The 288,358-nt window shown below is 39.1% G+C and overlaps 3 protein-coding genes and 3 long non-coding RNA genes across 16 annotated transcripts; 5 read left to right on the top strand and 1 right to left on the bottom strand.

Moving 5' to 3' along the window:
• The first annotated feature begins 11,359 nt into the window (after nt 1-11,359).
• On the top strand, nt 11,360-15,873 carry LOC117664410 (uncharacterized). The gene is made up of 2 exons (XR_004591039.3): nt 11,360-11,793; nt 14,146-15,873. It is a non-coding gene; the product is annotated as an uncharacterized LOC117664410 (long non-coding RNA).
• A 31,338-nt stretch (nt 15,874-47,211) lies between these two features.
• On the top strand, nt 47,212-247,021 carry SSBP3 (single stranded DNA binding protein 3). Of its 10 annotated transcripts, none has more exons than XM_034415140.3 (18): nt 47,212-47,709; nt 49,426-49,498; nt 49,744-49,805; nt 52,009-52,093; nt 201,403-201,492; nt 226,726-226,806; nt 227,578-227,637; nt 231,291-231,357; nt 231,473-231,549; nt 236,396-236,460; nt 236,604-236,652; nt 236,930-236,965; nt 238,752-238,806; nt 240,486-240,556; nt 241,246-241,324; nt 242,927-242,955; nt 243,334-243,435; nt 244,629-247,021. In XM_034415140.3, exons 1-18 carry the CDS (start codon nt 47,531-47,533, stop codon nt 244,656-244,658), a joined length of 1,290 nt encoding a protein of 429 aa, XP_034271031.2. In that variant the 5' UTR covers nt 47,212-47,530; the 3' UTR covers nt 244,659-247,021. The 10 variants fall into 10 exon arrangements, with proteins under 10 accessions (XP_034271031.2, XP_034271029.2, XP_087745869.1 ...); XM_034415138.3 differs by having other exon boundaries at nt 236,372-236,460; XM_034415141.3 differs by lacking the exon at nt 47,212-47,709 and adding an exon at nt 47,847-48,526.
• On the top strand, nt 133,970-139,559 carry LOC117664266 (uncharacterized). Its single transcript, XR_004590977.2, has 2 exons — nt 133,970-134,046; nt 139,414-139,559. It is a non-coding gene; the product is annotated as an uncharacterized LOC117664266 (long non-coding RNA).
• Nucleotides 193,783-195,775, top strand: LOC117664267 (uncharacterized). The gene is made up of 2 exons (XR_004590978.1): nt 193,783-193,865; nt 195,385-195,775. It is a non-coding gene; the product is annotated as an uncharacterized LOC117664267 (long non-coding RNA).
• Nucleotides 247,022-256,422: 9,401 nt separating the features above from the next.
• On the bottom strand, nt 256,423-263,485 carry MRPL37 (mitochondrial ribosomal protein L37). Its single transcript, XM_034415132.3, has 7 exons — nt 262,986-263,485; nt 261,375-261,558; nt 259,989-260,104; nt 259,215-259,400; nt 258,846-258,991; nt 257,789-257,992; nt 256,423-256,619 (listed from the first exon to the last, which is right to left on the bottom strand). Exons 1-7 carry the CDS (start codon nt 263,368-263,370, stop codon nt 256,542-256,544), a joined length of 1,299 nt encoding a protein of 432 aa, XP_034271023.1. The 5' UTR covers nt 263,371-263,485; the 3' UTR covers nt 256,423-256,541.
• A 116-nt stretch (nt 263,486-263,601) lies between these two features.
• CYB5RL (cytochrome b5 reductase like) lies at nt 263,602-281,792 on the top strand. Of its 2 annotated transcripts, XM_060689923.2 has the most exons (7): nt 263,602-264,101; nt 267,481-267,660; nt 269,685-269,833; nt 274,254-274,341; nt 277,079-277,183; nt 279,280-279,483; nt 280,793-281,792. In XM_060689923.2, the coding sequence occupies exons 2-7, from the start codon at nt 267,484-267,486 to the stop codon at nt 280,994-280,996; spliced, it is 927 nt and encodes a 308-aa protein (XP_060545906.1). In that variant the 5' UTR covers nt 263,602-264,101; nt 267,481-267,483; the 3' UTR covers nt 280,997-281,792. The 2 variants fall into 2 exon arrangements, with proteins under 2 accessions (XP_060545906.1, XP_034271028.1); XM_034415137.2 differs by lacking the exon at nt 263,602-264,101 and having other exon boundaries at nt 267,521-267,656.
• Nucleotides 281,793-288,358: the final 6,566 nt, after the last annotated feature.

Below are 288,358 nucleotides of genomic sequence, written 5' to 3'. Positions count from 1 at the left end.
CTGCTAAAAAAGGTGGCAGTTTGGAGATGAGGAATATATGCTCCGGAAGAGATCCCTTTTTTTGGACAAATAGAAGCTCTACATGTGAATGAATTCCAGGAACAATAAAGGCAATTAATCTAGCAAATTACCACTGGGTTTCCCTTGTTCAGGGCTGGGAAATTATGGCCCTTTTATGAACTGTGGACTTCAATTCCCAGAATTCCTGAGCCAGCATGCTGGCTCAGGAATTCTGGGAGTTGAAGTCCATAGGTCATAAAGGGGCCATAGTTGCCCAGCCCTGCCCTTGTTCCTAGTTGCTAAGAGATTTTTGGCTGTGCATCTTTAACACATATTCAAGTGCTAGAGTGATGTCAGCATTAACATTGTACAAATACACAAGTCACCTGGCTGTATTTCTCTTTGATGTCAAATATCAGCAGGACCATCCTTACCTTTAGGACAAATGAGGCAATAGCATCAATCAGCAGACCCTGGGAGTGATCGTTTCTTTGTTTTTTTGCAGAAGAATAAAATAGTCTGGGCCTCTTAAATTAGCTTAAGATTCAGTTGTAGTCAAGATTTTTTTTCCCACATTTCTTGGTATTGAAATAATATCCAACTGCCAACCCATCCAGAGTGGAAAATGGTAACATTTCCCTCTGGATAATGAGATGGGCAGTGTATAAGTTTAATTATTTTACATTATCATTTACATTATTTATATTTATATTAAATTAAATTTAAATAATCATTTAAAATACTGTTCTTCACTTAATAGAATAATATTCTATTATTCAATAGAATAACCTGAACCATCTCAGTAGCAAAATAAAGATGATTTTAAGTTATATAGTGACATTAGGAAATATCTTAGGAACAGCAAGGACCTAGGTTTTTGGATTTTATAGTCTAGCTACAGCCCTGTGACTTTTGTTTTGTTTTTTTATATACAGTATATATAATTTCACTGAGTTTTTGAAAAGTAGAAAAGACAGCAGTTGGAAAGAAGTTACTATTTTTAAAAATCTATATATGTAAAAAAAATATTACTAAAAAGAGCACAGAGAAGAGCAACAAAGACCATAAGTGGTCTGGAGGTTAAAATTGTATGATGAACAGCTAAGGGAACTAGGTATGTTTAGCCTAATGAATAGAAGATTCAGGGGAGGCATGATAGCAGTCTTCCAATAGTTGGGCTGTCACAGGGAAAAAAGGATTGATTTATTCTCCATAGTACTTGGAGGCAGGACAAGAAGCAAAGATGGAAGTTTGTCAGAGGAAATCCAACCTAGAAATGAGGCGGCCTCCTGTGGTTGTGACTGCTCCATTACTGGAGGTTTAAAAAACACCACCACCATTTGACTAGAATAGTATAAGCCTATAAGGACTCCTGCCTTGGATGGGGGTTGGACTAAAACGAGTCCACTACTGGGCCACGGAATGAAACCTGGCCACAACCTGCCAGGAAGGGGCCTTCACAAGTGAGCAAAGCCCCATTCACGCAGACGTGGGATCCAGGTAGTGCATGAAACTATGCCTCTCCCTCAGTTCATGAAAAAAACACACTCTCCATAGAACAGGTCCCTAACGCTCAAAAATTTGGTAACCCCTGGACTAGACGACCTCCAAGGTCTCTTCCAGCCTTTGAATCAGGGGTGAAATGCTCCCAGTTCAGACCGGATCGCCCGATCCGGTAGCGATGACAGCGGGTGGTTCGGAGAACCAGTAGCAAAAATCCCTGGGCTCCCCCCCATGCCCAGCTGAGCCGCGCGATCATCAGAGCCTTTTTTTTTTACTTTTAAAAGTATTTTTTCTACAACCTCTTCCGACAAAAAAATGCTTTTAAAAGTAAAAAAAAAAGCCTCTGATGATCACACGGCTCAGCTGGAATCATCAGAGGCTTTTCAAAGCATTTTTTTTCTGCAACCTCTTGGCATTTTAGAAAAAAATGCTTTGAAGAGTTAAAAAAAAAAAGTTGGCCACGCCCATCCAGTCACATTACCTTCCACCTCCAAGCCATGCCCACAGAACCGGTAGTAACAAATTTTACATTTCACCCCTGCTTAGGATCCTATTGAAAAAGACTAAATAATACAAGCTAGAAGGGGGGAAAATGTATAAGAACATACAAAAATAAAATTTATCTACTTTTTACAATACAAAAATAGTAATACAATAGTTAAACAAATCATTGCAACCTAATTTTAAGTAACCAATTAAACCTAGTTTATATATTTCCTATCTTGTCTCTAAAGCCTTGCTGGTTCTACTAACCAGTTATGATCCTGTTTAGATTTTCTCAGGGTCGCTCAGTGCACAAGTATTGTAGAATACTTGTGCTAATTTCACACAGTTGCTAATCTTTAATATGATCTGCTTAGCTTAGAGCGCAATATGAACCTAGCCTGGGTGCCACATATGTGATTGGCTATGCTGCAGTCAACAAATTGTGGTTTGTTCAATAAATCATGTCTAGTGCAATGGTTCAGTTCCAGTCTCTGAATTTAAACTGATCAAGGCTTAGTGGGTTACCCATTGAAGTTCTAACCTGCTTTTGGCTGATGACAAGATCCAACTCAAAACTTTTTGAACCTGTACATTGATTTAAACAGACTATCCTCTTGCATCTACCATGGGACTGAAGCCTCAGCCAGAGTCCTGAAATCACACAGGCGAGAAAGTAGTATACAGTTATGGGTCAGTAAGCTTCCCAAGGCTCTAATTTGTAAAGGTTGTTCGAGTTTGACATCATAATTCCAGTTCCTGCAGGCCCCTCACTGCTTCTCTCTTAAGCACATTTCCTGCTCTTCAAAGCATTTGTTTCTGCTGTGAAGTTTGCTTTAAGTGTGATAAGCACCAAACGGACAGCTCTGGGGCATGCCATCCTCTAACAAAAGAAAAAAGGAAGCAATGGTTCATGGGAAGCCATGTTCATATGTGGCAGGAAACAAAATCTCAACCTCTTTTGCTTCATACTTGCTCATTTGCACTGAAATCTAGAGTTTCACCTCTACAGAAGGATATTCTGTATTCTAAAACACCCAAATCAGAAAAACAATAACGGAAAATAAATACTTTTGGTCTGTTAGTTGCATAGGTCTGAGAAGTTTGAAATATTTGACCTTCATACTGAAGGCTGCTCCAAAGGACACTAAACACTGTATTTTCAGCAACTGAGAGGAAGTCCACACAGAATTTTTCCATTGTTTTTGACACTTTCTCTGTCTACCACGTCCCATCCTTGACACTTTCTCTGTCTACCACGTCCCAAACCTTCTGCTGTGTGTTCATTCCAATACAAAAGTAAAGTTGGCGAAATTACTATTTGAGTGTTTCTAATGCATTCCTCATTCTTCTCGCATAAACAAGGGATTTCTTTTCATGGCCCACAGACATAAGAGGTTTAGATACAACATTGGAATATAGTAATTTGTCAACTGGCTTTGTTTTAACCATGAGGCAAAATTGGGCAATATGATCCTGTGTGGTCTAGGCTTAAGTCAATGTTTAAAAATTGAACCTCAATGATTTGAATGCCTATAAAATTTAAGTCTTTGCCTCAAAGAAAAGGAAATAAGTCTGGAAATATTAATTGTTGTATATTGTGCACTGATGAATGTTACCTAGTTTGGGTAATGAAACATCTGGAAAAAAACAACCAAGCTCAGAGAGCACTAAGGACCCTTCATTTCAAGCCTGAGTTATAATTATTCTCCTTTATTGTTGTGTATTACCGTACTATTACTGAATTATTTTTTTATAAACTATTTTTCTATTTTCTTTTTGTTCTCTATTTTTTAATTATGTTTGGTTTTACTTTTTTTAATTAGCTTTATTTTGTTTCTTCCAAGCACATCATTTTGTCCTAATAGTTTAAAGTCTATATTTATATTACGAAGGATTATTAATGTTACTATTTATTTATTTATTTATTTATTTATTTATTTATTTATTTATTTATTAAATTTCTATACCGCCCTTCTCCAAAAAGGACTCAGGGCGGTGCACAGCCAAAGTAAAAACAGAGCATACAAAATTTAAAAACAATATTAAAATAATTAAATATTCTGGCCGTAAATTAAAACAACCCAATTTAAAATCAATTTAAAATTAAACTCACGCCAGCCCAGCTAGTTGAAATAAATAGGTTTTCAGGGCCTGACGAAAAATCCGGAGGTCTGTTATTGTATGTAACTCTGGGGGAAGGTTGTTCCAGAGGGTGGGCGCCGTCACAGAGAAGGCTCTCCCCCTGGGGGTCGTCAGCCGACATTGACGGCACCCTGAGGAGGCCCACTCTGTGCGAGCGTACTGGCCGGTGGGAGGCTATTGGTGGCAGAAGGCGGTCTCGTAAGTACCCCGGCCCTAAGCCATGGAGCGCTTAAATTACATTTAAAATTACATTTAAAAAATGTAGCAGAAAAAAATTCTCACTTTCATGGCCTTTGCCTCAAAAGAACAAAAAAAACATATTATTTTTTTATACCAAATAAGAGAAAATACTTGAAATGGGAATTGGGGCAGAGAAAATATTGACACCAATTATTCCTAAAATAGAGAATAATTAGCTCAAGCAAGTCTCCATATCAATATTTTTATGGCTTTGTTTTTAAAACATGTACAATATATTACAAGTTTAATGGGCTACCCATCCCCTAATATTTTGGGATGGATGCTATGCTTTTCATAAATTTTTCCAGCATTTAAAGCCCATAGAAAAAAAACTGAATAAGCAGCCTAACTAAGAGGAAGAGTATTAACTAAAAACAATTACAATAGATTACCTTAAATCTTATGCACCTATTTTGAAAAAAAAAATGCAGAACATTGTAACAGTGGAGATCAGTTATTAGCTTCTGAATTTCATTGGGGTGCCATTCTGGGAAACCTCAGGGCTACAAAAGTAGAGTTGGGAGCTACAATTCAAAGATGAAATTTCTTACAGAACCTTGAGAGCTGGTAAAAAAAAAAAAGTTACATCCCAGAATGAAATAGGCAAATTGTGAGAAAGGAAAAAGAAGAAAACCATAAGCAGCGGAAGGTACATCTAGTACTAGGGAAAATAAAACATTTTCAGATTAGTCATAGGTTAAGTGGAATATTAATAATATATTCATTTTGCGGGTATTAATTTTTTTAAAAAAAGCAGGGTTTTTTTTATAAATAGCCATATTTAGCAAGCATTTTGTCCCCTGAAACAGCTAATTGAGGACATACCAAAATATAATTCTAGTACAGCAAGTGCCGATATCAAAAGAGGGACACTTAGGTTAAGTCTTTACATTTTATTTCTAGGGAGATTCTCAGTCATCCAGGTCATGATTGTCCCAAAGGTGCTTTTTCAAGAAGCCGCCACATGACTTTCTGGTTTTTCTTTGAAGCTGAAGAAGCTTCTTGGATGAGAAGCGAAACGTCTTCAAAGAAAAACCAGAAAGTCCAGTTACCTTTTTACATTTTACATAGAAGGTTGGATAACATTTCAAATTGTTTCCAGTTACTTGCTTGATATTTGCGCCAGCTTCAAAACTAGAAGGAAAGTAACACTAAACATGGAAATAAAGCGATCATAACTCTTATCGCCTTGTTCAACCAGCCTTTGACTCAACAATAGTTTTTCAAAAGAGCAAATCTATCTTTCTATACATAAGGAAAAGAGCTTTCTGAACAAATGATGTTCAAGAAAGAGGAGTCTAACCCGGAAAAGACAAGCTAGGTACCAGAGTGGAACTGGAGTAAGAAAATGTCATGAGCAAGCAGAGACATAACTTTTGAAAGGCAAATTAAATTCAGCTCCCCACTGAGAGTCACAATTGTGTTGGTGTCCAGGAAATGAGAAGATAGAGATAACTTCTTAGACCAATAATTCAGGAGTATTTAATGAGCATAACAGACATAGAAAGATTATAGGTAGTCCTTGACTTACAACCATTCGTTTAGTGGCCTTTTGAAGTTACAACAGCACTGGAAAAAGTGACTTATGACTGTTTTTCACCTCACCACTGCAGTTTCCCATGGTCAGGTGATCAAAACTCGGACACTTGGCAACTGGCATGTATTTATGACGGTTGCAGTGTCCTGGGGTCATATGTTCAACTTTTGCGAACATCTGATGAACAAAGACAATGTGAAAGCTAGATTTATTTAACAGCCGTGTTACTACCTTAACAACGGCAGTGATTCACTTAACAGTGGCAAGAAAGGTCATAAAATGGGGCAAAACTCATTTAACAGCTGTCTTGTTTAGCAACACAAATTTTGGGCTCAACTGCGGTTGTAAATTGAGCACTACTTAAATGTTCAGCATAGAACAGGAAAAAAGAAAAAAAAAATGAGATCTTGACCAGAATTAATTAAATCAAATTAAGTAAAAATTGACTGAATAATAATACGGATAGTCCTTGACTTACAACAGTTCATTTAGTGACCATTCAAAGTTAACAACGGCATTGAAAAAAAGTCACATGCAATTTTTCACATTGCAGCCATCCCGGTGATTATGTGATCAAATTTCAGATACTTGGCAAGTGACTCATAATTATGACAGATGCAGAGTCTCGGGGTCATGTGATCACCTTTTGCGACCTTCTGACAAGCAAAGTCAAGGCGGAAGCCAGATTCACTTAACAACAGTGTCACTAACTTTATGTTCTGCCCCAGCTACGGATCCCAAAGAACACAGCACACACAAACTCTGAACAAAACTTAGTTTACTCAAATAACACAGTTTTAGCAAATGCCAGCTGTTAATAAGCGTTCTTAACAGCCTGCCAGAATTCCACAGATAAGATAGTCAGAGTCTTACTGGAGTTGGCAGAAAGCCCAGAAGCAAGGTTGCAGAGAAATCCCAACGTGATGATTAGCGAACTAAAGTTGTTTCCTGCAGCTTGTTACAAGCTGCATTCTTTCTTAAATAGGCTAAGGGCGCAGCCAATTAGCCCCAAGCCTTACTCTCAAGGAGCCCTCCTCCTGAAGAACCACTCCTGCCTTTTGGCAGCTCTGTGTGCCCGTGCATTGAGAAGAGGCTCCTCCTCTTCATCCTCTTCACTTAAAGGAGCCTCTGGAGGTTTTGAAGGCCCTGACTGAATCCCTGCCTCTGGCACCACATCTTCTTCAGCCTCCTCGCTGTCCACCTCAAGCGCCGGCTGCACAGGCTGCTTGCACCACACCAGCCTCCTCGTCGTCAGGATCAGCAATAATCCATGCAGGCCGCTGGTGGGCCACAACACTTTACAACTGCAGTAATTTACTTAACAACTGTGGCAAGCAAAGTCATAAAATGGGGCAAAATTCACTTACAAATGTCTCACTTGAAACATAAATTTTGGGTTCAATTGTGGTTGTAAGTCGAAGACTACCTGTGATGTCACATTGTAGAGACCAAATAGGAACTGCAGTACAGAATACATGTTCTGTGCAAGTCTTACAGGAAGTGACCTGATGGATGCCCATCCAAGTGGTCTTTCTTGGAGGTGGAAACATTTTAGAATTGAGCTGTTTTCCCCCCCTCCTTACTGGGATGCTTGTTTGACCAATGTACATCCCTGGCTTGCAGTCGATGTAGCAGCAATGTACATTAGCTGGCTTGCAGTCGATCGGCCTTTTCCCATATCTACAGTTCTCCAAAAGCATCTTATTTTAATTTAATCAGTAAAGGATTTATAGAAGGTATTACACTACGAACTGCCACTAGTAGTAGATGAGAGGCAGATAGTTTTAGGAGAGTCACTGGGAGGAGAGGGGTTTATGAGAGATTGGTAGGAACATTTTTGTACATTTGCTTTACAGCCTTACAGTTAAAGGCTGTGGTTTGTCTCCTGCTACAGAAAGCCAATAAACCATGATTATGAACATACTTCAGAAACATTACAGAAGCTGAGTACACACATCAGGCTACTTGTTTTGTCAAATAAGTCATTCTTGGGTGAATCCAGTGATACTAACTAAGCTCTAAATAATATCTATATTGAATAAATAAATAAAAATATAATCAAGGTTTGCAAGTCGCAATGGCTAAGTTTACAAATGCAAAATCCAAGCTTCCTCTTATCATTCCGGACTTTTAAGATAATGGGGTAGCAATAATTACATATTTTTCCTAGGCTACTAGAAGTAGGGGGCAGTCTTTATCACCCCAAGCCAGAAGTTCTTATGGCAATGAACATGGTTCTGCTTCTTGTAAGAAACTAGTGCCAGTCCCCTCAATCTTTACATACTAATTAAGCCCAAACAGGAAGAAGTGTGACTCCACTATTACATCTAAGCTTGCCTCTCAGGCTCAAAAAAATTATACTTCTGCTTCTCTTCCCATCAAGGGCTGATTTTATTTCAGTCTACAGACGACAGGTAGTCCTCGGCTTACGACCACAATCAAGCCCAAAATTTCTGTTATTAAGTGAGACATTTGTTACGTGATTTTTTTCCCACTTTTTATGACCTTTCTTGCCACAGTTGTTAAGTAAATCACCGCAGTTGTTAAGGTAGTGACACTGTTGTTAAGTGAATCTGGCTTCCCCCTTGACTTTGCTTGTCAGAAGGTCACAAAAGGTGACCACTTGGCCCCGGGACTCTGCATCCATCACGACTCAGTTGCCAAGTATCTGAAATTTGATCACATGACCATGGTGATGCTGCAATGGTTGTTAAGTGTGAAAAATGATCATAAGTGTCTTTTTTTCAGTGCCGTTGTATCTTTGAACGGTCACTAAATGAACTGTTATAAGTCAAGGACTTCTTGCATCCCACTCTCTTCCTATATTTGGCACATGGCACATTGCTTTCCCTCCTCTTCTTTCAGATTATGTCTGTTCTCTCTGGTACAGCCACAACTGTATATTTTGTCACAAGATTATACAGTTCTCTGACCTACTACTACTACTACTACTAGTATCAAAGCTTTCAAATCATACAAACTGAATCCAGACTTCCTAGACTACTACAAGTACTACTACTAGTAGTGATCATTGTAGTAGTTAGAAGCAACATCCAATCTACCAGGAAGAACTTCTTTCCCTGCCAAAAAGAAAATTATCAGATGGAGACACACAGAGTTTTACTGATATGATAATCACGAGACAGCTTAGTAACATGACTCACAAGGCCCCTGGACAAATTCCACCTGGAATTTTACTCCCTTCTCTCTACCTCTTTCCCACTATTATGGAGCAAAAAAAAAAAGGAAAATCAAAATGGCCAAAAATTAAGTCTTTCTGTACTTTCTAAAGAAAACCAAAATCTATATTGAAATCAAATTATAGATACAATCTGGAATTGTTAAATGTTGTTTTCATTTGCTGATATAGAATTTTTACCTTCCTGTCAAATACTAAAATGTATTAAAATACACACACACCCAGAGTTGAAGAAAACATGGACAGCAGCCATTTCCAGGCCAAGATTGTGATGACAACACAAACTGGAATTCCACAACACCGGGGAGGTAGAAATATATGAATGTGGCTGTACAATCATTGGATGGTTTCAACTGATATCTTGTTTTACAACTTACCCAAATGCTGGTTTTCAGAGTCTTTGCATCTTTTTTGCCCCAGAACCATCCATTCGATTTCTTATTCTCTGACATTTTGTCTCTTTTCTCTCAGTGATTATCTGCAGACAAAAAGATTGGGGAATTAGCACCATTTGGCCGTTTCCTTATTTAAGGCTCTGTTGTCCCAAGTGGTTCTTCTCTTATGGCCAACTGTTTCAGTATTATAAACACCACAATGCCTATCTGGCTAGTTATGTTACTCAGAATCAGGGAAAACATAATGCAGTTGCTAAGCAACATAAGCTTCAGCCCCTAACCTACTACAGAAGGCAGTAGTCCTAGGGCGAGTAAACAAAGCTGGAAGTTCTCTGCACCCCCCCTTTCCCTCCCCTGGAAAATGGTATACAGGTAGTCTTCTACTTACAACAGTTCATTTAGTAACTGTTTAGTGACCATTTTTCACACTTACGACCATGCCACCATCCCCATGGTCATGTGATCAAAATTCAGACGCTTGGCTACTGGTTCATATTTATGACAGTTGCAGTGTCTTGGAATCATGTGATCACCTTTTGTGACCAGCGAAGTCAGTGGGGAAGTCAGATTCACTTTACAACCATATTATTACCGTGTTTCCCCAAAAATAAGATTCTGTCTTATATTTTTTTTGAACCCTGAAATAAGCGCTTGGCCTTATTGCCCTGCGCTCAAAAGCCCGATTGGGTTTATTATCAGGGGATGTCTTCTTTTGGGGGAAATGGGGTAACTTAGCAACTGCAGTGATTCACTTAACAACTGTGGCAAGAAAAGACATAAAATAGGGCAACAGTCATTTAACATCTGTCTTGCTTAGTTACAGAAATTTGGAGTTCAGTTGTGGTCATAAGTCGAAGGCTATCTGTACCTGATTTTCTCCAAAAATCCTGTTTATGATCTAGGCAGCCTTATCTGTTGATAGGCATCAAAGCTTTCAAAGTTGTGTCCACCAACCATACAAACTAGATCCAGACTTCCTAGACTACCTTGCAGAAGATGTATCTGTCAAGGATTATACTTGTCAGATACATCAAGATACAATTTTGTAGATAGTATGATATATTCATAGTATCTACAAAATTCTAGTTATCTGGCAGTCTCTAAATAGCCCAGCCTTACCTGGATTAAGCGAAAGTTTGTTCATTTTCACTGCTCCCAAAACTATATTAGAATTTTATTATTGTTCTGGGGTTTGAAAGAGAGTTATATTGGACCTAGATGGTGAGGCTGAGAGAATGGTGGGTTAGCCCAGGATTTCCAAGGACATTCCCAACTTAAAGACAGGAAGACTTTAATTCAGGGACATCCCGGCTTACATTATATTAGCCAAAACATTGTTTTCCTGAATCACCTTTGAAAACCAGACAAAATTAGTTAGAAGAAAGGCATAAGGCCTATGCTGATGCAGAGAGCAGCATGATAGATTAAAAACACTCCTTTTCCAAAGTAGAGAATTCTTAACTCTAGTAAACTCCTGGGCTTTACTGCTCCCTACAAAGAATACAGCCATTTACCACTTTTTATTTGTTTAAATACCAGTGCATATGGAAATGCACTACCACAAGTTCAGCAGCAGATCACTGAAAGCAGTTGCCACAGCAGGTTTCTATAATCTCATTTATCCACATTGCTCATAACTGGGTTTACTGTGCCTGCCATTAAACTAGGTGTACACCGAAACAGTTCCAAGAACACATTCCACCAATTTGCCACAAGCAAAATGAAAACAAAGTAAGAAAAAGTGCTATTAACTACAAGGAACATATAATTAAGCACTGATCCAGAGACATCATGTGAGAACTTTTCTAAAGAATATAGGGTGGGAAGATAAAATCAAAAACAGCAGCAGCAGCAACTGTACTTGCCTAGGAATTCATCTTGAACATAGAGTATTGTTAGCTTAATGTTTTAAATGCGCTGTTTTGTTTAGCCAGTTATGAACCACTTCAAGGGTAGAAACATTTATGTATCGTATGCAAGGTGGCCCGTTTATATCTCCTTCATTACAGTGGATAATGCAGAGCATAAATGGTAGCATTAAAGTTGAGTGCTTTCTACAACAGTTTCATTGGAGTAACTAACATTCAAGGCTTGGAATGAAATTCAAACATTGTTTGCAGCAGTGGTGGGTTGCCTCCGGTTTGGACCGGTTTGCAAGAACCGGTTGTAAAATCGACGGGAGGCCCTGCCCACCATCCCGGATGTCGTCATCGGTGATCTGCGCATGCGCAGAAGCAAGGCGCACGAGCAAAGCAACGCATGCACAATCCTGTTGTGAACCAGTAGTAAAGGTAAGTAGAACCCACCCCTGGTTTGCAGGCTACGAAAGTGGGTGTTTAATTTAAAGAAACAGCAGAACACCAAAGAGTCCTGTATTCATCTTGCTACAAAATAGACAAATATTAACTAGTATTAACTAATATTAATTCCAAAGACCATTGATGGATCCTAAAAATCTCTGAAAATGGATTATTATAACTAAATGGGAGGAGATTGTAATGGCTTTTTTACATTCCACCGGTTGCCATGAAATTATCATATCGTCTTGGTCCCACAAATTTCTATCCTCCATACACCTCCACAGGTACAGTTTCCTTAAATATTATTACTGAATCATAAAATAATCTCATTTATAATTAAGAGCAATAGGCTAAAATCTCCAGGACGTTGGTCTAATCTCCTTCTTAGACTGAAGAGATGATTTTGTTGGACCAGGTCTGTGTAGGACTGTTGTACAGGGTGATATAGAAACATGAGCGCAAGAGAGACCATAGCTTTGTAGTGCAAACAGATATTTATCCAATGATATTTATTTGAATATCTTAGGCCCATGATGGCGAACCTATGGCACGTGTGCCACAGGTGGCACGCAGAGCCATATTGGTGGGCACATGAGTGTTGCTTTAGCTGAGCAAACGGGCCATTTCCAGCCTCCGGAGGGCCTCCAGGGGGTTGGATAAGGCTGTTTTTGCCCTCCCCAGGCTCCAAGAAAGCCTCTGGAGCCTGGGGAGGGCGAAAAACAGGCCTACCGGGTCCACCAGACCATTGCGTGCCAAAAGCGGGGGAAGCATGGGGGGTCATGCGCGCATGCGCGGGGGACAGGGTGCATTGGATTATGTGTGTGGGCACACACAGACGCAACCCCCTGTGCGACCCCTGCTTTTGGCACACAATGGCAAAAAGGTTAGCCATCACTGTCCTAGGCCTTTTGCTCCAGAATAGCAAACGATCACCTTTACCTGATCACTAGTAGTCAGAATGAGTTCCCTCTGGATTGATGGCATGACTTTCCTCAACTGAATTTATTTTGCTGTTACTGAATCTCATATTTCTTTTTTGCAATTTTTATCAAAGTTTTATTGTGAAAGTTTATCATATTCAATCTAAAAAAACCCCCATAACTATGCTCGGAGAGGGTACATTTCCTGCTTTCTCATCTGGCCCAGGCAAAGTTGAAATAGCTTCAGCAAATAAATAAAACAGCCTATATATTATCACTGTCTTATCTTCCTGAGCACTCCACATGTAAAGGTTCTCTAGTTCCTAAGAGGGACAACTTTATCCTATAAAGCCCCCAAACTTCACTAAACATTGTGACTTATGGCAGGAAACAACTTACCATACTTGCATTAAAATATAGTTAGTTTTTTAAAAAGCCAGGTTGTAGAAAAGTTGAGTGTGCAGTAAACCTTCATAGCATCTGGTTAAATAAGATATTTGCAAGATTAGAATTGAATTATTCAGAATAGAATTTTTTCTTTTGCCTTTGCCTGAGTTGAAATTCAGGATAGCCATGACCTGATCAATACCCCCAAAATATACAGATTAGGCAGTGGAAATGCACAAGCAAGTACATAGGCTAAAATTCCTGCTTCAGACCCCCTGTGAAATTCAGAAATGTTCCTTCTCAAGATGAGAATAGTGACTATCTGAAATTTGTAAGACACGAAAGAAGCATGAGCTCTTTATCCTGTGCACTTTAGATAAGCATCCAGGGCCGGATTTTCCTATAGGCTAACTAGGCTTCAGCCTAGGGCCTCAAGATCAAGAGGGGCCTACATTCAAATTGTTAGCAAAATTAAAATTACACTTTCACTATAGGTAAAAGGGCCTCATCAGTGGAATAGCCTAGGGCCTCTTTTCATCTAAATCCAGCCCTGTAAGCATCATTAGCATTATGAGTTATCAGACCATTGTTAGTTTTGATATCTTCACCACAAGTTTTGGCCTGACACAAAACAAGTTGGCCATAAAAGTCAGTAGCTCAGTTTCTATCAGGACTTAACTATTTGATGAGGCTCAACAGATTTCCAAGGAGGCTTTGGCCCAACTTAAAATGTTGGACTAAAATACACATCAGTGTCCTGTCACATGATCAAGAGCAATTTCAGAAGGGCTCTTTGAAATGCTTCAACATCTGCTATGAACTTCTGTGTTCTTAGTTTCCATATTTGGCAATTGGACAAATTTATTTTTGGCTTAGATACTATGTATCAAAAATGGCAGGGCAAATATTTTGATTAATCACAAATTCTTGCAACTCTTCCTACATACACAATAGCCCTGATCTTCCACATCTGGATTAGGAAGAAAGATATATTTTTAGCTTCAGCATCTTCTCAATTTCTCTGTTTTTTTTCCAGAAATGTGCCTCTATATAGCCTTGGATGGACTGGGAGCAAGGAAGGGAAAGCAAAAGAAGGAAAATGGAAGGAAGAAAAAGAGACTAAATGAGAGGTTGTAAGGATGTGTTAGCAAGCGAAGACAAAAACAATAGTATTATATGTTCAAGCAATATCTAGTGTCCTCCATAGCCAAAGAAAGTATTGAAATGTCCTTGAGTTCCCTAGTTGTATCTTCTGAATATCAACATGTCTTTATTCTAGAATTCTGTCTTGTCTCAAAGTACAATATACAGTGGGACCTTTTAGTGACAGCTAAAGTTAGCAAGGAGAGGTGATGAGCAGTCTAAGGCCGAACAATACAAGAAATATTATATTTGGCCATACCTAACCTTGATAAATACAAAGTTATGGAAGAAAAAATGTTTAGACATATACTGTATTTTTCGCTCCATTAGACACACTTCCCCCCCCCCAAAAAAGGTGAACGGTGCCGGTCCTTTGGTGAATAGCAGCCGGGACGCGAGGTCCTTTTACAGTGCTGAACCCCTCCTCTTTTGTTTTTGTCATTGCCCGCCTCTTCTGTCTCTTTTCTGCAGTGCAGGAGTCAATAGGTAGAGCTGGCACATGAAAGGACACCTATCTGTGGTCCTCTCAGGCTCTGCCTGATTTTGTTTCTTGTTTTCCTCTTCTAAACCTAGGTGCGTCTTAGGGTCAGGTACATCTTATGGAGTGAAAAATACAATATATATAGAGAGAAGCAAATTCTTTGCTGTTGTGCAAACTGATCTTCAGTACTAATGTTACTTGCATTTGGAGGAAAGGAGCTTCTCTACTCCGGGTCCTTGATTTCCCACAACACACCAAGTTCTGAGAGAAAGAATTATGGCAACAGCTGGGGGCAATCACTGACATTTCCTCCACGGCTGAGTTGAAGTGGTCTCCAACCACCCTTGAGTCAGCAGAAAACTATACCAGCGTGAAATTTGCTGCACCCACTGCTAATCTCTATCCTGTCTCTATTGCCTGGGGCTGGCAGAGGAGTTTATTTATTTATTCAATTTATACTCTACTTGATGGCAACCAGCAACATTTATAAGAGAAAAAAATACCTGAAAAGTTTAAGTCATACCTTACAATACTAAAATTAATGCCTGGGCTAGGAACTGGGAGACTGAGTTCTAGACTTCCCTTAGGAATGAAAGATAGGGTGACTTTGAACCAGTCGGTCTCTGTCAGCCCAACCCATTTCACATGATTGCTGATGTGGTGAAAATAGGACGCTGGAGCAGGATGTACATTGTCTTCAGTTGTATAAAGAGATGGGATACACAGGTAGTTCCTACATCCACAATTGAGTCCAAAATTTCTGTTGCTAAGTGAGAAATGTGTTAAGTGAGTTTTGCCCATTTTATGACATACCTTGCCACCTTTGTTAAGTGAATCATTGCAGTTGTTAAATGAGTAAGATGGTTGTTAAGTGAAGCTGACTTCCCCATTGACTTTGCTTGTCAGAAGGTTGCAAATGGGGATCACTGCAACCGTCATAAATGTGAGTCAGTTCTCAACCATCCAGATGTAAATCACATGACCATGGGGATGCTGCAACGGTCATAAGTGTGAAAAATGGTCATAAGTCACTTTTTTCAGTGTTATTGTAACTTCAGTCACTAAGCAAACTGTTGTAAGTCGAGGACTACCTGTAACTGTATTAACACCAAATACATCAAATATACATCAAATATATAGCTACTTATGGAACCATTATTTAACTAAGCTTCAAAATCTGTGGTTAAAATTCATACTGATGGATCTCACAATAACTTGCCATTCAGATCTCTAATAGTAGATAATTTGCAACTAAATGTGCCTGTAGACTTAATTCGGGGGGAAAATGCAATGTGGCTGTCCATCAGTGTCTGTCTGGCCATCAATGGCATGCAATACATACTGAGAAGTCAACATTTTATTTCACAGTTTTTAGGAACCAACTCACTTGCATTGCCTTCTAGTTTTAAAATAATAAGATTCCTTAAGAAAAACCCAAAACCATCAACATTTCTTTTCTCAGCTTCTCACTTTGCTAATGCTCAGTACTGATACAGCATTTAGGCTGTTCTTGTCAATATTATCTGATATTCTAACTTCTAAAGTTGTGTGGAAGTGATGCTTCCTTAAAGTCAAATGCAACTCCTAGTAATTTCATGACATGGCTATTACTTTTCTTGGCAAAAATGCACCAAATGCCCATTGCCATTTTCATGGTTATGTATTTTATCTTTCCAGTCTATTCTACAGTCATGATATTAACTAGCAGTCTTCCATCCTAGTGTTTACAAGATCTAATTATGGTTACGGTGGGGTTTTTTTTTTTTAAATCACAGAGTTGGCTAGGTTTTGCTACCTAACTGGGCAGAATCCTTCTAAAAAAGGGGGTGAGCAAAAATTCAGAATTTTGAGCAAGGAGTTCAGGAAGAGCTTTTCTCCTCTAAAAAAGAAACTAATCTGAATATTTTTTAAAAGGAATGACTATGTCAGAGACGTCTAAGGATAGAAAGAGTGTAGTTTGGCAGCATAATAGCCATGTCTTTGTAACAGTATTCCAAGAAAACTGGTTTTGATTTTACTTTTGGTTATTGCATAAGCTTTTGCATTGCGCTGCCATCACCCACAGAGTATATTTTTGCCCAATCTTTTAACCTCAAAAAGTGCAGTTAAGGAAGGCAGGGCTACGCAACTGCATGTATCTATTTCATCTGTGTAATGAGAAACATATTGAAGTGTGTAGACCAATAGAGAGCTTCTGACTGTAAGTTTCACAATCAGAGTAACGTTTCCATTACCTGAGATGGTGGTATTTTACAGGTTTGATTCTTAAGATATGTGGGGGGGAGTATATTTCTGAAGCAGTCCTCTTTTACCTCATCTATATAAGAAGAGCTAGTCTGGTGCAGTGTGGAGGTTCTCAACCTGTGGCCCACAGACCCGGAGTGGGCGTGATATTGTCGCAGGGGGTCCAGGAAGGCTTGAAGAAATATTACGATTTAAATCTTGAGTTAAGTCTTGGGGGTCCATGGCCATGATTTGTGCCCACAAAAGGAATTTAAAGGATGCCCGTGGTGAAGAAAAGGTTGAGAACCACTGTGTCAAGCTAAAAACCAGGAGACCGTGACTTCTAGTTCCACTTTAGGCACAAAGCAAGCTGGGTGACCTCAGGCCAGTTAATTTCACTCAGATTTAGGAAGGAGGCAGTGGCAAGCTACTTCTAAAAACCTTACCATGAAAACTGCAGAGACTTCTCTAAGCAATTCTTCGAAAATCAGACAAGATTGAATGGAAGAAAAAGAAATCATTTCCAGCAGAGAAGGGAAAGCAGCAAAGATTTTGCCGGTTCCACTAAACTATATACTAAGCTTTAAGTAGTTTCTTTACTTAAGAACAGTAGTTTAGAAAATGAAAAAACGAATAAAAGCTGCAAAAGTGCCTCTCAAAAGCTGCAAGTCACATGCCCAGAAAATAATCTGGAGTAAAACAATGGGTTAAATATCCAACTCTCATAATGCAATTTTTGCACCCTTAAATACATTTTATTATTGGCATTGCATTGTGCTCTGAAACCAGCTTGGAGAAGGAATCAGCTACTCATTTTGAAAGACCTTTCCCCATTCTCTTGGTGGGAGTCCACTTATTCAAACAGAACTGAGAGGAAGAGGGTCAGTAAGCAAACAGAATTGTCTTTTTTGTTACCGATTCTGTAACCTTTAGTTTTAATTACAAAGAGTTACGCAGAATTCTAGCAGGTAATTTTTTTCTAAAACAGCGCTTGATGGTTTGCTTGTCGACACAACAAGCAGGCACAACTAGCACAGTATAAAAACCAGTTAAAAAAAAAAAAACAAGTTGCAAGCTACCCTGTCTTGGTCACCGTGCAACAAGATATTTATTGGGGACTAGGAGGTTGTTGCTACCATAAGAAATTGCTAACACCCACACCATTTCTGAAGAAACAAATTCAATGTAAACCATATCTGGTCCCAATTACAGATAACAAACTTCGGAAGTCCTTTACACTATTGAGATTGAAGATCTTACCATTAAGCAGTTTTGCAGAATACATACCAGAAATTCACCTATGACAAAAGTCTTTATCCCTGCAAAGATGGGTGCGTTGAATCACGGAGTCATATTCTGCTGTACTATCACCCAGACACCTGCAAGTGAGTTACTATCACCTCTTCTTAGCTCATTTCCAGGTTGGATAGAAGGATTATATCCTCTTTTGGAAGATAAAGAGCCCGAGATAACTCTTCGAGATTGCAAAGGTTACATTTGTGGCCTGTAGAATTTGTGCATTGTTGACAACTAAGTAGGCAATGCGCGGCTACAGCATTCATATCATGCCTTTTATTATGCCACTTTGTACTTTGTATCACAAACGGTTTTTAAAAAGAACGTCTGAGTCATTGACCTGTAATAAAGTTTGAACTGACTTGAAAAAAAATCAACATTCTTATTATTCAATATAGAATATTTTAAAAATACTTGATTACAGATTTAGGTAGTCAGCCACCATATCCTTAGCAGTTAGATCTCTCTCTTCCCCCCTTCCTCTCTCTCCCAAAAATGGGGAAAAGGTAGTTACATTTTTCCATATTTGTCTGAATTTGAAACAAAAAGCTTTCTATATTACAGAATTTCTTAAAGACCGGCTTTTTCTGCAAAAAGAGGTTTGCTTGATGAGTTAATGTCTCCATAGAACTATTAATATACAGGAAATGGCAAAATTGGGAGAACCTTCTTAGTAATAGTTGCTCGAGTCAATTATGGAACTTTTCCATAAAAGAATGGATAGCTGTCCATTCTTAAGCTATTTGCTCTATCAGCTATATACTTACGAGTACCATTTTCTGATGTGTTGCTTTCTGGTGGCTTACCCATAAATACGGCTTAAGATTTGCTACAAGCAAACCTCAAGCAAACCTTTGAAAGTAGACATTGATCATTTCTACCTGCCTATCTTGTTACATCTTTTGGGGAAAAAAATATTCCTATGCCTATAGAGCAGGGTTCTCTAGACTTGGCAACTTAAAGACTTGTGGACTTCCCAGAATTCCTCAGCCAGTTTGGAGACTCCTGCTAGAGAGCAAGGATGGGAGACATTGGAATTCCACCCCTAGCAGTTCCAGCAAGAAAGGTAAAAGTAATGGATAGTAAGAGTTACGGTTCATCATCATTTAGAAGGCAAATTGTTCCCACTCCTACGAAAGAAGGTGCCAAAATTCTTCTACGTTTAAATGTGAAAAGCAAAATATCCAAACTACCCCCCCAAAAAAGAAATCCACTCCCCAAAGCTACTTTCTCTTGTAGAATCTAAGCTCAAGTTGCTCAAACCCTATAATTTTATCAGAAGAGGTAATTTCTTTTAAAGACACAGAAAAATAAAGTAAAAATGTAAGTATGCAGATGCATTTCTCCCTTATTTTCTTCTTCATCCTTCTTTCTTGGTATAGCGTTCTTAGAGATACAAAAGCTTGTACATTATTTTGTAAATCTTGTATTGGCCCACTTATCATAATGCCTCAATATGGATTTTGTTTAAACTAAGAGTGTGATTTCTTCATGCCAGATCAGCAAGTTCTTCAACAAGCAGAACAAGAAAATCAAGACGAAAGACAGGGAGATACAAGATTCTAATCCCCATTTTCAATGGCAAATTGTAACATACATTATTCTGGATGGTATGATCCACTTTAGGTATTGAACGTTGTAATAGGATAAAAAAATACAAAAGGTTCTTTCTCGCACAGGAAATAATAGTCATGATTATAAAATAGTAATATTTGAGAAATGATACTTATGATGGAAAAGGGGGGGGAATTGTATATAAGGAAGACAAAGGGCACAGAGGCAGGCAAAGATATTTTGGGTAAAGTTGCTTTAAATGAGGTAGTCTTCCTTCCCTGTCCGTAAGTACTCATTGGAGACTCTCAGTCATCCAGGTTATAGTTGTCTCAAAGGTGCTTTCTCAAAAGCACCTGTTTTTTCTTTGAGGAAGAAGACAACGTTTTGCTTCTCACCCAAGAAACTTTCTTGGTTCTGGCAGGATGGTGGGGGCTATGTCAGAACTAATCCCTCCATTGCCCCCACCATGCTGCCAGAACCCATGAAGTTTCTTGGATGAGAAGCAAAACTTCTTCATCTTCCTCAAGGAAAAAAAAAAAACAGTCCAGTTGCCTTTTGAAAAAACACAGTTGAGAATATTCATTGGAGTCTACATATTTGTTTTTCTAGATAGGGCAAATTATTAATCCACTTACGATTGTTAGGACCAACAAGTACAAGACTTCATGTTTTTCTGTTTTTTACTAAGAAACCATAATTAATCATCAGGTGAAGACTATGTCATCAATCAGTCGCATCAAGAGAGTTTTAATATAACATTGTTTTGAATATAAGGGTTTTTGGATAGTCATTCTTTCTCTACTAAAGCATGGGAAGACGGGAGGAATATCTTAAGAGAATAAAGTAAAATTTAATTTCTACATATACTTCATAAGCCTGTGTGATGCATTGGCTAAGGTATTGGGCTAAATCAGAAAATTCAGAATCTCACCTTCTCTCAGCCCTTAGATTCACTACTTTATGGGATTGCGATTGTGACAAAATCGCAAAATATACCACCTTAAACTCCTAAATGAAAGACAGGCTATAAATAAACAAGGATACCTATGTATGAATTAAAAAAGAAGAGTGTGTTTATTTGTGGATGCACACTAATGCTGGAAAGCAGTGCTCGCTTGAAAGATTGCATCAAAACACTTTCATTTCAATTAAAAACATTATTAAATTTCAAAATAATGTACAAAACTGGGATTCCTTCCTTACGGTATATGCCAAAGCATTTTCTAAATATAATCATACAGAAAAGTCAAGAAAGCTGATATGAGAGGAGCACTAGGGGACTTGAAGAAACAATTTGTTGACACTTACAAAATCACTAGTGTAAATGGAATACTGTATGAAGGAGACAAGGCTGACTGAATTCAATAATGTCTGAAGAACTGTACTTCTGATTATTAGTCATGCCATATAATTCCTTAAATATCTTAAAAGACAATGTACTTGAAAGACAAATGTGTAAGAAAACAAACTTGCATATTACTTTATCAAACACAGACATATCTCAGTTAAAAATAGACAAGCTAGAATCTTGGCATCCATTTTTTTTCTTTTTCTCCAGTGTTTCCTTCTCATTTTGATAGACTCTTAAAATCTAGACTGCTAAGCCTTCAAAGATATACACAGATGTTTAAATATATTCCTTAATGCAAGCCTTTCATTCCAACTGGATTACTTCCAGGAATATCTTTATCAACCCCTTTTTACCCCCACACCCCAAATCCTTTATAGCCAAGCTTCTAAATGCCCCAAAAACTGCTTCTCCTAGGTGTCAAATCTTTATGAACTGGCAAAAAGTTAAATATTTTAATGACATTATTCCATATAGAAAATGGCTACTCTAGACCTCCCATGGAAAGAAATGGCATTCATTTATAAAACATTGCTAAAAGACACTGTGGAATTCGTAAACCAAGGGGAGGCTATGCAAAGGTAGGGGTGGATAGACTTAATAATTATTTATATGTTGTTTAATCCATTAACCACAGCCAGTGGTGTAGGAAGCTGAACAACATTCCCACCACCATGTCTCTTTTTCAAACTCTGTAAGTAGCATGAAAAGATTTAATTTTGACCCACTTTCTTAAAATACTTCAGTACATGAATAAATATTACTTACATTACTTTTTGAAACACTGGCACAGAAAAGCTGGTAGCTTTAGTTTCTATAGCAATGTATCCACCATCTTAGTGACTAGAACATTGTTGAAATCTACAGTTAAGTTGGTAACAAGGTCATCTATAGATATCTTTAACCCCAGTTTCTTTAAGGAAATGAACAAAACAAATCCAGGAAACTAGCAGAGCCTTGTTCTCAATGCTTAGAAGTAAGCTCTTCTAGGTCTAATAAACTTTAGTAGATTCCCTGTAAACTACCGGTAATTGATAATTAAGATGGGAGAAATCTGTCTGCAATGATATCAAGGTGATTCACATTAAGGAGGGGATTGTTACCTCTCTTTTTTTAAAAACAACCTGATGCCTTTAATATCATCAAAGAAACAACCTTTCCCAAAACCCAGCATGTTATCTTCATCTCAGGAAAAGTAATAATACTTGGTCTGTTGACTTCTGCAGGTTGACATAGGCTTTAATGTAAAATAAGCTTAAATTTTCTTCTCCTTCAACTTCAAGTTGCTCTCATATTGTTCATTTTCATTTAGGTCAGAAGCATCCCTAGAGATGACTGCTATTGTGAAAGAGAAATGTGGACATGATAAGTGTTCTTTCCTTTGCAGCACTAGAATTCTCAGATATAAATGCTATTGCTAAAACTGGTCCTCAGTAAATAGGATATAGGATTGTGGAATAGTTTCTTTAAGGCCCAAGCCTTACAGGTGGACACACACCATTTTTTATTTTTATTAAGGAGTTGTTCTAAATTTGATGATTAAATACAGATTATTAATATTGTGTTTGTGGAGCTTTCCTGAATAAAAACATACTTTAATAGATTGGGCACAGGACAACCTCATGTAAAACTACAATAAAATGAATGCTATGTTTAGTCTTCCAGAACAACGAATTTCAGCAGGTGTAGCTTGTCCTGGAAGCTGTGGTTGCTACAAATTCCCCTTGCACACAAATCAAAACTGATAGAGGCTTGTCCTTTTTCACAAATGGATATATCATTCTGAACTGAACATTAGAAATGAGTATGTAAAGAACAGCAATTTGCATTTGGAATGGCTAAAATTTAATTTTCAGAAGTTTATACTGAAGTTCTACACCAAACACTTACTTAGTAGACTGAAATATTTCCATATAATATGAAAGAAAACCTTATGTCAAGCTCTGAGAGAACTTACATTTCTCTGAAGGCAGAACAGTCAATAGAAATAACCAATAAAAACAGCTGAGAACCCACAAAATGCAAAGCTGTTTTCTCCCATATTTCATCATTCCTATAAAGCTGAAGCAATGTTTTATCAGATTGGAAATTTCATCTATTATTTGGGAGAAAAAGCATCTTTGTTTTGGGTATTTTTCTTACTTGTTTTGTTTGGCACCTCCGCCTCTAACATCCCAGAGCTTCTGGCTATTGTTCCACAGCAATTGATTAAAAAGTCTGTCTGAAATCTTAAATCAAGCTTCTGTGGATATTAGGAAATTTCTGTCTATTTGGGGGGCGTGGGGGGGGGTTGATGTTCATTGTTGTTCAGAAGACAAGACTTCTGGCTCAAATGAACCATTGTTGATATGTCTTGTGGTCTTCACATATGCCTCAGATTCCTCTTGATCCTTAATAGAGGTTCCATGATTATCCAGTTGCTCCTTGATCATTGAGACATGGATTTAGACCTGTTGATCTGACTCATACCTACCCTCCAGTGTTCTGCCATACATCATAGGCCTTATATGCAAATTGAAAACTAGCAGGCCAAGTTTCTACTCCTTTGTAACACTGTGAAGAAACTTCTGCCATGCTTCATCCAGAATTGTGAATGAATTGCTTCCAAATGGTGAGAATTCCCACCTTGTTCTCTTTGCAGGATTCCCTTCTTTCCTCCAGCAGCAAAGACATCACCCTGACACCTTTCCATTCCATTTTTCCTGGCCATTCTGAGAGGAGATGTCTGCTGCAATATTGCAGAGCGACCAATGGCTCTTGTGTTGACAGAATAACGGAGTTGGAAGGGATCTGGGAGGTCTTCTAGTCCAATCTCCTGCTCTAGCAGGAAACCATATACCATTTCAGATAAATGGTTGCCTAATCTCTTCTCCTAATCTCTTCTCCAATGTTGGAGCACTCACAACTTTGGAGGCAAATCATTCCACTTCGGTGGTATTCACTTACCTTTACTACTGGTTCACAAATGTGAGCATGCACGTGTATGCACAGGGCCTTCCATGCATGTGCAGAGCATCAAAAACTTGCATGGGATGTGATGACATCCAGGTGGGTGGGTGGAGCCTTCCGCAGCCACCACTATCGGTTTGTCCGAACCGGATAGAATCGGCTGAATACCACCACTGATTCCACTGATTAATTGTTCTATTTTAATTGTTGACCCTTAGCTAACCCCCACCCCAGCAAAATACAAAAGGAGTATAGGAGATAAGATTAGAGATAAGACATTAGTTGGTTGCTATTTTGTTTCTGCCATCCCATTGGCTGAATTTTAAGAATTATCTGAGGAACTGTCTCACCTCAGTGGGATTGGCCCATTTCACCCAGGCCAGCAGAAGGGGCTTGCTGCAGATCCCGTCAGTCAAGGAATTCTGGTCCTGGAGAAGAACCTTTTCTGCTGTGGCTTCTGCCCTCTGGAACAGTGTGCCCCACAAGGTGAAATCCGCACTGATCCCTTTGGTCTTCTGAAGGACCCTGAAGCATGTCATACTAGAGATGGTTAACTGACTGTGCTAAGACCCCACCTCCTCCCCATGTGCATCTTGCTCAGTTCCTTGACATCTTTGTTAATTTTTAAATCAGTTTTAGTGTCAATATTTATTGTTTTAAAGTTTTATCTTGTTGCTTTTATTGGTTGTAAGCCTCCTAGAGTCAGCTCTAGGCAAGATGGGCAGAACAGGTAGTCCTCGACTTACAACAGTTCACTTAGAGTCTGTTCAAAGTTACAACCAGGGGTGAAATGCTCCCGGTTTGGACCGGATCACCTGATCCAGTAGCGATGGCAGCAGGTGGTTCGGAGAACCGGTAGCAAAAATCCCTGCCCCCCCCACCATGCCCAGCTGAGCCGCACAATCATCAGAGGCTTTTTTTTTTTACTTTTAAAAGCATTTTTTCTACAATCTCTTCTGACGAAAAAATGCTTTTAAAAGTAAAAAAAAAGCCTCTGATGATCGCGCGGCTCAGCTGGGATCATCAGAGGCTTTTCAAAGCATTTTTTTCTGCAACCTCTTGGCCGAAGAGGTGGTAAAAAAAATGCTTTGAAAAGTCTATCCCAGCTGAGTTGCCTGATCGGCAGAGGCTTTTCAAAGCATTAGAAAAAATGCTTTGAAAAGTTTTAAAAAAAAAAAAGTTGGCCATGCCCACCCACTCACATTACCCCCCACCACCACCAAGCCACGCCCACAGAACCGGTAGTAACAAATTTTACATTTCACCTCTGGTTACAATGGCACTGAAAAAAGTGACTTATGACTGTTCTCCAAACTTATGACCATTGCAGCATTCCCATGTTCACGTGATCAAAATTCAGATGCTTAGCAATTGATTCATATTTATGATGGTTGCAGTGCTTTGGGGTCATGTGAGCACCTTTTGCAACCTTCTGACACGCAAATTTTCAATGGGGAAACTAGATTCACTGAGCAACCGTGCTACTAACTTAACAACTGCAGCGATTCACTTAACAATTGTGGCAAGGAAGGTCGTAAAATGTGGCAAAACTCACTTAACAAATGTTTCACTTAGCAACAGAAATTTTAGACTCAATTATGGTAGTAAGTCAGGGACTACCTGTATATACATTTAATAAATACAATAATTAAATTCAAGCTGGTGACAGGATACATAGAAATGGGGACATATGCCCAATATTGCAATGGGACAACTCACCACAGCCAACTTGAAGCGGGGAAAACTCGCTACATCCAACTCATTGAAAGACAACTCATTGCAGGACAATTTAACAATTCTATTTAATTATTTAAAAGAAATAAAAATTATTTTAATTTTTGCCGTTCACATTTCATTCTGTCTCTCCTGTTGCATCCTTTCTTTAATGATTCTATTCCACCATTTCTTTGATATTAGTGTAACTCTTCTCCTGCAATGAGTTGTCCTGTGGTGAGTTGGCCGTGGCAGGTTGGTCATGGCAAGCTGGCTGCAGTGAATTGTCATAGACCCATATTGCAAAACTACTGAAGCTACGCTAGCAATAGTATGAGGGTATCCTCAGACCTGGCTCCGACATTGGTTTTTGTCTTGCATGTCATAGAAATTCAGCCATTATGGCATTTTCAATAAATGTGATAGGTGAACCTCATATTTTGTGACTGAATCATGATTAATTTGAATCAAATTGATGTGAATGGCTCCATACTAAATTAAATGGCTCCAACTCATAATTGATTATTAGCAATGAAGCCAATGGAACAGTTTTGAACCAGCCAGTGCATGCCAGCTTCCATTTGATTCATGTTGTCAGGAAGAGTGGGATATGAGTGCAGAATAAATACCCGATACCACTCCCAAAAGCTTGTATACAGCATTATCAATCAGACTGTCAGTTCAGTGATTATATCTGCTCCAAGAGAATGAAATTAGGGAACTGACCTTGGGACTTCAGTCCCTTGGACTTACTTTAATGCTTGCTGTCACATCATGCAAACCCTAAACCAGGCAAATCACATTATGGCTTAGCACAATGGATGGCCCAGCCACTGTTTCTCCTGCAGACTCTCAAATATTATGGGGAAAGCTGCTTAGCCTTGAAGTAACAATCATTCTACACATAAACCTATCATCTATGCTTTTGGTCACTCTGGCACATCATGGCTCCTGTCTCATTTCAGACCGTCATTATATAGTATGAAATAAGTTGGCATCCCTGAAGTCTTTTGTCTGCTGGGGACCAGAGTTAATATGTTGATCAGCTCTGATTGGTATTCCTATAAAGTAAGACAAATGTGGGAAAGTTAAAAGTTGGTGCCATGTCCAGAAACAATTACAACCCAGTTAATTAGAATTTGGATTGGGTAAGTAGAAATCCTGAGAACGAGTCAAAAGAAATTGGTCTGCAACCTTTAATAGAGATTTTGAGATAGCCTCTGGCTGACTTTCTTTATCCCATGTTGTGATCGTTGCAGCATCCCCGTGGTCACATGATGGGGGGTCATGTATCACGGGGATGCTGCAGTCATCATAACTGTGAAAAATGGGTTCAAAGTCACTTTGTAACTTTGAGCGGTCACTAAACAAATGGTTGTAAGTCGAGGACTTCTTGCATTGATCTGAAGTACACCTGGATAACACTTGGGCACTGAAAAACCAGATGGTCTCAGCTAATGACAACACCTCTGAGTAATTTAATTCAAGTGGTTACCTCCACCACCACCACCCCCCACTCAAGACTGCCATGTACACCCTCAACTTTCTTTCCTTTTCCTTTTTTAAATTCTGCATTTTCATTTTGTTCGACTTCTTTTTTAATGAAATTTAAAATCTAATCAGACAAAAAAGATATCCATGTGTTGGCATCTGGAAAGGGAATTCCTGTTCGCTGGCAATTGTACCTGGGCTCCTTTCTATCCAACCACTTGGATCGTACATGGGTCCTGTTCATTAGAAAAAAGCCAAGATACTGATAATTATATTTGTGAAAGCTTTTCCCTTGCCTCTCTCCACTCCCTAGGCATTCTGAGGTGGCTGTTGTAGTTTGAGCAATATTGACAGTGGGCAGGGGCCTCTGCGAATGGGGCAACAATGTCAAAATGATAGGCATGTCCAGGTAATCAAAACTCCTTCCCTTTTTAATGCGCACCCCATGCATCACATACAAATAAAAATGGCAGGGACTTTAGTCACTCAGTTGCACCCACCATTTTGATGTTATTGCTCTTGGCCATGGGGGTCCGTGAGAGAGGCAGATGGTAACTCATGTATGATATTATAATCCAAGGGTCTTCAAATTTGGCAACTTGAGACTTGTGGACTTCAACTCCCAGAATTCTGGGAGTTGAGATCCACAAGTCTGTAAAGTTGCCACATAGAGCACATTTTGCAAATACCATGACTTTTGTACGTGCATCAGACATCCTGACACAAGGATGTAATTATTATTAGTTCAATTTATATGCCGCCTTTCTCCGGAGACTCAGGGCGGCAAACAAATTGTCACATTTGTTTGGTTGTGCACCCTTTGTCATTCTGGCACATTGTCATTCAAGTTTGAAGAGTGCACTACCAGACTACTATGTTTCCCTAAAAATATGACCCTGTCTTATATTTTTTTTGAACCCTGAAATAAGTGCTTGGCCGTATTTTCAGGGAGGTCTTATTATTTTGGGGTGCATGGAGCAAGAAGGGGCTCCTCTTGCCATCTTACCTGATTTCCAGCTCTGTCTCCCTAACCCTAACCAGAGGAAATGGCAGGGACCGGCTGCACATGCATTTAAATTTTCGGGGAGGGCTTATTTTCGGTGGGGGCTTATTTTAGCGCATGCGCTTAAAAGCCCGATTGGTCTTATTATCAGGGAATGTCTTAATATTCGGGAAAACAGGGTATTTGTAAACTTATATTTCAAATACCTCATGGGGGGAAAATATTCCAGTTTGTTTAAAGATGGACAGTAATTCCATTGTCATCTCTCAGTTACTTTATTGGACCTTATTCCTCTGATCCAAAAGTAGCTACTTATGCTCTGTGGTTAGTCATGATACTGCCATATTATTGCTGTGAGAGCTGCATTGATTATAGGCATTTTTCCAAATGCAGTTGAAGATGTTGGTTCAGAGCCTGATATCTAAAAGGGCCCCTTTTCCAAATAGATTCTGCAAATGTCTTAAGCATTTAATGTTATGTTATGACTTTTAATAGTAAAGTATTAAATTATTTCGCGTATTCAAATTATCATGTAAATTCTAACTCAACCTAATTTGGAACTGTCTCCTTTAAAAAACGAAACAAAATCAAAACCCAGAGGCATTTTTTCTTACTCTACTTTGTTCTCCCCATAAATCTCTGATGTCTTTCCATATAATTTCTTATCATTTGGGTGTGATTACTTTGCTGTTTATCTTTGAAATACAGGTAATCCTCGTCTTACAACAGTTTGTTTAGAGACTGTTCAAAGTTACAATGTCACTGAAAAAATGACTTATGACCATTTTTCACACTTACGACCATTGCATCACCCCCACAGTCAGGTGGTCAAAATTCAGTCGCTTGGCAACTGACCTATATTTATGACAGTTGCAGTGTCTCGGGGTCAAGTGATCAACTTTTGTTTTCTTCTTACAAGCAAAGTCAGTGGGAAGCCAAGTTCACTTAACAACTGTGGCAAGAAAGGTCATAAAAGAGGACAAAATTCACTTAACATATGTTTTGCTCAGCAATAGAAATTTTGGGCTCAATTGTGGTCAGAACTCGAGGACTACCTGTATTGTTGTAAACTTTTATTTTAGATTTCTGGGAATTCTGTGAAACATAAAAAAAAAATAGTCATCTTCTCTTTTTTATGACTTCTAACCAATTTGCTAGAGGAATATTTGATGAAAAATTGCAAGTCTTTGGTAAAATTTCAGGTAATGTAATAAAACATTGCCTTTAAGAAAAGCAGAATTTATCCATTCTTAGTAAATGCAGATAATTTATTGGTGAGTTCTTTCTAACCTTGAAATGTAAGTAAATGCATTTTAACTAGGGATATGGATCATACTTATTCACTATAGGATCATGAGATTCTGGAACAGATTTTAATTTACTTAACCCTAAATACACAATATGAACCTGCTCATTTCTAACCTTGGACTTCCGTGGAGTTCAGTTTCTGATCTGTTGTTTGGACATCCAGAATGTTGAGAATCTATAGTGAATATATCTTTTTTTCTGTTTATGTAAAATAAAAGCTTTAGGAGGATTGAAGGGGGATCATGAAGCTTGGTGACTGACAAATCTGCCCTCAAATTAAAATAACTCTTGCAATCAGGCTGTCACAGTGCTTTGGTATGTACATGTGTGCAGAAATCACGAAGTTGTAAGACCGTAGCTTTATCGTTTATTATAATCCATTGCCATCCAAGTCTCTCCTCTGAAGCATTTGTCTAGCAGTGCTTTGTGAGACTGCCCTATTTCCATCAGCTGACTATTTGTATTACTGGTGTATTACTGGTGTATTACTATTTGTATTACTGATTTATTTTATGGAACTAACAAATGATTATGTTCCTCTTACTTGTGTTTCAAACCCTTTAAGTCAATTATACTGCAATCAGAAAAGGGCAAAAAATGTCTTAGGAAATCTGGTAAGGGATTCCTCGTATTGTACTGTAAGTTATTCAGACTGCAAATTTCATGATATTTCATGATCTTCTGAAAAGAAACAAAATTAAGAGAAGAGAGAAACAATCTACGCGCTGATTGGCTGCTGTGGGTATAAAGAGGGAGTTTCCCTCCCCCCCGTCTTTTTCTTCTGTGTGCTCTGTATGCTGTTTGATTTACCTCATGATGTCCCTAACTATCTTGTCTGCTGTAAATATTGATGTTAATATATATATTTATTTATATAAAACTACAAGTTCGTGTCAGCGTCCCTGACTTCATTTGGACACCTGTTGCACAATTCCTTGACATCCTCCCTGAACTCAAAGTAGCTTACCTATGACACACATGCTAGAGGTGGTATGCAGCGCCCTCTCTGATGGCACGGAACCGTCCCCCCAGTTCAGCTCCGCTGTGCATATATGCTGGTTTCAAATTTTTTTACTACCAGTTCTGTGGGAGTGGCTTGGTGGACGTGGCAGGGGAAGGTTACTGCAAAATCCCCATTTCCTCCTGATCAGCTGGGACTCAGGAGACAGAGAATAGATGGGGGCGGGGCCAGTCAGAATTTTTACTACCAGTTCTCCAAACTACTCAAAATTTCCGCTACTGGTTCTCCAGAACTGGTCAGAACCTGCTGAAACCCATTTCTGATGCACGCACACCTCCTGCCAGCCAGCTGGTCTTTGGGTCTCTGCCGCGCATGTGTGAGGGGCAGGGCACTTGCTGGGGGCCTGCGTGTGCATGCACAGGGGACTGGGTGCATACAGGGAGCGCACGCAAATGCACAGGGACAGGGTAAATGTAGCGGGCCATGCAAGCATGGGTGGGGAGGCTGGGCATATGTAGGAGGCTGCATGCACATTACATTTTGGGGGTCCAGGTGCACATGCACACATCCACGCACACGTGCGTGCGCTTTGGGCACTCAGGCTGGAAAAAGTTAGCCATCACTGATGTAGGCAATTGAAACCGTATCTTGTTTAATGTGTCTGTGAGATGCACATTAAAAAGGGATGCCATTTTGATGTCATGGATACTACTTCTCCCACCCATTGGATGCCCATGGTAGACTTGAACCTGGATCTTCCCAGTTGTTGACTGGTACCTTAATGAATTGTTCAAAAATACCTGAACTTATTTCTATGATAGCTAGCATGATGATCCATCTCTTCGTAATATTCTTACTATGCTACTGGGAAAAAAAGTTACACTGATGTGTATTTTCCCATACTAAATTGTGGAAGAAGGAAAGTTCTCTTCTTTTAAACTTTGTTTTTGATTCTAAGCACTGAAACCTCCAGAATGACCTGTACCAGCTCTCACCATTTTTTGAGCTCTTGATTTGGATCCCCAAATCAGATGACCTTTGCAAATATACAAGTTCAGCTTTAGGTTATAGTCCAAATACATTTTACATGGAAGAAACTTCCATTCATTGAGACTGATACTTATTCGGAATGAATATGTCTCAGCTGTAGAGGGATCAAAAAAATCAAGATAGCTCAGGCTATGTACACACACCACAGACGCACAAACCATGTGTAAAAATCAGCTCCTGGGGCAGATAGAGGTGGATCTTGGTATGAAACAACCAGGATCCTTATGTGCCAATTAAGTTGTTGATTGGCAGTTATTAAAATGTCAAACAGGGGTCTCTTCAAATAAAGAACATATCCTTTGATATACTTCTGTAGATTCTCAATACAGTGTCTTTAGATGAACTGGGATTACGAACCACTGAAATTCTCAGCCAGCAAGGCTAACAAAAGATTGCTGCAGATTTGCAGATAAGAATTATTGGGATAAGGAAGATGTAAACTGTGCTAGGTATGTTCTCAGAATATACCCTGTCAAGGGCCATGTGAGAAAATGGCACTTTCTTTGGACCAACATGTAATTAGAATGTCAGATGAAATAACTCCAACTGAGTCAGTCATTTGATGCAAACACCATAACCCATAAGGAGACACATTCAGGGTTTTGCCAAATAACTTAAAGCAACAGGAAAATGAAAACCTTGTGTAAATGTTGCTTTCTGTAAAATGTTTCAAAGTCATACTGGAAAGAGGGGAGTTGCAAAAACTTGTACCTCTATATTTTTATTACTGTACTGCCAGGATTTGCATGGATCACCTCAAAATCACTACAAGGACTCACTAAAGATGGGGTGATATTTGCGAGCATTGGAAGAAAGGAATTAGAGCATGGAAAATGTTAGTGTGGGGAGAAAGCATAGACTTTTCCTCCAAAACAAAACAGCAGATCAAATGAACAGAGACCGCATACCATTAATAGCTACAAAATATTTTTTTTTAAAGGATTCTGAACAGAGAGTTCTCTCTTTCCCCACAACATAGAAATCAACGGGGAAAGCAGCTTTATAAGGAAACAGCATGGAAGCACCATCATAGAAAAGAATGCAGCGTAGTAGACAGAGACTTCTCAGAAAAATCCATCCTTGACAATCAACATCAGACTATTGGCTCCAAAGAAAGAACACAACCAGGCACCCCATCCTTACAAAACGGGAAGAATCAAACAAAACTATTATATTGTAGAAATAAATCACCACAGAAGAAAATGATAAATGAAGTACCCCACAGAATTTTTCAGTTTAGTAGAAACCAAGAACTCACAATCAGGACAGAATAAGCATCAGAGATAACAACTTTTAAAATTGGGTTTATTTATTTTAGACACTTTTCTGGGTTCCAAACATACAGAGAATAATTTCTGAAAAGAACAACATTTTGTATGACAATATGTAAATGGAGAACAGACATTAAATGTTGGATTGTATCTGCAAGAGTCAATGTTCATAACCAGATAGGCAATTATATGAAGAAAGAGCCAGGATCAGATTGTTTATAAACTCAAAGGTACAAAATTGCCTCACAATCTCTTTACTAAAGGAAATATGCCCACCCCCAACATATATATATATATGTATAATGTTGCAGGTGTGGATTACTTTGTTAATGATGTAGTGCTCTAGATGATTTTTTAAAAATCTTTTTCCTTTTTTTTTTTACATATTTCTATTATATTACACTGTTGTCACAGTTTTTTATATAGATTTTTTTTGTTAGTTTCCTTGATAGCACTAGCACTGAGACTTGTATACCACATCACAGTGCTTTACAGCCCTCTCTAGCAGTTTACAGAGTCAGCATATTGCCCCCAACAATCTGGGTCCTCATTTTACCCACCAGGAAAGGATGCAAGGCTGAGTCAACCTTGAGCCTGTCAGGATTGAACTCCTGGCAATGACAAAGTTAGCCTGCAATACTGCATTGTAATCACTGTGCTGCCACTGACTCATCGCATCTCCATATTTCTTTATTTTGCTATCCATACTACCCTCTGTGCATTCTTTAGAAATACAATATCTGATTTCAGGTGTCAATGTTATTATCACCAACTTGATATTTTTAAAAGGCATAATACTACTTCAAACTTGCTGACTACATATACGCTACATAACATGCTACCTGTACAATAAATAGAATTTTAAAAGCCAATCTCCCCAATTATTTTTACTTGGCAATTCCATGTCTAGTATTTAGCAGTTGCACTTTCAAGACACTGTGTTTGCATTATATTCCAGTTGCATTTGCTTTCTTGAAATCATTTTGGCAAGATCTTATTCTCTCTCCTTTGTGCTGCAGGATTTTGGAAGCTGCACAGTGGGGAGACACTTTCTTATATATATTGTTTATTGGGAGAAGCACTTTACTGATGGTTGACCTATCCTTTGGTCTGGAGGTGTTTACACTCTCACCTTAATGTTATTCAAAACATCAAAGAACATACAGGACTTTCTATAAACTTTATTACTACCCTTGTGTTCCTACCCCACAAGTGTCAGAATTGAGGTGACTTCACTCCCAAGAGAACACTACTAAAACAAACAAAAGTCACTGGAAACCTACTTTTGAGAATTTTAAGGGTGCAAACTGAGTACAAATCTTTTTCTCTCTCAACCAAAAGCTCAGTTACAGATCCACCCCCCATTTCAATGACCAACATCTGTTCTCATGGAAACTGTAACCAAAAAGGCAATGGCTGTGATCAAGAGTTCTTGCTAGGTTCAATCTCTGCCGTTTCCATAGAAATGAATGACAGAATGGCAACGACAAGGAAAGGAGAAAGTACAATACAATGCAAGGTTTTACAAAGTTTGCCCTCTGGAGAACTGGATGAAAACCTAACGAGCTGAAAGCAGAAATGGGACCCTCAAGTGGCTTTTACAATACACCTGTGACTTTTAACCTGCTCCCAGCTTAATTTATTCCCTTATAAAAATGAAGGAACATCCCTGCCCAATATATGTATCATCCCTACCCTATTCTTGTTCAAATGATCCATAAAATATGACTTTTCCATCAGGCCATATTCCTATATGGCAAAGTTTCCCAACGTTGACAACTGGAGCATGTATACAATTCAACTCCAACTTCCAGCCATTGAGTCTTGTCAGAATTGCATTCAGAGTTCCAAGATTCTGTTACCAGAACTTTATAATAAAGTAATATCAGCATTCATAACTCTGCCATCCTGCTTTGAAGAACTGACATTGAAAATGACCACTGAGGAAGGAAGTGAACTACTGCAACACAATGCCCCACCTCCAAATCCCCCACATGGTCCAGAAGGATAGATGCCATGGTCAATAGTATCAATGCTGTTGAGAGATCAAGGAGCACAAGAATGGCTACACCATCCCCACCACCTTGGTTCTGGCAAAGGTTACTGATAAGCATGATTCTTGCTGTCCCTGTACTATACCCACAACTGAAAACTAACTATAATAGGTTCAAATAATTCATTTGTATGTAGCTACCATCCAATCATCTTCTCTACAACCTTCTCCACAAAAGGGAGATTGAATACTGGATGATAATTGTCTAGAATGGAGAAATCATGTGATGACTGCCTGTGGAGGGGGCATAGCACCATTTCTTTCAAGTCCAGAGGGACCATCTGTCTCCTTTAAAGAGTACAATACCACCATATGGACCTACTCCTTAGTCATCTCTTAAGCCACCTTAACAGGAAGGGTGAAGTTCAAACTGATGGCCAAGTTGACAGATTGAAGGACCTTGTCTCCTTCCTTGGGGCTCACAGAAATGAACTCAGTCCAGATAACTTCACAAGACTGTGCCTTGGACACCTCTGTGTCTTCTGAGAGTGACTCAAAATATTAATGATACCCTTGGGAGAATGTGTGGCCCCATCATTCCCCCAGCTCCCAAACCATTTAAAAAGTCTTGAATAAGTCTCCCGTGTCCGGGAGGATTTTTCATCAGGTTCGCCTGATCCGCCAGTTGCGTCCCTATCTAGATCGGGACTCCCTACACACAGTCACTCATGCCCTCGTTACTTCTCGTCTGGATTACTGCAACGCTCTCTACATGGGGCTCCCCTTGAGGTGCACTCGGAGGCTCCAACTGGCGCAGAGTGCGGCCGCGCGGGTGGTGATGGGAGCGACATGGAGTTCCCATGTGACACCTCTCCTGCGCGAGCTGCACTGGCTCCCGGTGGTCTTCCGAGTGCGCTTCAAGGTTCTGGTTATCACCTTCAAAGCACTCCATGGCTTAGGACCTGGTTATTTACGGGACCGCCTGCTACCACCAATAGCCTCCCACCGGCCAGTACGCTCCCATAGAGAGGGGCTCCTCCGGGTGCCGTCGGCCAAACAATGACAGCTGTCGGCCCCTAGGGGGAGAGCCTTCTCTGTGGGGGCACCTACGATTTGGAACGAGCTCCCCCCGGAGATACGTAGGATCCCGGATCTGCGCGCCTTCCGCCGCGCGCTTAAGACTTTTCTATTTTATCAAGCTGGCCTGGCCTAAATCTTCCCCCTTTTTAAATGTGGAAATTTTAAATTTTTTAAATTTTAAATTCGTCTTTTTATAGGGGTATGGGTAAGGCATTTTAAATTGGGGAGCCATTTTAGATTTAATTCTGTTTTAAACGTATTTTAATTGTTTATATTGTATGTTTTTAACTTTGGCTGTTCACCGCCCCGAGTCCTTCGGGAGAGGGGGCGGTGTAAAAATCTAATAAATAAATAAATAAATAAATAAATAAATAAATAAATAAATAAATATATGGACTTGTCCAGTTATATAATTTGAGCCTCTGGTTGTAATCTCTTAAGAAAGGGCTTTTATACATGTAACTTCCCTTCAAAACAGGTCATTCAGTCTGCTGTTTAGAGCTCACTGTCCTGGCCGCTCCTTTTCTTACCAAACCTTGGACTTTGCACCAAATTCTTTTCTTAACGGCACCAATCAGGGCTATTAGGAAGGAAATGCATTAACAAACATTTGGTCTATACTACTTGAAATGAGATGAGATTTTGTAGTTTCAATGAGTTAGTTAAAAAAATTTAGAGTTAGCATAGGATTCCATTTATCTAAAATTACACATAGGTACATGAAATATACATAATATCCAGAGAAGTAACTTCTACTCCAAGCTTTGCCAATACATGCTTGCTTTCTGCATTACAAAACTGAAAAATGTTTCTTAAAATAGTCTGAAATATTCTAATGCTGTTACCTCCCCAACCTACTGCCTTCAGGGGTTGCAAATTATCTCCCAAAATCCTCAGATAGGATTGCCAGAAGTTTATGAATTTTGGGTTGAAAACTCGATAGAGACATGGGCACCAGGTGAAAGGTCAACAGTGAACAAGTACTACACCATGTTCTGGTAGACAAGTTCTTTGCAAATGAATCTTGCTGAGGACCACTGTGTCCATTTTTTCTTTTGTACAAATGGTTTTCACCCTTCTGGTCGCAGAACTTGTGCTTTTCCAGCAGAGAGATGGAATCCTTGCAGTAAAAAATGTGATATGCTTCAGCATCTCTAAGTGATAAGCAGGTTTTTTTCTTTTCACTCCAGTTGCCATCTCTTTCATCTTTCTATTGATTCCATTTCTATTCTGATTCACCATTCCACTTGCTCTAGTCCCCCTTTTGTCAAAACTTGTCATCTAATTCTCCCATTGTTTCTTCTTCACTGAATCGTGGTGGCACAGTGGTTAGAATGCAGTATTACAAACTAATTCTGCTGATTGCTGACTGCCAACAATTTGGCAGCTCAAGTCTCAGCGGCTCAAGGTTGACCCAATCTTCCATCCTTCTGAGATCAGAAAAATTAGGACCCAGATTGTTGGAGACAATATGCTGATTCTTTAAACCACATACAGAAAACTGTAAAGCACTGTGAAGTGGTACATAAGTCTAAGTGCTATTGCTATTGCTATTCTCATCATCTTGGGATTCCAGCTCCATACTTTTGAGATCTTATTGGGCTTGGATTCCCAATAGAACTCAATAGGTCTATGGGTACCACTGGGGTGCTTGTGCTGGTTGCCCCAAAGAAGAGGGAGTCAACCTATTCTCCAAAGCACCTGAGGGCAGAACAAGAAGCAATGGATGGAAACTATCAAGGAGAGAAACAACCTAGAACTAAGAAGAAATTTCCTGACAGTGAGAACAATTAATCAGTGGAACGACTTGCCTCCGGAAGTTGTGAATGCTCCAACCCTGGAAGTTTTGAAGAAGATATTGGACAACCATTTGTATGAAATGGTATAGGGCTTCCTGCCTGAGCAGGGGGTTGGACTAGAAGATCTCCAAGGTCCCTTCCAAATCTGTTACTCTGTTATAATACAGAAACAGATGAACTCTTCTACTTTATTATAAGTCTACATTAACAGTCTTGCAAGCTTGATAGTAGCAATCTCCTGCTGTCTCTTATAGCTTGAGAAGTTAGGGAGGCTCCTCTCTGAGTGTCTTTCTCTGCCCAATATGCAGCCTCTCTTATCTGATCATTCTCTAGGCAGCATCTCTCTCCTCCCCCATCCCAAGGTCATTCCCACTTATCATTACAAAATGGGAGATTTCAGCCTCCCCTTACAGAAATCCTCCAGGTTAACCTACTTGGTAGCTCCTGTTGTCACTAACTGTGAGGGATACCTTTTTCTGGCACCCACCCATTTAATCCTGGTGTGTGTGAGAGGTAAGACCTGCCCACCCCATATCTTCAGTAGCTAAGAGAAGGGGGGAAAGGATGATGAAAATGAAATAAATTCTGTAGCACAACCTTTTGGGCTTTTACAGCTTTCATGTATGTGAATGAAAAAACCAGTAGGAGTTAAATTAATATCTCAAGGTATAATTAAAAGCAGGATTTACTTAGAAAACAAAATATCATAATATGAATATGAATATCCAGGAGCCTGGATAGCTCAACAGACTAAAAGCACTGTTATTAACATTCAGCTGTCTGCAATTATTGCAAGTTCGAATCTCCCCAGGCTCAAGGTTGACTCAGCCTTCCATCCTTTCTAAGGTAGGTAAATTGAGGACCCAGTTTGTGGGGGCAATAAGCTGACTTTGTATAAATATACAAAAGTATGAAGGCTATTGCTTAACGCATTGTAAGCCACCCTGAGTCTCCGGAGAAGGGCGGCATATAAATCAAATAAAAATAAAATAAAATAATTAATAATTCTTTTTAAATATTAAGTAGTCACACATAGAAACAGTCAATGGTGGGATAATTTTTTTTTTTTAAAAAAAGTGCTGCTAAAATCACACCAGCAACTTAAAGATATGTCTCATAAAAGGATATAAAAGAAAATATAAGCTTGGGGCAGAACACCAGGTGACGTGGGTCTGCCACTCCAAGATCCAAAGAGGCTTCACAGGTACAATAATATACAATGACTGAGCCTGCACAGAGACAGTAAACATCAAAGACAATAAAAGATCTTAACTAGCACATGGAAAATAAAGAATAACTTTAGCACAATGCTAACCAGGCATTTAACTCTGTCTATCCCACTAACAGTCCCTTCATCCTGAAGGTTGGATTACTGTTATTTTGATTCAGCTTTTGCTGGCCTTGCAATTTTGCCCCCTGAAAATTCCAAGCAGAATTGGAATGGCTTGGGGGCAGGGGATTTTAAAACCCAGACTTTCCAGCCTGTCATCCAGCAATTTTTGCTCTTTATTTTAAAAGGACAATATATTTTTCTCTCTAGCAGAAAGCAAAGGATTTGGATAAACTTCCAGTGTATATGTTCAGGTAAGATTTTTCCACCTCATGAAAAGCAACCGCTGTAACATAATGGGTAACTGAGAGAACAATTCTTGCGATTCTTCAAAATGTGGCTCCACGTATCACACTAAATTATATTGTGCCTTGTCTGATTTTGGCTCTAAAGCCAATCTGTGTACAGGTAGTACTCAACTTACACAGTTCATTTAGTGACCATTCAAAATTACAACAGCACTGAAAAAATTGACTTATGACCATTTTTCATACTTTTGACCATTGAAGCATCCCCGTGCTCACGTGATCAAAATTCAGAGGCTTGGCAACTGATTCATATTTGTGATGGTTGCAATATACTGGGATCATGTGATCACCTTTTGTGACCTTCTGATAATTGTTGGAAGAAATATCCTCCTGGGTTCAGCTCCAAGTGTGGAAAAAGACACTGGAAACATGGAGACTGCTTGGAAAGATGGTTTAATGATGGACAGGATCACATGGCTTGAGTTCCTGAACAGAAAAGGGGCTGAGATACAGCGAGTCCCCAGGTTTTATGCTTTCTCTGGCTTTGAACTTCCTGGGGCCCAGAAAGAGTATCCTGATTGGTTGTCAGACTCCCAGGGGGTGAGGGTCTTAGCTAGCCTTGCTGGCTGATGTAATCTTCCCAGGTGCCATGTGGTGAGTTTCTGTCCTAGATGGGTCCCATTGTGTTAGTTTCTGTTGCGACTGTGTTGCAGATTATGGCCCATTAACAAAGGTGTGTGTGGGGGAGGCAGGAAGCTGCTTTGTCTTTAAAACATGTTTCTCCATTTCTCATCCAGGGAAATATAATATTCTGCCTTTTTAATATTTTCTAAAATATTTCATTCTTCCAGGAAAGGGGTGGGTGCTAACTTCCTACATAAGCAAAGTCAATGGGAAAGCCAAATTCACTTAACAACCATGTTACTAATTTAACAACTGCAGCAATTTACTTAACAATTGTGGCAAGAAATGTCATAAAATGGGGCAAAACGTAACAACTTTCTTGCTTAGCAACAAAAATTTTGAGTAGTTAATCAAGGACTACCTGTAATTTGAAAAACGTGGCTGTGACTTGTGAAGCCAACCAAACATGGTTTATCCAATGGCTAAACAAACCAGGCTTTTGTACGTTGTGTTTAACCTTTAGCACTGATCCAAAGCTCAAAATCCAAAAAGATCTTGACAGACTTGGCCCTATCTAACAAAATGAAATTCAGCGTAGAAAAAAGTAAGATTTTATACTTTGGCAAGAACCAACTGCATATGTACAAAGCAGGCATAGGTTCTAAATTTTTTTACTACCAGTTCTGTGGGTGTGGCTTATTTTGTGGGTGTGGCTTGATGGTCATGTGACAATTCTTTAGGAATTAGCAGAGGTACTGGTCTACCAGGCTTTTAACTGCTTGCAGACCTGTACCGGTCTACTCATTTGTTTTTGGAGGCACTGGTCTACCCATTTATTTTTGCAGGCACCAGTCTACTCATTTGTTTTTGGAGGCACTGGTCTACCCATTTATTTTTGCAGGCACCAGTCTACTCATTTGTTTTTGAAGGCACTGGTTTACCCATTTATTTTTGCAGGCACCGGTCTACTCATTTATTTTTGCAGGCACTGGTCTACCCATTTATTTTTGCAGGCACTGGTCTACTGATTTGTTTTCTTTTAACACTGATCAGCTGTAGGGCGGCCCTTTGAAGCCCTGCGGCAAGCGCTTAAACAGTTTTTCCCCTCTAGCTGATCAGCTGGGACTCAGGAGACAGCAATAGATTGGGGGTGGGGCCAAATAAAAGGTAAGAATAATGCAAGAGGGGAGGGAGGTGGGGGGGCAGAACTGATTCGGTGATGTCATATCATCACCGCTACTGGCTCGGCCGAACCGGGCCGAACCGGGGGGAACCCACCACTGGTACAGAGTAGGTGAAACTTGGTTTAATGTTAGTAACTGTGAGAGGGATCTTGGAGTCCTAATGGACAATCACTTAAATAGGAGCCAATGGTGTGTGGCGGCAGTCAAAAAAGCAAATGCAATTCTAGGCTGCATTAATAGAGGGATAGAATCAAGATCAAATGAAGTTCTAGTACCACTTTACAAAGCCGTAGTAATTTCCACATTTGGAATATTGCATCTAGTTCTGGTCACAATATAAAAAAAGAGATTGAGATTCTGGAAAGAGTTCAAAGAAGTGCAACAAGAATGATTAGGGGACTGGAGGCTAAAACATATGAAGAATGGTTACAGGAATTGAGTATATCTAGTCTAACGAAAAGAAGGACTAGGGGAATAAGATAGCAGGGTTCCAATATTTGAGAGGCTCCTACAAAGACGAGGGGATCAAACTATTTTCCAAACCACCAAAAGGCAAGAAAAGAAACAATGGATGGAAACTAACCAAAGAGAAGCAACCTAGAACTAAAGAGAAAATTCCTAATGGTGAGAGCAATCAACCAATGGAATAGCTTGACTTAACAAATTGTGACTGCTCCATCATCAGGGACCAACTCTAATTGCTCATCTCTGTTTCTTGGCTGAGGGAGCCAGCATTATCCGAAGACATTTTCTATGATCATGTGGCCTGCATGGCTATACACTCACGAAATGCTGTTAACTTCTCACCGAAGTGGTACCTGTTAATCTACTTGCATTTGCATGCTTTCGAACTGCTAGGTAGGCAGGAGCCGGTTCTATACACACTTATTAAAATTTATTTTATTTATTTTTCATATTTAAAAATCCGACAAAATACCATGCTGTATTTAAGTAGTTGGCCATTTAGCAGGTAAAGCCTTGCATTGTTTTTCGGTGCAAACCAATTCCAAAAGTATTCCACTCAGTTTGGCAAGGATATCTCCACTGAAAGCCTAAATATGACAGGGGCCTGCATTTTAACCAATTTGCCCTTTCAGCTCCTCCTTCCAGGATATTAACGTATTTCCGTTCCTCTTCCCAAGGAATAAAAAGGAGGACTGAAATCTGGGCAAGACCTCCTGGAGTGGGTGGGACGCCAGATTCTCCTGTTTAATTCTCCTGTTGCGAGCACTGACTCTGGGAGCTTGTTCTACCTGTTCTGTTTTTCCAGCCCTTATGTTGGATGATGGAGGAGGAGTCTCTTTAGAGAGCTTTAAGGGGATTTTAAATGGAACTGGGCAGGGCAAGATCAGGTTTCAGATCTCCTTGAGAGCTGAAACCCATCCATCCTATTTAATAAGGAGAACTTGCAGAAAGCTGGACACAGGCCTGCCAATATCACAGTCCGAAAGATACATTCCTGCCTTTGGCCGGTCCACTTTCCATTTTGGGAAGCTATTTCTGTCAAAAGCAGAGGTTGGCTCTTTCCCAGCCGATCATGTGTATCCACTTGGTTCTCCTTGCAGTGAGCTCAGAAAGCTGAATTTGGCCCGTCCCTTTAATCCTCCTGATACAGGCTGATGTCACCAAGAAGGGCTTCTTTTTCTGGCTCTACTGCAGCACCGCACCACAAAGAAAAGAGTGCCGGGCCAAAAACCTGCCAGGAAAGCAGACAAAGTGGCAAAGAGATTTTGAAGTTGTCATTAATGCTGATTTGTCCTGATAAGACCTTTTCCTTTGTATTTCAACATGCACATTTCTAATGTGGGGACGTCATTCTCAGGAATCATAATTCAGAATAAAGCTGGACGGAGCCATCACCGATTGTTTATTGCTTGCTTGTATTTCAGAGACTCAGTTCCAGGATGGGTGGTGGGGGTAGGTGGGAGGAGTGGGCAATTTAGCACCAGAAAAGATACAAAGATTGCCCTAATTAGAGTTTTATTTTCTGATTATTTGGGACAAATCAAAAATCGCCTTCAGCTCCCTCTTTTCAGGGTAATGCTAAAAATACCATATTTGTTACACCCAACTGAACCCTGAGATACTGCTGCAAATGAAGACACAGACAGCAATCATTCAGTTGTTTTCTCTCTCCAATTTTATTAGATAAGTTTGTTTTAAGAAAGGCTAATTCTAAATGCCACTACTGCATTGCCTTGTTAACTATACTGTCAGCCTTGTGAGATAGTTTGAACAAGAAACAAACCCAGGAATGCTAGCTCTATTAGAATGTTACATTAGCAGAATCTTGCAAATCTGAAAAGACCTCTCTCCCCCTTTACCATTACAGTCCAAGAAACTAGGGAAGGTCCCTTCTGAGAAGGTTGCCATGTCCCCATACCTTCTATAACCCAGCTGCCTCTTATCTGACTGTTGCTTAGTCTGCAACATTTCCTCCTGTCTCTCAATGTCATTCCCACATACCATTATGTAACAGATAACAGAATAATAGAGTTGAAAGGGACCTTGGAGGTTTTCTTGTCCAACCCCCTGCTCAGGCAGGAAGTCCTATACCATTTCAGCCCAATGATTGTCCAATCTCTACTTTAAAAACTTCCAGCGTTGGAGCATTCACAACTTCTGGAAGCAAGTTGTCCCACTGATTAATTGTTCTCACTGTCAGGAAATTTCTCCTTAGTTCTAGGTTGCTTCTCTCCTTAGTTAGTTTCCACCCATTGTCCATTCTGGTGCTTTGGAGAATAAGTTGACTCCCTCTTCTTTTGTGGCAGCCCCTTAGATATTGGAACACTGCTATCATGTCACTCCTAGTCCTTCTTTTCATTAAATTAGATATACCCAATTCCTGGAACTTTTCTTCATATGTTTTAGCCTCCAGTCCCCTAATAATTTTTATTGTTGTTCTCTGCACTCTTTCTAGAGTCTCAACGTATTTTTTATATCATGGCAACCATATGTACACCGAGATTCCTTCTGCAAGTATAGCCTGCCAAAATTGTCCCCCCAGTAAAATTGCCCTCCCGGTAAAATTACCATATGCCAGAAGTGGGAAATCTATAAGCTGAACATAGCCACCTACTCAATTTTTACATACTCCTAGAATACCTTTAGATACTGGTCTCCCACTAAAGAAACACAAACTCCCCAAAGTGGTAAAACCCAATCCAGTGACCTCATCTGTTTTGTTCCTATGACTCTCAGAGGCCAGTTTTTTAAACTTTAAATTATGCCATTTATGTCAATCACTGTGACAGAAAGCACGCCTACCTTTGAAATTTTCAGGAGCATAATGTTTTTAAAAATGGGGGTATGAAAAGTACTGTAAACTCTTTCTTTCTTGCCAGATTAAGCCCCAATAAAACTGAAAGCAGAGAAATGTAAGACGTATTTCACCCAGTACATACATGGACTTCTCAAATATAATGAACACCAATTTGGTTGACCTTACAAACAGATTAGGCACATCCCTAAAAAAGGCAGCCAGCCAGGGCCACCAGTCTTCATGATTCTGCTATTGTCATAATTCATTGCTAGGAATTTGAGAGGGAGGAAGCCCCTGTTCTTCCCGTAGCAGAGAGGATCCAAACGGCCCTTCTGTCAACATAGGTTGGTCAGATTTTGGCCTCATCCCACAGGGCTTTTTTGGATGCTCTTTGAATACAGCCAGTTACATTGTACTGAGAGAGGGTATGAGATCATCTCTTTAGAAATGTACCTGTATAATAATAACTGTCCTCACATAACCATGTGTAGTGTTTATAGTTATTTATGGAGTTTTAAAGAGGCTAGTAATGAAAAACAATGTTTAAAAAAGCAACAGAATATGAATAATAGGATCAATTATCTTGATCATTTACCCTGCAGAGAATGACCTAAATTAATGATCTCCAAACTTGGCAACTTTAAGACTTGTGGACTTCAACTCCCAGAATTCCCCAGCCAGGGGAATTCCAGCCAGGGGAATTCTGGGAAGTGCAGAAATCTTAAAACAGCCAGGTTTGGAGATCCCTGGCCTAAATAAAAGGCCAAATGACATCGCTTCTGGACAAGATGCTATATTTTTTTTAAAGAAGATATGCCATGCCTTGTTTTCCCACTGACTTAACAGAGAACCATACGCCTAATGTGGTTTGTTTGGTACAATGTGTTATATGAAGACTATAAAACATGTTTTATTGTTTGGATTAACCCATAATGCATGTTAAGTAAGCCATCACTTGGCCAGTCCAGTAGCCACAACTGTTTGGTGTGTTGATTAGACCAAATTATCCTTTTGGGTTAGTATATAAGTAGGAGTTGTTACAACTGAAGTAATGGCAATATAAAGAATACTGGACAAGCAGCCAACCATTCCCTCCCCCTTTTACTATGACAAAGTAAACTATCTTGCGAAGTTTATCTTACAATAAACCGTGCTGCATTCTGGGTAGCACAAAGTTTTTTATGCTATGAAAAGTGCATCATTACTTCTTTTACCATTCAACTCTATAGATTTCAGAATATGACAACGCTCCTACTATATTTCAAACGGTTTTTCAAGGGGCAATTTTAACTGCTTTTTTTTTTTATGTGAACAGACCAATCCCAGTCACCCCACAACCTAGACACAATACACACTGAGCAAACAAACCTTAGTTTGCATCTGTGTTTTATCCAGCCATGTTGTACTAATTCAATAATGTAAACAGATCTATAGGTTAATCATAATTTTCCCTCTCGAAAGGAAAGTAAAGGGATTTGGCTTGAGCAATATGATGGCTACTCTTTCCGACTTTTAAAGTAACAACAGGCTAAACTAATTTAATTATTGTTGGCACACACCGTTTTTTTTTCTTAATGGCTGGAAACAATTTTAAAAGCTCTGAAAAGAATGCCTTTCCCCCTTCTATGTATTCCATGCCACCTACCGGGAAAAAAAAAATCTTATTTCAAACTTGCTACTTTTTTTACAAAGACTGACTGCAGCTTTTGGGCTTTCCTTTACGTTTCGCTAGAAGCCTCAGCAACCATGCATGGCATAGATTAAATCAAGGCGACTACAAAGCTTCGGGCTGTATCATTTTCTTGGGAGACTGATGGGGGGGGGGGCGACGAGAGGCTGGGAGAAAAGGGGCTTTACTCTAAAAAAAAATCCAACCCTAGATAAAACCTCCTTCTCTAGATACACTTACAGATCTCTGGAAGGATTTTTGATACATTTAGGAAATTCTTTTTTTAAAAAAAAAACACGCCTCTGTGAACAATATCGCTGAACTTTAATGGGCGTGTGTGTGCTTGTAGTTTATATTAACTCTGGGGCTGAGTTTTCCTTCTTCCACTGTTTTTTTCCCCAGGACACTGACCTAGCCTTTAATTGTTTGGTGATAGGCATGTAAGGGGGAGGGGCGTTACTTGTTTATTGGAACAGCACAGTTTAAAAAAAAAATCAACCTAGGCGAACAGTTTCTAGTCCCCCCTAAGGATGTATCCAAACAGGCAACCAATCAGCTCTTACACAGCTTTTTCAGCTTGTCTTTTTTAAAGGGACAGTAGCAAACGGGTTATATCACATTTAAAGAGAAAGATACCGACGGGGGAGAGGGGGCAGAGTGAGAGGCTAGAGAGAAAATTCTCCCAGTTCTTAAAAGGGTCTAACTTTAGGCTTCGGGGAGTGGGGAAAAAAATGAACCGCAAACAGGCGCCTATACTTCATAAAGAGGGAGGGGGAAACGGTGAGTTATTGTGACAAGGAGCCAAGGCGCCCTTCCTGGGTGCAGGCATAGCCCTTGGCACATTCATCTCGGAGGTTGTATGATTTATAAGTCGCATATTTAAAGACCTCCAAAATGTATTATTATTTGAAGAAATGCCAAGGATCCATCCTTTATCGATTTTTCCCCTCCCCGGCAAAAACAGTAAAGCAAGCAACACACACACACACACACAAATGGGAATTGATGGGGCCGATTCCGTTTGGAGGCATTTTGACTTAAATTTATGGTTAACGTGGTAACATTTTCGTTGAACGATTTCAGGAAGACGAGATTGCGCTCCTCCTACTCCGGTCGTAAGAAGCAAAAACAGCTTGGGAAGAGCAATCGAGCTGGGGTGGGGAGAAGAGAGAAATAAAACAGCACGTTCCCATTCATTTTTTTTTTATTATTATTATTTAGAATTAAGTCCCGTTGAGTTCCGCAGGATTCTCTTCCGGCCAGGCTGCAATAAAATAAATAAATGGCGATAGGGCTACCACGAGGCCCCTTTCCAAAACATTCAACGTTGTCTAGAAACATTTCGGCTGCACCTCCAAAGATACGTTTCCAGGGAGATGAACCCCACTGAACGGATCGGGATTTCCGAATAAGATATGTGGGGGGGGAGGGACGGGACTCGATGCGCCCACTGCCACTCTCCTGGAAGCGCTTGGTGGTTCCGCCGAGGAGCACCACCAGCGGTGGTGAAAAGAGGCTCGGGCATGGCAGCTTTGCCTGGGCCGCGCTGAGCACAACCATGTGGAAGGCAATGGGGGAGAGAAAGTGGAGAGCGGGAGGGCAGCCCGGGCGAAGGGGAAGGTGAGCGTCGAGAGGGCAGAGCTGCGGTTAGGGCAAATGCGAGCTGGGGCGAGTGGGGAGGCGGTGAGAGAAGCGTGCGATGGCCGGTGAGAACGGCATGCGGGTTGAGAAGGCGGATTGAGAGGCTGGAAGCGGACGGGGGAAAGGTGAATCGGGAGGGATGCAAAAAGAGAACAGGCTGGGATTAGGGGAGGGTACCTGGGCAGAGGAGAGAGCCGGGTAAGAAAGGCAGCGAGGTCCCAGCTCAGCCCCTAGGCAGGAGGAGGAGGAGGAGGAGCGGCGGCTGTGGCGAGGGCCCCCTCCCCGCCGGGAGGGTCCTTTAGGAAGCAGCCCAAGGATGCCTCGGTTTGCCTAGCGCCGGCTGGCAGCATCTCCCTTGGTGCCACCTTAAAAGTTTCTATTCGAGGGCGGAGCAGCCCTTCCCCCCGCAGACCGCCGATTGGCCGGGGAATGTATCCATTGTGGAACGTTGACGCCCGCCGCGTTCTATCCCTAGTGTAGCCACGTTCGGTTGAGCCGGGGGCAGCCGCGGTGGCGGCAGCGGTAGGAGCAGCTGGGAAAGGAGCAGGAGCCGAGGACAGGGGCAGGGCGATGGGGTCGCGGCCGGGGCTTTGACAGCTGCAACCAGGACGAGCGGTGCGGCCGCAGCGGAACCCGGGCCGGCTCCAGCCGAGGAAAGGCGCGAGGTTTGGGAGACGGGAAAGCATCGGAGCAATTCAGGCAGCGGCAGCTTTAGTTTCGCCTCTTTCTTACTGCGGACCATGTTCGCTAAAGGCAAAGGCTCGGCGGTGCCCTCGGATGGGCAGGCTCGGGAAAAGTAAGCGCCGAGGCAGCGGAGGGAACCTCGGGGAACTAGACTCGGCTTCTTCAGGCGGGCGTTCTTCTCGTTCCTTTATTGTCTTGTGGGGAGTTGGGGCATCTGGAAGGGAAGAGCATGGAGGATGAGATGAGATGGGGGGGGGAGGTGAAGAGTCTCCTCGGCGGGGGATCTACGCCTTTCGCGATTCAGGCAACGGGTCTCCAAGCAAAGGGCGGCGGGTGTAAAAAAAAAAAAAAACATGATGGAGGAAAGCATGCAAGCTCGCATCGTCCTTTTGTCTGGCGTGGCTGTCCGTCTGTTGCAAGTGGAAGGGTGAAAGGCTTTGTCCAGACAAGGCGCGTTTGGTTGCCTTTTTCCTCGGCCCGCCTGCGCTTTCTACCTTGCTTCTAGAGTTTCCAAGTTTGGCAAAAGCGGAGGATTTAGGCGCGGGGTGGGCAGCGGCGCCGGGGGGTGGGGGCGGCCCCCCGAGAAACTCCACTGGGATATAGAGCTCGCATCCCCACATTCTTCCAGGAGCCGGTGAAGAAAAAAAAAAGGCCGCCCTCCACTCCGCCACCGACTTGTAAACGGGGGTGCGGGACGCTGGATGCCGGGCTGCCTTTGGAGAGGATGCGCCCAGCGAAGTTGTGTTTTGTGCCCTGCAGTGAGCGGCTCTCAACTTCTCTTTGAGCGGGATGGGGCGCGCTAGAGGCAGGTCAGGAAGTGCTGCGCCTTCACTGCCGCGGCTGAAAGCGGGGTTCATTCCCTCTTAAGCAAAGGGGGCTCGGTGTGAAGGGGGGGGAATACCCTCTCATTCAGTCCCCTGGCTTATTTCCACCTCCTTCCCAGCGACTTTCCCTTCTCTCCTCCCCCCCCCCCGCTACTTTTTTTAAAAACAAATCCTGTCTTTTTTACAGGTTAGCTTTGTATGTCTATGAATACTTGCTGCACGTAGGAGCACAGAAATCCGCACAGACCTTTTTATCAGAGGTGAGTGACTTTGTTTACTTTTGACCCCTTTCCCTCCTCCCCCCCCCCAAGATAGCCTTTGTTTTCAGAAAGCAGGCACAGTGGCCTCCATTTTGAATTTTTTATCACCTTTTGCCATTTATTGCTAGTTAGCCTCAGAGGCTCTTTTAGAAAGGTGGGGTGGGAGCAGCCAGAGTGGAAGAAAATGGCATCTTTTTCTTCAGGTCTGTGACCCAAACCCTCTTTTTATCCTTGGCTGTTCATAGATCCGATGGGAAAAAAACATCACACTAGGAGAACCTCCTGGGTTTTTACATTCATGGTGGTGGTGAGTGTTGCTTCTTTTACTTCTGTGTTAAAAGTTCTTTATTTAACTAATTGGAAGTGTTGGGGAGGGAAGATTATCCCAAGCAAACGATTTGGTTTGAGTTTACATTTCTGTCTCTTAATCCAAACACATAACTCTGGTTGCAAGCTTATCTCTTCAGCCTAGGTAGAAGTTGCTTGAAAAAGTATTGAAGAGAATTTTGGGAACAAAATTGTAGGTTTTTTTGGAATTTCCTGTATCCTCCAAACTTGAAGTCATGTTGTACAAATACACACACACATGTATAAAAATAAATGAAGGTTTCTTATTGTCAAAAGGTTATTTAGTGGTGTTGTTTTAACAGGAACATATGTGGAATATTTATGGATATAAAATGCATTGTCCTTAGCTTTTCATTGGGGACTAGTATTTTGTAGATGATACCTTTTCAGAATGTTTAATTGGAAAAGGAAATCTGTGTTTAGGTTATCAGCTCCATTTTTTTAAAAGTTTGAGATGCGTTGCGATGTGCTAATTTTTCTTAAAACATGTTCCTAAATTATTCAGCAGTGACATTGCCCTTTGTGAGTATATATGTATGATAGAGAGTATAGTGGACAAGTTCAGCGTGACTAAAGCAGTTATGCAACTTGTAGCATGATGCTGAGTGATAGAAATATTTCTAACCTCCTGGTCTAGATCTTCTTTCTTGAATGTAAATCCTATTGATTCCAGGAAGAATTTCTTTCATCTATTGTAGTTAGCTATTAGATTAGTATAGTTATTCATCTGTATGTTAGTGCTGCTACCAGAATATATACTTTGTTATGTGGATGGCACCTGAAGTTTGCTTCTAAGAATGGTAAACATTTGAGGGGCACATGTTGCTTCCATAGTCCAATTTTCTGATGATGCTTTGAATGATGAAATGCATAGGTGTCATAGGGCCACATTAATTTCAATTCACAGACTATTTTTTTGCATACTTAACTGTAGTTATGGAATTTGTCCCGTTTTCTGAATTTGCATGATATATAAAGATAAAATGTGGCCTGCTGGAAAACAGGAATAGCAAAATTTCATGAGGTTCTCCTCCTTCTGGTGTGTAACTTAAACATTTTTTGGAGAAAGAGGCTAGGCTGTCAGTTGCCACATGTTGATGCTCTTGGGACTGTTTCCGAATTTGTTTCCTATTTGGCTTTCTTACAGAGCATTGTTTAAAGCACTCAACTATTGGGGATAGCTGAGTAGAAAATAGTCTTGGCACATGAAATCTTTCCTACATGAAGGACAATAACACTGGAGTACTCAGGACATTTTCTGATTTATTTGCTGGAAGGCCAAAGTTATGTATATAACCCACCTTTCTTTCAAGGACCTCCAGATGGCATACCTGGTTTTCCTTTCCTCCCTCTGCCCCTTTGATAAATTTGAGATAGGTTAGGCTGAGAAATAATAAGAATCCATGTGAGCTTAATGAATAACTGAGTATGTAAACCTGAGTTGTTTAGTGCTAGTTAATATTAGATTATGTTTTATATAGTGGATGCATTCTGAATTTTATTATGTGGGTGGGGGTCTTTATATTGGAAATGTTTACATGTGCCTGTTTCAAGACAGAAGAGGAATCAATGTTGTATTGAATGCATGGCCTTTAAAGTCAAATAGAAACAGCTGTAAGGGATTGCAGTCCAGTTTAGGAGACAGTTGCAAATGTGGAATGGGACATGTTTAGATTTAATAAAGTAATATGACAACTTGAATTGGTCCATACTTTATTTTCAGCAAGAGGGTGATTAAAAGCAACATTCAATAGATCCATATACAAACTTCTGCAATGAATTGACTGCAATGGGAAATACAGCAGTATGGTTTTTTAACTGACACAGGAAACCTAACTTTTTAATATTGGAGGAAGGGAGAAGGAAAGCTTACAAAAGGAACCATTGAAACAGAGTTGATAGGCTATTAAAGTGGGAATCTTCTTTACTGTACATTAAAAACTTGTGTATGTAAATAGGCATCTTGTGTCTCTGCTGTTGAAGGTAAAAGTCTCAAGTGGAACTAAAGTGCTATGTTCACTGCTCCTTGAGTAAAGATTGAACAAGATTGAGAAGTGCCATTGTTCCTGAACCACAGGCTCATTTGGATAAACCGCTATATGTCTAGGGATGTGTACTGTATAAGTATTAATAACTAGTTCTTTCTTTGTTTCTTTTTATAGTGTATTTTGGGACCTTTACTGTGCAGCTCCTGAAAGGCGAGATACTTGTGAACACTCAAGCGAAGCAAAAGCCTTTCATGATTACGTGAGTTTAAAAAAAAGTTATCCCTCGGTTAATAAACTTCGATCGCTGCAGTTGTTCCAAAGCAAATGCAACTAGATCCGGAGAGAAAAGGGTGTTACCTCTGCCATTCTGATGGAGTTTGAATATTGTTTTATAAAGTCCCAGTTATGTGAATCCAGTTCAGTGGCTTTTCTTGAAGACTTTTAAGGTGGAGCATATTGATCTGTTTACAGAGTCACGTGTCCTCCTAGGAGCACGGAGGATAAAGAGAGGGAAAGAGATGCTACTTATCATGAGGAACTCTTAAGGTGCAAACTTTTGACATAGAGGCCTGCATTTGAATGTGGTATGCTTCTTTCTTTGGAAAGATTTTTAAAAAAAACACTCTCCAAGGCCTGTGAGTATTTAAGAATTTATCAGGAGGCTGCTGTGCAGTGTAATCCTGTGCATTTTTTATCCATAAATGAATCCTATTGTGTTAAGTGGGGCCATCCCTCGCTATGGATGAATAGAATTGCAGCCTCAGAGAGAGCCAATAGCTTCTGTTCCAGATTGCAATATGAAGATTTTCCCCCCCTTTCCCTTAAGACTGCAATGCAGACTTCATTATTTCTTTAATTTTTAATAGGTTTGGGGATGACTACAAACTAGCTGCAAAAGGAAATTTTCAAGAGACATAGGTGGTGCATTCAGATGTTGACCTTAAGAGGCATACCTTGGTTTTCTCCTCAGTTGTCATCTGAAGCCATACATGGTTTCTTACCTAGAATTCAATAATTGGTATTTGTGAGTTGACTGGAGATCTGAAAAGTTAACTTGTCTAGAGCAACATGCTCTCATAGCTCAAGGAGGACAACACAGTATGATTATCCTGAGCCATGGGACATTCTTCCAAATGAACTGTCCCAGATGAACTTTTGACTTGTCATTTTATCTGATCTGTTGGTCTCTGGCTTACCTGTAATGGCAGAATATTATTTCCTATGAACATGTCCAAGTGGTTAAGGGCTAAGTTTCAAAGGGAAAGAAAAAGTTAAAAAAGATTCATCAGCATGTTTAATAAGTTGAATATAATCCTCAACTTACGGATACAATTGAGCTCAAAATTTATGTCGCAAAGTGAGAAGTTTGTTAAGCGAGTTTAGCCCCATTTTATGACTTTTCTTGCCACGTTTGTTGAGTGAATCACTGCAGTTGTTAAATTAGTAACACAGTTGTTAAGTGACTTTGCTTGTCAGAAGGTTGCAAAAGGGGATCACATGATGCCGGAATGACCCTGGGACACTGCAACCGTCATAAATATGAGTCAGTTACTAAGCATCCAAATGTAAATCACGTGACCATGGGGATGCTGAGATGGTCGTAAGTGTGAAAAATTGTCATAAGCCACTTTTTTCAGGGCTTTGAATGGTCACTAAGTGAACTGTTATAAGTCGACTATCTGTAATGCAGTTCAAGAAATTGAGAATTGTGGGAGGAATTGAGTTTGGCAACATAGTTGACAACAGTTTCATTTTAAAAGTGGAACATAGGTGGACTCACTAGTTTCAGACACTTTTGTGACTGAGTTATAAGTTAAGACTCCTGCAAAAACTGCTTTGTAATCTCTAGCAACATCCGTAGAATTTCCTTAATCCGATGGTTCTTTCTCCCTCTTACTCGCCAAGAAAGGGCATCTTGGAAAGAACTGCATAATTCGTAAACTTTCATGGCTGAAGTTGGAGAAACCTTGCAGATTATTCCAAGTAACTTGCAGCAACCCCAATGATCATAGATGCAATGAGTTTTGGTATGCTTTCAGAGTAGAAAAATACCCTTTGAGGGGGGGAAACTCAGTTCCATTCACTTTGGTAGGTTTAATTTAACCCTTCCTGATGCACCTACCTTGTGAATATTACATTATCTCTTAGAAAAATTATGGATCTTTAGCCTGGGATCTTATTTTCTCTTTTTCTTTCTGACAAAGTTCCTAGAGGGACTGTTGTATTCAACAGAGAATAGTCTTAGAAGTTATTTTTTGATGCAGAAACAGTAGCTTTCATTTAGAAGAAGTGTCGGCACTGCAATGACATGTACTAATTAACAGGAGGGTCCTATTTTAAAATAAATAGTGACACTCAACTTAGACCTCAGATAGAGTCTTTTGAAAAATGTGCTTCAGTTTGCAACCTATGTTTCTCCCCCACAGAGAGAAATTCCCTGAAAGCAATTTCCTGAGAAAGGAAGAAGAAAGTGATTAAAACTTGTATTTAGATACATTTATCTTGCTGTTTAGAGAAATACTGTCTCCTGTCAAAAGACAAGGCACAGGACCCAAAATGATTCATAAAAAAAGACAATACACGCTAAGGATGGGAAGTAGTGGGAAGAGGGAAATCAGTCTGAGAATACCAGAACAAATCCAGTGAATTTGTAAACCAATATATAATGTGTATCTAATTTTGACAAGCATGATAGTCTATTAGTGATATTCTTTTTTTTTTTGAACAGAAGATGCTAGTAGGTTTCTGATCAATAATAGAACACAAGAAAGTCCTTTCCTACAGTTCTGTAATTCTGGGGTGGGGGGGGAGATGCTGGAGCAGAGTGGCTATTGCTATAGTACCATGGTGGCAATTATGGCCCCTTTACAACCTGTGGACCTCAACGCCCAGAATTCTTGAGTCAGCATAGATGGCTCAGGAACTCTGGGAGTGAGTTGAAGTCCCAACCCCTTATCTACTTGAGACCTGATCTTATTGTCATGATTTTTCCTTACATGTTCAGCCTTGGAACAGTTGGCTCTGTTGCGTAAGTATCAGCAGTAGGAAGGAGACTTCAATCTGAACAGATCTTGGGCAATAATATTCTCTCCTAGAATAAATACAATCTTTGTGTGATAGGCAAAAAAGATTAGTGTTGCTTTTGGAATTAAACGAACTGGGACAAGCCACTTCTCTTCAGTTATGGCCATATCACTTTTATTTCCTAACTTTTGTTTATTATTATTATTCTTAATATGTTTGAAATATTTCTTCCTTTAGCTCTTTATACCACATATAGGGACTAGGACCTTAATAGTTTGGTTGCTGGTTTCAAGGTCATCTGCTGATTGTAATACTTTGGAGTTAAAAGCTATTCCATATGCAACATGACTTAATTTATATTAAAAAAAAAAAGCTGTTGGCTTCTTGGTTACTTAAAAAAAAACACAAGCCAGTACTGCCATAGGGGGGGTTCTTTATCATGACTCAAATGACCGCTCAAATTTATGCAAGCTTTTGCGTTTTCACAGCTCTTCAGCAGTCAAGATGTTACAAAACTTAGTGAATGGGGAAGAAGGATTTTCTTAATATAATATTTAATTGTGGTTGTGGTAGGAAACCCAATAGGAGACAAACTGAAGGGAGTCTTTCCTCCTCTTGCATTCTGTGGCTCCAGAATTCGGAGCTCATGGCCATGTTGGCTAGGAATTTGATGATTATTATCTCAGCATGCCTGGTGAATGTATTGTTGGGGAAGGCTGGCATAAGGTATATAGAGTTGTAGTGCTGGCATGCAAAATTCAGTAATGCTACATTAGCGGCAGCCTTATAATAGTGTCTGAGGATTTACTGTATTTAGAGAAATTAATCTTTTTTAGCTTGGTAATAATTCTAATAATAAGCCAGAGTGTATTAGATGATTCACATAAACTTCTTTAATACATGTTGCTTTAAGCTTACAGCAAATAGATACAATCCTCATTGAGGTTTTTAAAATTCTCTGTGTAATACAGTTTTGTAACACTTCTAAGTACTTTACCTTTGTAAGTTTATTATAAGACTTTGTTTCCTGTTCTCATCCTTTTGCTATACTATTTGTTTTTAAAAGTCCTCTTGGTCACAAAATAGATGATTAATATGTATTTTCATAACTGTCTTGGCTTTGGTTATTGACATTTCAAGCAGTAAATGATGTTTTTACCACTCTCTAGAATTAATACTTTCCAACAAGCAATATGTAGCATGCTTGCAATTATATACCAACAGGACTTTAGTGAAGTGTAAGTTTATCTGTGCTTGCACATTGATAAACACGCTTTCTCAAGTGAGGTGTAATACAGGAACATGTTAAGAACCTTGCCATATGGTTTATAGTTGCTGTGTCCACATAAAGGGCAAATAGGCCAATATATTTGAGGGAGTTTTGTTTTCATCTGCTGTAAATTACTGTCAGGATGGTTCTGCTTTTGCAGAAATAATATTCCTTTAGTTTTGGAGAGCACAAAGATAAAAAGGCAGTTTCTGGTGATGAGATTTGTAATTCCAGGCTATTCTTCTAGGGAAGGTGGATCAGGTTTCAACTGTGGATGGGTCTTGTCAATATCTGGCAAATCAGAATCTTGGATTATAGGTAATCCTCGATTTATGGCTACAATTGAACCCAACATTTCTGTCATTAAGTGAGTTTTGCCCCACTTTACAACTTTTCTTGTCACAGTTGTTTGTTAAGTGACAAGCACTGCGATTGCTAAGTTGGTGACATGATTGTTAAGTGAAACTGGCTTCCCCATTGGCTTTGCTTGTGAGAAGGTCACAAAAAGTGATCACATGACTTCCTGGGACACTGCAACTGTCATAAATATGAGTCAGTTGTGAAGGATCTGAAACTTGATCATGTGACCATGGAGATGCTGCAATGGTTGTACAGTAAGTATGAAAAACGATCATAAGTCACTCTTTGTAGCACCATTGTGCTACAAGAGCCTTGGTGGCGCAGCAGACTAAAGCACTGTTAAGTAACACCAGCTGCCTGCAATTACTGCAAGTTCAAATCTCACCAGGCTCAAGGTTGACTCAGCCTTCCATCCTTTCGAGGTAGGTAAAATGAGGACCCGGTTTGTGGGGACAATAAGATGACTTTGTATAAAATATAACACCGCTGGGGGGGGGAGGGGCGAAAGCCCTACTAAGCAGGTATATACAAAAGTATGAAGGCTATTGCTTAACGCATTGTAAGCTGCCCTGAGTCTCCGGAAAAGGGCGGCATATAAATCGAACCAATAAAATAAAAATAAATAATAAATTGTAACTTTGAATGGTCACTAAGTGAACTCTGTTGTAAGTTGAGGACTACCTGTATAAAGTAATTACTTATTGACCTGACATGCAGCTAGGATCTTTTTCTCCCCATATGCTCTTTACCCTTAACGCCATAAGGTAGTAGGTAGAATAAGTGCTGTGCATAGGCCTTGTGAATTATCAGTGAATGAAGGGAGATCCATTCAGGTTTCTAAATCATTTGAGAGAAGAGTTGATTGCATGATTTGGAATGGCAGAAGGTGGGAATTTGAAAGGATGTGTGATGTGAAAGATGGGTTAACAGCTGTTGCTGCTTATGTTCTAAAAAAAAAACACATTTTCACAGGTGGAAAGGTTTTGCTGTGCACGTGGATGTGGTCAAACTAAACAGCTATTATAGATTGTCAGAATGATGGACAAAAGCCACGAATGGTTAATTGCTATTCAGTTACTTTTGAACAGAGGCATGGTTCCCAGTGTAAAGATTTATCTTTCAGGTGTTTGCAGAGTTCTCTACTACACTAGAGACTATTTATCAAAAAAATCACCTGGCAGAAACAAAAAGAACGTGCTTAAAAGTGAGAGAAATCCTAACGCTTTCTGTGTGAAAGATAGAGACATTCTGAGCATATTGCAATGCATTGAAAATCTGGTCTCCCTTCTTTGCATGCTTCTTTCCCCATTGTTTATAGTTGAGGTGTGGTTACTTGAATGCTTAAGAAGCAAATCTCTCCAGATCAGTAGGCCTGGGGAATACATCCTTCAAAGAATGGGAAATCATGCTTCATTAGAGGCTTCTATAACAGGACTTGCATGCTGTGTCACTTCCATTTCATTTCCCAGTATAACTATATGATAATAGAAGCAGCAGGAGCAACAAGCAATTTCCCCAAAGAACATTTTTAATTTTTTTTTTTAAAAAAACCCTCCAACAATGAGCTTGAGGTTGGTTTTTGCATGCACGTGTCTTGTTCGTAAGAGTTCTCTCAGATCGTTGACCTGTACTGATTTAAGAATTTTTCTGATTGAGATGTAAGGAGCATTGGGAGAAAAAGCACTAGCTAAACCACATATCAAAGGAATGGGAAGTCACTCTGCTTTGGAGAAAACCCCCTTTTCACTCTTTCCTTGTAAACGGAAAGCAATATTTTTTTAAAAAAATTCTTTGCACTTCATTGAATCTGCTTGCTACATATACAGGCAGGAGAATCTGGGAACAGGTTTTCCTACAGGTAGAAATCTGGTTGTCACAAAGATAAATAGCAATAGCACTTAGCAATAGCACTTAGACTTATATACCGCTTCATAGTGCTTTTACGGCCCTCTCTAAGCGGTTTACAGAGTCAGCATATTGCCCCCAACAATCTGGGTCCTCATTTTACCCACCTCAGAAGGATGGAAGGCTGAGTCAACCTTGAGCTGGTGAGATTCGATCTGCTGAACTGCAGCTAGCAGTCAGCTGAAGTAGCCTGCAGTACTGCACTCTAACCACTACACCACCTCAGCTCTTTTTAAGTACGGTAGTGAAAAGAAATCCATGCCCACTTGTTCAGTTAGGATGCTTCCATCTTCTTGGAATCAGACACGGAAAAGTTCCTAATTGCAGAGTTAGTAACTGTACAAAAAGTACTCTTAATATGTTTTTTGTCTATGGAGATTCTCAGTCATCCAGGTTATGGTTGTCCCAAAGGTGCTTTTTCAAGAGGCAACTGGACTTTCTAGTTTTTCTTTGAAGACTTTTTATTTCTCGTCCAAGAAGCTTCTTCAGTTTCTTGGAAGAGAAGTGAAACGTCTTCAAAGAAAAACCAGAAAGTCCAGTTGCCTCTTGTAAAAACAACTTTGGGACAATATATATATATATATATGTTGGTTACTTCTGATGTTTAGAAAACACACATTATAAACTTTTTGCGTAAAACAGAAAAAGTTTTGATATATTTTTGATGATTGGGAAAAAAATAGATGGGGTGGGGGAAAGAAAGTTATGCTATAACCACAGAGTAAGAGGTAAATTTATATGTATACATATAACTGTTGTAAAGGAGTTATTTCTTTATATGCTTTCTTTTTCCCCCGCTGCACTTTTGGCTTTGGCTTTTTTCTCTTTCTTTTCCTTCTTTTAAATTATTAGTTTCTGTTAGTTTTTATCTTTCTTTATTAAAATCTTTATAATAAAGTTATATGAAAAAAACCCCACATTGGTTAGTTATTAAAATGTAAGGTAATTTGAAATTTGCAGTGATACACCCCTTTTTAATATTTAGGTCCATTTATCTCAGTATCTTACAGTAGCGCAGAGATGATGAGGAAAAAAACCCTCTATTGTTTTTAATGTGTTATTTCGGTGATCTGTGATTTGCAAAATTGTCAATGGATGATGGGTGGGTGAGTGAGATCCAAAATGTGCTTTCACATTTCACATGTGCTTTCACAAAATGTGATTCAGTATTTTTGTTTTCCAAAAGAAAATGCTGTGGTCTCTTGGGAGGTTTAAACCACTGTTGGCACAGTTGCCTTTACCTTGTTTCTGGGCAAAGCCCCTCCATGGGCACACTCGTATTACATTGTAGTAGCATTGCCAGACACTCCTGTTGCCGGTTTTATTGGGCATCTTCTGAGCTAGTGAGCTACAAAGGGATTGTACAGCATGACAGGGAATTTCAACCACCACGTTATCTTGGAATTGGCCGATTGATGATTGCAGTTCACCGTTTCAACACTCTGAAAGCCAATACAATTTGAGTTAGCTGTGATGACTGCCAGTTTAAATACCGCAGTGAATTTCTGTCAAATAGCTAATACACAGAATGGGGAATTGCAGAAAACTTGATCACTAGAACCAATTTAGTCGATTTTGGCCTCCAGCTACAGAAAATGAACTTAAATCTAGTTGACTGTCGCTACGTACTTTTTGTGGCATTATTCTGTCTGCACAGGCTCCTCAGAGTGGAACTTTTGAGAGACGGTACAAAAATTCATATCTGATATCAACAGATGATATTTTCACTGGATAGCAAGCAGAGGTTTCCAAAAGTAGCTGCCTTTTGAGCAGTATGTGTCTTGTTAAGATGCATGTTTTGAATTTCTAAAATCTTTATTTTTGATATTTATTTTTTTGAAAAATGAAAATCAGGGCCTTTTCGACAAAACTGTAGAATGTGTTAAAGCAGGAGCCTGTTTCAAAAATTGGGAGATTGTTGGAAATGGAATCTGCCTACTGGGCTCTGCAAAATAGCATTTAAAAGAAATTAGATATCACTGCCTTTTTAAAAATCCTTCCTCCCTATGTTTTATATCAGAAAAGTTAATTATAATATAAATAATTCCTTGTCTCGGTTATGCAAAAGCAGTAGGTGTGACATAAATATTTTTTTTCTACACGATTTAACTTTAATTGCCAGGAGAACGTGACAAGAATCACATTCTTCAGAATGGTTCTTCCCCCGTCATGACATGAAACACACATGCATTTCAGATTCTCATAGCTGTCATAACTGTGGAGATCGGTTTCAGTTGAAAATAGTACCATAGTCTGGCAATTAACAAGTGCTGTGTTAATTCCATTTACTAAGAGCAGATATCGGCAACTAGGTATGCACAAAGCCTCCCACACCAGGAACAATAGATTTTGAACTCCCCTATCAGCAGCAAGCATTGCTTTGCTTAAGCATGGATATGATTTTCCGTTCCCATCTCAGCACTGCCAAAGAGCTTGTACCTTTTTCAAGTCGGAATGATATACATGTTCATCTGCTTGAGTGAGGTGTTTGCTAGCTACTTTACCAATAAAGAAAACGGTACACGGGAAAAATGTGGAAAAGTATTTAAATGGATGCTCACTTTTAAACCTGGTACAGATGCTATGTGGGTGTAAAGGTATAAACTGAAATTTGGTTCTTATAAACAATTGCAAGGTTTGCAATTAAAATAGCCTTTCTGCTTGGAAAACATAATTTCTGCACTAAATGGTCATGCCGCTGTTGGATGTTATACCTTGTTTATGGCTTAATAAGAACCCTTGTGGGAATAAGTGTATCCTGTCCTGCAACCTTAAGATTTTTAAGGGGATAAACAATCCCTTCTACAACTGGATAATGTGTAGATTATCATTGTGCTTAAACTGGCCTTACTTAGCCTGAAATCAGAGGATCCTTTCTTTTCTCAACTTCTTGGCCTTCAAGGTACTGTGACTAATGAGATGATCATTCTTATGACTCCTTTATGATACACAAGACAGTTCATAGCAAGGTGTTTGGGGCTTCCCTTTACAGTTTCAAATTTCACTTTCTGATCTGGGTTTCTTCTTTCACTTAAATCTATGGAAGTTTAGAGAAAGGAGACTGCAACACTTTTTAAAACTTTTTGCAGTGTGCATTCCTAGTAGCATGTTTTTTCATTTAGACTAGAATTCAGTTTTGTTCGATATAATGAATTCCTTAGGACTCCCCTGAAGGTTAGCGGAGTGATTCTTGAAACATGTTACTAAGGAAACTTGACAATAAAATTTTGTGAACTGAATCTATGATCTTGGGGCCATGACTTTTAAAGCATCTTGTGTAATGCTTGCCTTAATGTCCTTGGCAGTTACTAGAGAATTGTTCCACCTGTCTTCTGAGCATTAACTCCCACATCCACAAATATTATCTGTGGAGAACAAGCTCCATGTTAAAAATAATAATAATAATCTGTAGGGTAATTCTCACACCCGCTTGACATGGCTGACAAATAAATGAAGAAATTACTACAAAGAAAATTTAGGAATGAGCATGAAATAAATAAGCAAGCGAATGGTGAACTGTTCTTTGTTATTCCTACTGAAAAACATCTGATTGAAATTAACATCATAGTTTAAAACAGTGAAAGACATATTTAAGAACTGTTGCTGATTTTAATTTTCTTTTGTTCTATATTTTAAAGCCACAATTGGGCATTTGTAGGGCAATAGATTTATGTGCCTCTGCATATTAGATGGTTGGTAGACAGACGAAACACATAAGTATACACACTGCCCTATCCCCATGGAATGTCCCTGACGCTCTATTTTAGGGTCCCAAACCCCCAGGCCACAGATCATAACTGGGCTGCACAAGTGGCAAATGAATGCACTTGCATACGCCTGCCGCTCACACAAATGGAGCTGCAAGCACACATATCCGCTGCTTGCACAGAACCATCGCACTGTCCCTCCCCCTGGCAGCGCCGCCACTGCTGGTCCGCAAAGCCAAAAAGGTTGGGGACCGCTGCTCTAGTTGGTAGAAATGCTGATGGTGGAAGAAATGGGGAAAATATCAAAAATAGCCACCCAACTAGATACATTTAAAGCACTTCTGTTTGAAGCATAAGAATGCAAATTCGTAAATACTAGGCCTATTCAGATGATATTTCCCATATTTTCCAGTTTGGACAATTCCACATTGACAATAAACCAGAATGCACTTACCCAAACTGCTTCTATTCACATCACCGCAGGAAGAAATGCAAAATTAAAGGCAAGTTTCTCCAGCGGAAGCAACACAATTTGTGAAGAGAATTAGTGCATTCTTATGCCTGTTTACTCAAAAGTAAGTCTCTTTTCCCAGAGCTTATTAGGGTTACAACCTTAGTTAATCAGTACTTGAAGAAAGATCAAGTTTGGGGCTTAATGTGCTAATATCATCCAAACAGGTAGTAAGCAGCTGAGTACACAATCAAAGTTAGTGGCTTTAATGACTTGATATACTTAACTCCCCAAATTAGTGATGGAGAAAGCCCCCCCCCCAAAAAAAAGTCCAGGGAAAGCTAAGAAGGAGTATATAAAGAGTAAGGATGTGAATCTGTGTTCGGAGAAGCCTTTGTTGCCTTTTGGATATAGTCGACCTTGAGTATTAACATATTTTAATATGTCTGTAAATTTTTATTCCTGTCAGAGCTCTTGTATCGAGTCATCTTATTTGTATTGTTTCATTTGGTATTGTATGAAGAGATAGTTCTTTATTCTTTATTTATTTATTTATTTTTCAAATTTATATGCTGCCCTTCTCCCATAGGACTCGGGGCGGCTCACAGAATAGAAACAACATAACAATAAAATAGTGCTAAAACAAGCCAATTTAAAATCCCCAGACAATTAAAACCTCGCGGCAGATCAGGGAATTTGCTGAAAAAGCCATATCTTCAGGTTGCTGCGGAAAGTGCGGAGGTCAGGGGCCATCCAGAGCCCGGTGGGTAACCCATTCCAGAGGGTCAGTGCGACCACAGAGAATGCCCTCATCCTGGGGGCCGCCAGCCGACATTGTCTGGCCGATGGCACCCGGAGGAGGGCAGTCCTATGTGAGCGCACTGGGCGGTGGGAGGCCGGTAGGAGGTGGTTTTGCAAGTACCCTGGGACCATGCCATGAAGGGCTTTATAGGTAAGTACCAGCATCTTGAAGCAGATCTGAAGGGCCACCGGCAGCCAGTACAGCTCGCGCAGGAGAGGTGTTAGTGCCTATTTACTGATATTGTAGTTATATTATTATTATTATTATTATTATTATTATTATTATTATTATTATTATTATATCGATGTCTATTCTTGGATATACTTTGAACTCTTTGGTAACAGTCCCTGGGAAGAGCAGCATATAAATAATTATGATCTTTTATTATTATTATTATATTAAATTTTCAAAATGGGTTTCATTATGTCAAGAGCAAGTGGACAGTAATGGATATTATTGGTGAAGGGTAAACACATGTGCAGGGGTTGAAAGTCGATAAAGCGTTCAGGGCAGAAGTATCTGGTATGACTAATGAAAACTATGAAATCAACAGCAATGCGGATGGTTGGATTGAATTACCATGCAAGCTTTGTTTAACTCTGGTGTTTCCAGTGTGTGTATGTTTTCCCTCTTCCGCTTTGTACAAATGTTGTGCATAGTGTGCTTTCAGTCATGGGCTGAGCTCTCACTGTTCTAAACAATAGTTTAATTCGATTTTGATATGTATGTTCCTAGCCATTGAAGTTTATCTAACGTTCTTCAGGTATTTTCCACTCACAGGGATGTGTAAAGGAGTAGAAAGTCACAAAGTAGAACTCTAATTAGAAAATAGAACTCTTAATCCCTATCTCGCCTAGTGTTTTAGTTGGGTGTCAGGCTGTTTCTGCAGGAAATAAATTTGAAAGCTAGTACGCCAGTGCAAGAGGAGGGCTGGTAGTTTAAAAAGGCAAAATGTGGAAGGGTCTGCTAAAAAGTTGCAGTAGGTTTAGGTCTTAAGAATCTTCTGTCACTCACAATAATAAATAGGGTAGCTCCTGAGTGTTTGGGGATTGAAATATTCACAGTTCCCATCAGTCAGTCGATTCTGAGATTCTAGTCCCAATTCCTTGGGAGAGTGCTTGGTTTTGGAAGATTGCTTCAGAGAGATTAAGAGATTTAGGGATGTGTTTAGCATTGGGTGTTGTATAGTTTCAGGTTACTGTACAAACTTTGGTATATATAGATCATTTGTTAATGTTTAATTTTATCAAGGAAAAGCAGTCTTACCTTTTCACAAGGAAGAGGATGCTGTAAGGTTAAATGTCTTTTAAGGTTTCCTCAACTTTTTTTTTTTTGTAAAAATAATGCAGAAGAGATATGCCGTAAGATTTGTAGTGTGCCTTGTTAAATATTTCTGGAACAATAATGCATGTGTGTGTGTGTGTGTGAATAGGAATATACTTCACAAGCCATGTTATTGGAGAAAGAAGCTATAGAATTTTCTTTTTTATGAAAGGGAGGAATCTTGTGATCCATTATTCCGGGATAGTGACTCAAATCCTGTCCTTAAAAAATGAACTTTGGTTGAATCACTTTTCATTCATATAATAATCCCTGGTTGATAAACCAGTGGCAGTGACTTTTACTTCGGAAGAATAAAAAATGCATTATTAAAACGCCCTCATTCATCTGTGTTCTTGGGATAAGATTGGGCTGCGTTAAAAGCTTTGATTGTCTCTTTGAAGCAGGTCCCTATTTGTCATCTAAATGAACTCATGTTCTTAAGGTAAGAGTTATTTGAACTGCATAGGAGCTGCAAGACTGGATAGCTGTTGGGAAACAGTTGCTCCTTTTTTTTTTAACTTGTTATTGACAAAACCCTCAAAGCAGTAAACCAAGAGGTCATGGCAAGGCTCTTTCGCTATAGTCTCTGTGATTGGGGAGCCTAAATATTTATCCTGGTCTGTCCCTAATGAAAACAAATTGTCAACAGTTGTTCAGTAACTGACTAAATTAAAATCTGTAATTAGTCAATTAGATTAAAGAGTTGGCACAACCTGATTGTATCATGCTGGTTAGGTTATTAAGAGAAAGGGTGTGATTTTTAATTACTGCATGCTAATTTTGACAGTTTCAAATGGAAACAGACGTTACCCCCCACTACCCCCACCTCACAACATGCGGTGTCGATTTGAAAAAAAAACAAAGCAAAATGTAGTTGGTTCCACAAAAGCTCCAAAGTTTTGTCTCTAAATCTAGGAACTGTTTGGGTTGGGTAGACCCCATAGGTTGTGGTCAGTGCCTGGGAGTTGAGTAGGGAGGGAAGTGTCAGGGAGAAGAGGCTTAGTTAAAGTCTGCTGAGTTAATTAATTAATTAAACTTTTGTTGACCATTTACTTTAAGGGCAATGGAAGATAAACCTCACTTGATTCTTTTTGTCTATTCTTTTCAAGGAAGGCAGGTGATAACTTTTTTTTTTTAATGCTGAAATGTACAATTTGATGAGTTAGCTGCTGGATGTACTTGTTTAGGGAGAGAGGAAATACTTGTGGGAAGCAAAGGTCTGGTTGCTAGAATACAGTACTGACTCAGAAGTTCATTTGTGCTTTTGATGCTCTTCGTATCGCTTGTTTATTAGAGGCAAATTGTATGGCTCTTCATCTCTTACTCGCCCTGTTTAAAAATGACTGGACAGCCTTAGCTAACGGATGTGGTGATGATGCTGGTGAAGTGAATCATCTCCCTTCCAGTCCTCCTCTACTCTCCCCTTTTATTCTACCACTTTCAATAAGGTTTGAAGAAAAGATGCATTTCAAAAAAAGTACAGTTCGGCTGACTTCAAAGCATTATGTTACATCAAGGCAGGTACACACCTTTGCACAACATGTGTAAATCTCTCCTCCTTCCAATGTTTTCCCCTCTCACAGACATATCCACACCATTTTGCTTCAGGGCAGTGGGTCCTGTTCCTTTGGCTGTGCTAGTGGTGGCCTCTTGAATGCATTTTGTCCTTCTGAGTTGACCTCAGCTCCACCCCTGCAAGAAGAAAAAGAAGTTTGTGAAGGGGTGTGTGTGCGTGGATGTGTGTGTCTGTAAGCTGCTGACAGATTTGTAGCTCTGAGTAAATACAAATCTTGTAAACCTTCCTTCATTTCCTTTCTGCCCGTCCTTTCAGAGGAACAAAGAAACTCAAAGCCATTCACACACAAAAGCCAGAGAAGTCTTTGCTCTGCTTCGTGTTCCTATCCCAATCATGCAGGAATGGGGAGAGAAGTAAGGAGGAATTGTTCTTTCCCTTTCGGAAAGCTGACAATGAAGCTTTTGCTTGAATTGGTGCATCGTGTGTGAATATGAGTATGACTTTCCTGTTCTGCTGATCATTTCCTTCCTCACTTCGGAAGCTTGGATTTTATCCTACTTTTTGGGCAGCTCATTTTCTGTGTCTCATTTCAATACAATCCTTTTGATTTTTCTGATGTACTCCATTTACTCGGTCTTTGAAACCTTGATCTCGAAGTGGGTGGCAGATGTGTTTGCTTATAATTCGGTAACAGCAACTTTAAAAAGACGGAGTAATGCAATTATTTGTTTAGAGCAAGAGTCCAGTGGAGATCACTGGCCTAAATTTGTGGCCTAGTGTTATAAGAGGTTTTAGAAGAAGGTAAGATAAGGCTGCTTTCTACTCAGACTTTTGGTGTCTGGGTTGGATATAATGATGCCATTTTCCTAGCCCACAGTGTGAAAATGATTAGATGTAGTTGTCTCATGAGATCTTTTTTGGCTTCCTAGTAGAGTTTATGAACCTGATATTCCCTGATGGTCATTGTCATTCTAGTATTCAACAGGGCCTTGCTTTACTTAGGGGGCCAAGATAAGATTAGCCAGATTCTACAGTTTTCAGGTAGGCAGAAAATATGCAAAACTTGGTTTTCCATTCCTGAATGCTTGCTAATAAAGAAAACACTAAATAAGGGAATGGTGCAACTGTGCAACTGAACAAAACTTTGCTTTAAAGATTTTAGAACCACTAAGTATCATTAGGAACACAAAAGGGTAAATCCTAGTACATTGTTAATGGATGAATCCAGCAACTGTGTCGTTTTGTACTTGAAGTCATTTTCTATCAGACAGAACCTTAGCATTTTGCAAAGTTAAATACAGACATTAAAAGTATCTTGAGGTAACTTACTGGACTTCTGTCTTAAAAGCTGCAGCAAGTACTTACTGTACTTATCTTCTTAGAGTGATATTGGTAAAAGAATGAAGGAGGACTAGTAGAATGCCAGTATGCGCTTTTGGCAATCCCCTCCCATCCTTGGTGTTCAAGATTTTAGCTGCCTAGACCAGTGTGGGATTGCGAAAGTAGCAGAATAAAATAACTGGAAGATGCCACATTGGCTATTGTTATTGTGGTGTAGCTGAAGATGAAGTAGTATATACGTGCTTTAATATTTCTGTATCAAACTGGATATGATAGTAATAACCACATTTGTTTATATAGGTTGTGAGAAAGAAAGAAAACGGCTAAAACAAATTGGGTGTAACTTTCTCAAATAAAGATGTTTCATGTCAAATAGTTTTGAGTCATGTTTGATTCTGGGTGACCTCATGGACATGCATATAGAGTTTTCCTTGGAAATGATATGTAAGTATTTTGCCACTGCCTTGGTTTCCAACGTGTCTTACAGTTCAGGGATTCTGTGGAAGTATCCCTCCATGCACTGGCCTGGTGTCAGTCTTTTGGTCTCATCCAAGATTAGCCAGGTAGGCTGGGGGTTTAGGAGATCTGAACTTGTTTACTTCCCTTGGCTTATTAAATTTATTTCCTCTCATTTTCCAACTCCCAGCCTTCTTTCCTATCCTTGATGCCATATCAAACACAACTATTCTATCATTTAGTTTGATCCTCTGAAGTCAGAGAGACCAATTGGGAGATTGCTTGGAAAAGTTGTTTTGGGGATTGTGTATTTTGTATCTTTTAAATAATTCTGATCTGTATATGAACATCTCTCTTTCAAATAGCTTTATTTTGAACATCCCACTGCTTTTTTCAATTCATAAAAATGACAAGAATGGAAAGGGACGTCTTCAGCCTATGCAAAATGTCGGCAGTAGGTGGATGATAGTCCTCAGGAGAATTGCAACTGGTTTTAAAGAGGGATTTTTTCCTCAGGGGGTATGCATGCCTTCTCTGTTCCACACTAAGGTGGGCTCCAACAGCTTTTCTATGTGGTCAAACCCCTAGGACCATGATGGCGAGCCTCTGATGGCATGTGAGCCATTGTCCCAGTTCAGCTCTGCTGCGCATGCATGCACGCCTTCCGCCAACCAGCTGATCTTTTTGTCTCTGCCGTGTGTGGGGGGGGGTGAGTGCAGGTGGCGGTGCTTGCTCAGGGGGGTGGGGTGCAGTAGGGCATGCATGCATGCGTGGGGGCCTGCCCGTGAATTGAATTTTGGGGGTTTGGGCACATGCGCCCACATTCGTACACCCGCGAGCGCGCTTTGGGCACTTGGTCCAGAAAAGGTTAGCCATCACTGCCCTAGGAAATCCTGCTTAAAGGAGGTAACAGTATAAGGTGAGTATAAGCCATTATGACTCTTTCAAAACATTTTTCGTCATCTGAAATGGCCATTGCCAAAAATGTAGCCATATGGATGAGTTCATTGGGCTTACTGGCAGACAGATAAATAGATATAGGACTGGGGCCTCTGATATGCATATTCTTTCCTACTGTCTGCTACAAGGAGCAGTGGCAACTTAGGACTTGCTTCAGACTTGACTACAGAAGTATAACGAAGACAGATAAGGGACATGTCACAGTCTTCTTGAATTTGTCAGAGGGTGCATATCTCAAAGAAACATGAAAAGTTGTCTTGCAAGGATCAAACGGTTGATCCATGTTGCTTGGTTGTGACTGTTCCTGATAGTAAATTAACCTGAGACATGGTTACAGAAGTTTTCCTTGAACTTTTCATCTGAAAGAAATTTGGATTAATCATGTGGTTCTCTACGTAAACCGGCATGCATTTACATAAAATATGTATGATTTGTTTTGGAAGAATTAGTATTATTTAGATGAAGATGTATGCATAAATATATCAGAATCAATGGATTGCTAGGCATATAAAAGATATTGGAGGCAGGCTTAATGTCAAAAATGGTATATGCCACGCATATTCTAAATTGATGCATTTTTGGAAATAAAGCTGTTTGATTTTTTTCATTCTTTTCTTTCTAAGAATGGCAACGTTTGCATCAAAATGTCCAAAAACATGACATAAGGGCAGTTGCAAAGCAGGTCAAGGGTGGATCAAAGGAACCTCCAAATCTTATTCAGATCCTGTTTCAAGAATAAACAAATTCCACTTAAGTTACTGTTTTCATCAGTTGCTATTGTTTGCATAAATTGAATTACCGGTAATCATCAAATAAGTGCATGGTTTTATTTGGAAAGGGTTAAGATTTCTGGGACAGTAGTCTCAGTAAAGGGGAGGAGCCGATAAGAGAGGTGTTTAGAAGTGAAGCAGAGACAGTAAAGAATAGAATAACAGAGTTGGAAGGGACTTTGGAGATCTTGTAGTCCAATCCCCTGCTTAGGCCGGATACCCTACACCACTTCAGACAAATGGTTATCCAGTCTTTTCTTTAAAACTTCCAGTGTTGGAGCATTTACAGCTTCTGGAGGCAAATCGTTCCACTGATTAATTGTTCTAACGTCAGGAAATTTCTCCTTAGTTCTAGGTTGCTTCTCTCCTTGATTAGTTTCCATCCATTGCTTCTTCTCCTGCCCTGCCCTCAGGTGCTTTGGAGAATAGCTTGACTCCCTCTTTGTGGCAGCCCCTGAGATATTGGAACACTGCTATCATGTCTCCCCTACTCCTTCTTTTCATCAAACTAGACATACCCAGTTCTAGGTAGGGAAAAATAAACAAAAGCTGAGCAGAGAAAAACCACGCAGTTACCCGAACAATCAGATTCTAAGGAAGACTTAGATGAATTTGTCTTTAAGAACAGCAACAGGCTTTTCATTCTTTTTTCCTTAACGTTCATTTTTCCCCATTCCCCTCTTAACTCCCCATGCAACTATACTTAAGGAAAGATAGCTCCCATTTTCCAAAAGCTGGGAATGGAGGATAGGGCATATTTCCACCGGCATAACAGGAAACATTTTTAAAGGTGAATTGTTGCACAACCTTCCATTGCTACCAGCATGCATAAACCCAGTGTGTGACTTGGAGATGAATCACAGCCAGGGCTCATGCGTCTGGCAACTTCTACCTCAAAAGAGGCTATGGCCTAGTTTATCCATGGCACTAAGCTATAGTTTATTGAATGGATTGGATTTGCACAACACACTAAGCCAAAATCAAACATCGCAGCAGAAGCCATTCTTTACTGCATGAGAACCAAGATATGTGTCTGCTGTTGTGTTTAATACAAAGGCTTTAATTCAGCTACCTACAAACATTACAGCCTGTCACTGGTGATGTTTGTAAATATTTGTACAAAAACATTTTAAAAATAATCATCTCTCCAATTAACCGAGAACACTGTCTTGATTGATCAAATGTGTTTAAATGTATTCTTAATCTAAGCAAATTAATTGGGTAAAAGGTGCAGTTGTGCCTGAGTAGTAATAACATGGAAAGCCAAAACATCCCTTTAAAAACAATGCTGCATTTCCCTGGAAATAAAAGACTAGTGATGGATCAGTGTCCTCTCTGCACAGCTTTGAGCCTGTCAGTTTTGTAGTTTCAGTCACATATGGAAGGGCAAAGGGAATGGGCTGCAGCATTTAGAAGCAAACTCATTACATTTGTTTTTAAGAGACAGATGGCAGGCCCAGTAGTTTTGCTGTTGCCATTTACAGCAAATGGCTCCCAGGTCTGCTCATGTAAACACACACACACACAGGCATGGTGCATGGGTTATCTTGTTGCATTTGTTGAATGTTTGAAAGGCAAGCCTGTTAAATCCTGAATTTAGTTTTTTTAAAGTGGCTTCATTCTCAGGGATTTGGAAGTCATCTCTTCTTCCCTCCCCTCTGAGTGTGCAGCTTCTGAGAAGATCTAGGTAAATTTGAAATCAACCACAGGCCTTTTCCATGAGTCAGCAAGTCCTTCCCAGCAGCTACGACTGAAGTGAGATTCAGATAACATCTGCCATGAAGGGCTGCAAAACCTGTTCCTCAGGTTCTGAGTAAACAGACAACAAACATGAATGTATGTTGCAATCAGCCACCAGTGTATTTCAGCGAGATGGACAGGCCTTTGGAGTTGGGTTGCAGCTCTGATCATGCCAGTAGCTAATCACAACAACCACAACACAACTGGAGACGATATTTTTGTCTTATAGATCAACTTGGCAGACTGTAAAGCTCCCAAAGGGGGGATGTGGAAGCAAGAGAAGAGGTTTCCTGTGCAACCCCCCTCCCCCTGTTTGTTTTCGACACACAAACAACAAATGGGCAGATTGGAAAGATGCTGTCTCTTTAAACTGAAGAGCTTGTTGGTTTATTGCTACAGTGGGGGAGGGAAATCCTTTATGGCTGATGACATGTTCCCTGGTTAAGCTCTTGAAGCAGCAGGATGGGAGGAGCAAGGAAGAGAAATAGCCACTGTCCTGATAACGCTGTGACGTTTTGCATTGAGAGCAAGCAAATGTTGGGAGCATTTGCAAGAACAATTTCTTTTTGTTGATTGGGGAAGGAAAATCAGCCCTGCAAAGATGATTTGCTTGCCTCTAGGTCTTTGAGTACTTGGGTAGGAAGGTGAAGAGCAGTTAGTCTTGGGGCATAGGACTCAAGGAGCACAGAAATGAGAGATGCCCCAGCTTTCTAACACTCCATTGTGTCATGCCCCATACCTTCCTGCCATTGAGATAGGTAATCCCTTTGGAGTGAAGTGGTGGGCCCAGGAATGAATGGGTCCAGCTTTGAGCTTCAGAAAATTGGGCCAGTTTGGTATACTACAGGCATCTCCAAACTTGGCAACTTTAAGATTTGTGGACTTCAACTCCCAGAATTCTCCAGAGCATGGCTGCTGCAGAATTCTGAAAGTTGAAGTCCACAAATCTTAAAGTTGCCGTGTTTGGAGATCCCTGGTATAGTAGTTAAAATATTGGACTAGGGCCAGGGACACTCAGGTTAATTTCATCTTTAATTATGGAAACTCATTGGGTAACTTAGAATCTGTTGTCTTTTCCCAGCCAACCCCATTTTAAAGGGTTGTTGTGTGGATACATGAAGGAAGATCCCCATGCTTGCTACTTTGGTCTCCTGAAGAAAAGATTGCAGAATCTAAATTTAACTAATAAATTTAGTTAACTAAATTTAACTAAAGTAGCGTTGCCTTGGGTCCTCATACTGCCCAGCAGAAAGTAAATAACAGTTGCTACCTTTTGACATGAAGTTGTAATGAAAACTAGGATGTTTTTCTTCGTGCTTGCAAACAACCCATACTTAGTATTCTTTTGCCAATGAATTCTGAGATCTGCTTCTTATCCAAATATGCATGAATAATCTGCCAGCACACAGGTTTGGGTTTGGCCATCTGTTTCTTGAAGTTTGTGAAGTGAATGCTGTGGAGTTGAGCAAAAGTTTTCATTTAGCCATTTTGTTAAGGTAGCTTCAGACTTGTGGCAGGATAAAAGTTCTGACTATTAAAAAGGGAAGCTTGGCAGAGGAAACATAAAGTGTGCATGTAAACTTTCAAGAGTCTGGCAAATGTGATGGAATTTCTTTAGTGAAGCCAAAACCATGCTGTCTTATTAGTGGTTTAGAACACGGTTTCTGATAAGGAGGTACCCCATTTGTTTGCAGTGCCGTACAAAGCTGATTGTGAATGACAGTGATATATAGGCATGATTTTTATTTTGACCTGGAGCGTCCCTCTTCAAATATTCAAGGTTTCAATTTGTTACAATGGTTAAAGTGAAACACACTCTCCTTCTTTCCTTCCAGCATTAGATCTGAGCTGCACATAACATTTCTACCAGCTGACCTGTATCCTTTGTATTGGTTACATCTTCTGAACATGACCTACCACTTACACTTCATGCTTTGTGGTTCAGATTTCTCCCAAGATATGTGCTAAGAATTACCCATTTGATTAAAAGTTTGTAAGGATCAAAAACTACAGAAGCTAAGCCTCTTGTCTATTGGGCTGCTGCTAATATTTTCATAATATCATAAGCAGTTGACAGTTTAAAATAAACAATATAAAAAAATAAACAAAGACAACAGTTGCTAGCCCATCAGTTGCCTTTCTTGGCAATCCTCAAATTTAATTGAAATTAATTGAGAAACAGAGGTATCTTAATTGTATGAAAATCTTGGATTCTCTGCAGTCTTGAATTGCATCATTCTAATAATGCATGGTGATAGCATTATTTTCTGGAAGATTGTCTACAGGAGGTAATCATGTTGAATGTTGAATGGCTGGGTCACCAGTTGCTTCTAATCTCAGTCACTTTGGAAGTAGAACTCAAGAATCACATATATGTTGATTGTTGTTAAATCTTCAAAAGAATCACCAGAATAATTTATACTGGAGTCTGTAACTATGTTGAATATGTGCAAAGTACCTTTCCCTCATCACCAGAGCCAGAATTCATGGAGCTGGGTTTTAAGAGAAGAATGTACAGGAAGAATTCCTAATAACCAATAATAGTTAAATCAAAGAGTTGAATTTTTGCTGTTTAAGAAATTAACACAATCAGTAACAGCGTCTGCATTCAGCCTCTTTGGACAGTTACTAGGCCTCTCTTCTCTTGTCATTGCCTGGTCCCCATATTTAATCCCACATTCACTACCCCCAATTTTATTCAGGAATCCAACCATCACAAAATAGTTAAGTGTACCTGCATTCTAATTTCCTAGAATGCCCTGATGGCCTGGGAATTATGGGAAGTTAAAATGGCAGCTATTAAGAGTTCCTTAGAGAAGAGTTTCTTAACCTTGGCAGCTTTTAAGATGCATGGGCTTCAATTCCAGTATGCTGGCCTGGGAATTCAATAGACTTCAATATGTGTGTGTTTCAACTCCAGCACATTGGCTGGGGAATTCTGGGAATTGAAGTCCACACATCTTTGGACACATTGCCAAAGTTGAGAGCACTGCCTTAGAGCATTAGTGATCACTGCCAAGAAATTCTGGCAAGGCCTCCACTGATAGAGCTGCTAACAGAAGAGGAAGCTATAGTCCGCCCACAGCCTCTTCATATTGCCAGCTAACCTTGTTATTCTTCGTAGGTATGAGAATTGTGAACCATGTGTCAGTCATTCTGTTGAGAGATGCATTTCTCCCTACACAAAAGTACAGGCAAGACCATAGTCAGAAGAACTCTATGTGGGATAAATTCAATACAGGAGTCCCAGTGTTGTCTTTTAATCTGGTACTTTATGATAAAGCCAGAGCAATAAGAAATAGACAAAAGTGCATATGTATTTGGATGCAGATTGAGATGTTTGTTTGGTTGCTTAATCTGAACCTAAGATGTTTGGTTGGGGGGCTTATTCTGTGTTGTAAGGCAGGGGTCCCCAACCCCCAGGTCGCAATCCACTAGTGAGCTGCAGCATGTTCAGAACCGGACCACGCAAGCAGTGGAGGAGTACATACGCACGTGTCTACCAGTCACACAGAACTATCCCCTTTCCCCCCTCTCCCCCAATGCTGGGCCACTAAATGTAAGGAATAGATAAATCCTATTTGAGAGAAAAAAAATATCCAATGAGTATGTCATGTACGTACTTCTGGAGGATTGTCTACAGGAGGTAATCAATGAGTCAGTGACTCCTGTGTGGTGCTGGTGTACTTATTCTTTTCCTTTCCTTAGATCTGAAGGAGCATGACAAAAAATAATATTTTATGGCTAGGCTTAAGCCTTTCACCTTCACAATGTAATTATGATTGTAGATCAGCTTATGTTTTGTTACTTGGTATGCAAAGAAGTTCGGTAACATTGTTAATTTGACCCAGGCAAATGCTATTTGCTGGGCAAAAATATAAATATAATGGTGGTTTGTAAAGCTGCAATAAATAAGTAGATTTAATTTGTTTAAATGTGGCACCACTAGACTTATTTCCTGATTTTGATGCATTCTAATGCTTGCAAGAATTACTTGGAAGATATTATAACCTTTCAGAAAATAATTTTGTGTGTGTGTGTGTATTATATATATATATATCTGTTCACCCAGGTATATGGTTGTCTTTTCCTGGTTTTTTTTACTGAACTTTTGTGTTAATTTTTACCATTATGGTTTTTAGGCATTGTTGGTTTAATTGTAACATTTCCAAATCTTGTAATTGCTCTAGAACAGTGTTTTTCAAACTTGGTAACTTTAAGATATGTGGACTTTAACTCCCAGAATTCTCTTGGACTGTGGTGTCTGGAACCTGCTGTTAGGAGAATTCTGGGAGTTGAAGTCCACATACCATGAATTGCCAAATTTGAACAATACTGCTCTAGGAGGAAGAATTATATATACCGGTATATTAAAAATGGTCTGCTCTTGGTTTGGCAGGTCAAAAGATATGCAGGGCCGGCTTAGATGGTATCTGGGATCTATTTTGGCAATACTTGAAAATTTCTGAATTTTGTAAAGTGATAGCCCACTGCAAGTGAAGCTTGTCTGTGGAGACAACACTCTTCTTAATACCAAGAGTTACATTACACATAAGAGGATTTCAACAGTAACTGTAAGCTCTCTGCATTGGGCACAAATATTGCTGTTGTCCATCCAATTATTTAGCTTTAAATCCTTTATAGTGGATTGCAATTCTACAAAGAGTAGGTCTTGTATTTTGTCTGATGCGTTCCAAAATTTCACAATTAAAAATTGTGTTCTATACTTGTTTGTCATGAGCTTATGTTGCTATAAAATGAGCTAAATCTTGCTTGCTATTTAGATTCCACAAAAATCTTTTAATGTCCAGATTTTGTTCCCATTTGAGAAAGAAAATGAAGGTTTGGGGGTGAGTCTTGATTTTTAGAATGGAGGGGGAGGAAAGTAACTGATGGGTTGAAGAAAAGTTTTGTTCTGTTCAGTTTTGTTCTGGACTTGGCTACTGCCTGTATTGTTCCTAATTCATGGAAACCGTCATGAGAAGACTGAAGGTTTGTAAAAGTTAATGTATTTCTGTTTTATCTTTAGAGGTTTCATCTCCTTTCTGGAGAGCAGCCCTAGCTGGTTATAGCACTGGTGATAGAAGTTCTAAGAGTACAAATTGAGGTTATTGACACTATAAGTCTTCGTGTGTTTTTATATCAGTAGATTTCCTTTTTGGCATATTGATGATTCAGTCCAGACACAGGTTACAGAACCTACATCTGTATACTGTTTGCTCAAAGGTGGAATGCCCCAATAGACTATGGGATTAGTCAAGCTGCTTAGCGTTTGCTTGAAGTAATAATACGGGGCTTCCATTTGCATGCTCAACTTTCAAATAGTTAATGTGATTTGAGGAAAAAATAATTTCTAAAATCTTAGTTTTGGGGCAGATTTTTTTTTTAAAAAAACCCATACTTTAATGATTTTTTGAAGGGTTTAGTTTTTAAACAATTAAGTTCAGTTACTTAAAACAATATAATTTTTGCTGCAATTGTATTTTAGGAGGTTAAATATGGATGCATTTGTGGGTTTTAAACATTGTGGTGTTTTATAGCGCCCCTTACTCATTTTAAAGAATGAATACTTAAATCTGAGTTTTCTCTTCTGCTTTCCTCAGCATTTGCTACAATAATACTCCCAATTGAATCCTGTGATTTGTGTACGGTATTGCTTATTAGGTGCTCAGAAACCAGGCCAGGGTCGCCAATTTACCAATAACATATATATATATATAAAACGCACATGCTTCTACATAGATGCACACGTGATGACATTTGGAAAGCAGGTTTGGATATGTTATGAACTTCATAGCTTGCAGAAATTCATGTGTTTTTGGATGTAGTCTCTGGGACTGAAGGAGATAATTAACAAGCTGGTTTGGCAACTCTCTTGCAGGTAATGTTGAAGTGGCTTGTGCAAAGGAAGGTGTGTACAGAAGCACTGTCAGTTGGAACACAATTTAACTTTTTTGTGTGTGTAATGGATTCTGAAATTCAGACCTGAACAGAAAACCTTTTCAGGGTGCATGACAAATGATGCCTTTTTAAATCCTAGTCCAGAAGAGCTCTGTGCAAGTGGCTGCCTCATCTTTCCATAGAAAGCACGATACACACACACACACACACACACACACACACAGAGAGAGAGAGAGAGAGAGAGAGAGAGAGATTCTGAACATGATTTGAGGGCATCCTTTTACCGTGTCAGAATGTAGAAAGTTGTAATTTTTTACCATGATTTATGGTAAAAGAACCTATGGATGCTGTGCTTTTAAAGAAAGCCTTGGTTTTAAAATGTATGAAGGGAGGGGAGGCGGTGGGCGAAGGGTGGAAGGGAAATGCTCCATAGGCAGGAAGAAAGTGGAATGGAGGGGAGGGGAGGGGGAAGGAGGAGGAGAAGGGAGGGAGGGACTGTTTGTGTTCCCTGAAGCTGAACAATAGGGAGGTAGCCTCCTCTTGGGGGGATCGACCTAGAGCAGATGCAGGGCAGCCAGGCTAGAATGTGGAAGGAGGTGGGGGGAGGGCCAATTTGCATAACTGATTGTTGCCCTGGGGATTAAGCAGGGGGGGAGGGAGGCAGTGGGAGTACAAAGAAAAATACAGACTGTAAAGGATATTTTTTTCCTCTCTCTCTCTCTCTCTCTCTCTCTCTCTCTCTCTCTCTCTCTCTCTCTCTCTCTCTCTCTGTGTGTGTGTGTGTGTGTGTGTCTTTTCCCTCCTCCCTCCCTCCCCCCCCCAACACACTCGGTCACTTCTCCTGCTGGGTGGTGGCTGCTGTGTGGCAGCTTAGGCCTTGCCCGCTTGCTGACGTGCATAAGCTGCCAGGCGCTTCTCCTTAGGGTTGCATTCTTACTTATTTCTGCCTCCCTGCCCTCCTCCTCCTCCTCCTCCTCCAAAAAGAAGCAGGAGGTGCCTAAGGGGGAGGCTGGGTCCGATTGCCACAGAATAGGCTTTACCAACCCCTGATGCCTGCTCTAAAGGCATGACTAGGCAGCCTGGAAAGTTAAGATAAAGTCCAAAAGCAGACTTCTGGCTGTGTCGCAGGCGAACTTTCTGTGCAAGCTGAAATGTTTGATCTTGTATGTTGAAAATGAGCTTGGCATCGTTGAGAAGCACCTTACTCTTTCTTGGCTGCTGTTCATCTATTATTTTTGTAAAATGGTTTGTGTTCATTTGACATAAAGATGCTTCTCATTTTGAAAGAGAGTTGACCTTCATGCCCAAGTGGCGTGCAATAGTGAGCAACCTCAGTTTGATCTGTTAAATGTTTGCGCGCACATCCTTCCATGGTAGGATAAACCAGATCCCTTTAAAACCTTAAATAAAGGCAAACTGTTAATGCCACACATTACAGCTGAACACTTGCTTAGTTTTCTTCACACTGTAATGTGTCGTTTCTGTATTTATTTTAAAGGATGCTTCTGAACTCTAGCTTAGTTGCACAGGAATTCAGGGGAAAATTGCAACCAACAGAACTTAGTACTGAGACTTTTCATCTTTTGGCCAATCAGGCATAGGTTTTAAAACCCATTTGTTTTCTAGCAATTGTTTAAAAATGCTAATTTGGTTTAGGGTTTATATACCTGGTATATTATATGCTTTTAGAAAAACTGGATCCTGTGCCCTGTGGATCCCACCACAATATATTTGAAATTTTTTTTTTAATCAGGCTGTATAAAAAATTGTACTGGCAATAATTTATGATGAGATACTATATTTGTCTCTTTTCTACTGCCTAACATTGCAGGTTTTCCTTCTGTAAACAGCTGTCACTAAACTAAATATGACTTGGGGAAGTGGCAGCAAAAGAAGGTGACAATATTTCTGTTTTTCAGATAGAGTAGCAGCAACTCTTGTCTTTGTTCTGACTCCAGTACCGTTGCTGTGTACGGTATTGTCTTCAGTTTGGCTCAGACTTGGTAGAACCCTCTTGATTTACTTGGAAATGCACAGATTCTCCAGTAGTTTCTACAGCTGTGGAGTTCATTCTTCTTTTACATAGAAATATATCTAGGTAAAATGACATTCCAGGATGATTCTGTGACATGCTGTTGTTTTGGGCCTGATTTAAGTGCTATGAAATATTGTGCCAGCCAATATTTTAGTAACTCACATGAAATCAAAGTTTGTTACAACATAAATGTTTTTGTGGACCTTGGGCTACATGCATAGCAGCCCTCATGTTTTTAAATCATTTGCATGTGGTTTTGCTAGTCCAAATTGTCTTATGACTTGTATAAGAAATATCTGTGAAACGTATTTTGTCATTTGAAATTTTTTTTGCAAATTAAAAAGTCAAATTACCACGATTTCTTGGTCTGTTCCTTAGCATCAACTATTGTTATAGATTCTGGGGTCTGTTGTTTTGAACAAGTTTTCATGCAAACCCAATATGCCTCTTGGTTGATCTATGGGATTCAAACATGGCTACCTCTGGATGGAACCTTTTTGCTGTTCTCAGGGCTTTATTCCCAGATGTAATACAGGGGTGGGTTCTAAATTTTTTTACTACCGGTTCTGTGGGCGTGGCTTATTTTGTGGGCGTGGCTTGGTGGGGTAATGTGACTGCGTGGGCATGACCAACTTTTTTTTTCTTTTAAAAGCATTTTTTTCTACAACCTTAAGAGGTTTAAAAGCCTCTGACAATCAGGCAACTCAGCTGGGATCGCCAGAGGCTTTTAAAGGCATTTTTTTTGCTACAACCTCTTCGGCGGAAGAGGTTGTAGAAAAAATGCTTTTAAAAGTAAAAAAAAAAAAAAAGCCTCTGATGAGGTGGGCGGGGTAAGTGAGCGGCGACCGGGCCGGGGACTGGTTCGGGGACGTGGCCAGCCAATGTTATTACCGGTTCTCCGAACTACTACAGATTTTTACTACCGGTTCTTGCGAACCGGGAGCAACCCACCACTGATGTAATATTAAGAGAAGAGGGAAGATAGAAAACTAGGATTTATTACATTTAGATACAGAATGCCTATAAGTACTTACACAAATAAGCAGCCCAAATCAGGTTATAGTGAAGTTAGAACATGGCATGAGAAAATGAATAATAACTTGCAACACTCACTGTAAGAGAGATTTTGTCAGCAATTTTAATATATAGTCCCCTCTGTAGTGGTGTGGCAGCTGAGGGATGTCTCATGATGCTCCCCAATGCAAAGTGCTGACATTGCTTTAAGAAACTTGTCCAACTTGTAATTCAAGAGTCATCAGGGCCTGAACTGCAGTAGTTCTCCTAGAGAATGAAAAGAAGAGAAAGGATGCTGATTCAGGGTGAGGGACATGGAGAAGGGAGCTGAATGGAGGACTTGAGGAACATTTAAAGCTGGCTCCTGCAGTACAGTTTGGGTCAGAGATATCCTGAACCTTGAAAAACTAAAAGACTACTATTCAAGGCCTCCTTAAAAAAAAACCTAACGACTACTATTCCAGGCCTCTTTCATGCAATTATGTATTTAAGGCTGTTTCATATTCTAGCCCGTGCATGCTCTTGAGTTTCCACCTGCCCCAGCCCTCCTCTAGGGTTTCTAGCAGGCGAAAATGTCTATGTGCAAGAGTGCAAGTCCTTGATTTTGAGGAAGATATTCCACTACTGTTCTTTTTATCGCTAAGATTGTAATTTAACACTAAGACAGTGCTGGGTAATACTCACTCAGACTTTTCCAGTTTTCACATTCCTGGGCTTGCACAATTCCTAACCACTATGGATATTAAACATGCTGACTACGAATCCTAGGAGTTGTAGTTCAAAACCTCTAGGTAGCAACAAGTTGTGGATGCCTTTTGTTAAATCTTAACATTTTCAATTGGGTTCGGCATAATTTTGTTATATAGGTGTATAGTTCGTTCACTACAGGCCAGGGGAAAAAAAACTCATAATCTGCTTTACAATAATCAACTCTTGCCAAACCTATCCTTATTTGTAATTACAGTAGTTACTGCAAAGTTGTACAAGAAGGACCTTACAATACCACCATTCCTGGGAATAATTCCAACTTTTCAATTTAGAGATCTAAAAACCTAACAATGGTTCAAGCTAGGTCTTCTGAAGACTCTAACCTTGGCTCAAAGTTGTTTTCTTCTGCCTTAGTTGATTATACTATATGTACAGAAGCTTACTTGCAGGACATGGCAAGCTGGTGATAGAAGTCTGTGACCTGTTGTTTAGTTAGAATAATTGACAGCCTTTTTGTAAAGATAGCTACCAACAACAAAGTGATACCCCTAACTGCTTCTACTATATTGATTTGCAGAAATTCTTAGGGTTTTTTTAAAAAGTAGCTTGTACTAGCCTGCTACAAAGTATGGTTATTGATAATCAGATTGAGATTTTAGCGGGAGTTACAATGCCAACTACAAATCTTCATTTGAATTGGCTTAAAGCTAATTATTACAGAATTGCTGAAATACATGATAGGTGTCAGAGCGAGTATGACCTTGCAGAATGATAAATGTTTTCAAGGAAACCTGGGAAGAATGGTGTGCAACAGAAAGAGTACAAATTCCTACTAGTAGATCTTTAGTGGCAGTGATGCACTCTAGGGCCAGTATATCCATGGTGTTTATTTTGCAATAATTTGAGAAATTATATGAAAGTTGCCATTTTACTACCAATGTATCCTTAATACTGAGATTATTGTACATAGAAAAATCTGATTTGATATACATGTATATATCAATCATGTTGATATAATGTTATGTTATACCATTTATGTAGGATATCAATCCAATAAATAAATAACTTTTCTCAAGCAGGGGCAATGTTTGCTCCTTGAGGGCTATAGGTGGAATGTGTTTGATGTGATAGTCATTAAGATGGACTAAACCTATCTTTCCTTCCTTCCTTCCTTCCTTCCTTCCTTCCTTCCTTCCTTCCTTCCTTTTCTTTTTGTCATAGGTATTTAAAATAAAGCTGAGACTTGTGATACATGTTCTTACATTATTTTGTTTATTTTTTCCTTATTCCAGAAAAGAATAAACACAAAAAACAAAACCTCAAATCCTCAAACTATAGAAAATGGCTGTTTTTCTACCAAATTTAAATGGCATAATTTTGGGGACTCTTGAAGATGTGACATTGTTGTAGTATGTCAATCATAGAATCATAGGGATGAAAGGGACCTTGGAGGTCTTCTAATCTAACCCCCTGCTCAAGGCAGGAGCCAGCACAGATCTTCCAAGCTTGGGAGGGGCAAGCAGTATACAGTATGTCCATGCCCAAATTAGGTGCTTACTCATTACAATAGAAACCAGTGACTTGCATTATTTTTTTGTGGTTGGAGAGGATCTGGTAATTGGTGACATGGTTGAAATTCAGCCTTGCCCATTCCCAGCTTGTTCTCCAGGCAGAATCTGGAACCTCAAAAGGTTTGTCCCTGATCTCTCTACCATTCCCTTTTGTGGACCCCTGCAGGTGTTATCACAATCTATAATTTTGTACATGTTACAACAATATGTGTTTAAGTTGCAGAGAGAAGAGCTAAATCAGAACTTCACAGGCAGGAGGGACCATTGAACTGATAGGTATTTATATATCCTGGGCTAGGGTTCTGTTCTTAAATAATTGACTTCTGTGATATCTCACCCCTATTTTTCTAATACTGTACTCTGGTATGAGAAAAACTTGATCCTTTCTATTGAAGAGACAAATACTTTTCAAGCATAAGAAGGAACGTCTTGGTTCTACTATTACTCTTTATATTATCACAGTGCATTTTAAGGATGCACTGCAATTCCCGAAAATGTCTATTATACTTCTTTTAGGAATAAAAGTAATTTGCTTACAACCCATGCTTCAATGTTTGGATAAAGTGGGATCAGGAATTGTGAGCCTGAGTTAATGCTATAAATCTGTAGAGAATCTGACCTAGTCAACTAGGTAATACTGCAGGGGTTAAAATTTGTCTTAACTGCAAAGATCCTTTTAGGAAATGGTGGGGAAAATGTTCAATAGGAAATAAGTTAACTTTTGCAGAGCTCAGTTATCATTGGTGCAATAATGGCACTTCTCAGAGGTTCGGTGTAGCTAAACAAGGTAGCAGTGCACATCTTTATTCATTCATCCAAGGTGTAATGGAGCGAAAATCTCAAGCTACTTTCACATGACTGAAAGGAGTCTGATAAGTAAATTTGCTATATTTGCTGATTACATGCCAGATTGGTGACTGTGTGATATATGTTTTAGTGACAGTATTTTGTCTGTCTGTCTTTCTTTCTTTCTTTCTTTCTTTCTTTCTTTCTTTCTTTCTTTCTTTCTTTCTTTCTTTCTTTCTCCAATTTATATACCCACCTCTCATAAACAATTGTACACATTTTCTACTTCTGTGATATAAGAAACAAGGAGTTTCTTTTCAGAAGGCTATTGGATTGTTTGTGTTCTAAATAATACTGTCTTGATAGTTTCTATTTTGCTTCCTCTTCCTTGTCCTCAGCTTCATGCTTTCCTCCCCTAAGTTAAACAAGAGATGCATTTGGCATTTATATTGGCAACCTAATATAAATCAAGCTATGAAGCTAAAATGAAGCTTTTATGTTCTTAGCACCCTAATCCATGGTTTGTGAAGCACAAGAAGCGTTTCATCCCAGACCCTCAACTGTGACTGTGTCACCATGAATTCAGAAAAGCTTTCTGTTTAAAAACACACAATAAAGCAGCCTTGAAATGGTCTTTGTTTTGATGGCTGTTTTCTTTCCACCTGATTCTAATGTTGATTTTCACAATTTAGGAAAGTTCAAGAATTTTGCTAGAAAAGGCAAGAAGAGTTTCTCCATGGGTCTGTCCCCCCCTTTTTTTTTCTGACAAGTTTTTCTTTTTATTACCCTAGGCAAGAAAGCACTTATTCCTAAATTCAGACAAAATGTGCCTTTTATCTATTGGGGTAATTTCTGCTCAAATATTGCTTTTGAAAAAAATATATGGAAGATATGTGTCACATCAGCATGATTCTGGTGAAACACATGAATTGCCATGGGCTTCCATTTTTATAAATTTAGGCATATAAGAATATCATATGCGAGATGAATGTTCTTGAATATTACAGCTGAAGAAAGAGTTGGCTACTGCAGGATTCATCGCACCATCCCCAATAGATAACTGTCCAGATTGTGTTGAAAATCCCCTAGAGAAAGGGAAGAAATCATTCCATGTGGTAACTTATTCCACTGATTGACAGCTCTTACTGTGAGAGGTTTTTCCTAATATTTAATCTATGGCTACATCCTCGAGGTTTCATCCCATTGTTGGAATGAATAAAGATGATGGACCAGCATGAAGAACTCAAGGTTCTCTAGTTTGATTCAATTCCTCACATGATTATGAATCTTACTAGATGATTTTTGGATTGGTCACTATGCCTAAGCCTACATCATACTACTATTATAAGGATGAAATTAGGGGAGAATCTTCTAGTATGACTCCATCAATTATCGGAGAAAAGACTATAATGAAGTAGTAGCTATAAATTCATGCTTGCTTTGTCAAATAATCTAATTTTGTTAAATGATCTGATTTTCTTGGAGGAAACAAATATATTTGTGCATTTCTTAGTACAGTGAAAATAGTTGATCTGCAGATTCTGTCAACCCAATTCAACAATGGTGATGGTTATTAAAGTTGAAGGGAATTGTTGTCTGGAAGAGTTTAAAGATTTCACTGGGGCAGACTAAATAAAGAGCATTCAGGCTAATGCTAAAATGGAATTTAGGACTCAAAATATTTTGTATAATCCCAGATATTGCAAAGAATACCGACCATTTTCATATTTGAAATGCTAAACGCCAACCACACAGAAACAGGTACACATATACTCAGTTTCAACTCATGATGGCTATTTTTTAAAAGATAAAAATGCTAAGATGACTGAAATTGTAGTAATGCAGTCCTATTTGGAGTTATTGCAAGGGCCTCAGATTCACGTTGCTTCAGAGTAAGGCCAATTAAGGACTTTCATGCATGCAGCAATCAAATGCACGGGGCTCTGCTCCAGATAAATATTTTATACATATGACTATATATACAGTACATATGCAAACATATCAGTCTATGGATGATTGCTTAATCTCTGAAATGAAGGGAAGGTAAATTGATTGTTTTATTTCCAGTCTCTCAAGTTTGTGGAGAAATCATGGAGCCAAGTATTTCCTTGTCTATATAAACAATATTGCCTAAGTTGCATTTTGATCCACTTTTTCAAAATAGTGCCCATAAGCATTGGATCTGTGGTTTCCTTTTGAAAGTGATCAGTCCATATGCTGATTTTTCATATTTCTGCTCCATTTTTCTTTGTAATCAAGACTGTCTTTCCTAGAGACCGTGTTATATGGTTTAGAGTAGATTTACTAAATGTAAGAATTCAGCCAAAGTAAATCGTTATAGTCTTTAGTGAAATGATTTGGGGAGTAGTTTTTTTTTAAAAAATTGTTTTAATTCTTCAAATGAACAATTCATCCTGGAATTTGGCAATTGTTTTACTAATTGTTTTACTAATATTTTTCTCATTTCTTTATCCATGGAAGTTTTTTTCCCCCAGAACATTTTAGGGCTCAAGTTTACATACTGCATTAGACAACTTCTTACTAGAGCTAACTAGTGTCATGGCATGTACCAACAACATGTCTGTTTTTACCTGCAAGCATCAATGAGTTTTTCAACATTATTTTCCAAGGCTCTGAACTTTCGATTGCTTCACTGTACTGCACAATGGATTCTCTGTCAATATGCCAGCTAATTAAGTTTAACTTTTAATGTTGCTTCATCTCGGCATTCTTTCTGTGCAGTCCATTTTTAGTATTTGTCTGTTTTTTAACATATAGCTTCGCGAAAGTAATGGATTCTCCATTTCTCCTTTTCAGATCTCATCCCTTTTCTTTTGGCAAATCAGCCCCTGACTTATTTTTGAAAGCCTTTTGGACCTAAGGGGAGATTGGTCAGAAGTAACGGGCACTTAAAAAAAAGTTAGGCATCGTTCAGGAAGATAGTATTTTGGCTTGCTGTGTGGGAAAAGGGTCAAGGTAAGGAAGGCACTTAGCATCGTCTGATGAAAATAACAAGCGATTGCTTCTCAATTTGCTGATTTTTCACCAAACGTGCCTTCTAGAAAATGATCAGGGAGGTGAAAACCATATTGCTTGGCTCTTCAGTACAAAAGTGCTCATTCATCATTCTTGCAAAGAATACACAATGTGATATAAACACAGTTTTAGGCTCCTTTTTTGGTGGAAGGGCATGGTGCTCTCATTAACCGTCTTGGAAACAGAAATATGTTATCCTACCTTCTGCTGTGTTTGGGAAACATATAGATTTTTAATTAACCTTGGCTGATAAACTTTTTATAATACTGCTTTAATCTTAATCATGAAGTGTGATGATTTCCAGGAACATGTTAAAAAGCTTTTTTAAAAAAGTAATTTACAGATTGATTTATCTGGATTATCAAGATTTGTTTGTAAAGCTGTCACTGTAACATTTTTTACTATTACCTCATGCTTAATAAATAAGTTAGAGCTATCACAAAAGGTGCTTTTGTCAAACAGCAACTGCACTTTCTTGATTTTTTTTCATGAAGATATTTCATTTGTCAGAACCTTCTTGGGTGAGAAGTGAAACATCTTCAAGAAAAAAATCAAGAAACTCCGATTTCCATTTGAAAAAAGCTCTTTTTGGGACAACCATGACCTGAATGACTGAGTACCTCCATAGAGTTCAAACAAGAGCTATTTGATTGTTGATTAAGGTACCAGACTAGAAACCAGGAGATAAGTTTGCTCTTGGCTTGTGGATAGGATCATGTAGTTGAGAAAAAGCTATTAAATCTGTAGATGAATCAAAAGTAGGTGGGATTTAGAGCTTTAGAAGACAAATGCAAAATTCAAAACAATTTTGAAACAAATGGTATAAGTAACATAACAATATTTAATAGTGAAAAGTTGTGAAAAGTTATGTGAAAAGTTATTTAAAAATAGAAGCCAAAAACACAAATACAGAATGAAGGTATCTGGCTTGACAAGAATGTTTCCGAGAACAGCTACTGCCATTGATCCCAAAACAAATATGAATTCACAATGTGACATGGCTGCTACAAAACAATTTAGCCAGTACTAGCACAAGGATAGTTTGCAATCCATAGAAAATAAGCATTCTTCTGTTTTCTGCTTTGGACAAATCATAACCTAGAATATAGTGTTCTAGCACTAGATCATATTCCTGTTAGGAACCCTAGATCCTTGAATTCATATCAGTATGTCTGATACAGCATACAACTCTATTTTCTTAGTATGTTATAATAATCATAATAAATAATACTCTTTCTCAAGTTCTGATTTATTCTTCTTCTTCTTGTACCTTTTAATTAGTCTTGACTGCTGACAACTACCTGGAGACATCCCTGCAGTTTTCCTGGCAACTTTTTTGAAAGTGGTTTGCCATTGCCTGCTTCCTAGGACTGATAGAGTGTGACTGGCCCCAAGTCACCTAGTAGGCTTTATGCTTAAAATAGGACTATAACTCACATTCTTTACCTCTATGTATCAAATTAATTGTCCTATCAAAATTAGCCTAGTAATCAGTTTATAGGATGTATTGTCAAATACTTTGCTGAAATTATGTTTCATGTCCGCAGTATTCCCCAAAATTACTCAAGTGGTGACTGATCAGAAGTTGAGATCAGGTTAATTTTAGCAGGACTAGAAAAGATAGGGACATACTTCTTCTTTTCCACCATGTCATTCATTCCCATTCTTCATTCCTTCTCAAAAAGAAAGCATTGAGGTTCAACTAGACTGCCAGAAATTTTCTTCAGTGCCTAGGATGCAATTCATCAAGTCCCAGAAACATCTCCCATTGCAGACAGATACCATTTTCCTTTTCACAGAAGACAATAAATAAAGGCTTCTGCATCCATAATGCTGGATCGTGGCTCTTGTCAAGTGTGCAAATATTTTAGAAAAATTGTAGAATTACAGAGTTGGAAAACCCTACCTCAGCCATCAAGTCCAATCCCCTGCTCAGTGGAGGAATTCAAATGTAAGCATCCATGACAAAGGTCTATTCAAGCTCTGCTTGAAAATATCCAGGGAAAGGATTCTATCACATCCTTAAATAAATGGTTCCGCTGACAAACTGCTCTTTTCCTAAGGCGGTTGAGGAAATCCTAACCATTTAAGTTTAGACCTTGTCATCTAAAACAAATTTCCACATAATTGTCACAGTGGGGTGATTTTTGAGCACTGATTTTTTTTCCCCAGCTTCTCGGTGCAAATCCCCTCTTCCTTGTGATTTTGTTGATTTTTTTTTTCATAGCCAAAGCCACATGCTTCTAAGCAGGTTCTTTGCATGCATCTGAAGTATTGTACTTCCACTTATTTTTCCAAGCAATGTTTTAATTTTAATCTCAAACTTCTTTTATGAAGCAAGGAATATGTTGGAACTACCACTTGCTACTGATAGTTGAAAAACCTAAAGACAAGATCTAATGATAAGCCACCCTGTTGAACTGTGATGCCTGTTCTCCCAAACCATTTCAGAAGTGAAAAGTAGCAACAAGGAAGTGTGGATGTATTTTTCCCCTTGGTGTTAACTGACGTCTGGCACTTGAATACAAAAAAGAAGAAGCTTAATACAATTTATCACTATTGGCCACCCTCTTATCCTCTGTCCTCAGCCAACATGCCTTCCTAAACATATAAAGTATACACCAAGTTCAAACAACAGGACATGCAGAAAATAATTCTCAGTTGCAGATGATTGCATTTTGAACATAGTTCTTTGAATGCTGAAGATGTGATATGCACATTGTAGTTATCAATTGATTTAAAAGTCAGATGAGCAACAATCATAATCGTTAATAGCATCACAGCTTTGTATAATATGTGTGAATTGTATATTTTGCCCCTATAGGAAGCACAGAGTATAAATAAAAAATAAACTCGGCAATGTGAGCCTTGTTTTTATATATTTTCAATATTAAAATATATATTATGATATGTGATATTGTCATGAAGTTAGTTTTTATTTATTGTATTTTTATTTAATATTATTGGGAGCTATCTAGAATTATCTTGTATAAGAAAGGCAGCTATATAAGTTAATACATACATAAATTTCTTGTCCCTAAATCTGGTGTTATTTTCTGTTGTCAAATGGATTGAGATTGAATGAGACATTTAAGGACCATCACATTATTAGTGGGATTTCTTGAGAGGTCGTGTTATTTCCTTCCTTCTGACAGATGTACACTACAAGTGTAGTGCTATCTGTGTGCTATCACTTATTCCTTTCTATTCTGGAGGTGACATGATGTGCATTATGCAGCAGAATCATAATAGTTAAGATTGACTTGGAATGTTAAACTTTCTGTCAACTTCAGTCCTGACTGAAACAGTGATGTGATATGCTGCATTATTTTGTTTTAAATGCAATCAAGGAACAGTCTTGTTCAAATATGAATTCTTCTTTTGCATCTTTTGATTTCAGACTAGTTGTCTACTGCATCCTGTAATTAAACTTTTTCTAAAAAACGACATCAAGTTAGAATGGGCAAATTACCACTATCAATGATGGACAAGAGCCTTGGTTTAGGTCTACTTTATCACATGTTTATTTCTTGCTGCTTTTATTTCATCCAGGACTAAACTAAACTTTCAGAACAAAGAAAGTGGTTTTGAAGTATAATGTTCATTAGTCCCAATGTTCTTTATTTGCTTAAGTTGCAAAAAACTATTAAATTAAAGATAGAATTAATTGTGTTTTGTGCTTTTATTTATTAATTTATTTAACAAATCTCTACCCTACCACAGTCAAATGACTCTCAACAGTTTATATAATGTATGCAAACACAAATTAAAACATCAATAGATTATAAAAATCAGTCAAACACCCATCAAAAGTAAGTAAAATAGAACAATTAAAAGGAGCAAATCAAGAATAAAAGAAAAGAACAAGATAGCATCAAATGTCAATTTAAGAAAAAAAAAATCCTCCAAAATAACTCAGTTTTTAACTTTTTCTTAAGAAACAGCAGTGAGAAAGCTAGTTTAATCTTAATTGGGGACTATTCCAAAGCAATGTCTCTGCCATCCAAAATCAACACGTAGCTTTAGAAAATTCCCCCCCGCCAATACTTTCTGGAAATTTGGTATTCAGATTTCTCTAGATTTTCTCTATATCTTCTAATAGGTCAGACCAACACTAGTTGGAGAAGACAGTCTATGGTGCTTTTACCCACAAGGTGAGGCTATTAATGCATAATGAAGTTTGTATATTCTAATGGTTATAACACATGAATCAAAATGTCTTGTCAATCTATATCATTTTTCGTTATTTCTAGTTGTGAATTTTGCCTGGTATAGATGTTTAATATTGGTGATATACATCTTTAATCCAATTCCAAAGCCTATTGGCAAGATTAAAACATCAAGCATTTCTATCTTCTAGGTACATTATTACAGATAGTCCTTGCTTAGTGATCAGCCCCATAACAGGGGTTATTTATAACCCATGCCAAAGTTATGACTGCCACACTCCGCAGTCAAATGATTGCATTTTGGACTCTTGACAACTAGTTCACGTTTACAACTGGTTGTATCATCCCACAATCATGTGTCCACAGTTTGCAATGGTTTTTTGGCATTTTCTGGCAAAAAAAAAATGCCCATTGGATATGCTGGATTTACTTAATGACCACATAATTTGCTTAATAACCATGTAATTCTCTTAAAGACCGCAGCAACTCGCTTAGGTTGTAAAATCTCTAGGTTGTAACGCTCTTTACATGGGGCTCCCCTTAAAGAGCACCCGGAGGCTCCAACTGGTCCAGAATGCGGCCGCGTGGGTAATTATGGGAGCAACTCGCCGCTCCCATGTAACACCGCTCTTGCGCGAGCTGCACTGGCTCCCAGTGGTCTTCCGAGTGTGATTCAAGGTGCTGGTTGCCACCTTTAAAGTGCTCCATGGCTTGGGACCCGGGTATCTACGAGACCGCCTTCTGCCACCGATAGCCTCCCATCGACCGGTACGCTCCCACAGAGAGGGGCTCCTCCGGCAATGTCGGCTGACGACCCCCAGGGGGAGAGCATTTTCTGTGGGGGCCCCTACCCTCTGGAATGAGCTGCCCCCGGAGATTCGTAGGGTTCCTGACCTGCGTACCTTTCATCGCGCCCTAAAAACATTATTATTCCAACAAGCAGGGCTGGCCTAAATAATAATAATATTTTACTATTTTAATGGGTTGTTTTATTAGAGTTTTCGGCAAATTTATTTAATTGTTTTAAATTGCTTTTAATTTTTATATTGTCACGGTTTAATTTCTGGCTGTACACCGCCCTAAGTCCTTCGGGAGAAGGGCGGTATAGAAATTTAATAAAATAAAATAAATAAATAAATAAAATTGAGTCAGGTCACATGAGGACCCGCTTAACAATCCGCGACAACTTACAAACAAAATTCTGAGTTCAGTTATAGTCATTAAGCAAGGATTACTTCCTTAATTCATAAATTACAGCTCCACACAGTAGTGAAAGATAAAACGAAGACTAAGATTGGGAGGGGGAGGGGACAGAGGAAAGAGATGTATTTTTTAAAAAACTATACATTTGTTCCAGCTTTATAATACATAACTCTTGCCTTTGGTGGTCAGGTTTTCTTATAAGCACATCAGTGTGTGTGTGGGATCAAATTTAAGTTGTTCTGTGATGTTCTCAGCCTTCCCCCCCCCCTTTAAAACAGATTTACACAGAACTTTTAATTTGCTTAACTAAGAAGCATTTATTTTAATAGGACTTTTATCAGAATTTTTAAATCTCTGCCACTCTATATTGTATAATTTCTAGGATCCTTTTTGAATTGTGTTGCTAAATTCTAATTTAGAGAAGAAAGCTGGTTTCTGCATTCTTTTTTTTTTTTTTTACTTACTGGTTTTTATCAGCTAGAAAGCCATAATGCTGTAGCTTAACAAATAATAATATGGTGTATGAGATGGTGTCATTTGCAAACGTTTTAAGCTTGCCTTTGAGGGGAAGTTGTCAACAATGAACTAATGGAACATGGTGAAAGTGATTAAAAAAAATCACTGCTTCAACATGCAGAGTAAATTCATTGTATCTTTAGACATTCAGTCCTTTTCATAAACCATTATAGTTTCATTTTGAATCTTGTGGGCCAACTGTAACCCTATATAATAACATTTATCCTGGAACTCAGCAGATAAAAAAAAATCACATTTCTGCTTCTGACATTGAACACTGGAACCTAATAAAGTCACTAGTTAACTGTCTCTTGAGTCTTCTCTGCTTACACCAATAGCATTCCTATTGTGCTTGTGTGGTGCTGTCACTTTGCTCCTTAAAGCAGAAATACATACTGTATACTTAAAATTCTGTGATATGCTAGTGCAAGTCCTGTAGGCAGGATCCTTTGTTACAAAGTTCTTGGAGTGCAACAAACGTGTAAAGAAATGTGGTTTTAAAATGTAAAAGGTCCTGATAGTGGTTTCCTTTTGGGGTGGGGGGGGGCGGGAAGTTCGGGTAGAAGAGTTTGCAAAAGTGGCAGCATTCCTAGAAGAAAAAAACCATAATTCAGTAGCTTTCTGACCTTTTTAATGCAGTAGAACCTTTTAATGAAAGCACAATATCATTGGCTCTTCTGCTAATTTGCTTTACTCATCTCTGATTCTTTGGTCGTATAGTTCACTTCTACTTGGAAGTATAAAAAGCTATTATTATGTCACTTCAGAAGAAAGTTTATTTTTAAAACGATTTTTTTATCCTACCTTTATTACTTTTGTAAGTAACTCGAGAAGGCAGACATATGTCATTCCTCCTCCAGTTTCCACTACAATAGCCTTTTGAGGCATGCTGGGCTGAGAGTGAGTAACTTGCCCAAAGTCACCCTGTCAGCTTTCATGTTTAAGACAGGATTGGAACTCACCATTTCTAGTTAATAAATGTTCTGACTTTGGAACGGACTGCTACATACTCATTTGTGCCAGGCCTCAGGCTAGAATAAACCTATATCAATGGTTCCAGAGCATGTTTGTTTCTACGTTTGCAAGGCCTTGGGATTTGGACAAGTGAGAGTGAAACAATAGACATGGGTGATAAACAGTACGTCCCATTGGCCCTGCGGGGGAAGATGCTTCAAAGGTGCCATGAAGTCAAACAGGCCGGCCATTTCGGGTTTCTCCAGATACTACATCACCTCGGATGAACACAGGTGTAGAAGTCTACGTGAAAAGCTGTCCCATCTGTGCGACCACTAGCTTCTACATTACTTCTGTTTGTGGTTAAGGAATGCAGTCTATAGTCCAATTATGAGTCCTTGCTTCAAGTTTTGTCTCAGCTCCAAAATTGAAATAGATTTGGACAAATAACCATTTGTTTTTCCATAAAGTAAGTATGGACTTTCAAGAACAAAGTACTTTAATAAAAATATTTAAACATGATATACTAGAATTTTCACGTATATAATAATCACCAACTATGGCACGATGGCTATCTCCATCTTGTATGTCGTGGAAAGACAGCTGTTAACTGTAATTTTCAAGAAAGAAATCTCTATTATCTATTTGTTGGGAGCATAGATGCATGTTTGTTGGGCATTGCATTAGCCTTATTTAATGTCTATTCAAACAATTTGATATACATAAATTGGTTTGAATATTTGGTTCGTCGATTTTTTAAAAATACAGGTAGTCCTCGAATTACAACCACAATTGTGTCCAAAATTTCTGTGGTTAAGTGAGATAGTTGTTAAGTGAATTCTGCCCCATTTCATGACCTTTCCTGCCACAGTTGTTAAATGAACCAGTGCAATTTTTAAGTTAGTAACAATTAACACAGTTAAGTGAATCTTGCTTGTCAGAAGGTCGCAATGGCAGTCCCATGATCAGGGACACTGCATCATCATAAATATGATCCAGTTACCAAGTATCCAAATTTTGATCACATGACCATGGGGATGCTGCAATGGTTGTAAGTGTGAAAAATGATCATGTCACTTTTTTCAGTGCTGTTTGTAACTTCGAACCATCACTAAATGAACTGTTGTAAGTTATGGACTACTTGTATTTTTAATAGATATTGCATTTCTCATTGGCGAAATACTTGCTTGGAAATAGAATTATCTGTCAGATATATCTAGAACATACTTAAATATTGTAGCATGTGTCTTGTCATTTATAAAATGCTGGTGGAAAGTCAACTCTGACCAGGTCCTTTCTAAGTGTGTAGAATTTATTCTGGAATGAACATTGAAATACTAAGTAGTTAGTAACCATTTGCTGCTTACACACTAGTGTTAGGTTAGCTGTTGCAAATGGATATAGCAAACTGTTACCTCTTCAACTTCCAGCACACCAATGTAAGTAATTTTAGAAGGTATTTTGCTAACTTGTACAAAGTCTTATGGGAAAGGACTTGCTCTGTTAAAGTATGTTGAGCAGGTTCTCAAACATTCTGTATCTGATCCCTTACATGGCAAATGATCAAGTTCAGGTTAAGTGTGCAAGTTCAGTGATAAAACTGTAAAAAAAAACCAGGCAGCACAAACAAATCCCCATATTTGTTCATATTATCCCCCTATATTACGATCAAAACTGGAACCCACCATCTCATTCTTTTACATCAGGGATATCAAACTCAATTTCATTGAGGGCTACATCAAGTCTCGGTTGATCTGAGGAGGAGGGCAACTGGGTGGGCGTGGCCAGCTTGATGCCACTCCCCAAACTGCTGACATGTTCCTCTATGCATTGGGTAGACTGGGCCTAAGCGATGCAGGTAGACCAGGCTGAAGCAAAAAGCCCCTTACATTTTCCAGGACGGCCCCACGGGCCAGATCCAACCACATTGCAGGCCGGATTCGGCCTGCAGGCCTTGAGTTTGATACCCCTGTTTTACATCTTTTTTTTTAAACCAGTGTGGGATTGTATTGTAACTGCATCATCAATGCAGTTCCATCTAGTACTGCAGTTTGCTAGTCAGAGGATGAATTTAGAAAACAATTGTTTTTCCTATGAATTCAGATTGCAGATTAACAATTGCCATTCCTTTCTCTTATTAAATGTAGTTTGGCTCAGCCAAAATCTTTAGTCACTCGTGATAGTTTAGTTACACATGCAATAATTTACTCATTCACATAAGGTTCACCCAAACATGGTTAGATGCAGACGAGACCAACATCTTTTATGCATATAAAGGAGTAGGAAGAATTCCTGTTCAAGCTTCAATGATAACAGACCTGCTAAGAAGCAAAATGATTAAATAAAATAAGAGACCCATTTTTCCTTATTGCTCACAACTGAAATTTAGAATTCTATACAATTTTTCTATTTTAAAATCAATTTCCTATGGGTTTGATATAGACAAGATTGTCAGCCAGAGTCTAGATGATGTTCCATTTGGAGTACCTGGGTATTGCCATACAGTGAATCCATCTAAAACCATCAAGTAAATATTAGCCAGAATGCTTCATGCATCCTATTATATTTATTGACAACTCACTTTACACTGAAAACTAATAATGAAAATGTGGGGCTCTAAGCATCCTTAATTTTTTTTAAAAAATGAGTGAGGTTAGGCTTTGTGCATCTTCCTTCCTTGGCATTGATTTTATTTTCTGCTCCCATCCACTTCTAGCAGCTTCTAAATTGTATGTAGAAGAGATTCTAGTCAAACTTTGTCCAAATAGAAATTTTCTTCCTTCACATATGGCCAGCCTTTACAATTGGGTGAAAGATGCTTACTTTTTCTCTTTTTAATTCTTGGCATCCTTCTATACACTTTAAGGGGACATGGTGGCTCACTGGCTAAGATGCTGAGCTTGTCGATCGAAAGGTCGGCAGTTCAGTGTTTCGAATCCCTAGTGCCGCGTAACAGGGTGAGCTCCCATTACTTGTCCCAGCTTCTGCCAACCTAGCAGTCCAAAAGCACGTAAAAAACGCAAGTAGAAAAACAGGGACCACCTTTGGTGGGAAGGTAACAGCATTCCATGCGCCTTTGGCATTTAGTCATGCTGGCCACATGACCACGGAGACGTCTTTGGACAGCGCTGGCTCTTTGGCTTTGTAACGGAGATGAGCACCGCCCCCTAGAGTTGGGAACTACTAGCACATATGTGTGCAAGGGGAACCTTTACCTTTTACCTATACACATTAGAACTGAGATAGTCTCATGATTTCCTTCTCCCACTTTCTTAAAATTTGTCTTGTCAAATACATTCAGATATTTGCCTTGTCTCGTCAGTAGTCATTTTTACTGCCATCCACTTGTGACAACAATCTGTGGAGGAACATCCACAGTCTTAAGAAAAAAAAAACACCTTGTGGTGAACTTCCTTCTATTTCCTTGTGTTTCAAGACAGCAGCTCCAACCCACCTACCCCACATAATTGTTAAAGGGTACAACATTGTAGATTTGCCTTCCCAATTCTGATTCTGTATTCAATTCTCATTAAGTCCCCCCTGCCAATATGACCTTTGATAAAGGACTGAGGAAGGTCGTTGTAGAGTTTGAGGCATGCAAGACCCAAATTTATTGCATCAGTATAACAAAGTAAATAAAAAATGCATTCTTGGAGTCTTGGTCTTGTTCTTTTATTACTATTCTTAGCAAGCAATTTATTGTAACATCCGAAAATGTGTTGTGAACCCACATTAAAGGGTTCATTTCTGGTAAGAGCTGGCCTTATGCTGCTGTTTTTTTAACACTTAGTCATGTTGCTGGAGTGTTTTTTCACCAAGACCTTTGCAAAGAGATAGGTCCATGGTGAATCTGAGTGTGTGCTGAAGTAGGGAACTGCCTTGCATGCCCTATTCTGTTGGAAAAGGAGACGGGGACATGTCAATTGGCAGTAGGTTGCTCTCCGACAACTGGAAGGTGTTAGTATACCACTGGCCATCTGTCCACTTCACTATAGCTTTCCTCTGCCTTCTGTTTACTACAGAAGGATTTAGCCATGTTCTGTAATACACAGCCACTAAATTCTGACCACAAGGAGTAGTAAAATTCTCTTATGCTTTGTTTCTTCCTATTTCATATTCACAGCATGCTTCCCCCCAACACACTTGGGCATGCACACAGCTACACTCAAACACACACACACACACACACACACACACACACACACACACGGACGGACGGTTTGGCAGAAGCTTATAAAAGTTTTTTTTTTAACCATATTTTTATTTTATCAGTCAGTATTTAAAAAAAAAAAATTCTAGGAAAACAGCCAAAGCATCAAATGTGGAATTGGGTGTTTTCTCTTTCTTTCCCCCCTTTTCTTAAGCAGACAATATATCTAACTTTCTCTCCAGGCTGCAAGATTATTAGCATTACCTTCCTCAGCTAGTTAAAGGGTTAAAATTATGGGGAAGTTCAGCTAGCACTTGCAAGATATGGTTGCCTTAGCAACAGGCCTTCTAATCTGGTAGGTGACCTGAGAGACTGTGGAAGATGCAGGGGTTGGTTTGGCATTTCATTTTTTTATGAGGGCTTCAGCTCTCCAGCTGGCTCATTTCTGAACATAAAGCGGCTGTTCTTGCCATTAGAATTACTGGCATTCCAAAACAAAATATTCCAAAGAGGAAAAATATATTTTAAGATATCCCTCTTTTGGATTTCACAGACTTGTATGGACGAGGTCCAGCTAAGCTTGTGCCTCCATCCTGCCAATCCTTTTATGCAAAGTGTGTTTCCACCCCCCAGTCTCTCCTGTCTTGGTGCAAGGTGTAAATTTCTCTATTTCTGGCAAAGATAGATTGGCACAATTACACGCTGACACTATTTTATTCTGTTTTAATTGCCATTTTTAGTTGCTTTAAAATAAAACGGTAACAGTTCTGATTCAAAAATCTTGTGGATTTGCCTCAACTGAGGGCTTCCTGGACATTTTGAACTATAGGTTCCAGAACGTGGCCTAGCGATCTGAGAATTATAGGATTTGTAATCCGAAACACTCAGAGAGCACCTTCTTAAAAAAGCTAAATTATTGCATCAATATTACGACTTTCTTCTTCTGAGTCTTGTGTTTTTCCCTGAGCTTCGTTAGTGTTAGTCGTTTATAAGAATCTTTGATTTCAAACTTTCAAACTTGTTCTTCAATTGTATTGTCTGAAATCAAACATATAAAACATGAGATTAATTGAGGGGGAACAAATAAGAACTAGAGGTGAAAAGGGGACATTTGTATGTGTCTCACAGAACATAGGAAAACTTTTTTGTGTGATTTAAATGTAGAAGTTATTCTTATTGTAGCCAGAAAGGCAATTTTGAATAGTATTGCTGGAATGACTTGCCACAAATTATCTCAGTGCAAGGGAGTCCATTTGATTTAGTAAATTTAACAAATAAATAGATTAATAGAAATGCATTTTACAAACTGAGGAAAGAATTTCCTTACTGAATAAGTGGGTTATTGGTTTTATTTCTCCCTCTTTTCATCACTTTTGTAACTTTGCAGGATAAAGGAATGTTTATTTATTGGTTAGATTTGGTGATTCATTTTTTGATTGATTGATTGATTGATTATGTGCCATCAGAGTGGTTTGAAATACTAGCAATCATGTAGATTTTCTCCATGAAGATATTATTATCCCTAACCTGGTGTCAGTTGCAAGAAATGCAGTTCAAATGAATACAGGTTTAATGCATGCTAACAGTTTCTACAAGAATCTGATCTACTAATGATCAAGGCAAATAGGTGCTAGATAAGAATCAGCGGAATTCAAGGTGGGCTGGACGTAGATCTCTTGTGGGTGCAAAGGACTCAAGAATGATGATGCACAACACCTCCGTTGGACTTAGCCTGTTCATGTTCTACATCTGGTCTTTCAAGTTTCTCAATGGTGCACTGATTGCCACTGCAACTGAATTCATCCACCTTGGTGTTGGTTGTTCTTAGAACCTTTTCTAAAGAGCTGGGTTTTTTGCATAAGTCCAAAGTAGGATGATTTGAGCCTAGTCATTTGTGCCTCAAATGAGAACTCTTGAGTTGATTTGTTCAGTGATCAATGGTTCACTTTCATCAAAGAAAGAACAAATTTTTATATTTGGAAAAGAACTAGACATGGTAGATCACTACATATATCTTGGCCAACGGATCTCAATGGAAGATGATACAATAAAGGAAATTTACAGGCATATTAAATGTGACGAATTGGCACGCATTCATCAAGTTAAGCATAATTTTAAAGAACAACCTTCCCCTATGCCTTTTGATCAGTGTGTGCTACCTGCTCTAACATACGCTGGTGAAATATAGACACTAACCTCACAATCGATACAAAAGCTATGAGTGGTGCAAAGAGCCATGGAAAGACACAAAACAAGAGCTGTACACAGATTAAACCAAGTCAGTCATAGAATGGATTCCACATGATAAAAAGTGTCCATGAAAGAGACCTAAAACAAGATGGATCGACAACATCATCAAGTACAGTTAGTCCTCAACCTACGACCATAATTGAACCCAAAATTTGTATTGGCTTAAGTGAGAAATTTGTTAAGTGAGTTTTGCCCCATTTTATGACTCTTTTGCAATGTTTGTTAAGTGACTCCACTGCAGTTGTTAAATTATGTTTGTTAAGTGAATCTGGTTTCCCCACTGACTTTACTTGTCAGAAGATCAGAAAAGGGGATCATATGACTCCAAGACACTACAACCGTCATAAATGTGAGCCAGTTTTCAAGCATCCAGATGTAAATCACATGACCATGGGGATGCTGCAACAGCCATAAGTGTGAAAAATGGTCATAAGTCACTTTTTTCAGTGATGTTGTAACCTCGAGCGGTCACTAAACAAACTGTTGTAAGTTGAAGACTACTTGCCAATCCAATTAGCAAAAGAAAGCCCAGGACCATATTGGTTGGAAACATGCAGAAGAGGCCTTCATCCTTGCAGTGGATAGACAATGGCTAAAATGATGATATGTATGTATGTATGTATGTATGTATGTATGTATGTATGTATGTATAAATAAATAAATAAATAAATAAATAAATAAATAACCATTAGAAGCAATATAATAGTTAATCTGATGGTATCAGTTCATTTCCCCAGCTTCTCCAAAATTACTCTGGCTTTAATAGCTTGCAGAAAACCAGGAGAATGGGAACAGAGTTGAGATGATGACATGAATAGTCACAAGTTTGGTCTTGCTCCAGGTACGGCCCCATAAGTGCTATGACAACAGGAATAGCATTGTTGAAGTTTTAGTATTTTTGAAACTTTCAGAATATTAGCACTGTCCCTAAACACACCTGGTTAGACACATGAAAGAGGCCACTTTTTAAACAAAATGCATTCTCATGTTTTTTTTAAATGAAGTTTTAGTGAACCTCCTGACCTTCAGAGTTTTTGTAATTGTCAGTAAAGCAAATTTACAGAGTGTCCTTGTCTTGATCATTACTGTGTAGAGAAACAGAAATAAGATGGAAAGGTTTTTCATGCTCTCTACTTGGTTGTGAGTTTTATGGTGACAAATTCAGTCCTTACCAGATGAGTAAATCAAACTGAATCGGATTATCCTGAAAGACTTTCTGCCAAACAACCAGTGTCCCCATTCATTTTCTCTGTAGGCTGTTCTCGAAGGATACTCCTAACTTGTAGATAGCCACTACTGTGATTTTTTTAAAACAAAAGATTCATTTCCAGTATTATTTCTGACTTTACTTATCTGTCAATTAATATTAGAGTGCCTAGCAGCTGCCCACAATGGTTTCCTCCAGATGAGATGGGACTGCAAACCCTAGAATTTCCAATTGGCATTATTAAGAATAATCTGCCTATATACTTGGTTTAGATCTTCAATTTAATTTGCTCCAGGCAATGTCAGTGGTAATATATTGAATTAATTCAAGCCAATGGAACTTTAAGCAGCTGAGTCTGGAGAAGAAGCCAGTTCATTTTAAAAGTTTGTGGTTCCAATGATCTGAATATTACCTGACCCAATAAAATATCATGACCAGGAGTCATGCTTCTTGATTACATGATACTTGGGGATTTTGTCAGATCTATCCATCCTATTTTCCTCACAATTCTCTTCACAATTATTATTGGGTTCACAGTCCACAGCAAGGTGGACTGAGATTTATCCTTTCTATCTCATATTCAAATCCAATGAAAATCATGACTGTCAAGAGGTGTTATGCTAACTCTCATAGCTGTCTGCGGGTGTTTGTGTTGTAAGAAAAAAATTCAGAAAAGAAAAACATGATTTTACCAGTCTAGGACATAACATTTATTTCTGTCAGCACATGGACCCAGACAGTTAAAAAAAAATAATGTATGTGCAGCCTTTCCCGCCTGTTCCTATTCTGAAAGAATCTGAGTAGTAAGCAACAAACCAGAGAAAAAAGAGTCAAATATGACAAACCTCAACTAATATGGCAAATTCTTAATTAACCCATCATAGTTCACCTAATAAGCTTGGGCTAAAGGAATGATATAATAAGGCTGATTAGCTTGCTTCTAAAGAGCAGGGAAGCTATGTGTAATTCGTGGGAGAGGAAAGTATGTAATAAAGTATGGGTTGTTCCCAAGAAGACCCTCTATTGTTGTTTTTATAACACCCCATGCTTTTAGCAGGAAGGGAGACCCTTAATAAACCTTCTTGTAATGAATGAATGAATGGGATGAGTAGACTCTATTCTAGTAAGGCATTGCCTGATGTAATCCAGTACTGTGCAGTAATTTTTATTTTTTTTTAATTTTGATTTATATGCCGCCCTTCTCGGGAGACTCAGGGCGGCTTACAATGCGTTAAGCAATAGCCTTCATACTTTTGTATATTTATACAAAGTCAGCTTATTGCCCCCACAAACTGGGTCCTCATTTCACCTACCTTAGAAAGGATGGAAGGCTGAGTCAACCTTGAGCCTTGGAGAGATTCGAACCAGCAGAAATTGCAGGCAGTTGTGTTAATAACAGGGTGCATTAAACCACTGTACTATCAAGGCTCTCAATGACTTTAAAGGTTACATTCAGGTATCCACTATACATTTGGCTGTACCTAAAAAGCCTATTGGTAACCAGTGCCAATCAATGACTTAAAATAGGTATTTATGCTGTACTGGTGGGGCTGATTTAGCTGCTACACTTTGTGTCAGCTATAACTTCCAAGTGATATCCAAAGGCAGCCCTATATGAAGTATATAACATTAATCCAACTTATTGGTGATTTAAGATGTCAGTTACTGTTCCTGACCCAGATTGGGTATACCTGCTGAAGGTGGGAAAAGCCCTCTCCAGCCACAGCCTTCATCTGCTGTTTATGGGGGATTCCCTAATTGCAGACACTGACTCCTTCAGGAGAAATTCAGTTCTGTCCAGAGTAACTGTTGGCATCAATGGTTTTAGGATTGGGGTGAAATGCTACCGGTTCAGGCCGGTTTGTCCAAACCAGTAGTAAAAAATGCTACCGGTTCTTCAGAACCGGTAGTAAAAAAAAAAATTGCTAAAAAAAGTTTTTAAAAAAGTTCTGACGATCAGCTGTGCGACAATCAGCTGTGCCGCACGATTTATATTCACTAGAAAGCAGGAAATCCTGCTTTCTAGTGAATCTAAATCGCGCGGCACAGCTGTTCCACCCCCCCTACTGTTCTACTTACCTTTGCAGACTCAGAAAAGGCTTCATAGTGCCTGCAGTGCGCATGCACGCGAAGAGAACCGGTAACAGACTTCAGAACATTTTACCCCTGCTTAGGATGCCATATCATTTATTTACAAACATCATTTCAGTCTTGTAGTGATAAAGTCTTAAGCCTGTTTCTCCCCATATAGTTCCACATCAGTGGTGGGTTGCCCCCCGGTTTGCATCGGTTCTATAGAACCGGTAGTAAAACCGGCGGGAGGCCCCACCCACTGATCCCAATGTCATCAAAATGCTTTGCTCACGCGCTCGCGCAGTCCCACTGCGAACCAGTAGTAAAAGTAAGTAGAACCCATCCCTGTTCCACAAGTCTCTAACTCAGGACATCTAGATATCTCCTGCTGGACCCAGGGTGGCAAGAAAAACTGACTGCCATCAGCATATTGAGGATATTTCATCCAAACCTTCTAATATTATTCAGAAGGAGCTTACATTCAGAGACTACCTGAATGCATAAACTCTTGGGATTTTTTGGTAGTGTCCCTTTTATGCAGCAACTGGGCTTGTTTCTGCTTTTTGCTTGCTTTTCCAAGATCAGTTCAGTGTCTTAGACAGCCTCTCAGGACCCCCAAGTTGCAATGTATAGAATTTTGGACCACACAATGCACTTTCCTATGTGAAATAGCTGAGACAGCAAACTAAAATTAGCTGAAGCCTTCCCACCCCCACGAGAATCACAAATTCCTGGTTCTCTTCAAGACACTCAACTACCATTTTTTTTTAAAGCACTTAAAGGAAACTTCAAATTATATTTTCCTTTTAATAGAAATGTTATTGTGAGGATGGGGAAAAACCCACAATACTCTTAGAATATTTACTATCTTTTATACACAGGTAAATGTTATATTTGTATCTCAAGGTCCTCATTTTCTGTCTATTAATGATTATATCATTTAACAGTATCCATCTTGTCTTTCCTTATCAAGTTTCCAATAAGGCAGCAACATATTCTGCTTTCTGATCAAAGTCTGGTTTATCTTTTGTGTCTGGGCTATTCTAGACCTGTTTTTATTAAATTAACTTTAATTCTAAATAATTTCAGGTAATGTATTTCAACAAATGTTTGGGACAAGGTTGAAAAAAACACTGTGTTGAATCCCAACTGCTGATCCAACCTTTTTGTTTGGTTTTGCTTTCCATGTATGCAGGTAGTCCTCGACTTAACAACAGTTCATTTAGTGATAGTTCAAAGTTACAAAGGCATTGATGGTCACACTTATGACCATTGCAACATCCCCATAGTCAGACGCTTGGCAACTGACTCATATTTATGACAGTTGCACTGTCTTGGGGTCATGTGATCGCCTTTTGTGATCTTCTGACAAGCAAAGTCAGTGGGGAAGCCAGATTCACTTAACAACTGTATTACTAACTTAACAGTCGCAGCTATTCACTTAACAACTGTGACAAAAAGTTAAAAAAATGGGACAAAATTCACTTAACAATTGTCTCACTTAGCAACAGAAAATTTAGGGTAATTGGGTTGTAAGTCAAGGACTAACTGTAGCTAGGTCTCATAAGTAGTTGGATGTATAAAGTTCCAATTTACTGGCCCTGTACTTTATAATGTCAGGTGACTCATATCTCTTTTAAAATGTAAGAATGCCTTTAGAAGGAGATATAATATTAGTATATTAGTTTATTTTATCTCCTTCAATGTGTGTTGCGAAAGGCTGTTGACCAAAACAGTGCTAGATAAGGCAGGATTTGTTCTTCTCTTCGTGCACTATGTTTTAGATGAAAATGGTGGAATATCCATCCTACAATGAATTTTGAAACCTCTACATTCCTAAAGCTGCACTTAACACTGACCTGCACTTGCCCTTTTCTTTATGTTTTCCAAAGGATTGCTTGTTTATTTATCCCCACTTGGATAGCATCCCAAGAGCCATTTGACTGATAGGTTTTCTTTCTCTGAGATCAAAGACAAGGAACCCTGACTCCAACCTCAAAAGAGGGGAATCCAGCATCAGATTGCCCATTTTCCCACCAGTTCTTGTTGATTCTTTCTAGCAGGGAAATCATAACAGTGGGAATTTGAGAGCTGGTTAGGAGAATTGATGGAAGGTGCAGGATATGAAGGATTGTCAGTGCTTATAGCCTTTTGCCACATCCCTAGTCTAAAAGCTAGTGTAAATATATTTCCCTTCATTTCATATAGTAGGAGGAAGATGGTTAAAAAGAATGAAGAGATGTGAATGAATGAAGAGAGTCCTCCCTCCCCCTTTCTGGCCTGCTATTCTACAGCTGGCAGCTGTAGACTTATGGACATAAAAAGAGGATTTAATTAATCAGGTATTAGTTTTGTTTTTTAAATACTATCCTGAATACATGTTGTAAAAACTGAAGATGGCAGCAGACATGTATGTATAATTTAAAAACAAAGCACACTTTCTAATATCTCTTTATCAGTACACTTACATATGCAAATATAATTCAGGGTATCCGCTACAACTCATGCAACTAATTAAAAGTTATTTAATCAGATTGCAACCTAAGCTCTTATTCTGAGACCTTTAAATAATTTGCTAGTGTCTTTGCTGATGTCCTGTTAGCTTTTGATAGCAGTTTTTAACAGCTTAATTTTTGTCCTGTAAATAGTAAATACTTGGTGCCTCATATCATAATGGATAGGAGCTGTTAGTTCTAAAGTTATATTGGGAGCTGTTCCTTCCCATATTCCTGACAATAAAATTTAGGGTTGGCTTTGTCTTGGACTTGCAGTTTTTTAGACTTTCAGCTTTTGAAATCAAGCCATTTAATTCAATATCTGGATTGAATGGAGATGATAGCTTCTTGACCTACTACATGTGTTAATTAATTTAACTAACTGTGCTATTGCTGATTATAGCTATTATCAATTATCACAATGATAATTGCACAAATATTTGCTGCTTTAATTGACTTTTCTCTGTTTTCTTTTCACATTTAGGACCATTTGACCCAATTGTTCATAAGTTTTTGATCTCATGCTTAAGAAGAAAAGCATTTCCTTTGTTTGTTCAAGTAGGGCTTTAAGTATCTTGCAAATTAAGCATACCTACATACAGCATATGCTTACCTGAAGTCATCTTTGCAGATCATGAGAAAAGACGAGAAAATTTGAGGGTGCTAAAACTTAGTCCCCTGGCTTCGAATTCTTCCTTGATCCTTTGCTAAGAATCATCCCTACCCTAAATATAATGTGCATCTGTAACCATAACAGAGTAGGAATTTGGGAAAACGGAGCTTCACAAGATGTTAATTTACATACTCTGTTTCTGATTCAGCCTTCTTGTATGCATATATTGTATTAAGGTTTTTTTCCCCAAACTTTGATTATTTATAGAATTATTTAATATGAATATAACTGCTTTTGCTCGCACAAAAATTTTGTGAAAGTCAAATGCTTTTGATAGCATAGGAAAAGAATGTTAGTAACAGCAGACATAAATGAGCACTATAGAACATAACGGGTATTCATTTGGGCAAAGGAATTCTAATCTGGATATTCAAAGTAAGTTATGAGTATTATCTGCATATTTATATTTTATTGTGTTTCTATAAACACAAGGATAAGAAAATTGTTTGTTAAGCACTCTATGCTTTTCATAATCCAAAATCTAGAATATTATAATTGAAAGTTATGAAATCTCCTTTAAACTTTTGCCAAAATTTCCAGTGATTGGACTGAGATACAGGAATACTGATATAAATCTGGGCACTCTTTTACAGCCTATTGTTGGAAACTTTGTGATGAAAACATTTGTAATAATTTTGACTTAAGGAAAGAAAATAATTAACTGTGGACGATAAAATGTATTACTAAGCTTCACGAGTCTTTAGTTCATTGTCAAGGTTTTCAAACGTGTATTTAAATATTCTGAATGCTGCCAGGTAAAGAATATTGCAAGAAAAAACTGGTCCGTCCCCCGCCCCCAAGCTGTAGATAATTACATATTATGGCTCTGCAAACCTTTGAATTCAAAGGGGAAAAAAAGGTGGCATGGTTATGTATAGTGGTAACTCCTTAAAGCAGCCACATCTTTACTGGAATATGTAGTTGCCTCATATGTTCACATGTTAAGTGAATCTAGCTTTCCCATTGATTTTACTTATCAGAAGGTTGCAAAAGGCAACCACATGACCATGGGACCCGGCAGCCGTCATAAATATGAACCAGTTATCAAGCATCTGAATGTAAATCACATGACCACGGGGATGCTGCAACAGTCATAAGTATGAAAAATTGTCATAAGTCACTTTTTTCTAAATGAACTGCTGTAATCAAAAACTACTTGTATATAAATCTTATTGAAATAGATGTACCTAATTGATTTGGTAGTGTGAAATGACTTAGGATGCTTTCTGAAAATGAGTCCTATGTCCCAAAGCATATTTGTAATAACTTACGTTTCTGTGATCAATGTATAATAGAGGTATATGATAGTTGTATTAATAATGCTCATTCAGGTGTTTGTAGTTCTTGAGCATTCAGTCTTCCCTTCAAATTTCCATTGAAATTTACAAATACGGCAGTGCTCTAACACAAGATCTTAGCATTCAAATCCAGAACCTCAACGTATTTTTAAAAATGTTGTTTTCTTGAAAGTTTATACAAATTAGTATGTAAAACAATAAAAGCAACACATTTTATTCTAAACTACTTTGGTGTAGGGTTTAAGGCATCAGGCTAGAAATCAGGAGACTGAGTTCTAGTCTGGCCTTAGGCACAAAGCTAGATGGGTAACCTTAGGCCAGTCACTTTCTCTCATCCCTAAGAAGGAGACAATGGCAAACATTTTGAAAAATAATGCCAAGAAAACTGCAGGGACTAGTGCAGCCTGACTCTGAGAATTGGACACAATTGAAAAGAAAAAAAATGCTTTTACTATATATTATTTCTGGTTATTCACTTGTATTTTAGTCAACTTAAATTTTATTGCATTCTAGCTTCTTGATGCCAAAGGATTAACCTTACCCAAATACCATTTTTTCCCTAGAGAAGGATCAGGAAAGACATGGAAAAGGGAGGAAGATTCTAACTCTCACATTCCCCAGCCCTCCATTCATCAATATTCACTTTATATTTTTTTTGTTTTTGTAAACCTTCATGCCTCTTTAATCAGTTTTACAAAATACTCATTGTACGTAAATATAATAATTATATTTATTGGGATATTTTCATGCTGTTTAAGTGGGTTATTTTTCTTTTTGAAAATTTGAGAATAGCTTGGCATAGGATTAAATGCAATGTAAATTTCAGCAGTTCTGTGTTCACTTTTGTAATTGAAGGAAGCCCATCTCTGACCACATGAAATGTTTACTAGTAGAAATAAAGCTATTACATCCCCTTAGTGTCTATTACAGATTTGGTTTTCCAATTAGTTTTAAATGTCTAGTCCAGATTGCTGTGAAGTCCCTAGCTTAGATAATGGGAGTCCTCTATAACCTTGAATGCTGCAAGTTTCATCTTGGAATTGGACACTATTTTAAACGACACAGAATATTTAGCCACCAAATAATTACATATTCCCTGTTTACCTCACTATATTATGGGAGTGCTTCCTACTGTCTGTCCATATTCAAAGCCAATGAAAGAAAAAGATTTGATATTTTACCAAGGAGCTGCAAAAACTATTTTTTTTTCCTTAGGGCTTTCTAGCTTAAAGGCATATTGCTTGTTCTTACAAAAGTACTAACAGATACTATACAAAAATCCAGGTACCAGATTTTTCTAACATTTATTCAGGATGACAGGTTGCTTACCTCAGCTGTCTTCTGAGAAGTAGCCCAGTGAACATCCTGAAAATACCAGTTTGATCAGTAGCCAAGATACAAAATCCATGGCAATGGATAGCAAGAATACTGGAGACTTAGAAAGTAGGCCTTCTAAATGGCTGTCAGTTCCTAAACTGTGGCTGATTGTGAAAATCTGCAACTGGATCTGGTTAGTACTTGAATGGAATTTTACTGGAAAACCTTCTTCTGAAACTGAGGAGGAAAAGAATAATAATTGTCACTGGAATAACACAGTGACAAACCATTTCCATCTTATTGCCCAGAAAACTACCTTTTTGTGTCCATTGAATAACAGGAATCACGCTCAATTCAGAGGAGACATTGGTTTCTTTCCGCTAGGCAGGAAAATTTTACAAGCCACAAACAATTGTTTGTCCAGGGGTGTCTGCATATTTAGAAAAGCAGCTTTTGAATGTTGCTAAGACTGCCTTTTGTTTACCTGATTGTAACTAAAGAATGAGTTTTTTTGCTGATTGGGATTACATCTATCTATTGCTAACAGCAGACCTGCTGAGCTGCACAGGTACCGCTATTGCGCTCCCCAAGCCATCGGGGAGGCACTGCTGTGCTTTGACGGCTTTGTCCTAGCAGCTATATCATTTACCAGTCGAAGTGTGAGCGCCCGTGATCGCAATTTTAGCCGGACGGCTAGCAAACGCACGCTTTCTCCTGACAGACTCGGAAGCGCTCTAGATCGCCACATTTCGCTGCCACGCTAACAGCCGGACGGCTGGCGGCCTCAATTGATCTCTGCTGGAGCCTTTAGTGGTTGGCAGTTTTTTCCAGCAGATCCAGATCGCACTAATAGTCGTAGGACTAGCAATCATCTGAACAGCCCCAGGAACGAACTAGGGTGCCTGCACCGCCGGATCAATTTTGACAGCGCATCGGCGAGGTGAGGCCTCCTTGAATCTTTCCTTGTTATTCGGGCTACCATTTTGCGCACCATCGGCCCTTTCTAAGATGGCGGACGCCATGTGCCCAAGGCTACAGCAAGATCAGGCAGCTCTGGGAAGAGGCCTGCTCAAGAGGACCCTCTAGAGGGCTCGTCGGGCCTTCAACCTCGGCCTAAGCGCTCTAAATCCACCAAGGCCCATTCCGCCTCAGTGGCCACTTACTCTAAGGAAGAACAGCGCCGCCATAAAGCCATGGAAAAGGCTTTTCACAAGGCACAAGCTCAAGCGGTAAAGGGGGTCCCCTCCCCGATTCCAGATGCTCCCTCTAGGGCAAGGTCTCCTGTCCCTTCACAGGTAGGTAGCTCCATTAGAGAGTTTTCCCCGGATGTCCCAGCTTCAATGGGCCCTGGGCCCCTTCCAGGGACTGAACCCCTGTTTCAGACATTGCCGGCTCCGGAGGCTCAGCAGGAAAACTTGGCGGTTGCTCAGGCACGTTTGCCTCCGCCTGTGATCCCTCCATCTCAGGTTCCTGAGACCTTTGAAGTCATTCTGGCCAGGGCCATCAGACAGGGCCTGGCACAATGCTTGCAACAGGGCAATTTTGTGCCTGACACTCCTGCTTTACCTCAACCTCAACAACATGCCCGCATGGAGGACTCCATGTCTCAGGAAGACCTTGATGACATTCCTGTCTCAGTTGACCAAGCCTCTGTCTCTGACACCGATGAGATGCTGGACTCTGCTCTGTTGGATGATGAGGGACTGGTCCCTGACCATACTCCATTTATTGGCCTTTTTCGGCCGCAACTTTTTCGTTCCTTGCTGCACAAAGCTATTGCAACTACTCGTCTGGGCATGGCATCTGCGGTTCCTGCTTCAACTGCCACTTCCGATCTGGCTTCAGCCATGTTCGCGGAGCCTACAGTGGACCCGGAAACCATTCCGGCTCCTAAATTATTTTTAGATGTCTTTCACCACCAGTGGTCTCTTCCGGGGGCTGGGCCCAGCCCCAACGGCCTCGACAAGCGCCTTTACAATTCCGCGCCTGCTCTTTCGGAGGTCCTACAACCACCATCCATGGACCCACCCATTGTGGCTCTTTGCAACACCTCCCACCCCACTGGTCCATCAGAGGACTCTCTACACCCAGAAGATCAGAGAGCAGAAAAGACTCTGCTTAAGGGTCACCACATGGCCGTCTGGTCCATCAGGGCCTCAATCTCGGCATCATTCTTTAACAGAGCCGCTCTTTTGTGGCTCAAACAACTTCAAAAGCATCTTCCTCCATCTGACACTCGATCCCAACAGGACTTGAACAAGATCTTGGGAGCCCTTGAATACTCGGCGGACACCACTAAATGCGACTAGATTTGCGGCTAAAGCTCTCGGTTTGACCGTAACCTCCCGGCATCTTATCTTATGTGGCTTCGGAACTGGAATGCTGACATGAAGAGTAAATGGCAGCTTGCTTCTATGCCATATACCACTGGCTCCTTGTTTGGCCCTTCTCTGGAACCCCTCCTCGTGGAAACCAGGAGGGGAAACCGTCGTAAGATTCTCCCCTCGGTGACCAGACAATTGGATTCTCGCTTCTCTGCTCTGCCCCGGAACCAGTCCTTTCGAGCTCCCGAGTCTGGTACTTACCAGCACCGCTACCAACGCTCCTTCCCAGCTAGATCTCAGCCCCAGGATTCCCAGGTCAGGCAGGGGGGCAGGATCTTTCCCAAACGTTCCTTCCGGGGGGGAGGGGACATTTCCCAAGACGATCCCGCTAGTTCTCTTCCGGACCCTCCCATTGGGGGACGCCTCTCCTTCTTCTTCCACCAATGGGAGGCCTCCACTTCTGATGCCTGGGTCTTGTCCACCATCAGATCCGGGCTTTATCTGGAATTCCACTCTCTTCCCCCTTCCGTTTTCATTCCTTGTCCTGTCTCCCGGGACAGGACTAAGAGGGAGTTGATTACTTCGGCCATCTCCCACCTGTGGGACACTAGGGCAATCCAACGGGTGCCCCAGGATCAATGGGGCCGGGAGTTCTACTCCCGCCTATTCATCGTAAAAAAGGCCTCGGTGGGATAGTAGGCCATTTTTGACCTAAAGGCTTTGAACCGGCACGTAATCTATCGCCGGTTCAAAATGCATTCTCTGTCTACCATCCTCGAGTGCATTCGGCCAGGGGACTTTCTTTCCTCCATAGATCTCACAGAGGCCTATCTCCACATACCTATCGCCCCTGCCACCGTCAGTACCTCCAGTTCAGTTTCTTAGGCGAGCACTATCAATACGCATTTATTGCTGAGCACATTGTAAGCCACCCTGAGTCTTCGGAGAAGGGCGGCATATAAATCAAATTAAAAAAAATAAATACAGGGCCCTACCCTTTGGCCTCTCCTCGGCTCCTAGGGTATTTACAAAAGTCATAGCCGCCCTTATAGGGCATATCCGGACCCTTTCCATCCGACTACAATTTTATTTAGATGACATCTTAGTGCTCTCTTCTTCCCTCCCGACTGTCCACCAGGATTTGTCTAGGGTACTTTCCCTCTTACAGGCTCATGGTTTCTCGGTTAATTGGGCCAAGATTCACCTGGCTCCTAGCCCCCGCATTATTCATTTGGGGGCTGCTATTGACACTGAGTCTTCCGTAGTTTCTCTCTCTCCAGACCGCCAAAATAGCCTTAGGTCTCTGGCTGCTCAATGTCTGTTGGATGGTTCAGTCACGACCCTGAAACTGTCCCGTTTGCTAGAAAAAATGGTTTCCACATTTGGAATAGTTCCTTGGTCTCGATTGCATAGCAGGCAGCTCCAGTGGCTCCTGCTCCCTCATCAACGAGCCTGCCTCGGTTCGTCGCTGATCTGCCTTCGGTTGACGCCCCAGGTCTCTTCTTCCCTTTGGTGGTGGACATCGCACGCCATAGCTCAGGGCAGCAATTTTCGCGAGCCTTCTCGTCTTTCTTTGGTGACAGATGCCAGCCTTTCCGGCTGGGGTGCCCACCTTCTTCAGCACCTGGCTCAAGGTCGGTGGTCGGTTCACGAGCGTCGGAACAACATCAATCTACTGGAGCTTCGGGCCATCAGACTAGCTCTCCTTCACTTCCAACATCTAGTGGAGGGCAAGGACATTCTTGTCCTTACAGACAAAATTCCTACGAAGGCCCACATCAACAAACAGGGGGGCACGCGCTCCAAGATGCTCCTGGCGGAGTCCCTGCGACTGAGCTATTGGGCCAAATGTCATCTTCATTCCATCAAGGCAGACTACATCTCCGGGGCAACGAACATTCAAACGGATGCCCTCAGCCGTCACTTTGTGGATCAGGGAGAGTGGAGCATCCTGCAAACTCTTTTCCAAGAGATTGCAGCCCGGTTTGGGACTCCTGTCGTCGACTTATTCGCCTCCTCATCCAACTGCCAGCTCCCATGATACTTCTCCCAGTACCCGGACGCTCAGGCGGAAGCCACAAACGCCTTGCGCAGTCCCTGGCCGGCCAGCCTCCTCTACGCGTTCCCTCCCCTGCCACTAATCTCTAAATACATTCAGAAACTGCTGGAGGAGGGTGCGGAACTCATTCTACTGGCCCTGCACTGGCCTTGGCAGCCGTGGTACGCGGACCTTCGGTCTCTCTCTGAGAGAGCATTCCGGAGTCCAAGTGATCCTCACTCAGGGTGCCCTCCAGCATCTGGATCCCTCGAGCTTCCAACTGACTGCTTGGCGGTTGAGCGGCGCCTCCTAGCGGCCGCCTGTATACCTCCTCATGTTATTTCCACCATCCAGGCTGCCCGTCGTGGGTCGACTAATCGTATCTATGAGGCCACGTGGGCTTCCTTCTCGGCCTGGTGTGAACAAACCGGTATCGATCCTCTCTCTGCCTCTGTTGATAATGTAGTTATCTTTCTTCAGGAGGGTTTTGACGCGGGATTAGCCCCGGCCACCCTGCGCCATCAGGTAGCGGCCCTCTTGACGGTTTTATCATGCGGCAGTGTGGATTCGCTTGCCCATCATATGTTTATCCACAACTTCATACGAGGGGCGACCAATTTGAGGCCTCCGGTCATCCACCGCTTTCCAACCTGGAACCTGAACACGGTCCTCCAAGCCCTCACTGAGGCTCCGTTCGAGCCCCTCCGTCAGGTTTCTTTGCGGTTTATGTCCTTCAAGGTGTCCTTAATTGCAATCACCTCGGCATGTCGTATTTCTGAGCTGGCGGCTCTCTCCATCCGCCAGGACCTTTGTATCTTCCATAATGACAGAGTCGTCCTTCGTCTCGACCCGGCCTTTCTACCTAAAGTCAATTCCCTTTTCCACCAGGCGCAAGAGCTGGTCCTTCCAAATTTCTGCCCCCGGCCCGTCCATCGACTTGAGCGCTCCTGGCACACACTCGATGTACGCAGAGCCGTCAGGATTTACATCTCCCGTACAAGGCCCTTCCGCAAAATGGAGGCGCTCTTTGTATCTTTCCAGACAGAATCTATTGGCACCCGAGTCACAGGCCCTACCCTGGGTTGCTGGGTACGGGCTACCATCACAACGGCGTACCAATGTCTCCACCTCCCGGTGCCTCCTCAGATAACAGCTCACTCGACCCGGAGTGCAGCCACGTCAATGGCCTGGGCCACCCGAGCTCCCTTGGAAGAGATTTGCCGGGCGGCCACTTGGACGATTCTCACCCCATTCATCCGCCACTACCGGGTGGATTCAGTCGCCTCCTCGGATGCTGCCTTCGGCCATCGTGTCTTGCAGGCAGTACACCGCTCCTGACTGCTTCCGGGCCGGAGCTTTCCCTCCCTGGAGGACATTCAGCTTTGGTATGTCCCCAGTCTGACTGCTGTTTCCCTCCTATGTGGAGAATGGACGTTGGTCCTACCTGATACCTCCATTCTCAATATGAAGGAAACGGCAGTCAGCCCCACCCTTTTTGGTCCGGCCCGAATCAGTCTCCGGGGGGGGGTTGATTCTCTATCATTACAGGAAGACACGTCAGTCTGCGACAGCGCCCTCGCCAAAACACTGGACCAGGAGGGCGGAGCTATATAAATTTAGCAGACTTGGTCATATGCTGCATAGAGGAGTCATACCCAGTCTGACTGCCGTTTCCTCCATATTGAGAATGGACGTATCAGGTAGGACCAACGTCCATTTCATATCTATTTTCGTGAAACTGTTGTTAGCCTTAGCTGAGCCTTTCTCTCATAGATTCCCTTCTGTTCAATGAGATAATAGTAGACTTACAAGTACTAGTTTTTGTTTCCAAAACTTAGGTTTTGAAAACAAAAGGACGTAGGTTTACAGTACAGGTAGTCTTCACCTAACAGCCATAATTGGAACTGGAATTTCTGTCATTAAGTGATGTGAACGTAAAGTGTTACCAGAGACAATTTACTATTTTAACCTTGATCAAATAAACCAACTTTATATTTCTTCCTTTAACTTTTAACAACCTTGATTTTTAGTCCCTTCAAATAATGTCCTAAAACTTTATTTCTTTTCTTTTTTTATCCTCACAAAATTCTTCAAATTCTCCTCTTTTGAAAATCCAATAGAGGAGAAAATTATCCAGGTCACACAATTGATCTGTTATTTATATATCTCTTTTTAATTTTTAAGACATCTGCTGGTTTCTTTTGCATGTTCAGTGTAGGAACTTTTTGCATTTCATTGTTGTAGCTAGTCATTTTTAAATTTCAGGTCCGTCACAGTTTTGTTCTTTGTCCCTAACATTTTTTAAATACAGCCTATCTACAGAGGCAGACACTCTTAAAATTAACTTTGGCGTACATTGTTCAAAAATATCTTTCAATATGTTAAAGTTTAAAATATTTTGCTCCATTCTAAATTAGTAAGTCAAATGTGTTTTTTTCTTTAATTGTAATCTTTAGTTCCATCCCTGTAGTATCCAACCTTCAAAGTCCTGAACTGTCCTATTTTTTAAAAAAGAAATAAAAATAAAAGCATTTTAAATAATTCAAAATAAAAGCACTTTTCCACAGGAAGTATTCTTATAACCTCCTCACCTTATTTCAAATTTATCTGGATCCTTAATCTGTAACTTTCTAAACTCAAAATTTTCATCACCTTTTTTCTGCTTATTGCAGAAAATTTTTAAAATGGAAAATACTCTTGCGTGCTTATTCAAATTCAGAGCAATAATATAGGCTTTAAAAGGCCTGGATGTTAATGTGTATATGTGTAGGGAAAGACATTTCCCTTTCAGCTAATGAAGACTTTACAAGGGAAAGAAATTAAAATCAAAGCATGTGCTTGTAAAGGTAAGGCCAATTCCTCTCTGTCTGTAAGACCTTACACTTGAAGTCTCAAGGATTCTTTCGAAGGGGAAGGTCAAGCTGGACTTGCAGAAGTCCTTCCTTTCAGCTCTAGCCTGAACAAAAACAAAGCCAGGCCTGTTCCTGTTCTTTGTTGTCTGTCAAAGTTTGGAGTAGCAAGCATATACTGGTGTGTGCGGTGTGTCTTTTTAAAATTCAGATTAGCCTGCAAGTTTTGGCAACCCTTGTAATATGCAGTATTACACTCCAGCCCTTTTTTTTTTTGGCATTTATCACATCCAATCACGGCATACTCAATTTAGTAATAAGGCAAATGCTTGGTTGTACATCAGTTTTTTAGCTAATTATGCATTGCGGTACTTTATCCAAACAGCTTTATCCGAATGCACGGCATCCTACATTCTGGCTTCTCGGATGGTTCTAAACAAGCACCCAACTGTTAAAATGCAGGCGTTAACATAATCTTCATTAGGCAGCCCTTGACTGGAGCAATGTTGGGCAGACTGCATGCCCTTCAGCACCTCATTTGATGCAGCAGGGGGTGGACTCTCCAATGTGTCTGAGGACAAAAGTTTCAGAATTATTTGTTCTTAGGGGTTTTGTAAGGTTTGAAGGAGTAAATTGGTTGCCTTCAGAACTGCAAAGCTTCAGATATCCATAGCATGCTTTAACTAACCTCTTAACCAGCTCTAATGTAAATTGCTTCTTATTCTGTTGGGTTGGGCAAATATAAAGGAACAAAACGGGAACTCAAAGGTTTCTACAAAGTTAAGGGATTAGCCCCCGCCCAGGGTCCTACAGTATTGAAAAAATGTTAAGAAAACATTGGTCTCATCTACTCCAACAACGTCATGATACCAGGAGTCATTCCCCCAGAAGTGCTCAGTAACAAAGCAAGAGAAGGTAGAGCCTCCAAGCTGAGAAATTCTCACCATTCCTGGTCTAAAAGTAAGGATTTTGGTTTTTCCTTTTTGCTGTCATCCCTCCTTTCTGTATGCCATTCAGCACAGGCAGGCATCCGTGATGTCCACAAGAGAGAGTAGATAGTATCTTGTGTTTTATTTTCAACGGTCAGTTGCACAGCAGTATACATTGAAGAAACGGGTCGAGTGGCATATATTAATTGAGTCAGGCATCCAATTTATTGGCTGTCTGTAGTGCCTGTTGGAACAGTGCAGATGCATAGAATTTGTACATATGCTAGAATGTAAAATAACTACCTGTAGGGGTTACTATATAGTTTTAAATCAAATGTCGCCTCTTTTAGCATACAAAAGGATAAAGGCAGTTGTGTTTCAGTGCCATATATAACAATCTCCATTTAAAAACATGAAAGGGAGGATTAACAACCCCTCCACCAAATGATTCATAACCTAATTATTTTCCAAATTGTACATGTGGCAAATTTATGTGTTTTGGGCTGTATCTTTGACCTTCCAGTTCATGTTTATTGGTTTTGCTCTTTGTGACATATGTCATAAGTTGCTTGAATATTGGATTTTAATTAGAATATAATTCTTTTCTACTCTTCTTCCATTTAAGTAGGAGGACTCAAGAGCAGTTTTAAAGCAATGTTTTGAGGACTAGTTATGCTTAAGAAAGGTGATTTTCCAAGAGCAACAATGGAGTTGCATGGAAAGGGAGTTTTCATATTTATTGGAAGAATCTTTATTGCAGAGGTGCTGTTATTCAAGTCTAAGTTATGAAAGAATACCATAAAGCCTTCTTGACAATGTTGACTTCATTCTGCCTTCCATTTTCGGTATGTTGTGTTTCTGGCAAATCAAGCAAGTGTACAGTGTACAATTCTCCCTGCTGTTGCATTAGTTGCTGTCAAATTCAGATTCCTCATGCTTCGTACAATGACCCTCCTAGTTATCTGTTATATAAAGCCTTGAAAGGATTAACATTTTATGACTAAACCTTGTTTCATCATGTGTGCACACATACACACATCTAGCTGAAAACAAAGAATTGTTGGACAGAAATATAGCAAATTTCCTCTATATGGAACTTGGTTGTGCAAAATTAATTTCTTGGTTAAAATATGTAATCAGTATTCAACATACACGTAACTGTTATTTAACAAGAAAAGTAAATTTATGTTGCAAGAAGCATACATAGGTGATCCATAATAGTGGCTATATTTAGAAAACCCACTTTTCTAGCAATGCCTTCTACAAGTTATCTCCTTGAAGGCTGTATCAGAGTACCCGAAAGAGTGCAAGAGGTGGCAGTATTTCACTTTCAGTTGTACAAGTACTAAGCAAAACAATTCCAGCAAGTAAAATCTAGCTTAATGAAGCTACTACAACTAGTTGCTGCTTGTTCTGGTTGTTGCCAAATCGTTTGCAAACAGAATCAAAGGAATGGATTTTTTACTTCTGCAAGGATAAAAACAAAGTTTCTATTATCAGTAGGAGCACTACTATTGGATATAATCCATGGAGTCCTACTTTGATACAGTGTATATGTGATTACATAGAGTGAGAAAAAATTGGCATAAATGCATTTATACTATTGGGACCCCTGGTTGATGCTTGGCTTAATTTTAGATTCAAAATGTGATTTTTATTGTTGGGTACTTTAGAAGTACTGCATTTTAATATTCAGAATCCTAGATTGTGCAGGAACGTGTACCAAAAAAATATCATTAAACCTAGGTGTATCTGATGTTTATAACCCAATATTAAACAAAAATTAGTAATAGTAAATAGAAACTCCTCCACTAGTTGGGTAGCTTTTGAAAGCAGTTTTAAAGGCATTTATGTTAGATATTAGTGATGTTCTAAGCGTGTTATCTTTTGACATCTGGTTCAATTATATCAATTTAGCTGTGGAAAATGTTAATTTGCTGGATAAAATTTCAATGTATATGTTAATAGAAAGGCCACCAACTTCACAAGGGAAAACGCTACTAACATTCTACAGTTGTTGAGCCTTTTTAGTTGAAACGCTGAGAAAAAGTGGGGCTTTCCCTTCCCCTTTTTCCTGGGGCCCTGAAAACATCTGTTCTGCAAAGGAACAGATTGATAGCTGACTTCACCTGGCTGTCTGCGTCTCTTGGTAAAGACTGACTCAATTCATTATCATGCTCCCATGCACTGACGTAGGAACGCTGAGTGTTTTGTATGGTGCCTGACAAGGCTGCCGGACAACAGTGAAGTATCCGTATACAATACACCACACCCACCCGAGTGACTGTTTCCCAAAGGTCATGCAGCCTTTTTAATGGTTTCATTATGCTGGTGAGTGACACATAAAACTTTCAAGGATGTTCTCTGTCCTTGAACAGAGATACCTATGTCGTGCCTGAGAGTCTCAACTATTTTGTAATCATATCAATTGTTATGGCCAGCCGTGTTGGCAGCTGGCCATAGCTAAAAGCCTAAGTCATGCTTCCAGAAAAGCAGCCTCTTATAGAACACTATATCCACCCTGGGCTAAGTTAAATGAAACTCAGCTTTATAAATGACGGTTTATTAAATTGAGAAATGTGCAGCTATGTTGGAACTCACCCCCTCATCCTTGTGTAGCAACTCTGACATTTTTTTTGGGGGGGGGGGGTTGTTAAAACTGCAGGTTTCAACTTACATCCACAATTCAGCCCAAAATTTCTGTTGATAAGTGAGACTTTTCTTAAGTGAGTTTTGCTCCATTTTATGACCATTCTTGCCTCAGTTGTTAAGTGAATCACCGCAGCTGATAAGTTAGTAGCGAGGTTGTTAAGTGAATCTGGCTTCCCCATTGACTTTGTTTGTCAGAAGGTCGCAAAAGAGGATTGCGTGACCTTGGGACACAGCAGTGGTGGGTTGCCCCCGGTTTGGACCAGTTCTATAGAACCGGTAGTAAAACCGGCAGGAGGCTCCACCCACTGACCCCAACATCATCAGAACGCTTCTGTGCATGCAAGAAGAAGCAAGCAAGCGCGCGCGGCCCTGTTGCGAACCAGTAGTAAAGGTAAGTAGAACCCACCCCGGGACACAGCAACGGTCCTAAATATGAACCAGTGGCTGAGCATCTGAATTTTGTTCACATGATCATGCAGATGTTGCAAAGGTCGTAACTGTGAAAAAGGATCATAAGTCACTTTTTTCTGTGCTGTTGTAACTTTCACTAAACAAACTGTTGTAAATCGAGGTTTACCTATACTGAGCTGTTTGCATCTGAGTTGAGAAACCTGTGATTTTAATTTCCAAGCTAGTCAGCTTGGTTAAGCTCCTCTTTCAGATACAGCTTGGTGGTTTCAGCACACAATTACAGATGAGCCATAAAGCATCCAACTGAGCAGAGGATGGAGTCCAAGGCCAGTCTTCATTCCTTAACTTAATAAGTTATTGTCTGTATTACTAGGAACACTTCGTTGTGAGGTTATGGATAAAGCACAAACAGTCAATCAAAAGTTTAATTCTTCTCTAAAGCATACACTTATTAGATAGCATTATGAATTACTATTTTCTTAGTGCATTGCTGAGAAGATGAAATTATTTCCAGTATGGTATACTGTACCTGGCTGAGTTGTTCAAAGGATTATTGAGGTAATTAACACAAGTACTTGAAATGTGCTACATCAATATTAAGGGTTCTTTTCACAAATCGGCTTTCCCTCAGCCCAAACAATCTTCTAGACCCATGTTTAAAAAATACCTCTCTTTAATCCTTGTGACCAGGAAAAGAGGTGACATACAGAGGGCAGGGCTGGAGGTGAATTGAAATTTTACTATGTTATCTTTGTTACCTGTCATCCATTTTGGGGGCTGGGGGGAAAACAGAGAGAGCCGTTTTTCAAGTATATATCCATGTTTAAAAATAGCTCTCCTTGCTCCTGCCAAAAAATGGATAACATTTTGGGAAGGTATACAAAAATATCCAGAAGAAAGTCTTGATAGGTGGAACATGTAGCTTCAATTTATCCCTCTCTACAGCAGCTGCCACCTTATTTTTGGGCTAATCCCCAAACCTAGTGGCTGAGAGGAGTTGGCTGTGTCACAAGCAGAGTGTAGTGTAGTGTAGTGAAGAAAAGTACCTAGGCTTAGATATGCCCACAATAGCCAATAGGAGCTGGATAGATCCTAATCTTTTGGCTGCATTGGTGAAATATGCCAAATTATGCTCATGGGAAGACTGAGTTGGAAAAAGAAGCAAAAACCTTACTTCTAATGGATACTAAAAACTGAACTATCTGCCCATTAAACTGGGAATGAAGCAGAGGCAGTATCATGAGGACATGTCCTTTAATGAAGGCTAACAAAGTGTATTTGGCCTTGCTAGTCATACTTAGTGGAACATGATGATGAACCCTAATTGTCCATGATGATAAGAGTTCAGAGAGAAAAACACAAACCATGTTTAGTGATTGGAGAGCTCCTTTAATGTTAATCCCATTTGCTAATCAAATGTTGTATTAATCAAAATTACCTACTGTATATTTTGTTTCCTATAAAATATTCAAACATTATGTTAGCTCGAAGTACAGTTAGTTAACGTTGATGGGATTGTTTTATTTTTATCCCACCTTTTTTGTTTTTTATAAATAACTCAAGGTGGCAAGCATAATACTCCTTATACTCCTAATACTCCTTCCTCCTATTTTCCTGTTACGGCAACCTTATGAGGTGAGTTGGGCTGAGAGAAAGTGACCGGCCCAAAGTCACCCAGCCAGCTTTCATGTCTAAATTCAATGCATCTACGTAAGGAACAAGGATTTGATAGGGACAGGAGACTTTTTGATAGACTTTCCAGATCAAAACCATGGCAAACACTATAAAGAAAAAACATTTCATTCAAAAGAAGCCTGCATTAAAAAAAAAAAAAAACCTGATTTACAGTTCAGAGCCCAGACTGTTTATAGAGGCAAGCAGTGGTTATAGTAATCCTTCTCTTTTTCTATATAACAGTTCTTTTCAGTGGAAGTTAGCTGGGGGAAAAAAGAAATCACTTTTGGTGAGTGAGAGAAAAAAAAATTAAACATTCTGGTTTTCTTTTTTATAGTCCTGTTCTAAGTAATACTTATTTACTATCTCTCTCTTAACTGGCCATCACAGTCCAGATAGGTCAAATAACACTGAGCTGTCAGTGTGAGATGTTAGGTGTTCCATATCAGCCTCTGAGTGCCAGTCAGTGACATGCTTTGTCTCTGGCTATTTGCAGAAGTAGCAGTAATTCAGGACAAATGCCCTCCTGGGACTCTATCTGAGACCACCAAGCTTGTTTTCCCTGCAACCTCTGTCCCTGAAAGGGGAAAGGTAGAGCATTGTTAAGCCACAGCAATCTAGCTCTCTTGATACTTGCTAATTTCTGTGTTTGTTTTCTGGCTGTCAGGACCAGAAACATAATTGTAAGATGGGTTTTTGTTTGTTTGCTTGTTATGTTTTGTTCCTGCTAATTGGGAAAGAAAATGAATGATAGCTTGTACCCAAAGCAAGGGAGGATCATGATGTGTTAGGAGAGTTGAAAAGAGAATTCATTGAATATAAAATTTCACACACAGAGTATGTACCCTACTCGCACTGTGAAATAGGTTCTTGATTAACCAATCTGAATCATTGTGAAATCTTTTGAAAGCGCTATTGTGGCCACACGTCGAATTTAAATAAATGTATTTGTTCCCTTAAAATACGTTTAGGTTGCCTTTAAGATACATTCTGTCCAGATTAATTTGATCCTTTTTTTCCCCCTGGAGACATTACTGCCAATCATCTTCTGTAATGTGAAAGCAGTATAATGGTTTCAGAAAACCTTTTGCTTTAGGAAATACCAGAAATCTGCAAGCTGAAATAATCTGCTTTACATACAGGAGGAGATTTTGAGAGAAACCACAAAAAGAGGTCCAAAAGATTCAGTGAAGGATTTTTGGGCCTCTGACAATATTGCCAGGTGAAGTTTCTTGACATCTCAAAGCACATTGTCATTAGTCTACTGACAGGTGTTATGCTACATTATTCTTCCTGTGTTAAAAATGGGCACTGATGGAAAACACGTTCTCATTTTTGTGCCAAAACCAGGATTTTATTAAGTCCGGAAGTATGAATACTGAAAATCTACCTAGAAAATCTCTCTCCCATGAGACTCAATTCTGGAGTGATTTGGTAGTTATTTAGCGTGTATGCGGCCATATTTTTCATTGTATTTAGTGCAATGATTGTACAAAAGGATGCAAATAAGTAAAATGAGTTTACTTCTGGATTATGTTGCTGGTGGACATGAATATATTTCAGTAAACCCACAGTTTAATAGCCATAGGGGAAAGGGGTGTCTTTTAATTGGTGAATTATTTGAGTCAAAATTCATGCATGGGCAAGAGAAAAGCTACTTTGCAAGAGATAGTGAATGCCTAGCTTGAAAGGAAGCAGCAAACATTTTTCATATTGTGACGCTAAACACAGAGAGTTGTCTCTGTTGTTTGGAGTGAAGAATGTTATTTTCCAAAATGTTGTTTTCCAAAAATGGAAAAAACTTAGATTTAGCTTATTTTTATCTTTTAAATCTAAAATCCATTAAAGGGGGGTCTATTAAATTAAGTATTTATTTTCATGACTGAAGTCTCCTCTACAAATTATCATCTTATGCTGAGGTACCTATATATTTACTACTTGCTCACATTTTATTTTATATCTACCCAGCTTCTGCCCTCTCTACCAATTAAAATATTTCAATTAAGAAAAATTAAGTGGAGGGGATTGTATGCTCTAAACCACAGGTGTCAAACTTGATCGCGTCACGTGATGTATCGTGACGCATTGTGATGTTTTTTGCCTTTACAGAGCAAGGGTGGGTGTGGCCTGTGTGTGAGGCATCTGGCCCATGGGCCGCTAGTTTGACACCCCTGCTCTAAATCAGGGGTGAAATTCAGCTGGTTCTATCCGGCTCCGGCGAACCGGTAGCGGCAGCTGTGGGAGGCTCCACCCACCCGTGCGGACGTCATGACATTGCTTTTTTGCAGAAGACTTTGTGCATGTGCGAACGATGGCGCATGCACATTTGCGAACTGGTAGGGAAGGTAAGTGAATTTCACTCCTGCTCTAAACTATCCACTACTAAAACCATTTATTACTAAGAATGCCTTCTAGCTCTTTACAACTACCAGAAAAAAATTTGGAAGCTAAAAGTGGCCAGTTTCCGCTTCCTAATGCTCCATTTTGATATTTTCTTACCTTTTCTTATATGGTTAACTCTATTCTGTAATTAGAATAAGGGAGAACATCTTGAATGCATTTCAGGAAGTGTTGGGGCTAACACAGAGGGTTGGTGGAATGTGTTTGCTCGGCTCAGATCATTTTATAAAAAGCTATCTTTCACTGGACATCAATTTCCCAGAAACAACTTACAAGAGAACCATGAGTATTTAAAAACATCCATCCAATCTTTTTGTTAAAAGTAGAGGCACAATATAAAATCAGCTCCTAGTTTCCCATGGTGCTTATAACCTTGAAGCTTATATACTCTCAGTATTCACATATACACTTATATATACTTGAAAAAAGTGTGCTTGAAAAAGATTAAAAATACTGCTTTAGTTTTTAAAAAGAGAATATTAAAACTATGGGGGTGTTTCCAAATAAGTATGAACTGTAAGGATATGTTTTTTTGCTTCGCATATGCCAGGCTAGTCATAAATTTGTTAAATAAAACACACTGGTTGACTTCAGAGTGTGTTAAATCCAAAGTAAGGTAAATTAGGGATTGATGTGATGTATGAATGTTATAGCCTTTGCATCCCCTTCTGAGCATCGCATTGTATTTTGGCAACGTGAAGTTGTAGTTCATGAAACTATTCATTCATTTATTTATTGGTTCGATTTATATGCCGCCCTTCTCCAGAGACTCAGGGTGGCTTACAATGAGTTAAGCAATAGCCTTCATACTTTTGTATATACCTGCTTAGTAGGGCTTTTGTCCCCCCCCCCCCCCGAAGCGGTGTTCTTTTTTATACAAAGTCAGCTTATTGCCCCCACAATCCGGGTCCTCATTTTACCTACCTCGAAAGGATAGAAGGCTGAGTCAACCTTGAACCTGGTGAGATTTGAATTTGTAGTAATGCAGGCAGCTGGTGTTACTTAACAGCACTTTAGTCTGCTGCACCACCAAGGCTCTTACTAGTCATATTAACTAGTCATATTAATATGACTCAACTAGTCATATTATTTGAGTCCTGGGACTTTAATCCCACCTATGTATTTTACACAATTTCCAGACTGAGCTACTTGTTTCTGGGCTACAACAGTTTAACTTCTGGAAAGGAATCTTTTGCTGTTAGAGAAACATGGCTAGAAAAGTAATGCTTTGGGTTTTGCATCCTAGACTTTGTCTTTTTTTTCTACTGATTTCCCTTAGAAGATAACTGTTTCGTGATGGGATGGTCAGTATTCATTATAGCAAATGTGTTAATGGCTAGTCTCCTGCAAGCCAAATATTTAATGATAGCCTACAAGGTGCACTTCTGAATTTATCCACTGCCCTGCAAATATTGTGGATCTGTTCTAATGGTTCTTTTCCATCCATTTCTTCTAATGGCCCTTAATTTGGGGCTTCCTTCAAGATGTTTTCCTCCTGAAATTGAATTTAATGCTTGATCTGGATGGGATTCACCCAGGCTGGATGTTTAGCAATCTATATACAGTATGTATTTAAAAAAAGGACCGAATTGCTGGTATCTCGTCGTTTGTAAGCTATTTTTAGAATTTGACATATGGGACTTCCAGTTTACTGTAAGCATTTTCCTGGCACTTACCAGATTGCACAATTTTTAATATTTTGAAAATATTAAAATGGCATGCTGCAAAGTGAAACACTGGCCTCCAGGTTTATCTTAAATTTCCAAGTGTACCCTTTGAAACCCTTGTGGGGTTAATAAAAATTATGTGCAGCTACAACCCAGAGATATATTTGAAAGTGTGCCTTTTGGCTCAAAACAACAAAAGTTGAGACGTGAAGGAAGGAGTTTCCTGTCAGAGGGGTCTAGAGAAGATGGAGGTAAAATGATGCTTGATAACTTCTTGACAGCTATTTTATGAGTGGGGAACCTATTCTGCTGATTCTATATTATAAGAGCACCTAGAATTGTGTTCCCAAAACTTGTGTCTTCCATCAGTAGAAAAGGGGACGGAGACGTCTGCTTTAGAGTACAAGTATCTTGCTATACTGTATCTCTGAGTATTTAATTGACCAGGAAATCAACAGGCTTTTGAGTTCTATCCAATTCTTACATCCTTGTGGCTCTGCTGCAGCAATAGCGGTTCTGTCAGGTTCTGTCCAAAATAACTAAGGGCTACAGGTAGTCCTCCATTTACAACAGTTCATTTAATGACTGTTCAAAGTTACAACAGCACTGAAAAAAATGACTTATGACTATTTTTCACAATTATGACCGTTTCAGCATTCCCATGGTCACACGAGTCACATTCAGATGCTTTTGTCAGGGTCCCGACAGATGCCCTAATTAATTCATGAGCCTCGAGACAAGTTTCAAAAGAATTGGTTCATATTTATGATAGTTGCAATGTCCCCGGGTCATGTAATCCTATTTTTTTGACTTTCTGATAAGCAAAGTCAATGGGGAAGCCAAGCAAAACTCATTTAACAAATTTCTCACTTAGCAACATAAATTTTGGGCTCAATTGTGGTCGTAAGTCAAGGACTACCTGTACTTTATTCATCTGAAGTGCTCAGTTTTGCATAGCAAAATGCATGGTAGATGTGGTGCAGTGGTTAGAATGCAGTACTGCAGGCTACTTCTGCTGCCTACCGACTGCCTGTAATTTGGCAGTTCGAATCTCATGAGGTTCAAGGTTGACTCAGCCTTCCATTCTTCCGAGGTCGATAAAATGAGGACCCAGATTGTTGGGGGCAATATGCTGACTCTGTAAATCACTTAGAGAGGGCTATAAAGCACTGTGAAGCAATATATAAATCTAAGTGCCGTTGCTATTTCTGTATGATCTGCCTTGAAGTAGCAGTACACTGCAGTACACTACACAGTAGCATCTCTGGGCTTTGAAAAGTATGAGTTACTATGGAGCAGGTTCTGATTATAAACGAGCTTGCAGCCTAAAAACTCTCCAAACTATTGTATTGGAGCCAAACTTTGGATTTAGATAGGCTGCATTTAAACAATGCACTTTCTTGATTTATTATGAAAGCAGATGCCTTGGTTGCTCATGGTAGAGAATTTTCTGTGCAGTGTTTCCAAGGTGAAAGGTTATTTTAGTCTCAAAGCAACTAAGTGGGAAATGAGATTGGATTAGCTGAGATACTTTGGTTTCTTTATTAACAACTGAACTTTGAAATGGCTCTGAGTGGCATTTAGGCAAAACTGGGAAAGTGGATGTAGAAGTTGTTGAGTGTGAAGAAGCTTCTCATTCTCAGTACTCTGTAGTACTTTCAAATTGGATAAGTCATTTCCAACCTTACGCCCTCCAGATTCTTCTACTTGTAGCCCATAGTTTCTGAAATGTGCTAAGTATTTGGAGGATTTGTAGTCTGAAGACCTCTTTCCATGGGGCATCTGGATATTCTTTTATGAATTATCAGATGGTCCTTATAATTTCAAAGTGGAATTTGACTTTGGAATCTATGTAGGAGGGACTGAATATAAATTATGTTCATACTTTCTATGGGCTTATTTGAATGGTTTTGAGACTGCAAAGTCTATAGTTGTTATAGAGCAGGATAATATTTTGAGAAGAGGGTGATCTAGGGGTGGTGATATTTTGATCCCATAACCAATTCCATAGCCATGCATTTGAACAAGCGTGAAGACACTTGAAAATCAATGTCTTCAGAACAGGCAGAATCATTTAGCTTTCTGAATCCCCCTAAATTTAGGTCTAAAATCTTTACTCCATATCGATCATTCTTAGATCATATTTTTATACAAGTGTTGAGGCAATGAACACATTTCAACACAGTTCTTGAGCTCAAAAAGTAGCACTGCCTTTCTGGAAGGAGAAGAGTACTTTGTTTAGAATTCATGCTAATGTAGAGAGATTGCAGTTAGTTAGGAATATGTGGTACTGAACATGCATAGATTATGCTGCTTGAGAAGAGCAATTTTCTTTTCAATAACATATGAAATGATTCCTCTTTTCATCAGACCAGTCAACTTTTCTTTTTTAAGCAATTAATTTCATATTTTAGGATAGGCAGAAAGACAGTATTTCTCTTGAAGTGGTAGGTAAGAGAATGTATTTACTGTAATGTGAATGTTGAACCTTCCCATTTGCTAATAAAGCCACTTTCTATAGTTTTATGTAGGTTTTCAGGGGGTAAAGGAAGTTTGTTCAGTGACTGATGTCAAACAAATGATAACCTTTTCCTCAAAGTAGCTTATTCAGAAGATAACTGTAGAAGCTTTCTAGAAATCCAATTAAGCCAAGGGATTTTAATTGATCCCATAATGATCTCCTAATGTTTGAGCATTAGAACCAAAGGTAAAAGACTGAAAAAGACTAATAGCTACCATGTACCAGTGCCCCAGATCTAACAATTTTATAAGTTTCTTTAGAATGATTACTTGATGAGAAAATATATTATGAATTGACACCATAGAATAGAAGAACTTACTTGTAAGTTGAATTAATGTTTCAGGACATACAACACACACCAATTGTGAAAGGGGATTTGTGAATTTAAGGGATGCAGTTTTTTCTTTGTTTGGTTGAAAATGCGAAAATGAAAATATTTTATGAGAGACTTGGTTTTGAGTGTAGCAGCAAGGATTGATAACAACATAAATCAATTACTTCTTCACAGAAAAATAAGGATAGTAACAACAAATATTGTTGGAAGGAGTACTATAAAAACACATCCAGGATCTGCAGTGGCACTGTAAGGTAGAATCCATGTACTTTCTTCTATGTAATATTCATTGGGGCACTGTTTAAAATGTGTTACGGGGGGGGGCATGGAGTGAAAATGTGGTCCATGCATAGAATTTGGATAATGGAGTTGTGGAAAACCAGGTTCAATATTCTCCAGTATTCAAAAAGTTACTCGTAGTAAATTATAGTTTTCCTATTTTGTGGTTAACAAAATAACAGAATTGGAAGGGGTCCTGGAGGTTTTCTTCCTGCTCAAGCAGGAGATCCTATACCCGTGATGGCGAACCTATGATGTGTGCCACAGGTGGCACGCGGAGCCATATCTGTGGGCACACAAGCGTTGCCCTAGCTCAGGTTCAGTGTGCATGCGTGCACCTGCCAGCTGATTTTCGGGCCTTCCGGGCCCAACAGAAGTTGGGAAATGGGTCATTTCCGGCCTCCAGAGGGCCTCTGGGGGGTGAGGAAGGCCGTTTTCACCCTCTCCAGGCTCCTAGAAAGCCTCTGGAACCTGGGGAGAGTGAAAAATGGGACTTCCGATCCTACTGGAAGTCGGGAAACAGACCGTTTCCAGCCTCCAGCAGGGGAGGCCATTTTCTCCCTCCTCAGGCTCCAAGAAAGCCTCTGGAGCCTGGAGAGGGCGACCTACTGGGCCCACTGTGCTATCGCATGCCAAAAGTGGGGGGAGCGCAGGGGGGTCACGCACACATGCACGGGGGCGGAGCACATTGAATTATGGGTGTGGGCACACACATATGCGCCTCCCCCATGTGACCCCTGCTTTTGGCACGCGACGGCAAAAAAGTTAGCCATCACTGTACCATTCCAGACAAATGGCTGTCCAGTCTTGTCTTAAAAGCCTTCAGTGTTGGAGGCAAGCTGTTCCACTGGTTGATTTTTCTTACTGTCAGGAAATTTCTCCTTCATTCTAAATTACTTCTCTCTTTATTCAGTTTCCATCCATTGCGCCTTGTCTTGCCTTTTGGTGCTTTGGAAAATAAGTTGATGCCCTCTTCTTTATGGCAGCCTCTCAAATATTAGAACACTGCTATCATGTCACCCCCCAGGTTTTTCTTTTCACTAGACTAGACATACCCAAATCCTGCACCATTCTTCATATGTTTTAGTCTTCAGCCCCCCCCCCCCCAATTTTTTTGTCGCTCTTCTCTGTACTCTTTCAACATCGCTTTTATATTGTGATGACCAAAATTGGCTGCAGTAATCCAAGTGTGGTCTTACTAAGGCACTAGAATGCAGTAGTATCACTCCTGGTGATATTGATTCTATCCCTCTGATAGTAGTTTAATACTGTAATAGGATAATAGTTTGCAGATCATGAATTTGCCCTTTGTCATAAAGAATTAAATTGCTGTATATGTTACCACAAAATCTGTTCAGAACTTGTGTACCCTGTTTCCCCTAAAATAAGACATCCCCTGATAATAAGCCCAATCGGGTTTTTGAGCGCATGCACTAAAATAAGCCCCCCCAAAAAATAAGCCCTCCCCGAAAATATTTAAACACATGTGCAGCCAGTCCCCACTATTTCCTCTGGTTTCCTCCATGCGCCCCAAAATAATAAGACCTCCCTGAAAATAAGGTCAAGCGCTTATTTCAGGGTTCAAAAAAAATATAAGACAGGGTCTTATTTTCGGGGAAACACGGTATGTTACTGGGTCCTCAGTAGCCTTGTAGACTAGAAACTTCGTCTCTTTCTCTTTTTAATGAGGAATCTGAGTCCTAAGAGTTCAGAGGGATTATTGCGCTGGAGACAAGATCTAGTTCATGTCACATTTGCAGATGAGCAATGTGTTAGTTCCAGAGGATGTGATTTAATGAAACCTGAATATGTTGATCTCATTTTATTTCTGTCATGTACCAATGTTCTGTCATTTGATATTAGATGGAGCAAGATAAGAATATGTAAGCAGCTCTCTATCCTTACAATTATTTTTTATGACTTTAGACTTTCCTTTTTTCTATAATTTGCTCTGAGTTTGTTTTTCCTTTAGTGGAGTTGGCAGCATTAGTTACTATTCATATATACCCAACTAGTGTACTCTGGTGTTGTCTTTTTGTGTACCTAACGAAAGTAGGAGAACCTCTGTCTAAAAATTGGGAACATGTTTTCATTTATTTCCTTGTACAGTATGTATAGATATGTTTAATTACTTGCTTTTAGTGTTTCATTCTTCATCAAACAAATTCTGTATTTACTGGCTGTTTCTTATGAGTTTATTAGTTAGATCCCGTCTTTCATTGAAGAGATCAATACAGGATACATTTCTCCTAATCAACCATCCTTTGAGGTACAGGGGGCTGAGAGAAGAAGAAACTGGTCCAAAGTCAGCAATTATTTATTTATTTATTTTATTCAATTTATATACCGCCCTTCTCCTAGTGGACTCAGGGCGGTGCACAGCCAGAACTAAAACACATAACAATACAAAATTTAAAATTATTAAAAGAATTATATACTTTGGCCCAAATTTAAGACAATTCGAATTAAAACCCATTGACAGATTAAAAGCTAAACAACTAAAAAACTAAAAAAAAAAGGGGGGGGTATCACGCCAGCCCTGCTTGATGGAAAAGAAAAGTTTTCAGGGCACGGCGAAAGACCCGGAGATCCAATATCCTTCTTATCTCTGGGGGCAAATCGTTCCAGAGGGCGGGAGCTGCCACAGAGAAGGCCCTCCCCCTGGGGGTCGCAAGCCGACATTGCCTGGCTGACGGCACCCTGAGGAGTCCCTCTCTGTGGGAGCGTACTGGTCGGTGGGAGGCTATCGGCGGCAGAAGGCGGTCCCGCAAATACCCAGGTCCTATGCCATGGAGCGCTTTAAAGGTGGTAACCAACACCTTGAAGCGCACCCGGAAGACCACTGGAAGCCAATGCAGCTCACGCAGGAGAGGTGTCACATGGGAGCGACCCCTCGTTCCCATAATCCCCCGCGCGGCCGCATTCTGCAATGAACTTCCATGGCTAAGAGTAGACTTTAACCTATCACAATCTAATCTATTATCATCACACTAACTCTTCCTCCAGCAAAATCAACCAAGAATTTGGGCTAACCTCAGCTAGCCTGGCAATGGTCGTATTGTAATTCAAAATATCAGGAAATCAAAAGGTTGTTTTTTATAGTCCACAATGAAGCTACCCTTGGCTGCAGATCTTCATTGTTCATGGGTTTGTATATCTTTCACAACTGATACATGTAGATTTTCTGAAGAAAAGGGCAACAAGCAATTTAGCCTAAGATTTTGGCTGATACCAATAGGATACAAGCACTTCACTACTGCAATTAAATTGCTTTTAATTTCCAGGAGGGTTGAACAGTTTATACTTGCTTTTGATTGTGTTCATGATGCATCAAGTATGCCGTCAACATTTTTTGGCTGGGCTGGAAGCTGTGCATGCAAATCAGTTGTGGGTGCCATCTAGTGATGAGTCCTCAAATGTAATGCCAGAACACTCTCCACTACACAAACAGATATGCACATTCTGACGTCTGAAATATGTAGGAGTGTGCAACTCATTTTTGTGTACAAGTGTCAACTTTAAATTAGCAGTGTGATGATAGTGTTAAAACAGACCATAATGGTAGCACCAATTATGAGATAAATGACCTCATAGTAGAGTTAAAAATTAACTACATACCTAGGACCGCTTTTTGCCTAAGGCTTAACCTAATCAGATCATAAAATTGAATTGATTGGTTTCACATAAAATATTGACATTCAATACATTCAACTGCTAAAACAAAATAGTTATCCTTGTGATACTTTTTTTTAACCTATGCTCTGTTGTACTTAGCAATGTTTGCCATGCTACCCATAATGCCTGGGTAATATTTTTAAAGAAAACACTTATTTAAAAAAAATACTTCTATGCAGCTTTCCAGTGTTCAAAATTTGATAGTGCGAAAAAGTCTTCCTCGTTTTTGCTGGTTTCTGAACCATTAAACTAAACTTAGGAAGCCCAAATCAGAGCTCTAGATTGAATATCAAAACTGAGGTGCAGGTAGGTTCCAGCTTTGGTTAGTTGTGCTTGTCTATTAGGATAAAAATAACTGTCAATCGTACTCTGACCTATCTCCCTTTTACTTGGGGAAGGTCTCTGTGCAGGATAACTGGTCCTTAAAAATTCATGGAAAATTGTTCATAATTGTTATGACTCAGAAGTGCAGAATAGCCATTCTGCCCTGCCTATTTTTCTCACTTTCATTGCGTGCAGAGTTCTTAACAGCAGCTGCAGAATCATTAGGAGAGAAAAGAGAGAGAGAGAGAGAGAGAAAGAAACACACTCATGCAACCATGGTGCAGTGTTTTATTTATGCTAACTGCTGCATTTGACTTAGAAAATGATGTCCCACTGGGTCCTGTGGTCAGCATATTATTGCTTGATTGATGGCTGTCGAACCGGCAGTTTGGGGCAGATTGCAGTGGGTGGAGGAAAAGAACAGATGCTCATTGACTTTTGGGGCTTAGTGTCACCTAAGACTCCAGACCACATCTGGGGGAGGGGGGGAGCAGATGGAAAAGCTCTATTGACACCAGCCATTCTTTTCTGACTGGTTTTTCCCCAAAGGGAAATCCCTCAAATGATTATGTCACCTTTTTTTGCCACTTTTAAATCAGGAATGTGGTAGCCTGGAAAAAATAAAGGCACGCTATGCAAATACTCACCTACCTGACACAAGCACCGTTGTGTTCAGCAGTTGTTAAAAGCAGTCACTTTATGAAAAGCCATTAATACAGATCTCTAAGGGATTATCAGCTGCCAAAAAACCGTGACTTCATTAGCGTAGTGATTATGACTTAAGGTTTCAGAATTCCAGGTTTCAATGGCAACAATAGCCAATCATTAATAAAATAAAATAAAAGGCAGTAGGTAGTTATTGGAAACACGGATATCAGCGTGATTATTGTCCACAATCTATTTATTCTCTATCCATCTTCTTTATTTGTTTTGCAAAGGGCAGGACCAGGTTGAGATTTCCAAAAACAGAAAACATGGGGATTGATTTTTAGTAATCTGAATGATTTAAAACAATTAGATTGTGTAGCCCGATTCAAAGGGTTGCTGCTTTGTTTTGGGAACAGAAGAACTTGTGCTCCCTTCTTAATCTAACACCTGATCACAATGTATGTTGTCATCTCTCTGGATTATTTTGCAACTATAATGGTGGCCTGGTGAGTTGGGTTTACCTATGCCCTCCTTCGTTTTGTAGATCTATCATTCAGCGGACACCTTAGCTGGAAGTCAAAGATATCTAGAAGTGCCCCCCCACCCAAGCTACATTTCTGGTTCCCTTCTACCTGATTCACAAATAAGAAATTTGGAAAAAAGTGGTAGCCATGCAGTAGTCCAAAGACTGATTAGATGCCCCTGTTGGTTTTGTGGGACTGTCACAAAATTAGGTAGAGGCATTTTAATGGAATGGAGAGAATGCAGGAAGAGGCAGCTGGAGGCAACTGTTTGGGAGCTGTCTTCTTCCATATTAGTCCCACCATGTGTCCTGATTACGTTTGTACACTGGCCCAATTTTCCATTGATTCAAAACAATGATTGGAGAGACTTTGGAGAGGAAGAATTTAGTTGAAAGCTATATAACTAGATAACGATAACAAATGCTAAAGTTCCTTCTCTGGATAGAACATCTCCGTATATTCTAAGGTATTATATTTTGTTCTAGAAGCATAAAGCTTCATGTAAAGTATTATTTTAGGTTACCAGGTTCCTCTACTTTGAGTGGATTTTTGTGTTATTGCTCTCTGCAATAATAGTTGCATTTATTGGCTGATTCACATATAACAGGGAACCATAGTTTTCTGTTGGGAGAACAAATTGAGACATACCTCAGGTTCTTGTATCTTTGTGTTCTGTTTATTTTGTGTAATCTTGCTATGAAAACAATATACTTGAAATAACATGTGTCTGAATTTTGATCATGTGTTCATGAGGTGGCTGCAACAGTCATAAGTGTGAAAAATGGTTATAAGTCACTTTTTTGAGAGCCGTTGGCACTTTGAATGGTCACTAAACGAACTGTTATAATTCAAAGACTACCTGTATACAGCCATGCTTCATATGGCCAGAAGGTGTAGGAATATTTACAGGACCTTGAAGTAGCTCTGGGACCATTCAGACAGTAAGCAAGAGAACCTCCAGATATAGAATATTGGATAAATTACATTTGGAAATAAGAGAAGTAAAACCTACTGTAAAGAGGAGACCTCAATAAAACCATCAAGGCCAGAGTTTAAAATTACTTAACTACTGTCTGTGTGTGATACTGCTTTGGATGACATGTTTTATATGAACCCTATAATTTATATAATTGGTTTTCTGCTAGTGATACTTTAAATTATACTTTAAAATGTAGTGCTTCCTTCATTATGATTTGATGGGTGATGGGAATCTTTCAAATGTTACTGGCTCCAGTATTGGCCTATACCAGTAGTGGATTTCAATTTCGGCTGCTACTGGTTCGCTCATGGGCACTCACACGCTCATGTGACACTTCTGCGCATGCGCAGAGACATCCAGGTGGGTGGGCAGAGCCTCCCACTACCGCCGCTGCTATTGGTTTGCCCAATCCGGGGCGAACCGGTAGCAACCCACCTCTGGCCTATACTAAGGAAATAATGTGAAATACCACCAGCATGAGTTGGAGGATTGCATTCTCATCCAGACTATGACACTGATCATTTTCATCCATAATAAAGTTATGTTTCTCTTGTCATTTAATACATTAGGAAGTCTAAGCAGATTGAGCATCTGAATCGTAGTCTTGTTGCTGTGCATAGGTCACTCTTTAGGAATACACAGTGATGTAAATTAAGTTACTAGCTGAGTTAAAATTTCTAATCCCAAGACTGGGACCAATATAATTTGTGCAATCTTTATTTATAAAAAATTTACAGGCTGCCCATTTTACTCTGCTTTTATAACCTTTGCCTTTCCTGCCCGTCTGATATACATAAAATTCAATAGTATCTACAAAGAGATTGTAAAATATACTCTGCATACGCACAATAATATTTGCTGTAACTTTTTTGCAACCAAGTTTCTTGGTTGTCTGCACCTGCTACTCTGTTAGTTGTCTTCTTTGTAGTAGGTTGATCATTAATTGATTGTTGTTTTTTAATATTCTGTGCTTGGAAGTGGAAGCAAGGTTAGAGGTTACTTCAGTGTAATTATTAAATAGTGTAGGAGTTGCCTTGTGATATTTGAATGTATATATCTTGTCGTGGAGGATAGTATGTTTTTGCCTTATCTTGAATCATTAAAAATATTCCTGATCTTCTGATTTTAATAAAATGCCCACTTCTGTTTTCTTTCTCCTTCTCCATTTCTATTCTCCCTGAATTAATGAAGAAAAACTTAAGAAGTTCTGCTCATTTCCTGCAGACCTTACATTATCAGAGTGAGGTAGCCTGGGATGGAACAAGACTTCACTTATCCCATCCACATACAGATCATCTGGATGTCCTTCATAGAGAATTACAGGTAGTCCTTGACTTACAACAGTTTGTTTCGTGACTGTTCAAAGTTATAACAGTCCTCAAAAAGGTGACATGACTGTTTTTCATACTTATAACCATTGCAGCATCCCCTTGGTCACATGAACAAAATTCAGGAGCTTGGCAACTCACTCCACATTTATGACAGTTGCAGTTTCCTGGGGTCATGCAATCCCGTTTTGCGACCTTCTGATGAGTAAAGTCAATGGGGAAGCCAAGTTCACTTAACAGCTGTGTTTTTAATTTAACAATGGTAGTTATTCGCTTATAGTCAAGGCTATAGTCAGTTGCAATGTATGACTGTGAAAGTTGGACCATAAGAAAGGCTGAGCGCCAAAGAACTGAGGCCTTTGAACTATGGTGCTGGAGAAGGTTTCTGCGAGTCCCTTGGACTGCAAGGCGATCAAACTGGTCAGTCCTAGAGGAGATCAACCCTGACTGCTCTTTAGAAGGCCAGATCCTGAAGATGAAACTCAAATACTTTGGCCACCTAATGAGAAGGAAAGACCCACTGGAGAAGAGCCTAATGCTGGGAAAGATTGAGGACAAAAGAAGAAGGGGACGGCAGAGAACGAGGTGACTGGATGGAGTCACTGAAGCAGTAGGCGTGAGCTTAAATGGACTCCAGAGGATGGTAGAGGACAGGAAGGCCTGGAGGAATGTTGTCCATGGGGTTGCAATGGATCGGACACGACTTCGCAATTAACAACAACAACAACAAAAGTTATTCACTTAACAACTCTTATCAAGAAAAGTCATACAAATTGAATTAATAAATAAAATGGGGCAAAATTCACTTAACAAATGTCTCACTTAGCAACAGAAACATTGGGCCCAATTGTGGTCAAGGACTACCTGTACAGAAGTTGATTAAAAGCTGATGCTTACCCTATTCTTCTACTGTCTGGGTTGTACTTGAAACCTGAAAATACTGTACTCATTGGTTGCTTAAAAATACGGTGAGGCAGAATCTTGTTTATATTAAATAATCTATTCACCAGCTACTATTTGATTTACTACAACAGGGCAGGAAGCATTCATTTCTATATTATTCAATGAATGAACAGCAATGTTCTCCCAGTATATTCCCTTGATACCCTTGTTTTCCCAGATATACATATCCCTGTTGCTTCTGTCCTTTCTCATCTTTGTATTTCCTTTCCTGTAGTAGGACGAGTGAAATTGGTTGCTGTGAGAGTTCTGTTAGTCAATATCTTAGTAGTGTATTTTCCAGTAAATGCTCAGGACTCCAAAGCAGCAGAGGTTAAAGGGTTATAACCTACCTTACGTCCTGAACTTGCAAGGTAGAGCCTGGATCATAAAGGAAGACTCTTGCTTACAAGAAATCTTTCCAACATTGTACCATCCGGTTCTAAGAAGCCATTTCCAGTTAGTTTAGAGAGGTGAATGTTCTTTGCTATTCTGGGAGATATGAATCATTAGTGTGCATAGTCATCATGTGAGTCAGCATTTTTTTTGCAGAACCCATAAAGCTAACTTTTGTAAGCTATCACAAACTGATCTATTGTTACATATATCTCTGCAGCAGGGAAACTTCTGCAGTTTGTTATAAGGGGCCGATCTGCTTGGATTTTATTAGGAATCCTACCCATCAGTACAGTAATACTATCTGATAAAGATGAACCAGAGAATAAGATGTTGGTATACTTGATATCTGAGCAATCACATTATTTAAAATTTCTCTGAAGTTATGTTTTTATTTGGCTAGTTCAGAAATATTCTCATTGTTTAGCACTATTGTCGGACATAACTTGGAGACGGAGGTTTCTCTGTTATCGTGCAGCCATTCTGTGAGAGGTTTTCTGCCATTGAGCATGTCCGTCTCTGGGAATGCTTTGACATTTTAGTGTGTAACATTGAAAGCAAACATGCTTCCTGTGGTTTTTAGGGGTGGGGAGCCAGTATTTGTTTTCATTAATTGTAGCTTATTGTATGGCTGACTTTGCCTGGACTCTCAACATAAGCTATGTTGGGCCTGGTTCCTCCTTAGGTGGATGACGAACAGGAATTAGTGGGATTGTAGCCTAGGCTTAGATGTCAAAAGATATGATTTGATTCTTGATGAACGTATCTTTTCTTTTATGTACACTGAGAGCATATGCACCAAAGACAAATTCCTTGTGTGTCCAATCACACTTGGCCAATAAAAAATTCTATTCTATTCTATTCTATTCTATTCTATTCTATTCTATTCTATTCTATTCTATATTCTGAAAGAAAGTAATGACAAGTTGTGTCTGTTTTCTGTAATGTTGCCAAGAGAACTGTATAGGTATCTCCATGCACTGGTAGTCTTCAACTTTTATGAATATAATGGAGCCTGGAATTTCCATTGAAAGTCATTATATCCATAAATCAGGGTACCCCTGTGATTAGACCTGATTATATGACTTTTTTTGTAGAGGTTGTTAAGTTAATGCTGTGATTGTTAAGTGAACACTGTGGTTGTTGAAGGAATACCACACTTATTAGCGAGTCCATTTATTTCTGTGGGTGGTTTTTTTTTTTTGCCAGAAACTGGCTGAAAAGGCAGCAAAAATATCAGAAATCCTGGTCATGTGACATGGAATACTACGATCTGACTGTAAACATGAACTTGTTGCCAAGCACCCAAATTCATTCATGTGACTGGGGTGGGGGTGGGGGCATTGGAACTCCAGAAACAGGTTGTTAGTAGTTTTTGGATCGAGTTTGTCTTTACTTCAAATGGTCGCTAAGCAACCAGTTGTTGAATGAGGACTGCCTGCAATTAGCAGGAATCACACTTGATTCAAGGGTGTCTTTATGTTTGCATATTATAATGTATTTAAAGGGACAACAATTCCAGTTATGAAGGGTGCATTTTTGTTTTGTTTTGTTAATGAGATAGATGCAGGGCATATTTCTGCTGAATCATAAAGGACCCTCACCTTCCTGTAACTGTTACCCTATGGGCACTCTCTCACAAATGCAATTTATAGCTGGTGTACATGCAATGCCTTTCGAACAATCCTTTTTTTTTTTTAATAAAAGGTTTTACAAAAAGCAAACTAATAAAGTAAAAGAAGAAAAAGAAGAAGAAAACAGCAATGTGCAAAGAGAAAGAAATAGAAAGAAGAAGCTTCTAATTTCCTTTGCAGCAAATATAAGTGCAATTACAGAATTATCCCTTACTCTGTGATTACAAAAAAACTCATTTTTTTTATTATCCAGTTTTTCCCCCTAATCATGAAAGCCAAGAACAAAAGCATAGTTCTTAAGTGAGTTGCTCTGTTCCGTGCCACATCCATTCTGCTCTTCCTGCGTATGCGTATACAATACCACATAACTCAAGACTTGATGATGATCACTATCTACATGATGGTTAGTCTGAGCCACTGCAACAGAGGAATACATGACACCTCTACACCTTTCTTCCTTAAGCAGCCAAACAGTTTTTGCAGAATCCATTGTACTATTTATGTAACCCAGCAGAACAAAGCCCTTAGCATCCCTTAGAATGGGACAACTCGCCACGACCAATTCGCCACAGCCAACTCACCATGGCCAACTTGCTGGCGGACAATTCATCATAGCCAACTCGCTACGGGACAACTCACTGCAGGACAATTCAACAATCGTTTTAATTATTTACATTTTTTTTTTATTTTTGTCATTCACATTTCATTTTGTCCCTCCATTGGCATCCTTTCTTTAATGATCCTATTCCACTATTTCTTTGATATTAGTGCAACTCTTCTCTGGCAGCGAATTGTCCTGTGGCGAGTTGTCCTGTGGGAAGTAGACCATAGCAAATTGTCCCATGGTAAGTTGACTGTGGTGAGTTATTATAGACCCTTTAGCCTAGTGATTTCCTGGGGCTCATGAGATTTTTTTTTTTTAAAGTCACTTCTCAGGCTTTCCCTGGTGGTTACCAGATAAAATGCTTGGTTGCTATTTACCATTTAATGTCTTGTTGGCAACACTTGCTCTAAGAGACGGAATGGATACCAACTGTGGGGCCCTGAAGTTGCTCTTCGCAATGAGGGATCGGTTGTCCAGAAAGAGCTTTCTCAGTGGTTAGGATTCCAAATGCAATTTAGGAGGAGGAAAATATAGACACAAACACTGCAAACTGAATTGGGCCATGTTTTGAAATGTGAAGCCCCTTCCTGCTTTGTCTTTCCTTGCCTTTTCAGATTTGGGGCTAAGTGATAAAATTTGGCATTCTTTCAGATCATCCATCATAGAAAATGGCCATCAAGAAACTGCTTCATTTAGTAGATTTACTGGCATATTGGAGACATTAATTCTCTGGAGCAAAAGGTGCTAAATCACTGCAAATCCATGGACTTCATCATCTGCTCAGTGTAGAACTTCTCAAACTATGAAGCAGGATAAATGGCTGCTACATTAACGTTGTATCATTAATCAGTCCTAAAAAACTGGAGTTTCCCCAAAGGACTAGGAGAGAGAGCTCAGGTGCTTTCACTCTATAAATCTGACGTGCCCAGCAGCTGTGGACCTGAACCCTTCCATCCCTATAGTATGCAAAATTATGAGACCATGGCATGATAAATGGTCCAGTTTCAAAGCCATTAGTTTTGTTGGGACTGCCTACATATAAACATTAGATGTAGAAACTTGCTGCACTAGAGTTATACCTTATTATCACAGGCATAATAGCCTTTTGGGGAAAATCTTGGGGGTTATGTTTCTAAATAAGTTCCTTAGTTCTCAGATTTATAAAGAAAAGTGTGGCAAAGTACAGTATGTGTGGACTAAAAGCATGTTTGTGCAACATCAAGATGCCTTTTGCCATGCAAAGGCTTAGGCTTTGTTCCCGTATGCTACTTTTGCTAAATACTTTTATAAATATGTTAGCTCTATTCTTCAAGCATTTCACATAGTACGTAGTGTGTCTTTGTATTGGTGCACATTTTTTATTTTAAAGTAATGAAACCTTATCCCTATTCATGGGTCTAGATAAATTACAAGTCACAATATGCAAGAATAATTAATACCCATCCTAGAAAGATATCAAAGAGCTAGTTTGAAATAATGGCTTTAATTCCTCACCTACCCACCCACAATTGTGTCTAGCCTCAGCTCTGTGGCATAGATCCAGCTACAAAATGGACAGGAATACATATCTGTGTTAACCATAAACATACAATGGAGCAAATGATACTCCAATAAAGATTTAAGATTGCAGGACCAATTATATTGTGTAGACAAGCCACCAAATAATCTGGTCCAAAGATACACAAAACTTTTTATATCCTTCTTAGTAACTTGGTTTGAGCTTGAGAAACAATCTATATTCTGTCTAGCAATTTCATTGTAGGAATGATATAGAATTTCCTGGAAGCATCACTTGTCACCTGTCTTGCAGCATTCTGGACAAACTACACATTCCAGCTTCATCACTGAGGACTTACAAAATGCATTACTTTAAATTATTCCTGACATTACCAGCCCATAATCATGGATGCCAGGACTCTCACTTCTCTAGAAATTGGGAGCAACTAATTTATCAGGCATTCTGATCACAGCTTCTCCAGTCTCAGTTAAATAGCATGTGGTTGGCCAAGATGACCCTCAAGCTGTAAATCTGTTGGCAAGGGAAGTTGCAGCCTCAACCCAGATAAGGAGTATCTTCCAAACCACAGGATTAACAAAAGCTATGCATTCTCCAGCTTCAGGTTCAGTTTTGGTTCTTTGAGTAAAAACTGTGGACAGGATCTCCTGATAACATTTGCACTTATACACACAGAGCTGGTTTGGATCAGATTCAATGGTCAACTAGGAGCCAATGGAAAGTCCACAAGTAACATAGAAGTTAATCTTGACAGTGTTTGCCAGGAATTAATGTTGAGAGACATACTGGTTCCGATCTGGAATTAATACAGAATCATCATAATTTTGCAGTGACTGATATATTTATGTTCCATAAATTTGTCTATTTTTTCTGGTGGTGAATCAATCTTATTTCACGTGGTAGGAATTTCCCCAGTTGATGGATTTTTCTTAGCCTCGAATCAGTAATTCATACAATGAGGGTTTAGAGTGAGACAGTTAGAGCAAACACAATTAAAATATAGAAATGGAGTTGATATGAGCGTGGTTGAACCCAGGAGGAGCTGTTTTGTACACATTATTTCCATATCTAACTTTCTTGTTACTATTCCATGTGTATCAGATGGTGTCAGCCCTTCCAGATAAACCGGACAGGAAACATGACCAGATGATCTAATTCTACTTTATTCTAAGGTTACATTAATAGAATCTTGCAAATCTAAAAGTAAAATCTCCAGCCATTTCTATTTATAGCCTGATCATTTAGAGTAGGTCCTTCCTAAATTTATTTCTCAGTCCATTAAAGAATTGTGGGCTCCTCCCCCTCTTTTCTGACCATTCCCTGGTCAGTATCTCTTCCCTTCATCCTTCACATACCACTGCAGCTAGCAAGCTATGTTCTTATTTGTGTGCATGTGTGTCCATGTGTGCAATCTTTTTTTCTACAGGTAGACCTCGACAGTTCATTTAGTGACCATTCAAAGTTACAACAGCACTGAAGAAAGTGACTTATGGCAATTTTTCACATTTATGACCATTGCAACATCCCCATGATCACATGATCAAAATTTGGATGCATAGATGGATAGATAGATAGATAGATAGATAGATAGATAGACAGAGAGACAGACAGGAAGGAAAGAAAGAAAGAAAGAAAGAAAGAAAGAAAGAAAGAAAGAAAGAAAGAAAGAAAGAAAGAAAGAAATTGGTGTGATCAAACTGTAAAGATGTGTGTGAGTGTGTGTGTATAAAATTTAGAAACCTAACCAACTTTACTGATACTTATTAGGCCTGTGAAATACTTGGATTCAATTCCCAAAAGATGCTTTCAAGCTCATCAGACTATAAATAACGGTATTTGCATGCAACTCTTTAAAACGGCTGCAGCTTTTTTCCAGGATTGAAGGACTATGCAATTCCCAGGAAAAGAAGTGGATGCTTCCAAGAGTTGCCAACAGGTGCTATTTTGGATCTGCAGAAATTATGAAACATCTTTTTGGAATTCTATCCAAAGTAACTGCACAAATCTTTATGCCAGAATAAATATTGCCTAGTTTGACAGAGTATCTGTTGAAAGACTGTTTCGTGGTAGATTGTGTGCCTCTTTGTCATTAGAAAACTTGAGACTGGAACTCAAATGTTTCATTTATTGGTTAATGTTTGCTTGGCATATAATGGAGAACATCATACATACATCACCTACCTACATTGCAGTGGTGGGTTGCCCCCGGTTCGCACCGGTTCTATAGAACCGGTAGTAAAACCGGTGGGAGGCTCCGCCCACTGACCCTGATGTCATGAAAATGCTTCTGAAGAGCATGCGCAGCCCCGCTGCGAACTGGTAGTAAAGGTATGTAGAACCTACCCCTGCTACATTGGGTTGATAGATCCTGCTGGATTGTGCATTTCTTCTGAATGTATGAGATACTGAAACCTAAAATAGGTTTTATGCCAGGTAGAGTTTGGTATAAAGTTTCTATGAGACATGTTAAGGTATGTAGTTGTATACAACAAAATCTGTACTTGCGTGGAGGCAGAATTACCTATTATTTTTCATGTTGATGTGTAATGTGGCTCTGATTAACCATGTGCGCTAATCGTGTGTTAGAGGAAATGATGAACAAAAGAAAGTATTTTTAGTCTATATCAGTTTCACATGAAGTTGTTTGTAAATCTAATCTCATTTAGTTTTTTTAAAACGTGACAATTTTATAAGCTTTTTTAAATCTCAAAATAATTTATTTTCTACATGCTAAATTAAAATCTTATTTACAGCAGAATTATCATGGTATAGAAATTATGAGTGTGAACAGTGGATCAGAAATATGGGTGTGTAAAATGTGAGGAGAAACTGTTCAAAATTCATCTTATTTTACCCCTATGTTCCACTGCAAATTTGTAATGCTATTTTATTTTCCAAGATAGTTGCGAAATTGCTAAAATTAGTGTGAAGGTCACTAAATGCTATTAGGTGAATTATGTATTGTCTATCTGCAGTATACCCACATATATGGCTAAATTCTCAATTTCACAATAGAGAGAGAGAATCTGTAGACGTGAAAGCCATAGAATTACGAGACCGCCTTCTGCCACCAATAGCCTCCCACCGGCCAGTACGCTCGCACAGAGTGGGCCTCCTCAGGGTGCCGTCCGCCAGACAATGTCGGCTGACGACCCCCAGGGGGAGAGCCTTCTCTGTGGCGGCGCCCACCGTCTAGAACAACCTCCCCCCCCGGAGATACGTACAATAACAGACCTCCGGATTTTTCGTCGGGCCCTGAAAACCCATTTATTTCAATTAGCGGGGCTGGCTTGAGTTAATTTTAAATTGATTTTAAATTGGGTTATTTTAATTTACGGCCAATAATATTTAATTATTTTAAATTGTTTTTAAATTTTGTATGTATTGTTTTTTATTCTGGCTGTTCACCGCCCTGAGTCCTATTCTGGAGAAGGGCGGTATAGAAATTTAAATAATAATAATAATAATAATAATAATAATAATAATAATAATAGAATTCAAAATGATTTTGTAGCATAATATATATTTCCCTTCAAATGAATAAAGTGCTACTAGACTTGGGAATGGAGGTATTAGTGGCTTTATAATGGAAAATACTTCCAGACTAGATCACTACTAGAGGTGTCTCTTGAGTTGGATACCGAAAATAGTTTTGGTTATTGTTCTGAGCTTGTTTCCACCATGGGGACCAAATTATGCAGAATGATTCTGATAGTGCCAACTTACTATCATTGGTTTAATTGCAGTCAGTGAGAAGACATATTAAAGCAACAATTTTGTTACTTTTTATGTGCAAGTCAATTTTTTGAAGTTACATGTGTTTGATTTTAAATGAATTTAAACTAATTTTCCAATTCACTGAGTCACTTGAGCTTTATACAAATGACACAGCTTCAGCTCTTGGATGGCTTGGGGATATCTAAATCCTACCTGAATCTCCAAACATTGTAGATTATCTGAAAACATTGCCTTGTCTGAAATTGTGTATATAGATATCTATAAACGTATTTTTCATTTTATTTCATTGCTGTGTTAGGGGGAGAAACTTTGTGTCCCGATGGCAATTTTTTATAATCTGAATTCACAGTCTAGCTTTTGCAAAGCTTTTACTTTGATTTATCAAGAATAATATTTAGGAAGAAACTGCTTTCTAAAGCAGGGGTCTCCAACCTTGGCAACTTTAAGACTTGTGGACTTCAACTCCCAGAATTCTTCAGCCAGCAAAGCTTAAGAGTTTCCAACTTTTCCTTTGTTCTAATTTCTCTCCTACTTGCCACCTAATTATTTTCCAGTATTTTAAGAATTACCAGATCTTCCCTAGTATGCATGGGGTTTGCATGTCTACATGGGGGGGCGGGGTTGGCCTTAAAATTGTGATAACCCTTTTACCCGCTCAAAACAGAATATGTGTAACCACATTATGGCATTGTTTTTTGAACAGATTCTGGTGTTTTTATGATTGTACATGTGACCTTACTGTCAAAGCAGGTGCTGTTTGCCATTTGGGTGCTTGCCGTGGACACTTGCATCAGTAAGTGGCAGATTGCAAGGCTGAAATCAGTGTTATAGCCCTTTAGGTGAAAGTAAGCAGGATATAAGCAGTTGGGATGATGGTAATAAGATTTTGGTGCCGCTTCGTACTATCCAAATAGCTGCCAAGTCTTTGCTGTCTGCTACTCTAAAGTGGCTCTGGTTGATCTAGTTTAATTGAATTAATAGATGTTTTGACAAATGAGGGGAGTTGCTTGCTGGAAGGAATTATTAACATAGGACCGCACTTGAGATAATAAAATAGGGTTTTAGATAATTAGGTTGTTTGGAAAATATAATTAATGCTTTGTCCTCTCTTGAATGTGTTACATCAGTCTTTCCCAATCTGGCACTCTCCAGATGTGTTGGGACTGCAACTCCCAACATTCCCCTGGCTGGGAATTATGGAGGTTGCATTTCTAACATATCTAGTAATTGCCAGTTTGGGAACGGTTCTGCTATAGCATTGTACAGTGGCCATATACAGAGACCATATTAATAGGTATTTCTTGTGCAATATAGTAACCAAATAGCTTTTGTTCGAAAAGTGGCTAGTAGCCCTCCTTTTGGGGGTGGGATGTAGTAATTCCATTTTTTTTGTCTTATTCTCTGCTGTGCAATAAACTAGGACCAGCTTGCCAGCCCCAATGAAGCTACTATCTATTGTCAAACAGCCAAAGTGACCTACAAAATGTTTGAGCAAATTTGTAGAATTTAGCGCAGATGAATCTTTGAAAACAATGATTGTCAAGAGCCCTAGTTGTAAGCACAGAATCACTGATTAATACTATTGAAATAATCATGTAATCAACTATCTTCCTCTTGCTTTCATATGCTGGGTCTTTTCCTCCTCCATTATAGTGATTTGGGATTTTGTTTTGAGCTGCGTTATTTTGAAGTGTGGTATGCTAATATTAAGGTCAGTTAAAGTTGTTATGCTCCTCTCATCCCAACAATATAGTTTCTGAGATTTTTTTAAACATTTAATTTTTCTGTTTTTTTTTATTTTTGTTTTATTTAGGGTTGTTGGGTTTTTTAGCAGAAGTTAGGGTTTGCCTGGAGGTAAATCAGCAGCAGTTCCTTTTTGGAACTTACATGGTCATTAATGAATCCAGGCAAGGCTGTTGCAGTAAAGGCAATACAAAAGCTTCAGCCTGAGGGGAGACTGAAGGGCTCTTCTTTGCAATAAGAGAGCCTTTAGAATTCACATTGCCCTCTTTGTACCGCTTAGCAGGGTGCTGTACTAATAAAAAGTCCCAAGTCTCTGATGTCACTTCCTTTTACTGTATGGAAAATTTTTTCCCATGATGGGCAATGCTGGGATTTCAGCTAAGTAATCGCTCTGAACGTTTTATAACCTCCCAACTTCCCACCCCATTAATAACAGAAGGAAGACTTTCTTTGGGATTCCATTTTCAAAGATCAACATTTTAAAAATTTAATGGACGTTTTCTTAGATGGGTACCAGAATTGGGTTTATGGAAAAACCCTACACTATTCCCATTATTGTTCTGAATTTCATTGAGGAGACTCTTGGTCTGATTCAAGGGCTCGGTTCCATTGACTTTTCATGAAGGGGAAAAAAAGAGGAAGGAATGGTTGATAATTGATGATGGGATGGAAATGGGGCTGGCATCGAGGCCATCACCATCACTAGCACAACAATAATATTGGAATGGGACAGTGGTTGATATCCTTGGGAGAAGTAGATTTTCTATCTGTATGAGAAAATGTAGAAGATACCCACATGTATTTCCAGATGATACAGGGCTGCCTTCTCCAGCTTGGAAAATTCCTGAACTACAAAGATTTTGATGATGAGAGTTCTATTTGTGCAACTCGTGGTGGAATATCTGACAGACAATTTTGCCTTAGCTGAATTTTCTTGAGGGCTTTGCTTTTTGTTTATCACTCATTTTCTTTAATACGCACAGCTCCAGCTCTTGGTGAAGCATACTGATAGTAAAAAAAAAAGAGTATTGACTTTGCTGTCATTATTCACCCATTGTTTTACCATGTTTACCATCCCACTGCCCAGTGCACTCACATAGGACTGCCCTCCTCCGGGTGCCGTCGGCCAGACAATGTCAGCTGGCGGCCCCCAGGATGAGGGCGTTCTCTGTGGTCACACCGACCCTCTGGAATGGGTTACCCACTGGGCTCCAGATGGCCCCCGACCTCCGCATTTTCCACGCCAACCTGAAGGCATGGCTTTTTCAGCAAATTCCCTGATCTGCTGCGAGGTTTTAATTGTCTGGGGATTTTAAATTGGCTTGTTTTAGCACTATTTTATTGTTATGTTGTTTCTATTCTGTGAGCCGCCCCAAGTCCTACGGGAGAAGGGCGGCATATAAATTTGATAAAATAAATAAATAAATAAATGTTTATATGCCTTCTCATCTGCCACTCCAGAATTGGATAAATACCTTGTGTTAGAATGCTGTATTTCTGGGTTACAGAGATTTGGCATTCTACTATTATATTTGTTTTTGCCCTGTTTTTATTTTTATAAAAAAAAATCTGCATTTTCCTAACTTGTCTAGCCCCTTTCTGGAATTACATGGTTGTAACTTATGCTCTTAATAAAGTGACCCACACCAGTTGTGTGCCTGGTATAAAAGAATGAAATGGTATATATAAATTAAGTTCTGCAAAGGATGAAATGCAAGAAGACAAAAAGAGAGAGGAAAATAAAAGGACAAAGAAGAAGCAAACTCAGGAGTGCAAAGAGAAAGAGGAAAAATAACTTCGCACTTTCTGTGGTACAGATATAGATATAAAATACATTAATTGCTTACTCTGCAGTCAACAATAATGCATAGTATTTCAATAAACAATTCTAATCATCAGGTCCAAAAATTAAATTTTTATTCATTTCAATTTCTAGCGAGAATTCCAAAAGTGTTTTTCCATGTTGAAACAAGTTAGATAAAATACTTTCTTTAATCAGAGTAGTCAGTAGAAGTCAGTTTGGCCGTCTCAGTCTGTTCCATGGTATATAAATTTTACATCCATCTAAGTACCGGGTTTACTGTTGATTATTGTAGTTCAAGAAAAATATTTTATACAATTATTTGCATACTACTTATCCAACACTGCAATGTAGTCTCATAGTTTCTGAAGGATCTTTCTAATAAATAGGTATTTAAATAAAGGAGAATGTTACTTTTATACAGGACATTACCCTAACTCCGTGATGACGAACCTATGGCACATGTGCCAGAAATGGCACGCAATGGGCATGCCAGCTGTTGCCCATTGCTCTTCCGGTTTCTGGTGTGCATGCGTGCACGAAAACCAGCTGGTCTTCCCATGTGGGGAAGCGCCAGAAACCAGAAGAGCAGTTCCCTGGCATACATGCGCGTGCCAGGAAGCTGAGGTTCTGGTTTCTGGCACGCATATACACACCGGCCAGCTGGTCTTCGTGTGTGCATGCATGCATGCATGCCAGAAACCGGAAGACCAGGTGACTGGTACACATGTGCACACTGGAAACCAGAAGCTCAGCTTCCCAGTGCGTGCATGCGGGCCGGGGAACTGCTCTTCTGGCACTCCCTCGCATGTGCACCGGGGAACTGGTCTTTCGGTTTCCGGTGCTCCCCCATGAGCGAGCGCTTCTGTTATGGCACTTGGTGCCGAAAAGGTTCATCAACACTGCCCTAACTCTTCACAGATACAGATATCAGATTAACATAATTGAAGTATCTTGCATAAAGGTTAAAGTATTTTCTAATTTTTAATATAGGGTTCTGATAATTTGCTTTGATAGTTTTCTTTGCGGTCATAAGTAAAGAGAAATGAATTGAAAATGCATTGGTTAATTTTTTTCTGCAGTTGATTAAGATTTCTGTCCCTTTCCCCTAAGGAAAGCAGGAAAGGGAAGCCCCAAAAGGAACTTATGAAGAAGGGACAAATAAAAATGTTTTTAGTATCTTGACAGAAAGGCTGTATTTAAATATATTCTGTGAATAAATAAATAATATTGATTAATCTCTTGGAAAGTGCCCAGAGGTCAACCAGAGGTACAATAGAATAGTAATAAATAGATGGGTACTCTATACCCTATTGATTTTTCAAATAACAGAGATAGCTGATAACCATTTGAACTTCATAGGTTGGGGGAACTATAATTCCATTTTGAAATTATATAGTGTTTGTACTGAAAATGACAAATAAAACAACATTTTAGTCCTCGTGGAAACGGGAAAGTTTTGAAAATTTATTTTATTTATTTATTTTTTTATTTTATTTTATTTTATTTTTATACCGCCCTTCTCCAACAGGACTCAGGGCGGTGAACAGCCGAGATAAAACATAACATATAAAATTTAAAAGCAGTTTAAAAGACATTAAATAATTTCGGCCCTCAATTTAAAACAACCCAGTTAAGACCAATTTCAAATTAAAACCGAAAGGATGGGATCAAGCCAGCCCAGCTAGATGAAATAGATGTGTTTTCAGGACCCGACGAAAAGTCGGGAGGTCTGATATCGTGCGTATCTCTGGGGGTAGGTCGTTCCAGAGGGCAAGTGCAGCCACAGAGAAGGCTCTCCTCATGGGGGTCGCCAGCCAACATTGTCTGGCCAACGGCACCCTGAGGAGGCCCTCTGTGCAAGCGAACTGGCCGGTGGGAGGCTATTAGTGGCAGAAGGCGGTCTCGTAGATACCCCAGCCCTAAGCCATGGAGCGCTTTAAAGGGGGTCACCAACATCTTGAAGCGCACCCGGAAGACCACCGGAAGCCAGTGCAGCTTGCGCAGGAGAGGTGTCACATGGGAGTGCCCCGTCGCTCCCATAATCCCCCGCGCGGCTGCATTCTGGACCAACTGGAACCTCGGGATGCACCCCAAGGGGAATCCCATGTAGAGAGTATTGCAGTAGTCCAGGCAGGAAGTGACGAGTACCTGAGTGACCGTGCGTAGGGAGTCCCGATCCAGAAAGGGACACAACTGGCATATCAGGCGAACCTGATAAAAAGCCCCCCTGGCCACGACCGTCATATGCTCTTCTAAAGAGAGCCGTGCATCCAGGAGGACGCCCAAGTTGCGAGCCCTCTCCATGGGGGCCAGTGATTCGTCCCCAATAACCAGCGATGCCACCAACTGGCTATATCGGGACGCCGGAAGCCACAGCCACTCAGTCTTGGAAGGGTTGAGTCGGGGCCTATTTCTCCCCATCCAGGCCCACACAGCCTCCAGGCACCGGGACATCACTTCAAGGGCATCGTTGGGGTGGCCTGGGGTGGAGATGTACAGCTGAGTGTCATCAGCGTACTGATGGAACTCCACCCCAAAGCCACGGATGATCTCACCCAGTGGCTTTACATAAATGTTGAACAGAAGGGGCGAGAGGACCAACCCTTGCAGCACCCCACAAACAAGGCGCCTCGGGGTCGACCGCTGCCCCCCTGCCAACACAGATTCCGACCGGTCAGAGAGGTAGGAGGAGAACCACCGCAAAACGGTGCCCCCCACCCCCCACCCCTCCAACCGGCGCAACATGATACCATGGTCGATGGTATCAAAAGCCGCTGAGAGATCTAACAGGACCAGGATAGAGGAACAACCCCTATCCCGAGCACTCCAGAGATCATCCACCAACGCGACCAATGCCGTTTCCGTGCTGTACCCAGGCCTGAAGCCGGACTGGAGCGGATCTAGATAGACAGCTTCATCCAAGTACTGTGGAAGCTGCCGCGCCACCACACTCTCAACAACCTTTGCAATAAAACGAAGGTTTTATTTATGCTGAAGCTGAGCAGGAATCTGTTGAAAAGTGTGGTAATATATAATTCCAAATCCAATTTCAATCAAAGCTTCCTTTCCTTGCTTCCATTAAAGAAAGCCTCTCTTTGTTGTCTATGATTGGTGACCTTGGCAAGTGTGCCCTAATCCTTCACATTCTACCTATCAGTGCTACCAAATTAAATAGGTACAAAAGTTGGACCATGCCAATTAATGTTGTTTTAATTATATTATTGTTGTAGATATATTTTGTTGCTTGTTATATTTCCTACAGTGCTAGGTGGTATCAGAATCTTGAAGATTTGCACAGCTCTCTAGAGCTCTAGATAGCTCATTGGGGTGAGAACTTGGCGGACACAGTAGTTGGAGCCTTGAAAACTGCAAGATGCTTTTTGAAAAGGAAAACGAGACGTCCTTGGCTAGCACAAGCTGAAAAAATCTAATTATTTGTCCTTGGAAGACTCATATTGTGTGTGCATCGCAAAGATGAATCTGTACAGACTTTTCCTCCCTTTTGTAACCATAAATTGGACATAATTCATCCTATTTTCCTTCAAGTGTGTATACTCCCTATCCTCCTTGAGTCTGCCGAAGAGTTAATCCAGTTTGTGAATTGTACTGCTCTATTTCATCTGTCTTATTGTGAAAGCACCTGTATCCTCCTCCTCCTTGTCTGAAATGTACCCATCCTCCATGCTAAATTAGTTTCTTGCTTTTACTAGGCATGAAGAAAGCATCCAGTTTATTGCAGATAGCACTGAATTACATGGTAGCTTACATCAGTTTTACCCCTGTGGCCCTTTGCTCTGGTTGACCTACTTCAAAAAGTCTGGCCTGGTGATCTTGGAAACTGGTGCTGATGTTTTTGTCCAGAAATCATTGCTGAGTTCCCTTTTTCTTCTTTTTTCCTCTTTTTTCAGAGAATAGGTTGAGATTGTGGCTATCCATTTTTGCAGTGTTTTTTTTTAAGACAGTGTATTTGTTAGATGAGAGGAAGGAAATATAATATCTTCCAGATGTTTTGGACCATAATAAATGATTACAGGAGTTGAAGTCTAAAATATCTGGAAGACATCAGATTTCTAACCCCTAATGAAAAAAGTGTAGAAGCACATATTTTTGCTTGTTTTGTAGAATTGTTTGCTTTTATCTTTCTTTTGGATATATTAGACAACTTTGTAATAGGTAATAAAGTGTGAGATAGACAAAACGCAATGACTTAAGCTGATGGCCTCTCCTCCAGAGCAACCTTCCTTAATCTGATAGTTGTCAGATTCCATAATGCCAACCAGTGTGATGAAGATGAATATGTGTCCCAGGATAATGTTGCAGGATCCAATCTGGGTCGGTCATCGGGACCAGAGGTTTTGTCTTCTGAGCTTTCAAACTCATGCTGGAGCCCATCTTCAGGGAACTTCTCTCCAACTAGAGCTGAAGAGAGGCTCCAGCATGAGTTTAAAAGCTAAGAAGACAAAACCTCTGGTCCCGATCACCGACCCAGATTGGATCCTCCAACCAGCGTCTGCATTCATTTAAATGATGGAAGTTGTCCAATGCAGAGGACACCGGATAGAGGAGAGCTATAGATTTCTAGGGACTTGAAATTAAGCAACAATATACATCCTAGTTGTACTGCTTTTAAATAGTTGGACATGACACCATGATAGACATATTACAGTACTATTCCTAGAATAGGGATTCTCCAGTTTTGCGGTACTGGATGTATCTGCAAACTTGTCAAACCTTTTTAGATCTTATTTATAGATTCCTCACTTGACACTCATTTGTCAAGCTTTCCCCTTCTGAAAAAGATCCCTGACTATTTTATTAGGGTGAGCACTGAACAATATGAGATTTCTTATTTCTTATTTTGTTTTGTTTTTTGCTTTTACTATACACATAAATATATTTCTGATGAATTATATGCACCAATACATTATGCATATTTTGGTGCATAATGTAAACAGATGAAAAGAGAGCAGAAAGGCCACATAACCAGAATACTGTGCTGCTGGCCCATGGAATAGTGTCTCTAGAAGTAAAGGTAAGAGGTTATCATTTTTCTAAATTTTTGGACATTCATGCCTGTCTGTCCCAATCAACAATCCAAGAAACATGGCCCTGAAGGGACGGTAAGATTTCTATTTGATGTTGGTAAGTGAAATACAGTTGTATTTCACTTACCAGTTGTAAGTGAAGTATAGTTGCCTGTTGGCAAATAAAAATGGCTTCTAGTTGATTGACAGGAAACAGGCTGTACAGTACTGCTAATGGGGCAGCACACTCTGATCAAATTAAACTAATGGCATTGCTTAAAACCATAAAAGGAATTATTTATAATTATTCAGCATACACAATTGTACTGTACATGTTTATGTCAAAGTTTTGTTCAAGCAAAATTGAAATCTGTCCAGAATTAGAAGAAGAGAACTGCAGAAAGCTGCAGTTCTTAAGGACAAGTGTTGTAAGTTTTGTCATTCAGATTTTAAATAAACAAAAGCAAAATTGAAAATAGGAACCACTAGTATTTTAAAAAAGAAAAGGAAGAGTGTTGTTTGGACAAAATATTATTTGGGCAGTTATCGAATACTTGGAAATAGATCACTGGGACTTTTTGTGAACTTTGTGTCTGCTCCCCAAAACGTTGTGGTTGTTACTCAGAATTGAAAATGTAGCTAAAATTGCAAGAGATATTGGAACAGGACAAACGTGCATCGGAAATTCTATGTTGAAACAAATGCATATATTGTATTCTACTTCAGTCTTTCTGCATTAGATCCAAGTTTTTACTTGTAGAAGTTGTCCATGTCATTATTGCTTCTTGCCATTTTAAACAGTGGTGCCCTTTTATAGTATTTATGGATTGGTTGGCAAGTACACTTTTCCTCTTCCTTACTTTTCGAAAATAGTGTTTCATTCTTCTCTTGAAACTCCGGATTCAACTGCTACTTTCTGGAAAGGTAGTGGGGGGGCTTCCCATCCCTTCCCCTTCTCGGCTTGGTCTGCTGCTGTTGTTGCTGCTGTTTTTGAAAAGCACTGCCTTAGGCAGAGCTGTATATTCTGAGGGCATAGTTGAGATCTCAATGGTTCAAACTCCATATGGCTCAAAGGGATTAGTCAGGACTGGTCTTGCGGATTAATGGAGGGGGAGGGGGGATTGTGGAAGGAACGGAAAGTTGCCAAAGAGCTACAGAGATTCAAAGATCTTGGTTTACAAGCTACATGGAAACAAATCTGGTGGTGGATCCATTCATGGCAGGAAAAGAAATAATTGTGCATCAAGGAAAGAGCAGCAAGCTAAAGCCCAGAATAAAGTATTAAATTGTATTTGAAGTGAATGTATTTGCCAGAACTTATTTCCAGATTGAATTTTAGTTAATGAATGAATAGGAAAAATGACACATACTGATAGGACTGATACATGGAGTTAACGTAGCCCTCTTATAATGCCTTATTTTAAAATGCCATTTTTTTGTAGTTTGATTTCTAGAATAGTCATATTGATATCTTACAATGACAAACACTGACTCCTTAAAGACACAAACATATTATCATAGCATAAACTTTTGAATCGTAATAAATGTCCCATAATCAATTCATAAAAGTGTTTGTTGATTATACTAATGCAATGATTCTTGACACATGGCTTATAGCATACATTTTTCTGGATTACAGTTTGATCCAACTATGAGATACTCTTATTTACCTGAAGGAAAGCTATATTTGTGCCTCAAATAATTTATCTTAAAGTGACAGATCATCTGCAAATATTGTAATAGATGCTGCTATGTTATTTCTGCCTGATCTCCCATTTGGGGCAGCTCATTTTAAATTTAAGGGTTTTATTCTTCTTGCAACAAGCATAGCTTTCTGTAATATGCTGTCAACTTCAATCATATACAATATAGCCAATTACTGCTTCTCTGGATGATGAAATTGTAGTGCAACATACAGGTAAAGGTAAAGATTCCCCTCGCACATATGTGCTATTCGTTCCTGACTCTAGGGGGCGGTGCTCATCTCCATTTCAAAGCCGAAGAGCCAGCGCTGTCCGAAGACGTCTCCGTGGTCATGTGGTCGGCGTGACTAAATGCCAAAGGTGCATGGAACGCTGTTTCCTTCCCACCAAAGGTGGTCCCTATTTTTCTACTTGCATTTTTTTGCGTGCTTTCAAACTGCTAGGTTGGCAGAAGCTGGGACAAGTAATGGGAGCTCACCCCGTTACACGGCACTAGGGATTCGAACCACCAACCTTTCTGATCGACAAGCTCAGCGTCTTAGCCACTGAGCCAACATACAGGTAGTACGTTGACCATTCATTCAGTGACTATTAGAAATTGTGGCAGTGCTGAATAAAGGGACTCAAGACCTGTGCTCAAAGTTAACAACTGTTGCAGCACCCCTGTAGTCACCTAATCAAAATTTGGATGCTTGGCAGTTCACCTACAGTTTATAACCAGAGGGGTCCTGCAACTATCCCCGCCCACCTTTCTCCTTCCTCATCTCATATGCTCACCTATATATGTAAAGCTGCTGTGGCCTGAAGGCTTCTGCCTGCTCCCCACCCCACCAGGCCAGGAGGCCTTGGTCAGATATCAGATTTAGCAAAGTACCCCACCTACTTTCATGGGGGGGGGGTTGTTGCTGCTTAGGGGTGTACCCAGGCTATGTGAGACATGGCCTTCCTTCTGAGATGCTTTGCACCATACTGCAGGTAGATGCTTTTCTCACAATTGTTTGGAAGTCTTCTTGTCCAAATTGTGCGATTTGGATAACATCGCTTCCGAATGATCACAGGAATGAACCCTGCTCTCAGGGTGCTTCAAATGACTCATTCCCAAAATCATACAATTTAGCGAATGAGGCTTCTGTACAATCACAAGAATGGCATCCATTTGCAGAATGGCATAGCCTGGGCACACCTGTTAGCATCTGGCAGGGTAGGGAGCAGGCCAAAGAGGAGCTGGGATTGGGGCCATTGAGCGATGCAGTCACATAACCTCTCGTTTAACTACTTTGCTTAATGACTGAGATTCTGGTCCCAGTTGTGGTCTCTAAGCAAGGTCTATCCCAGGTGGAAGAAGGCTGATTCCAGGTATAGCTGAGAGGTAGACAGAGTCACACCTGTCAGTGGATTACAATTCCTGTACAGTCGGCCTTTCTGATCATTAGCAAACATGACAAATATAATATAATACTGAACATCTGGAGAGCATGAGATTGCCTATGTTTTGTATGGTCAGCTAATTTTGTTTTCTGGTCCTTTCTTAGACAAACAGGGATCAGAGTGAGATAATACCTTTTTCTCACTTAAGTGATTTTCCTTGAACCTCTGCCCTCTAAAGTAGATAGTATCAGAAAATCCTGATTCACCTTATTCCTTAAGACAAAATCTCAGTCAGTCAGACATCAGTTGGACAGACAGACAGACAGACATTTTGTGGAAGAAAAATGAATGTTACCGGGGTTTTCTTATATTGATAGGTCAGTTTCATGGCTGGTTTGTATTTCCAAGCATGCTATTTGGGAATCATTATGACAGTAGCTGTCATAATGCCTAACATTTCTTCTCTTCTTTTGCCTATCCCCATAGTTCTGTGTTCTACTTTTGATATTTTAATTGTATAATAACCAGTCACAAAATGTATTCAGTGAGAAGGATGAGATACATTTTTCCAACCATTCATGCATTTCTCATTGTTCTTACTGTTTTTCCTGTCCTACGATCCATCTTTTTCTTATGTGAAAGCATCATTTAAGAATTACCAGAATCTTTCAAGCAATTTACAGTATACTGTACTGTCTGTACCATACCACACAATATCACATTTGTAAAATGATACAGTTCGCGAGGACTTCCAAAATGGCAAAGTAAAAACACAATAGTAGCAAAACATGCTGAGTAAACAAGAACAACATTAAATAATTAAAAATGGAACAAACGGAATTAATGAATTCTTTCACTTTTGATTTCTTACAATGTCAGTATGAAGAAACAACATTTTAAACCCAAAAAACCATTCAGGCTTCTGTTCTGTACCAGATGAACAGTGGGTCTTTCTGTGACAAAATTCTCTAACCTATTTTTAAAGCAGTTATACATTTTAAAAAGTACTTGGAAGGCAGAGCGAGTATGAGAGAGTGCTAAAGTGAAAACTCATCTGCCATTGTGGAATAAATCCCTTCACAACTTGTATTCTGATTGTGAGTTCTTTTGTTATTTGCCCAGTATTCCCAAAGCCTCATAAATGACCATTTGGGCACACTTCATGGCTTAACTTTGCCATTAATCCTAAGGGTTCATAGCACGACATAATAAGAAATAGGAAAAAAAGGGGGGGGGGTTAAATATTTCATTTATACATAGAAGTATTACCCTTAAGACTTTCTCTTCTGCCATGTTGAACTTGACAGATAACACGAAAAACAGGAATTTTTTATTTCTAAAGTTTTCTACCCATTTTACCGACAGAAGCCAAAAAAAAAAAAATCTTGACTTCAGTAAATCACTTGGAAAGTACTCTATGTCCTACTTACTGTTAAGATCCACATCGCCTGGTAATTAAGTGACACATGACTTTCTCAGACTTTTGTCACAGCTCCCCTCAAAATTGTAGTGAAATGTGCTGTTCTTTCTGGGCTTCGAGAGAAGTTTGCAGTGGGAACTAGGAGTGCTAAAAGCTTACAAGCACTCTTGGGAAGCAGCTTGCCACCTAGATTGGGGCATGTTTTGCTGAGAGTCTCTGGCAGAAGAAGTAGCCAATGGGAGTATAAAATGTACACGTAGGAAGGTTATCCATGCAGCCATATTTATCTCTGTTAGAAGCTCTTTACTGGTCTCAGTTTAGAAATAGTAGGGCAGCTTTCTCAATCTGCTTTCCTCCTACTATTCTAGGACTCTAAAATCCCAGAAGTCACAGCCACCATGACCAGGAATTCTGCAAGTTGCAGTACAACACAACCTAGTTAGAATATCTCAGACTGTAGAAAGCTGCTGTAACAATTGGATTGGCTTTTTAGATTTAGATTTAAGACATTTCCAGATAGAGGATTATAATGCATTCGTTTTCTAGAGACTACAGTACGTCTAATTGTGTGTGTGTGTGTGTGTGTGTGTGTGTGTGTGTGTGTGTGTATAAATAAATAAATAAATAAATAAATAAATAAATAAATAAATAAATAAATAAATAAAGCCTGTTAAAGCTCTTTCTTTCCCCACAGAAGAAAAAATGCACTGGGAACCATCATTTTTTTTAAAAAAAAATACAGTTAAAAAAAGCATGAATTAGAATAATGATACGAAACAATTGAGCAGCATTTAATACAGCAGCCATGTTGACCCTTTCCACCTCAATTTAAGGCCTTTCCCTCTTGTTGGTATATTTAATACTTATCAGCTCTGCTTTGTAGACTTTATTACAAAAAAACCTATTGCTCAAAATGTTAATTTTATGTTAACCTGACACACATTTTTTGTTCGAGGACAGGGAGGTTCCCCCCACCCTTAAAAAAGAGGTAGCAGGGAAAAAGCCGCTGTAGAAAATGTACTCTTCACAGATCAGTAGGCAAGCCAATTATGGGTCTTTCTGAAAGCATGCTCACCAGTGTGCCTGAGAGGGGATTTATTTAAACATAGAGATGGAGGGGGGAGTTGGAGGGGACGGATGGGAGAGACATGTTACAGCTTCTCTCTAGGTATACAATGCCTATTTGAATATCTGTGAAAGGTTACAGCAGCATTTGAGAAAAGAGGTTTTATATTATGGCACGAAGATGGTGGCCATGTAGCTGTCAGCTTTTTGTCTAAATGAAATGGGCATCTTGTCAGGGCCAGGCAGATGGTGCTCACCTGCTCTTGGGCGAGCTCTCCAGCAGTCACCATATAACAGACAGCTGCTAGCAGTAAAATAGGCTTAAGCAAATGCAATAGTTCAGTATTCAAGCGCAGTAAGAATAGGAAAAAGTCTTTAGTGTGTATGCCTTCTCTCTCCCCACCCCCACTTCTTTCTCCCGGGAGATAATATATAAAATACTGACCTCTCGGCAAAATATTCTATGTCTATTCACTTGGTGGAATGCTTCCAAAGATAAAACCTCCAATGTATTTTCTTTCTATTTTGGTTATAATTATAGGTTTCTACACTCCAGTATCCAACCCATATAAAAAATCCATTCTTTTCCTCATTTCTCTCATGTGTCAGTACAAAGTAAAAGTCGGGGGTATACTTGGCTAACTATAAAACCAATAAGAAATCACCGAAGTTTCTAAATATAATTCTTTTTTTTTACCCAACCCTTCCTAATATTTCCCTAAGATTTTTCCCTTTCAAAATGATGGGATTTATTTTTAACACTTGCAGTTCCTCAGTCTGCAGTTTCTGTACAGATTTGGTTCATTTCACATAGTCTTTCCCACTCCCTGTCCTATTTTAATAATGCAGAATGACATGGGATGTCACCGATCAAAGCTAGCTGGGATATTTGATTAGATAAAGAATTTCAAAGTTCGGATAAGCAAATATGTATTTCCTTGAAGGGTTCTGATACTATGGGAACCCATTTTAGCCTTTAAGGTAATATAACTAGCATTGTTGCAGCTTAAAACATGATCAGATTTAATATGGCATACTTTGATATGGAGTAGGAACTCTTTCCTTGTGTCATGTGTGCAACATGAGGTGTTATTCTCAAATGACAACACATGATATATAAACTTCCTGACACACACACAAACAAAGAGAAAAAAATTAAAACAGTAGGACCAAGTCATCAAGAAGAGTGAGCGGTGCATTCTGGCAATTCTGCTTCAACTTTTTACAAGATACAATGATAATTTATAGCAGTGTCAATTACTATATTTGGGATATTTATACCTGTAGAGATGAATCTATAATCTCCTGTGTAATTTCATATATTCCTTGGTATAATCGCCTCTGATGTATTCTTAATTTGCCAGCCTGCCTTTCTGGAATCATTTTCTTTTCAATTTCATGTGTGCTTGTGGAAGTCTGGGAGAGAAATCAGAGAGAGAGGGGGGTGGGGAAAACCCATTCAGTATTGCAAATTTTATCTTCCCTGGGTTTTAATGTTTGGCTCAAATGTCCCTTTATAGGCATAAAATTAGCCTCTTTTGAATATATGCGATACTTTAAATATTACATAGAAATGCCATCATTTTATTTGAAGGCTGATTCCTTTGTTTGCATTTTTCTCTATTCACTATGTATATATAAGCATATACATCTACAACACACACATACACATACTTGTTTTAAAAGTCAAGCCCCATAGGCCAATCACAATATGTACACTATGTTAATTAACATATTTAAAAAACATTACTGTACTTTGGAATGTTCAAAGGTCATGCCTCAAAATGTGTAAGGAAGTGTATTTAGAAGAAACATTTAATGTAATTTAATGTAATTTACACAAACACACATATATACATACACACACACACACCCATTCTGTTACTGATCTTCTGGAAATAATAGATAGTGACTACAGGATACTCTGCAAAATACTCTGAAACAATAATACATATAGTAATGCATATAGTGACCATGATTTTCATTCTGAGACTTTGATCTGGGTCATATTTGATTGTAAAAACAGATCAGAATACTTCACAAATGTGGGGATGTGTTACAAGATTATTCAACATTTTCTTCTTATTAGATATTTTCATATTACCATCAGCACTGAGGTTTGGGTACTTTGTTCTGTTTTCATTATATATGTAGTTCCATAAATTAAGCCAATTTCTTTTTCCAACAGATGTTACCAAGAGTACAATAGAATCCCCATTTTTTCTCAGCATAAAGTTAATGATACTTTACTAGTTGTTTTGCTGTTTTCTTTCTCCAGAAGAAGTTGTACTTCTCCAAATCTGCCTCTTTAAAAAAAAATCAAACAAAAATTGGTTTTGGGAGCTCCATCTTGTAGATTCATCTCATGAGGCTTTTATGTATAAAGATAAAGAAAGATGAAAAGTAAGTACATGTGTATGTCCAGATGGGAGGTATGCTGTTCAGCCATGTGGTTGAGTGACCCTTGGTAATTGCAACATGGTGGTAATAGCACATGTACGTAGAAGTGTTGCAACAAGAAAACGTCCATCTGCTTTAGTACTTGCAACTTTGCAGAAACTCTGGCAATTTACTGTTCCCAACAGCTTTGTTGCCTTGCCTTTTCTTTTGTTTTAAAAACTATGAAGCTTGAGCTATAAGCTTTTTCTTTAAAGCCTGTGTAAGTAGGAGAAGATACAGCTCCAGAAGGAAACAGTACAGCAGTAAAATGAGACATAATTCATCTCTCAGAATAGTATTGGAACAGAACTCTATCATGGGATGTGATGAGAAATATGGATAGTGTTGATTGTCAATGCAATAAAACCAGACAATACTGCCTGATACATTAATGGTAGATTAATTGTTCTAAAGCCATTGTAGGATCTAATGAAAGTTTTATATATTTATTTTATATAACTTTTTTGGCAGATGGAGTCTTTAAATGGCTAGTATTGATTGTTGGATGAGCGCCTAGTGTTTGCTGCTGATGGGATTATTAGATGAAAATTTATAGTTAATTAATACCTGAGTTTGCATCATTTTCAAGCCTGTTAATTGCATGTGCCTTGGTGAAAATCATTTTGATTCTTTCTGGCAGTGTTGGAGATTCATAAACTTTTAAAACATGTAAATTGGAAATGAATGTTGTATTGGTGGATTAGCATGGCTGAAAAATTATTCCTATTAGATTTCCTGGCTAGTCAGAACCATGCAGTGATATTTAACACATTCCATTTTTTAATAATATTTGGGGCAAAATTAATTTGTCTGGATTGTTATGGATTCTTTGGAGCACAAGTCAGTGTAGAAACTTTGGCCTTTGAACTGGCTATTCAGTAACCAGTGTTGTATATTGGTTAAAGTTTTGAGCGGGAATCCTGGATCCAGGTTCAAGTTGACACAAGACCATAGAGCTCATGGAGTGAATTTGGAGTGGTATCTGTCATTCAATTCAACCTACCTCATACAGTAGGGTTGCTGTGGAACAAAATAATGGGAACATCCATTTATGCAATTTTATGCTCCCAGAGTAAAGGTGGCATGTAAATATTATTTAACAACCATAGCAATCTAATGATAATATTAGGGAAATGGATGGAATGCAGCCTTTCTGTTGGGATTTTAGTAGATAATCCACTCTAGGCGACCCATTAATCTAAGCCAAAATGTGGTCTGTTTGTAAATTATGACCTGCTCAGACTTTTATCATCTCATCATGTTTCTATTAATTCCATGATAGGCAGCCTGTTTTCCAGTTGAGGTTCTGGCCTAGTTTCAGCATGGAACCCATGTGACTGGGGATGCAAGGCTGGTAATTGCAGCACCATGGATAGTTCCAACAAAGCAACCTGCTTTTATAAAGACTGGGGTTTTAGGAGACCTTTTAATTCATTAGCCAAACACTACATACTTTGCTTTAAAAAGAAGACTCTGGAAAAACCAAATATCTGGGTGGGAGAAAGGTGCTTACTTTCTGGTCTGTGGCCTACTACCTGTATTGTGTGAATGGAACCGTAGGAGAGGGTACCCCAGGTTCTTGGGGTCTTGACTCTTCTTCAACGACCTCTGACAGAGTATTGGGAGCTTTGTAGCCATGTATTCTGCTGCTTCTTTCTCTTGCTATAACTTTAAGCTTCAGCCAGGACCATCAACTATGAATCTCCTTTTACCTTTTCATCTTCTGCTGTTGCTTTAACATGCTTTATTTGCCAACATGCACAAGATGGATTTGTCCTGGTGGTACCTGCTTGCTTTATATAAATGCTTCATAATCTTGTAAATAATCTTAACCCTTCCAAAATCTGCACATGCTTTTATTTTATTATCCCATTTTTCCTGATGTCTGTATTCCTGCATTACTAAATTTATGTTCCCAGTAAGAATCATGTGTGCCTGTGACAATACTGATGGTTCTCCAAACTGGATTTCACAAATTTCTTTAAGTGCGTAATGAATGTTCAAGCCTCAAAACTGAGGTGTTTGGCTAGAGGAGGCATACATTTTATGTTTGTGGGTGGGTGTGGTGTGGTTGTTGGCAGCATGCACACACTGCACAAAAAACAAACTGTAAATCAACTTGTTTGTGCTTTAGGGGAAAATATTGCGGTTGACGTGCTGTCAGTTGATTTGCCATTTAATTTGGAGCATTATATTTGGCTTGGTTACTACCATACAATGGCATCCCCTTGTGTTGACACTTCCTAGCATACTGTACTTATTCAACTTTTACATTTTTGAGCTTGAGAATGTTATTTGTATATTGAAAATGGGGTAAAGCGGAGAAAGGTATCTGCTGCAGTACTTTAAAAAAAAAACCCTGTCTACCAAGTTCTAAAACCTATAAAGAGAGCTAAACTGTAATAGTTTAATGTCAAAGTTTAATGTTTACAAAGAGACAGCTGTGTGGTCTATGCAGAGCAAGCAAACAGGAACAGGAGCTTTTTACAAGGGAGCTGCTGGATTTGGGAGCTGATCTGCCAAGTTTGGGGGAGGATTTGTTTGACTGATTGCACGGATCTATGCAGGGTTTTTTTGTTTTTTTTTGGCTGAGGCTGTTTGTATTTGGTTGTTTGCAAGCGCACAGTCTGAATTCACGGTTAGAATGGGAGGGGCTTAGATCTGCCACTGATTCTTTGATCAAGTAATCATCTAAACTGTAACTGGAATCCTCGGCAGCAGCTGAATTTCAGGCAGCACTGTTTAGAACAGGGGTGTCCAACCTTGGCAATTTTAAGACTTTGGACTTCAATTCCAGAGTTCCCCAGCCAGAACTCTGGGAGTTGAAATCTACAAGTCTTAAAGTGGCCAAGGTTGGACACTCCTGATTTAGAAATAGACAGGTTGTTAGGCATGGTGACTAAAGAGAATGAACATGGGAGATAAAGGAACAAGGGAATTTAGCTGGAAGAGGAAGAAGTTGACCTGGGAACTTGAGAAAAGGATGAACACCAAGGGAGAAATAATGGTGACTTGCCATATGGCTGCGGTTGCCCTCTCAAAAGAGTATGTAAATTGTACTTTTTACAGAAGCGAGCTTGGCTCCTTGCTGGAAGAGAAACTAAAGAATTGGAGGTCATTTCTTGTTTTAAGATTCATCAGGGAATGTGGAGCATACCATAAAAGACAGCAGAATGAGACCTTCAAGGAGAACGGGACCTAGAGAGTTCTCCAGGAGCAGGGGAGTAGGAAGATGCTCCTCTAAGAAGAAGGTACCCAAAGACCATGTAATCTGCCCTAAATGTGCTACACCTTCCACCCTACCAGTATTTAGTAAATTGGTAAATATGGCTAATTGTTTAAAAAAGGCAAGCGGCTTTAGGAAGCCTGTATTGATGAACAGTAAGCTTAATAAGAAGGAAAACGTTGACGCAGAAGAAAAGGAAAAAGGGCTAATAACTCAGAAGGGGTACAAAATGCCAGTTTAAGTCTGTAAAGATGGAGTCAAGAAGACCAAAGCCTAGAAAGGGATGATGCTAGCAAAGAATGCAAATATAGGAATAGGGGTCGAAGAGTATGTCTGAAAGAAAATAAGACTCAAGGAATCCATAGTCAGGAAAGATCGGAAGCTAATAAAAGAGCCCTGATGGCGCAGTGGTTAGAATGCAGTATTTGCAGGCTGACTCTGCCCACTGCCAGGAGTTCAATCCTAACTGGCTCGAGGTTGACTCAGCCTTCCATCCTTCAGAGATCAGTAAAATGAGGAGCCAGATTGTTGGGGAAAATATGCTGGCTCTGTAAACCTTTCAGAGAGTGCTGTACAGCAGGGGTCCCCAACCCCTGCCGCCACCGGTCCGCAGAGCTGAAAAGGATGCAAAGCACTATAAAGTGGTATATAAGCCTAAGTGCTACTGCTATTACTAATAATGGGAATAAAGAAAAGGTAAACTTGCTAATACTTTCTGTGCAATGTTTTCTCTCAGAAGAGGGAAAGAACCCTTCCTGACATGATTGCAAAAGGGTGGGAACACAGCTCAGGATTGATAATGGAACAGTAAGAACTTAAGTTTGTTTCTTGAAATGAATTCAGGTCTCCAGGGTCAGATATATTATATTAAGATATTGAAGGAGCTGGCAGAAGTGATCTAAGAACCACTGACTGCAAACTTTGAAAACCACTGGAGAATTGGTAAAATGAAGAAGAACAAACGTAATCCTAATATTCAAAATGGGGGACAGGGAGGATCCGGGAAACTACATACCACTTAGCTTAATGTCTGTCTTGGGCAAGATACAAGAGCACATTGTCAAGCCACATCTGCGGGCGCGTAGAAAAGAATGCTACCGACTGCTAAAGAATGCTAATGACTCTTATCAGATTAAGTTCACTTCTTTTTATGCCAGAAGTAATTTTGTAGATGAAGGGGATGTTGCAGTGTTTCTTAAATCTCAGTAAAATGTTTGCCAGGGTCTCTCGTGTTATCTTTGTGAATAAGACGGATACATTTGTGGACAAGATGGATAAATTTAGACAGTACTCAAGTCTGATGAATTTGCAGTTGATTAAATAACCACATGTAAAGAAGGGTCTAAGTGGTTCTTCATCCTGAATGAAGCTGTCAGATGAGGTCCCTCAGAACTCTGGGTTCAGTTCAACATAAATTTTTAGCTATATCCCAAGCTTAAAGGGATTGACTAAAACTTTGAAATACAAAGTACAATTTGTTAAGGAATTCACAGAGTAACCCTTGAATAGCAAGAGTATACACATGAAAGTGATTGAGAGTAGATACGAATAAACACAGTCAACACACAGATACAGTGAGTTGTGTTTACTTTCAGGAAATAGTAAGGCACAGTCCTATAAACAGTCCAGGTCATACACATATAAAGTAGGAGATAGCAAAACGACAGTCCAGGGATAATCCAATAACAAAGTCTTCTTACCAGTCATCGTAGTCATTCAAATAAACAGTTCTTCTGGATTTGCAAACAGTAGCATACAGAGATATCAGACAGCAAGAACAACAAAGAGAAACAAACCATGTTTCTACTCCCTCTTAAGATGATTGGCTACAGAGCTAACCAATCAGGACACAGTATGATGCAATACAGCAGTCTTAAAGCTATATTGATGGTTTATATATTGCCAACCCAACAAAGTAGGTAATACTCATTTCCTAACACAATTGAACATGATCTTTCTTGATGGGCTTACATACAGGTAGTCCTCAATTTACAGCCATCTGTTTAATGGCCGTTCAAAGTTACAACAGCACTGAAAAATGTGACTTACGACCGTTTTCACATTTATGATCATTGTAGCATTCCCACAGTCACATAATCAAAATTCAGAGGCTTGGCAACTGCCGTGACTCTATGATGGTTGCAATATATTGGGGGTCATATGATCATCTTTTGCGACCTTCTGACAAGCAAAGTCATTGGGGAAGCCAGATTCAACGTACAAACATGTTACTAACTTAACAAGTGCAGTGATTCAGTTAACAACTGTGTCAAGAAAGGTCGTAAAATGGGGCAAAATTAACTGTCTCACTTAGCGACAGGAATTTTGGGCTCAATTGTAGTAAATATGTTGAGGACTGTTAGTAAATATGTTGAGGACGTGTATTAGTCCAAAATCCACTGTTTGTTGATTGCTCATGACAAACTTTGGTTCCTATTACTGGGTACTGGGCTATTACTGGGTAGGAAAAGCTAAATTTAGAAATGGGGGAATTGAGGACTATTGGAGTCCCTGCATTGGGTCTCAGCTTATCTGTCCAACGATGCCCTTACTATGGGGCAGTGTATAGGAGACTATGAGTACTAGAATACCATTGTCAGTCCTTTGAGGTAGATATGAAACAAGCTCAAAATGGATACCAGGAATGCTTTTATTGTTGTGTGGTAGAGTAACAGAATCATGAAAGCCTATAAGAGTTTCTTTCTTTATCTAATATCAAACAAAACCAAGATAAGGTTATTTTGAGTTTCTTCCTCACACTTTCCTCTTTCTCAGACTCAGTAATTTTTTCTGAAACTCTTCCCATATCAGTTTGCTTATTCCTTCCTCATTCCAAAGGCCAGGTCTGCATTCCTTCATGACCATTAACTCAACTGGACCAGTTTAGTATGGTGTGAGAAGGTAGCAATAAAAAGTTTGACTTAAAAATGGGGATTGTGGAGAGGAAAAAATAATCCACTGCAGCCTTATGGGTGAGAGAATTGAACCGCAGCTCAGAATTTCAGCATTGGTTCCATTCTGAGTCCTCCCTCTTTTTGGTCATGCAATCCAGAGAAGTGGATCTCACCGTATGGGCTGTGCAAGCATAAATCCATATGGGTATGATATGTGGGGAAGCAGAAACGCCACACAAAGACGCAGTACATTACTTCATTACACAGACAAACAATATTATGGCCACTGCAATGTAAAGGGGTTAAATAGAATTCCAGTAGCCATGTTTTACAAGCTTTCTATTTGCACGTTTCTCTTTATCACATTTGGTTTTTCACTGTGGAGTATTTGGTCTTCAGTTTTTTAAGAGGAAATGTTCATCACCTTGTTCTTTTCAATATGTACAAACATATTGTACACAGCAGTGGTGGGTTCCTCCCAGTTTGGCCCAGTTCTCCTGAGCTGGTAGCAGTGACGATATGATGTCACCGAACCGGTTCTGCTCCCCCGCCCCCCCACCCCCGTGTTATTCTTACCTTTTATTTGACCCCACCCCCAATCTATTGCTGCCTCCTGAGTCCCAGCTGATGGCTAGAAGGAAAAAAACTGTTTAAACTCTTGCCGCGGGGCTTCAAAGGGTCGCCCTACAGCTGATCAGTGCTAAAAGAAAACAAATGGGTAAGACCAATGCCTGCAAAAATATATGAGTAGATCAGTACCTGCAAAAATAAATAGGTGGATTGGTACAGCTCTGCAAGCAGTTAAAAGCCTCTGCTAAATCCTAAATAATTGTCACATGACCATCAAGCCACGCCCATAAAATAAGCCACGCCCACAGAACCGGTAGTAAAAAAATTTAGAACCCACCCCTGGTACACAGCCATTGTGATCAGTATCTAATTCAAAACCCGGATCCTAAATGATAGTTCACTTCCAGGGTTTTGTTTGCTTGTTTGTTTGTTTTATGAAAGCAAGCCTCTTATTTAAGTGTGTTCAAGGAGCAACCCATAATTTCAGGAGCAAGAATAATGCCGCTAGGATACCATGCTTTAGAAAGACAAAGACTGTTTAAGACTTACAGCAAATTGTTCTGATACTTATTCCAGAACATGAAACTTGAATATGTTGCATGTAGCAAAACTTTATATTTCACAAAGCACAAATGGGAGCAAATTTATTTATTTTTTATGTCCCAAGATTTTGATGAGCTAACATGACTTAGCAGCCGAGTAAATTTTACGTCTATTCATAAAGTATCCTGCTGTACTATCTGACTTTTTTCCTCTCATCTTCTTCCCTCCCCTACTTATAACACACAAAATGATTTAAATGTTTTCCTCCCCACCGCCCTTCCTCTTTCCATATTTCTACTCCCTCCCCCCCCTTAAATTGGTTGCTGTGAAGTTTTACAATCCTGCCAAGTTATTTCCTTGGGATATATTAAAGCAAGATCAGCAGAGAGTCTCTGTGTGTTTGTATAAGAATGTTTGTAAATGTTAGCAAGTACCACTGCCAGCAGACTCATTGAACATGTATGCCTAGCAGAGAGACCAAGAATAATTTCCAAACTGTGAATGACTGAAGTGGTTTCCCAATACTGGAGGTGTTTCCTAATAGTGGGGGTGGTGTGGACAGAATGGGGGTCTTAAAAGATTAAAACCTTTCTGCTTTGAGAGTGAAGCTGCCCTGGTGGTGCTGCCTTTCCAGATTACCCTTTACAAAGGGAAAGGGGAAATAACACTCTATTAGTATAAAACAGCCATGAAATTGCTAGGTTTTTAAAATGCATTTGTTTAATGTTGGTTTATTTTTAACACATAATATACTTCAGCGCTTTCTAACTTGAGAAATTTGGGCCTTTGACTTTTGTTTTAAATGGTATCACAGGTTTAAGATTGGCTAAAAGGAACAATCAGAAATTTAGTTAAAATAGCAGGTCAATAATTCTAAATGAACAATATTAATGAAATGTTATTAGCCCCTCTCTCAAAAGATTCCTCCTCCCCTCCCCAAAAGAATTTGTTGATTGGGTCATATATTCTTCTTGGCAACTAGATTTACAGATGGATGAGAAGGACAAAGAAAAATTAAAACATGCAAAAAAAATACAGGTACTGTAGTGACAATTGTAGTAAAGTTTAAGTAGTAAAGTAAGCCATAGATGCAAACACAGTCACAATTCAGAATCAAATTGACCACACTAAAATATCTTTAAATAAAATACAGAGGCATCCTTTCCCAATAACAGATAAATTTCTTGCTTCTTTTTAAACAGTACATAGAACAAATATGTTCTATCCCCACAAATGCTAAATAGATGCTGATCTGTTTACAAAGCCATGTTTGTTGTTATTTTCAACACTTGAGAAAACTAGTGTTTGGACCTGAAACTTTTTTGAATGGATAAAAGTAAAAGTTCACAATCCAATTATATGAAAATGAGATCTTTAGAATTGCATGCTTAAGGACTTTCCCTCTGGATAAGTGAATTGTGGTCCAGTTGATAATCCATATTGAATAATGTTAGCACTAGTCTTTGAGGTGAAATCCAGATGGAGGGTTCTGTAGCTGGAGGGGGAGTTCCTTTCTGTCATTCAGTCAATTTCTATATCATGAATTTCTGATCCAGGTTCTCGACCTTTTGATTTTAAGCTCTCGCCATTTACTGAACCAGGCTGGGTGTTATCAGAATGGAATCATCCTTTTTCTAGGAAAATTTTCTTTATGTATGTTCTTACAGTCATTTTTGGTACATAAAAACTGTAGTAATACTGTTGAGATACCATCTACTGTAGATAAGATTATTTCATTACCAGGAAAAACTGTGATAATAACTTGGGCTTATTAGTGAGAAGCCTGAGGTTGCATTTCACCAGCTAGTATCTGGATTGTAAAAAATCAACTCTCTTTTCACACTGGAATGACAGAATGCCATGAAGTGTGTTTGCCTCAGTCAAAAGAAATTTTCTCTACAGTTCTAACCCAACACGTCTGTCTCACAGCCAGCAAATCAGCAACATCTATGTCCCAGTTATCCAGCCACTCTCATGGGGAGTCCTTCGCAATAAATCCTTCTCTTTTTTTTGCCCACTGCAGGGTTATTAATTATTAGCATATCAGTATATCTCAGCCAATTTGATTGGAAAATGTTTAATTTTCCAATCAAAATTAAACATTTTCCTCTCCTTTTCTTTCCTTTCTATCCACAACAGTCGAGGAAAGAAGTTGCATTATTACCCATTGAAAAACACTATTTAGAGAATTTGTAGAACGGGTTTGGGGGTTTTTTTTGACCATGTGGGAGAGTTGCAAATAAATGGGGGGGGATATTGTTTGTTTGCACAATGTTGGATTTCATCATATCAAAGTGTATGTTGCATTATACAACAACATGGGAAACCTTTGGTGAAGTTGATAAACATTGATAATTTTCGATAATTCTTTGGGTAACAAACTCAGTAAAAATCTACTACCCGTAATTATTTTGTTTTTCTGACAGTTTCTTTTCCTGCATGTAACTTTGTTAATTTAGCATGAATGTTAGTGTGTCTTTTTTTCTCCTCCCCAAAAGGTACAATGACATCATTATCCCAAGGGGCTTTTAGGTCCTGTAGCTAAAGTAATATTTATTCTGCAGTCCTATGCATGGGCAGTGTGTTTCTCTCATAGGAAGCGATAATTTAATACAGTATTTTGTTAGATTGCATTTGAATCCATATTATTCGAGATTATACTACATTCTGTTAGTCAATCCATAGTGTTATTGCATTAGGGTAGCTAATCATTAGACTTCCAAGTTCTTTTACTAACATGCATTATACATTTAGTATTATACTAATACTGATTTACTCCTTTACTTTCCTCATTGCTGGGTTAACATATCACACTAAATTAGAGAGTTGGTTCTGAAGTCTAGTGATTTAAAACTGCAATAAACAACGTAGTTTGTTTAGCGTTGGTTTACATATAGTGCAAGTCAACTCCTATACTCCTATAGTTTATGGCACAGGGCAATGTATGAACTCAGCCAGTTATGGCTTAGACAAGCTATGGTTTACAAGACAATTATGTGTTATGAACTCAGGCAATGTCCAAATCTGTTATTTGTGAACAATTTTCTAGAATAAAAATGCTTTTTTAGTATAAAACTTGTGGCTTTGGTAAAGGATATTACAAAATAATCTGTCTCAAAACTTCACTAGGAATTGATATCACAGCCATCACCAAATCAGCTTTGCAGTGCCTAATCTGCTTCTTCCAAACAAATCTACTTTTCTGGGGGATTTTTTATTAAATAAACCTTTTCATAAATAAATATATTTCATTCTTAATTGGTACCAAAATAGAGAGAGAAGGCTAAAGATCCAACTAGATGTTCATCTTGCCAATAAAGTCCTCATACCCTGTTTTTTTTCAGTTGGACTTCATATGTATTGCTTTGGAAGTAGAATTAAAATTTATTAAAACTCAAATATTATTCTTTATACAATGCATACAATAGCACAGTGAACACATTGTGGAGAGAGAGAGAAGTTCCTTGAGGATGGGCTCCAACATGAGCCTTGAAAGCTTGTAAGAATAAACCATTGACCTGCTCAGATTGGATCCTGCAATATTATCCTGGGATATGTATATTTGCCTTCATTTGTGAATGTTTTTAGTTCCAATGACCTGGCAATGACAATGTTGGAGACAGACTGACCAAACGAGGGGGAGGAGTCAAACAGGGAATTAATCTGGAATCCCTACATGGGCACAAGAGGGCAAAGGCTGACCACAATGCCTTTGAACTGGATCTTGTCTTACTCAGATGCAAACCATCATTCTGAGAAGATTTCTGTGTATAGGCTTAAGTGATAAAACAGCTAATTGAACTCTTCTCAGGTGGATCTGACTGTTCACGTCTGACATCCTTTTATAAGGATGTACCTTCAGCAAATATAGTTTAGCACAAATAGACTATATCTATCTTTAATTAGACGGAACAGTCAGTATTTCCATGTCATGTATCTGTCCATCATTTAGAATCTTTTCAGAAAGAAAAGATTAAATCAAATGAGTCAACAATTACTAGGCCAAAAAAACCCCTTTTAAGATGTCTAAATTATGTGTGCACTGTTCAGAATTTATTGTAATACATACTTCTAGATGTTAAATATAAACGATGTAAGAAGTTTATTGTAATAATTACAGTTCCAGGGTAAATATAATATTAAGATTAAAGTAGTATTTTTGATAATGTGGGAATTATATCCTGGTACTTGGTATTTCATAATAGCTTGTCCCAATCTGTTTTAGAAGAGACTGGGTACCCTTTCTCACATGGCGTTCTGAAATTTGGATGATGGGGTTGAGCCTTGCTTTTTAGATAGTAAGATTCTTCAGCTGCATATGCCTGAGTGTATTTAAAGTTTGGCTGAAGAATTTGGCTTCATGCTTTGTATTTGTATGTTCCTTACTTTCCAGTTTCTTCTACCTTTTCATTTCATGCACTCTGATTCCATAATATTAGTTTCTAATGTGGATGATGGCAAGCTGTGGTTTTTAATTATCCTAATTGTCTGATTCAGGTGAGGTATGCTTATTCCAAACCAAGGACTAGAGAAGGAGTAGTGAACCTTGTACCCAACTATAAACTGCCTTTTAGTTCACAGTGTAAATCAATCTGTCTGTCTTTTTTGTCTCTCTCTCACTAAAGAAAGAAAGAAGATGGGATAGGAAGTTAACTCTGCTGCCTGTCTCTTTCACTTAAAAGGGGGAAAAACCCCTTCACCCTGCATTTCATTCCAAGGACCAAATGTGATGCTGTCTTCTTCCCAAAAGGGAAAAAAATAGAACTTTCTGACCTTATGTTGCCTATTTTTTCCTACCCGTGAATTTTCATAAAATTCCTTTTTTTAATACCCTGTTTCCCCTAAAATAAGACATCCCCTGATAATAAGCCCAATCGGGCTTTTGAGCGTGTGTGCTAAAATAACACCCTCCCCCCAAATAAGCCCTCCCTGAAAATATTTAAACACATGCGTAGCCGGTCCCCGCTATTTCCTTTGTTTAGGGTTACGGAGACAGAGTTGGAAATCAGGTAAGACGGCAAGAGGAGCCCCATCTTGCTCCATGCGCTTCAAAGTAATAAGACATCCCCGAAAATAAGGCCAAGCACTTATTTCAGGGTTCAAAAAAAATATAAGACAGGGTCTTATTTTCAGGAAAACATGATAGAATATCTACAGAATTTAAGAGACAAGCTTTAGTCTACCTTTAGAGAACAAACACTTGACAATTAAACTCGACCAATATTTCCTGATTTATGGTTGAGAGATTAAGAGAAGAATGCCAAGCTTCCAGATAGCTTCTTAACAAGAGAACAGCATTCTTATATAATAAATATTAACTATCACCATCTTTTTGTAACCTAGCTTCCATCCAGAGTTTAGTTTCAGATTAGTACTCACCACCATCAATATCAGACTGATGGAGATATAAAGTATATTGGATTCAAATTTTGCACTAAAACATACATTGTTTCTTGGCTGCTTACCATGTTGTGTAAATCTTCTCTGTTGTGGTTGATTCAAACAACTAAAGCTTGATATGATGTGCAAACCAGGTTACTCTGCACCACTGGTGGGTTGCCCCCGGTTCACACCGGTTCTATAGAACCGGTAGTAAAACTGGTGGGAGGCTCCGCCCACCGACCCCAACGTCATCAAAATGCTTCTGCGCATTAGTTTGGGCAGAAGAGCGCGCATGCGCATGAGCAAAGCAAGCGCGTGCGTGTGGCCCCGTTGCAAACCGGTAGTAAAGGTGAGTAGAACCCACCTCTGCTCTGCACCTCTGTGGATACTAATGAAAGTGAAAGATAGCAACATCTCCAGTTTTAATCGTTTTACTACCTGCTCTGGTCATTATGCTGTAGTTGCAGGATCTTTTTTCTTGACTGAGATCAGCTTCTTATGAGCACTTCTAGTAGTTCTTCCATTGCTGATAGATCTCTTATCCTTTAGAAGCATAAAGACAATGTGCAAGAAGCTGGCAATTATATTTGCATATTTTATGTCTCATTGGTAGTAGCAGCAAAATAGCTGCAGAATGTAGCTGGGATTTACACACTTTTCTTGCTGGACTATCTTTAAAAAGGTGCTATATTGGATAAAGTTTTTTTTAAAAAATTAGATGTATTTATATGCAACAACATAAGTGCTCAAGATGTAAATGTTACATGGAACAAAACAAAAACATCTTGCTAATTTCACAAATACAGTCTGAGCAGAAATACCTTCAAGTATTAACCCCACTATAATACCATGTTTCCCCAAAAATAAGGCCCTGTCTTATATTTTTTTGAACCCCGAAATAAGCGCTTGGCCTTATTTTCGGGGACGACTTATTATTTTGGTGGGCGTGGAGCAAGACAGGGTTCCTCTTGCCATCTTACCTGATTTCCAGATCTCTCTCCCTAACCCTAAGCAGAGAAAATGGCGGGGACCGGCTGAGCGTGCATTTAAATATTTTCAGGGAGGGCTTATTTTCAGGGAGGTGCTTTTTTTAGTGCATGCGCTCAAAAGCCGGATTGGGTTTATTATCAGGGGATGTCTTTTTTGGGGGAAACAGGGTACTATAAAATGTCTCAGATTCACTTTAAGTTGGACTTGAATTGTACTTTATGGCAGCACTGGAGGCATAAACTGACTTGGCTATCTGAGATGTTAACCAGTTTGTAAATCTTAAGGAATTGGACAGGGTCTGCAGAGCTATGAGTGTGATCACCTGTGTATTAGATCCATGGCCATCCAGATTGCTCAAGACATCTGAGAGATAGTATGTGGTTGAGTCCAGTCAGTGATGAATTAATTCATCCTTGAAGGGTTCCACATGCCTTGAAGGCAGTCATTGTTTGCCCATTCTTTAAAAAATTATAGCTAGATCTTAACAATTCTAGCCAACTGTTGTTTGGTCTCCAACCACCTGTTTTCTGGAAAGGTTGCGATGAAGGTGATCAGGGCGCAGTTCAAAGTAGCAGATTGTTTGGACCCCTTCTGGTTGAGAAAGAAGCAGATTATTTGGACCTCTTCTGATTGAGTTTCAGACCTGGATATAGTAATAAATGGTGGTGATCATATTTGATGATAACCTCTGGCAGAATCAGGATGCAGTGATGCTGCCATCTGGGCCCCCTTGATTTTCCAGTGGCTTTTAATACCTTCCATCTCCTATGCTTCTAGTCTGGCACAGGCTGGCAATCATGAATGAGAGGCACAATGTTGTGGTGATTCTTCTCGTTCCTTCAAGGCCAGTTCCAAACAAGAGAAGGATAGATCTAGCCCTAAACCTTTTTTTTTATGGAGTATCACAGGGTTCCATATTCTCCCCTCTTTTGTTTAACATGTATGTGAAATTGCTGGGAGAGTTCATCCATTGACACAATAGCACACTAATGATGCATCTCAGCCCTTGTTTACTAAAGTGATGTTATCAGGGTTTCATCTCAGGATCTGGAGACTGTGGGGTCTGGATGAGGAGGAATAAGCTCAGGCTTCACGCTAATAAGAACAAATGGTTGTAGGGTTGGGAACCACTTAGATTTTACGTTTTTAGTTCTGGATGGGGCCATGAGTAGGTGGCAACTGTGCCAAGGAGAACTTTTATAAAAATTAATCTTGTGTATCAGTTGCACCTAGTCCTGAATCAAGAGGCTCCGTCACTCATGCTTTAGTGGACCTCTTGCCTAGACTACTGTAATGCACTCCCCATGAGGTTGCATTTGAGGAGCTTGGCCATAATACATGTATGCAGGTAGTTATGGGCACATTTTAATACATATGTGTAGCCCCACTGTTGCCTAAGCTGCACTGTTTAGTGGTTGGCTTCTGAGTGCAATTCAACATATTGGTTTTCTGTAAAGCCCTTATGATATAGGGCCAGTATATTTGAAGGTCTCCAATTATTCTTATCCATTCAACAAGATTAGGCAGGGAGGTCATGCTCCAGATCCACTCTATTAAACAGTATCACCTTACCAGACCCAGGAAGCATACCTCCTCTGTCATTGTGCCCACCCTGTGGGAAAGCATCCCCCTAAAATCTAAAAGGTCCCAACCCTGTTGGCCTATAAAAAGGCCCTAGAACCTGGTTCTTCCCTCAAGTGCTGGGACAGGATGTTGTATGAGTAGTCAATATAATTTCTATACGTGTCTTATGAATTACTTTGCCTGGCATTATAGAGATGCAACGTGTGCTTTTTACTGGTTTATTGGGTTTTAATGTATTTTTGTTATTGCTTTTAATACTGTTAGCCACCCAGGGTCGTTTGCCAAATGGGTGATCATATAAATTGACTGAATAAACAAACAAAAACAAAGTCCATGGATTTTGAAATAAAACAAACCAACCCATTGCTTGCTTGGATCTGAATGAAATGGTCAAGATATGGCTTTACTCTTAACATTAATCAGGTTACTGAGAGGTGCAGTAGTGTTCTATTATTAAATTTAAAACCTCACAGTATAAGATGAAGGCAGTTTTAATGAGATGAAAAGGCTTAACTGGAGCCCACTTAAATTCATTCTTACCTGTTTACACAATCTGCTCAGATCTTGACCTGTGCTGTAATCTTTCTTTTATGTGTTTATAGTCTAGAGACTGGGCAGAAAACAGAATAGATAGATGTCCATCTGATACAGCCAACTGTAGTGGAGTTGGGCATTGTTTGCCAGATGGCCTCAGGGTGTGTTTCTTAGACAAGCCACTCTTTAGCATGTTTGCAGAACCAGTTCTATATTAGCCATTCCCAAGACAAATTTATTTTGATGAATCAGAATGTAGTAAGTCTGATTCTTTTGCATCTCCTCGCTTATTTGTACTATTCTGTTGAGCAGTTTTAGATGTTATTCTGGCCTTGTGCTAGTAATCTAGTGGTAAAGTATTCTATTAATTTCTAGAAATTGGAGTAACATTTTTTATGCCTTCAAAATCAACCTTGACTTTTAACAACTACCTAGTTTAGTCCCTGCTGTGATCTTGGCAAGGGTTTCATAAGTAATAGTTGGCTATTTCCTTCCTCTGAGGGCTGGGTGAGAGTGACTGGCCTAAGGTCACTCAGCTGCTTAATGCCTAAGGTGGAACTAGGACTTAACAATATCCCAATGTCTAACCTGATGCCTTACCCACTACACTAAATTGGCTTTCAGGAATCACATGTAGAGATGTGCAAAACATTCTGTGCACAAAAAAATCTGGTTTAAGTGACCCTTGCTTGGACAAAAACAAATGCATTTTGGATATTTTGGTCCATACATGGAATGAAATAAGCATAGGCACATTGATGCCCATGAAATCACATTGTGAGGTAGCAGTTACTGGTAGTCATTGACTTACAATTACAATTGATCCCAACATTTCTGTTGCTAAGCAAGTTAGTTGTTAAGTGAATTTTGCCCCATTTATACGATCTTTTTTTGCCATAGTTGTTAAGCGAATCACTGCAGTTCTTAAATGAATCATGCAATCATTAAAGTGAATCTGGCTTCCTCCATTGACTTTGGAAGCTAACTAGGAAGGTTACAAATGGTGATGACATGATCCCGGGACATAAATACATCCCATTTGCCAAGTGCCTGAATTTTTATCACATGACCACCGGGATACTGCAATTGTCATAAGTGTGAAAAATGGTCATAAGTCACTTTTTTCAGGGCCTTTGTAACTTTGATCAGTCACTAAATGAATGGTTGTAAGTTGAGGACTACCTGTATTTTAAACATCAGCCAATTTCCTCATATTCCTCACCAGAAGCTTCACTTATTCAACCATTTATCTTTATATTATTTAGATTCAAGCATGCATCTTGAGATCCACAGAGGGAGTTTTAATTGACCAGCCACAGCTTGGGCATTTCCTTTAAATTTTCCTTCCCCCTTCTGAAGTTGCATCGGTTGAAACAATATGGGGCAAGGATGCAGAGCATGGTTTCTAGAATTGTTTTTCCTCCCGTTAAAATAATTCCTACTGTGGGTCATATGACCAGGAGGGAGGGGGCTTAGAATGGAGGAGTCAGCCATGATTCTGACTTATTGCCTTTCCCACTGAGTTGCACTAGGATATATATTCTTTTCTGCAACGTTTTTCTCTATAGACTCTGCCCTGATTTGTCCCTTTCTCAAACTCTATTCTTCTTCTGCTGCTTCTCTCCCCACATCAAAGTTGGTCCCATTCTGTTCAGCTTGGGGGGGAAAAAAATCATGCTACTGATGGATAGACACAGTCTCACCCCTCCTGTTCATATTTTTCCCCCCAATGTTCCATTCGGTTGGAAAGAATTAACAAAATAATCCCGAGGAAAACTTTGAAGTTTTGCCCTGACGTGTTTCTTTATATAGTCTGCCGGCCTTCAACAGTAATATTTGATCACCAGGTCAGTGCTGACCTTTCTTTGGAATTTTAAAATCTTTTCCAGACATGAAGCAGGTGGTGTTGGGAGGTGAGACAAAAGCCTACCAGATCTTACTCGTCTGACTGCTCTGAAAAGTTGAAAAGGAAAGCCAAGAATTATGCCTGCAGTTCTAATGGGAATATATACCAGCGCTTTATGAAGTTAACTTCTATTTTCAACCTTGTGACCCATTAAGCAGCTTTGCTTCATGCCACTTGTAACATGGGAAAGAAGCAGTAGGGATGGGAGTTGGAGATTATCCTGACAAGTGGATAGAAAGGAGGAGATCTGAATGCCAGAATAAGCACAATTTTGCCCCTGACTGTTCAAATCAGAGTTTGAATGAAAGGGCCTTGAACAAATGGACATGCACAGACCAGCTTCATTTAAAAAAAAAACAACAGCTTACATAAGCTGTTAAGGTACTTACTCTTGTAGTTTGTCAGCATGTATAAAATACTAGGAAATTAAACAGTAAAGAGTTGCATTGTTTCTCCTCTGGTCCATTTCAGTAATTTAATATTTTGTTTTCAACCAACACTGCTTTCAAAACATTGTTGTGTCATCTTTCCTTGTCTCTTCATTTCAAGGCAACAAGATTATAACATTCTGGACCAATATACGGTAAATACCACAATAAAAAGTAGTGCCGAAAGTGATCTGAAATTTGGACTGTGCTTCTGGGATAAATATTCAGAACAGTGAAAAGCACCGCAGTTGCCAATACAATTTGCATTTTCCCTGGCTGTCAGAAACAGAAAGGACAAGTGTACAAGATGTACAAGATTCTCTTCCATTGGGACAACTGTACAAGATGACACATCTTGGATATATCGGTAGTACCCGTCTTACAACAACAATTGGGACCGGAATTTCTGTTATAAGTTGTTCCAGTCACAAGTCAAGTCAGACCCAATTTTAGGGGAATTTTTATGGTGGTCGTTAAGCAAATCATGTGGTTGTAAATCAAATCCAACTTCCCCAAAAAGATCGTAGATCATGATCACATGACTGCAGAATGCTGCAACTGGTCCTAAATGCGAACCGGTTGCCGTGAATACAAATTGTAATCATGTGATTACGGGGTGGCAGAATGGGTGGCAATGTGAGTGCAGGTGGTAAGACACTTTTTTCTGAGGCCATTGTATCTATGAACCATCAATAAAGAAACAGTCGTAAGAAGGGGACTTCCTGTATTTGATGTTGCACTTACTACTTTATTTTTCTCCTTATGCAAACTGGGTGGGGGGGGAGGGTTAAACTGGAAAGGGGTATTAGTATATTTAAGGCAGTGGTGGAATTCAAATTTTCTTACTACTGGTTCTGGGGGCGTGGCATGGCTTGGTGGGCATGGCTTAGTGGGTGTGGCAGGGGAAGGATACTATAAAATTTCCGTTCCCACCCCACTCCAGGGGAAGAATACTGCAAAATCTCCATTCCCACCCTACTCCAGGGGAAGGGTACTGCAAAATCCCCATTCCCTCCCCACTCCTGGGAGAAGAATATTGCACAATCTCCATTCCCACCCCACTCGGGGGCCAGCCAGAGGTGGTATTTGCCGGTTCTCTGAACAACTCAAAATTTCTGCTACCGGTTCTCCAGAACCTGTCAGAACCTGCTGAATTTCATCCCTGATTTAAGGCAGTTTCCCGTCTGATGAGACTTTAAGATTACTGGAGTTACAGCCTCAGCATTCCTGAGCCAGTAGGACCATGCTGATTGGGGATAATGGGAATTGGGGTCAATCACATCGGGAGGTCAGAAGGGTGGTGATAGCTGATTTAAAGGAGCCACTTAGCAGTTTATTTTCTCCCTGGCACAAATATCAATCTTAGTGTCAGGAAAAGAAATCATTTACTGTATTATATTTGAATGGCAGTAGAAGTTGTGAGTTGACTTTCCCTCCTGCGAGGCTGTCCTGATTCCTTAAATGGGTAGATTTATTCTTCTTTCCCTTATAGCCTGTTTTTCAGCAGGACTGAAATTGAGGGTTTGACTGAGTGGTGGAAATATTTTTAACCCTGTCAAGTATGAAGAAATGTCAGTCTACACATTGAGGGAAAGATGGGGGAGGGGAGATATTATCCACACATTCTTTTTTTTTTTTTCTTTTGGCCCCAGTAATGGATGCCCTAGAGCTCAAAGCTTCTCAATTGAGGGCTGTCTTTTTAAAGCAATTTAAATGAGCTGTTGTATGAATTGATACACAATGTACTCAAGGCATAACTGCCTGCATTCCCTGGCTCAAAAATATTGCCACTTCCAGCAAACAACCCAGCTGTGGTGGGTCAAGGGTTAAGAACAGAGGGGATACTGAAGAGGCAGGCTCATGTTGTTTCCTGTAATCTGTGAATAACCTGTGCCTGATGAAGGCCTTCTGGTTTGCTGTCACATTTTCTTAAAAGTGCAGAAGGTAAGACAAGTGACAATGTGGCCCCAGTGTGACTTATAAGACCTGGTTACATTTGGACCTGCATGTAGATAGAAGCATGGTGGGTGTAACATATCTAACTGGCATAATTTCTGTTGTTACCTCATTTAGTTCACGTGATTCAAGTAACTACAGGGAATCCTCAATTTATGACCACAATTGAACCCCAAATTTCTGTTGCTAAGCAAGACAGTTGTTAAGTGAATTTTGCTCCATTTTACAACCTTTGGATGTTAAATGAATCACTGCCATTGTTACATTAATAACACAGTTCTTAAGTGAATCTGTCCTCTCCATTGACTTTTGTTTGTCAGAAGGTCACAAAAGGTGATGACATGACTCCAGGACATTGCATTTATTGTGGTAATAAATATGAGTCCGTTTGCAAGCATCTGATTTTTGATCACGTGACCATGTGAATGTTACAACGGTTATATGTGAACAATAGCAATAGCACTTAGACTTATACAGTGCTTTACAGCCCTCTCTATGCGGTTTGCAGCCTATTGCCCCCAACAATCTGGATCCTCATTTTACCCACCTCGGAAGGATGAAAGACTGAGTCAACCTTAAACCTGGTGAGATTTGAACTACCAAATTGAAGGCAGCTGGCAGGCAGCAGAAGTAGTCTGCAGTACTGCACTCTAACCACTGCGCCACCATGGCTCATAAATGTCATAAATAACTGTTTTCGGTGCCGTTGTAACTTCCAGTGGTCACTAAATGAAGTGTTGTTAGTTGAGAACTACTGGTATAACATTGCAAATGAGGAATTGCCCAAAATTTGCAGATCTAAAGAACATTTCTTTAAGTGAACAAAATAGCAAGTTGGATAGCTCTGAAACAGTTACCCTCAAAATTCAATTATGCTGTGGCAAATATCTGCTGCAATAACCTAGACATGCCATCTAATTCTGTTTTTTGTTTCAAAACAACTTCAAATACTTCTAAGGGGCTATATGCCAAATAAATCCAATCCCAGAATTATCCCATGTTGGATTTTCAGCACTGCTCTGTTCCTGCCTTCACTTCCTCATTTTGTCATTGATATAAACAGATTGCTGTTATACTTCCTGGTTTTCTGGTTTTCAGTCATGCATATTGATGAGGTACACATCAACCTGTCAGAGTGGATGAAGGATCCTGTGAAATCATATACATAAGGATTATCTGCCATTATTTTAATTTTTTTGCACGGGAGTGAACAAATTGCAGGGTTCATTTTTTTAGGCTCATGTGAAGCAACAGGTTCATAGTCAAATGTCTGGACATTAGCTACCATCAGCCCTAGCCAGCGCTGACAATTATAAGACATTGTGAGATTTCTCATCCACAGTACTATACTGAAGAGCTCCAGAGTGCATTCCATTGATTGGTCTGTGCCTTAAATTTACAGTGCCTACCTAGAAATGCTGCATTCAAAAGATGCCTATATGGAACAATGAGACTCAGTTTGGTGTAATGGATAAAGGCTAGAAACCAGGAGCTTGTGAATTCTAGTTCTGCCTTAGGCACAGTCAGCTGAGTTACCCTGGGCCAGACATTCTCTGTTAGCCCCTGGAAGAATGCAATGGTAAATTACTTCTGAAAACTGTGTGAACTTATCCAAGCAATTGCTAGAAGTCAAAACTAATTGGGAGATTGGGAGGGAGGGAGGGAGGGAGGGAGGGAGGGAGAGAGAGAGAGAGAGGGAGAGAGAGAGAGAGAGAGAGAGAATATAAGCCAATTATCTCATTAAGTAGCTTATTAAATATCAAAATAATATAAATACTTCTATCAGACTGAATAAGAGGTAATGAAATTGAAGAGTATAGTCAATTATCAAAATAGAAAGCAGAATCTTTCAATATCTTTTTAAAATAAAAGGATAGTTAATCAATGAGGCATGGGGAAACTTTAATCTTATAAATATCGCTGGAATAGCTTTTGCCAAACAGGGCAATTGTTAATCTGCTCAGAAACATAAAGTCATTTAAGTGGGTTGATTAATAAGACTTGGTACCATAAATCTTGTCAGAAGCTGTGGGCACAAACTTTGACAGGAATTCCTGGCTTTTATGTTTCATGATTATAGTAATGGTACTGGATTAAAACAGCATGAACCAGATTTCGATACATGGAAAAACGATCACAACAGTTCTTCACTTTACAACTCTACAGTTGGATTGAGAAGTCAAACAACAGGTTTAATGCTATAGAATCTGAAATTAAATTTCTGTATTCCTGACAGGCTTTAGCACCATATAAATCTAACCTTCCTCTTTTTATATGAATTCCGTGTTAACTGGTTAACATAACTACGTTAACTCTAAGGATCATTCCTTCCACGGTCTTTTCCATTTTTTTAACAGTCAATCTATTTTAACTTTTATGTTGTAAGGGAGCTTATATTGTCCAAATGATGAAATGGTTTGCTAAGGTTGTCTTTTACTTCTGTCTGGGTATATTTAATGAATGATTATTTTGGACTTAAGCCTCACATCTAGGTTCTCTTGGTGAGTAGTTGTCAGTTGGATAGTCAATTGGCTACAGAAATGGAATGAATAAATAGAGTAGCTATCCTATTATGGCTCACAGAACGTTCACTTACCACAATTACCTTGGCCAGAGTTCTTTACAGTGCAATTCTTCTTTGAAAAGCAAATGTGTAGACTATATTTCTGCCCTATAAATTCTTGATCCTACTTGTTACATTCAGTATTTTTTTTAAAAAGCTTTTAAAAAGAAGGGCTGAATAATGCTGCCTTTACAGTACTAACAAATAACTGTTGCATTTCTTGCACAAGATAGACATCAATCATTGCAGCAGACTAAAAGTTTATTGAAGGATAAACATGAGGAACCGGAGGAGGTTCCTCATGTGTAGCCAAGAGGAGAATGTGTCTTGAACAGCCTTTCTTTCTGGAGGTGATACCTGAGAAGTTACATGAATTGGATTTGATCTCAGATTGAGCCAAGCAGGTGGTAGCAGATAAAACACTTTTTCAAGCTGTAAATTGAACATACTTCACAAAGGAACCAGTGGTATTTTAGCCTGTCCCCTACAGTTTACCAAAGTCAGCTTGCATTCTATCACAGTATTATCATACTGGTCTCTGAGCACATAAAAATATTGTAAAGTGGAAACATAAAATTTACAACCAAATAGTTTGGATGGACGGATGGATGGATGGATGAATGGATGGATAGATAGATAGATAGATAGATAGATAGATAGATAGATAGATCCTTTAAATTAGGCTTTGATTAGCTTAGTGACGATTCTGGCGAACCAAAGTAGCTGCCGTCGCGTGCCAAAAGCGGGGGAGCATGGGGGGGTCGCACGCATGAATGCCCACACCCATAATTCAATGCCCCCCCAGTGCATGTGCGCGCGACCCCCCTCCCCCGCACTCTCCCCTGCTTTTGCCACGGTGGGCCCGATAGGCCCATTTTTCGCCGTCCCCAAGCTCCAGAGGCTTTCTTGGAGCCTGGGGAGGGTGAAAACGGCCTCCCCTCCCCCCCGGAGGCAGGCCCTCCGGAGGCTGGAAACAGCCAGTTTGCCGACTTCCAGTGGGACCAGAAGGCCCATTTTATGCTCTCCCCAGGCTCCAGAGCCTTTCTAGGAGCCTAAGGAGGGCGAAAGCAGCCTTCCCCATCCCCTGGAGGCTGGAAACAGCCCATTTGCCGACTTCCGGTGGGAAATCTTCGGACTTCTAGGGTTGAGAAGAACATGGACAAGAGTTTCCAACCTTCCCTGTTACAGTCTCAGATCCACACCATAAAGTTCTTTCTATCTACTATCCAGCTTATGCTTCCTGTCCTTTCCTGGATTTTTAGCATGTAGTGGCACTAGAATTCTCCCGCCACATTTTTAAAAAATTGCTTAAATACTTTGTGCTACAAGTCAAAGTTGCAGTCATGCCTGGCATTCTCATTGTTTAAGAGCATTTTAAAAGAAAGCCTCTGCTGAACTTAAGAAAGAAATGTGATGCTCAGTTGTGGTGGGCAGGTCTTTCTGAGGTGTGAGGCCCCAACCTTGTACTTGGGGATCTATTCCTATCAATACTGCTGATAGGTTTATTCCTTTCTGCAATACAGGTAGTCCTTGACTTACCACCATTTGTTTTGTGACCATTCGAAGTTACAACGTAACTTTGTAAAAGGTCATAAAATGGGGCAAAACTCACAAATGCCTCACTTAGCAACAGAAATTTTGGATTCAATTGTGGTCGTAATTCGAGGACTACCTACAGTCAGTTTGCATGATTTTCCCTCCCATATTAATTGTGGGGGCATCTCATTTCCAAATTCGAAGTAAAGGAAAGTAAAAGGGAAGAATTTCCAAAAACATATTGGATGTTAGTTTTCCTTCTATACTATACTGTCCTTTCCTGAATTTGACAGCTGTATGTATGATTTACATAGTAGATAGTTTGGTAAAATACGGATCAATGGTGCAGAATATAATAATTCATCTGCTTCTTCCTCTCAAATTTATTATCTGCTTTTTAGCAAATTTTTTGGCTAACATGCCTAGCAAAGTAAGTTACAAAGGTTACTTAAATTGCTCTAGTGAAGCACTTTTGAAAGAGCTTATAGAAACAATAAACAACCCGAAAGTGGGGTGTTTTTAGAGACAACACTTTCAGTTTTCATACGGTCCCTCCAAATCCTTCTTTCCACCTCAGACCCAGGTTTATTCAGCTGGTTATTCTGTATGTCAGAGCCTTTCCTCTTCCTACTTGGATTAAAAGACAACACTATTAGCCAAAACTGAAGCAGAAGCATAATACAGGGAAAGCTGGTTTCAGGATGGTTTAGAAGCCTGATATTTTTTTTCTCTTTCTCTTTTTCTTGGCTGGTTTCCAGTGAGTAGGGCTTCTGTGTAAGCAAAGACAAATTGTTTTCATACTAATCTGAACTAGAAAGTTAGCTGCTGTTTGTCTTCTGTGAAACGGCCCTGGGTCGGCCGATGTGTAAATCACGCTGGTGGTGAGGTGTGAGATAAAAGAGCATAGTAACTATTCCTGTGGAGATTACATCACTGCGTTCTCTTGGAATGACACACTCCAGATACTTTTCCAAAACATGGTCAGAACAGGGTGAGGATGATGGTGTTGTAACTGGAGCCTTCCGGACATTTTTAAAATATTTTAAGTCGCGCAGTACCTTCTTCGTGCCCCTTGTCTTAGCAGTTGCATTGTTACTGAGTTTGCTCACTTAATTCAAACCAGAATGCCAGTGCTCGTTAGAAGTTGTGCAAATAGCATGTTTCAAAAAACTTCACTTTAATTCCACTTATACTATTTGGATTATAGTATTTGCACACATACCTGTCAGTAAATTATATTATTTATTTATTAAACAGATTTATACGGCTGCCCAGTTCATATATAGGTGGCTCCAGATGGCTTACATTTAAACATCCACCACAGAAAAACCCGTAAGCCCTCCTCCCCCATAGCAGCAGTAACACAATCGGATCAATCTCTTGATCAGCTTCAGCTTCATTTTCATTCGTGGTCCCCAGGCCCAATAACAAAACCACATTTTGGGGGACTTTTGGAAAAGCACCAAGTTGGGGACCAACTGTACTTCATGAGAGTGATATTCAATAGAGAAGGGGCCACCACCGAGAAGGCTGTTTTTTGTGGTCCCACCAGATGTTAATCCCTAAATGATGGGACAGGTAACATAACTTGGGTGAGCCGGGATATGAATGTAGTAGTCCTTCAGTTTATAAACCCGCGAATTAAAATTGTAGGAAGTCAAAATACTAAACTCAAGAAACAGCTAAAAGGCTTTTCAGGGAGCATTTTTTTTAATATTGTGTTTTAGAGGTTCTTTCAGGGAGTTTGAAGCAACCTTCAGAAATGGTACCCATGGTGGCGCAGTGGTTAGACTGCAGTATTGCAGGCTACTTCTGCTGATCACCGGCTGCCAGCAGTCTGGCAGATCGAATCTCACCAGGCTCAAGGTTGACTCAGCCTTCCATCCTTCCGAGGTTGGTAAAATGAGGATCCAGACTGTTGGGGGCAATATGCTGACTCTGTAAACTGCTTAAAGAGGGCTGTAAAGCACTATGAAGCGGTATATAATTCTAAGTGCTATTGCTATTGCTACCCCTTGTTAGAGCACAATCTACTCCACCCTTTCCTAGTGACATCTCCTTCTACTGCATTATGAGGAGTAGAGCAGTCATAACATGGCTTCGGTCAAGCTTGAAACTTCTCAGAAGGGGATTGAATTTGGCCTTGCATGTTGCAGTCCCAGACAGAAGCTTCCAAAAATGTTTTCTTAGCTAGCACACATTGAAATAAGTCTAATGTTGAAAATCTTGCTCTTTCTCATAATGTGTGTTTACAATATTACAGTACAATCACAGTACAACCGCTGAATGTCATAATTAAGCAGACAATGCTTGGTCTGGATAAGATTTTGAAATAATTCTTTTTTTTAATTTATGGGTTTTTTTTAATTATAGTTAAAATGTGACCATTAATTCCAGCTGTCTAGCTTACTAGTTTAAAAGAGTAAAATATATAAATTCAGAAGTTCCTGGTTTGAATGATAGCCCTGCCATTAACTCAGTAGTAACCTCTGAATCTACTTGTTGCAAGAATTAGTGAGGTATTTTTTAAGCACTTTTACTGCTCCAAACTGATCAGTTCTTAATGGATCCCCCTCCATCCTTGGCAAATATGGACTCTGAGGTAGGATAAATAGCTTACATTGAAGAACTGTATGTGAATTGAACAAACGATATGTGTCTGATCTTAATAAAAGTCTGTTTCCTCTGTGAATATAGCAGGAGATTGACACAGCAACATTAGAGATTTCTGACTGAAAGAGTCCGGCTGTAGACAAGCCCATTTTTTCCCACCAAAGAAGATCTGATTTCTATCAAGTTTCCACCCCTGCTGAGGCAATGCCATCTGCTTTGAGGAATCAGCCACCTTTCACAGTTGGTCCTGACCTGAAGGCTTTCAGAAAGGTAGTCAAAACTTGGGCCTTTGAGTCTGGATGAGCTGAGTCCCAGTTGTTGAGTTGTGGTACATTTTAATCTGGTTGCCATTTCATAATTTTAAATGTGTCATGTTGCTTTGTGCAATGGTTCTGTGTCTCTTGCTGACTTTTTTATATTTTTTTAGACTGGCCAGAATTACTTTGTTGTATTAGATGGTCGTAGAATGTTATAAATAGAAAGATAAATAAATGAAGAGTTGCTTTTGTCAAATCTGGAAGGAAGACGCAACATTCTCTTCATTAGATGAGTCTAATTATCTGGTTGCATGTAACAACTATCTGCAGTCTTAGTGACAAATTAGCTGGAAAAGCATCACTTAAAACCGAATCATTTCTTGGAATACAAGTGCCTTGAAACCTGGTTGTGCTTTCCTCCCACGCCAAGCTGTTTTCAGCTGTTGTTGCATTTTTAAAAATATTTTGTTTCCAATTTTGGAATTGCCTAAGAGATGAAAATGAGTGTTAGCGGGGTTTTGTTGACTAGGAGGTCTGCTTGGGATGCCTTCCTGTGCTCTAGGGCAGCGGCACCCAACCTTTTGGGCCTTGTTCTGTGGAGAGGGATCTTGTTCTGTGGAGAGAGGTTTTTCCGTGGACTGGAGGGAGTATGGTTTCATGTGCTGCCTACATCCCACTGTTGGGGCATGGCTTGTTTGTGTGGCCCAGTTTCTGTCATGCCACAGACCGGGGACTGAGGACCCCTGCCTTATTTTTTTTTTTTAATTTGATTTATATGCCGCCCTTCTCCGAAGACTCAGGGCGGCTTACAATGTGCTCAGCAATAGCCTTCATCCTTTTGTATATTTATACAAAGTCAGCTTATTGCCCCCACAAACTGGGTCCTCATTTCACCTACCTTAGAAAGGATGGAAGGCTGAGTCAACCTTGAGCCTTGGCGAGATTCGAACCCTGCAGTAATTGCAGGCAGCTGGTCTTAATAAGCTTAATAACAGGGTGCCTTAAACCCCTGTACTACCAAGGCTTAGAACATTAAGGCTGAATACTACAGCAAGTTCTAATAGCCAACATTTTTATATAGGGAAAAAAATGAATAAATCAACTCATCCTTTCCCTTTGACTTTTTCTTTTGCTCTTCCTATCTTCTTTTTTTCCTTAGTGCTGAACTTATATAGATAATTTAAGCATCGGTCCTGTGTTGAGTTGTTCAGCTTCTTCTGCATTGTGATCTACATCATTCTTTATTTGCAAAGCAATACTTGCAGGCAGCAGTAATAAATCAATTAATGACTCTGATGAATCATTTAATGGCTGACAAAATACCACTAAAGCCAACAGCTTGGATCTCTATAGCAGTACCAGAAGATGCTGGTTGACTCAGAGCTGGGAGATGAAACAGCGACTGTTAGCTCAATTAGCACAATTAGTGTGCGATTTAAAGGCTTAGACGGCATCTGCTGGAGTATACCAAGCCGGTGTGTTGACTGCATGTCTCCGTTTGGAGGCTGAACTCATCCATCCAGGTTTTCATTGTCTTCCATGCCAGTTTGATTTTTAAAATATCGTCAGTGAGTATCGGGAACCATTCAGTGGTGGACTTTGCAATTAGAACAAAAGTTATAACAGTCTGAACCTTGTTTCCTATTCTGCAGGAATCTGTCAGACTTCCCACATGTGCAGATGCTAAACTGTATCCCAGGCTAATGACATTTCCCACAAGTATAGTAACTCCACCAGGTGTGCCGATTGCAATCACAGCTCAGGTTTTAGGGCACCACATTAATAAACAATGCAACTATTTGTTGGGCTTGCTTGGCCATTTCGGTATTAGTTTGACCTATGAGCGATGCAAATGAGTTTTGAAGATGTTGCTAATAATACACTGATGCATTAAAATGTACCTAATAGTGCTGAAGAATTATAGAAGTGTTACTATATAACACATTCCTGATTCTACTCCATTAGCCTTTAATTTGTAGATTATGAGCATGCCCTAACTGAAACTTTAAATGCACTGTATTTCTGGAACATAAGGAGGGAGTCCATAACAAAGCTACAGAATCCCTTCCCTTCATCATCAGTAGTTTTCAAGGCTGCTATTTATCTTACCATGTTGTGTGAACCTACGCAGATATTTAGTTTCTCAAGGGTAAGAGTAAGGAGGAAATCAGTGGCCCCAGCAGCCTTTCCTGTTACTAGGCTAGCTGGGGTTGTTAAGAGTCTATTTCCGCAACATTTGAAGAGCCACAGATTTCCCCCACCCCTGTTTTTTGGGGGAAACTCATTAAGGTAGTGTTTGGGCATCTTCATTTTAGTTTTAGTAGTATGTAGTTTTTTTTAAATGAACTTTTGTTTTTAGAAAAACAAAAGGTTTACACAAGGTTTTCCCTGTTGTAGACAAATGAATTGCAATTGTATACCACCTATGACACAGTGTAACTTTATAGCAAGGAAGTTCATCACTGTTGATGTAGTTAATTTTGTGGATAATTATGTTAGATGTCCTGCAAATACAGGCAGTCCTTGACTTAGAACAGTTCATTTGGTGACCATTCAAAGTTACAACAGCACTGAAAAAAGTGACTTATGATCATTTTTCACATTTACGACTGTTGCTACATCTCCGTGGTCATGTGATCAAATTTCAGCCACTCAGCCACTGACTCATATTTATGACGGTTGCAGTGTCCCAGGGATCATATGATCACTTTTTTACGACCTTCTGATAAGCAAAGTCAACGGGGAAGCCAGATTCATTTAACAACCGTGTTACTCATTTAACAACTGCAGCTATTTGCTTAACAAGTGTGGTAAGAAAAGTGGTCGTAAAATGGGGCAAAATTCACTTAACTGTCTTGCTGAGCAACAGAAATGTTGGGCTCAGTTGTGGTCGTAAGAGAAGGACTACCTGAAAAAGTTTCAAGTAAAAGTAATCTTCCTTTTCCATACAACGGTGTATGGATATGTATTTGTGGGTAAGAATGAGAATGCTATATATCAAACGAATAAGCAGCATGAGGAAGTTGGCAAAGCATTTTGAGAGTAACTAGATAAGTAGAAACCACATGTGTAACTAAGCTGATAATGATCATAGAGGCACAGAAGTCTTGCTAATTGTATTTAGCTACTTAACTAACAGTCTTTATCTTGCATACAATATAATGAAGAAATGCAGGAGAGGATCTTATTGGACTACTGATTTTATTAAATAGAAAATAATGTATGCACCTATACTCTTCAACCACTATTGTGACTATCATTTGGGCATCTTCCCCATTTAACATTTCTTCTTTATAGAGTTGACTTCTCTTCCCTCTCCCACGCACTATATATATATATATATATATATATATATATATATATATATATATATATATATATTCATTTCTTTATTGGATTTATTCATAGGGGAAATTTTTTTTAATTAGGAAGTGAGAGAAAAATATAAATAATAATTTAACTAATTACTTCTTGTAACCTGAATTCTGTGCCTAGGTTTTCCTCTACCTTGGCCCAGGGATCACCACCCTTTATTCACCTTTACAGAACTCTGGGAATTTTTTTTAGATACTGGCCCAGATAGTAGGAAGTCTTTTAGTGCTTCTAAAATTTATTTGCTTTCTTGATATCCTGACTCTTGTATAAACCTCAGAAACAGATACGCCCTGTTAAGTAATATGATAAATATAGATAGTAGAGAGAAAAACATTGAAGACTCTTCTATTTCTCAAGAGCAAGGAAATACTAATTTTATTTATTTATTTATTTGTTGAACTTATATTGCCACCTATTCTCCCATGGCTACTCAAGGCGGCTTACAGAATATAAAACCACATTTAAAACAATAAAAACTAACAAAAAGAATCAAATAAATTAATATAGGACAACATAACAAAATCACCTGCCATCTCCCACCCCCCACCCCAGCGACAGCAGATCACAGGAGCCATTTAATGGGCTCCATCCTGCTCTGGGTTCCCAAAGTCCGCTGGCAGAACCAGGTCTTCAGCGCCTTCCGGAAAAGTATTAGAGTGGGGGCCATTCTAATCTCTGGGGCAATGATGTTCCAGAGAAAGGGAGCCACCACAGAGAAGGCCTTCTTCTGGGTCCCACCAGGTGTATCTCCCTCAGGGATGGAACCCGCAACATTCCCTGGCTCCCCGCTCTGATGGGTCGGGTAGATGTGACCAGCAAGAGACAGTCCCTCAGATAACCTGGTCCCAAGCCATGAAGGGCTTTAAAGGTGACAACCAGCACCTTGAATTGCACCCACAAGCAAATCGGCAACCAATGCAGCTCCCGCCAGAGAGGTAATACATGTGCACACCAGGATCTGCACAAAATCATGCGGGCTGCTGCATTTTGCACCAACTGGAGCTTCCAGATGCTCTTCAAGGGCAACCCCATGTAAAGCATGTTGCAATAGTCAAGATGGGAAGTGACTAATGATGTCACTGCACATGTGATTGACCCACTGTTGGTCCATTCTGGAGAGAAGCCCTACCTGGTAGAAGTCCAAAGAGTAACAAGCAAGTAGAAATGTTAGATTGTAAGAAACAGTTTACAGCTAGCCTGGCTGAAGTCTCCTGATACTGCACCCTGTAGTGTTATTTAAGGTAAGAATAGTTTGCACCTGAGTTGCAGAAAGTTCCCTGAACTCACCAGCTATGTTCTTTCTATCACAGATGAGCTACTATGGGGAGGATGAAACCAAGGAGGGTTGTTACAGAGAGAGACAATGCCACACGGCAGGCTTCTAAATAATTTATCAAGTCTGGTAGATACAATTCTTCCCTTGCATTCTGTTCAGGGCACTGTGGATACTTTAATTATTAACTTCCAGCCAAGTGTCACAATGTGTATGTCAAATTGACATGTGCGTATCTTGGAAAAAAAAAATAACTCCATGATTTGATGGGAAGTATGCCTGGGCCAGAAGAGCTTTGCATAGTACCCGGCATTCCAATTGGCAACTGTGAAGGGCATTCCAGGCCAGCCAGGAAATGTAACAGATGTCTTGTTGCGTCTGTGATATGTCCAAACTGAGAGGTTGCACACACCACAAAAGGGACCATGATATCTTGCATTTCCTTTGCCATGGCTTGGCTGCATATCCATGGTGAGTTTTATCCCATTGTGGATAAAGAGAGCATAGCTTGTACATTCAGCTTTAGAAAAAAAACAAACACCCTGTATTCTTTGAAAGTGGTGCTGATGAAAGTTTGAGTGTATAACTAGCATTGCTAAATATAGTGTGTAGAGTGTTGTTGTTGTTTTTCCCCTTTGATAGTTAGATGGGTTGTAAAATAGTAGAATTTCTGAATTGCATTATTGTAAGCTGTTTTAGGGATCTGTCTAACTCTGGGAAGCTCACCAGAGAGAGCTTAGAGTATGCTGGAAATCTCCTGAAAAAATAAAATATTGGCTGGCAGCTTTATTGCAGTGCCTCCTGTCTTTGGAGGAGCAGCACATTATGTGATACAGAGTGTTTGGTTTTAATAAATGTAATTGGGTGTACTGTAATTTAGAGCTAGATTCTGTGTATAGGCTTATTACTAGAAGTAGTAATGAATTGCTAGGATTACTTAAAAGAGCTGTTGTAATATTTTCATGGTCTATTTTTTAAAAAAATGCTTTTAAGATGTGAATAAAAGAAAATATATATATATTTCCCTGGTTTTCAATTTGATGATGCATAATCATCTTTTCTACTACCTTCTCCTACTGGTGTCTTATGTTTATATTACTTTGTAATATAAAGCTTATGCACTCTACTCTACTCTACACTATAGAGATAGAAGTGGCTTATGCATTTATGTTTCATAGTTGTGTATAACTTTGTTTTAATACCTTCATTTTCTTTAAAAATGTACTGGCTCAGATAGCTGGGAAAAGGATGGGTAGATGTCAATAATTTCATGTAGAGTTGCACCTCCTTTTCACATCCTCTATTTCAGTATGTAGGATCCTTTCCATGATTGATCTGCATTCCCTCTTTTGTGCTTGTCATATAACACTATATTCTTTGCTATTTATTAGTATTCCAAAGTAGGCAAGTCCTGAATTTATAATGATGCTTTAAAAACCCAAAGAAAAAGCATCCCTCCATCCCCAAACTGGTAGGAGGAAAAAAAAATGCTCAAGCTTTAGTTGTATCTAATAAAAGGGCTAGGGAAAAAATAATCCTTCAAAACACATCCCGGGCTTTCCTAATTTTGTGATCTTCAGTTGTTTTGGATTGCAACTCTTAATATTTCCAGCCCTGTTTTATAGCTATAAGGGGATGATAGGAATTGTAATCTGGATGGCATCAAGTTTGGAAAGTCAAACATGTCTATTCTGAATGCAATCAAGAATGAGCTAACGAAGACTTAATGAAATAAATGATTTAGTTATGACTAATGTTTGAAAGATTGCAAAACTGCAACCAGAATCATGTCAAGGATTGTGTCTCCACTGATCACAGACAACAGCCTTATCAATACTACGTTTAATTTAATCAGCGGTCTACTGACTTGACATGTTCAAAAAAATCACTGTTGAAAAAATGTGAGCAGCCAAATGATTTGTTTTATACAGTAATCTGAATATGGGAATTCTCTCAGATTGTAATGATTTCTTTTTGTTTTGCTTTATAGCCTTGTGTTTAAGAGCTGGCCTAAGAGTAGCCACTGGAAAGTACAAAAAAACGGCTACATGGAATCAGCAGGCCAATGAAATAGGCGATAAAATGCTCCATCACTTCCTTGTTCTGCATTTAGGAATGAAGTCAGCAAGCTAACTAGCAAGGAAATAATGCAGAGGGCTAGCTTTGTTAATCCTTTTGCAGCAAAAACAATGAAGTATCTTGCAACAATCCAATCATTACTGTATATTGTTAAAGCTTTGGTAGATCACAATCCTCTTCATCAGATGCATCATGTTTCTAAGAAAGACATCTCTCTCCTTCTATGCCCCAGTAGACCATGAAATATTTTCTGCGGGTTAGCAATTTTTGTCATCTTATTTATAAAGCAGTAATGAACATAACTTCCAACATAGTCACGTGAAATGTATTGAAAGCCACATTTAAGTTCCACTGGATCTTTTCATAGGACTATCCTATAACACCGGAAAACATGTACAGGAAAATGTCACAGTGAAGGAACTACATTGACTCAAGATTGACTCAGCCTTCCATCCTTCTGAGGTGGATAAAATGAGGATCCAGATTGTTGGGGGCAATAGGCTGACTCTGTAAACCGCTTAGAGGGCTGTAAAAGCACTGTAAAACAGTATATGAGTCTCAGAGCTGTTGCTATTGCTACATATGGAACTACAGGTTGTTAACTTAAGTTTCAATTACAACGGACCCATGAAAAATATTATCAGATATATTTCCTCTTCACCAAAATTGCTACATCTTAATGCTGTAACTCCAGAAAGGTTCATTATGATGACGCAAGGTATTTTCTCCCTTTAGTTATAAATTATAGTGTGGCATTTCTTTTTTTAAAAAAAATAATAAAGGCGAACTGCTATTAATTATTACTGATACATCACACTGACATTAACAACAGCATCTTAAAATGCACACATTTAACAAGGTCTCCCAACCAAAATAATAAAACCACTTTTCAGTTTCAAATCTAACAAAATATTGCCAGGTTGCAGTGAACCAGAAATCCCAGCCTGCACATCAAAGTCATGTTAGCTGTTTAACGTTTTGAACAAAGATGTTTGATATTGAAAACAGCTCATTGGGACAATCATTCCTTTATGGATTCCGAAGAAGCATTAATAAGTATCTTATATGTTTCCACATCATAATCCATGATGCATCCATCTCAGTTTCTGACAACTCCATAGTTGAAATAGCTACATTTTGGGAAAAATAATCTTTGACTTACCATTAGGCTAGCTATAGAAAAAATAGGGGACCATCTTCCAATGGGGTGGGGGGAATGACATTCTAAACATTCAAGTAAATTTGATCATTTAAAAATATACATTTCTGACAAATAAAGTTGCACTCATTAAGTGCCAACTGATGATGACGTACTCATTTAAAAAAAAAAATCTAGGATCTTATGTTATATAAATTGCATGATTATTCCCCATTACAGGTAGTTGTCAACTTACACAGTTCGTTTAGTGACTGGTTACAATGGCACTGAATAAAATGACTGATGACCATTTTTCATACTTATGACTGTTGCAGATTCCCCATGATCATGTGATCAAAATTCAGAGGCTCGGCAACTGACTCGTATTTATGACGGTTGCGGTGTCCCAGGATCATGTGATCACCTTTTGTGACCTTCTGACAAGCAAAGTCAATGGGGATGCCAGATTTGTTTAACAATCGCATTACTAACTTTAACAACGTCAGTGATTCATTTAACAACCGTGACAAGAAAGGTCGTAAAATGGGGCAAAACTGACTTAACTGTGTCACTTAGCAACAGAAATTGTGGGTTCAGTTGTTGTCATAAGTCAAGGACTACTTGTATACAGTTTTTAATTTATCCTTACTTTTTAATTGCATATGTTTATTAAAACAGCTGTGGCTAAGTTCTTTTTCTAAGCCTGATATAACACAAGAGAAACAAGAGTTTGTCATATAGCCATTTCATAGCAGAAATGAGAGGACAAGAATGAATGCTTCAATGCTTGCAGAATGGATTTCAGAAAGGGTTCTTGGGTTACAAATAGAACAGTCCTAATCAACATATAAAAAATGCAATTCAACAGGCCCTTTCCTTTTTAATTCTTTTTCAAAGGAGTTCCCCTAAAAACAGCCTGGAGGATGGTCAAAGAAAGAAAAAAATCATATTGTTTCCCCCACCTTCTTGAGTTTCCCCAGTCATTTGCAGCCACTTCAAAAATCTCCAGCTAGGTTAACACTTTTTGGCAGTGGTGAAATCCAATTTTTTTTTACTACCGGTTCTGTGGGCATGGCTTGGTGGGCATGGTGTGGCTTGGTGGGCATGGCAGGGGAAAGATACTGCAAAATCCCCATTCCCATCCCACTCTGGGGCCAGCCAGAGGTGGCATTTGCCGGTTCTCCGAACTACTCAAAATCTCCGCTACCAGTTCTCCAGAACCTGTCAGAACCTGCAGGATTTCACCCCTGCTCTTTGGAAAATGGTTGCAAAGGAAGAAAAAAAAATAGGTGCTAGTGTCTCTATTGGTCCCAATAAATAATTTTCTGCCAAATCAACACAATTCAAGATGTCATCAGATTTTGCCCCAAAACTGAAGACGTAAGTAAACTCTTAAAGGATTTCTTATTTTCCTTTGTTAATTTTTGATTAAAACGTTTAAAGGCAATCCGTTTTGAAAAATATAAAACTCTAATGCAGTTTTTTTTCCTATTTTTCCATGTGGGATTTTTGTATAGATATTTCTATTTATCACTATCTTGGGCTTTTAGACATTTTACTTCTAGATAAAAAAAAGAGGAATCTACTGTTGGCAAAAAAAAAAAATCATTAAAAATTAAGCAATTAGAATAATGTTTTCGTTAAAAAAAATACAGAGTAGTACCAAAGCTGGAACCGTAAAGCAAAGCCACATCAGAGTGACTGAAAAATTATCAGAACAGAGCCTACTTTTCAGGTCTGACAAACAATATTTCATCACTCATGGCTTATCTACTTTTTGTTTTCCTCCAGCTAGCTATTTATATGACTTAGTTTCTCAGAAGTGAAACCGGCAGAGACATTAAACTCTATATTCAGCAACAGAGATATCTACATTTAAAACAAAACTCATTTTTTTCAAATTGTAATTTTATAAATCTCTATATAGTTCTCAGTGATGAAAGACGGATGATTTGAGAACGGACAGTTGATGTTTATGGGGTTTTTTTTAAGTCTTGCTGTTTTAATGTAGCCATTATTAAAGTGATGTCACCATCCCTTTTGGGCTCAATTTTTGTTTTGTCTTACTTAGCATGAGTGTGTGTTGTTTTGCCTTCGAGTCACTGGTGATTCTTAGTGACACCAGTGGGCTCATTCCTGCAGTTTTCTTGGCAAGGTTTTAGAAGTGGTTTGCCATTGCATGCTTCCAAGGGCTGAGTAGATGTGACTGGCCCAAGGTTACCCAGCTGTCTTTGTGCCTAAGGTAGACTAGAACTCACGATCTCCCAGTTTCTAACCTGATGCCGTAAACCACTACACCAAATTAGCCCTCTATTCCCTGGCCCCGTGAAACAATAGAAAATTGAAAGAATCAATAGCAATTATTTTGCTAAGCAGGAATATGCTGATAATGGAATATCTATATCAGAACATGCAACCCAAGCTGGATTATTAAAACTGTTAGGGTTGATTTGGACATAGCCTATTTATATATTCCATATGCATATATGTGTTATCATTTAGCATTATAAAAATGAGTACCCTTAGCTCATGGACAGCTTCATCTTCCAGATGTGCTGTTAGGTCAGTTAAAAGAAGTATGTATGTGTATGTATGTGTGTGTGTGTATGTGTGTGTGTATATATATATATATATATATATCCCAACTGACTGATTGGTGGAGGATAATAGCATGACTGCTAACTGACATCAGAATGACATTCAGAGAGACACATCAGCTCACTATCCTTTTGCATAATGCTCGACTAGAGACTGTGTCTTTTATGCTGGAATTGGGAAATGACTAGGGACAAGGAAAAGGCTGTTTTTGTTCGTTTGTTCTTGCTTAGTTTATTGACTGTCTGATTTAGCTAGCAAAGTACCTTTACCCTTTCTCTTTCCAGTTCAGATGAACACATTATATCAGGGCCAGTTAATCAGTAAACTTTTCCTGCAAATCCCACATAAGCTACATAAAATACTGCCAGAGATCAAATGAGGACATAGACTAAAGGCTTTGTACCTACCTCACAACTTTCCTTATAACGCAGCAGCTAAAAACTGCTCGGTGTTTTTGAAAGAAGGGAAGAGCAAAGAGAGAATATAGATAGAAAGGTTTATATGCACACCTCTTTTATTTCCTTGGCTTGGCTTTAAATATTAAGTATGATCATTTTGCTCTTTAAACATGATAGGTTAAATATTTAGCACTTCTGTCTTTTAGATTATGTTCTAGGTTGTGGTGGTACAGTCCTCAATTGAAAGAAAGATCTTAGTCACTTTTGTCTTTAACTGAAAGTGGCGTTGGTAGCCATCTCTTAAATTATGAAGTGACCATTTTTTAAATTAAAAAAAAAACTCATTAGAAAGGTATGTCTGAAACTTCATTATCCCTGAACTAGGCTAGATGAACGGCTATAGTATAAGAGTGTAAATGTAGAAGATGCTCTGGAGCAGCGTCTCCCAATCTTGGCAACTTTAAGATGCATGAACTTCAACTCCCAAAATTCCCTGGCTGACTAGGGAATTCTGGGAGTTGAAGTCCATGCGTCTTAAAAGTTTGCCAAGGTTAGGAAATCTTGCTCTAGAGCAGTGATGGCGAACCTTTTTCATGCCGAGCACCCAAAGTGCACGCACCCCAAAATGCAATGCGAGCACACCCCACGCACATGCACCCCACCTCCCCTTGCCCATTTTCGGCTTCCAGGTTGGTGCAGGAGGCCTTCCAGGCCCAAAACAAGGTGCAAGGGTGCACGCACATACGCGCAAACCCCCAAAATGCAATTCGAGCGCCCCCTGCACATGCACCCCACCCACCCGTCCATGTGCATGCGCGTCCCTCTCATGCACCCCATCCCCCACACATGCTCAGCAAAGACCCGAAGACCAGCTGGCCAGCAAGAGGCATGGTGGAGCTGGGCTTGGGTGACAGCTGGCATGCCCACCGAGAAGGCTCTGAGTGTCACCTGTGGCACACATGCCGTAGGTTCACCATCACAGCTCTAGAGTGTTTTTAATCATGGTCACTATTAGATCTCTACACTGAAAGATATGGATTTGCCTTTCTCTTTGTCCATGAGTATATTCAGAATTCTACAAAAAAAAATGCTTTGTTTTGGAAACTTTAGTAATAACTTCTGCCATTTTGATGACAAATCTATAAGAACGAGAATTGAACCAAGCTCTCAGTTGCCACCTCATTCAGAATGACAGCCATTGATGTTTTGTTCATTTTAATGGCACAATGTTAAATTCAGTTTCATTCTCTTTGGGTAGTCTTGATAATAATAGGGTTGGTAACTGGCCATACGTTATGGTGGACACAAGAAATATGTACAGGTAGTCCTCGACTTACAACCACAATTGAGCCCAAAATTTCTGTTGCTAAGCAAGAAAGTTATTAAGTGAATTTTCCCTGATTTTACGACCTTTCTTGACACAGTTGTTAAGTAAATCACTGCAGTTGTTAAGTTAATAACACAGTTGTTAAGTATATCTGGCTTCCCCATTGACTTTGTTTGTCGGAAGGTCGCAAAAAGGGATCACATGACCCCAGGACACTGCAAACGTTATAAGTACATGCCAGTTGCCAAGCATCTGAATTCTGATTACATGACCACAGGGATGCTGCACCGTAAAACGGTCCTAAGCTGATTTTTTTTTTAGTGCCGTTATGACTTTGAATGGCCATTAAATGGATGGTTGTAAGTTGAGGACTTTCTGTACCAATGTCCTTTACACTGATCTCAAACCAGGGTTATCCCAATAAATGCATATCATTATTTATTTGTTTGTTTGTTTGTTTGTTTCCAGAGTGCAGCTGCAGCGCCAAGTCCAGTACTTGGAAACATTCCTCCAAATGACGGAATGCCAGGAGGACCCATTCCTCCCGGTTTCTTTCAGGTAAGAGTTAATCCTCCTGATTTTTATGTGATTCATTGGTACCTTTCTCTGGTGGTTTTGTTTGTTTTCTTCATCATCAGTTCACATCAGCTGTGTTTACATGTGATAGAGCCTGCTTGTCTGGAAAGCAATATTAGTTTTTGTTTTTATTTTAGTTCCACGCATTACAGAGCTACTTTGGAATGAATGAGATGCATGTTGATCATGACAGGACTGTGTGTAATACAGAGCATCCAGGATATGGATTCTTATTTTTCCCTTCTGGTTAACCACTTGGTTGTTTTCCAACTGCTGCCGCTAAATTCTTTGGGCAAAACCTTCTTAAACTTTAGCCACAGGCAGAAGTTCATCCAGACTGGGCCATAACTGCGGAGTTTTTGCAACAGGAGAGAAATAAAATATTACATAGCTGCATTTGGGGGATTGAATTTATTCTTCTCTCCATCTTTTTTCCTCATAATAAAGTTTGCTTTTAGCCACATGGAATTCTTGTTATTAGATCCATGGGTAAAACCTGAGGTGATAGAAACCCAAGATAAAAACAACAAAAATAAGGATGGCTAAAGCTGTTTTAAAGCAAATGCTATTCTTAACTTTTTTTTTTTTAATTTAAAAACATTTCCCCCTTTGTTAAGTGCAGCAAACTATGTCATTCAAAAGGATCGGCTGGGCTGGGTTGGATAATTTAATTTGCATGTTATAACTAGTTGCCTATTATTTGCATAGGCACACTCAGAGGGTTTTCAGCAGTTAATATAGAGATCTGCTTTTGAAACTACTACCCTGTTTCCCCAAAAATAAGACCCTGTCTTATATTTTTTTTGAACCCTGAAATAAGTGCTTGGCCTTATTGCCATGCACTCAAAAGCCCACTTCCGTGTTGCTGGGCAATGGCGTGGCTACGGATGCAAAAGGCTTATTATCAGGGGATGTCTTATTTTGGGGAAAACAGGGTAGAACCCAACGTTCTTGAACTTCAGTTCTTGAAGGAGAAGAATAAAGCAGTGGATTTTGAAATGATGATGATGATGATGACAATGATGATGCAGTGGGTTTTGAACTCATGGGATCTGAAAAGTAACTTATGGACGTATTTCACACTTATGACAGTTGCAGCATGCCCATGATTACAAGATCAAAATCTGGACACTTGGCAACTGGCAAGTATTTGCTTCACTTAACAAATGTGGCAAGAAAAGTCATAAAATAAGGCAAAATTCACTTAACAAGTGTCTTGCTTAGCAACAACAATTTTAGGCTCAGTTATGGTTCGTTAATCGAGATCGATCTGTATTATGCACACAACTAAGAGATGGGAAGGACTGTTTGAACGGGGATAGTATCATCTCTGTCATAGAATCCCTAATTTAAAATCATAACTGTTGGAACGGTTGTCTTTTTAATAAGAGGTAATAGAAAGAACACATGGTAAACTCTAGTATCCATTTTTATATTAGAAGAATTGCCAAGCCAGGTCTCTACACATAAATGATTAATGTTGGTGGAAGCTGAAACTTTAATTTTACATATATTTTTTTAGTTCTGGATTTATGTAGAACGAAGTCTCAAATAATAGCTTGATCAATGTTACAAGGACTACGTTAGAATTGTAAAATTTAGTGGAAGGATGGAGCTGTAGATACGTCTTTTGGCTTTGTTGCTTTAGGGAAATAAGTATTTTTTAGGAAAGTTTTACATGTGATGAAATGAAGTCTATTGATTTTAAGTTACCGAATTAAGGCCAGAGTGTGATTCTTTAAAATTGGTGGAAATAAATGAAAGCTTTTCCACTTTTCCTAATGAGTATTTCAGAAGTGGCTTATGTTTGTGAGCCAGTTGGATGGCTAACATGTACTGTTCTTGATACTGCTGAACTCTTAACACCCATTCATCATAGTATAGTCAATAGTGAAGGATGAGGGGTATTGCAGTCCAGCAGCATCCCAGATATTATCGCTTTCAAGTAATCCACTTAACAGCTTGTGTACTGCAATTTAAACAGCAACTGAACTGGGGTAATTTCTATCTTTTTAAATTTCAGTTTAGTCTAGTAACTAAGCTTTTGTTTAGTTTTGTTTAGTGCTTTTGTTAAAGATCTAGTGAGCACTCATAGCACCTATCACATCTGTCCACCTGATCTTAAGGAAGGGAATTCCATAGGTTTTGCATTGTAGAACGACTCTCTTCCTTTTTTCCGTTCTGAATCTCCCCTATTCAGTTTCATTGCAGAAACTTGAGTTCTTGAATTAATTCTCTCAGACCCCTCTATATTCTTCGACTTTCCAAACTACATGTCTTAGGCTTTATGTGAAGGTTGTGATTGAGTACATAAAAACCAAAGTGCAAATGTTTTATAAAAATAACCACCTTCCCATTTCACTTCCATCAATTCCATTTTGAAATTTGTATATCAGCAAGTGTCCGCGGGCTAAAAACCCTGGACCTTTAACACAACATTACAATTTAATCACAGGCTGTAATTTACCTAACTCTGTGATACAGTCCAGCCACAGTATATGTGGTACATATATAAATAGATGCCATTTGATAGAACGGAAAATTTAAGGAGAGCACATGAAGTTATGTGCCATTGAAAGTATACTTTCAGCTTGCATAATGTAGGTCTTCTACTGATCGCTGGATCGTCTGCTCTATAGGATTTGTCCTTCTCCTTGACAGCATGTGCTATTTACCTTCAAAAAATGAGGTCAGTCAGGAAGATGAGCTCCTCTGTGCCTGGATGTGCACAGAGGTAGGAACATAGCTCTTATGGAAATCCTGATAAGAGACTTTTTTCCGCCATTCATTTTCTTGGGGATTTCTATCCAACCACTGGACGAGAAAAGGAACTTGAGTGGAAGGGGAATATTAAGGAATGGAGTTTGTAAACAGAGCAGAAACCCAAATGCGCTTAGTTCTATAAATGCTGACTATGACTTTCAATCTATGATCTATGAACTATGATCATGACAGATGATCATAGAATGATGGAATGAAGCACAAGCTGATATTTCTGTCTTTTTTTTTTAATATGCCATTTTGATGTAATCTTGGCATACTTGATCACCTGTCCTATTATAGCATGCTCACAGCCATGCAGAAGAAAAATCCTCAGACTTCAACGTGGTACATTTCTCCTGACTTAAGAAAGAAGTTTGAGACTGTTTAGTTACAATAAAGGCAAGGAAAAGCTCAGCTCACAGCGTCTTGTCAAGCAGGTCTGTAGATGGATGACAAAAATACAGCTGTAAATGGCCTGTTGTTTTAAGCAGTTTCCAAGCCAAAAAAAAAATCACAAAAATGTGAAAACCCTTTTTTTAAAAATTAAAAAAAAAAGAGAACTGCTACATTGGTGTCTATACCTGTCAGTCACAGCCAGAATGCATAAGATGCTGATTTGCCCGGTGTTCCAAAATCAGCAATACAGGAGTGAGGCTTGTTTGAGTGTTTTGAAGCCACAAGGCAACGCACCAGCATCCTTAACAATTCCCCCTCCTCACCCAGACTTAGATACTCTTTTGCAAGCTGAACTTTCTCCTGTCTGCCAGACAGACCACGGGGAGGGTGGTAAAGGAGTAAGCTGGCCACTTTAGTTATCACCTGCCCTGCCTGCCTTTCACATTTTTCCAGAAGGGCAGGACTTGCTCGCCAGATGGCTGGCTTTGCCTTCTCCAGTGGAGGTCACTTCAGGAGCTCCGTCAGCAATCAGCAGCTCTGCCAGGCCCTGACAAAATATTCAACACCAGCCGCAAAACACCAGGCCCTTTTCCTCGCAACTGCACTGCCTACATTTTCTCCTCCAGTTTCTCTACAGGCTTAACTTTAGAAAAAGACCCTGGGTCTGTCAGTATGCATCCGGTGGTGTGCTTGTGGGCCCAACATTTGTCGTTTGTGCATTTTCCCACAGAATTTTGAACTTGTGTGTAGGATTTTTTTTTAAAAAAAAAAATCTTTCTGATGAAATGGAAAGTTGAACATAAATCAATGTCTGTTGCTGTGTTAGCTATGCATCAGCAGTTAGTGAGATGCACCATAACAAAGCAGTAGCAAGTTTGTGTTCCTACACTGCCCCCTAATGCACTGAAATCTTAGGAGTGAACAGACAATAGTATTCCTAAACGCTTTTGCATGGGGGGGGTGTTGCATTTATTTACTGCATTTATTTATTCTTGTTGGTAAAGGAAGCAGAATTAAAATTATCAAAGGGAAAGAAAACTAAGGTGTTTTTTTTTTTACTAATTACAGAAGATTGATAAGCATAGGTCAGTTCTATAGCAGAGATTACATTTTTCAGATGCATTCGAAGTGTATAGTTGTGTTTCATCGTGAGAATCTGCCTTAAATTGGGTTTTCTACCATACACCAACATTCACACCCTGAAATAAACAAATATATGCCATATCTGTTAGAATTCACAAAAGTTCTTATAAGCTATGCTTCTTAAGTCGGAAGTTAATTCTGAAATTTGAATTCATTCTTGGAGGTTGTGTATTGCTCATGATATTTCTAAAGCTTTGCTTAATCTCTCATGTTTTGTGCAGGCATTTAAAAGTAAGGACTGGCTGACTGTGTTTGGAAGATCAGCTGTGCACAGAATAATTGGGTTTGGGAATTGCAACATTTAGGAGTCTTTCTTTCCCCCCCAAAAAAGACCCCTGTTTTTTTGTATCCTTTTCATTTTTGGCAGAGCTGACTTTTAAAGAAAATGAAACCAATCCTTGCTATTTAACAAGTACTTGGTGGTTTTCAGCAATACATTTAAGAAGAAAAAGCAATATGGGAACAGAGAATAAGGAAAGAGAGAGTGGAGTAAAGCATGGATATGATAGGAAAAAATGTACTTTTCTGGCTGCCTATTGGTTGTCGCCTACTTTTTTTTGCTTTTTGTTTTCTATTTCTCTTACATGAATCTTTTGTGGCTCATATCCTATCACTCTTATTTACAGGCAATTAGATCCTTTACTATGTTCAAAGGGCAAAGTTTCCTCTGTTGCCACAGATGCTTCTTGAGCAAATACATCTAATTTAGATCATTCACTTCCCGGATGCTAGTCCATAATCTTTTTTGTTTTCTCCAGGATTGTGTTTCAGCATAAACTCCTACCAGTACATGCTAAATTTTAGAAACTTTTAGATGCAATAAAAAGACATTCCCACGTAATAGTCCTGTATTTACATCAATTTTTCAGATATTCTTTGGTGATTGCCAAAAAAAAAAATGTTTTCAACCCTGTGGTGAATTCCCAGGTGATGCCTCAGAATGCAAGAGGCAAAACCAGGAATGTTTTAGTACGTCTGTTCACTTATGTATAATTACTTAGGATTCTGAAAATGAAAAGAGCATAGCAGTCCATTTTTGTGTTAGAACCCATGGCCATAACCCATGCATATTTGGGACAGTTTTTCTACAAAGTGTTTCAGCTAGAGTTCATGGCACAACCCTGCAACTCCTTTTTAACATACAATTTAAGTTGCTACTGTCCTTACAGAGATTACTACATGAGTGTTGAGTCCCAAATCAGGCTTACATAGCTGCTGCCAAAATATTGAGGGGTTGATAAAAACGCCATATATACTCTGTAAATAGATTCCTCTGCTAAAGCAACTTTTCCTTTTCCAACAACTGGCTTTTGTTCTATTTGTTTATTGTACTAGTTTAGGAAATATATTTAGTGAGTGCTTTTGTGTAAACTATTTTGTACACAGTGATGTCTGAATAATTATAATTAATAAGGCAATATTATAATCTCCCCAATTATCCTCCCCTATTCATTTGATGGAGGTAAGGGCTGGGGAAGTAATGTAACCATTCAAATAAAGTTTTCATTTGTTTTTAAAAGTTGTGATGTAAGACAATTTCTCTTGTCACCTAATGTTTTCAATGTTTTGCCTTTATACTGCATTTAGTTTTTAAAATCAGTATTAGTCTTTTTTATTCACATCTTATTCCAAAGTAAGAAAAACTCTTAGAAATGTAACATATTTCAGGTGCTCACAATTATTTTTACTGCCTAAGTAGACCGATAAGTATTATGAAAAATTGCTCTAATAACAGGTGGCTATGCTGTATATAATTTGTGCTCCTGTTCACTTCAGCTAGAATGGATTTCTCTGATATACTTATTTTATGTATGTATGTATGTATGTATGTATGTATGTATGTATGTATGTAATTTATATGCCGCCCTTCTCCCGAAGGACTCGGCGATTTACAAGAGGAACAAAAAATTACATAAACAACAAAATCAATTTAAAATTAGTTAAAATTAATTTAAAATTTAATTAAAATTATTAAAAATCACCCCTACGGATTCAGCCCATTTGGTGAAAAAGCCATGTCTTCAATTCGCGGCAGAAGGAGAGGAGGTCAGGGGCTGTTCTGAGGCCGGTGGGCAGCCCATTCCAGAGGGTCGGTGCTCCCACAGAGAACGCTGTCCCCCTGGGGGCCGCCAGCCGACATTGTCTAGCTGACAGCACCCTGAGGAGGCCCACTCTGTGTGAGCGCACCAGACGATGGGAGGATGGCAGGAGATGATCCTGAAGATACCCCGGGTTTGTGTAAACCCTTTATCTGTTGATTCTATTTCTAAATCAATGGTAGACATGTCTGAGACCTGCTCTATGTTCATCTTTTTGCAATTATTTAATTTGTGGTTCTTGTTTTACATAATTTTAAACAATGTAAATTGTATTTTTAGAAGTGAGTTAGGTTACTGAAAATGTTTGCAAAAAACCACTATGCAGAATTACTGAGAACTGTAACTTAAAACAGCAACGAGCAGGATGTATATTATGCTGCATGCTCATTCTCTTTGGCTTTTCTTGCAAGTGGGAGTAGCTAATGATAACCAACTACTTACCAGGACCAAAAAGTTGAAAGTTGCTTCAAAATCCCGATTCTGCCTTGTCACTCCTGTAACATTCCAACTTCAAAGCTTTCTGACAATTTTTGGCTTTGCATAATATATCTAGCTTTCTTGCCACAATAAGGTTCTGGTTATTCTCCTGCTTTTTCAGGAGGCAACTAGACTTTGTTATTTTTTCTTTGAAGTCGTTTTGCTTCTCATCCAAGAAGCTTCTTCAGCTCTGACTGAATGGTGCGGAATGGAAGGATTTATATTCTTTGCAGACAGCTGGTCATTTGCATTCTTTTAGAGAGTCATTGAGGCCACTTGGAGGTTTTTCTGTGTCCTCAGGGTCATCTGAGTAGTGCAAATGGGTGTGAAGCCTTTTTGACTGCAGGATGTTTTCTGCTCTGTGTCCCTTCACTGATGAGGACAGGTGCAGGCTGTTAGGGATGAGTCTGTGTTGTCTGCAACTCAAACTGAAGTGCAGATGTGACACTTGGAAAGCAGGTTACTGTAACTACTGCAAAAACTGGAGTTTTGAGCTATTCTGGTTAAGGATTGCCCTAAATCCTTAGAATCAGTTGGATTAGAGACATTGTGGCCTGACTGAAGAAACAAAAGTTTTCCTTACTGTTTCGTTACCTAACTATAAAGTTGGAAAACTGAAGAAGGAAGTAATCCCTAAGACAATGATGGCAAACCTTTTTGGCACCAAGTGCCCAAACCGGAACAGGTGTGTACGTGCGCACACCGGAGCGCCAGAAACCCAAAGACCAGCTGGCTGGTGGACATGTGCTTGCTGGTCAGCTGGTCTTTTGCTTTCCAGCACGCGTATGCACACCAGCCAGCTGGTCTTCACGCGCACCGGAGCACCAGAAACCCGAAGACCAGCCTGCTGGCGCATGCATATCTGTTTTTTGGCCATTTTCCAGGCTGTTTTGAGGCCGTTTTTCAGGACGTTTTTTAGACCATTTTTAGCATGTGCGCGCTGGAAACCAGAAGAGTAGCTGGCGGCGGCACATGTGCCCACAGAGAGGGCTCTGCGTGCCACCTCTGGCCATAGGTTCGCCATCACGGCCCTAAGATAATAGGGAATGTATCTTAAAAAAATGTTGGCTGGACAGGTCCCTTGCCTTTTAGGAGATAAGAATTTAAAAGAAGAGAATTTGCTGACAGATTCATTCACAAGTAATTTGTGTCATTTTTAAAAGTTAGTCTTATTAGGGTTCACCTGCCAGCTCTGAGAGACATTTGCAACAAAGCCGCTGAGACTTGCAAAACTTCTCATTATCTCTTAAATTCTTAAGAATTCAGACGGAGGCAAAATATGGTTTGTGTTATCTTCTTCCCCTAAAATTATGAAAATGACAGCATTCTGAGCAAGGAAGAGAAAGTCATGAAGTCAAAAACTAAATTAAAATGATTTCTTTGTTCATAGTTGGGTTGCCTACTGAGAATAGGAAACAATTAATTAGATGACTTCCCAAATGTTTTAGTAAGACCAGTTGTGGCAATTCTAATATTTCTGTGTTAGTATTTTCCAGTTCCAGTACTATATATCAATTCCATGGTATATATCATTCCTAGATGAAACAATCTATAGTATTCAGTCAACCAATGGGTAGTTCTTTCTCACAGTTTTGATATCACTGTTGTAGATCTGTCCCGAAATTCTTCTGAGCTCTTTAGCAGATCAATCATAACGAATCTCTAATCTTGGTCAACGTGGGTTTCATTCATTTGTGCAGATACAGAGGTTGACATACAGGCAGTCGCCAGGTTAACCACATCTAATTTATGGACAACTTGCCCCCTAAAGCTTATTAAAATTTTGAGTTAAATACAATGGTTTATCATAACAAACACATTCATTGTTTTCTGGCCCTGATGAAATCATTGCAGAGGTTTCAGTTCGAGGAAGGAGAACACCGCCATCTTAAGTTGGATCATGCCTTCAAAGCATAAATACAGTAGAAGTGTGTGGATGATGTATCAAAGAAAAGGAAAAGGATCACATTTAATAATAAAGTGATCAGAGTAGCAGATGATACATTAGAGGAAGAAGACTGGGAGCTAAAAGCTACAGAACCAAAGAAGTCTTTGACAAAAGAGTTATCTGAAGCCTTTTCATCTCATGGAAGCAGGGATGATAAAGTTAGAAGAGCAAGATCCTAAAACAGAGAGGTTGACTAAAGTTTTCTGTACAATTACTAAGGGCCTCCTCAGATGCTACAAGCCATTTATAATGAGAAAAGGGGAAGCTTGGTACAAACCACCCTTGGTGCCTACTTCAGGGTAAAGGTAAAATATATACTACGTACTAAGACAACCATTTGGCCAACGGATGCTAAATAAGCATTGCCTGTACCTGTTCAGACTTACCTATAAATTCTAGTTAAAGGCAGACTTAGGAAGGGATCTGGTTCGTAAACCGTGGGACTGTCTGGTAATGAAATCCTGTATTCTGATACAGCTCAACAGTGCCACCTAGAGCATATGGGTTTTGGAATACTTCAAGGATGCTTAAATAAACATGTTCTTTTTGTTTCTGAATAATCTCCCAGAATTGAGCTCTTTTAAAAGTAAGCCAGTGTGGAGTTTTTAAGCTTCTGCAGAATTTTTCTAAAAAGCTGGTTAGCCCACTGACATCAGATATACAATTACTGCACAGCCAGATGAAACAACTGTCTTGTTTCTTTTCCAAATAACCAGCATTTTCTAGATTTATACGAGATTTATTTCTCCGTCTTGGAACCAAAGACCAAACATCTTAAAGATGCACTTTCTTCATGCCCTCTTGTCTACAATAAATGTTGCACGGTGAACTATATAGTTCTGCATAAACAGCATGTAATCAGCTAAATAAAAGGGATTATTAATTTCACTTGGAATTATATATGTTGTCATTATTGCCTTCCCCTGTTTTTCTTTCTTTAATTCAAAATTTTGTTTTGGGATATTTACAGTCTAAAACTAACCATAATTTAATATATAAGGCCGCATAGTTAAAAACAACCTCATGTATTTACAGAATATTTCAGGAGCATTTTGGTCGAGTCCTGTTGGTCTTTAATGGGTACATTCACAGCATCTTCTCTTTTCAATCCCCCACCACCACCAGGACCTGAAAGAGGATCATTAAAAGAAACCCTAAATAGCCTTGTTCAATTGGATAGTTTGGTGCCATTTTTAGTCTTCAAACCCTTTGAACAACCCACCACCACCACCCAAAATACCTCCTCTCTAATGGCTACAGTATTCGGGGTGTATGGAAGTTTTAAACAAGATCGTTATTGGTGATAGACTTCCTAATTCTATTCTAGATTGGATCATGGAATTAATTTTAATGGTTGCATTCTATTGCAATTATTTGGAAGAAATACCTGTAAAGAAGAGGATCTACCAGTAGAAAAAGTAATTGCCTTTGGAACCATCAGAACTAATAAATAAAGAGATCCTGTAACTCTGTTGGACTACAAGTCCCAGAACTGCCATGCAATATATGTGGAGGGCAAGAGATTGGGGAAGGCTGGTTAGATATGGTCTGTTGAGTCCATGAATGTGTTCTATTTGCTGATAACACTCCTTTCTTTCCTCATTAATATTACCAACTTGAACATAGAGGCACAAGGCATATCATACCAGAGTCTTTTATATAGAGAAAGGTTTCCTGTCTTTAACTTTATAAAACATATTTGGATTCCTAAGCAGTTTGAGAGTTAAAAGTAGAACATTAATCCTTTCAAACACAAGGGAAGGGCCTGATGCTTTTTAATATTCATCTCACCTATTGCTAATGTTGTCATGATTAACTGTGGAGTTCTTAAGTAGGGGGGAGATGATGTTATCTGCTATAGAAAATGCCTCTTTAATCTTGCCTGTGTTTTCCACTAGAATACAGAAATCTCTTAAATACAAGGCTGTGTTCTTTTATATGAAGGCTGCTAGAATTTTTCTTATAAAGATATGAATAGTAATAGATTTTTTTTTCTTTTTTAACCATCTTCACAGTATATCATATTTTTAAAAAATAGAAATAAGGACCTTTCTCCAACTTCAGAAATTGTAGTCCAGTAAATCATATTTTTAATCTTTTTTCATTAATTGCCAGCCATAACAACTGAAACATTTTTTCCCATTTCCATGTTTTCTTGGGTCAGATGATCTTAGTCATCTATAGCAGGGGTCCCAAACCCTGGGCCGCGGCTTGTTGGAAACTGGGCCACGAAAGTGGCAAGCAAGAATGCATGCATGAAGCTCCACTTGTTCACGGGTGAGAATCCGTGTGCACACCTGCCACTCACACGGAATCATCCCCTCTCCTGAGCTACGCATTATGGAAAACCTACCATTGCCTTTAAATTTTTATTTATTTTATTTATTAAATTTGTATGCTGCCCATCTCACTATCCAAAGTGACAAATTTAAGCCTCTTTATGTGTAGTCACAGTATGTGTGGGATATTTGTGTTGTTCTTTTTGTCTAAGTGGTGAACATTTTTTAATAATATTTAGTTAAGCAGTGTGAAGGAAGATAAAACTTATTTTAATATAGATGAGTGATAATAAGTAAAATGTAGATCTTTGGTTAAAACAAGATGCAGGGTTTTTCATCAAAGTACCCCAGCTAATGTCTCTTAAATCAGCCATTCCTGAAAATTTTATTTCTGCTTTTTTAAATTTTGTATGTATGTATTTTATTGTTGGCTGTTCACCGCCCTGAGTCCTTCGGGAGTAGGGTGGTATACAAATCAAATAGAAGTAAAGTAAAGTAAAAGTAAAAGAAGATAAGGGTCAAATAAAGGATATTGATCAATAACCAAATAGTTCAAGTATTTGGGGGGGGGAATGCAGTTGGAAACAGGTTCCAGAGATCATTGGCACCTAACTATTATTTGAGATGTGTAAAAGATATTAGAAATTGCTGGACTAGATTCATTCTTAGATTATCAGAATAAAACTTTCCTATTGTTCCTTAAGAAAATACTCTCATTTCCCTTCTTAGAAAATACTCTCATTTTCCTTCTTAGAAATTTAACTACAGTACTTATGCTATAGTCACAGATACTGCAAAATTGGAATTAAGTTATTGAATGGGAAAAGTACACAGCTGAGGTACTTTATATATTGATCAGACCAGCCTTATTGCTTTCACTAAAAAAGATGATGGGAAAAACAACATTCTTTCCATAGTAAGTGGAAAGGAAAAGTGTAGTTAATACAACCAGATTTGTTTAAAAGACCAGGTTGTCTTATGAGTTCCTTTTGTCTCCTACAAAGATTTCCTTCTTACTAAAGCCTTAGCTTAGGTGTTGAAATTTTAACTGAAATACCATTCAAAACAGATAGAACTCATAGAACTTTTGCGACACTTAAAACAATGAAAAGAAGCAGTGTAAAATAATAAACAGCAAGAAGAGTTCCTATCTGAGGAACAATCTACCAGGTTATGGTTGCTATATATGTAAAGGTCCCCCACTCTGTCCCTTAGCAGCATAACTCTGTGAAAACTAAACATGTAGAAATCAATTTTGGTATGGAGGGAGAAACCAGAAAAAAAGAAATATAAGGTTGAAAAATGAGCCAGAACCACATTGGAGCTTAAGAGAGAGAAAAATTCAGGGGGGTAGGGAAATATCTCCCCAATACAACTCCATGGGCAGCAGTTCAGAATGGTGTCAACTGCTCAATTGTTTTTTTAAAAAAAAACCCATCCCTCTTGATCAGATGATCAGATTGTTGTTATTCAGTCGCTAAGTCATGTCTGACTCTCCACAACCACTTGGACCACACCACACCAGCCCCCCCTCCACGTTCTCCACTGTTTCCCGGAGCTTGCCCAAACCCATGCCCCCACTGTATCAGTGACACTAATTAAGCATCCCATCCTCTGCTGTCCCTTTCTCCTTTTGCCTTCAATCTTTTCCAACATCAGGGGTTTTGCCAATGAGCCCTCTCTTCTTATTTGGTGGCCAGAGTATTTGAGCTTCCCTTTCAGTATCTGTCCTTCCAAAGAACAGTCAGGATTGATTTCCTCTAGGATTGACTGATTTGATCTCCTTGCAGTCCAAGGGACTCTCAAGTGTCTTCTCCAACAGCACAATTCAAAAGCATCAATTTTTCGGCACTCAGCCTTCCTTATGGTATGACTCCACATCCATGCATTGCTCACTATACCTCCCCACTTTTTGGGCTTTAGATCATTTGGGGAGAGATGGCTTGACTCCCTCAGGAACCACTGGGATTTTTTAAAAAAATCTATGACCAGACAAATGTACACAAGATGAAGAAGGTGTTTGTATACACACACAAACAGATCTTTTATGTAATTTTCCTTTTACAAGGGGGTGGGGTGAAGGAATTGCTATTGTGTAGGAACCATATAAATTTAGAGCAACAGATAATGTTTATTGCCCACCCTGTAAGATACTTTTTACTCTTGGCTTGAGCATCAACCTAAACCTGAATACACCAATGCTTAACAGGGGCAATTGCACATGGTGGAGAAAACATGCTATCTTATAAATGAGGTTTCTGTCCGGTGTATTTGTCTTTCCCAGTCATGTTTAGATGAAAGCACATTGTATTTTCTTTCAAATGTTTGCAATAAGCATGTGAGGAACTGGGCTTGGCACATAGGACTATATTTGCTGCCATATCCCATGTGAAAACCCATTACACCCTAATATATTCAGAATATATACAGGAAAAGCACAGGAAATACCGAGATTTGTACAAGAGCGAAAATAAATATTGGGTGAAAATTAGGTGAAATTCAACTAATACTGACTGATCGATAAGCAGAGCGTGGAAGACCAAGAAAGAAAAGAAATGGAGTTAAACCTCTAACTATCACACCAATTTTCAATCAGGTGATTGAATGGGTTTAAAATACACACACATAAAAATGGCGAGATTGTATTTGTATCAAACCATCTTCCATTAATGCTAATTGATTTATGTGTCTAAGGGGAATCACAACTAATTATTTATATTTTAATAAAAGTTATCTTTCCCAAGGCAGATCAAAGAAAATAAGTACCTCCAAACCTGTGCATTGGTACCATCATCGTGAAGATGATACTGAAATAGATATGGCTTTTATTTTACTAGATACCACTGCCTGCTTGGGAGAATATGGGTGACAGCCTCCCCAAGATTTAAAGTTTTCAAGCAGCCACTTTGATCATTTTTGGGAGTTACCACTTGTGGCATCAAAGGCTTTTTTTTTAATTTATTAACACTGAAAATATTTTTAAAAGTTCATAATAGAATAGCTATAAATGTCCCAATAATCTTTTCAAGGTTGAAAATGTTAAGTTGCTGCGCATTTTAATACTTTAATTCAAAGTAAGGGGGAAAGCGTGCTAACCATTCTGAAACAATATGGTGCAATTATGGCCACTCCTCTTGACAAGTGATCGTTTGGAATTAAGTGGATTTATAATTCCACTAATGCATAAGAGAAGCATAGTACCAGGTGGTGGAACCCTAGGCTCGTTATCCTGAAGTGTTGCTCTTTTTTTTTAAAGTGAATTGTGGGTTCACAAAGGAACAAATATGTGTAAAAATAATGTTAGAGTTACTGAAATTACTATGTTTAGTTCAACCTCAGCTTTATGGAAATAGCAATCTAGTGTGAAAACATAATACTGTATCTGAGTTTTGTCAACATTATTATTTATTTATTTATTTTGGTAGAAAAATGGTATGATTCCGCATCATACATTGTAGGTGGTGATACAGTTTTTAGGTTTGCTTCTTTTGAAGATACCATACAGTTTTCAGTTATTATTAACAGAGCAGATTGAGATAGCATCCTAAAAATTAAGTATTACTTCTAAAAAGAATCCAGAATTATGTGCTTGTATAATTTCTTCCCCAGTCTCTGGAATAATAGGGAAGGCAAGTGGAATTGTTTTATTATTCCAGTATCCAAATTTGGAATAAGTTTTTTTAATTATTATTTTGGTCAAAGTATGGTGATATTTGATGCCATTGCATGATATTTTATTCTTATTTGTTTTTTCTGTCATTCTTCCCATTTGGTACTCAGGCAAGTATGCATTTAAGATCAGGAGAAATAACACCAAGGCAACAGAATATATTTTAGTTGGAAAAACTTTGTAAAACAGCTTTTTATTTACCTGTTATATCAACATTTTTCAAGGATTTTTTTTTCAGATCACTTTCAAGGATTAAAAAGCAATGTTTGTCCTTGACAAACACTTTTGTGTCATTTGAGTCAATTCTGACAAAAATATTGTCTTTTTATCAATGTCATATTAAATAATTGTCTTAATTTTTTCCCAAAATAGAAAATATCATGACTCAAAGATTAATGATTTTTGAGTAATTGGTGCAGTTGGAAGACATGTGCAGAGCAAAAATTGTATAGCAACATGATTATAGAGAAGGATTCTGAGATTATTGAGCTGCATGCGCACCCTACAAAAAGATTTTGGTTTGGCTTCCTTGGGTAAACCACCTTGTGAGTTCTTTTGTATTCTGTACCTTTAGAATAGCATTAGCAGGCAGTTTAATTCAGTGTTTGATTTATAACACAGAGTGGGAGGGAGGGAAAGACTCTAGCTTTCATCCTCTGTTGAATTGCTGCTCTCCCTGATCTTCCAACATCTGCAAATATTTACAGAGATAACTATATCCAGTTGTCTGGGGCATTGTTTTTGGTTGGTTGTTTTTCTTGCTTTTCTTTTTTTAAGGGAAGGTAGAAATCAATCTTAAGCTTAGTTGTAAAAAGCTAGAGGAGGGGGCAGGTGGGTTGTGGGGCACCAGAGAAGAAGGAGATAGATGTGATATTGCATTCTTTCTATCCAGGCACAGCATCTTTAGTGGCCCCAGGGTAGCAGACAGGAAGTAGCAAATATTTTCAGATCCTTATTGTTGCTGTGTCTTTGCCCAGCCCCAAACCACTAGCTCCTCCCACTGCTGCATAACAAGTTAAAAGAAAGAGCATGCAGCAAGCAGTCTTGCTGAGTTTATGTATCTCTATTGTACTTCTGCAGTTACATTGCCACAACCATTACACTAGCAAGCTAATGCAACCACGAGGATGGTATTTACTATTGTATGTCATCTTAGCAACGAAATGCTTTGTAAAGCCTTGCATTTTGGGAGAGTATTTCTTGCATTATTTTTTCCCCCCAGTATGTTGTTCTAGGATAACGCTGCCTGTTAGTTCGCCAGCAAACTGCATCTTGGAAGTGGATTAAATTAACCACTGGGATATCCTTCCCAAACAATTAGATATTTTTAAATCTCCTGTAGGGAAAAGTATGTGTTTAAAGCAGACGTTATCATATAAAAGGCCCTGGGTGTCCAGATGCATATACGAAAAGCCTTTCCTACACCAGTCACTTTCATTTAAGGAATTAAGAAAATCTCTGCCGCTGTGAATTGCAATAACCCCGGTTGCTAATCAGTTTTGTTTAAAAGCAGAAATTGATTTTTGGATGTTTTTTAATTAAAAGTGGTAATTTGAGTGGAATGTCGCTCTGTGAGGCAAAGGAGAACATTTTGCAAGCCTAAACAAAAGTCTTCATGCTTGAAATGATACACTTGAGTGTGGATGTGCTTTAATCTTTCTACATTTGGCGGGGGGAGGCATATTCTGAAAGTGAGTTGTCCCTTTTACATACCTCGAAGGCAAGAAATAAAAAAAAATGCTTCTCCAGATGGGATGTGCCTCTGATGAGGTTAGGGCTGCTAAGCTATTGTGATGGGCAATTGTGGTGAACTAACAGTTTAAGTTAATATTTAAGGGAAAGGAAATGTCCAAAAAAGCAAAAACAAAGCAGGCCCTTCATCTCTTAATAATCAATTCTGCAACTCTTATGTCCCCCAAGTTTTCCCTTCTTTTGTTTTAACTTTTTCCATAACTTTTAGACCAAATAGCAGAACTTAATGTAATCAGTTGTTTGAAAGTTCGGAAGTTTGTACTATTAGAACATCTGAGGTCTTTTTTCTTTAAATTGAATCTTACTACCTAAGATCAATTGATATCTCTCTTTTTTTCCCCTCCCTCCCTCCCTCCCTCCCTCCTTCCCTTCTTTCTTTCTTTCTTTCTTTCTTTCTTTCCTTCCTTCCTTCCTTCCTTCCTTCCTTCCCTCCCTCCCCCCCCTCTCAAATTTCCAGTTCTGGGTACCATTTGTGCATCACGCATAGGTATAATTCTCTTCTCTGGTTATGTCTTGAAAGGATAACTGTTTTGGCAGTTATATTTTATAAATTTGACTCTCAAACAGAATCTGGGAAGCCTATTTAATTGTCAATAACATTGTGTTAAACTCTCAGTAGAAGATACTGGGGAATGGCAGGTGGGAAGGACAATTTTTTTTCTTCAGGACTGAGTATCTTTTTATCAGAGAAAAACTACTTCTACGAAGTTTAGGACAAAATTATGCTAAAACATCAGAATAATTTAAGATTTCACCCATTTAACGTGGTGAGGGGTCCTTGGTCTTCTCTGAGCTTGTTTTCTTGCCGATGTTTCTTTATCCAAAGTAGGTGACATCATCAGGACACTGATAATATTACCTAGGATTTGGTAATGAAACATCTGCAAGAAAACGACCAAGCTCAGAGACCCCACAGTTCAATCCTGAGCTACAAATATTCTCCTTTAACAGTACCTAAAAGTAACATTGAAATTCTGACGAGGTGTCATGTTGCCAACCTTTTAGATGGAATCTGTCCTTTCTAAGTTGAGGTGAGGCCATTCTCAGTTCCCCAAGATAGCTTCTTTCAAATGATCCCTGGTTCATTGATTGGGATCAAAGACTTCTTTCTTGTGAAACTTTTCAAGTTCCATCTATATTGCAGGTGCCGAGTCTATTGATGTTACTCAGAAGATGTCTCCAGTTAAAATAAAACCTACTTTTTATATTTATTTATTTTTTTTGTATGTATGTACCATATACTTCAGTTAAAAATGACATGTGTTAGCTGTGCCAATACTAATAAATTTGACAGCTTTAGAAGGAATTTGCACTCCTGGAGATAGATGATCTCACCTTGTTCTCAGTTGTGATTGATCAGATGCTTCTCTAACAATCTATAAACAAAGATACAGTGCAGTTGTCATATTATTATCAAATAAGACATATCAATAAGTCCTGTTTTAAATGCCATTACTAAATTAAAATACATTCATTTCAAGTGATAAACAAAATAGACTGCTTTGACTGATTACCATTTTTTTAAAATAATATCAAATGTTAACCATACAACAGTTGGATTCCATGCTGTTGGAAGATATTTATGTAATCGAAATCTGGGGCTAATTGCTAGCAGGATGAAGAGGGTGGGTACATTGTTAAGCAGATGCTGCACCCAATAAGCTCTAGTTTCTATTTCCAGAAAATCTGGATATTTTATTTATCTACAGAGGAAAGTTCAAATACAGACTTTGTATTTAAAAGGATGGGATTGGAAGGAATTATTATGTTTCCTTTTCATACTAATGCATCATCCATTTGGAATATCACAGCATCCTGAAGAAAGTGGGGACTATGCCCACTTCCTCCAAGAAATGCTTAGTATCCCATGAGCCCATGCATCAGAAAATATAACAGCATTCCATGACATCATCAGTCAATTTCCGATTGGTCAGGGAAGCAGCAGTAGATATTAAAGGAAAAGAGAGAATCCAAACTCTCTACCAAAGGATAGAGGAAGGAAAACACACGGTACCCCAAGCCACAACACATACAAAGGTTACAGTGATCACCAGCAATCCCTTTTCCATGTACACCTTCCTACATGCCACCTGCTTTGCTTTTCCCTAACCAGCGTGACTTCTCAGTAAGTTCCCCAAAGCAACTAGCAAATTGTCAGAGGAGCTGCTGAAAAGCTTTCTATATCTTCCCTTATCACCCCAGCAACCAGCCACTCTGCTAAAAATGTCCCATAAGAACAAAACTAGTCACACATGTCCTGTAGACAAAACAGCCTTTAATGAGGGAGGTCTCAACCACTACAAACCCACAAAGGGCTAAGGAAACTGAGGAAGCCAAAGGAGGCAAGCAAGTAACAGAGCAAGTCTTTAGCATCCAGGAGACATTGCTCCTCTAACGGACTTTAAGTGTTTACACCAGGGATGTCAAACTTGCATCATCACGGCGACATCACATGGTGTATCAGGACTTTTTTTCCCTTCGCTAAACGGGGTGTGGGCGTGGCCAGCACATGACACATCTGGGTTGCAGGCCGCGAGTTTGACAGCCCTGATTTACACAGTGCTCAAATTCCTACCTACAACCTTCTTAAAGTGTTTCTTCTTTGCTTATTCAGCCCTCATAATTTCCAATATCAAGCCAGCCTTTATTTATCTTCCCCAACCTATTTTATAATATTTTACATTATGAAGTACAATAACTTCATGATCTTGAAAGCTAGTGTATTTTCTGCCTTCTTAATTGACTTATTAAAGATATTCCCCCCCCCCTTTTTTTTTTAAAAAAAAGCCTCTGCTACTGTCCATCATGGAATCCTGCGGGAACCAAATTCTCACATCAATTTAAAGAGTTATCAGCCTTTCCCCCCACTTAATTACATTAATCCAACATAACAGTTATTTCATCACTGAAGCACAATATTTGAATGCAGTTTTATGTTTATTGCTATAAAACGTAAGAGATGGAGCTTCTTTGTAGCTCTTGTACGGATAGGTGGATGGATGAGAGTAGTCACTTTCCATTGTCCTTGTGGTGAATGCAGAATAATGAGCAGCTGTGTGAAAAAGCTGTATGTACATTAAGATCCATTTCCATGTCTCCAGTGAGTGTGATTATGCCTCCAAGTGAATCACTTAGCAGGTAGTACTTGCCATTACCGATTTCATCTGTCATTCCATTGCCTACTCTTAGTGGTCTGAGATCCTCCTTCCACTCTTCCAAATCTCTTCCGAGTCTAAATATTTTGATTTTTTTTAAAAAAAAATCTTACAAATTTGTTGCGTTTGTGAGTAATTGATGTGTTTCAAAAGCACTACTTGTACTAGGCCCACATCTCATATCTTGCCATCTTTTAACCAAGTGATTTTTCCACTAGAGCAGAGCTATTTGTCGCGCACAATTCAGATAATGGGAACTGTATTGGCTGTCTTAAACTGTGGTTAAGTGATAAGGAGAAGGCCATGAAATCACAGTATCCCTTGCCAAACCACTTACCTACATAGAACAGCAGAAGCATTTTGCTTACCTTAAATTCTGTTACGATATCAGAGTTGGTACCTGTATTAAGTGCAGCTAAGGCCAGTTGAATGTCTTTCTAGACCGGAAATACAAGATATTCATTAAGGAATATAGTTGAGTTACATTACTGATTAGTACTGTGCCAATCAGAAACTAACTGTTAAATTGGGGATTAGCTCAAAGCAGGAACATACGATCCTGAAATCCTTTGATCTGCTCCTCTCTCTTAACTATAGTTGAGAAATCTTTCTTATATCCTGACATTTAGTTTTGTTTTATTTATGCCTTTGAGTCAGTGTTAACTTCTAGCAAATGCTGGACAAGTCCCTACAGTTTTCTTGGCAATGTTTTTGTGATTCGCCATTGCCTGGTTCCTAAGACTGAGGGTGACTGGTCCAAAGTCACCCAACTGACTTTGTGTCTGAGGTAGAACTATAATTCACGGTTTCTCTGTTTCTAGTCTGGGACCTTAACCACTACACCAAGATGGCTCTCATAATGATTTTGTGTACAGATAATATATCTGATAATGCTGCTGAGTGGGATTAGTATCCATTTAATTTGGGATTGCCTATGCTCAGTAATGTAGGCTGGTGAGCATTGCAGCAGTCATCTTAATTATTTGGTGTAGTGAGTAAGGCAATATCTTGAGGTGAGCTGTGCTGAGGGAATGATTAGGCCAAGATCACCCAGTTGGCTTTCATGGCTAAGGCATGAAAGCTAACTGAGTGACCTTGGGCCAGTCACTTTCTCTTAGGCCGGCTCACCTCACAGGGTTGTTGTTGTAGGAAAAATAGAGGAAGGTTTGCTGGGTTGGATAGGTTTGCCACCTTGCATTAGTTATAAAAATAATAAAGGTGGATAAAAATAAATAACTGTTCACTTGACTGAGTTCTTTATATTATTCAACTTCAGATATTACAAAGGAACAGATTTCTAATATGTTGAAATTTCTTTTAGGTTTGTAGTTTATCTTTGAAGCTACCCTTTAAAAGTAGGGGAGACAAAAAATTGCTTGATAAAATTGGATAAGTGAATGAAAAGAATATGTAGAATTCTGTCTAGATCCATGAGTATATGAAGCTTGGATATTACAGTTTGGGGAATACAATAGCGTGATAGGATACAAAGATAAATATTTTACAGCTTTGGGGTGTGTATGAACATTCAGTGGATACAGTCAATTTTGCCGGTAGTTTGAGCTTTCTAGAAGCTGTTTTCTTGTTTCCCTTAGTAGCTAGCTGATAATACATTTGGAGAAGAAAACTGTTTTGTCGTTTTTATGACTCATTTCAATTAACAGCTGATTATTTCTGCTTCAAAATTGTATGTCACAAATAACAGAACATTTTTCTTGAATGGATAAAAAGCAAAGCAGTGTACTAAATCACTGAGGTTAAATCCTAGATAGAGGTATTATTTACTTGCATGCTTATAAAAATAAAAACTAGTTTGGTTAAAGAAATGAGTAATTCAAGTTCATATTTCAAGTTGTGAATTTTCCTGGACACCGCCCCTCCTCTCTCCGCACACACACATACATGCATAAATGGTGACTGATAAAACACATTTCTGTGGCAAAAATTAAATGAGAAATTTCCTTCTGAAATTAAACAATCATTTTGACTAGAATGGTTTTGTTGGCAAGTTTTTACATGCTACTTATGTTATCATACAAGAACTTTTTGTTGTACATTCTGCTCCAAAATGCATGCTGGATACACGTATCATATAGATTCTGCATTGTTCGCAACAAATCTGGTTAGGAAAAAGAAACCACCATCATTGAAAACAGGACATAGGAACAAGTACATATCAATTCCAGTCTGTTTTGATAACTAGACATTTCTTGCCGTCATTCCTCTGGGTTGGATATTGGGGGAGAATTATTATAAGCCCATAAACAAAATCATTTAGTAATTTTTTGGTTGGCATTCAGCTTACATAGCTAAAAGAGGAAAATAATTAGGAAAGTAGTTTAAGAGCATCAGCTAACATATATAATTCTTTTCTATTTCCAGTTAAATAGTCTTAATTTTTAGTTTGTCTTGAGCACTGTCAGAGACCCTTTAAAGATTCCTTTCCAGATAGATACAAATCTTGGTAGAGCACATAATACTTAAGACCACATTGTCTATGTTGTCTGAACATTTATTGTCAAACGTAAGTAACAATGGCACATACCAAATATATGTATTTTGTGTCAGGTATGAAAGTCATACATTGAGATCTTACTGCTTTTCCTGAGTATTATTAGAAGTCAGGATCCTAATTTCTTGCCTGCTCATTGTATATAATTATTTAAAAACGCAACAGTTGAGGCGTGTATGTCTTTTGTACATCATTGTGTCATTGTTTGGCTATCAGCGCTAAAACAAGGATACCAGAGCAAAGATAAGATGTGAGGAGCAGCTCTGAGCCTTCAGTTAAATGAAGAGTTAATGAGCAAACATTAGCACCCTGCACACAATAGATCCTATTAATGCGATGGGAAATCAGTTTTTCCAGGTTAAATATAACCTGGAGGATCAGCAAAGAGTATGCTTCTGTTTAGATTTCTGTTTGTATCTTTCTGTGTTAACTCTTAACAATTCTTTTTCTCCTTTATTTATATGGCACTCAAGTTCCCTTTGTACAAAAGATTTGCAGGTGCAAATATGTCCTGCCTTCATTAACTTCCCCTCCCCTTTTAAATTTATGTGATTTCAATTTTCCTTCCCTGTACTGTTAATTAGGGGATCCTCTAATCAGTACCATTATCACAGTGGTATTCATGTTTAGGAAAGCTGCTAAACAAATGCTTGCAAAATTGCTAAATGGCTAATTAATGTCTGTTAATTAAGAAAATTGCTCATGGTAACAAACCGTGCCATTGCTGGCAGCAGCTAGAAGGCGAACACTTGTTGAAATTACTAACATGGCAGGTATAGAACATCTGTTCGCCTGCTCTTTCTGAAGTGTGTGTAGCTGCTTTTCCTAATGTACTTACAAATCGTATTTGCTTTCCAGATCAATTACAATTTTGTTTTTATTTGCAAGAACAAAAAAAAAAATTAAAATTAAGCAACATATGTACCTCCTAGCCTGAATTTGGATATTCAACTTTCAGACCTCACTCTAGAAAAAGAGTTCAAATCCTCGGAAGTGGATAATGTGTTTAATCTCACCAGTCTGGACTTGTAGTATTACTGAGCTTGAAACCATAAAAACATGTTTTTCCTTCCTTCCGAGGAAATATAGTGTTTTCCCAATCAGTAGTCGAAAAAGTTTATTTGGGTCACCAAATAGTTAATCAGGGTGAGGGAACATAAGCAGAAATCTCAAAAAGGCTGTGATGTAGTTTTGCATAGATATATGCAAGCCACTCCATTCATAAGAAGATCATCATCATCATCACCATCATCATCATCATCATCATCATCATCATGAACTGATCTCATATGGAACAACTTTTGGGAGCAGGTTGATCTATACCTGAGCTAAAAAGTGAATGTTTCAGGTGTTTTGCTCTGTGCAAGTGAAGAAAAGAGGTTGTAAGTGTCTGGAGATTCAAATCATCCAGGTCATGGTCTTCCGAAGATGCTTTTTCCAAAAAGCAACTGGACTTTGGGAGGGGGGGGTTTCCCCTTTGAAAACTTTTCACTTCTTATCCAAGAATTGAAGAAGCTTCTTGGATGAGAAGTGAAACATTTTCAAAGGGATGGGAACAAGAAAGTCCAATTGCGTTTTGGAAAAAGCACTTTTGGGACAAGAAAAGGGGTTGTTTTATTCCAGATAGAAAGAGGGTTGGGTTGATTGGGGTGGAAGAGAATGGCAAAAAAGCCAAGAACATTGGCCATTAATGGGGAGGGAGGTAGTTCTGAGAAGTTTGGGGCAGGGAGGGGCTATTATATGCCATATCGGGAGCAGCCAAAATGAGAAAGAGGCCAGTCCAGTCAGGTTTTTCTTACTTGCTCCATCTGGATTTTGTTTTATCTGATACTCAGAACAACCAAAGCATTCCATGGTTCCTTTTTGCTAAAGCATGCCTGGCTCGAGGTAGCTTGACACAATGGGCTTGTTCTCGGTTGAAACAAATGTTTTCCCCCATTTGTTGGACATCTCTATTTTGAACGTAGAGACATATTTTAAAACACCCCTGTTCATTTGCTACTGTTGCCGCAGATTTCTAGATTGGAAGTACTCTGAAGCAGAAGAAATACATTTAAACACCCTCTCTCTTTTTTTTCCCCCTCCTGTGAGCTGCGTGGCAGGTGAAAATAAAATGCTAATTTACTATGACAGGATTGTGAGTGAACAAATTGTTTTGCGCATTCCTCAAATATTTAAACAAATGCATTTACCGGTGATCCAATATTGAGGAAAAGTGAGACTTGATCAGTAGATATTCTTTTCAGAGAGAAAAACCGTGTGGTCCAACTCTGCATCATGATTCATACCATCAAAGCAAATTTGCTACATGTTGGGCTTATGCAAAATGTCTGATTAACTTAGCTTGGGAAAAATATGTTTTAATGCAGGAAGATACCAGGACAGATTTGGTAGACATGCTGTATTTCTCTGATGCCATGTGTGCAGTTTTTAGTGAGTCTAGACAAGGGAATATTTAAAGTATTTGGAAGATATTGTATTAATTGAGATCACAGTTTGTATTTAGTAAGGTATGGCAATAAAAATGTTTGCTCACCAATTATATGTTGCTACACGTTGTATGTATTTTAAGCTATCCATAAACAGTGGAACATCAGCATTGGGCCAAGTGACAAGGCAACAGAATAGTCATTAATGGTTTCTAATGCAGATATTGCAATTACCAAAGAAACCCATTCTATCCATTACTCAGAATCCAAAGAGAAATGGCTAAATAATAATGTTGTTGTTTGCTATCTGATGTCAGCGTTATTAGAAGAATTTCAGTGGCATTTTCAAGAATGATGTGCAATTACGGGGACCAAAACTGAATTGTTCATTATGGCCCAAATCCTCTTCCCTTCTTTCCCTTTCTTTATAATCTAAAAGCTCTCCTGATGTGCTTAGCTCTTAGTTCTTCTTCAGTTAGTAAAATATAGAAACAAACTATTTGTTTGGTAAGATTTATCAACTCATTAAGCCAATTCTTTTCTTGCATAGGGATGTATCTGATCTATAACCACCTTTTATTCAATCTAACAGGGACCGCCTGGCTCTCAGCCCTCGCCACACGCACAGCCTCCACCTCACAACCCCAACAGCATGATGGGACCCCACAGTCAGGTAAAACCTTGAATCTGATGATATGTGTGTTCTGAGTAAAACTTTTTAGCATGTAGGGGTCCTTCTCTTCTGTTAAATTCATTATATGAGGCTCCGGGATCATTCCAGTAACTTTGCAGATTTATTTCTACTCAAGCTGTGGGCCCCAAATGCTTATTTCATTCCATCTCCATTAAGATGTCTGCTTTTTCTGGGTTGAACTTGTTTTATTGATATCAGTTTAGGAAACAGCTTTTCATTTCACGGATGCTAATTTACATGCAAATATAATTTTTACTCTTTTTTTCTGAATATGGTTTAAGAACATGTTTTCACAAACTGTCGTTGGAATATTTTAAACTCAACCCTTCTTAAGCCTCATTTTCATTTAACAAACTCTGTAAAAAAAAATATCCAGTACAGACGTTTTGCGTTAATTTTAACAGCTGAATCTACAACTGCCAAAGTTTAAAATATATAACACACACACCACAACACATACACACACACCAGAGATTTTGAAACAAAATACTTATCAACAGGTTTTTTTTTTTAATTTAATCTGCTTTTGTATATATTTGTCAAAGTATAAGTTGCATGGAATGAAGGATGTTGAATTTATTATTGGGTTGGTTTAGACTCTACCTCAAAAATACTTAGTTAATGAAATGTGTGTGTATATAGTGTGTGTGAGGGAGTCATTTTTCATGTGCATGTACAAATGAGAGTGCAAAATGTTGACTTCCACTTTTAAACATTCATTGCCACTCAACTATTTTTATATGCTTACAGCCTTTTATGTCACCGAGATACGCAGGAGGCCCACGGCCCCCCATTAGAATGGGAAACCAGGTACTGTATTAGCCTTAAGTCCAGATAACTTTTTACAGTACTACAGGTAGTCCTCGACTTACAACCATTCGTTTAGTAACCATTCAAAGTTACAAGGACACTGGAAAAAAACCTATAACCATTTTTCACACTTACAACCATTGCAACATCCCCATGGTTACGTGAACAAAATTTGGATGCTTGGCAACTGGCTCATATTTATGACAATTGCAGTGTCCCAGGGTCATGTGATCACCTTCCGACAAGCAAGCCAAATGGGGAAGCACTTAACCGTGTCACTAACTTAACAAGTGCAGTGATTCACTTACCAACTATGGCAAGAAAAGTCATAAAATGGGGTAAAACTCACTTAACAATTGTCTTGCTTAGCAGTGGAAATTTTAGCCTTCGTTGTGGTTATAAGTCAAGGACTACGTGTATTTAGGTTGAGATACATATACACAGGAGGAGAGAAACAAGCTTTGATAAAATATTTACCTATTCTTACACTAAGCATGTTTCATTGCAGATGAAGTTTTGCTGGCAGAAATAAAATCTGTAGGTCTTAAAAAAAACAAACCCGGAGCTTAGAATATAAAAAGAGTACAGTACATAGCCAAATTCTTTATTGGATTCATGCAAACTAGCGTATAAAAGAAATACAGAAAACTGCCTTAGTCACAGAAAATATTTACACTTCCACTTTTATAGGGCTCTTTCCTTAAGATAATAACACAACAAACAGCAGTAAAATCTGTTTTAAAATTGTTCTAAGAGACTAGAGCACAAATATAGCATTTTGTTTTGCACAGAGGCTATAAATTCATATGGGAATAGCTTCCCACTATTCTTTCCCAGTGACTGGTATCCAGAAGCTACTGAAAGATTTATACAACATATACTCAGGTCATGTGCACCTTTCAAAAATGTTGTGGTTATAAGAACAAGCCATCTTCTAAATACATCCTTCGCGTGTTTCCAAAATTAAATATTCTTAGTTATATTGAGCATGCTGAACTTGTTTTCCTAAGATTTATGATTTGAGCACTTGTGCTACTTAAAACAAGGGTGAGGGAAAGGACGTTCACACGAAATGCACTTGCCAGCAGTAGTTGAGATCAGAATAAAACATTTCTGTTTTGTGCTGTCTGCTGTGAACGTAACATGAGATAATAATGTTACGTAACATTATTTACGTAACATGAATGTGTAATAATGAAATTAATAAACTTAGTCTTCTTTGAGAGATAGCTGTCAAAATAAATTAATATAGATCTGTCAAATATTTAATTGTAGATTAATCTGTTCAAATATAAATGAATCAGTGAATAAATTGGTTAGATTTAAATAAGTGTGAATCTGTGAAACTCTTCAACAGAGCTTGCCTCTGCAAAATAAGTAAGGGAGCGTAAAACACCATAATTTATTCAAAGGTAAAGCTACAATTCAGTGTAGTGTACTAAGGATACTGTCTTTAGTAGAATTTTCCTTCCCATTGGCAAGAACCAAAATGTCCTGCAATACAGTTATTCCTTGACTTACAACCATTAGTTTAGTGTCCGTGCAAAGTTACAACATCACTGAAAAAATTGGCTTATGATCAGTTTTCACAGTTATAACTGTTGTAGCATCCCTGTGGTCATATGATCAAAATTTGGGCGCTTGGCAACTGGCATGTATTTATGACAGTTGCAGTGTCCCAGGGTCACATGATCACCATTTGTAAGCTTCCCAGCTGGCTTCCAACAAGCAAAGTCAATGGGGGAAACCAGATTCACGTAGCCAAATGATTTACTTAACAATTGAAGCGATTCAATTAAAAACTGTGGCAAAAAAGGCCGCAAAAGGAAGCACAATTCACTTAACAACCGTAACAATCATCATAAGTCCAGGACAGCCTATATATGACCTTAATTCAGGCAATCAAATGCCCTTCACTTATCTTTGGACTACAATTCCCATCAGCCACAAGCAATAGAAAGGAAGCTATATATTTTATGACACCTGTCTATAATTGCTGACAATGTAGCAATCCGAGTCAATCCTCTTCCTTTTGTTTTATTTTTAGTTTATTTTTATTTATTTTTTTAATCCCAAGCCTTTTGTCACTGTGTCATGGATATCATGGTATGATACTTGTTGGCAGTGAAAAGAGACTAGACAGAGTTAAGGAAAAGAAGGCAGAGTAAAACAATCGCTCCAAGGAAAATTGTGTTAGGAAGAGTAAATATACAATTTACAAAGAGCTGGCATATTAAAAGAGAGAGGGAGGGAAATGTTTTCAATATGGTCTTCCTGCTGTTCAGAGTTGAAAATGAACTCTGCTACTTAAAAATAATTCTCTGCTTGCTTCATACAGTGGGGAAACAAATACAATAAATATATAAATACATAAGAGACAGAGGATGGGTCTGCCTATTCCTGTTTGAAATAGGAATAGTATCTGCAATATTTATCAGTCATGTTCCCTTCTGGTCCAAACTGAGATGAAAGTGTTATTTATCCACACTAAAATGTTGTCATTTGATTCAGGGGAAATTGCAGTTAAAAATTCTAACTAGAAGGCTTCTGGATTCCCCTTAGCATATGGATAATCACACATTAGTGCTCTACAAATTGATTTTCTGGAAAGTCTATAACAACGAACAAGTTGGAGCTTGGAAGAAGTGGAAGTTTCCTGGATTGTGCATGCTATCTAAATTTCAAGTTAAATTATTTGGCCAAAGGCTGTTAATTGTTAAAAGCACTTCGGAGCCCACTTCTGAAAAAGAAGGCTTGCTAAGCCTGCTCTTTGTGATTTTCCTATAATTATTTATACTAACTTGGTACCCAAGTATGTCCATATATAATCCTCTGCATACTTAGAGCAAATTCTGAAAGCAGAATTTATCACTTACGAAGTTCCTGAACAGAACCAATTTATTTTAGAAGGGAGACAAATAACTGGACAGATTTTCTTAACTGAGTGACAGTTTTTGCTTTGTGTTCATCAGTAGCATCCGTACATAGAAACTGATATTTGAGTTCCCAAGGAAGGGCCATTTTCTCCAAATGCAGGTGGCACATCTCCATGTGGAATAGATACGTATGTTATTTATTGATAATACTAATAGATCTTTTAAGAAGTCAACCTTGAAAGAACTTACTATGAAGTCACTTTAATCCAAAATAGAAACTAATATGGAACTAGTTAAATACATTTACTGAAGCCTAATTTGGTAATCTCACTCTATAAATAAGGATTTAGAGAACTTGTGGATCTCCAGATGTTGCTCAATTCTCAACATCTCCACATTGCCCGGCAAATTATGCCATACTGAGGGCCATATTTTAGCAGTAGCTGAATTGACACAAGTTCCACATCCAAGCTTTTAAAATTTCATCTCGCAAAAAGGGTTCAGATTCATATCCACCCACATTCAACAATACCAGTCTCAGGGGATTCCAAGCGATTCACACACTTTTGCATCCAATGGTTTAACTTCAATACCACGTGTTATTGGTTGAAAACAAGTTCTATAGTTGTTGTTGTTGTTGTTTTTGCATGGGGGTATCCTGACTAGAAATAAAGCATTGTCTACCTGTAGCTCTAGATAATATAGGAAAAGCAGGATGTTAACTGTTTTAGGTATCCATAATTTCGATTTTATCAGCTTTGTTTCTCTCTTTCGTAGCCTCCAGGAGGTGTTCCTGGTACACAGCCATTGCTGCCCAACTCCATGGACCCTACACGGCAACAAGGTAACAGATGTTGAGGCTGTCTTCAGAAATCCCTTCACTTTGGGCCTTTCCTTCTGCTCCATGTTTACTTCTCCGTAATACTCTGTAACATCTTCCTGTCTGTTTCTCTCATTAGGGCATCCCAACATGGGTGGGCCGATGCAAAGGATGAATCCTCCTCGAGGAATGGGACCGATGGGCCCAGGTCCACAGGTAAAAACCTGGGCAGAGACCACTTCCTCTCCTGTCCAGTGCCAAGCGTTAGGCATGCTACTTTGTGAAGTTTGTAAGCAAAACATCATAAAAGCAGCCTCTGGGGGCTCTTCCATTCCTTCTAAGACCTTTTCTCTCTACCATTAGCGGTAATGCATTTTACATTAGTGTGTTTACATATGTCTGGAAAAATCCCACCTTCCCACATTTAGTTAGGGCTTCAAAAAAAAAAAAAGAACATTCCCCATCACGTACTTCACGCAACCACCTATTCCCCACCTTCCGTTTTTTGCTTTTTAGTCTAGGCCAACCTCCATTTCATTGGGATTTTCCCACTCAGGGAATGATAATTTTAAAGTAAAGCGGGAAGAGAGGAGGCTGCAGATAGAACGCTGTATGTATTTCAGTTGAATCCATGTTAATAATTAAATTTGCTGCAGTCTCGTCTGTTTTGATTTACCTTGTTCTTTATAGCAGGAGCAGACACATAGACCCCACTCAGCAAGCTTTCTTCCCCCCTCCCTCGCTGCGTTTTTTTTTTTTAAAAAAAAATCACCACATACTTCACCTTTGCAACATTCTAGACAGGAAATGAAGGAAGATAAAGGAAAAGTAGGTGAATTGAAATAATAACCCCTCAAAACCAAATCAACTCCATTTTTGCTGGCTGGGGAATTTTGGGAGTTGAAGTCTGCCAGGCTTAAAGTTGCCAAGGTTGGAGACCCCTGTTCTAGAGTTCTGGTTCTGTTTAAACCTGAAGAATCTAGATAGGTTTCTAAGCTGCCTACAGAGCGCTTGCTCAGAGATAAAATTTTGCAGTATGTTTATTTTTGCCCCCAGGATTGTCTTAGGGATAAATCAGGCCAACAGTTTGCAGATCCACGAAACAGACTTTCAAAGGCTAAAGTCAGATGTGAAAGTTCTCTTCTCTCATTGAGTCCACTTTTTGCTTGGCTATTCCAAGTAACTGAGTAGCCTGTAAATTTACTATTGTTTTATGAGAGTGATGCAGACCTCTTCTTTCATAAGCTTGCTGCTTCTTGGGGTTCTGTCCTGCCATCTTCTTGTTCTCCTTAGCTTCTTCGTCTGCCAAGCTGAAACATCGGCCTTTCCTTGTCACATTACATTTCCAGGCAGTTTTTTTTCCCCGGGGGGGGGGGGGAGTTACAGACCATCATTCCTCACTGCAGTATGCATCTAACCATTTGAGAAAACCGGTCAAGGTGAAGTCATTCAATAGCATTCAGTTAAGGGATGTCAAGAATTTCACAGCCATATTTATGTACTCCTGCATTTGCAGCCAGGGGGCAGAGGCAAGCTAAAATCATCTTTACTGTATAGGTTGGAGACAAGAGGTCCGAGTTCCAAACATGCTTACATATGTTGCCCATCAGCACCATTGCAGAAGAACACTTAAGGAGCTTTCTAGATGGAGGACTCATTAGCACCAGCAATCAAAATAAATGTTGCTCCTATTGAATTATTTTGAATTTTGTGTATAAGGGGGGCAGGGGGAATGAAAGAAACAATGGGGAGTTAGAAGTGGAAGATGACACCACTCTTAATGAAGCATTGTAAATATTGTCACCTTCAGATGGAAATCCCATTTCTTCTGGGCTCTGTTTTAAATAGTGTCTAGGTTCAATATTGCACTCAACTAAAATATTCTTGGCCACCCATATGTTTGCTTAGTATGTTAAAAATCTTACTCATTACGATTTATAAATCATAGGTTATGGCTTAACATTATCATAGTTGTTTGTACAGTCAACCAGATGTTTAGATTTGGCATTGTTGTCCACCTAGTGAATCCTTCCAAGGACCTGGGATGGTGATGTTGTAGTGGTGATGTTGATGATGAAGAAGATGATGATTCCCACCTTTCTTATATAAAGCATGTTTTCAAAACTCACCCACTTGTATCTTACTGAATCTCCAAAGCTTATCGCTGTATGTGATTCAGTCGGTATCTAAAATCAGATACGGACTGAGGGACCACAATATGCTGCAGCTTTGTTACATCCTTTCCTTGCCTCTCATAATAGTTCTCTTGTTCACTTCATGGTTTGCTGCCTCACTTGAATCTTTCAAACTGTGGTTATGCAAAACTAGTGCTAAGCCCAATTGGAACAATTATCATAATGAATTATGGTGAGAACGTCTTAGAAATAGAAAAGAAGCAGTATGTTTGTGTTCTCCTAAGCAGAAACTATAAGCATCCAATGCAGAATGCGGCCCAGAAAATGAGCATATGAAAGAGTATCCATTTGCTAAGGAAAGTGGGCTAATAGCCTTTGGAAAATCATTTTTCTTAATCTATTCCAGCAAATTTGATATTGTAATCTTGTAAAGTATTGGATAGCATCTTAGAAGGAAAATGTGCAAGAATACATTTTGGTTTCTTGCTGCAAATTGCACGTATCAACTAATATCCTGTGTTATTCCTCATATTTGCTGCAACAGCGAAAGTACTGAGCATTACAAACTTTCCTTACCATATTGCTCTTCTTGATTCAATCAGACTTGCACTCTGGCCCTGTATTTCTACTAGAATAAACAAAATATGCAAGTATAAGAGAGCACTCACTCAGGCCAATTATTGTTAAGGTAAGACTAGATAACTAGACAGGCATAGGCAGAGACAGAAGCGTATCTAGATTTGGAAAAGGAGGCAAATAAATTTTGATGAGTTTTTCAGAGCACATTTGCGCTGAAATCTTCTAAGACTTGTTTCTGCAGTGACTGGGATGAAATAATTAGCATATGCGCCCTGTGTAAATCTTCTGCATCAATTCTGGCTATGAAAGCAGCATGTTTATCTATTTTGGGAAGTATAACACATGAAGAAAAGTGTATGAACAGTACTGATACCCAGTACAGAATGAGAACCTACCAGGAAAGAGAAAAGGGGGATTGCATTTCCAAGCAAGTCAAATTCCAGGTGCTCTTTTGTCTGGTTTAATGATCTGGAACTCTTGGTGACCTCAAAGCTCTCAATAGTTCCTCATATACCATCACAAAAGTTTGCATTTCTTATAATTGCACCAGCCAAACAAAGACAGCCTCGTGAAAGGTTCTGGATTCACGGCATATCTCAAGCAAACCAGGTGCTTCTCATCAAGATGAAACAGCATATTAGCTGTAGCATTCTTTCATATTTTTGGAGTTGTAGGCATGTCATTTAGCCATTGTAAGCGGCAGGCGTGATCGCACCATATCTTTACGAGGCCTTGTGTGAATGTTAGAGACAAACTTTCTACCGGTAATGTGCTTTTTCTGTGTATGGGTCATGAGTGAGGAACTCGGAGCAAATCCTTTTCTTCCAGGTTGCAGTTGTTCCACTTTGTGAGTAATGTAAGTCTCTGTTCCAGCCAATAAAAGATTAAATGTTGAGGAAAAATGTACTATCAAGTGGAGGCTGTAATGGACTGTTAGATGGGGATATTTTTTTTTTCATTTAATATTTCAGACAAGCAGTCTGTTTGTCTCTCAGGAATATAGATTGTATTTTACCTCCTAATTATAAAGCATAGCTGTGGTTGTGGCTTCATTTGGTTAGGACAACTTGATGGGGAAAATAACCCATTTGGTAACCAGCAACCTGTGCAGGTCTTTCAGTACATGGATCATGCAATCCAGCTGGCTCATTCGGTAGCATTTACAATTTCTGCATAGAGAACATGGTCATGGGTAAGATACCAAGGAGTCAGCCAAGGAGCAGGAGTTGTGGACTTGAGTCATATTTTATATACTTCAACCACAAGTCCCTATTCCTTGCTGCTTCTTAAACAATAGCCCTGCATGTTACCAACAACATGACGGATTTGCTCCCTTTCCCTCTTTAGACCCATTTTCAAAGCAAATTGTTATGCCTAGCTTGCATTGACTTTTTCTGAAGATTGATATCTGGAAGATTGGGCTAAGCCGGCATTTGGATATGTAGAAGGGAATTTAAATAGGACCACTCTTAACATTTTAGATGTAAGAGCTCTTATTTTAAGGGGTTTTAGTAATCACATTAACAGACCCATAACATTATTTCTTTGGCCAGAAAAGTCCTTTATGTCTTTCGTGATTGTGATGTTTTAAGAAATAAAATAAAAGGTATGCAGTGGATGCTACTTGATCAGCATTGCTCTTTGTTACTGTTGTTGAAGACAGACTTTTGGGAGGAAGGAATGCTCTTCGCAAACCTGCTACACACTCTGGTGCTGTCAACATCTCCTCTTGGGCAAACCCATTGCTTGCTCATTATTCTGTATTTCCTAAAGCAGAATTAATCTCTCTCTCTTTGTCTGTCTCTCACTCCCCTCTCTCGCTCATGTTCTGCTTCCTCACATCAGTCTCTCCACAACCGTCACCCCACCCCAAGCAAGTAATTTAATTATTTTACATCTCCTACTTGTTTGGATTCATGCGTAAGGAACAAGCTGCATTTGGTTTGTTTGTTTTTGGTTTGAATTACTTTCTTAGATCTTACATATTTTCCAGGTGAGGTTACTCCCTTGTTGATATACCTTGGGCAGTGCCAAAAGCTTTTGCCCAATGGGCGTTTCTAGTATTATAATTTCTATGAAGAGATGGAAATTTGGTGGCTTTTAAGATTTTTTTTTTTAAAGACTTTTCCCAGTCCAACAGCAAAATGAGAGTTGCCACAACCCTGTTTCACTTTTAGAGAAGTTGCTAAGTTGACCTGTATGTTCATTGTCATCATCTTTTTTTTTTTTTGATTAAAGTTCATTTTCACAAACTAACCCTCTCGTTTTTGTTTGTTTTTTTTCCTTTCTCTTTTCTTCTCCGGTTTCCCTTCTCGTTATGGTAGACTGATCCTTGGTTATCATTGCAGAACTATGGCGGCGGAATGAGACCTCCACCCAACTCTCTAGGGCCCGGCATGCCTGGGATTAACATGTAAGGCGTTTCTCATGCTCCTGGCTTTTGACTGATGTACCTTTCATTTGATGTGGAAATGAGTGCTGTTTTACTCTCTGCTTAGACTTGAGTAAACGTGTGCGTGTGCGCACTAAAAGCTTGTTTCTTTTCTTGAACTCCAGGGGTCCAGGAGCTGGTAGACCATGGCCCAATCCCAACAGCGCTAACTCAGTAAGTGTTTTTTTTCTGTGGAATGCCTTTATCACTTGGACCTTAGAATTTAGTTTATTTCTTCTTCCTGCATCTCCCTTTAAATCTATGTTGCATCCCTTGCTCTGTCTTCCCAGTGGGGTGTCATCCGGAGCAGGAGACATGGGATATCCTCCATTTCCCTCTGTGCAGCTGTCCTCGCCTCTAAGCATATTTAAAAGCAATAAATATTTTTATTAGAGTTCTGTCAAAAGCACCCTCTCGCAAAAGTAATGCATGCGCTTTGGTTTGTTCACAGATTCCATATTCTTCTTCATCACCTGGTACATATGTGGTAAGCTCATATTTTTTAAAAATTCAGCAGTTAAACAAATCTGCATAGCTGCTCATTTAATCAGTGGGCAGTGTACACAGGAAAAAAAAAAACATTATCCATAATCCTGTCAGGTACAAAAAGTCAGGAACCAGGATAGACTTCAAAAGTACCATAAGTTTATTTCATGCTACCTATACACAGGAATCTGATCTACTAATGGTCAAAGCAAATTGGCGCCAGATAAGAGTCAATGGATTTAAAGGGAGGCTGGATTCAGGTCTCGTATGGCAGTATAGAGACTCCAAACTGATGATACATTTGACTCCACCCTCAGGCTCAGCCTGGTCATCCCCTACAAATCCAGATCAATTAAAAACCCAAGTCAAGACTGCATTGAAAAAAAATGGACTCCATTAACATCCCAGAGCCAGGACCTTGCAATCTTCTGGAAAGCCAACAGGGTCAGAACCTTTTTTATCCCTGTGGAGATGCTCTTCCATAAGAGAAGCACCATAACAGAGGAGCCATAGTTCCTAGTCCTGCCAGGTGACACCATTTTATTGAGGGTCCCAGAGCATGTCCATTCTCTCAGATCTGGTGGAAAAAGCCACAACAACTGGGAGGAGGAAGTTTCACAAATAACCGAGCCGAATGTCATGAAGTGGCAGTATATTTGTTGACTAGCTCTAGGGATACTTGAATTCACAAGTATCACAAGATACTTGAATTCACAGCCTAGATTATGTTTATAAGTGTTCATGCTGTTGCATTGTTTATCCTGCCGAAGGGAAGCGTCCACATCTGTATAATATGCAAATCATAGATATCGTTGGGGGAAAACCTTCCTTGTTCCAGGAAGCATAGTGCATAAAACATGCTGAAAGAGAGGATGTCGATTAGCATAAGTCATTTCTTCAGTCAACATCCTCCTAAAGCAGTATCTCTTAACCTTGGTGGCTTTAAGACACAGGGGCATCAACTTCCATAATTCCTCAGCTAGCCACACTGACCGGGGAATTCTGGGAGTTGAAGTCCATGCGTCTTAAAATCACCAAGGTTGAGAAATACTGCCCTAAAGTATGGAAAGAAATAGCTTTCTAACCCCCAGCATTGTGAATGATGTTGTGTTGGTGATGCTCCAGTTTTAATTTATCTTAGAGCAATTACAGTCAGAATTTTTAGCAGCTGTATTCTTAATTGGACTGGAATCAGACCATCGAGTTAACACATTGACATAGCAAGTTCCAATGCTTTAAACCAGTGGTCCCCAACCCCCGGTCCGCGGACCGGTGCCGGGCCGTGGAGTATCTGGCACCGGGCCGCACAGCGGCCGGGGGACATGAACACTGCAGCACAAAGGCTCCTGGGCCGTGCGCAATGGGCCGTGCGCAAAAGCTCCTGGGCCGTGCCCCCACCCCTGCGCGCGCTCAGCGGGCCGCGGCGATAAAAAGGTTGGGGACCACTGCTTTAAACTACCCGCTTATTGTTGCAACTTCTGCATGAGTGAAGGTTACAGAAAGAATGGTCCTCCTTCTTCTGTTCCTTCCCTGACAAATAGACCCAGTATGAGCATCTTGCATAGAAGCACCTTACTATCTCTCTATAAAACCTTCATTTTTTCCTGAGGCTTAAACAAAGAAATTGCACTTTGGCTACAAGGGTGCATCGAAGGTTTTAGCAGGAGATTAATGCTTGGCTGAATACCAAGGTGAGACATTGTTGCTGACAGCAGCAAGATCTGGCTGACCTATCGCAGGCTATGTTATCACAGTGGTGCCTGATGCGTATTTAATCTTGTCAACAGGGGCCCCCTGGTGGCGGAGGTCCTCCTGGAACACCCATCATGCCTAGCCCTGCAGGTAAGGGATGGGGGCGGGAGAACGGGAAAAGCGGTGTGGGAGAGAAAGAGTTTCTTTCATCGTCGGTCTTGATGGAAAGTGACAACATAACATTTGCATGTGGTTGATGCTTTATTTGTTTTGGAACAGCTGCAGACAATAATCAAATGAAAATGATTCCACAATTCCTTCCTTCCTTCCTTCCTTCCTTCCTTCCTTCCTTCCTTCCTTCCTTCCTTCTTTCCTCCCTCCCTCCCTCCCTCCCTCCCTCCCTAGCACGGATCGCTTAGGTTCTGTTAGGCTTAAAGAATGGGGAAGTTATACAGTAGGAATTAGGTAATGGAGATGGGGAGCGTTCACCTGTGGCTCAGCCTTTCTGGATTCATTTAAAGTTAGTTTGCAATCATCATCAAGTTCCTGGCAAGCAGGCTAAGTGTTGCACTGCTTCCCTTGATCAATAATTTTTAATAAATGTTGACTTACTAGAATAGGTTTATTTCGTGGTTTTTTCATCATCCTGGTGAAACTTTTTATCCAGGGTCAAATGTGTCTGGGTGATTTGTAGAATCTAACTTAAATCATCCTCTACAAACTCCAAGGGAATTAAGTGGGAAATGTAAAATAAACCCTATTAAACTCCCTAAATCCAGTGTGGTTAAGGCTGTAATGTTCCAATTTTGTGGACTGGGGCCCAGGACTGGGGCCAAGGAATTCCTCAGAGGAGTAGCCAGGAACATATTATCCAGCTTTACACTGCAGAGGATGCGCAACAGTTTCAGAATGCCACTTTGTACAGTGGCATTCCCTAAGTTGAGTGCTCTGCTTCTCCACATGTCTTCCCAGAAGGCTGCATAAAATCCCCTTCCAGCCCTTGGTTCCCTTATAGCAGAGGTGGGGAACTATGGCCCTTTTATGACCTCAACTCCCAGAATTCCTAAGCCAGCCATGCTGGCTCAGTGAGGTGAATATTCTGACAGGGCCAGAGTTTGATTTGGCTCACACTTTCAGCATCCATTGGAAGAATAAAAAATAGAAAGGGACACTTGGAGAAAGTGGCCCTGTTGCATGTAACAGGGGTGCACAACAGCTGCAGAGGTGGAGCTACTCTTCAGTAATATCACTGCTTTCCTCCTGCATTTTTATGAGGACTCTGATCTACATTTCTTACTAGATCATAATAAAACAATCCATATGTTAATTCAGCCACAAATCTTCCCTCTTTTTTTTAATTCCATTACTGTGGCCTGCGTATAAATCTTTGTGTTTGCATTCTACGGCTTCCTCCTGCTACCAGCACTAAAAATCTAGATTCTTGCTTTATTGGGGAAAGTAATATGTGAAATGACAAATATTACTCTTCTTTCAAAAAAAAAAAAAAAAGTTTATGGTGTAGTGAGATAATTGCACTGTCTAATTTTGAGGCGCTAAGTGGCATGTGGCAGAAAATTATCTTTCTTCATCTCTCGTAGCAAAAAGGCTTCAAGATCCTTGGTTAGTAGCGGAGACTTCTTTTCACAGTTGAATTTCTGTGATTAAAAACTTTGTGAATCTTCATTAAATACAAATTAGCCAGAAAATGGTGGTACTTAGAGGGAATTTTAGGTGATAAAGCTCGAAAGAATGAGTTCAAGTGGCATGAGTTTGTTTTAATTAAGAAATGAATTAATCACCCTGACTTAGTGGATTTCACTGTTCTATAGATTCGACAAATTCAAGTGACAACATCTACACAATGATTAATCCTGTACCGCCTGGAGGCAGTCGGTCGAATGTAAGTCTGCTTTCTAATAATTTACATATCAGATACCATAACAAATCATAATTAACTTCATCAGTTGAGGGTAAAGCAGTTTAATTGATTTCAGCCATTTATTTCAAAATAGAAATAAAGCAAACCATTAACAAGTGATTAACTCTTCAGGACTTTGTTAATTTTTTATGCTTATTAAAATAGTAGCATTCATGTGGCTCTGGTCAAGACCATCACATGCATTGCTGAGAGTGGGCTGTTTTTAAAGAGAACACAGCTTGAACCCTACTCCATCTTGCACATTTAGTTGAAACTAATTAACAGGGGTTGTTCTGAAGCTTCCCTCCTCCTCATTTACTTTAGAAAGTGTACAACACTGCTATACTCTTTCTTCAAGGCAGTGATAATTTCAGCTTTCTTTCAAAGCTTTGGTAGCTGTCTGGTATATATAGAATAAGATGCAATATATTAAGAATAAGGATGTTTTACCACATCTTAGCTGATGGGAATTTGATACAACTAGCTGTTCTCTCTTTTGAAGCTATCAGATTTTCTTTTTCTAGTAGCAGACTTCCAAAAATAATTAGTTTGCAGAGCCTATTAACCTTCTGAACGTTATAGCTGTTAATACATAAGGTACTGTATGGGTGGCATTTTACAATACAAATGATCAATCATAATGGATACCTTCTTTTTTTTCCCCCCCTCAGTTCCCAATGGGGCCTGGATCAGATGGTCCCATGGGAGGCATGGGTGGGATGGAACCCCATCACATGAATGGCTCATTAGGTAAGCTGAACAAAAAATATTTGGGGCAAAGTCACACAGGAGTCTGTCTTTTAATAGAAGTTGGTTCTATGGAGGTTTCTGATTGGGTAAGCCACATCCAATGAGTGGCTCAAATTATATATGGTACAAGGAGGCCACATCATTCCAAAGTCAGAGTGAGTTGTGGGAAACTAGGAGATGAGGCCTTGTAGTAAGACTTTGGTCAGAATGCAGAGGGAAGAATTAGGAGCTTCCCTCAGTCAGTTTTAGGCACCAGTAAGTCCTCTCCAGAAGACAGCCTTTAATCTAGTACAGGGGTCCCCAACCCCAGGCCGCATCCACTACCAGGCCATGGTTTGTTCAGAACCGGGCCATGCAAGTGGCTGGCCGGTACACATGCACCCAACTCAACTTGCAGGAACAGCGGAACAGCGCACACACACAGACAGTTCGACGAGAGAGAGAGGTGGGCCCTCCCTCACATTAGTGTGCGGGCCAGTCCGCCACTTGCATGGACAGTTCCCCTCTCGCCCCCCCCCCCAGGCCACCAAGTCTTAAAGATTGGGGATCGCTGATCTAGTATCCTTTCTGCTCTAGCAGTGCTTCCTTCCATAGTTCCCCACCCCAACGTACTCTCTCCCACCCACCCCCAGCTTAACCTAGTAACATGGGTAACAGACCACCGCCATTTTATTTTTCTATGATACCTCTTGGTCTCTTATGGCATCACTCACGGGTACTGCAGGAAATGTTTACAGGCTCAACATTAGGACAGGAATAAAAGCGCTGCGCAACTAGCATTATATTGGTAACACCTTTGCGCTGATACTCTACGTTTTTCTGCAACTGATGCTCTTTGTGTTCAGAACCTGTAGGGCCTTCTCATTCGTAAATGGATGGCTTTGATTTTCCTGTTCCTTATTTTTCTGGGGAAAATTCCTCCATGTTTCCATAAGTGACTAGTTCTATGTCGATAATCAGCAATCCCAGTGTCTTTGCCATTCTTAAACACTCGTAGTGTCGAAAATTAGCCAGAAAACAGGAACTGCTAGTCACAGGCTCGCTGCACTCCTGTTGATAGATAACAGAGAAGAAGCAGCATGAACCTATCGGTGGTGTGTGTGTTTTAATTAAAGCAGCAGAAAGACCCATTAACCTCCCATGCTTGCCTTATACATCTTGCTGAAGTAGAGGTGCTGTACTCCATCTTGATCAGTGTCAGAAAGCTCACGGGAGGGAGCCGAGGCCGTAGCAACTCGATTAGGCCATTACTCTAGTGCTGTGCAGGAAGGTGAGCTGAGCTCTGCTCCGGGGAGTTTTCCATGCAAAGGAATGGCAGCTGAGGCATCCCCCAGCAGGTCCCTTTCTGGAGGCAAATGTTAAGAGGTTTGCATTAGCCCAGCTGTGACCTGCAACTCACTAATGTACTGCCAGCTGCTTCCCAGAAGGTCCAGCCCTACCTTTTGCAGCAGCCTCTTATTTTCTGCATATAAGTTCAGGATCTACATGTTTCAATGCTAGTTGGGGAAAATGTTGGTTTAGAAGAGGGAAGCGAAGTCCTTTCCACTAACAGCCTGTTTTTCTCTTCCTCTCCATCCCACCATCCCAATCTTCTTTCATAAGGGTCAGGAGACATTGATGGACTTCCAAAAGTAAGTCAACATGTTGCCAATATAATTGGGGGCTTCTTACCCTTTTTTGTATTACATGTCAAATTTAGGATTACAGGATACTTACTATGGGGTGAAAGTAGGGAGGAAGTGTTCATCTTCCGGTCCACGTTTATTAGTTTGCCAGAAGTTAGCAGACTTCCCCTGTTGACTTAGCAGATGAAGACACTTATGCTCTAAATGAAGTGCAATGCTTTCTATGCACAAGCTTCATGTTTAGCTATCTTTTGCTCATCCGAGAACAATGTATAGTTGTTTGTGTACCCGTTGCTGAAAAACACTCTCTCACTTTCAGTGTGTATATGTGTGATCTGTGTGTTTTCCCTTCCTCTCCCCTCCCCCCTTTCTTTTTAATTGTAGAATTCTCCAAACAACATAAGTGGCATTAGCAATCCTCCGGGCACTCCACGAGATGATGGTGAACTGGGAGGCAACTTCCTCCATTCCTTCCAAAATGACAACGTGAGTCGTTCTTACACCCGCTCTTTAAACGCATTGCATTTCAATCTCAGAGTTTTTCAAGCTTTTCAGAGCTTTTTATAAATATGTGGAATATGATGGCTGACAGTGTGGGGGTGGCTCCTGGACCAGCAGATGAAAAAAAAAAACCTCAAGGAAGGATGATGTGGGGGCTGATAGAACTGGGAAATGATCCAGAGTAAGATCATCGGTATGATATCTGGATGTAGCATGCCTTCTATATACGAGGAAGATAAATGGTTCCAAAGGGAGGCAATGGAGACCATAAGTTATTTAAAAGAAATAAGGAGAGTTCTTTTGAAACAATCCTAGAACCAGAGAGCCAACCCAAAAGAAATGTGCTTGGCTCTCACAGTTTGAATGTACAGCAAACATGTGTACTGGATGTGCATAAGAGAAACTTGTTGCCTGACAACTTCTGGCTAGAGTTTATATTGATCATAGAGGCCCTTTCAATGTAGGAAAATCATTGCCATTGTTATTAATCATATACTTTTTTTTAAAAAAAGTAAAATAAATCAATAATAGGTCTTACCATGAGGAGCTTAGAATCAAGTTTTCAATGAGGGTATTAGAAGAAGTAGGAAATCACAACTATCTCCTTGCATGGATGGACTTCTTGAAAAGCATCCCTGACAGTCAAAGCAGTAGAGATACTTAATTTAAGTGGCTGGTTCTGCCAAATGAAGCTAATATGAAATACAACATGGCTGCAAGAAAGGGATGCTGATCAACAACCGAAACAAATGTTAATTAAGAAAAAGCAACATCTTCATTATTAGTGTAACTTGTTTCATGCAAAACATATAAGATTAAAGCTTTGTAGTATTATATTCATTCTAACTTGAGGTTCTTTATCATTCAACACATATGACAACGGAAGTAGTAAAAATGGTAAAAGCAGCAACACTTGAGTTTCCACCTAACCACCAAGCTACTCCCAACCATTGTTGACCAACAGAAGATAAAAGAGTGGCAATTGGATTTCTATCATATTTTATCTCTGCGGTTTCTTGAATCAGTTAAGAAGAGGAGTTGTTTTAAGAAGCCTATGTCTCTTTCCCCATTTGCTTTCCTAGCGCATTAGTTAGCAATTTGTTCTGATTTTGGCCTCATTATTACTGTGTGACTTTTTCTTTCTTTCTTTTTTTCTCATCCTTCCCTTCCTCGCCCAGTATTCTCCCAGCATGACAATGAGTGTGTGATTTCCCTCTTCCTTCGCCCCACATCCTCTTCTCCAGGATAAAGAAAAAGTCGGCTGCCCTTTGGAGGATCTCAAGAAATTATGCAAGACGAGAAGAAGCTTAGGTGCGTTTGGCAGGGAGACATTCAGAGCCGGAGATCCAGCCCTAATTTTTAGTTTCATGCAATAAAAAGGCTGAACTTTTTATTCCATAAAACAATGAAGGACAAATCTTTAAAATATTTCAAGACATGACAAGATCCTTCTTCTGCAGAAGGATTTATTATATGTATATGACACTTTTTTTTGTGTTGTTCATTTTTTGGAAACAAACGGAAGCCTCTAGCACCCAATTCCAGCCTCCTTTGCTTGATTATTCTTTTAAACTTCTTGTATGTTTGTGCTGTGCTACGCAAGGAAACTAGTCTAGATATGAAATCTCATGTTGTCTCTGTAGCCATTTTAAAATAATAAAACTGGACAGGGTTTTTTTTTTTTAAATAAATTGGTGGGTTTTGTTCAGAAGACCTTTCCCCCTCCTCCCCCTTCCCCTTTAGGTTGGTGTCTTGCAGCACAACACTTCCTTCAGCAAGAAGATCAGAGTGGAAAAGATTTCCCCTGCCTCAGTTTGTAATGCAGCTGGCTCCCTTGTAGGATCACATCCTCCAAAAGTTTAATTGTGATCTTGGGTATATCTGTGACTGTGGCATGCACTGTTTTAGTCCCCTCCCTTGCTTGTCCTCCCCTCCCCCCCTCCCCGCCTGAAGCACTGCTATGAATTGCCCTTTTGCAGAATTTGGAAAATGTCAGAATTTCTGGGAGGTGGGGTTATTGAGGATTAGGGTACAGGTAGTCCTAGACTTACAGCCAGAATTGGGATTGGTTGCTTAGCAATGCGAGAGTTAAGCAAGTCATCACATGACCGGACTTGATTTTTACGGCCATTTTTTCCATGGCCATTAAGCGAATCTGGATGTTAAGCGAATCTGGTTCCCCCCATTGACTTTGCTTGGTAGAAGCTTGGGAAGGTAGAAAATCGAGATCACGTGACCACAAGACTCTGCCCCCATCATAAACGTGAGCCAGTTGCCAAGTGCCCGAATTTTGATCACATGGCCGTGGGGATAGGGTGAGGGTCATAGCTTTGAGGATGGGTCGTAAATCATTTTTTCCAAGGCCATCATAACTTCAAAGCATTGTTAAATGGTTGTAAGTCAACTATCTGTACTTGGGATTTTTTTTTTCCTGTTGGGACTGTGTCAGAAATAAAATGAAAAGGCATTAAAAACTTGACTCAAAAACTGGTGAGAGCAAACTTCTTAACAACTGCTTTGTTTTTGTTTTTGTTTTGGGTTTTCTAATGAAACGATGTGATCTTACTAGGGTTTCACTGTATATGCTCTGGAACTGGATGGAGATATTTTTAAGTAATTATTGTTGTTAAATTGTATACTTGCTATTCTGTAGGCTCTCTCTCCCTCCTTCTCACTCTGTAATTAAAAAGCAGAATTTAAAAATAAATAAATAAATCTTACCTTCTCCTGGTAGGGGTGACTACAGAAAAGCATATCATGTATAGTGAAACTCGCAAGTCTTGAGATCTCTGTACATTACACCCCCTTGTAGCTGGTCTTTGTTTTATATAAAAGAAAAAAAAAACCCTTCACTTCTGATCTATGTATTTCATATTATGTAAAATATTATCTTACCCTGGATTTACCTACCTTTGTGCGGATTCTTGAGAACATTGTATCTTGTTTCAGTGTTTTTTCTTACCTTGTAGTCTGGTTCTAAAGTTAAGCGAGGGAAAGGAAAAGTAATTATTATACATTGTAGTTTGTGTACGATATTTGTTGATAATGTTTTATTAAAGGGATGTCTTTTTTCTGCACCCCTTAATGAAATGTTTTTTTTTTACTTATGGTTTTGTTTGGGTTTTTGTTTTCTTTTTGTTTTCTTTTTGGTTTGGTTTCATTTTGGAAAACATTGGCTTGTTTTTACTCTTATCAAAAAAGTACTTGAAACGTGTAATTTTTAAGAAGACAATGATTTTTTTAAAAAAAGAAATGCTTGCCCTTTTCTTAGGCATTTTGATTAAGTTTTTTTTTTCTGTAGAAAGATGATGGGGATGGGGTGGGCAAATGAAAATTCTCACAGTTACAGTCAGGATTATATTTAAAGAAAAAAAAATAATAAACCTTCAAATGAAGATTTGTCCCATTCCTAATGCAACACTTTTTTTAAAGAGATAACTTGGCAGGTTTCATTGTATTAAAGTGATGGCTAAATTAAATGTCTTCATTGGTCTGGGATGGTTTTTAAAAGATAAATCAAGATCTTTTCTCTTTTCCCCCCTGCTGTAATAAATATAAACATTTGATTTCACGTCCTTGCTGTTCATTATTCTCTCCCGGATACAGAGATTCCAGAAAACCTGCCGTGGAAAGTTGCCTCATTCTGATTATGTTCTCTTTGAAGGCACCACATTCTGAAGATGCACTTCATACCCATCACAAACATTATCAGAAACATCTAGATTTAGAATCCACTTTCACATTCCTTTTAGACAGCCTCAAAATCAAGTAAGATGCCTTCTCAACGCTAAGGTGAAACAGTCCAGCAAAACCAGCCATTTTTTTATAAATACAAGAGCAGAAATTGAATTCATCAAGCCGCAGAATTTGGCACAGCTTTGCCCAGAGTGTATCCTGTTTACAAAAACCAAACAAAAATTTGACGATTCTCGTTCTGTGAATCTTGGCCAAGAATCCACAGAACATTAAAAAGAATATGCAAGTAAATTGTTTACCTGCAGTTTAAAATGTAAGGTAAATCAGAGATGTTTATATAAATTCTGTTATACAAAAACAATAAAAACTTTTGATTTCTTTTTTTTTTTACATCTTCTATAGGAGAGTTAAGGAATAGGTTATTTTAACAATACCTATTACATTGGTATATTTCAAGGAGAGCTCAGAGTAAACCCATCTTAATTGTGTGTGCTCTCGTAATAGTTATTTCTTCACAGCAATCCTTTGGCTTGCTTGAAGTGTAAAAAGGCTACTAAAATGATGAATCAAAATAGTTTCCATGTCTATGTGAAGTGTGATACTGTATAGCACAATACAACAAATGAATACATCTCATTGCATCTTCATGCCTAGAATATTGGCCTGATCTGAAGGATTCCCTTTCACAGCTTGAGTTATTTATTGGGTAAACGAGCAGATTCTTGTTCAGGAATTGTCACACAATATTCAATGTAACTTTTAATTATTACCGGTAAGTGATATTATTTTGATCCTACTGCTTCCACGTTAAGAATCCATTTAGACATTAGCGGTGTAGGAAGTACACAATTAGGCATGTCTAATAACATCTAATACAACTACAAGTAACTAATGAGTAGCCAGTTCAGAATAGTTGTTTTGGGCAGGCTGATATTCTCAATGTTTCCCTCTTTCTAGTCTAAATTTAAAAATCCCAAAGTGTTTTCATATCTGCAGAGTTTCTTTTGCATGTGACAGAAACACCAATGCAAATTTGGAAACAAGTCCTACTCATAGTCCATATTTTAACCCTAATTTCCTATCAATTGTTTCATTTGGGATATTAAATTGAAGTTTCCATTGTGCTTGATCAAAATTTGAACGGACACCATTAATCTGTTGTGCAAAACTGGGATATTTTGGGAAGGCCTTATTTTCTGCTTCCGTTAGGCATGGGGAAAGAATCTGAAAGAATCTAAATTCCCATTTGCAAGATTTCACAGGAATTGCACGATTTCAGTTGTAGAATTGCAAGGTAATTTTTGTAAACCTGTATCTTCCAAGGAAACCTACAAAAAGCATAATAGTCTGCAAAGTCTAAATATTTATGTAGTTAGAATCATAAACTTATATGTAGTCTATCAAGAGGGGAGAAAATCAAGATTCATAATTTAGGATCAAATCGGTTGCATTTTGCATTGCTGTATATGCACAGAGAATAGTGAATATATCTAATATATCTGCAGAAATCATTGATCACTTTATTCATGTATTTGCTCATGGAGAGAAGTTGTAAATGCTGTATATGAAACTTGATTGTCAGTACGCGATGTTTTTGTAACGTATTCTAAAGCTAGTTTTGAAAATCTGAGAGGATGCTAACCTCATTGAATGAGAAGGTAGCCATAGTGAGAAAGTGGGGTGGGTGGAGCTATTGTAATGAAGGTGCAACCAAGATATGTGCTTTTTATGGGAAAATTTTCCTCCTTGCAAGATAGCTCTGGAACAGTTCCTATTTTCTACATGCCCATGTCATCACGTTGAATGTACATTCCTGTGTCAAGAGTTCTAAACGCAGTTTAGACCCATAAAATAATCAGCTGAAAAAAATAAACAGGACAAAATATGCACCCAATCTCCATCACTTCATCAGCATCTTACATTAAAGAACTTAGAAAATAAAAGGGTCTTCATCTGGTGCCCAAACATCAGCCTAATATGCCTACTGTAACTGTACATTGCGGAGCATCTTGACCAACAAGATCAGTTTTGTCCTCGGTTTGCAACGTGTGCCATTTGGTATCAGATTTCCAGCATGTTCTCTTGCAAGGCAAATGTTCATTATACAGTAGAACTGTAGTTCAGAATCCATCTCTGCAAGACTTTGTTCCTGTTTTATGCTGCTCGTTTTTTTTTTATTAGGGCGGTGGTTTGTTTTTATTATGCACCATTGTGTACATGCACTTCAGAAGTTTTTGTTTTGTTTTTATGCCTCCTGAGTCCTGCCGATTGCCTAGACAAGTTCATGCAGTTTTCTTAAGCAAGGTTTCAGAAATAGTTTGCCCTTGTCTTCCTTTTAGGGCCGAGACAGACTGACTGGCCCAAGCCACTCTTCTGGCTTTGTATCTGGAGTAGAGCTACAACTCTCATTCTCCCTTCCAACCTGGTGTCTTAACCGTTACACCATCCTGGCTGTCATTCTTCAGAGATTGAAATGGAATTATTTCAGCTTTGACTTCAGCTACTATTTCTTGCAATATCCGATGGTTTTCTCGACGTGCAACTTGGTTGTTTCTATAAAGGACCACATTAAGCCTTTGGTACCTGCAAAATACAGCCCTGTGATCAGCTACATCTGTTAATGATGAACTAGTTTTCTGTCTTCCTGTTTTCTCCAGATAAAAATCCTGAGGTTTTTTTTTTGTTTTTTTTTTTGAAATTAGAGAACAAGAAACTTGAAATACTCCTGACATATTTAGGATACGGTTTGCAGTTTTTTTATTTTCTTGGTTATGTGATCAAGATTATGTATATATTTAAAGACTAGCTCTCTGTCTTAAAAGATGGGCTTCCAGTTATCTAACAGAAACATTAGTTTGACAGTAGAACCAAATGACTGCCAATGCTGGGCTCCCTTCCTTGCATGCATAGCAGTGGTGGGTTGCCCCCAGTTCGGACCGGTTCTATAGAACCGGTAGTAAAACCGGCAGGAGGCTCCGCCCACTGACCCTGACATCATCAGAAGCGATCTGCGCATGCGCAGAAGCTGTGCATGTGCAGAAGCAAGGCGCGTGCGCGAGCGATCCCATTGCGAACCGATAGTAAAGGTAAGTAGGACCCATCCCTGATGCATAGGATTGACCGCCATCTATGGGCATACTTTAACTGGGATTCCAGCACTAAGCAGGGAATTGAATTGTTGGTTTATGTGGCTCTTTCCAACTCTATGATTTTATGGTCTCTTTTTAAAGCAGAACTAACACAATACTTCATATTATACGGTTAGAAAGCTAGGAAATATTTGAATTTTTCTGTTTTTATTCTGCATTGATAGACCTCCATGCAAATGTTTTTTTTCTTTGGCAGGTCTGAGTTACGTTTAACTACAGTATAGTGCTTCGGGATGACTTGCTTTGAAATGCAGTTCTTTTTAGGCAGTGCAGTGGTTTGCTCGAGCAGCTGGTCATCTAATGTAAGTAGCAATTAGCAGTGCAAGTGGAGGCTAAATGGAGTTGCAGATGTTTTCTCTGAAGCCCCAAGGTAGCTCTCAAATTCCTTTCTCCTAATCATTTAATCTTGGCCCTCCCCGTTTAAAAAGGTCTTAAGGAAGCCTGGGTTCTGCATCCTGTTCCTTTCTCATACTCATCTTTGTATTCCAGCAGGTATTTTCTTTTTGATAACTAGACTGCAATCCTTGGAATTGCCATGGTTTGCAAAATCTCTATGGCTAATCTTGCTTCAGCTTTCTCAATTTGTACCTCTTTTTTTCTTCCCCTCACTCTCTTTCTTCTTCCCTGCCCAACACAATTTATTTATTTATTTATTTTTTTGGTGATTTATATGCCGCCATTCTCCCGAAGGACTCAGTGCAGCTTACAACAACAATCAATAATACAAATCACAAAATAACAGAATAAGTTAAAAAACCCTTAAAAACCATATTTAAAATTATTACAGTTTGTGCAACCCCTAACAGATCAAGTTATTTGACAGAAGAGCCACGTCTTCAGTTCGCGGCGAAAGGAGAGGAGGTCCAGGGCTATCCTGAGCTCGGTGGGCAAATGATTCCAGAGGGTCGGCGCTCCAACAGAGAATGCTCTCCCCCTGGGGGCCGCCAGTCAACATTGTTTGGCCGACGGCACCCTGAGGAGGCCTGCTCTGTGGGAGCGCACGGGACAGTGGGAGGAAGGCAGAAGATGGTCCTGCAAGTATTCCGTGCCTAAGCCATGTAGGGCTTTATAGGTAAGCACCAGCACCTTGAAACAGACCCAGAGAGCAACCGGCAGCCAATGCAGCTCACGCAGGAGAGGTGTTGCACGGGAGTAATGAGGAACTCCCGTAACTACCCGCGCGGCCGCATTCTGGACCAGCTGGAGCCTCCGGATGCATCCCAAGGACAGCCCCATGTGGAGGGTGTTGCAGTAATCCAACCGAGAAGTAACAAGGCATGGGTCACCGTGGCGAGGGCATCTTGGTCTAGGAAAGGGCGCAACTGGCACACAAGACGTACTTGTGCGAAGGCCCCCCCCCGGACCTTTTAAAGCGCAACTCATTATTCCCTTGAAAAGATGTGGAAAGAATGTCCTGGAGCTCTCAAGTTTTTCTTCCAGTTGAGTAATTTCAAGATTTGTGGAAGCAGTTGATTGATTGGCCATGAAGATTGGATAGCCGGGGGGGGGGCACAAGAGTTTTTCCAATGAAGGTAAATTTGGGATTCTATAATAATGGAAGTCTACAGTATAAGAATTGGGGGATTGTGCTTACCAAATGCTGTACAGCATGCTAAGGCACTAAGGTTGCTGTCTGCCATACTAATTGCAGCAAGAAATGCCACAGCCGTGTGAAGAGAACAGAAGTGATGGAGCAAGAAATTCTGGACAAGTTGTACTTGAAAATGTTTGCTGGAATTACCTTCTCACAGTTTGCTGGGGGGGGGGGGAAGGTATGGAACATATGCTAAATATTCTTCAGAGGTTTGTTGATTTTAATCTAGTGTTAGTCGTAAAAACAAATACAGGTAGCTCTTGACTTATAACTACAATCAAGGCCAACATTTCTGTTGCTAAGTGAGGTAGGTTTTAAGTGAATTTTGGTCCATTTTACAACCTTTCTTGTTGCAGTACGAGTTAACAGCGCAAGTCCCTGCAGTCATCAAGTTAGTAACCTGGTTGTTAAGGGAATCTGGAATTCCTATTGACCCTGCTTGTCAGAAAAGCAAAGCATATTGACACTGCAGCTGTCATAGTTGCCAAGCATCCAAATTTTGATCACATGACCAAGGGGATACTACAACCGTCATGTGAAAAATTGTCACAAGCAGTGGTGGGTTGCTCCCAGTTTGCACCGGTTCACAAGAACCAGTAGTAATTTGTAGTAGTTCGGAGAATCGGTAATAACATTGGCTGGCCACGCCCTCGAACCGGTCCCCGACCCGGTCACCGCTTGCTTACCCCGCCCACCTCATCAGAGGCTTTTTTTTAAAAAAAGCATTTTTTCTACAACCTCTGGCTGAAAAAATGCTTTTAAAAGTAAAAAAAAAAAAAAGCCTCTGATGATCGCGCAGCTCAGCTGGGCTCGTCAGAGGCTTCTAAAAGCATTTTTTTCTGCAACCTCTTAAGGTTGTAGAAAAAATGTTTTTAAAAGTAAAAAAAAAAAAGTTGGCCACGCCCACCCAGTCACATTACCCCGCCCCCATCAAGCCATGCCCACAAAACAAACCACGCCCACAGAACCAATAGTAAAAAAATTTAGAACCCACCCCTGGTCACAAGTCACTATTTTCAGTAGTGGTGTTCACTTTGAACCGCCACTGTAAAGTCTTGTTAAGTCAAGGATTACCTGTACAGGAAAAGCCTGGCTGAAGCATATCCTAGTGAAAGACCTCTGCTCAAGTACATGGATGTATGGAGTACTTAATTTTGCTGTTTTGCCATTTCGATGCGTGCAACCGGATCATAAGACAAGAGCCGTCTGTGGGTTCATGCAGCCTTCTATTAGAACCTGAAGTGTTTGATTTCATACTAGCCTCACATCAAGGGCTCATGCTAAGGAATCTTCCCCCTTGAAAAGCATACAGGTTTCCTCGTGCGTCATGTTATCTGAGCCGGTGCCTACCTGTTGAAGGCAGTTCAGACAAAGATCAACGAGTGGGAGCAGCTTCAAAAGCCATCACAAACCCTTTGGCAGGTCCCTGGGGGGGCAGCCTTAGCATTGTCACTCTAGTCAAGGAACTGGAGGAAGAGAGACTATTTGTCAGCACTCATAATAGGGGGAAGCAAGAGGCTGGAAAGGCATGTTGAGAATACTGATGGTTTCCTGTTGCTTTTGTCAGTGCACTTTCTTTTTATATCCAGAAGAGACAAACAGCTCAGCCAGGTCTCCCTGTATAACAGCAGGGCTTATTTATTTGTTTGGTCTACTGGCTCTCTAACTGTGAGAGAACAGTTTGGTTAAGTGCTATCATCATCTCCGCTTGCAATTACACAAATATTTCACTGGCCTGTCACAGCATATTTACATTTGTCAAAATTCAACCCGCTGTTCTGACCGAGGTGGTTTAAAGCATGGCAGTTTCAAAGACCTGTGATGCAAGGTTAAACTGATATATTTGACCTGGAACAGCCAGTTTCTATCCAGTCAGACCTCTCCCATGCTGGAAACCATGTTTAGATGCTACCTAAATATGAGCTGAATGAAGGTAGATCGCCCTTCTTCTCCATCCCATGCAAGGAATTCTACAAAGTGGGAATGGATTTTTCTCCCTTGGTAAGTGTAATTTATATCATTTAGTTGGAAGCTCCTGACGATTCAGTGACCAGCTTTCCAGCAAATTACTGGTTTTGCCATTGTTTTGTGTCTCTTGTTTTATCACAAGCAACCTACATAAACCCTGCAAAAGGCACATTAAAGTATTTTTTAAAGATTCCAATCAAAGTGCAGTGGTTATACATTTAATCAAAGTAAAACATTTCAGAACTTGAAGTGCAAGATTGTTCTAAAAGATGCAATACAATGGCGTAGTAATGTCCAGACATATTTAGTTTTATTACTATTTATCAAGAAAGTTCATCTGGTCCCATCTTCCCATGTAATGACTAATCAGATGACAAGAAGGCAATACCTCCCTGAATATTGCTCCTTAGCCACTGATTTGCAGAGACATCTAAACATGGTGTCAATATTGCAATAGACTGGCAGCAAGTTATTAATGCAAGTGATTGAATTCCATTTTATAACTATCTAACCTGGCTCTCATCACATTTTTTTTTTCATTATTCTTTGCATGAAATTTGACTGGCCTAATCTTTTCCTAATCAATATTCCCACGTCTAATATTTTCAAATCATCTTCCCACCAACTTTATATTATCTCATTGCTTTTTTTCTTCCTGGAGATGCTCCAAGTACCATATAAGAGCAATACTTTTTATGTAAAAATCATGTTTTTGTTGCCCTTTTGCATTCTTCCAGTTAGGGTTTCTAAGTTGAGGTGTATCATGGTATTCCAGCCATTGGCAATATTATAGATTTAAATCAAGATACAAGCACATATAGTTTTTATGCCAGACACCTGCGTTGGGGGGAAGGCTGAGTAGCTTATGCATAATTTGGAACACAGCAACCACATCTGAAAAGGACTTTGAAACCCTTTGGGGTTTAACTTTTTCATATCTTGCATTGTTTTATATAAACCTAACCACATCAATATTTTTATAATTCTGCATTACTTGTGAAATTGCATCCAATGAGATTTTTAGGAAATCCTTTCCGTGAGTTATTAATCTTTCCTATTTTAATTAGCTAATAAGTAGCTGCCTTGTTAAGCTTAGTAAGATGCTGCTGGAAAAATTTCTTTGCAACAGCTATGCTTATTTTTTCAATAGAAGTTGTTCTTTATCCTTCATAAATCTTATGTTGAACATCCCAAAGGTGCTTTTTCAGGAGGCAACTGGACTTTGTTTTTTCCGTTTGAAGACATTTAGCTTCTCATCCAAGAAGCTTCTTCAGCTCTAACAGGATAGTGGGGAATGGAAGGATTTATATTCCTTGCAGACAGCTGGTCATTTGCATCCTTTTAAAGGGTGGTTGAAACACTTGGAGGTTATGTGTCCTCAGTGTGTGTCACCTGAGTAGTGCTCCTGCTGTCTGCAATTTTTCCTTTGGAAATCCATTCCTACTCCCACACCATTCAAAGGGTGTTCGTCCCAAATTGTATAGCTAAAAGTGTAGATTCTCAGTCATCCAGGTCAGGCAAAAGCACCTTTGGGACAACCAGGACCTGGATGACTGAGAATCTCTACGGACCTTATGCTGAATAATTCTGCTAAATTATCTAAGACAGAATTATCATGCTCTGTAATACCCAAAAATGCATCCTCTACACACCCATTATAAAATAGTTGATATTCCATTTTAGGTAAGTTACACATTTGAGCTTGGGTGGAAAATACTTGTTGCAATTTACCTTTGTCAGTTTTTATAAGGCTAAACTCTTTTAATTAAGTAAGCATGAATTCCCTCCCACCCCGCCGCCCCAATACAACCATTATATGACTTCTCATTGCACAACAGAACACCCCAGGAAAACTTTTTTCCTTTAATGGCTCAAAGCATGTTTTGTTTCAAATCCAGAACAATCACGCTCTGGATAACTTGCCAAACTGTTTTGGACTAAACATGGTTTTTGAGAAACAAAATTCAAAGAAACATGTTTCCCCATATTTAGGCAAGAACGCAACTGTCTTGCCTTCCATACCTTCCTGAATCCATTCAACATGAGAGATCTGCTTTAAATTAAAATTTTAAATTAAAAATTATCCTAATTCAGTATACCTTCCAGTATATACATCCAATGTTTGCTAAGATGCTGAGCTTGTCAATCGAAAGGTTGGCAGTTCAGAGGTTTGAATCCCTAGTGCTGTGTAATGAGGTAAGCCCATTATTTGTCTTCTGCCAACCTAGCCGTTCAAAAGCACATAAAAATGCAAGTAGAAAAATAGGGATCACTTTTGGTAGGAAGGTAACAGTGTTCCATGCGTCTTTGGCGTTTAGTCATGCCAGCCACATGACCACGGAGACATCTTTGGACAGCGCTGGCTCTTCAGCTTTGAAACAGAGATGAGCACCACCACCTAGAGTCAGGAACGACTAGCACATATGTGTAAGGGGAATCTTTATCTTTACCTCAAAGTGGTTAAAAGTTTTGACTTAATTAGTTCTTCTCCCAAAACTGTGGCCTTCTTGAAACACTGCATCAAATCTTACTCTAATTCTTCAAAGTATTAAGCTATAACACACGTATTTAAAAATGTCTTTTATTAAAAAATAACATATCCTTTTCAGTCTTGTGTAAACTATACATCTAGTGTAGTATTTCAGGAAGAACTAGAAGTTGAGCTCAGACTTCTTGGGACCTGTTCACACAACACCGTGCAAGTAGAGTGCCAGGAATTTTTTGAATGTGTCTGGGTTGTAGCCATGTATTCCAGCAGGAATCTGTAGAGAGAACACCTGATATTTCAATGTCTGGCACACAAATTAGGATAGCATCTAAACGTTGCAATGTGTTACTGCATTTAATGGTACATTCTCTCTTTCCCTTCAAGAAAGTTTTCTTCTGTTCAAAGAATCAGAAAAAAAATAAGACCAGCAATGTAAGTAATAGAATTTCTGCCTTTTGGAAACTCTGTCAACTGTCAACCAGTTACAGTTTCCAGCATGAGACAAAACACGTTAGGAATTCTTATCCAGTGTTAAAGAGATGGCCATGCATTCTAGAAAGCATGTCATAGCATTAGAACTGCTCCATGGTATAATGAATTATACGGATTAATCTGTTTGGGGATGGTTTCTGTCAAAGGACTTCCAAGATATCCTCCTCCTCCTCTTCCAGTGGAGGAAGATTTTTTTTTTAATTTTAAAAATATTAGAACCATATATATACTCACTGTAAATACTCCTGAAGCACTTTAGAAATTCAATTAGATACATTTTTTTAAAAAATCCAGCATACATATGGGAAAGATCAAACTAAATAGGATGATTTTTTAAAACAATACTTGATGTATAATAGGGAATGGTCATTTCATAGGACAAAGGGCACCAGAGGGAAGGCCAACCTTCACTGATGCTAGCATACCATACAGCAGATTGCAAGCCAAACACAGGGCCTCTCCTGAAGAGCACAAATGACTGATATAGTTGGAAAGAACCTAATATACATTAGAAGAATCTGGTCCCAAGCTGTTGCCTAGTGGCTACATTTTGCATTAATTATGGTTTTCAGACCAGTACAGTATGTTACAAATACAGCTTTGAAAACTTTAAAATAGTTTTACCAGTAACCGCTTTAGCCTTAAAAGCAGTTGTATGTGAGCCAGGTTGGTGTAGATGTTGGATTAGGACTAGGGAATTCATTTTCTACTCCACTCTCTGTGGAAAGCTGAAGTACTTTTGATCAGTCACTTACTCTCTTACACCACCTACTTCATAGTGTGGTTCTGATAATAAGGACTGAGCTCCTCTGACATAAGTCACTTTGAGCTCCTGGAGAAAAGGCCAAACATAGATCTAACTAATAATAAACATTTTCTAACCAAATTAAAAAGCTAAACGGTCTTTTGGTGATGACTTGATCAACAAGTAATTTCACTTTCTCAACATACCAGAACTATTTTCTTCTTGATTTCTGGACGCTTCCTGGCATCCTCATACAAAAGCTGATCCGCATCCAGCCAGGCCAGGTTTTTAATACCATTGCTAGGGTCCAAATCTGTTGTGTTTAACTGAAACACTACGAAGTGGAAAGCTTGGCCATTTGTACCAACACTCTGAACAACTACTGGCTTCTCCAAGACTTTGGGTTCATCCTAGGCAAGAAAAAAAAAAAAAAAGAAAAGCTGTATGAGAAGCTTAAAGGGAGAGAAACTGGGCTATCATGGATACTAGGAAACTATGATTGGGCATTAATCAAATACATGGTTATCAAACCATAGTCAATCGCTGACATGCTATCTTGACCTAAGTAACATGCAGGTTCAACAAACACAAATTCCTGACTGATGATGACCTTATATATAGCAGAAAACCCACAGGTGGCTTTGGCAAAGACCCAAACCAAATCAAATTTCCACAGCTTAACATATAGGAAAATCAGTGCTGACTTTTGTCATCTCCAACATTTGATAATATAACAAAACCATTTCAATCTTATGAATTTCTCTTAGAGTAGTCATAACTGTTCAGGAATTACAAATACTACAGAAATTATTTTACTCTTAAGATAGGAAATTCAAAAGTGCATCAAGTTAACTCATACATTCACAAAGTTTAAAATTCCATTTGCCCATTAAAATCCAAAACTATGTATTATGATCATAACATCCATAGGATAAACAATATGAATTTGCTACCTTTGATCATTTTATTCAATACTGTCAGCTCTACCACTCTCACAGTGCCTTCACACTGATTATGTGCCTTCACACAGCCAGCCAATAAAACTCAGGTGCAACAAGGACCAAGTAAGATACGTCCTAGATTTGCAAGTATTGCTTTCCACCCTTCTCTTTTCTAGAAATCTGAAATCAAGACTTGCAGAAGGTGCACATGTGTATATATTTCATGTTAACAGTTAATGGAATTGTCAAGGGCAAAAATAACCAGCATCTCTTGATCAGTTATGACAAGTCATAGCTTTTCCGTCTAAATTATAATACTTACTCCATAAAGTTCTTTAGCCTTGGCTAGAGCATTCCCAAAAGCAAACATCAAAACTCTGGCTTGTAAATGTTCCGATATCTCCCTTTTTCCACTTTCAATAGTGTATGATGTATGAGGATAAGGATATGGGTAGCCTTTGTTGAAACCTAAATATAAATTAGAGAATAATTTAGTACAAGATCACAACTCACTGCAAAAGAAGACCATCTGCATATAATCCACAATCTTCAGACAATTGCTTAGGACATTTGATGCTTCACTTACATTCACTCAACTTTTTGTATTAAGACTTCCTTACTCTTATATTTCATTTAGTAGATTCACACCTACAAATTAAAAAATTATGAAACAGATTATGTTTAATCTTACCAGTGTCATTTTTTATTTTGTATACATTCTTTTCCCTAAGATCAATTATAGGTGAGAGAGGATAGAAAGTTTCTAAATCAGAATCTTCAGTGGCTAATATCTCATCACTGGATGCTATAGGTTGTAGACAATTTACTGCATTCAGAAGCTTTCCACCAGTAATATTAATCTGAATGAGAGCAGACTCTATAAAAGAAAATAACTTACATTAGTTCGTTATAAGCTAGATATTATAAAAACCAAAGAGGAAAAAACTTTTAATAAACACTTCCGAGTGGCTATTGTTCTTTTCTCAATTCTGGAAATCATAGAGAACCTGAATAGGACAATATCAATATCAAGTACTTCTATTGATCTAGCAACCTATACTGGCTCAGATACTATCAGAAAAATGACATTTGAAATCTGAGTTTAACATTGTTCTTTGAAAACAAAAGTGCTTTATATTTGTTTTAACTATGCATTCTATCTTTGTAAATTTATTTTCTATAGATATTTGATAACTGGTAGGGAATTTAATCTACCCAGTACCTGATTGTTTCCCCACCCCAAACACATACAATTAGATCAGTGAAGTCCTTCCTCTCTAGGAATTGTTTTCTTCAAATATGAAGAAACAAACCATTTCCTCTATTCAGGACAAACCTTTATATCACAGAAGATAACTTTATAACATCAATAGCTCTACTTCAGAATCTGTGACATTTGTCCTTAGTTTTCTGCAGTTTATTAACATTATGTTTGCCATAAATCAAGCTTATAGTTTTAACTAACCTCGTTCCCATGTAGCTGTTGCTCTGTAGTCTTGGGACATCATTCTTTTACTCAGTGAGGGGAATTTGACAGTCATTGACCTGCACAAGTGGAGCAGGTCTTCCAAAAGCACAGGACTTCAGAACAAGAGGATAGTTAGATCCAAGCCAGAAGTTTCACTGTATCAGGATTTTTTTAACTGATATTTATTGTAATATTTGCAAAATGGCAAACACAAAATAGGTGATAGTTACAAATGTACATGAGATAACATGCCAGGTATTTGTTATTAATCCAACTGGTTTTAAATTACTTCAACTGTTACAATAAAGTTTATACAAATTAACTTAAAGATTATTATAAATACAAATTATACGTATTTTCCAAATTTATTCTGCCTTTTCTAATTATAGAGACACAATAATTGGGAAAGATAGAAGTAATTTTATTCCTTCCCTCAATATATAATCCTGAATAACGAAATTAAATTTACTGCAAAATGCTTCCCATACATTCAAAACTACTGTTTCATTTTTTCAGGTTTAAAACAAAGTTAAGAAAATACCTGCCCTTTCAGAACATTTTTAGAATTCCTCTTATTTCAGAAAAAAAAATCCATTCATATAAAGTAATGAAATCATATAACTGAAATAAAACATATTTTGCACTCATTTTGTTTACCTTTTTTCTTTTTTAAGTGATAGATTGGGCACAGTAACATTTTTAGGCAAGGCAATCAAAAACTAAACTAAATTGCACAAGATGACCAAATTGTATTAGATTTTGACATTTTGGGATCCTGTGAATTTTTCTCTCCTCCAAGTATGTGAGATTTTTTAATCTAATGAGGATTCAGATACTTTTACTGGGACACCATATTGCTGATCCCTATAAATCTTTGGAATAGAAATTTGTCTATTTTTTCTTGTACACTGGTAATAACTACCAGCAGTTGCCTAGCTTAACATTTTCAGACAGGCATATGGCATTATGCAAGGAATACAAGGTAAAAGCTCAGCAAAATATTTCCCAAACTCCTGATAGTAAAAAAAAATGTTTATAAAATTAAAAATTTAATTGTTTATCAAACAAATTTATATGGCCATCCAATTCATATATGGTGATTCCAGGCTGTTTACATGGAAGCATACTTATACATATATCCAACACAGCCTTTCTGAGTCCTTTAAGAGGATAAACTATCCACTCTACAAGCAGAAACCAGTGAAAGTATAAGAAGCAGTATCTCAGAGAATGCAGTGCTTATATTTCTTCTACACTTTTTTGGAAGCTACTGTAAGATATTAACACATAAAACATACTTGTTTAATTTTAACTTGTTTAAAAGAATGACAAAGAACACCAACAACTCTGAAGCTACAAAGAAAACTTAGGCTAAAAACATACCTGTATTTATCAAAGGAAATATCATCTTCAGTACCAGCCCAAAAACGAGCATGAGAAATTGCATTTAGAATTCTCTCATCCTGATCCTCCAACTGGTGAGTTATGTCATTCATTATGTTAAGTATTGGGGGAGGTAAGCCTTTGATTAGCTTTGCCTTGGTTAGCCACAATGCTTGCTTCACACCTCAAAATAAATATGTACATATTAACACAGAGAAATGAATATATGCTTTTCACATTACACACAATATTCAATTCCCTCCAACAATGACAACTACTGTATACTACTTCTACATCTGATCACAGAAGTAGAAAAAGAATTAATTACAAAGGCAAAGTACTTCCTAAGAGTATGAATATGGTATAAGTACAATAAATGGATACTGGCTTGAGTTGCTATGCAAATAACCTTGCACCTAATATCAGCCAGGCTGGACTAGTTTTTTTTTTTTACAATATTACATGCTATCTGTTTACAGATATATATAAGTATAGAGAGCCAGCTTGATGTAACAGTTAAGGCATCAAGTTAAAAAATTGGAGATCCTGAGTCATTAGTCCCACTGGGCCAGTTACTCTCAGCCTTAGAAAGAGTTTATTTATTTATTTATTTATTGGTTCGATTTATATGCCGCCCTTCTCCAGAGATTCAGGGCAGCTTACAATGCGTTAAGCAACAGCCTTCATACTTTTGTATATACCTGCTTAGTAGGGCTTTTGGCCCCCCCAAGCGGTGTTCTTTTTTATACAAAGTAAGCTTATTGCCCCCACAATCCGGGTCCTCATTTTACCTACCTCAAAAGGATGGAAGGCTGAGTCAACCTTGAGCCTGGTGAGATTTGAACTTGCAATAATTGCCAGCAGCTGGTGCTACTTAACAGCACTTTAGTCTGCTGCGCCACCAAGGCTCTTCTTGGAGTTGGCAAGAAAAATCACATAGACTTCTGCAGGCAGTCACTGGGAGTCAACAACTGACTCAAAGACACAAAAATAACATTAAAATATACATGCAACTAATGTAACTACAGGTAGCCCTCGACTTACGACCACAATTGAGCCCAAAATTTATGTTGCTAAGTGAGGAGTTTGTTAAGTGAGCTTTGCCCCATTTAACAAATCTTTCCTGCCACCTTTGTTGAGTGAATCACTGAAACTGTGAAATTAGTAACATGGTTGTTAAGTGAATCCGGCTTCTCCATTGGTTTTGTTTGTCGGAAGGTCACTGACCCCGGGACACTACAACGGTCATACATGTGAGACAAGCATCCAAATGTAAATCACGTGACTACGGGGGATGCTGCAACGGCCATAAGTGTGATAAACGGTCACAAGTCACTTTTTCCCCCAATGCCGTTGTAACTTTTGAACGGTCACTAAATGACCTGCTGTAAATCCGAGGACTACCTGTATTAAAATAACATTTTCCCCTTGTCATACGAATATTTAGTCCCGTTTCCTTATTTGCATAACTCCAACTCATTCAATTTACCTCAGCCCGCTTGCTGATTAGCATAACCGAATCGCCTCCCCCCCCCGCCCTCCCCATTCGAAAGCGAGGGGGCGGGGCGTCCTTGACCAAGCCCCGCCCACCGCCCGCGCGCCACCGGCTACCTTCCTGCAGGCGGCTTCTGCGGTGAAACTCGTAGCAAGGCCGCGTCTTGTAGTCCGGCAGCTCTTCTATCGGAGGGCTCAGGCGGTGGTAAGGGTCGTCCCAGCCCCTCTCCCACTTCGGGAAGGTCGGCTTGGCCAGCCAAGGCACCCGGTACATCTTCTCCGCGTACGTCACCGTGTCAAGCTCGGGCAGTTGCTCCCGCACCGGCGGCGGTCTCCGTAAGTACCATGGCAGGGCTCCCCCGGGCGGCGGCCCCTTCAGAGTCCAGGGAGTGCGAGGCAAGGGACGCCTGAGGGTCCTCGGCCCGTACAGCCCCCTGTTGCGGCGCTGCCCCCAGGGCGCCCAGCACCCGTCTCGCTTAACCAGCCGCCGCGCCGCCAACATCTTCCGCACCGGTCGCCTCAGCGGAGACAGCGGACGGCAGCCATTTTTGATCCGGCTGCGAAAAGCATGCCGGGAAAGGAGGCGGGCACCTTGGGAGGTTGACGGCGGGCGGGGCAGAGCTAGCGGGAGGGAGGGAAGGAGGCGGGGCCGAGCGCCTTCAATCCTCCCGAAGGGGCGGAGCCGCGCAGGCGCCAAGTCTCCTGCTTTCTGCTCGCTGCATGAGAGGGGGAGGGGGGTTCTGCAAGCGTTGGGCTGGCATGAAGCCTTTCCCACAATTGTCTCCAAATAGGATGCCAATCTATGAAGAACGGTCGCAGGATTTGAGTGTGGCTAGGGTAGAGAAAAGAAGGACCTGGGTGGGGTGTCACATGACAGCAGTATTCAAGTATTTGAGAGGCTGCCTCAAACAAGATTTTTGGGGTTGGGGGGGGGGGTTCAACTTATTTTCCAAAGTACCAGAAGGGAAGACAAAGAAACAATGGGTGGAAACTAATCAAAGAGAGAAGCAACCTGGAATTAAGGAGGAACTTCCTAACAGTGAGGACAATTAACCAATGGAACAGCTTGCCTCCAGAAGTTGTGGGTGCTTCAACACTGGAGGTTTTTAAGAAGAGACTGGACAATCACTTGGCATAGGTAGGGGGGTTGGACTAGTCCAGGGCTCTCCAACCTTGGCAACTTTTAAGACTTGTGGACTTCAGCTCCCAGAATTCCTCAGCCAGCCAAAGCGTGTAAGTCTCGTATTATTTTGGAGAAAGAGCGGGCGCCAAATAGGCTTGTTTGATTACCCACTATTCATCTGAAACAAACCTCTCAATGTTTTAATTGCTCTGGCCAATATTGGGAGGGATCCTATATTTTGGAGAGGGAGTGGAGGAAAACAACCCCCTCACAAGATCCCTGCACAGCCTATAGATTCACAAGATGAAGGGTTGGAAGACTGTCCAACCTAAATCAGGGAATCTGTGGTAACAGTCCTAGCTTCAACATGGCAGGTGCAACTGGATGATTGACACTCTTCCTTATTTCATTTGCATTATGCGCATAGCACAGATTACAAGGAGCCAGAATTCAATCACCCAGCAATACCCATCATGTCGAAATTGGGCCAATCTATACCTAACAGATGTCATTCTGTTTTTGTTTAAATACCCCTCCAAAAATAAAAGCTAAGCCAGTCTCTTCCATGGTGAAATAACTCTTGCCATTAAGATGTTTTTCCTGATTTATAATCTGCTTCCTTGTAATTTAATTTCTTGTCCTGTGTCCTGGAACAACTCTGAACAATTCTGCCCTGACCTCTACTGTTTTTGAAATATTTGAAGGCAATTATTGTGTCTTTCTGCCATCTTCTCATCAATAAATGTTCCCATCACTTTCTACTATTCCTCAGAATTTTTTCTTTTTGGTTGCTGATCATCTTGGTTACTCTCATCTGGTCACAGTTCAGTTTCTCAATGACCTTCCTAACATGCAGTGTCCAGAGTATTTTAGATGTACCAATGAGGTACAGAGGAATGAGGCAGCTGATCTGCAAAATGATTTAAGTCAGCAGGATAGGGGGAATGTGAGGGATCTTGCACTTTTGACCAACTGTTTTCCAACAGATGTAGAGGTTGTTGACATCTGGACTATTTTCTTACCCTACCCCCGTCCCCAATTTTCCCAATATCTTTCCCCTCCGCACTCCCTTATTCAGTTGCTACAGTTGTTGTCCTTGGCATTTTACCATTCTTTAAACCACTTTGTTCCAAGAACAGTCATGTTTTTGTCCATATCCCAAACAAAGCATTTCCATTTCCCTCTGGGCAGGACCAAAACAAAGCAATGCCTGAAACCAACTATGCTGCGCATGGAATACTTTTGCAGATCAGTATTTTGGAGAGATATTTGATGATTGCAGTGACAACAAAGTCAATACAGGCTTCTTCCTGTATAGGTATTGGCTACGGGGAGAGCAAATTTTTACCAGTGTATTTTTTTGCCAATTTTAACTCAATAATGGGAAAATGTCCGTTGTCCAATAACCATTTAATGGATGGAAATCTGGTAAATTTGTACACTGTTCAGCCTGTCATTTTAGCACCCGTGCCATAAGAGCCTTGGTAGTACAGGGGTTTAAGGCACCCTGTTATTAAGCTGGTTATTAAGACCAGCTGCCTGCAATTATTGCAGGGTTCGAATCTCGCCAAGGCTCAAGGTTGACTCAGCCTTCCATCCTTTCTAAGGTAGGTAAATTGAGGACCCAGTTGTGGGGGCAATAAGCTGACTTTGTATAAATATACAAAAGGATGAAGGCTATTGCTGAGCACATTGTAAGCCGCCCTGAGTCTTCGGAGAAGGGCGGCATATAAATCAAATTTAAAAAAAAAAAAAAAGTTCAAATGATTAGCATATCCTCATATAGCAAAGTAGCCTGGGCATTTGGCTTCTTTTAATATGCAAATCCTCTTCTCAAACTCAATGTCAGCTGTCCCAAGTCAGCCAGTTAGCAAAGAAAGACTCTGGAGGCCATAGCTACAAAGAGTACACTTTGCAAGAGTACACAGCTGTTAACTGTTAACAGCTTAGCAAAGCTGGTTCTAACTTTTAGCCTCCAAAGCACTTGGTTAACTTTTCCCTTTAACCCACCTTAGTTAATTTGTATCTGTCCAATTGCTGTTCAAGCAAATTGTTTGGGTAACAGTCCCTGGTTTGGCGGGCAAGACGATGTTGCATTCCATGCTGTGATCTTGGAATGCCGCCAGCTCTCATTGGACCATCCGACAAGTAGTTTTGATTCCCTTGAAGCTATCCCACCCTTTCACCCACTCTGCAGCTCCCTCCCCCCTTGTCCTATGCAGATGCTGGCATGTTGCAAGGCGTGGCTGGCATGGAAAGGCAACTCTGACACCCAGATTGATCTCATGTCTTTGGATGTTACCAAATTCTGCCATGCTTTTCTCAAAATTAGGCAAGGTTGACATCCTCTAATTGCTGTCATTTGTTAACTGAAATAGACATCCTCATTGGCAAGCTACAAAAGATGCTATTTTTATCTTCCTAACTGTATCTTACTACAGCTCTACATTCACAACTGTGGTGGCATCAACAGAGTATAGGTAGTCCTCGACATACAACCACAACTGAGCCCAAAATTTCCTTTGTTAAGCAAGACAGTTAAGTGAGTTTTTCCCCATTTAACAAGATGCACAGTTGTTAAGTGATTCACTCCAGCAGTTACATTAGTAACACGGTTGTTAAATGAATCTGGCTTCCCCATTGACTTTGCTTGCCAAAAGGTCGCAAAAGGGGATCACATGACCCCAGGACACTGCAAACGTCATAAATATGAGTCGGGCTGAGCAGCTGAACTTTGATCCCATGACTATGAGGATACTGCAATGGTTGTAAGTGTGAAAAATGATTCTAAGTTACTTTTTTCAGTGCCGTTGTAGCTTCAAAATGGTCACTAAATGAACTGTTGAAAGTCGAAGACTACCTGTATAATATTTTCAGACTCGGCCATTTAGTTTGGGTTAGAGAGATAAATTTAGCTTTAACTAACAACACAATTTTATTCTTAGTTTTTAGATTATTCCTAGTTCCGGTTTTATATCTTTTTAACTTAATATGATTAAAAGAATGTTAGAATCCTATACCTCCATACGCAGAAAATCAAAATTAGTGTTTTTTATGGTGCTACTGTTTTATCCGTTCTTTTTTTTTTTTTATGCCAGTCTTTGCCCCAAAAAAGGATGAAACTGAGATATACCACCTTCCGATCCATGGCAAGACATAGTTTGTTATTACGTAGTACATTAATTCATATTCTTAATAGGAGGCTCGTGACAGTATACAACTCTATCGTTTTTTTCACCTTAAAGCTGTTAGGTAAGCTGGTCTGAATAGGATAGAGCCTAAAATGTCAAAGAACTTTATTAAAAAGGTGGCTTTTAATCTGGCCTTTTCTAGTTTAAAGTCCAATGCTGCCTAACTGCGTCACAGTACATCATATGCCCTGCAGTTATTCTACACTTAATGACACCTACTTCCATGTCTGATGCAGAAGAGAGAAATCATCCCCATTCAGCAATTTTAAATGGAATAATGTTGGATTGTGTTTTGTAGGTAATGGATCAGAGTGAAGAAGTCTGGCTGTCTTTGAAGCCCAGAGAGCCACTGTCATCTCAGTGTTGTGGCAGTGGCTGCAAACCCTGCATTTATGATATATATCAGGAAGACCTAAAGAAGTGGGAAGAGGCCAAGGCAAAAGAAGATATAAGCCTTCTATCCAGAAAGAAGCAGCAAGTAGATTATTATTAAAATTACTAGGACCGTGTAAAACATTTCAAAGAGATGCTTTGCAAATTTTATTCGTGTAAATGAAAGCTGCTGGCTGCCCCTCTGTTGAGCGTGAGTGCAGAGTTGTTTCATCTAGCTGTCATTTCCCCAAAGCAGCCATATAAGCTCTACCAAAGGATGTAGCTGTTTTAATGCTTTGAAGAAGATGTTGTATTTATGCATTGCAAAGCATTTCTTTTGAATGCCTTACATAGACCTAAATTTTTTATTTGCAGAAAAAATTACAGCAAAGTAGAACTCCCTACAAGTCTTCCGATAACTAAAGATGCAAAACCAGGGTGGTCACTCTCTTTTATTTTGCTTTTAATTGCTGTAAAACTTTTGGTGGATAAGAGTCAGAAAGATAAAGAAATATTTGGGATCAAAATTCAAGGAAAGGAATACTAGATGCTATGTAACACTCTGGGAAAAAATTTAATTCAAGCATTCTCCATATTGGCACGTATTTTTTCCTAGAGTAAGGGTTACCCTGTTTTAGCTTTCTAGTCAAGTTTCTCAAATTGCCCAAAACTGGAGAGAATCCAGAGGTGTTTGATTATTGTATTATTAATATTATATTTAATAAATCAATATTTAATAAAGTACAAATTAAGTCCAACCATATTTATAAAAATAAATAAATATTATAGTATTATACCTAATAAATAAGTATTGGAGGAATGCTAGAAATTGCAAATGAGATTTCTATTTTGCTATAGCCTAGACCTCAGCGGAAATATCAACTACCCACAGGATCGTGCTGTACAGTTGGTCCTTGATTTATCACCTTAGTTGAGCACAGAATTACCATCATGCTGGACATTATGTGGGTCAACACATTACATGCCTGATTTTATGATCTTTTTTGCAGCGGTCGTAAAGTGAATCACTGTGGTTGTTAAGCAAATGCCACAATCATTAAACCCGCAATGGGCATTTTTTTTTGCCAGAAATTGATTGTTAGATGTTGCAAACGACTATACATGTGGACTGGTTGCTGAATGTCCAAAATGCAATAACATGACCACGGGGATGAGTGGGGAGGGGCTCCATCAGTATTTCAAATCTGGGTTATATAAATAGCCCAAGGAGGTCTGCTGTAACTTTGAATGGTTGTTAAGCAACTTGCCATAAATCAGGGACTACCTGAACAGCTACAGGCTTAAACAGATTTACTTGAAGTTCTCAGAACTTACTTGTGAGTAAACAGTGCACAGATTGTTTCATGAGTTTGTAAAACCAGAGGGAATGTACACAGATGGAGAAATCAGAAAAACATGAGGGTCGATGAATAAAAATGTCAGGATTATGGCTTTTTCATTATTTGCAGTGAGCTGATTGAGATTCTAGCCTGGAAGTAATTTCTCTCCACCCTCAATGTAGAACTTACGGATAGTTTACTACTTTCTTGTTCAAATGTTTAGTTCTAAAGCTAAAAAAAATTCAAAAAGAATACAGTGGCTTTCATGTTCTCAAAAAGATTAAACCTATGGTAAATAACATCAAAAATATGAAAAGGAGGTGCTTTGGGGGGGTGGATCTACACCCACCCACCCCAAAATCTTTACACACAGTTTTGCCTGATGTTCTGGAATTATTGAAAGCATTGTCGTTCTGCCAAGAGAAAAATTTGGCAGGCAGAAACTTTCATGTAAAATAAGGAATTGCTTTTGAAAGAAATGGTGTAAGAAAAGGCAGAAAAATGTCTACATATTCTGTGTTCTACCATATTTTCTATTGCTATACAATTGAGGTATTTTGTTTTTACTAATCCCACAGTCTTTAGGTTTTTCTCATTAGCAAGAAAGGCATTGCCAAATTCAGAATTACGTGAATAAACAGGTGTTGGAATTTAAATGGGATTTCAAAAAAGGGGAACCTATTGAATTAGATAATGAGTGTATTTGGTTTTAAAAACTTCTTTTTATTTGTAGTGCCACAGTTTGGAGGGTATTATTTAAAATAGTAATTATTTATTTTTGTTCTTGCAGAGTAGCAATTCAGACCTAACTCCAGAAATATTTATGGCTTTCATTATAAGCTCTGTGACTCAATTGACCGAGGACACCTACCAGTACACTTTTAAATTGCCTGGAAACAGCAGTTTGGGGTTGAGTTTGGGACAACATATTGTGCTAAGGTACTGTACAAAATCTATAGCTAAACTGTCCGTAGTGTGCAATTTGTTTTTCAGTTTTGCTCTTGATCTGTAAAGATTTCATATTGAGTACATCATAATTACCACACTCCCAATGTGATTCTTTTGAAAGAATGTGTGAATTCATTGAGTTTATTAATCTTGTTAATTGTATAGCATATTCTACCCTATAGTCACATTTTCCTTCAATTGCATTATTATTGGAGGTAGAATTAAATGTGTGTTCGAAAACCACTTTTTAGGAAAAAGAGAGTATAGAATTATTGTGAATTGATTCACAAGGACAATGTGATCCTATTTTGCTATTAGGTAGGTAAATAAAATGTAGTATAAAACTATCTCTTTGATAATTTATGTATTTATTATAACTGTATTCTGCCATTTCCCCCAAGAAATTCCAAAGAATTATAGGAACTTTCATCCTCCCAACAATTGGGTAGACTAATTATTAGTTAAAGTAACCAGCAGGACTTGCCCTATGGACATATTGTTAGATAGTTGTCCATAATCCAGTATATCATACTGATTATCTGAATGATCTGTGAGCCATTAAAATAGTCATATAAATAAACCTGCTGTTAGTAAGCAATTGCACTAAGATTATACAATTTTTTTGATAGCTAGATTTTCACGTAACTTAATAATGATAATAATATGGACTGCATTGAACTCCACCGCTGTCAGTTATTGATTTGCACTTGACAAAGAAATTATGTGTCAAGTCACTTTCTAGTTTTTGAAATGGCTGCGCTTAGATCCATTTCTATAAATGAATATCACCAACCTCAGGACAAAAACCCTGGCTTTCACAATTAAACCATTTGTCTCACAGAAGTTATAGACAAATTTTGCTATTCAGGGCTATTTCTAAAGCTGTTATTCGATATTAACATTTTGGAAAAATAACATATGGTGATACAATCAGAAAATGAGAGCAAATACGTATCTACCTACCTACCTACCTACCTACTTGGTTTAATAATGAAACCTGTATCTTTCAAAGATGTTAGACTTATCTTAACCATCTGCTTATTTTATGCTACATACAGTTGTCTACAGTTATCTGGCACATGAGATAATGAATCTAGATTGAATGAATATTCCTATGCTATCAAGAAGCAAATTGTCCAAGATTTTCTATTTCAAAAATTCCTCAATTCTGGCATTTAATATATCAGCATTCAAGAATTAATGAGAAAGGTTTGCTTAAAGTATTTTGTCTGTATATTCCTAATTAGTCAAGGAGTCATGGAGTAGCCCCAGAAAGTGTCAGTGGTGATGAAAAACTCTGGTAAAAGAGCTGCAGCAAGGGCCAGCTCTGAAGGCTAACACAGAGCTGCCAGAACTGGTGGCTTCAACTGACAGTGACAATGCCCTGTCAGTCTTGCTAATGGCCTGGTTCTGACCTATATAGCATGCATTTCTTAGTCAGATCTATTTTATAAGGCTGACAGAGAGTGAGTGATGGTTGGATAGGTCCCTTGGCTGAGGAGGGCAGGAGAAGGATCAGGGTCAGGCTTGGATAGAGGAAGAAGTAAGGGCATGAAATACCTTTAGGGTGATGATGGGCAGAAAAAGACAAGACAGGAATCCAAAGGTGGGCCACATACAGGAAAGATAATATCAATGGTTGACTCAATCCCACCTTCTGGCCATCAGTATTCACTATGGATGCTAAACTATTCAATCCTTGCTGGCCTTGGTCTCTGGCTGTTGCTCTTAAATTCCTATCTGCCCATATAAGAACCTCTTATCCATAATTTGAGCTGACCTGGCATGTTTTATTGAGACTGGATGTTTTCAGAGGAGGGGTATGCCACTCTTGGAGATATGCCATCTAGGTTTCATGTTTGGCATCAAGCAAGATCTTTTGGCAGAGAGAAATATGGCAGCTGCCATCTGAGAGGCCTTGTAAGATTTCATAGGTCAGGAGCCAAAGCTCATAGTTAAAATTTGGTTCTAGAGAGTCTTTGCATTTGTTGCGGTTTTATCAACCTCCTAGCTACACAGCAACATTCCTGCTTGAGCTGCGTGATTCTGTTGCCAGTTTAGTGGTAGATTCACCAAGGCTAATAATTCTTGAGAATTTCAGTCTTCTCCCAGAGTCTGGTGCAGCTCAGGGATTCATGACCTGGAATTATGACAGATTTTCTCAAAACCTCTTTGAGGTACAATTTTTGTTCGTTACTTTCTTAGTTTTGTTAATACTGTTCTGAGAAGAGAATGGAACACAAGTAGAAAGTGGAGCCCACATGCAGATTTTATACTCGATCAATTTGTATCAAGGCACAAACACTTAACTTGAAATCACATTCAAATCTAACTAAATAGAGGCGTCTAAGCTTAAAAGTATGTTTAGAAAAACATTCCCCACCATCAAGTCAAAGTTAAGAAGCTTCTTGAATGAGAAGCGAAACATCTTCAAAGAAAACCAGAAAGTCCAGTTGCCTCTTGAAAAAGCACCTTTGGGACAACCATAATCTGAATCTCCATAGACATTTAGAACACACAGTTTCAGGAAGAAAAATATTGCAAGAAAAATTCATAGCACCAATCACCTTGAAACAATTGTTTCTATTCAAGGATTGTTCTGGCAAACATAATTTGGGGTATCTTTGTCACTTGAACAGGAAAAGATATCAGTGGTGCACAGAGATGGCACTAATTATGCTTCTTGATGAATTTGGAAACACTGAGGGGAGGGTGTACAAATGTCCTGATCCTCCTTGATCTCTTAGCAGTTTTCAATACTATAAATCATTATAACTTTCTGGTTCAATCTGTTGGAAATGTAAGTATTTCTGATTTAACGGGTTTTCCTCCTTTCTTTGTGACTGATTCCAGTGAGGGTTGATAGGAGGGATAAATTAAGTATGAAGCCCAGGTTTGTGGGGTGTCAAAAAGCTCAGTGTTCTCACTCCTCTTGCTTAATGCCTACATGAGGCTGGTGCCTATGATCATCTGCCTGTTTGGGGGTGAAGTATTATTAGTTTGCAGATACTGCTCAGTTCTATATCTGAATCCAAGGCCAAACAAGTGATGCTTGTCCCAGTGCCTGGAGGCCATAGTTGTCTCTTTGGAGAGACTCGGGCTCCATCTGCAAGAGTTAAGTAGCTGTGGGAGTTGTGGCCGCCTAGTTTTAGATGTGGTAGCATTCAGGACACATATGTGACCTAAAAATTATCATGGACTCTTAGCTCCTACTTGATTAGTAGATGACAGCCATGGCCAGAGGACCTTTGTATAGATCTGTTTGGTGCGCCAGTTATGCTTGTTTCTGGACCAGGAGGTTCATGGTCGCATGACTTATTCATCTTGGGTATGGATTATTGCAATGCACTCTAGAGTGGATTGCCCCTGAAGATCACTCAATTGTCCAAATGTTGCAGTTCAGGCAGTTATGGGCATACCATAGTATGTCCATGTAATACTTCTGCTTTCTGGAGTGCATGACAGTACTTGCCAGCAACCTCCTGGATATAATTCGAGGTGCTGGCTATTACCTATAAAGAACGTCATGGCTTAGGCCTCATTATTTGAGGGACTGCCTGTTTCCCATGGTTTCTGCCCATCCTGTCTATTCAGAGTTGTCATGCTCCATGTCCTATCTGCTGAGAATGTGTCCTGATGTAATCCCAGAAGCATGCTTTCTCTGTAATAGCTCCTGCCCTCCGTAGCAGCTTTTCTTCAAATGAGCCTTGAAGACCTAGCTGTATCCCAGGACTTGTGCCAGGGGACTGGAGGGCTCCTTTGCTAGGTGAGAAATTGATTGTGGGTTATTCTCCTCAGGTTAACCATTGTGTTTCTCCCGATCAATTGTTTTTATACTTGTTTTTTATAATTATTTACTGCCCAAAGTTGTCCAGAATTGACTGGTTTATAAATACAATATATAAATAAATTTCATTGGAAAAACACCAGGCTGTTAAGCATAGCAGGTATCATTTGTTAACTTTTATTTCTACACATCGGTTATTTATTCTTTTAACAATGATGTCAAGATGAAAACCCTTTTCTGCTGCAAACTATTAATAATCCTCAGCTTCCCCAGTGTCTTTCTTTTCTTACTTTGTAGCAGCAGAGCAGTACAACATAAAATACCGTGTCTGGCTTTAGAAAAAGGAAGAATTGTTAAGGAGGTAATATGGCTGTGTTGGAGGAAAAAAACCTGAGGTTATTTCAATACTTGGATCTCTGCGATCTTACTGCAAAATGGGAAGGAATAATCTGTTGTTTGGCTGGCAGAAGATAACCCATGGAGATGAGGAAGGATGCCTGCAGTGCTTTTCAGGCAGCAGCCTTTGTTGCAAGAACCGTACAGGACTTACAAGAATTGTTGGAGATTCAAATCAAGATTCTATCCCTTGATCTTCGCTCCTTTTCTCATTTTTCTCTCCTTCAGAGGAGTAGTGAACGGTCTGGAAGTTCAGAGAGCTTATACTCCAATTACGCCTGTGAATGCTGAAGGGTTCTTTGAAGTTTTAATAAAGGTAAACAGGTGCCTTTGTTCTATAAATTAACAGCTTGACACAGCAATGGTCATCTTTTATGCCACAAGAGTGCTCAGCTTTGGCTTTTTAGAACTGGGGTCGTGCCATTAAAGTTTTGGTTTGTTGGTATTCCCTTTGCCCCGTACCAAGCCCTACTCAACCCAGGCAGTAGGACAAAGCATGGAATAACGGAGCTGATTTGTTTCAGGATGTCCTCTGTTACTGAAGTGAAACATGTATTCCTGCAACTTAAAAAAGATTGTTAGAAACCAAGGTATGAGCACCCTAGTGGAAAACAGTTTTTGTTATAACAGATCCTTGAAGCAAATCACAATGAGCCACCAGGTTCCCTTCTGCTTATCACTAGGAGTGTGAACTCTTCAAGATTTTACCATAGATTATGTGCTAGTTTTTCTGGTATCAATGTTGCAAGTTGTACAAGACAACTATAAATAAATCTTTCTGAACACTGGAGGGTCTAAAACATGAAAAACAATTGCAGGAATTGGGTATGTATAGTTCTGGGGTGTCAAACTCAAGGCCCAGGGGCCAGATCCGGCCCACAGGATGCTTAGATCTGGCCCGCGGGACCACCCTTGGAAACAGTGAAGTACCAGCCCATGGTGCCTCTGCCAACGAAAATGGAGCTTGGGAGGGCCATGGGCGGCCCTCCAGAGCTCCGTTTTTGCTGGCAGAGAGTTGCAGGAGACCATTGCAGCCAAAAATAGAGCTCGGGAACCCATTTTCACTGGCAAAGCGCTCGGGCTACCACAGGTACCCCCAACATGAGTGACATCGAGCTGTCCACACACACCTTGGCTACGCCTCCCCTGGCCCACCCAAGGTCAAACCTGACACCCCTGGTCTAGTTTAATGAAAAGAAGGACTAGGGATGACATGATAGCAGTGTTCTAAGATCTAAGAAGAGAAGGTCAGCCTATTTGAAACACCTGTAGACAAAACAAGAAGGGAGACTAATCAAGGAGATATCTGACCTAGAAATAAGAAGAAATTTCTTGACAGAACAGTTTATCAGGGGAACTTCAGAAGTTGTGGGTGCTCCATCATTGGAGGTTTTCTAGGAGAGAATGGACAACCACTTGTCTGAAATGGTATAGGGTCTCCTGCTTAAGCAAGGGGGTTCAATTAGAAGACCTCCAAGATTCCTTCCAACTCAGTTATTCTGATACGTTTTACTATATTTAATCTGCATTAATACATTATAGGTTGACTGTGCTTGCTTATTACATAGATTTTTTTGTATTGCAATAATAGCAATAACAATTGTAATAATACTTTCCTTTCCTATAGAATCTATTCAACCCAAATGAAACCATTGTTATGCTCTGACAGTAACAAAAGAGAGGGAAACACCCATCATTTGTATAGCTTGGTGTAGATTGTTGCGTCTTTCTCAATCCAGACAATTTTGGGAAGTAGTGTATTATTAATAGTAGTATAACTATTACTGCTTTTACAACTAGTAGTACTTTCCCAAGTGCTGTTCAAATGCCTCTGTGTTCCATGATTACAGCACTGCAGTACAGTTAAGTGTGCATGAGTGGTGATTTTCTATGCTTATCCTTATTTTTGAATGATTCTTTAATAGTATACTTTTTTTTGCGGGGGTGGGGAGTAGTAAAACCTGGTATAGAGTTTTTCTGTGTAAGATTTTTTCTTCTGTTATTTAAAAGAATTTATTATAAACCGGCCTGATTGTTTCTGCATTGGAATGAAGAAGAAATCTATTCTTAATACATTTTCTCCTCTGAAACCAATATTCCATTACATGAGATACATAGCAGCTGAAGTCTTGACTATCCACCCCTTTAATTTAATATCTCCATTTTCTTCACTGTGGCTAGACTTGCCAACATTTTTTAACATGGCACAGTTTTCTACACTAAAAGTAGTCTAATACTACATGCAAAATGTAACAGTAGAAATTGCCATAGAAAAATGAGAAGAAATCGTTTATTTTAATTGCTGGGTAAAAACAATGCAAATTTAAGGAAGAGAAATCTATAACATGTACAGTGAGTTACACTATAATAAATATTTTAATTTTCAAGGTGCTACACAAAATGCTTTTATTTTGCTAGATTCCCATTGGAAGTTATTTGTCCAAAACTTAGGCACAATAGCAGTATAAATTGGCAGTCTTGGTTTTCATTATCCCACTTCTTTTGTTATGCATGAAAATGTTTCCTACCAGTATTACTTATGAATATTTGAGGGTTTCAATTGTGAACAAATTTTTGTATGTCACAGATCCATTTCTATTCAAAATTCATAACTGAAAGAAGATTCAAGCAAGGCAAAATAACACAACTGGAATTTTACTTCTCAGAATGTTCCCTTGTTTCTATAAATACACAGAAGATGAATGGTTACTTGCAGCTGCTGCCAATTAGTATATCTACTAAATAAAAAATCTTGCTTGCAAATTGTTTGTAGTTTGAGCAAGTTTAAAAATACTTACATAGTTTTTCTGCACAATTAGGATTAAAAGCAAAAGACAATGTTTAATTTAAATCTAATGTAATGAAGCATTGTACACAAATGCTTGATTTAAGTATCACCCTGATTTAATTCCCCCCCCCCCATATTCATATGTACCCAAATGCTTTTTTTAAAAACTCACATAAGTTTTAATTGAGAAGATGTGAATTACTGGCTCGAAGTTTGTATTCCCTTTTTTTAATTTGCTTTCTTTGATTCTTGGTTCTTTTGCAAGTGCTATAAAACTGGACTAATGTCCCAATACATAAAATCATGGAAAACGGGAGACACCATTTTTTGGAGAGGACCATTCGGAGGTTTTCCTTATACAGCCAATCAGGTAATATCTATAACAGATAGCAAACAACCACTGACATTGATTCATTTTTGGTTTTTGAAAATAAAGGGGAAAAAATCCATAAACCAATCTCCTCTTTCCTGGATTATTGCTGCGTTTGTTCATTTCTTTGTTTACCATAATGACTCAGAAAATTCAGTAAACAATCAAGATTTGCAGTATGTTAAAGTCAATTTTATGCTCTAATGCCTTTATTAAGTCAAAGACAAATAATTATGTATGAAATCAAAGTAGAAGGACTATCATCCCTACCTTTGGTTGGGGATTATGAGAATTAAAGACTGCTATATCTAGAGAGCTTCATATTGGAGAAGGGCGGGGTAACGCAATGTGGACTAATCTACAGAGAGTCCAAGGTAACTGAATGTTGGCAGATATACGATTATTATTTTGAAATCACTAACAGCAGGTATACTTTGATTATATGTAATTTATTTCTGTAACTTAAAGTCTTGGATTAAACAACATAATGGCTGTAGGATATCTGACTGAAGATTTTGAAAATATCATTTAATTGAAGTCATACAATAGCTTAAGAGGGTCAAAGTGTAATTTGAACATAGCTGTATGTTTTCCATATACATATAACCATGACTGGACCAACCAATTTTGAGAATAGTAGAAATATATCAGTAAACATTGTCATTATTTACTATAATTTGTTTTCAAATTTGAAAAAGAAAAATTGTAGCATACCACTGAAGTGTACATATTCACATCTATCAATCTATGATCTTACGGCAGCATTAGCTATACTGCAAATAGAGGGGAGCATGCAAATATTTTCCAGGTACAAAATTCAGATAATGTGGAGTTTCCAGCCTTGGCAACTTGAAGACACAGGGACTTCAACTCCCAGGATTGCCAATGTAGGGAAATCCTGAGGTAATGGAATAACAGCCCAATCCCACTACACATGCAATTAAGGGCAGATTATTTAATGAAGTCATCGTGGAACACTTATACAGCCAGATTAAATAATGCTTCTTACATATGAATTTAAACTAGGATACTTCCAGCATGGTCCTAGACCCCTTTATTTGAGAGCAATGCTAATCAAGCTCAGATAATGGGCTAAATATGTATAGGGCTGTGCTTATTACTAGCTAAGAGCATCGTCTTCTTAAGATCTTACTAGTCATCCTTCTCCTTCAGACATCATTCTGAATACATACTCACTTCTGTGATATACTTTATATAGGCTTATACTGCAAATGTTCATCTGAAAAAAAAATATTTATGGGTGACACATATATGTACCTTAGGTGGAGTCATCCAGCACCGTCTGATTTAAAACAAAGTGATGTAAATCCAACTTCTCCTTTTATTGTCTTAAATCTGACTACCATTCTTTATGATTTTGTAATTAAAGAGAGCAAACACTAGTTTTACATTGTTGCAACTTTACAATAAGGCCTTGCACCAGTTTCATTCAGTCTGCACTGTTCTTTCTCTCCTTACTTATAGAGGAAAGTCTTTAAAACATTCCCACATAGAGTTGTTTGTGGGCTAGGAGGGTGATGGTGTTTTCCAATCAATCACTCTGATGGAATTGGCAGCATTGTTCTATTAAAAAAAACAAGATCCACCCTTGTGTATGTGCATCGTGCTATCACACATGCAGGTGCCATATATGTGGGCATGTGTGTATATGCATAATTTTGTATTTTGTCGTGTTTATTTGGTGGTGGTGACCCTTTGACCCTGTATGCAATGAAATTTCATTTTAATGTATGCCAATTAGTGTACATTCAAAGTGATAATAATGTTATTTTAAGTCTAAGTCTATAGGGGCTGAGTTTGCAGTATAAAAGGGTGATGCTGCTTTCATTAAATGGACAACAAAGAGAAGAGCTGTGTGTGCTTACACAACAATGGATTCTTTCTTAGGAACAGAGAGATAGCACTGAGGTTCAGTCTAGGAATATGGAAACATTGAACAAAATGGCTCCTTTCTACTCAATCCCTTTCCCTAATAGAAAATGATGAGGTGGTATCATAAATTCATCTTGCAAAATGTTCGCTTTCCTTTTTTTGATGACTTAAGACACATTTGCTAGGTTTTGTTTCATTTTTAGTATGGAGAACTACTCATGCTCACTTCTGGGACAGGCATAGCACCAATGCTTCCTATTATCCAGTACATAACCGAAAATGAAGATGATGAAACTTTTGTAACTCTGGTAGGCTGCTTCAGAACTTTTGAAAATATTTACATGAAAACTCTTCTTCAAGAACAGTCTCGATTCTGGAACATCAGGACATTTTATGTATTAAGCCAGGTAAATACTTGATTGGCAAATTGTCCCTTGATACTTCTGAGACAATCCCTTCATTTGATTATGGGCTTTGCAGATGGTAGATGATGAATTCATGACAATCCTGTATTCTCAATGTAACTCAATTGTAATTTAGCAACCTAGTACATGTTTCACATGCAGAGGGCCCAGGTTCAATCCCTGATGACTCCAGGTAGGGTTAAGAAGGATTTCCTGACTGAAGCTTTGCAAATCCAGCACCCATATGTGAAGATAAAGTTTGATCAAACAGCTGCAAATTTATTTTTTCATGCCTTTACTATGTGAGATCTCTTCACCAGGCACACCAGAAAGAGGTAAATCCTATATTGCTTATAAGCACTGGAATGCACTCCTAAAGAGTCGCCTCAGACCCCTTTGCACTTTTGAAAAGAACTTCTTCTCCATCTGATCCCCTTTTAAGTGTTTAAATAATTTCAGCACTTTAGTGATCTAGCTGCAACATCTCTAAACACATCTATATTAATTCAAGGCCTGAGGATCCAAAATAGTTTACTTCCCATATTGTAGATATTAGATTAGAGCAGGCAACAAGAAGAACCTGCTCAATTCTGCAGTTGGTTTTTTGGTGCCCAATTCAGGCTTTTTCATGCTACTTTTGAAGGACACAAGGCAGCTTAAAAATCAGAGGATGGCTACTCCATCAAGTCCAGTGCCATTTTCCCCACTTCTCTTTGTTTTTTTATATTTTTTTCCTTCTCTCTCTACATTTTCTGTCTTCCTACAAATACATAAATTCTGTGCATCTCTTATGGCACAAATAGGGCTCCTGAGACAATAAACTACTTATTCCATATTAACAGCATTACAGGGCATATCTGAGTGACATTCTCAAGCAATTGTTTCAGAAGCCATCATAATATTCAGGTTTCTGCTTTGATCAGCTAGTTTGAAAGAAGAGAATGCTTTTTGGGTTTAACCTGATAAAGGTTCAATCTTTCTTGTATGAATACATTTTCTTCATCCTTTGATCAAATTAACTAAGCATTACATATTAGCCAAGAATGGCAATGATACCACTAAAATTAGTTGTAACTAATTTTAGCTGGATTTGGACTATTAAATTAGGAGGTTTTGTGAAGCAGTTTAAAATGGAAGAGTAGGACTCTTTTAAAATAAAGTCTCTACAAATATAATGACTGTGTTTGGCAAATAAGACTGTTTCTCTTGATGTGAGCTTCTGAAAATGCATTTTGAAGTCTTAATTTTGAATTCTTCATATATTTTTGTGAATTTTGCAAATGTTGCACATGTTATCTGTTTTTTCTTTTAGGAACAGTCACTTAAAAATCTGCCATGGAGCTTTCGAGAGACTACACACTTTGGTCGAATAAATGAAAATCTGATTAAGAGTATGGTGAACACATGTAGAAGGCAACCATTTGTACTAGTATGTGGCTCAGTGACATTTAATGAAGATATGGAGAAGTGCTTGAAAGCAATTGGTTTTGAAAAAGAGTCATATTTTATATTTTAAATCACTTCAAATGAAGTGGGTATCTTACTACAAATATTATTAATGGACAGGTCTGCTGAACTGTTTTTAAAAGTTTATACAATGTATATAAAGAGTTTTATGAATGGTTTCATAAATTAACATTATTTCAGAGCTAATTATATTACTATAATTCAGTTTGTTGCGAGTTTTTGTAAAATTTCTCTGCCTTTTGTGAGGAGATTGAGATCCCCATACATTGGATGCAATGTATACAGTACAGGAACAAGGATCAGAGTCACCATTTTGATTTTCCAGCTATTGATCTGAGTTGGCTAAAAATCTTTCTCCATGCCAAGCTGCACCACATTCACCAATCACACTATAGAAATACATATATCTTGCTTTGTTGTACTGTGGATGATATATGAGCAGAACATTTTGCTGTGTAGCTGTATATTATCAGAGTTCTGCTTTATTAGCATTTTCTGAAAAATTATTTTTAAAAATTGAAGGACACATTGTGAATCTTGCCCTAATGCACTCAAAAATCTACTGGATTGCCACTTCTTTAAGAATCACAATAACTGGAAACAGTGGAGTCCAGTATTATTTTATTCCCATTAATTTAAGTATACAGTACATTTGTAAAATATCCCCCTAACAATTATTTTGCTAGCAAAGCAGTAATTGTTCTAATAAATAACAGAATAAATAAATAGAATTGAATTTTTTCCCCACATTAAATCTCCAAATCATGCTGGTTATTATTTTTTCTAGTTTTTATTTATATATTATGGACCACTGAATTCAATAAAACACTAACTGATAAGAATAAGATCAAGCTTGGTTATATTTTAACTTTTACTGAATCTATTAATACCCATTCAAACTCCGGTAGCAAAATCTGTACTATAATAAGAGACTGAAACACTTTCATTTTATATCATAAGGACTACATCTGATCTGTTTTAGGGGGGAACAAAGATACTGATCTGTAAACCAAGGAAACCTGACATTTTAGCTTAATATAAAATTGCATTGAGTTTTGTTTCAGTCATGGAAACTGCTTTGTGAATAGAAAATGCCCCAACCTTAGTGAATATACTTTTCCCAGTAGCGATAGAATAATCTATAAAACTTTGCTTCTAAGTAGAGAAAGGTTATAGTTCGGTGTTAGAAAGTCTGCTTTTGTACATAATAAATTTCCAGCTTGAGTCTATGATATCTTTATTTAGCCTAATCTTAACAGGTAGCTCAGTGATCTGACTCAAAACAATGCAAAGCCTCATATCTTTGTATATACAGTACAATGTAATGTATGTATTGAACGTGAGACTATGGTTTTGACTGGGAAGAATTTATATGGAATATATAACTATTATAATATAGCTATTATAGCTATTAATTAGGCAAGATGTAGGATAAGAGTCCAGCAGATGCTGAGGAGAAGAAGCGGGAGCTGTCAAAGCTAGCTGCCTGCAGAAATCAGGAGATGCAAAGGTAGGATGGAAGGGATTGGGGTGGGACTGACAAGTAACTGGCTAAGAAAGCAGGGATGCAAGCAAGAATAAATCCTAAACTGTTAGGGTTTGTTTTGTGGGGAACACATGCAATTTTGGGTTCTCACCAATGAACTATGATATGTGTGCTATTAAGATACTGGAGTAGGAGAGGGAAGACCCAGTTTCTAATCTCTTTTAAGAATGAAAATCAGCTTGATAACCTTGGGCCAATCACTCCCTCTCTGCTCAATCAGCATCAGGCTCTGCAAAAGTCCTTGAAAAATATAAAACTCCCATGTTGTGTCTTATAAAGCAATTGAACCAGTGGTGGGTTGCTACTGGTTCACCCCGGATTGGGTGAACCAGTAGCGACGGCAGCAGGAGGCTTCACCCACCCGCCTGGACGTCTCTGTGCATGCGCAGAAGCGTCGTGTGCGCCCTTGAGCAAACCGGTAGCAGCTGAAATTGAAACCCACTACTGAATTGAACCCTGCAAATTAATTAGGAAATGTGGTAAGAACAATAACAAATGGACCATGGTAAATCTTCAATGTTTTAGGAACAAAATAATCTGGTTTAACCAATAAGCCAATGGTGATGATTGCTGGTATCATTTGATGAAAGAAAATTTGGGCAACTTTAAATTTCTTTCTCACATTCTTGTTTTGCCAGGCTGAGTTCATGGTTTGCTAATGTCAGTGCTGCAATTCCCTATCCATGATAAATTTGATAATCTAGTGAAACCCTACAGACCCTTTCTTGGAAAAATGTATTTAAATTCATAAAATAAATGCATAGATATAGATTCCATTAAATGAAATCAATAATGCTCAAATATAGTTATCAAAATATTTTACATTTTAAGGGTATAATCATTTTAAATAGGGAGATTTAATGAAGTTAAACACTTTCGGAGTCTAGCGGCCATCAATTTTTTTATTTTTATTTTTTAATTTGATTTATATCTCCTTCTCCGGAGACTCAGGGCGGCTTACAATGCGTTAAGCAATCGCCTTCATACTTTTGTATATTTATACAAAGTCAGTTTATTGCCCCCACAAACTGGGTCCTCAATTTACCTACCTTAGAAAGGATGGAAGGCTGAGTCAACCTTGAGCCTGGGGAGATTCAAACTTGCAGTAATTGCAGACAGCTGAATGTTAATAACAGGCTATTAGTCTGCTGCGCCACCAGGCTAATTACTTTGTTGTCTACATATATTATTGAATTAAAAACTAAAATTCAATTCTTTTAGGGAAAATAAACTTGTAATATTTTTTTCTCATCCAAGTTCACATCCCTGGATTTGGGCAGGGGGGGGAAGGACTAGTCACCTCCAATTACCTCCATGGGCTTCTGGGAAAGACCAATTTTCTGGATCCTCGTCCCACTTTCTGGTGTATGCAAGGTTTTGCTTGTTGCTGATATATATCAGTTTTCAAGGCGATTCTCACAGATCAGAATAGTCTTGATTATTTTCAAGTTTTAGATGCTTCTCAGATAATTGCAAAGATAAATTCGAAGGAGTATTATGTTTAAATCCTGCTACTTGGAAGGTTGGAGTAGATTTTGTTTAATTATCAAAGTATCTTAACCTCTTTGCCCCCATCATTTTCCCTATTGCTTTTTCCATGAAGAAGCAGATTCCCAAAGTAGACAGCTAACAAGAGGACCCTTGTTGGTTTTCCTCCCCCTCCCCCTCCCCCTCTGTCTACTGACTGACAAATGGTTGTAGCCCCATTTAAGACATAGTTTGTGCAGCACAGGCACCAGGTCAGGAGAGGGTGAAACATGTCACGAGGCTGAAATACGATGTCTCCTGGGATCAGGTCACAGCTGGTGTTTCTGTGCAGTCTGCATGCCCCCTCTCCTGGCTGATCAAACCCATTGTGTCTATTGTGTGCAGCAAACAGCAAAAGCTGGAGACACAAAGCAAAAGGAGAGGAATGAAGAAAAACTAGATGAGCATAAAGCATGCTGCTCCACAGGGGATGTTGCAGGGCAGGAAGGAAGGAGAAAAGCAGAACTCGTATCAAACCAAGTCATATTTTTGAACCAGCAATTACTGGTGGTGATGACCTACAGTAGTACATCTGCATCTTTAGTTTCCCTTTTATTCAGATCTGCAAAATAAATGCAAGATGTGATATTGCCTAGAAAAGAAGGGAAGCTAGAAAAGGCCAGCAGTCCTGGTCCTGACTGAGACCTCCTTAGGATCAGAGGTGGAGAACACAAAGCTTGTGGAAAGCCTCCTGTATCTGAAAAAGTCAGATTGAGCATGGAGTCTTGGGTGCAAACCAGCTCCTCTCTCTTCAGTTTGGACTTCAGACCCTGAAAGTAGTTCACAAGAGCAGATCATTCCACCATGAATACAACCAAGTGCAGCCTGGATTTAGGCAGAATTTACTGCTTTACTGCTCTCCTGCAGAAGTCAAATAAATGCTGAAAACAATATTTATGCCATCCTCTTTTAGCTTCAATCTGAATCCCCCTTCAGCTGTTTATCCGGTCTCTTGAACAGTGACCTGTCCCTTGACTATTCCTTGCACCTGCCTCACTAGAATCTGGTATGATCTCTGCTGTTTTCACCCCAGGTTATCTATTCAGCTGAGCTGTTTCTCTTCTTATGTACTGTAGCTTTTGAATTGCTTCCCAGACAATGCAGTTTGCCTCTACTCCTTGGCCAAGATACACACTCTTTTTCAGTATGTGTCTCTCTGTGCAGTTTCAGTCAAAGGGAGTAGAAGCAATAGAGCTGGAACAGGCTAGCTATGCTGCACAAGTATAATGAAAAGAAAGTCACCTCATCCGTGTTCAGTATAAATGCTAAGACGCCGTTGACAGCGCCCAACTTGGGAATTGTTTGACTTTTGATACGCAAAAAGACAATTCAGTGTTTGCTTCTAAGCATGTATTATTGGAGTTTAAATGCTAGTATTTCTGGAAATGTATTGAGCAATGTAGTAAATGCAGATGGATTTGTGAGTTACGTTTTGGTTGAATCAATTTTTTTATCTTTATTCTAATATCAGGTTTGCAGGACATCTAAGAATTTAAAAAATAGATAAAATTACAAGCATCGGTAAAGCACTAAGCCTTCTTGAAGAAAGCATGGTAAGAAGATCCTTCAAATTAAAACCCATTTTGGTTTCAAGCAATCAAAGGACTTCTGAATGGCACTGTATTTATTTCTTGGCAAATAAATTGAGAGTTTGAGCAAATATCTAGGGCTTACTTAGTACCCACGGCGTGGATAGTTACATGAAGTTATGACCAGTCTTAGAAGTCCTGAGGAAGTAATTCTACACTCTTCGGAAAACCCAATACTGTGTAAACATGCCAAAGTTTAATTTTAAATGTTAAAAAAGGGAGATGAGACCTTGGTTTGTCACTTCACAAAATTGAAACTCCTATCTGCCCCCTTATGGATTTTTTAGGAGGGAGCAGGGAAATTTGACTAGCCAAATTTATTGTTTGTTCTAACGAAAAAAACTCTAATCTTGATAGTAAATACCCTGCAGCAAAATCCCTACATTCATTTGACACATGGCATCCTCATGTTGCCCATCTCAACTCTAGATAAGAAGAATAAATAAAAGTTTGTAAACACTAAAAAAAAGTTTAGCCCATTATGAAAAGATATAAATTATAGGTAGTCCTCAACTTACGACCATGAAAATTGTGTTAAGTGAGACATTTGTTATGTGAATTTTGCCCCATATTACAACATTTCTTGCCACCATTGTTAAGTGAATCAATGCAGTGGTTAAATTAATAATCTGGTTCTTAAGTGAATCTGGCTTCCCCATTGATTTTGCTTTTCAGAAGGTCACAAAAGGGGATTCCATGACCTTGGGACATAGCAACAGTCATAAGTACTGTATGAACCAATTGCCAAACGTCTGAATTTTGATCAAATGATCATGGGGATGCTAAAGTCATAAGTGTAAAAAATGGTCATAAATCACTTTTTCAGTGCCGTTGTAACTTTGAATGGTCACTAAATGAACTGTTGTAAGTTGAGGACCACCTGTACACAAAACCTTAGGAGAACTAATAGGAAAAGAGAAAAAAAATGGTTAAATCATTTGTTCGTTCATTCATTCATTCATTCATTCATTCATTCATTCATACCTTTGAATAAGTCTTGACTCCTGATAATTGTTTGGACTAATCCCTGCAGTTTTCTTGGCAAATTGTAGAAGTAGTTTGCCATTGCCTTCTTCCTAGGGCTGAGAGAGTGACTGGCCAAAGATCACCCAGCTGGCTTTATGCCAAAGGCCTCCCAGTTTCTCATCTGATACCTTGACTGTTATAGTTCACAAAACTGATTTTTGAAGTCCTCTTTACAATGTGGAAAGTACAGTGTTAAGGTAGGACTATGAAGACCCACATTCAGATTCTTGTTCAACTGTGTATCTCACTGGTTGATCTATGACTCCAGTAACTATAATTGCTCCAGAAACAGAGTTGGAAGAGACCATTGAGGCTCTTAAAATCAACCTGCTGCCTGAACTCAACTTAAAGCATCTTGGACAGATGGTTTATCACATCTAATGAAGGAAAGTCCACCATCTCTCTGGCTAATTGTTTAGCTGTCAACTGATCTGTTAGGTAGTATTTTCTAACCCTACTACATTGGAATATTTGGGGGGGGAAAACTAACCCAGATATGGCCTTTTATGACACCACGGAAGAAGGCCAGGAGTAAATATGTAAAAACTACATTGCACATCACAATAATAGATTTATAAAAATGTTTAGATTAGCTATCTTTCACCAGCAATTGCCTTTTTGCTAGATTCATGTTACACATAAATGTCTTGCATTCCCAGATTACAGTCATTTCTCAAAATTGTCTCAAGGCACCTTCTTTGGGAGCACTTAGTAGCAATCCGAAGTACTCTGGGAAATTTTATACATTTATAAATGCAGGGAAGTTGTGTGAACAATTCAGCTCACAACATTTGATACTGGGAATTCCCCACTTAATTTATTTTGTAAGAGCTGCCCCGGTAGAATATTGCTGTGACTTGCCCAAGAGGTCGATCAATAAACTGGCCAAGCAAAACCTACATTTGTTTGCATGTGATTTAGGTTTCAACCCCAGACCAAATTTATTGAAACAGGAGGAGGAGGAAGAGGAGGTGGAGAAGGAGAACAAAGGAGACTTAGATAGAATGTCATTATTGAGTTAGAATTTGTTCCTAGCACTGTGGTTAACACTTCATCAGTGGCTGGAGTAGTGGTGGTTTTTTGGCCTTAATAGTTCCTTGGGGCTTTGTAATAGTTTCCTATTTGCTTAACTAAATGAAGTAGTTTCTTCTGTAACACACTGTGTGGACAAGGCAGGTGCTATTCCGCATTAGTCTTCATTAGGCAAACACCTTTGGATAAGCAGCAACGTAGGCTGGCTGTTGACCACAACTGCCTGCAAAAAGCCCCTTTTACACCCTGTGAAGCTTCATGCATTTTACATGAGCAGTTAACATAGCATGACAACAACTGGATGTCGCTGAACCACAAATCTTAATGCCCCACTGCATCAGCCAACTGTTGGCTGAATCAAGGAAGGGCTGGGGTTAAAGCTAATTTTATTGATTCCTCCACTGAGTAATAGATTTAATTCTGGGGCTAATCAGGTTAGCAAAGGCAAGTTCCAAAAGGCCAGCTGAGTGGACAAAAGACTAGCTTTCCTTTTGGAGAAGGGAGGGGTGGTACTTCCAAGCATGAATGAATAGATTCAGACATCTGAATTAATGGCATTATTTGGGAAGAGCAGTTGTGAAGCCAGCTTTGGTCTCAGAATTATGAACTTGCATTGGGACAATTGCAGAAGATAAGCCAGTTTTTTCACTCCCCAATAAAAAGGTATATTAAATATTGCCTATCTAATATG

Source organism: Pantherophis guttatus, chromosome 3 (genome assembly GCF_059756535.1).
Source record: "Pantherophis guttatus breed Tessera chromosome 3, ASM5975653v1, whole genome shotgun sequence".
In the NCBI taxonomy this organism is placed as follows: domain Eukaryota; kingdom Metazoa; phylum Chordata; class Lepidosauria; order Squamata; family Colubridae; genus Pantherophis; species Pantherophis guttatus.
The sequence above is the reverse complement of the archived record's forward strand: the minus strand, read 5'-3'. Positions and strand labels throughout refer to the sequence as shown.

What these genes read in the sequence shown, in the direction of transcription:
- SSBP3 (XM_034415138.3), top strand. Translation starts at nt 47,531, where the DNA reads ATGCGCCCACTGCCACTCTCCTGGAAGCGCTTGGTGGTTCCGCCGAGG. An exon ending in CACAGACCTTTTTATCAGAG is followed by an intron (nt 49,499 to 49,743) that starts GTGAGTGACTTT and finishes GGCTGTTCATAG; the next exon opens with ATCCGATGGGAAAAAAACAT. An exon ending in CTGGAGGCAGTCGGTCGAAT is followed by an intron (nt 240,557 to 241,245) that starts GTAAGTCTGCTT and finishes TCCCCCCCTCAG; the next exon opens with TTCCCAATGGGGCCTGGATC.
- MRPL37 (XM_034415132.3), bottom strand. Translation starts at nt 263,370, where the DNA reads ATGTTGGCGGCGCGGCGGCTGGTTAAGCGAGACGGGTGCTGGGCGCCC. An exon ending in ATTTCCTTTGATAAATACAG is followed by an intron (nt 260,105 to 261,374) that starts GTATGTTTTTAG and finishes CTTGTTCTGAAG; the next exon opens with TCCTGTGCTTTTGGAAGACC. An exon ending in TCAAGAAGAAAATAGTTCTG is followed by an intron (nt 256,620 to 257,788) that starts GTATGTTGAGAA and finishes TTCTCTCTACAG; the next exon opens with ATTCCTGCTGGAATACATGG.
- CYB5RL (XM_060689923.2), top strand. Translation starts at nt 267,484, where the DNA reads ATGGATCAGAGTGAAGAAGTCTGGCTGTCTTTGAAGCCCAGAGAGCCA. An exon ending in GGACAACATATTGTGCTAAG is followed by an intron (nt 269,834 to 274,253) that starts GTACTGTACAAA and finishes TCTCTCCTTCAG; the next exon opens with AGGAGTAGTGAACGGTCTGG. An exon ending in TTCCTTATACAGCCAATCAG is followed by an intron (nt 277,184 to 279,279) that starts GTAATATCTATA and finishes TTTCATTTTTAG; the next exon opens with TATGGAGAACTACTCATGCT.